At 41.3% G+C, this 288358-nt stretch overlaps 15 protein-coding genes, 1 long non-coding RNA gene and 2 pseudogenes across 28 annotated transcripts in view; 8 read left to right on the top strand and 10 right to left on the bottom strand.

Annotated features, from left to right (window-relative positions):
- The window catches only part of dlgap3 (discs, large (Drosophila) homolog-associated protein 3), a 146115-nt gene extending 131963 nt beyond the window's left edge, over positions 1–14152 (top strand). Inside the window, exons 4-14 of one of the 2 annotated variants that reach the window (XM_035993003.1) lie at positions 1454–1668; positions 4042–4144; positions 4283–4499; positions 5716–5727; positions 5835–6355; positions 6799–6893; positions 7848–8067; positions 8877–9171; positions 9270–9361; positions 9598–9744; positions 10468–14152. In XM_035993003.1, the coding sequence (XP_035848896.1) occupies positions 1454–1668; positions 4042–4144; positions 4283–4499; positions 5716–5727; positions 5835–6355; positions 6799–6893; positions 7848–8067; positions 8877–9171; positions 9270–9361; positions 9598–9744; positions 10468–10773 (2223 nt within the window). In that variant the 3' untranslated portion in view covers positions 10774–14152. Of the gene's footprint in view, positions 1–1453; positions 1669–4041; positions 4145–4282; positions 4500–5715; positions 5728–5816; positions 6356–6798; positions 6894–7847; positions 8068–8876; positions 9172–9269; positions 9362–9597; positions 9745–10467 lie in introns of both variants that reach the window. The other variant, XM_031323075.2, reaches the window with a different exon arrangement.
- Positions 14153–21516: 7364 nt separating this feature from the next.
- On the bottom strand, positions 21517–28661 carry LOC116066894 (tissue alpha-L-fucosidase-like). Its single transcript, XM_031323074.2, has 8 exons — positions 28099–28661; positions 27830–27964; positions 27165–27302; positions 26908–27013; positions 26193–26393; positions 24673–24863; positions 22310–22409; positions 21517–22063 (listed from the first exon to the last, which is right to left on the bottom strand). The coding sequence occupies exons 1-8, from the start codon at positions 28437–28439 to the stop codon at positions 21929–21931; spliced, it is 1347 nt and encodes a 448-aa protein (XP_031178934.1). The 5' UTR covers positions 28440–28661; the 3' UTR covers positions 21517–21928.
- A 1400-nt stretch (positions 28662–30061) lies between these two features.
- LOC116066953 (tissue alpha-L-fucosidase-like) lies at positions 30062–37405 on the bottom strand. Of its 2 annotated transcripts, XR_004109083.2 has the most exons (8): positions 36951–37318; positions 36415–36549; positions 35559–35802; positions 34401–34601; positions 32185–32375; positions 31413–31512; positions 30717–30948; positions 30062–30590 (listed from the first exon to the last, which is right to left on the bottom strand). XR_004109083.2 is itself a non-coding variant. In XM_031323191.2 (7 exons), the coding sequence occupies exons 1-7, from the start codon at positions 37316–37318 to the stop codon at positions 30811–30813; spliced, it is 1377 nt and encodes a 458-aa protein (XP_031179051.1). In that variant the 5' UTR covers positions 37319–37405; the 3' UTR covers positions 30062–30810. The 2 variants fall into 2 exon arrangements, 1 of the variants encoding a protein (XP_031179051.1); XM_031323191.2 differs by having other exon boundaries at positions 30062–30948; positions 36951–37405.
- Positions 37406–38090: 685 nt separating this feature from the next.
- On the bottom strand, positions 38091–43349 carry zbtb8b (zinc finger and BTB domain containing 8B). 3 transcript variants are annotated; one of them, XM_031323187.2, is made up of 5 exons: positions 43232–43349; positions 41630–41822; positions 39762–40659; positions 39432–39610; positions 38091–38947 (listed from the first exon to the last, which is right to left on the bottom strand). In XM_031323187.2, exons 2-5 carry the CDS (start codon positions 41801–41803, stop codon positions 38627–38629), a joined length of 1572 nt encoding a protein of 523 aa, XP_031179047.1. In that variant the 5' UTR covers positions 41804–41822; positions 43232–43349; the 3' UTR covers positions 38091–38626. The 3 variants fall into 3 exon arrangements, with proteins under 3 accessions (XP_031179047.1, XP_031179048.1, XP_031179050.1); XM_031323188.2 differs by having other exon boundaries at positions 41630–41805; positions 43232–43338; XM_031323190.2 differs by lacking the exon at positions 43232–43349 and adding an exon at positions 43085–43225.
- A 10434-nt stretch (positions 43350–53783) lies between these two features.
- heyl (hes related family bHLH transcription factor with YRPW motif like) lies at positions 53784–58451 on the top strand. Its single transcript, XM_035993241.1, has 6 exons — positions 53784–54163; positions 54215–54366; positions 56651–56717; positions 56807–56890; positions 57008–57089; positions 57313–58451. The coding sequence occupies exons 2-6, from the start codon at positions 54287–54289 to the stop codon at positions 58002–58004; spliced, it is 1005 nt and encodes a 334-aa protein (XP_035849134.1). The 5' UTR covers positions 53784–54163; positions 54215–54286; the 3' UTR covers positions 58005–58451.
- Positions 58452–69136: 10685 nt separating this feature from the next.
- LOC116066937 (glutathione S-transferase A-like) lies at positions 69137–71614 on the bottom strand. The gene is made up of 6 exons (XM_031323161.2): positions 71341–71614; positions 71126–71191; positions 70801–70906; positions 69846–69961; positions 69601–69686; positions 69137–69472 (listed from the first exon to the last, which is right to left on the bottom strand). The coding sequence occupies exons 1-6, from the start codon at positions 71506–71508 to the stop codon at positions 69343–69345; spliced, it is 672 nt and encodes a 223-aa protein (XP_031179021.1). The 5' UTR covers positions 71509–71614; the 3' UTR covers positions 69137–69342.
- Positions 71615–74029: 2415 nt separating this feature from the next.
- Positions 74030–79174, bottom strand: LOC116066936 (glutathione S-transferase A-like). The gene is made up of 6 exons (XM_031323160.2): positions 78922–79174; positions 77259–77324; positions 76487–76592; positions 75795–75913; positions 74919–75007; positions 74030–74813 (listed from the first exon to the last, which is right to left on the bottom strand). Exons 1-6 carry the CDS (start codon positions 79087–79089, stop codon positions 74681–74683), a joined length of 681 nt encoding a protein of 226 aa, XP_031179020.1. The 5' UTR covers positions 79090–79174; the 3' UTR covers positions 74030–74680.
- Positions 79175–81883: 2709 nt separating this feature from the next.
- LOC118493451 lies at positions 81884–82260 on the bottom strand. The gene is made up of 2 exons (XR_004895409.1): positions 82125–82260; positions 81884–82030 (listed from the first exon to the last, which is right to left on the bottom strand). It is a non-coding gene; the product is annotated as an uncharacterized LOC118493451 (long non-coding RNA).
- Positions 82261–83625: 1365 nt separating this feature from the next.
- LOC116066932 (plasma kallikrein-like) lies at positions 83626–108386 on the bottom strand. 3 transcript variants are annotated; one of them, XM_035993240.1, is made up of 10 exons: positions 108126–108386; positions 107861–108017; positions 102520–102629; positions 102261–102423; positions 102118–102135; positions 85966–86060; positions 85752–85884; positions 85403–85508; positions 84061–84221; positions 83626–83860 (listed from the first exon to the last, which is right to left on the bottom strand). In XM_035993240.1, exons 1-10 carry the CDS (start codon positions 108184–108186, stop codon positions 83743–83745), a joined length of 1122 nt encoding a protein of 373 aa, XP_035849133.1. In that variant the 5' UTR covers positions 108187–108386; the 3' UTR covers positions 83626–83742. The 3 variants fall into 3 exon arrangements, with proteins under 3 accessions (XP_035849133.1, XP_035849132.1, XP_031179014.1); XM_035993239.1 differs by lacking the exons at positions 102118–102135; positions 102261–102423; positions 102520–102629 and adding exons at positions 86324–86486; positions 86583–86692 and having other exon boundaries at positions 84061–84220; positions 85402–85508; positions 85966–86084; XM_031323154.2 differs by lacking the exons at positions 83626–83860; positions 84061–84221; positions 85403–85508; positions 85752–85884; positions 85966–86060 and adding exons at positions 100110–100334; positions 100548–100710; positions 101458–101564; positions 101806–101938 and having other exon boundaries at positions 102020–102135.
- Positions 108387–109181: 795 nt separating this feature from the next.
- Positions 109182–113529, bottom strand: LOC116066933 (coagulation factor XI-like). The gene is made up of 9 exons (XM_031323156.2): positions 113269–113529; positions 112951–113107; positions 111780–111889; positions 111521–111683; positions 111163–111281; positions 110949–111081; positions 110605–110711; positions 109697–109856; positions 109182–109492 (listed from the first exon to the last, which is right to left on the bottom strand). Exons 1-9 carry the CDS (start codon positions 113327–113329, stop codon positions 109393–109395), a joined length of 1110 nt encoding a protein of 369 aa, XP_031179016.1. The 5' UTR covers positions 113330–113529; the 3' UTR covers positions 109182–109392.
- A 2892-nt stretch (positions 113530–116421) lies between these two features.
- Positions 116422–183423, bottom strand: fhod3a (formin homology 2 domain containing 3a). 6 transcript variants are annotated; one of them, XM_035993234.1, is made up of 30 exons: positions 182902–183423; positions 177910–178019; positions 170810–170877; positions 150622–150689; positions 149421–149526; positions 140476–140570; positions 139037–139148; positions 138768–138862; positions 138263–138406; positions 137804–138039; positions 137579–137605; positions 136130–136246; positions 135452–135871; positions 134471–134530; positions 133675–133809; positions 133222–133272; positions 130849–131066; positions 128741–129055; positions 127002–127693; positions 126485–126625; positions 124880–125038; positions 124304–124486; positions 123337–123456; positions 122916–123077; positions 121512–121702; positions 120766–120970; positions 119420–119443; positions 118867–119074; positions 118581–118748; positions 116422–117784 (listed from the first exon to the last, which is right to left on the bottom strand). In XM_035993234.1, exons 1-30 carry the CDS (start codon positions 183064–183066, stop codon positions 117702–117704), a joined length of 4878 nt encoding a protein of 1625 aa, XP_035849127.1. In that variant the 5' UTR covers positions 183067–183423; the 3' UTR covers positions 116422–117701. The 6 variants fall into 6 exon arrangements, with proteins under 6 accessions (XP_035849127.1, XP_035849128.1, XP_035849129.1 ...); XM_035993235.1 differs by lacking the exon at positions 119420–119443; XM_035993236.1 differs by lacking the exon at positions 137579–137605 and having other exon boundaries at positions 182902–183422.
- Positions 145810–147220, top strand: LOC116066935. Its single transcript, XM_031323158.2, has 2 exons — positions 145810–146675; positions 146712–147220. The coding sequence occupies exons 1-2, from the start codon at positions 145956–145958 to the stop codon at positions 146793–146795; spliced, it is 804 nt and encodes a 267-aa protein (XP_031179018.1). The 5' UTR covers positions 145810–145955; the 3' UTR covers positions 146796–147220.
- A 6591-nt stretch (positions 183424–190014) lies between the features above and the next one.
- LOC116067025 (sodium-dependent neutral amino acid transporter B(0)AT1-like) lies at positions 190015–196912 on the top strand. Its single transcript, XM_031323303.2, has 12 exons — positions 190015–190395; positions 192284–192424; positions 192799–192936; positions 193080–193261; positions 193386–193496; positions 194163–194275; positions 194359–194487; positions 194577–194733; positions 194838–195042; positions 195127–195286; positions 195870–196032; positions 196166–196912. The coding sequence occupies exons 1-12, from the start codon at positions 190197–190199 to the stop codon at positions 196370–196372; spliced, it is 1905 nt and encodes a 634-aa protein (XP_031179163.1). The 5' UTR covers positions 190015–190196; the 3' UTR covers positions 196373–196912.
- Positions 196913–197851: 939 nt separating this feature from the next.
- LOC116066847 (sodium-dependent neutral amino acid transporter B(0)AT1-like) lies at positions 197852–206327 on the top strand. Its single transcript, XM_031323001.2, has 12 exons — positions 197852–198126; positions 198896–199036; positions 199331–199468; positions 199815–199846; positions 200724–200834; positions 200912–201024; positions 202873–203001; positions 203467–203623; positions 203712–203916; positions 204054–204213; positions 204369–204531; positions 206097–206327. Exons 1-12 carry the CDS (start codon positions 197928–197930, stop codon positions 206235–206237), a joined length of 1689 nt encoding a protein of 562 aa, XP_031178861.1. The 5' UTR covers positions 197852–197927; the 3' UTR covers positions 206238–206327.
- Positions 206328–207459: 1132 nt separating this feature from the next.
- LOC116067012 (sodium-dependent neutral amino acid transporter B(0)AT1-like) lies at positions 207460–212985 on the top strand. Its single transcript, XM_035993419.1, has 11 exons — positions 207460–207682; positions 208231–208371; positions 208490–208627; positions 208714–208895; positions 208974–209084; positions 209168–209280; positions 209419–209547; positions 209731–209887; positions 210359–210563; positions 212616–212775; positions 212982–212985. Exons 1-11 carry the CDS (start codon positions 207484–207486, stop codon positions 212983–212985), a joined length of 1539 nt encoding a protein of 512 aa, XP_035849312.1. The 5' UTR covers positions 207460–207483.
- Positions 212986–216889: 3904 nt separating this feature from the next.
- On the top strand, positions 216890–223455 carry LOC116067022 (annotated as a pseudogene).
- Positions 223456–228201: 4746 nt separating this feature from the next.
- Positions 228202–235201, top strand: LOC116067020 (inactive sodium-dependent neutral amino acid transporter B(0)AT3-like). Of its 2 annotated transcripts, XM_031323298.2 has the most exons (11): positions 228202–229014; positions 229946–230086; positions 230206–230343; positions 231260–231441; positions 231572–231682; positions 231775–231887; positions 232605–232733; positions 232829–233409; positions 233506–233662; positions 233770–233932; positions 234809–235201. In XM_031323298.2, exons 1-8 carry the CDS (start codon positions 228873–228875, stop codon positions 232992–232994), a joined length of 1122 nt encoding a protein of 373 aa, XP_031179158.2. In that variant the 5' UTR covers positions 228202–228872; the 3' UTR covers positions 232995–233409; positions 233506–233662; positions 233770–233932; positions 234809–235201. The 2 variants fall into 2 exon arrangements, with proteins under 2 accessions (XP_031179158.2, XP_035849195.1); XM_035993302.1 differs by lacking the exon at positions 233506–233662.
- A 13642-nt stretch (positions 235202–248843) lies between these two features.
- LOC116067000 lies at positions 248844–253095 on the bottom strand (annotated as a pseudogene).
- Positions 253096–288358: the final 35263 nt, after the last annotated feature.

Genomic DNA, 288358 nt, shown 5'->3' with positions numbered 1-288358 from the left:
TTTACACGTGGCCGGCTATTTTCATAAACGAACATTTAGAACCTCTATATTTTCAGAAAAGTGTTCGTTTACATGTACCCGTGTATATATGCCGTCAATGTCGTTAAGAGCACGCCACACCTGTAGGTGGCAGTGTAACAAGAAGCTCAAGCCCACGTTAGCCAATCAGAATCCCGAAAATAGCAACAACAGCAACGACTCACTTCCTCTTTCTCTCTCTCGGCTGCCTAAACCTCCGTTTGTCTCAGTTTACATGCAAACGTGCAAACAAAGTTTTCCAAAATCTCCACTTTGGCCGGAGTTTTTAGAAATAATCGTTTTCTGTGATAAAAACTGGGTTTTCGTGTAAATGAGAGGCCAAACCGCAGGAAAATATCTGCGTCTTCCCTTTGTGTAAACGGGGCTTTAAAAACTTTCAAATCCATATTTTTTGACCACACATTGCTCGTCGTCTGTGTGACAACACATGATAATCTCTCTCTCATCAGGGCCCACCCTCTACTTCATACGTTGTCTTGTCAGCTGTTCATACTGTTTGCCTTCTTCTAAAATATTAGAAACACCAAAGCAAAACCAGAAAACCCAAGACCACATCAATTTGGTGATGCTTCATTATTTCTGATACCAGTAACTACCAGACTCTCATTCATCTGCCTTCGTCCGTCTTCCCGCTCTCTTTCTGCTTAAGTCTGTCATTTAGCTTCTCTGGTTCTTGTTTTGCCACCCTGTACATCTGTCTGTCTTTCTCTCTCTCTGCCACATTTCCTGTCTGTCTGTCCACTCTGCTTGTCTACTCGCCTTTTTGTGCATTGGTTTCTTTGGTCTGTCGGCTTACGCTGTTTCTGCTTCTCTGTGTCAGTGTTTCTCCAGCTGTCAGAGTTTCTCTCTTTCTGTAAGTCCCTTGTCTCTTCCTCGCTTTCTCAAACATCATTTCCTGTGTACGCGCGTGCGTGCGTGCGTGCGTGCGTGCTTATCGTGTGCATGAGCATGCTTAAGCTATTATGTGTGGATGTGTTGACTGGGTGCACGTGTGCCATGACTGTTTGTCTGATTAATCACTCTCCTTCTGTCTAAGGTGTGAAATATTTTTCACTGATGAAATTTATTTCCGCTTTGAAAAGTCTTTTGACTTTTATTAACAGATATTGGGAAGTCGCTGCCAAGTGCGGTGACATCTTCAATATCTCAAAACTAATTTATTCACACTGTGATCAATTGCTTTTCCCTTAACAGTTGGTGTAGAAGAAGAATGCCTACTTACTTGTAATCCATTTTAACAGTGTTTAATCCATTTACAGAAAATCTTATCAAAACCGTTTGACCACGTATATACTCTACATGGTTGTACACTTACATACTCACTGTATGTTGAAGTTGCAGAATAATCCTCCTGTCTTTTTTTATTCTAATCTATGACTATGCAAATGGTCGTGTGAATGTGATTGTGCCTCAGGTCCCTTCAGAAGACTGGGGAGGCGGATATGGCGGTGGGGGTGCAACAGACATCGGAGGGGAGATTCCATGCCGTCGTATGCGGAGCGGCAGCTACATCAAGGCCATGGGTGATGATGACAGTGCTGACTCCGACACCAGCCCAAAAGCCTCGCCTAAGTCCACCCTGATCGCCCAGAGGGAGGCCTTTAGACGATCCATCAGCATGGATCAAAGGTCAAATGTCACAAATGGGGTGTTTATATAAATGGTGAAAGGCCCTCCTGCTACTAATGCTGCTCAGTGCAAAGTATTGTTAATACCCACTCCAGATTGCCACTTTCTGGCTTTTATCATGTTCAGGTAGCTGTAGTTAGATTACTAACTGTTTGCTCCATTCGAAAGCTGACATTTTATCATGGAAGGACATTTCTATTGTTGTTGATACGTCTTTAATATCCTTTCATTTATGGTGTTAAGGCCCATGGGTTCAAACAAGGGGTAGACGGTATGGACAAAAAAGTGTCACAGTACATTACAAAACGAATCAAATACATACCATTTGCCACTTTAATTAAAATCTTTACATTGGGTTTTATTAGAGAAGAAAACCTGGATTTTAACACAAAAACCCAGGAGTATACATTTTTAAGTTCTTAAAAAGGTGACACTACAGTGATTTAGTATTGCACTTCTATAAAGTTCAGGGACTTTAAAAGCACTGGATCCTATGGATCCCATAAAGCAACTCAATAGCATTTTTATTCAATCATCCCTGCTTTGTAAATCTGTCTTGCAAACACATTGAGTGTGTAATGCAAACCACACGTCTGGCCCTGACAACCCACACGGGTGTTTGAGTTTATGTGGCTGATTAGCTCTCTCCTCTTTTTTAGCTCTGTTGCACCTGATAGGGCAGGAAAAACGAAAGCTTTATCATTATTATTGAAAGAAAAGAGATAGATAGATAGATAGATAGATAGATAGATAGATAGATAGATAGATAGATAGATAGATAGATAGATAGATAGATAGATAGATACACACAGAAAGTTTGTGTCTCTTTATTTTTCTTAGGATGGTGTTGCTTCTTTTCTGTTGTTTTGTTTTTGTAATTTGTCTCAACCCTCCCTGCTTTGTAAATTTGTCTTGCAAACTGTACACATTCAGTGTGTAATGCAAACCACACATCTGTAGTCTTTAAGATGAGATAATAACCCTGATGACATCATCAGAGTTATTTTCTCAGACTTTAGAAAGCTCCCCCCACAGAGGATATTATATAACTGCTTTCACAGGCCGAGTTACATTGTGCAACGTTAGTGGAGTGCCTCTTTAAGATATTCCTGATCGTCCGGAAACACAGTATTTTAGGATGAGGATTTGGAGAAATACATCTCACAAGTGCCTTCACGATGAAAAAATGACTTCAATAATTGACAAATGTCTCTTTGATAATAAGGAAAGGTGTATAAAAGGGGTTTCAATGAAAATAAACCAATCAACAACAAAAAGCCTGCAGGCTTTCGGTTATTGTTAGGCAAGCAAAAACTCTTGCACGAATGCTCAAGCTAGGTTTCAGAATGCTCAAAACCACCCACTATCAGAAAAGCAAAGAAGTCTCAAAAATACCTAAAAGAGCAGAGTTTCTGGCTGTCATATCTGCTAAAATAAGGTCTGCATTAACTCAAGGAGCCCCAGGTGTGCAATTCCCCCCCTTTCTCAAGCCCTATAGAAAGGCGTTGTCACACCCTGATTGGCCAAGAGAGGAAATGTACAAAGCTGCTCTCAATTCTTATTTAGGAGCCAGTCCTCCCTCCCCACACCCTGCAACAGGTGGTCTGAATAAGCCTCTAATCAACTCAAGGACATTCAGCTAAAATATTGAGAAAAATATATAAAAAGGGAAATGACAGCACATACCAAAGAATGAGAGACTGCTACAGAATTGCCCAACACTAGTACAAACAATAACAAATCCAACCTTTTATCACATCAGCACAGTTAATTTAGCTGTATTAAAAAAGAAATAGAAAAGTAGCATTCATGTCCTTATCGTGTATACAGTAGTGGATAACTTCATATAGGTTCCTTGACAACTTGGGCTTTGTCATTTGACAGAATTAACTGCACTTCTGAATAACCAACATGAAAACCAAATTTACTAAAATGTTGAGAATTATTTCAAATAAGATGAACAAATAGTAGTATTAATTTGATTCGTTGGAGTTTTCCCCAATTCAGAAACAAGTGTCTTTCTAATTTTCTTATGGTGTAGCTTCTTTTCTGTGTCTTGTTTTGTTTTCGTCTTTGTAATTTGTGTCAATGTCATTGTAATTCAGGGCCCCTTAATGACTTCTCGAGTATAAATAAAGGTTGAATGAATGAATGAATATGGGAATGCGAATGCAGCGTTACAGCACTCAAAATGACTCAGTGAAATTTTCTTCGATAGTCGTGGTTACCTAAATGTGTGTTGCTGCATTGAGTTTTGGACTAAAATATCACAGCTGAAGATTTTACAGCCTGATCATATTAATCTGTCGTTATACACTGTGGTTGTTACAGTCATCATTAATGCTGATTATGTGTATTATTTGTTTAATTTAGGTACTCGTGTAAGCAGTGTACAGACTCCTACCCCAACAGCCGAACTACACCCAAAACCCAAACTCGCTCTCGTAGTTACACCCGCTCTCTGACCAGCTCACAGGTAACACACAGTGTGGTTTATTTGTGTGAATATATGTATTTGTAAAGGTTTTTTTTTTTTTTTTTTTTGGGGGGGGGGAATTTAAGTTGAAGTTGACTATAGCAATATGTCTCTCTCATGTTCCCTCTCGTCCTTCAGCTGGGAGACACCTTAAACCGTCAGTTCGAGGCGGTGTGTGAGACCATGTTCGGCGAAGTGGAGTCTCAAGCCGTCGAGGCCTTGGACCTTCCAGGTGTTTTCCGCACTCGCAGCCACAGCTACGTCCGCGCCATCCAGGCCGGCTGTTCCCAGGACGACGACTGCCTCTCTGTCTTCTCCATGTCGGGCCCCCAGGGAAGCATCAAGGCTGGGGCCGGTGAGTGTGTGCATGTGTGTGGTGTGGCGTACCAATAAATACAAGTCTGTGGTGTCTGCATGTGTGTTAGAAGAATGTGTGGTTGTTTTTTTTATGTGGTGGCAACCTGGTGGGGGACACAGTATGATAGCCAGTGTAAGAAGGAATTGGAATTTGATGACAGCTTGTGTCTGCTTCCCTCTAAAAAAAAAAAAAAGAAAAAAAAAAGAGCAAGTTTATGCACTCACATGCAAACACTCACACATTGCACAGCTGCGTGCAATATGTGAATCCATTTTTAATGTTTAACCTTTTTTCTTCTCTATTCCTTCAATCTCTGTGATCTCACTTTTTCACCCAATCATTCTGCAGCACTTTCCTTGTGTCTGTGTATATGCGTGCATGCTATATGCATAGACTTGTGTGTATGTTACTGTGCATGCTCTTTGTTCTGTCATTTCTGTATCTCATCTATCCCATCACCCTCCCCAGTGTGATCGCAGGTTTCTCGGGCTCATTATGATGATAGCTCAGCGTCTCCAGCTGCTGCTTTCTCTCTGTCTATCTGTCTTCAGTATGTTTCTTCCTGGTGTCGTCTCACTCTTTTGCCTTCCCACTCTGTATCATCAAATACATCAACTACCAAACACACATGTGCAGTACACAGACACATACACCCACATACATGCATGCTCCCATACTGGAGCTTAGAGCTTCATGCTCAGGATATTTGTAAACTGTGACAAGCTGGTTGGTGTTGAAGATGCTTAGAAAGAAATGCATTAAAGTGTGATCCTTTATTCACTGAAAATAAAAGGTGCGCATGCGTGCATATATGTACGTTTGTACGAAGCTGTGAGGGAGGAGGAAGAGACAGAATCTGCTCTTCTCAGTTTAATACCTCTCTCAGGAAATTGCTTTACCTTCCTAAGAAGCAGAGTTAGCAAGTTGGCTCAAGCGAAGAGGTTTTTCTTTTGTCACATCTGTCATGTCTGTCTTTTTCCACCACATCGCTCCATACCTCTCACTAAAAATTAATAATAGCTGATTTTTGGGTGAAAAGTAATAGAGCTTTTGAGTTGCGTTTATGACTCTCTCTGTCACATCTTGCATTGGCATTATTATTTAATGATTTTTGTTGTTTTCTCTCTTTCTCTCTTTATTGGTTTACCCCCTTTAATGTCAACAAATCTCCCTCTTTTCATTTTTTGACATTCCTTTCACCTTCTCCTTCCAGTCTGTCCCTTTTGTAAGTATCCCCCCTGTTGATATAGTACCCATTTTCTAACAGCCCACTATGCCTCTGTTTTCCTTTCTCCCGCTCTTCTGATACGTCAGTCTTTCCTTATCGTAAAGGTGCTCCTCCCCCACTTCCACCTCGCATGTCCAAGTCTTCACTCTCCGTGCGAGCCCAGAGCAGCACCGAGTCCACCCAGGATGCCTACTTCCAGAGCAGCGGACAGTTGGCCTCAAGCGCAGGTCCCGGGCGCCCCAAGCAGCACAGCAACTCCGTGGACCTGGGCAGCTCTGACGGCCCCTCGGGTCGCTCCTCCAGAGGAGGCTACTACACCGCCACAGGCCCTGGACGTTTCCAGCAGCACAGTAACTCGGCAGAGAGCCTTGATGGGGTCAGGGGCTCGCGGGAGCTGGTGCCCTACGGAGTGGGTCCGGGATTTGGAGTGAGGGCCAAACACAGCAGCTCGGCTGACAGTCTGCTGGAAGGGCCACCAAGGCCGGCCAGGGAGAGGGACGGCAGGGTCGTGGGCAGCCTGGGGAAGTCAGTCTCTCTGCCTCAGAACAGCATAGTGCTGTGTAAAGCTGGGGGGCAGGACGAAGGGCGTGGTGGGAGAAAGTGGAGGCCATCCATAGCTGTACAGGTGAGAAAGGACAAAATTGGGCTGCAACTAACTAGTATAGTCATGTAATCTTTTAGTCTACAAATGTCAGAAAAAAGGATACAATTTTGTCTTCAAACTGCTTGATTTGTGATACCAAAGTACTCAATTTGATCAACTGACTAATCATTTCAGCACTAATCAAAGTACAATCCCAATTACACAAGGTACACGTTGAAGAAACAGTTTGACATTTGGGGAATCCAGTAATTTGCTTTCTTGCCAAGAGTTAGATGAGAAGATTGATACCACTCTCCATGATGAGTGGTGTCGATCTTCTCATCTAAGCCCCAATAACGAATGATGAAGAATGAAGAATCCAAATGTCTAACTATTCCTTCAATTCCAGTTGTGTATCGTGTCTTTAGGGTCAGCAAAAACCTCTGTGCTCTGACTGTGGTGATCTGTGGCTTCTTCTGTTCCAGGTGGACAGCTCAGAGACTCTGTCAGATTCGGACGCAGAGGGCAAAGCTCTTACAGAGGTCCACTCTATAGGAGTCCAAGTGGAAGATGACAAAAGGTAATGGAAACACAACTAGAAATCAAAGCAGGGAACAAGTATTTATCTTTGAAACCTCTTACCAACTTGAAGTGTGTTTATTTTGCCTGACATTTAACTTGCCCTAATTATAGACACAATCTCGCAAACTGTGCATTTGTTAATTTGCTTACTTTCCTTTGCCCCAAAATATGTGGCTTCATCAAGAGCTTTCCGTCTTTGCACAGTAATTTATGTGAATAATTGTAATATTTAATTTGAAAAAGCCTTCCATCTCCTGGGCGTCCAACAGTGCAGCCACCTATGGTTGATTTCTAGGCTAGATCCTATTATTTCATTTAACATTTCATCAGACATCACAGCTTGAACTCAGTAAGACTTTGTTCCAAGAATGTCTTGTTTTTCGACTGTAACCATGACTACTGGAAATCATACACTCGACATGACTTTTACACACGATGCAGCCCTTCTAATCATATCCAGCATGGCTTACGGGTCAGATTCACACGCGTGCATGCGAGCACTCGCGACATTGCATACTCCCGAACCCCCAAGCAGTGTGTGATCATGCACCTGTTAACAATGTCCCCCACCTCCTGCAACCATCGAGGAGGATAGTGTGACGTCGGGGGCGCGAAAACAGAAGTGCGAGAACGGAAAATCACACCTCACACCTCATGAGACAGCAAAGAAGGATGAGGGGAGGTGGGGTCTAAACTTGTAATAGTGTAAACACTCATCGCTGAGTCCACTGATATGACATTTGCACACACGGGTGCGTCATATGCCAGAGGATTTAGCAGGGCTTATCACAACCCGAGTGAGTAGTAGTGACTGCAGTGACCGCATGGCTATCTTGCTCCAATAGGAATGTGCAATCATTAGAAGGAAAAAACTGACTTGAGTAATGCTTTTGCATGCGATACTGTGTGTGATTGGATGGCCCTGGGCCTGCTGTGCCTCCCTGTGTTGCAGACGGGCTCGTTTCAAGCGCTCCAACAGCGTGACCGCAAGCGTGCAGGCCGACCTGGACCCCGAGGGCTTCCCCGGGCTCAGCATCGCCGTGCCAACGCAGGACAAGAGTCTCCAGTTCGGCTGTTCCTTCCAAAGGCACTCGTCAGAGCCAGAGTCAGCTAGCCAGTTTGCAGATTGCCACCGCACCGTCCACACACAGGGACAATGGGCCTACAGAGAGGCAAGTCTGCTGTGATACGCTGGGCAAATACTGTCGTACTGTATCTTATTATTCCTTAGTCAGTGATTCCTTGTTGATGTAGGTATTAGAAGAAGATCAGCAGATACCTTATGGTGAGATGAATTGCCACTAGACGTAGACATGAGGATTGAGGATGAGTTGTGCCAATTCAGGCTGTTCTCATGAACTATTCGTACGTATAGTTACGAAAAGTAATGCACTGGAATTAGTATGTATTCCACATATTTATTACTGCATGCAGCACAATGACTGCTGATGTATAAGAGCCCGAAGGATGGGTGGGTCATAAAACACAGGGAGCGGAGTTCGTGTCCTGAAGAAGTTAAGGGGAAAACACAAGATTTTCACCCATGAAACACGTGTTTGTGTCCCAGGGAGTACTTCTGGGGGGGGGGGGGGGGGGTAACCCAAACCACAATCTTTTTTCTAATCTCAACTCACTTTGGTACTCAAACTTAACTGTCGTCGTCACATGACAGTCAACTTTTGTCAGCTAAACGTAACTGCAACGGCCGTTAAAACGACCAGGACCTCCCGGTGCACTCTACCTGGCTCACAGTAACCGTTTGTCAGCTAAATTCCACTGTAAAGACCGCTAAACTTAACTGTAGTGTGACCAGTCGTCACGTGACCGGCCGGCGCTCACTGTAATTTCGTAGGATATCATACGAATTGTTGTGCATACGTTTTCGTACGATATGATACGAACCCGTTAATGACGATGCGTTAACCAATTAATAATGGTCCAAATACCATGTGTCCAACAGTTGTTTCCTATGTTAACCCAGGACTTTCTCCAGAGTGGCTATACCACTGAGGCCTGCCCAGCGGACCCACGGCCCCACCAGCACCCACACCTGCCTCCACGTTCCCACTCCCCTCTGCCCATCACCTCTGAGAGAGCATGGGCAGGGACACCGTCCCTGGAGGGCCCCCGGAGCCTGCCCGACTCGGGCCGAGCCTCGCCCTGCATGAGAGACGGAGAGTTCTTCTTACGCCTCCTGCAGACAGAGGTGGAGAGGATGGAGGGCTGGTGCCAGAACATGGAGAGAGAGGCAGAGGAGAATGAACTGCCAGAGGAGAGTGAGTCTGGGAGGAGGATCGAAAGGGATCAGAGAAAAGGATAAACGATGAACGACTCTTGCATTTCTAAAACTACTTGTGTGCTCTTTCCTCTCTAGTTCTCGAGCTGATACGAAACGCAGTTGGCAGTGCCCAGATGCTCATGTCTCAGAAAGTCCAGCAGTTCTTCCGCCTCTGTCAACAAAGTGTGGTGAGTGTGTGTGATGGCATGCAAAAAGCATGACAACACACATTACATAGGGTGCATGGTTTTGCTGAGATTCACTGTCACTAAAGGCTAAATTTGCCTGACCACAAAAACACTGTTGCAAAAAAAAAAAAAGGTCCTGTGTAAGTTTGTTAGTCTCTCTTTCACAAATCCTTGTACTGTATATCGCTTTGTCACCCATCATATGTTATGTCCTGTCTCCCTGCCTCCCCCCCCAGGACCCGTCAGCATACCCGCAGCCCACCTCTCAGGACCTGGCAGGCTTCTGGGACCTGCTCCAGCTCAACATAGAGGATGTCAGGGTGAAGTTTCAGGACCTCCAGAGGCTCAAGGACTCTGGTTGGAGGCTCCCACCTGAAAAGAAGGTGAGAGGCCCAGGGGTCCAAACAGCCATGGTTTCCCTACAGCACTCCCCCAGAGCTAAGATGGCAATGTGCAGAAGAGTAGCGCAGATGGCCGTGCCTTCCACGACTTTGCAGGCTGTGAAAATACAAAACAGCAAGAGGAACTGAGCTGAGCTGCTCACCGCATGGTGGAGTTTTAAAAATGCATATCAGTTTTTTTGCATTTATTGCAGCTGGTCAGACAGAAGAAAGTACTAGTCTGTTACATGATGGTCTATAAAGGTTAGGCTACTCACTGATCAACTACATTATTCTTGATAACAAACTAACAATTGTTTCTCTTTTCTTCTTTTTCTTTTTACATTACCTTTGTTTACCTTTTTTCTTCTCCCATTTCATTTCCTTTAATTCACCCGATGCATGCTGGTGATTCTTTTTGCTTATTTTTTGTCAATTATGGTTATTTGTCATTTCATGTCTCGGTCCGTGATTGTTCCTTACTTGAATTTTACCCTTTTGTTGGTGATTTTGCTCTTTGGTTTGTCATTCCGTTTGTTCCTTCCAATATCTCCACTTTTTGCATGGGATCCCTTTTGTACAACCATACAAAAACATTTTTTTCACCACCCGACATGATAAATCCACTGTCCGTTTTCATCTTAAATGTGTGTATATATATATATATATATATATATATATATATATATATATATATATATATACGTATCACCATTGCCGGGCTAGGAGGATAAGAAGCTTCCTCCTCCCTTACCAAAGAAGCCAGCAGGAGGGGTGAGTGGCAGCCTCAGGGCCGATAGTGTCGGGGATGGGGGCGCCGGAGGTGGGTCGGGGGGCCTGGTGGTGCCTCGCATTGGTGGACATACCCTACCCATCAGGGAGAAGTCCCTGGACCTCGGGGACCGTCAGAGGACAGAAACGAGGAGGAGGCTGCTGCAGACCAAGCGTACTGCCTCCTTCAGGCAGAACTCAGCGACTGAGAGCGCAGACAGCATCGAGATCTACATCCCAGAAGCCCAGACTCGACTCTGAACACAAGACTGAGGTGTGTCCCACCCACCTCCTCACTCAACCTCAGCCCTGCCAAGCTGACCTGCACACCAATCTCAGTCTTTCTCTGAGCCCAGTTTTGGATCTACTGTAGGTCATCGCTGTTTCTCCGCCACCCTCCCTTCAGCATCTCCATCACTTCACTTACTGCAAATTCACTTTTTCTTGACAGCAATGACAGCCATTTTAGTGTCTTGAAACTATGGACATTTTACTGACACAGAGGCCTAGATCTGAAATGGTAGCTAGCAGATATGAGTTTTAGACTTTTTTTAAAAAATACTCAGAATTTCTTTTTGGCTGACAAACAAGAAAACAGTCCACTTTTATAACAGTAGTCAGCGGAGGTTCACGCAGTAGTAGCATGCCTGTGCGTGTTTACCCAGCACTTCTTCATCACTGAAAATAAAGGGCTTAACAGGCATAAAACATCTGTGGAGACGAGGAGATGACAGAATATCACTATGGTTCCCCTGTTGCCATCTCCTGAATGCCATTTGCAACAGAATCAACTACAATATAGCCGCACTCTTCACTGATGCTACCAGTACGGATGAATAAACATTGATTCATTTCTCACCATCAGTTTAAATGCCCTTAAAGTCAGATGGTTGGCAATCCCCAAAGAACATTCTCCAAGCATAGTCAGTCAACTAAAAGCTGGCACTTTTTCACCCAGGTGCCATCTGTCCACCCAGGCACCCAGTCAAAGAACTATTTTCTGTCTCTTTCCCTTATTCCTCACGTCCCGAGTATCCAGCGACTACCCTCAGCATTCAGCAGTGGGGCTGTTTGAATGTGCAAGTGCTATTTGTACATAGTGTGCACACTCATGTTTGCCAAAAGGAGCTCTTTCTGTGTAGCATCACAGCCTTGACAGCTCGAGAGCATCTCAAACAAAAAACAGAGCCGTTTGCTTTTTATGTAATCTCTCTGAAGTTTCAAGTGTTAAGGGTTGGAGTTGCTGGGAATTTTTAGGGGAATATATTTTGGTGGCATTTTCAGGACTTTACTGAAAAGGCCCCCATTTCACTGTGAGACTATACCACCACCAAGTGGTCAAATGAGGACCCAAACCAACAACCGTGGTCTGTAGAGAGTTCTTTCCACCTCAGTCAGGAATTAACAGACACCCTGATGAAACAGCCATGAAAGAAGATCAGATTCTTTATTCCAGTTCTTTCCCTTCTCTTCTCTAGAAATATTTAGAATGGACTTTCCCAATGATATGTTTGCATAAGTGCGAAGAAGTAAAAAAGGGGGAGAACTGCCAAAGTCTTCAGCCGAATCCACTCGCCTAACTTGAAGTACAATCCTCTCAGTTTCACACACCGCTGATGAAAGAAGGAAATGATTTCTCTGAATCGAAAGGAAACAAAAGGTTAACGTAGCTCGCTCAACAGCCTATCCAAAGAGTAATCGAAGAGAGAAAACCATCCGTTATGAAATGATAGAAAAGAAGCAACATGATAGTGTTTGGTAATTACGCTGAGATTACGTAACACTACTTATGAATGGAATTATGCTGTAGGTTTGTTGCACTATGTGTTCTGTTCCCTTCCTCTTTATTTATTTCTTGAAATCATACTATCTGGTGTTTCCACTGAACAAAGTAGCATGATTTTCAAAAGCTTTGAAGGGGTCTTGCTTATTTATTTATTTATTTATTTATGTCCGAACAGATATTTCTAATTCAAGTAGTTTGTATGGATGGTGCACATAGGCTTGTATGCGTGTGTATAGTGTGAATATGAAGGGCTGTGTGTGATGAAGCCCAGTGAAAAGTCCAAATCAGCAATTTTAAAGACAAAAAACACAACATACAAGAATCTCTAAGCATGACCTGTTTTTGTTTTTCTTTTCTAAACTTTGGATTGAAAGTGTTGGCAAAATGCGATATTTTAATGGGAGATGTATATTTTATAATATAATCTACATTTCTAGATTAGTAGAGACTATTGAGTACAGTATATGTACAAAAACAGCATATATCAAATGTGAACTACTACAGTATTATTATGATAGATTATAATAGCATTGTGTGAAACTACAGCTGTGTGGCATATCCAGACTCAGTACATGTGAAAAAGAATTTCAAATGATTATAATCTTCAGTTCTTTGTGAGTGCTGGGTCAGGTTCACAGGGTATAACTGGCAAGGGTGTTAATTGCCAAGTAAGATCCTCCTTAGGCCTACTGTTTATCTGTCTGTGGTTCTAACAACATATACTGCTGTATCCCCTCCCTGTATTCCCCCTTTAGAACCAACTACATGTGCCTAACCAGCTATATGTGGAGGTTTCCTTCTAACACAGTTTACAGTATATATATATATATATATATATAGAAAGATATGTAAATAGAAAAGTATAAAAATCTGCAGAGAATATTGTTAAAGCAAATGTTTTTATTGTACTGACACGCCACCCTTTGTCTCCCTCACTTTCACTTGCAATACACACATAAGACTGGCAGATTTTGTTGATGTTAATACTGCATGTTTTATGTCAACCTCCTTTGGGGATAAAAATGACCAGAATCTCATTTTTGACTGATAAAAGTGAAGCAAATTTTGTAGCTTATAAACCTTTTTTGTGATTGAAAACAAATGACAGGATTTTACAATGCCGCTATGTCAACGAGTCATGCCTTTGTACAAAGATGATATCCTTGGAGGACAATGATACTGGCAACCTTGAAACAGCAATCAATGGTTTGATTTGAATCTCAACAGATCAATTGAACAACCTTCATGTAAAACAAGCTGCTGGCTGAGAATCAGAATTGATGTTTAATTCACTTGCAGCAGTGTGGGTTGCAGAGAAGCCTTTTTATCCCCTCATCCTTCTCCTCTGTTACCCTCAGACTCGACAACATCTCAGTTTGACACAGCCCTCATCAAACAAAGCACAAATACCTGCTTTTATACTGTTACTCCACTGTGAAGGCCTCTTGACTCCACCCTCACAATCCTCAAACCTACACGCAGAGGGATGGCAAAGCCTTGAAGGACACCAGAAATCCAAGAGGCTTTGTTGGATATTTATCCACCGTAGCAACTACTACTACTACTTCTTCAATTATTGCTGACTTTCTCTATTTGATCAAACGTTGAGATGTTAGCCAGCCACCTTGCCTTGAAACAGGTCCATTGCATACACATTTTCGCTGGTTTGATTACCATACTTTTTGTTCAGTATTTCATCCATCCGTCCTATATATCTTTCCAGTATAAATACAGGAGCCTCAGCTAGAAATAGCGCCTGGGTGTATACTTGTGCAAACATGATCTGAGCACTCACCAACACACCAGACAGACTACTATACGAACCCTTTTCACCTCTTTCTAGAAGTGCAAAAACCCCACGCTGACAGCCAGACGGACAAGTCAACTCCGAGTACCTCAGTTTCTAGCAGCGGTGTCTCCAACCCCGACCCAGGCCTCTTGTCCTCAGGGGATTCTCTAACACCACATAACCGACGGACCCTGATAATACAGGACCAGATCAGTCCTGCAGGAATATTGTCCATATTCTCTGAATGAAAGGGGAAATCATTTGAGCTCTCTCTTGTAGCCATTTTCTGAGACTGGAGAGCAGCAGAATCACAGGCAGTGAAAGCGGTGGTGTTTGAGGCAAGAGCTAAATTGTAGCCAATGTGTGTGGGCTGTATACTGTGCATCTGCAACAACGTGGAGCAGGAGGGATGCTGTTGCAGCAGATTTGAGTTTTAGTTATGCAGGCATTTCTGACAGGCAGAGCTGCTCTGGAGGAAAAAGCTAAGTCACTGGTTGAGTTCAACTTTAGTGGGAGAAGCCAAGGACCTATTTTTTTGTCTGGCTAAGTAACCAGAGCTATTAGCTGTGACTTCTTGTTCCATTACTTACTTATTTAAACTGACCCGCTGTCAAAAAATGGCAAAAATGACCATGTCTTGTTCTGTTGACACATTTTTCCGACGAGCAGCCACGATTCCTGTGTTTCAGCAGTTGGAAATAGCATTTGCTTCGCCAGACCATCCACACGCTACGGAGCGGAGGAGGGTCCGGCTACTCCACACAGCATTCCGGGATAGGACAAAAACGTGCTCCGGTTTATTGACATTTCTTTAAACCAATCGCAATCGTCATGGGCAACGCTAAGCTCCGCACGGAGCCTCTGTAAAATAGTCATGCGGGTGATTGGACAGATAGTCTAGCTAGCTGTCTCAATTTACCCTGCAGAGATCTGAGGAGCAGTCAACAATAGTCCCCATAAATCCACCAGAGTTTAGAATTCCAATACAAAGAAAGCGGAAGGAAACGGACATACATGCATCCGGCAGAATTTCCTGCGGCACCGGAGCAATCCCGGAAGTGGAACGTTACTGATATAGCCTAGGTTAGCATTAGCAGCACCTAAATATACCTCTGATACAGCGTGAGGATACAGTAAATACTGTACATGTGTCTTTACCTGTGAATCTCTTGTGCATAGGTAGGCAATTACAATCCACTGCGGGAATGGCGGACTCCGCCACTAACACTGAAAACTACTACATAGAAAACGTATTACACAATGTAAATACATTCTATAGCCGTTGCGGAACAAAAGCTAGCCACAATCAGTATCAAAGACGGGATCTGGTTTCATAAAAATCTTAAGAAATATATCTTTAATACTTATTTATACTGCGACCAAACTTCCTTAAAGCTCTATTGTGTAATTTTTTGAGTTGATTCTTAGCAAAAAAAAAACTTTGTTCTTTCACAAATATGTACTCATTCATGTGTAATTACTTCCACCAACTAATCAAAGTATTTTCGTAAGCGTAGAATCTGCCATTCAGAATCATTCAGAATACATGATGAGCGAGTCACTCGAATGATGGCAGTCATGTTGCGCCTCCATCTTTAAAATACATTAGCCAAAGAGGGACATATCTCTGTCTTTCGCGCTTTGTCATGTGCAGTTGTAACACAGACTAGCTACAGCTAGAACAGCTGCGTGTAAACGATGGAGATATTAAGAGCTAATTTCGGTTCATTGACATGATTGTTCATACTGCTCAGAGAAATATATTAAAAACACAAACCTCCGTTGCTTCTCTCCCACACTGTAAACATTGCCTTACACTATTAATCTCGTACAAGAATAACGATAGCACTGATACTTTACTAACATTAGCTTGCATATGTTTGGGAACCTGATAGCTAATGTTAGCAATGAAATGGTACCAAAATAACGTAAAACTATTATTACACTGGAAGGAACACTCACGGGCGAAGTTGTACTTTTGGAATAATACGGCCACCGTAGGAGTTAAAACACGCTCGGAATGGGAGGGGCTACAATTTCACCACTAGATGGGAGAAATTCTTACACATTTTAGCTTTAAAAACTTATTTTTTGGCTCTCCTCTCATAGGCTTTACTTCCCTCTGCCTCCAGAGCAGCTCAAACCCCTGTAGATACTTAACTGAAACTCCAATGTGCCTTTAGCACTGAGGTGTAATTGTGTTTATATGAATGTGTGTGTGTGTGTGTGTGTGTGTGTGTGTGTGTGTGTGTGTGTGTGTATTTACACTGTAATGTTGCTTTACAGTATACACACAGGTAACCATGTGGGTCGGAGACAAGTGAGCAATTACTGTGTAATTAACAAAAAAAAATAATACCCTGCCACTCTCACGTTTACAAAAATGTAAATACCTGTTGCCAATGGACATTGCTATTCTCAATATTACATATATTGTTATTACAATATTATTAGTAGTACGATTATTGTCATTAAAAGGATTAATTATTGCCATCACTCTCATTATTATAAACGGTGTTGTCGATTTTAGCTATGGGTAGGCATTGTTCTGTATTCAAGGGCGAGTCGTGTGTACAATAACAAAAATAAAAAAAGATTGAAATCTACGATGACAAGTCTTAAATCGCTGCTACTAAGGAGATGGAGTAGAAGTAAAACAAACTATGACTATTTCTCTGGGAAGACATTTTTCTCTGGGATCAATGATGGACACTCCAATGAGGAGTGAGAGATCACCACAAGAGGAAGTCGTAAACAGATGGACTGAATGGAAGATTCAAACATTGGACCTTATTTCTCCATATTCCACTGTAAACTCTACGTTCTGCCAGAGGAAAACAACATGGACATTAAACTGATACAGTCTCTCCGCTCTCTGTATTCTACTCTATAATGTAGCAAAAACTAAATAGCCCCTCGGTGTCTACTCTCTCCTCCTCTTTCATGTATTTCTCACTGAACACTATGAGTTTTAATCAAACGGGTTTGATACAGCAAGTTTTTCTGTCTTTAAGCTCAGCTTTATCTTGAGTTCTCTTGTTTTATACACGTTTGATTCAGTGCCAAGACAGCATATTGTACATACAAACAAATGCTTTTGTTTTTGGTTTCTCCAATAAAAACAATTGACGTATATGGAGAATATAGCAATAGCGATGCCATAAGGCATTAACTTTATTTCATTATGCCACCAGTGGATACACAAGATGCATGAGAACAGCACAGTGACGGGGAGATGCGGCCCCAATATGTGCTGGACGGCAGTGAAGGGTGATGCACAGTGAAGCGTAAATCATTATTCTATTTGTTGTGTTGTTCTCATTTTGTACATACAAATTTATTTATTGATCTTGTATGTTTTATGGATCTACATGTGTCAAAGGAGCACGTCTGATAGCGCTGCAGTCCAGAGAGAAGGCACACTGTGACGTGGTTTACCCCAACACAGAATGTAACACTGTCAACGTTGTCAAAACATTTTCTAATAGCTAATATTATTACTATTAATATGATTATTATAAAGCTATTTTAGCGAGTTAAATGAGGGGTGCTGTGTCTCCTTTGTCGTTTTTTTGTGTTGATTTCTGACTCTTGATGTCTTAAACTCCCTAAAAACTTGGTGTCAAATATCAAGTATTTTTCTGTTACATGGACTATCCATGACTAAATAAGCAACAATCCAAGTTGCTGTTACTGGTTATTATTTATGAAGAGTTTAACTATCAAAAACAGTTGACAGTGGCCTGGCAATATAAACAAACAAGCCCACAAGTGTCATCAGGTTTTGATTCAAATGTTGCTAAACTCCGATTGGTCCCCGTAGTATATGTGACATCACCTTTTTCTGACCGAGCCACATCCACTTCAAACCAGTGAGTAAAGGAAGGGCTTAAAAAGGTGCACTATGAGTTCCTGCATGGTTTCAGTGCGATTTCATTTTTGTCTCAAATCGTAGGCATCTCTCCTTGGTCCGCTAGCTGCCTGCCTCCTGAATACACCGTGAAAAAGCCTGGTTTCGGGAGACAACACAGGGGTCGTAAACGTAAAACAAACACTAGAGGCACAGGATAGGCACCAAAATACAACAAACCACTCCAGCCAATCACCGACAAGATGGCTGGGGGAGGGGGCAAGGGTGCGGGAAGGGGGGTGCTGCGGGTGCTGCAGCACCTCCTGTTGGCAGGAGCTGGATTTTATATTTTTTAAATAATTACTAATTCGCTGTCTGACATTATTTATATTTTTGTATATCAAATAATGAGGCAAAAAGCAAAAAAGGGTTATGGATAGGTTTGAATATAGCCTACTAAAAATTAACTGTTATAGCTGCTATAGAGGTCAAAGTGAAAGTGAGTCAAATGACGTGACTCGCTGAGAAGCGAGCAGGGTGAGGCTAGTTGACTGGAACGTTAGTTGTAGAGAAGAATATGTCGCAGAAAAGGATACAAGATTTTTTTCTTCCGGCATAGTAATGCGGCTAAAATTAGCAAGATTTCATCTGTAGATGTTACAGTTGATGTTTCCTCGTCCACCGCCGAGACAAACTGTTGGGGCAGCTGAAGAGCCTGAGTCTGAAATAACATTAGCGAGCAACGCGGCTAACGTTAGCAGCACCATCATAGCATCTAACGATAACTTTACAGAAGGATTCGAAAAGCCCTGTCAGCCAAGCAACTTCAGTTATCCTGGAAGGAGGTTCGGGACAGAAACTTTTCAACGGTCTTTTCAGCTGAGATGAGAATGAATGATAAGCCGTTTCTTGTGTTAGAGTGCCATCTACTGGGCACAACTGGTAATTAACCTGAAATACGGGAATATGTTCACCTTATTTCCTGTTCATGTGTGGAAAAGAACTACGGTTTACACGCTGGTTCAGTGTCTCCTGAAACTTTGGTTATTCTGCAAAAAGAATAAGTTGCTTTAAAGATAATTCCGTTCCCTGTGAGGGCAATGCCTGTAAGTACAATTGTTTTCATTGCATATGTTTTGTGTAACAGAAACCGCTGTGACGTGGTTAGGACACATTTGCTGTGGAGAAGGCACAAGTTAGGAAATTGTTGGCAAGGTCATTGCAGCCTGATTATTAGCATATATTTTCAAGCCAAACATCTCTGGTGTGGTTTTGACGATCAGAAAAGTAATTTACCGTAGCTATATACTGAAACAGGCTAATGATGTCAAGTGTGCTTCTGTGATGTTAGGGTACGCACAGTGGAGTCGGAGTGGTGAGTGCTGTTGCATAATTGTGGAACAGTGGAATTTGTGGCTGCCCAGGACTTTTCTAAAACTTCTCACTCTCACCCTTACACTGTGCTTAAATGACGTATTTAGCTGTCAAAATCCGAAACATTTCCTGGAGGGAGAAATCATCAGACATCCATTATTTCGTTATTCAGCACCCCTGGTCAAAAATAGGTTCCCGCGTGCCTGGGAGGGGGTGGGGGTTAGTGACAGTCAGTTAGGGGCAAGCTTGCTCTGTTTTGTTTGGAATTTACTTGGAACGACAACAGAAGTGACATGCAGGAAGTTTAACATCTTGGGAAATAATGTTATGTGCCAAACTATTTCCTGGTTCTAAGCAGTTGCCAGGCAACCAGTGGCGACTCCAGGGAGATACTGTGCTTGGCCCAGACAGCACATAACCCCCATAAAAATCAAAGGGTCTTTTTACACTTCAGGTTTTGTACAGATTAAACATAACGTGTGAAAATATGAGCTGTATAGAGCCAGGCTAGCCGTGTCTTTATGCTAAGCTAAGCATCTAGCTTTATATTTAATGAGACATGAGAGCAGTATCAATCTTCTCATCCAACTCTTAAAATATTGATGAATGGCTGAATGATTTTTTACTTTAATAGAAAAGTGTGTTTATGCAAGATCCTGCTAATAGTAACAAGCCAATTGAAAAAAATACATATTAGGGCCTTTATAACTGTGCTTGAAGAGTAAAACATATTTCAATTTTTAAAAACATGTTTCCCTTGTTTTAATGTATTAAGTCTTTCCTAAGTTAGTTGCATTAACTCAGCCTATTGATAATAAAAAATAATTTGATACTGAACGCAAGACTAAATGACTAGTAGATGGACATTTTTCGCAGTGCAGACCCACATGGGCAGCATCCATCTAAAATGCAAAGTAGAGGTCAAAGAGAAGTATTTAAATAGAATTTCCATTTTCTTTTCATCTCTCTCTCCCTCTATGCCTGTTGTAATTTGCAATGCAAATGTAAAGCAGAGCACATACACCTATTAAGGTAGGTTAAAAGAGAGGACGGAGAACAATTTAGCACTGGCATTCTGAGTCAAATGCACAGTCCCTGTGGGTATACTCTTCCCAGTCAGGCCTACACTCCGACTGACACATTGAGGGGATATTTTTGTCCATTCACATGATAGTTGTTTTAAAGAACTGTACAGATATAGCTTGCTGCTACTGAATATAAAGTGTCCCGCTGAGATTTAAGAACATGCAGCATTAGCCTCAGGGTAAAAGAAGCAGGTTACAACCAAAGGTCAGGAGATAGTCAGATATAAAAGTGTGAGAGGTGAATGACTGACGCAATCCTGAGGCACTTACGGGAGTTGCTGAAAATAAAAGTGCTGCAAAGAACATCCAAACAGTCATCCAGAAGTACCCATGTCATCTTGTTCCCAATCGTGACCGTACTACATAGTGCGAAACGCGGGTACAAAAAGCACTCAAGGTTTAAATATCTTATCCGAGAGACTACAGAAACTCAGCTTTTAAAAAGGAGGTAATTGTGTCGGAGCACAACACGGAGGCAAGGAACAAGTTCCTGAAGTGATGAGACCTAAAGGATGCTTAAAAAGGTGCTCTAAGCGATGTTGGGTGACGGCACTTCTTGTTGACGTTCGAAGTATTTTTAAACAAAACGAGGCTAGCTTGCCCCCTCCCTTCCGTGCTTCTGTGCACTAACCCCCCAACCCCCACCCCCAAATCCTTCTTGTCGGTTATTGGCTGGAACGCTGGAAGACTTATGTTTCGTGGTGCAGGTTGACACAATTTGTTTTTGTTGGTGTTTGTGGAGCCTGGGCTGTCTACAGAGACCGCGTTTCTTTACAGTGTGTTCAGGGGACAGGCAGCTAGCAGATAATGAGGAGATGTTTGCTGTATGTGACAAAAAATGTTGTAGCCTAAAAAACGTGACATCGCTTAGAGCACCTTTAAAGCGCCATTAGACACACGATATAGTAAGACAACTTTGTTTCTTGACCTTGCTTCAAGGGATTCCAACATTTTTAAAACCTTACAGGCTAAGGGTACAACAGGAAAATGTTAATACAATGGACCATGAACAACAGTATTTTAATATATCTTGAAATATTACCCCAAGTTCTGAGCTTTTCCCGAAGCTTCTTCAGAATAACATGAACCTTTAAGATCACTAATATACTGTACAACGCCATTCATCAGAAAAGTCAAATCACCTTTTATTCAGCCATTTTCAAAGCACGCAGTACAAAAATAAAATAAAAAGTGCTTGGAGTGTTAAACAGTTCATTTTCAAACAAATCGCTTCAAAAAATGAATTGTTTCTGAAACAGCAATTAAACAGCTGAGAAGCTGCCAGGAAAGCGTCACAATTAAGAGACAGTGACGCATTAAATCTTTAGGCCTCAGAGCTACAAAGGAATCATTAAAAAGGAGAGTTCCATTCTTTCAATTTTTGTAAAAATACTTATCCATTACACAAGCGCTGTCCCTTTAACCATAGTACATTTGTTTCCCCTTATCCCAAAAACAATAATGACAACCTGAGATGAACAAATTCTCAATATTCAACCTTGTAGAGGTTGAACACTTCTGGGGTTTAAGGCTCACTTGATGCCATCCAGTCTGAGTGTCCAGGCCTGACCCGGGGAATAGGGCAGTTCAGGCAGAAGGACAGTAAGACCAGCATTGGGGTAGACTGGGGACCAGGGTAAGGAATGTGGATTCCCCAACAAGGTCACCTGGATAAGGGACCAAAATCAATGATTTAGTTATTTTTTTTTACATTTCATGTATAAGGAATCATACCTATATCCCTTCTGTAAATTAGATAAAGCTTGTTGTAAACATTCATGCTGTGGACAGCGAGTGGTACAAATAAAACCTACATATGTTTCTGTATTTAAGGTTACATATCTTTCGGTCAAGGCTTTACGGAGTTGTAATAATCTGTAAAACAACATAGACAACATTGTTAGTCCCGTTACCTTAGTGGTTGCTGATGTTTTGGGTCCCAATAGTTGCAATGTCAGCTTGGGGGGTTTAGTTGTCATGATGGCATAGACAGCAGTCCCTTTAAATGTATACCTAGAAAAAGTGGAGATGATAATTCCATCAACGATCTCAATTTCAGAGCATCCAGTAGAGTGGTTAAAACGCATACCACATAACCGCAACATCCTTTGTTGTTATCCCCCTCTCTTTCCCTGCATGTACTGTCTGTATCTCTACTACCACTATACAAAGGCAAAATACCCTCAAATCTTTTTAAAAATCAATTACACCTCTTTCACACCACCTACCAGGGTTGGGCTAGGGTTGTCTGATCAGGGTTCAACCTTCCTTTTGGAAATTCAAACCAAGCCAGTCTAAATGGGTATAGTCTCGCTTTGCCAGACCCTCCTCCAGAGTGCGCTGAAGGAGGGTCTGGCTACTCCACATAGCATTCGGGGATGGGAGGAAAACATGCTCTGGTTTGATGGTTTCTTTAAACCAATCAGAATCGTCATGGGCGTTGCTAAACTCCGCACAGAGCCGCTGCAAAATAGTCATGCGAGAGAAAACTCAGATTGGACAGATAGTCTAGCTAGCTGTCTGGGTTTACCCTGCAGAGATCTGAGGAGCAGTCAACAATAGTAGTCCTCATTAATTTACCAAATTGAAAATTCCAACACAAAGAAAGCGAAAAAAATACACGCATCCGGCGGAATTTCCTGCAGCAGCGGAGCAATCCCGGAAGTGGAACGCGAAGGATATAGACTAACATGGATATAACTAGAGGTGCAACGATGAATCGATTAATCGATTGACTAGTTGTCAACTATTAAATTAATCGCCAAGTATTTTGATAATCGATTAATCGGTTTGAGTCATTTTTTTATATATATAAAAAAAAAATAAAAAATAAGATTTCTCTGATTCCAACTTCTTAAATGTGAATATTTTCTAGTTTCTTCTCTCCTCTGTGACAGTCAACTGAATATCTTTGAGTTTTGGACAAAACAAGACATTTGAGGACGTCATCTTAGGCTTTGAGAAACACTGATCCACATTTTTCACCATGTTTTGACATTTTTATAGACCAAACAACTAATCGATTAATCGAGAAAATAATCAACAGATTAATCGACTATGAAAATAATCGTTAGCTGCCACCCGAGGTATAACCCTGGTCATGACAATAGATCACGTGGGTCAACCCAGGAGCAATGCATAACAATTACCTTAAGTGCTGGAAATGGGCGGGGCTTTCATGTCAAATTCAGTGAACAGGACAGCTAACATCACATACTCCAGTCCATCTGTATACCAGCAGAACTACTGTTTTGTAACTACTTGAATAGGTCATTGTACAGAGATAAATAAAGCTTACTTCATGATTGTTTCACAGTGATTACATTCTAAAGCACAAATAAATAACCATCAAACACTTCTCAGATGATTTTTGAGCAGTGATTTCTTCTCCTCTGCATATGAACTGCAGCAGCTGGACAAGGAAGTAGGTTACTCTAGTAATCAATTTGACTATTTTAAGACAATTAAAAAAAATAAAAATAAAAAACTAAAGTTGGGCTTTGTTACGACTTATTTTTAAATAAGACAGAGTATAAAAAATAAAAATAAAAAAAAGAAGAGAGATTCACACTACCCAGCAGCCGCACTTAACTAATAAGAACTAAAGAAACTAATAGAGAAATAAACAGAACTTATTTTCATACGTTTACGTTCTAACCCTGGGTTTTTACAGCCAGTTTTGCCTGTAAACTCCGCTACCGCTCTGCAAAAGGCAGACAAGTGAACATCCAGGCACCCACTGTCGGCGGTCTGTTCGGAAATGAATTGAACTGCTCCGCTCTGCTGCTGTTGAAGCTGCCTGGGAACATCCTAGTTTTCTACAGTCTATGGTGAAAACTCAACATAAAGCACAGTGAGACAAAGTTTATGTTGTTGTTTATTCAAAGTATGCAGCGAACATAGGCGGCGACCTGTGACGGCTGCCCCACTGTCATTTCCAACCAATCACATAACCTGTCCCGCCCCGGCTGTAAGCGACCCAGGTCGTGCACAATTCACACTGAAATTGCCCCTAGTCTACCCTGATCAAACCCACCTCGCTACCTGGGTTGCGAAGCCGAGTAGAGGGGAGGGTTACCCCATTCGACCTGGGTATAACCCTGATTGAGCCATCGGCGTGAAAGGGGTATTAGTGATTTGACCACTTAAACGTGATCTAAGCAAATGTTATTCTGCACTTAAGTGCATTGTAAATCAAACTTAAAACTGAGTCTGTAAACACTATTTTCAGTCCACTTCTGTCCTCTATACAACGTGCAATCCCTCTGCTTCTTACCAGACTGGTACAGTGGTGTTCTCGTACTGGACCCTCCAGGGTTCAGAAGCGTAGATGGCCTCCCCGTTGATCTCGAGCCAGGCTCCAACACCCCGGAGTCTCTCCTCAAACACTGTGGGTATCATCCCATCAGGTGTGGGACCCACATTCAGAAGGTAGTTACCTCCCAGAGCCACAGTGCGAACCAGATCCTGTTACAGAAGCAGGAGAGGGAGGACAACCAGTCAGTCACTGGAAAGAGACACCTCACTGATCAGCAGTGTTGGGGAAGTGTGTTTGCTCGTTACTTCTTTAAAAAGTAATCCGTTACTTTACTTAGTTACCCCCTATGGAAAGTAACTTTTTACGTTACTCGTTACTTTTACGTTACTTTTAAAAGCAGGCGTCTCTGGCAGAGACTGAAGTTAATTATACAAAAACTGTCTTTGACCATAAAGCCAATCTCTGGTTTATCAGTGAAGTGTCTGAACTACACTGCAGACTGGATTCTCTACTCACAGAGTGACGGCTGATTGATTATGAACGAGTCCAGCGCGGGTTGAATGCACATCAGCAGGTCATCGGCGTTACACGGTGTTAGTGTATACTATGTAATGTCTGTATCGACTTGTACCGGGGTCCGTGCATCGTCGTAGACACATGCAGCCTCTTTTCTGGAAATCCTTGCGTGTCCGTGCAACCGACACAAGTCCACAGCGGTCCGCTGCGTGTATGTGTAAGGGCATCTCCACCATATCCATCTGTGAGGTTGTCAGCTTTGTGTCTACCTGGCTCAGAGCGCCGTCTAGCAAAAAGCCACGAAGCTTAAAACGCTCTCAAAAGTTAGCTTTGGCTGCTTCTCGCTTGCCATGGTTGCTCTGCTACACCAGCCTCTGTCACATCCTGCGTGGAGCTTGTGAGCGCGCAGCTTAGAAGGCAGTGTCGCTGTCAAATCTGTCCCTGGGAAAAGTAACGTTGCGCCGAATTGAAAAAGGAACTACGCTTCGTTACCAAATTTTCAGTAGTAGCGCGTTACACTACTTTTTACCCGAAAAAAGTAGTTGCGTTACAGTAACGCGTGACTTTGTAACGCGTTACACCCAACACTGCTGATCAGTTTTATTTATTAATTTGTAAGCAGTGAAAAATAAAATGACTGACACATCATGTGCTTTTTAGAGCAGTATTCTCTTGACAATGATGGCAAAATCAAGGCACGCATGACTGTAACAGGCAATTATGGATCAGCAAATTGACTAATTGATTAAAAAAAAGCAACACTTCCCTAATTAGATTAGACTGATTGATTGATTGATTGATTGATTCCTGTGGGAATGTTGCCTTCTATGACAGATTTATATGTTAGCAATTAACACAGACAAGTAACAATTAACAAAAATGTGTTCATTACCGCTGTACACAAAAGCAGAAATGATCTGTATTCTACATATATGAGAGCCATATACAAAAGCGGAACCTGTCTAGCTATCATTACAGATTTGGTAATCGGTTATAAAAATTATACTACCACATATCCTCACCTCAATGATAGTGGGCAAGTTCATCAGTTCACTCATCTTCATGTTTCGACGGTAACCCCAGGAAAGCGTGTCCACAGATGTGCACTTCTCCCATTTGTGCTTGGGCAGCTGGCCTGGAGTATATTTGTCTTCACAGTTATAGTAGCCACCATGTTTACAGGCACAGCCACTTCCCCATCTGTCATTGGTCACAATGGTATCCTACAAGGAAGACAAGGAAAGGTACATGCAACCATACTGAAACAACAGTTGAATATAGGGCTGCTCGATTATGGAAAGAATCAAAATCGCAATTATTTTGGTCAATATTGAAATCACGATTATTTTACACGATTACTCTGACTTTTGGAAAGACGTAGTAATTATTGAAATAAACAAAAAACAGTGAAACAGTTAAACAAATCAACAGTGAAAACACCTTGAACTGGGAAATTTCCCTCTAATACTTTTCCCGTTTGAGCTTTTTTTTCCTCTCCATTCAGAACACAGGACAAAATAAGGGTTTAGTTGCAAAACGTAATGTGCTAAATAATCACTTTTCTCGATTACTCTGTTTTTGGGATCGTTAGGAGCAGAAATCGTAATCACGATTAAAAACCGATTCATTGCACAGGCCTAGTTGAATATCTTGCTTTTAAAAAAAAAAAAAAAAAACTTACAGCATTCTTGCACAGTTAACAGTTATGTATTGCTTCATTGTTATAAAAATACTTACTTTGACAGGGCTGTCATTGTAGAGCCATGCCAGGAATTGGGTGGAGTTCCAGTAGGTGTCAGGCGCTTCCCAGTCCCCATCAGACCAGATCACCTCAGGTCTGTACCTGCAAAACAAAAAGGAAGGCAAAGGTTCAAACACACTGCCATAAGGTTGTATGACATGCGATTGTAGCTCATACAAGCACACGTCAATATAACCAATATAAACACACTTGTATTGCAATCAGCTGATGGCGTAATTTAAGTGTTACAGACCTTACAACCATGTTATAAAGTTCTGGTAGAAGTTTATGCAACACAAACTCTTGTGTTTTGAATCCATTCTTCTTGTCAATCAGGTAGAGAGGGTGGAACCACTCATACAAAGAGTTGTAGAGTCCATAGTGCAATGACCTAAATGAGGGAATTAAAAACGTTACAATCTGTCATTGACAACAATCAGAATCCATAAGAAAAATGTAAACTAAGGAAAGCCATATATCTCAATGACATGATAAATGCAAAAGCTACAAAATTCAGCACACAATATTTAAGTTGTTTAATCTTATTTTAAGTGTTGGGCATTCCTCTTGATATCTAGAGTAGGATGCACCAATCCAACTTTTTTTAATATGTCTCTAAATATATTTGACCCAAACAGCTATTAGGGTGTGAAGTGTGAGTAGCAACTTGGGAAGCCCCCCTTTAGACCTGACTGCAATTTAACATAATGTCTTCTGCAAAAGTCAGGTTGGTAATACATCACACGCTACTAAAAAAAACTGACCAAATTGGAGGAAAGCAGCAGTTAAAATGTTCTGAACAAGACATGATGTACCACACTCTTTCATTCAATGCATGTTTAGTATATTCGTGTCATCACTTTAATAATTACCAGCTATAAACACTTTCCCTGAACGTCATAACATTTGATGGCCCACCTGTTGCGCACTGCCTCCCCCAGGTCTCCCACTAGGTCCCTGTGAGGACCAGTATCAACTGAATTCCAGTTCCAGGAGTTTGGAGACTCCCAGTTAGTAAATCCCTCGTGGTGTTTGGCAGTCAGGACGACATATCTGCAATGAGGGCAACGTTGACATTCAGTACGCGGCACTGTATTCGGTAAAAGAGCCGATGCAGGTGTTCGATACCGGAAGTGTAGCTGTTGTTATCAGATGCCCTTACATGTTAGCTAAAGAAATACACTCACTTTGCACCAGAAGCCTTAAAAATGTCCGCCCAGTCCTCCGGGTTGAAGAACTGAGCTTGAAACTGGGGAGCAAACTCCGGGTAGCTGAATCCAGGCGGGTAGTTCTTTGACATGTAGCTCACACACTTCTGGTCCGGAGGCTGTTGGCCCTGCCAGTGCCACCAAAACCACTCGCTACCAAACCCGGGGACAGAAAACACACCCCAGTGGACAAAAATCCCCACCTTGGCCTCGTCGTACCATGGAGGCAGGGGTCTGGCGTCCAAACTCGTCCAGTCCGCAGTGTACCGAGCCGCAGTTTGAGAAACTAAAGCAACGACGAGGACAGACACGGCTAGCATGATCACAAGTTAGCCTTTAACGTTACCTGCTCACTCCTCTTGACTGCGCACAGCTTAATTGCTACTAGGAAGCTCAGACAGTTTAGCGCCGATATGTTTTCACAGACTGGTTTTACCTTTCGTTGTGACCATAGACTTATTTTTACAGTCTGTATATGGTGACTCCCACTACAGGTGTTATAGCCATAGACTGTTATAGTTATAGCCTATTTCCCATCTTATGACTGTGATCACATGAATTATCACGTGACGATACCGTCTGTCTTTTTTTTTTTTTTTTATTACAACTTTATTTAACAAATAAACTGCATGGGAACTTATTCATATGTATAAACTATACAATGTTAGAAGTCTTAAATGCAATAAATTAAGAAAATGAATGTATTTAAACTAGCCAACACTATTCTGGATAGATATGGATTGATATGAGAAAATCACTAACTTACAGTACAACATTGCACATATAGCTCTGTAGATTGTTCTATTAATTAAAGAAAAAGCGCCCAGTGAGCAACGCTATTATTCTTTGGAATGAATAGGACGTTATCTTTGCAAGGTATGCAGTTCTTTACTAACGTGATCATGCCGGGGGTCATTCTCGATGCTGCACACACGGTCCGTGGAGGTCTCCAGCTGTTCTTCGCAGGATGTGTACACAGCTACAGCGTCCAGCCCGGACAGGACGAGTGTCGGGTCCAGCCGCTGAGGCCTGTGACTGTAACCCAGCCGCTTCAAGGTTCGCCGGGTAGTCCTGAGTGAGATGGGCTTCTCCTGCCCGCTGCTGTTGTACAGAGCCTGGATCTGCATCACCGTAGCATTGTTGTTAGCTTCCACCACTCTCTCCATCGTCCTCTCGCCGCTGTCATCGACGAGGCGTTTTCTCCCACACGACCCCCGCTGACTCGAGGTCTTCTGCTTCTCACACCATTCCCTGTAAACTCGAGACACCGCGGTCTTTGAGAAGCCCAACCGGTTCACTGTTTCCGAGATGCTGCAGCCGGCGCGTCGGGCTCCCACTATCATACCCCGCTCAAACTCACTTAAGTCTCGCGACTTCCCCATGTGTCACCGTTTAAGTCCAAGCACCGCGGATACTCGCTGTCTGCTAAAATGCTAAAAACAAAACTATCCCACCATGGAATGGAACCATGGAACGGCTTAGGTTCGCTCTTCTTCTATGGTTGTTGACACAGTGTACTCAACGGATGCCGTCGCCCTCCTCAGTCGGCCACGTGATTTTTTCTTCGACCATTTTTGGTAATATTTGATCAAGAATATGTATTTTACTACAACGGCGACAAACGCAGAACAGCGGTGCAGCCCCTGTCACCACCACTTTTTAAACATGTACGATAAACCATTCTGCAAACTAAAAGTAAAATATGAATGAACATGTAATGCCAAACACTCAGATTTGGTGCCAGCTGTTATACATGTGCTGCACAAAAAAAAAATAACCACTTGTGAATTGTTCCCTAAGGTGCCCTGTTCTTCCACAAAAAAAAAATCATACAATGTTGGATTGTTTATTTTGACAACCTTTTAATATCACTGTGCATCCCGAATCCAAAATCAAGAAACAAACTGTTACAAAATAATTCCTCACAGAAAAAGAAACATACAATCATGTTTATTATACTTATACCCAACTGTCACATATTGGACTCCATCATATATATAAAAAAAAAACATTGGCACATTATATTCAGACCCTGCAATATTTATAGATTTAAAAGAACCATTCATAGTTTATCACAGAGATAAGAATCTTAGAAATAGTCTTGTACATGCGGATGTAAAAATCTGTGAAAAAGAGTACACAGGATTTGTTGAAACTTCTTTCAAATGGATGTTACAAATGCAGATGATGTGCTCAGTGCAACAATACGGTCAAATGTTACTACTTCACTCATCCTTATACTGGGGAAAAAATGAAGGTAATACATCATGTTCACTAAAACACAGGATAAGTGAACATAGGAGCTCAATAAGGAGGAATGATAGAGATTACCTAATAGCAATACATTTTTCAATGACTTCAAACATGACATTTCATCATTCAGATTCATTATCACTGAAAAGGTGACAGCCTTTTAATATTACGGTGCATGCTAAATGCAGAGTAAAATCCCACTTAAATCCCATTGATTACTTAGGCCCTGTTTACACGAATACGCTCACGGGTGAAAAGGAAGGTTCTACGCAGGCGCGCACGGAATAAAAAGTGAGAACGCAACGCCACGTTTTCTCTTCAGATCGTTTCCGTCTAAACGTAGCCTTAATTTACAATTGCACACACAGTATAGTAAAGTGTAACAGACATGTCCCTTAACGTAAAGACTACTTGGTCTTTTGTTACAACTCACTGACGTTAGACCACTCCCTCCAGTTTTAGACACCAGGCATCCCCAGGAGATGCTGGCATTGTAGGCATAACAATCGTCAGTCCAGCTGTTGGTGTCACTGGTGCCCACTTCAGTGGAACATTAGGATAGTCCAGAAGTGTAACCTGTGGATGTAAATAAGTAGTGTGTAGAGTTTATGATTATGACAAATGAGGTTAACTGGGATTAAACTGTATTAGGCATACAGGTGTAAGGCTTACTTGTAGGGCTGGGCGATATGGAGAAAATCAAATATCACGATATTTTTGACCAAATACCTCAATATCGATACCGCAACGATATTGTACTGTTGACTATTGGTGTTTTCACAAAATATTTACACAATGAGTTTTTTGATATATAATCATCAGAAATGTGGATATAATGACTAAGTGAGTAAAGGCAAATAATAGAACAGCTAGAACAGTCTGGTAAGTTCAGAAAATGACATCACTTTACTGTAATGCAGCCTTTAAAACCAGGAAAAGACAACACTTGTGCCATATTACGATATCCAAAATCTAAGACGTTATCTAGTCTCATATCACGATATCGATATAATAGCGATATATTGCCCAGCTCTACTTACTTGTGTGACTCCAGACGTCTTTGGTGCTGTGAGCTGAAGTGGTTGTTTGGACGGCCAGCCAAGGATTATGGCGTAAACGATTTTGTTTTTAGCAGTGTACCTATAATAGGAGCAAACAGTGGTTTAAGCCAAACGTCTACAGGCTTTGCATTATTTTGCAATATGTTGCTAGAGAGAGTGCAGTCTGGACTATCTGGCTTAGCCTGCTGGCACTGCGACCTGGCCTCGCTTTACCCCTTGTGTTCCTTCCGGGTCAAAATGTTTGTCAGTTATTTTGTCAAATTTTTTAATATGTTCTTGTCTCTTTTCGATGTTTTTTTTTCAATGTTTTTGCAGCATTTTTCAACGTTTTCTGTGCTTTTTTTCAACTACCACCAGTATACACAACCACTATTTTTACACTCATTTTTGGAATTTATAGTCAATAAACCTCATTTTGCCTTTATGAAATTGTATCTTATTTTTGAGTTAGAGAAAGTATGAATGATTTTGACTAAGATTCAGATCAGAGGATGTTGTTGGATAATCACAGACTGTCAAAGTTTAGTCAGAATAATGCTATAAACTTAAATAAAACACAGAAAAGTCAATTATACCAGTGAACTGATCCTTAATTTGACTTGTGAAGTTACTTTTGGGGCAATTTGGTTGAAAGAAACCCAAATTTCTGCTAAAGAAACTTTGAAAACGGGTCAAATATGACCCGAAGACAACAGGAGGGTTAAGAGGCAGAAAATGGAATTGGAAAAGAAACCCAAAATGACATTCTCACCAGACAGTGACAGTGCTGTTCTCCGTCTGGACCCTCCAGGGTTTGGAAGCATAGATGGCCTCCCCATTAATCCCCAACCAGGCACCAAGTCCCCTCAGCCTCTCCTCAAACACAGGGGCAATCATGCCATCTGACATCGGCCCAATGTTCAGCAGGTAGTTACCACCCAATGCCACCACATACACCATGTCCTGAGGAAAAGAGTGTGAGATTAACGCAAAGATCGTCAAATCACAAAGTGACTGGACGTAGAGCTAGGTGATATGGAGAAAAAAAACAGCATTACAATATTTTTGATACATCGGTCAATATTGCGGCAATATTGTATTTGGTGTAATTTCCAGAAGACAAAAGGGAAAGCTCAGATGGATACAAAGACTGTAGACAGCTGCATGATAAGGGAAGGTTTTGCTTCAGGACTGTCTCCTTTTGGGGGTTGGTGGCCCTGTCCCACTTTAGCATACTTCCCAGACAGAGAGACAGGCTGAACTATGCTTTAGCATCTGTGTTTTAGGCCCCCTTTGTTTACCTTAAAGTTTCAGCTAAACGTAACACCTCCAGCATTAGTATAAATGCACCTTCAAGAAGACAGGAACTTCAGAGAGTTGGGACGGCATTGCACAACAACACACCGTGGTTAAACTGTACTGCCTGCTTAATTGTCTCCTCAATTGAGTGTTCATTAAATGCTTCTGTGTAATTCATCAAAATCTCTCAAACATTCTTCACGTATGTGAGTTTTTCATTAAAGCAGCCATATTATGCTCATTTTCAGGTTCATAATTGTATTTTAATGTTGTACCAGAATAGGTTTACATGGTTTAATTTTCAAAAAACACCATATTTTTGTTGTACTGCAGTGCTCTCTCTCACTGCTGCAGATCCTCTTTTCAGCTGGTCTCTGTTTTAGCTACAGAGTGAGACCTCTTTTCTTCTTCTTCTTCTGTACTATCTTTGATTGCACTTGCACATGCCCAGTAGCTCAGATGTAGATCATGTCAGCTAGCTAGCTCCATAGACGGTAAAAGAAAGGCTGTTTCTACAACTTCGGTCAGTTACAAGGCAGGATTAGCTGGGAGACTTCTAAATGAGGGCGCACATGTAAGTAGTTCTTTTGTAGATTATGGTGAACTTGTGTGGTGTTGTAGCAGTGCTTTGCTATTGAGAACGAGGTAGCATGCTAGCGTTAGCATGCTAGCGTTAGCATTAGCGTTAGCATGCTAACGCTAACGCTACGAGCTAATGGTTGCGGTTAGCCAGCTCGTTTCGGCTTGTGACGTCACAAGCCGTGCCGATTTTGAACAGCTCACCCAGAGACTGAAGGCAGGACACATTCAGAAACTGTATCTCACTCTAAACACCATGGATGGATTTTTTTCAAAGTTTGTATGTGTGTGAAAGCACCAGAGCCACAACATAACACCGCAAATCCCAGAAAAAGTGTTTTTTTTCATAATATGGGCACTTTAACAGTGAAGTAGGGTTGACTAATTGGTGCTTTCACAAAATAATGAGAGTTTAGATAAATAATCACCAATAATGTGGCTACAATGACTAAATGGGTAAAGGCAAATAATAAAACAGCTAGTAGGGTTAGGCATCGAGAACCGATTCCTACTTGGAATTGTTTCAAAAATTACGATTCCAGTGGAATCGTTTGTTTATTGGAATCGTTTGGAGGATTTGGTTTAAAATCTGATCATGGGTTCCAAATTTAACACGCGCAAGTTTTGGTTTCCGTAGCGGCCAGGCGCTTGTTGTGTTGCAGCCTTGGAGCACAGTAAGCAGCGCTCTAGTGTGGCTTTATTTTACGTTGAAAAAGCCCTGTAAAACTGCAACCCACCATTGAATCAAAATAAAACGTTCCTCTTATTTGTGAAATAAGGATGTGACCCGTTTCAACTCGTCTTCAATTGAGAATCGATAAGAACCGGATTCGAAAGGAAGAATCGCAATTGGAATCAGAATCGTTAAAATCCAAACGATGCCCAACCCTAACAGCTAGTAAGTCTGGTAAGTTCATTAAATAACATCACTTTACTGTAATGCAGCCTCTGAAACCAGGAAAAGACAACACTTGTGTCATAAAGATATTATGATATCCGTAATGTAAGACGATATCCAGCCTCCTTTATCGATGTCGATATAATGTGGATACATTGCCTGGCCCTAACTGGACGTACAGTTGTAGGCGAAGACCTACTGTGACCTTTCACCTTAATGATGGACGGCAGGTCCATGATTTCGCTCAGCATCATGTCCCTTCGGTAGCCCCAGGAGCGGCTGTCGATGGACTGGCATTTCTCCCATTTGTGGTCTGGAAGTTTACCGGGCGTGTACCTGTCAGCGCAGTTGTAGTAGCCTCCATGTTTGCAGTAGCAGCCCTTACCCCACCTGTCATTGGTAACCACCACATCCTGGAGAAACACACACAAATGGTTATCTACAGAAAAAAAAGACTAGCTATTTTATTAGTTTGTTTTCTCACATGTGATACAATGCTACTGATGATTTAATATCAATCAATCAATCAATCAATCAATCTTTATTTATATAGCACCTTTCAAACATGACAAAATGCTATTCAAAGTGCTGAACAGTGACTGAAAAACACCAGACAAGAAAAAGGAATAATAAGAGAAAAAAATATATTAATGGATTTTAGAAACCAATGCACACTAAGATAAATAAAAAAAGAATAAAATATATTTTAAAAAAAACAATAAAATGTTTAAAACAATATCAATCATAACATAAAACTGTATGAATCGTTATAAAAATAATTAAGACAATAACTGTCATAATATATATATATATATATATATATATATATATACACATATATACATACATACACAGTATAAAACACTGAAACCAAGTTATAACAAATATAAACACTTGAAATAATAAAATAAGAGAAAATAAAATTATGAGACATGAAAGCCAGACTGAATAAGTAGGTTTTTTAGTCTCCAGACATGAAAGCCAGACTGAATAAGTAGGTTTTTTAGTCTCCATTTAAAGGTATTTATATTTCCTGCTTCTCTCAGATCCTCAGGCAGGCTGTTGCAACATCTCGGTGCATAGTTGCTAAAAGCAGCATTGCCAGAAGTTTTTGTTCTGCTTTGTGGACAGCTAAAAGAGAAGAGTTGGAGGATCTGAGGGGCCTTCCCAGTTCATAAAATAAAAGCATTTGTGAGCTGTAGTCTGGTGCTAGGCCGTGTAGTCCCTTATGAACTAGTAAAATCATTTTATAATCAATACGAAAACTAACAGGTAACCAGTGTAAAGATTTTACATTTTAATATAGTGATTATAGAATGCTAAATAAACATGCTCTGATAAAACCGGTTGTTGTAAACACTCTATTTCACCTTGATTGGGCTGTCATTGTAGAGCCAGGCCAGGAACTCGGTGGAGTTCCAGTAGGTATCTGGTGCATCCCAGTCCCCGTCAGACCAGATCAGATCAGGTTTGTACGACATCACAAGGTCCACTAGCTCTGGAAGAGTCTTTTGGGCAACAAAATTCTGAGTCTTAAATCCAGAGGCTTGGTCCAACAAGTAAAGGGGATGGTACCATTCATATAGAGAGTGGTAGAGACCAAAGTGCAGGGACCTGTATATATATACACACACACACACACACACACACACACACACACACACACACACACACACACACACACACACACACACACACACACACACACACACACACACACACACACACACACACACACACACACACACACACACACACACACACACGTTTAGCCATGCCATTTTTAAGTCAACCTGACTCATTTTAGATTCGGAATATGATTAACCAATATTAGATTGTTTTGTTACTTTCCACAGTGCTGTCCTGCAGATGTGAATCGGTCATTATTCACATTGATTAATGAATCTAGGCCTGCAACCAACAATTCATTTCACGGTCCATTAACCGGTCCATTATTTTCTCGATTAATCGACTAGTTGTTTGGTCTAGAAATTGGTGAAAAATGTTGATCAGTGTTTTCCAAAGCCAAATATGATGTCCTCAAATGTGTGGTTTTGTCTACGACGCAAAGATATTCAGTTCACTGTCATAGAGGAGTGAAGCATCTAGAAAATATTCACATTTATTTATTTTTTAACATCATATCTTATTATCTATGCTCCCTTACTAGATACATGTATAATTGAATGACTGTTAGGAGCAGGATCCTTCTCCTGATCTCCTTACTTCTTCCGGATAGCTGTAGCCAGTTCTCCCACCAGGTCCCGGTGAGGACCTACATCCACTGAGTTCCAGTTCCAAGAGCCCGCTGAGGGCCAGTTTGTGAATCCTTCATGGTGTTTGGATGTGAAAACCACATACCTGTAATTGTAAAAGCATGGACACATGAATGGCCTTGCACTTCTGGGACAAAGAAGTGAGACGGTAGTCTTAGGCCTACTATGTTAAACATGTTCTGATATGCCTTTTGAGAGACATATTATAAGATGAAAAATATAGATTGTATAATAAGCCCTGAGTAACACTGCCTACAAGCAAGTATAATGGCACCTGCAGGTGGGGCTGTGGCTGAGCAAACACTGGCAACTAAAGAAACTTTCTGCAGTCAAAACTAACTCAGATACTAGTACAGCAGGTGTGTGCCTTGTATCGCACTGTGGCCCATAAAAAAAGTTGTACAGCAGGTTTGTGCACATACAGCAACAGGTTGGTACATTCAAGTATTGCACTGTGGCACCAGGAAGTTAGTTGATGATCATTACCTGGCTCCAGAGGCTTTGAAGATGTCTGCCCAGTTGTCCGGTTCGAAGAACTCTGCGCGAAACTCGGACGCAAAATCCGCGTATTTAAAGCCCGGCGGGTAGTTCTTCTGCATGAACTTAACTTCTTCAGCGCGTCTTTGTGAGTGCCACCAGTACCAAAACCACTCACTAAACTGCCCGAAGCCAGGGACCGAGAAGACCCCCCAGTGGACGAAAATCCCGATCTTCGCCTCGTCGAACCACTTGGGCAGGGGTCTGGCATCCAGACTGGTCCAGTTTGCTGCGTAGCGCGCTGTACATCCAGGTGCCGACATAAGAATAACACAAATCAAAGGTATAATGCATGTTGGCCGCATTGGAAGGGACATGGTCCACCGTGAGTAGGCTACGTGTATTAGACCTATGGCGGTTAAGTAGCTCTTGTTATGTGCAGTCAGAAGGCGGGGGATATAGGGGGACAGGTGACTTTTTAACTCTGTGTCACATTCTTTACACCAATAAGCTGCACGGTGTTTACGTTTACGCCCTCCTGCGTTTCCTAGGATGGCAAAAGAATGTCCCGCCCTAACCTGCCTCTGATTGGCTAGTACGTTACCTTCGTTGGTTGGATTGACTAGTTCCACACTTAATCATACAGACTGTCATTTCCACGGGAGAACAATCATCTGTAACCATGCAGCTTTTAAATTCAGAGAGCCAAACTGGTGGACATCACATCTGACATTTGTGTTTTAGCATTGGTACACCATTATAAATATTATATACCAAGGTCAATTCCACGTAAGTGTAACTTACTGTGGCATTAAATGCTTTTCTGATTCTGATCACCCTACCTCTTTGGTAGGGTGATCTACTAAACACTCCCTGTCAGAAGTAAGCAAACCGGTAATATGGCAGTGTATAAGAACAAAACAACATAAGACAAAAGGAGTGAGCTTGGTTAGGTTTGGGTAAGAATACCATGGTAACCTAATGAGGTTCAGAGTAATGCAGAGTAGGGCGAGACATTCCTCCGGCGGCACAGTTTGGTTCAGTCTACTTCTTACATAAAATGGCTTCAATAAAACATCTATCCTACTCAGATTTGATTCAGTAGCTTACTAACTTGTGCAATTCCATGAAAAACAAACAAACAAGGAAAAGTGATCTCTTTATACATTGTAATGTAGTCAGTTGCTTCCTGAATGCAAAAAAAAAAAGAGCCTGTGATTTCAGTGAAGGCACAGGTTCCTAAACACTGAATCATTTTTCTCTGGTAGGGGCTCAACCACTAGAGGGCACCACATGGCACTTTTGTATCAATACTGCAGGTTGATAACCTGTTCCATGATAACCAAATCCATGACAGGCAGCAGGGAAGTGTACAGATATCACAAGATTAGATAGTATTTGCATGTATAAAAGCCCATAAAAAGACAAAACGTGTGATTAAAAAGGAAATATGTCAACTATTACACAACACATTTATTGCAACAATATCCACAATGCAAATTCCATCTGTGAACTGCCATCTTTTTGGACAAAATAAAACATGTAACAAACTACTTTGTCCATCATCAATGAGTCAATAAATAAGGCCATCTCACAGTAATAATTTAACATCAATAACAGTATGGCTACAGTTGTTGAACAGTAAATCAGTTCAAGAAATAGTTTTCTTCTCCAAGTGCAGCGGGCTACAGATTCACTGTGTTATCTACATCAGTGCAGACAGCCAGCTGCCTTTCAAGCATTTGTTTCTCTACCAAGTCCTCCACTCTGCCAACCTCCACCTCATCTACGTCGTCCATAAAACTGGACCAATCTGTACCCCCGTCTGCGCGTTCCATGGGATCTGGTTGGCTGGCGGGGTGAACGGAGGCGGAATCATCGTGAGTGGTGGTCACGCAGTTGCAGCTGTCGCAGATGCCGAAGCGTCTGAGTCCTGGTGAAACGCTGGACCCAGTGAAGGTTCGCCTGCAGCTCTTACATGATACTGGCCAGCAGTGCCTATGGACCTGTTGATGGTCAACACAGTGAGAGAGACAACATACTGGGAATCCTTTTGCACGGGCATCACCACATTTTAGATTATTATAGGAGAAGAATAACAATATAGACGGCAAAAGATTTACTGCTCTCATTATAATTCCTTCACTGCACACAAAGCACAAGCAACAGGGGAAAAAGAACAGAATGTAACAAGCACTCAATTAAAGAGTGAGCTGGCTAATTACTGTTTCCAACTAACTAACTGCTAGCAATTACTGGCTTTAACTGGTTTTGTGCATACCATTTAATCTTAACTGCGTATTATTGACATTACCATTCTAGTACAAGCGAGACAAAATAAAACAATTAATCTGTAAACTACAACAAGGGGACACATCGTTGCCACTGTGCAATTTCCCGATAAAATTCAATTTAAAAAAAGGCTTTAAAAAAAAAGTGAATAATCAAAATTCTTCGATTCAGACTCATGCAGTCCCACTGATTTCTTACACTGAGGGCATGGCTGCGGAGGTGCTCCTGTCTTGTGAACCTCTTGCCACACATGGGACAGGGGAAGGGCCTCTCTCCTGTGTGGCAGCGGATGTGTCTCTTCATGATCCCCTTCTGCTTGGCAGTGTACGGACAGAACGGGCACTTGTGGAGTTTCACTGGCACTACCAAACCGTCGCCTGCAGGGGGAGAGAGAGGCCAGCAGTTCAGGTTTACCTCAATGCTTGAGAATCCATTGAATGCAGCATGGTATTAGCTTCAATATGTTTACAGGAAGACCTATGTCACGCTCGGCCATTTGCACGAGCTTAGATTGATCTTGCCAATTACCTGTGTCCTCTCCAAGCCAGTCAGACTGGATCTCCATGATAGATGATCCCGCGAATCCTAAACCCTCGTCAATTCTGCCTCCTCCTGTTTGGGTAAAGCGCTGTCCCACTCTGTCCCCCAGAGGACTGGGGCCTTCACCTCTGGCCAGCATCTCCATCAGCTGCCTGGCATTAAAGGAAGGGCTGTATCCCAAGGGAGAGCGCTCATTGGACGGAGAGGGAGGAAGTAGTCTGCTATGATGAGGGTGATGGAGAGAGGGCCCAGGATACGAGGCCATGTCTTTGGTGTCAGGGGACTCCATTAGCTCCTCATCGGGGTCATACTCTATCTTGGGGTTCACTAACTCTGGGGTCAGGGCAGACGACGAAGAGGATGAGAGGTTTGTCTGATCCATGTGTCCCTTCTGTCCTTCACTCCCAGATGCAAATTCCTCCCTGGAATGGTAGTCGCTGTCCATGTCTCTGCTGGTGCCCAGAGTTGTGGCGACAGGGATAGACAAGGGGGTCCTAGCCGAGGTCACAGTCTCCGGACCTAAACCCGCCCCTCTATCCGCCTCTGCAGCCTGTGAATGAGGCTCAGCAGCAGCCCCTGCACCACTGGAGACTGACGCAGCAGGAGTGCCGCTGTCTGCAGAACCTATCCCTCCATCCTGTGCCTGGTTCTCCTTCTCTGTGTTCCTCTCCTTCTCCTTGTTGCATATTTCCAAAGATGAGCGGATGTATCCCTTACAAAAGTTTACCAGATCAGTCATCTGCAGGTAGCTTCCTGCCGACATCACCTCGATGACGTTGCTTCTGTTCAGGGCCAAGCGGCCAGAGTAAAGGAAGTCCAGGATAATAGAGAAGGCATCGGCTGTCACAATGTCCAGCGATGCTGTGCTGTAGCGCTGCCCACTATCCTGAAAAGACACAGTACATATCTTAGCATGTACACTGGATGCCCTACTTTTGACAAAATCAGCAACGTACGGTCAGCAAGAACAATGGAGAATCAGTTGTCACAAAACCAGTTCACTTACTCCAACTCCCACCAGCCACCCATGAGGAAGTTATTTATTTCTTACATTATTCTTCACGGCTTTAATAGAAAGTGGTCTGCATTTTAAGGCATTAAAGTAATAATTGATGAGACAATATTATCTTAGCCAACTCATTTGTTTCTAAGGGCGCTGACACACAGAGCCGATTATCGGCCGTCGGACCGTCTGGCGAGGTCCGTGACTTGAGTCTGTTCGGTGTGTTCCGTGCCGTCGTCCGTCCGAGGAGCCATCGGCCTTCATTTGGGCCGACCCGACATGTTCAGTTGGGGACAGGGCAGTCGGGACTCACCCAGAAATGGCGAGCGGATGAGCCTCTCAAAATCTGACGAAAATCTTTTAAACTAACCTTTGTCGATCTGAAATGAAGACAGATTCAGAAACTGTATGGCCTATTTCTCGCTTAAAATGTTTTCAGAAACACATTTCGGTGAACTATTTTAGTACAATATGAGATCGTATTCTGAACAAGCCGACATGACAGTGTGGCTGTGAATTTCCGGAGAAAAAAGAACCACGTGACGCGTTCGTCCAATCAGCTGCCGGTCTTCATTTTCTGGGAAACAATCAGATTGTTAATGAAAACAATACAGAGAAGCGCCGCCTGCTGCTATGGAGACGTATTACGTTTTGCGCACGCACAGAGCGTCGCCTCAGTGTGTTCTGAGGCACTTTTGGGACCTCGGGGACCCGACTGATCAGTTCGACTGCCTTTTCTGCCGACGGTTGGCCATCTGGTTGGTGTGTAACTACCTTAGAAGCCATGCCCAAAACTTGCCCACCTCTCCTAGAAATAAAAAGGTTGGGAAGCCTTGATAAAAGCTATTCTCACCTGCAGATAGTGAACCAGAAGAGCCCGGAAATAGCCGCTCCCAGCAAACAACACATTACGATGGGCCTTGAAGACACGGCCTTCGACAAGGATGCTGCAGTCACAGAAGAAGTCCCTCTTACGCTGCTCATTGAGCTCAAAGAGCAGTTTGGGCAGGTAGCAAGGCACTTCCATGTCTGTACCTCAGTGAGTCCTGCCAAGGAGAGAGAAGAGGGAGACTTTTATTTTTTTAATTTTTATTAATATATAATAAAATGTATTTGTATAGCGCCTTTCATACAAGGAATGCAACACAAAGTGCTTTACAATAAGGGAAAATAGGAAACATAAAAAAGGGACAGAATGCCATAAAATAAGATGAAATAGAATATAAAGAATGCATTAAATAAAATGGAAAATAAAACCCAATGAATAGTAAAAAAAAAAAAAGGTAAAATATTAAAATCAGTAGCCATATTTGCAGGATGCACATCAATACATCAATAAACATTGCAGCAGCATCAAAAGGTCTTCCTTCTCTTTATCTCTGTTCCTATCTTTCCTACATCAGTGATTTGAAATTTTGAAAGACAAAAACTCAAGTGCACTTTCTGCCAATCAGCGCCTAGGTGACTGAGGCTATAATAAACACAACAGAACGGACACAGACTCTCAACAGTCAACATTTAATTTAAGAAACTTAAATTATACATAATCTGTAAAACACTTTATAGAATACATAGAATGTATAAAATCAAGTGAAATACAACATTTTTAAAAGAATTGCAGCAGTGCGAAGCAAAGTGCAAAAACAAAAGTGTCAGGCCTGTATCAGGGAAGTCATAGCTAATGTGGTTAAAGTGAAGAAATACGTTTTCAGCTTTCTTTTAAAACATATTTAGCAAGCTGGCTTTCCTGATATCTTTAGGCAGTGGGTTCCATAGCTTTGGGACATAGAGCTAATTGACAAAGGTTGCATCAACAATTTTCTTTCGGCTGTTACTGGGAACCTCCGATAAACCAGCATGTAAGTGTGAGTTTAAAAGGGGAAATAGTAAAAGGCTGATATAAGACTTTTTGGTTCTGTAGTGCCAAACTCCATTAATTATGATGTTGTGTGACACTTGTCTTGACATGTCTTTATAGGAGACAGTTTCTCCACTGTGTTAGATTATTAAAACGTATTTATTACAGTACTAAGTCAAAATGGTTTACAGGGAAAGGCAAGGCAGCTTTATAGCACATTTCAGAAAAATGGCAATTCTAAATACTTAAAGGGAAAGGAGGAAACCTTCCCTTGATGAGCTTCTATGCGTTAGAGTAGTGCAGTTCAAATTACTGACGTTAGGCGATGTTTAATACCTTAAAAGACAGCGAGGCTCAAACATACAAAGCAAATAGACACACGTTTGACAGAGGAAATGAAAAGCGAAGGGGACCCTAATAAGCTCTAACGTTATTTTAGTGATTACTTACAAGCTAACTTGTGTTGCTAGCGCCGAGTAGCCAGTTAGTTAGATACTTTATTAGCTAAACAAAAACGGAAGACTTACAACAGCGACTGTACTTTACGAAGCATGTTCACCGACCGTGAGCTAAAAAGGACATATAATACGGTCTCACCTGTGTAATTATGCGAATGAACGCGAAAAAACCTTTATCATAACACAAGGATTTAGATTAGCAAGGTGCATTGTCCAGTGGCCATATAACAACTTCCGCTTTTAGCAATAAGTGACGTTTTTCATGCATCCAATCGGTAGCCGACGGAGGCGTAGCCCTTTCCGGTCCAGCTCCTACATGTAGTTTAATGAACTTCGTGTTTGTAAATTCACTTATTTGGGGGTATAAATTAATTAGCAAATCCAGAAGACACTGGTAAAGACAACATTTTTAGGCTAAATCAAATTTGGTCTAAAGGAATGGATACCCTCTCTGGCTATAATGTAATTTGACAGTGGGACTTTTATTAACAGCAAGATTATCTGGTGGTGTCCCAGGTTTGACCCAGAGTAAGATGTTTCCTGTCAAAGTGCAGAATTTGTATGTAAATTGCATAGTTTTTACTGACTAATGATACAGTGTTTTTTTTTTTACTTTTTTACTACATTGTTCACCACACTGAACAGTCATCCATAGACAACATATCCAACAGCTCCATGCAGGCTTCTTTTTACCCTGTATTGCATTTCTGCACGTTTGTACTTGCAATGTTTTTACACTGTTTCTTTATGTATCTTTAATGTTCTTATATGTATTTTATGTCATTTTGAGCCTGCCCTGTCAAAGCCAAATTTCTGTCACTCATGATAGACAATAAAGGTTTTCTAATGTTATCTATGTTATATATCTCATTCATTGTTTTTTTAACAAAAATATTTCATAGGATTATTATTATTATACTTATTATTATAAGTATTTAGGTCTGTATTTCATCTACAGTTGTGTGCTCTTTGAAATATAACCATGTATATAACCCTGCTATATGGCAATATTAATTGTACCCCAACTGGGGGGGTTTAAACCCTGTGCATCACTGGATGTGAGACGTTATTTTAAACAATGTTCCACTCAACTGCGATCAACAAAACAAAAATGACCCTCTCTAAATTTATTATTATTATGGAATGATCTGCCACTGCACGTGAAACAGTCCTCTTCCTTGTCTGTTTTTAAATCCCGTCTTAAAACCCATCTCTTTTCTGTGGCCTTTGAAACCTAGTAAGATGTTGACTTAATTTACTTCTTTTAATTATTTAGATTGATTGCTTTTCATTGCGCAGCTATTATTTTTATTTATGTCAAAATGTTATGTTTTTTTATTTATGATGTCTTATTTATTCTTCTGTACAGCACTTTGGTCAACTTTGGTTGTTTTAAAGTGCTTAACAAATAAAGTTGGATAAAATAGGGACAGAAATGTACAAATTATCCTCAAAAGTTTGAGCTGTGTCTGCCCCTCTCCATTGCAAAAAACATATTGATAGTGATGATGATGATGATGGTGATGATGTTGTGCAGAAGAGTGTCCCCCCCTTCTCATACCAAGTTCAGCATGGCGCTGCATAGCCGCAGGCGGCTTGCGCCTGCCCACATTGTCTGCTCAAGAATATTTGTTTATTTGCTTTTCATTTCGGAGAGAAAATAATTCCTTTTTTTTTATTTTCGGACGTGGCGAGAGTAAACAAGTAGTTCCTTCAGCGCTGCGCCACACCCTCTCAGCACAATCCACAGCTCTTAGAAGTGTTTTTTTTACACTGATGGGTGCCGACCAAGCGACTTATTTGTTTCAGATATTTTCCCATGGTAAACAGGGCGAATACAAAGGCTTCGCGGTGGCCTGGAGAAACCGCAGGGTAGGCGTACATGAGCCTCCGTACTCACCCTCTTTTGAAAATGAAATTTATGGCACCTCATAAAAGTTCTATTCACGCTTATAAGCACCCAAATATAAACTAGTATAAACCAGCAGGGTTTGACTCAATGCTTGTAAACTTGACCTGATGGAGCGTTGTGTCCGGCTGAAGGCAGGCCGGTTGACCCAGCTGCCCAGCCCTAACATGAGTCCATCCCTTCTTCTTGCTCTGACTCAGGGAAACACAAGGCCTTTGTTTGGGTCATTTGTTGACATATGGGCAGGAAACTCCCTCTCCGCAGACCTTTCCGAGCCAAGCAATCACACTTGGGTTTCTACAATACTGCCCTATCTGTGTGGCAGTTTAATGCTGGTTTACACCCATCAACCCCTTAGAAACAAATAATACTCATGATTTATGATTGGGTTTTGGCTTATGCCTATGATTATGATGGCTCATGATTTGCAGATTGAAGCACAGTCTAAAAAGTAAATAGATGTAGCGATGGCTGTTATGTAAGGCTGCATCCAGATTTAGGGACCTCACTCATTGTGTGTGTTAGCCACTGTGAGACCCACGGCTGGCACAGAGGGCTCCAGCAGCACCCCTCTAGGTCCCTGTGGTCCGCGCCTCAGCACATAACAGCCACTTAGGCCGGCATTTTCCCAGGCTGAGACAACACACCACGGTGGCAGCGCGAGCCACAGAGAGGGCCTGATTAAAGAGTAGGGACAATGGAGGGAGAGAGACCGTGGTGGCATTTTCCATCTCCGCCGCTGTCTCCTGGGGGGACCAAGTATGTGCCGTGAAACGTTTGAATTATCCCAGAATCTCTGGAATTCAGACATAGGCACCGCGGAGAGGACCCTCGACCGGGGATCAAAGAGCTTTGAGAGGCGTGCGGTGGACTGGTGGTGAAGTCGAGTACATAGGGGAGTGTGTGTGTGTGTGTGTGTGTGTGTGTTTGTGTGTGTGTGTGTGTGTGTGTGTGTGTGTGTGTGTTTCGGAAAACTGACTTGAAAAAGATAAAGACAATGTTTGAAAAATGAATTATATTTTCTTTTATGGTTATGTCCTAAGATGTTTCCAAGAAAGCCATGTTTGACTTCTGAGGAGGCAGTGACCATTGAGCAATGAAACACAGGCGGTGTGTGTGTGTGTGTGTGTGTGTGTGTGTGTGTGTTTGTGTGTGTGGTGTGTGTGTGTGTGTGTGTGTGTGGTGTGTGTGTGTGTTGCTGTCCTTTTATCCCTCAAGGGATTAGATAATGCAATCATAGCCAATCATTGGGAGTCTAATACAGTGGGCGCCCCTCTTTAGTTTGGAGACGCCACTCTCCTCTGTGGTGGCAGAGGAAGAGGAAGAGAAAAGTGAGAGGGGGAAACCTTGTGTCTCTCTTTCTGTCTATATCTCTCTGTAATTATCACTTAATGTTCTTCGGTGTTCTGGAGACGCCTGTCTCTCACTCAGTCCTTTCTTCCCTCGCTGGAGAGGAAATGTATCACTGTCTGAAATAAATCTGCCAGCCTTTTTATTATTGTATTTTTAGCACCAGAACAGAGTAGTAAATGGAGCCGTCCCAGACCACAAGCTTCCGGTAGCGCAGAGCCTCAGCACTGGCTGGCTGTCTTTGCCACAGCCAAGTCCAAAGATCAAAGCCTCCTGTACTATATACAGTTAGCTAGTCATCCTCAAGCATTGACCTCAAGCAAGTTCTCATGTCTGAGAACGGCAGCGTGTGTTTGTGCATGAGCCACATGCAGAGTGTATAGAATTAGTTCACTACACAAGTATGCCTTTCAGCAAGGCAGATTTGCATGAACATCTGTTGTGTGTGCTTTTCTGAATGTGTGTAACAGCTCTCGTGTCTGTCTACATCAATATATCTCTGCGCTGTAAGTCAAGCTTTGTCATGGCATTGTCTTGTGTTTGTTTGTTTGTTTGATGTCAAAAATGACAGGATTGCGTTGACATAAAAACAAAATCTACAACGTGGTGGCCTGGGAAGTTGTCTCCTGGCAATCAACGAGCACAACTAGCATTACTTATGATCTGATATAGGCTATTTGTGATTCCCAACCAGGGGGTACGTCTGTCCTCAGTTGCCAGCGGTTTCAAGGAAAACTCAACTAATTAAATCAACTACACTTAACTACTTGTGATTTGATTTAAAAGATATATCCACATATTTGTGTGAAGGAGGGACATAGACAGCCAAATAGAATTACGAACTGGTGGGATGCTGATATTTAGTACATTTACAATAACCATTGAGCTGCCCATAAAAGTCAGTTGAAACACATTACCACCACATGTATGTGAAAACTAGTTAGCAAGCAAGTGAGCTGAGAGGTTGAAATAACTGTCTAAAAGTCATTTATGAACATTAATTAGCTAAAAGTAACAATAAAACAGTTGAAATAGCAATCTAAAGGTGATGCATAAACATGTGAAATGGTTAGCTAAGACATACTGTTGAAATAGGTAGCTACAAATGATGAACAGTATACTTAGCCTAATGAATAAATGGTACAGATGTCTTCTGCCGCTCCAAGTGGTAGTAGCACAAATGCAAACTTGACCAAAAGTAACATAAACATTGACAATTAAATTATGTACGAAAACTGTAACAATAACCACTTTTATGTAATTAATAGTTCTATAACATCCAGTTTATTGTCCATTCATAAGAACAGATTTAGAACATGATAGGTGGTGTTGATGGAGGGGTACTTGAGCTCATGTGACAAAAAAGAATAGGAATATCTATTCAAGAACGGCCATATCACTTTTGCATGATGCAGACTAGTAGTAGTAGTTTGCTGTCAGAAAAAATAAAAATAAAGGACTGTTCAGTGCATCTATTACTTTGGTTCTAGTCATTTTGATTATAAAAGCATCCATCAAGACCAATAAAAGTGCTCCCAACTGCCTCAGGATATGTGAATGATGTTTGGCATTACCCTCATGATCTGTCCTCCATCAAAGTCTTCCTCTATTTCCCTGCACACTCACTGTAATCCCCTTCTGGGAACGCTAAAAATTACCCAGCAGTGTGGTGGCGGCAAGTTTTTATGCTGGTTTTTAGGGGCTTATGCCTGCTCTTCTGAGCTGCCGTCTGAATGAGGTGTCGGCTGGACGCCTCCCATGATAAGGCCGTAATCTGAGGTGTAAAGTTATAGGAGGGATTTGGGAAAGTGAGAGGCTGTCAGAGAGCAGCAGCCAAGCGTGCCTGGGGCAGCGTAAAACAGGGATGGAGCACCATCTCCTGGGTTTATGGCTCTGTGAGAGCTCTTCTGAACAACCTGGTATCCAATTAATCCAAATCCTTGAATTTTTTTTAAACCGACCAGGGAACAGATGCATATGCTTCGCTGTTTTGAATGCATCCTTGTCATATACTTTTCCTTTTCTTTAGACGCTGGATAAAAATAGAAAGCTGATAGAGGAATTAAGCATCCCATGACTCCATGCAATAAAAATTAGTCTCCTCCATAAACTTGAATGATAGTCAGCTTCCAAGTCAAAACGCTTGAGCAAAACTACTTTTACAGTGGCTTATATTAGCTGAGTCTTAAAACCCCCAGTCATCAAATGAGGCACAGTTGCATGAATGGCTGAGGGGACACAGTGGATTAGCCTTGAACTCTTTCATTTTTCACTTTCCCCTATTTTCTCCTCCTGTTTCTCTGCGGCTTATAAAAGATTGCGTCCTGTGTGTGATGTGGCGGAGGAGTGCCGTCAGAACGAACTGATTACGGGCGAGGGCCGGCGTGCCTTTGAGCCATGGCACAGAACGACATTCTTCAAGCACTTAAAAATAGTAACAGTTGGCTCTTTTTTAGGTTTGTTTTTCTCACTGGAGGACTTTGGGACATCCTCTGCTGGCTTTTTTGGAGACAGGAATCATAACCAGATTCTTCTCCACCCACCCCCCCCTCCCTCTTTCTTTCATTTTGTTATTGGGAGTTTGTTTAATCTTGTGAAGAAAATTGGCTTAGCGTGGGAAAGGCAGAATTCTTTTGGGGATAGGTTTTGTTGTTTTAGAGTTGTATGCATTGTTGTTTTTTTTCAGTGCAAGAAGAAAAAGTGCCAGTTTGTGCCAAAACCTCATGAAGTATAGAAAAAAAGGAGCTGAGTGAGAGGGAGGCCGCCACACCATGACAAAGATATGGGCTGTCTAAGGAAAGAGCTTTACAAATGACGATCTCCAGGGGGAAAAAAGGGGGAGACAACATAAGGGAGGAAGGGAGTAGGAGAGGAGGAGAAGGGGGAGGGAAATAGGAGAAACAAATGTGGACGGATTGGGGTCGGGGCAGGGGAGGGGGGAGTGAAGATGGGTATTGGGGGGAAATAACGCAGAGCAGTGAGGAGGGAGGGGGGGAGATGAGAGGGGAAACATTCCCCCTTGCCCACATTAAAGACATAAAAAAGAAAACAAACAGAAAAACATGTCTGACATAAAGAGGCTGGTTTCCGCGGCGACAGCACAATGGCTGCCTGTGGCTCTCGGGGCCCTCGCCGTCCCGTCTGGGGCCCGGCACCAGCGAAAGTCACCGCAGTCACAGGGACCATCAGTGTGTGTGTGTGTGTGTGTGTGTCTCTGTGTGAAACATGGTGAATGTCATCACAGGCCCAGTGCTGTGGGAACCGCCATGAAAGGGACCCCACTCAGAAGCCACAAAAGTTCCTTTCTGCTTCTTCTCTTCGGCTTTTAGCCTCTTTATTTATCTGCGTAGGGGGAGCCGGATGAGGAGGGAGGACACTCTCTCTCTCTCTCTCTCTCTCTCTCTCTCTCTCTCGCTCTCTGACAGGCAGCATGACCCATGATCGCCGCAGCCCTCCTGCCCTCTCGACACCTCAAATCACAGCAGCCACTATCACAAACATATATACTGACTGTGTCTAACCCTATTTCTCTGGAGGTTTATTCACACCTCATATCAGCTCAATCGGATCATAAAAACACAATGCAGCTCTTTGGCAAACACCCTATAGGAACAAACCCGCATGGCGTTCCCAGGAATGCCTCATATACCCAGGTTACTCCGAGTGAATCGTGGAGACGGCCAGACAGGCAATCCCACAGGTTCCAGGCATTCCTTATGTGTCTGAAGGGCAAATAATTCCCTCATGGGTCCAGCCTAGACAGTGCCAAGCTGCTCCAGTGCCAGTTCCCATGCCAATCCAATCTTGACCCCAGTGACTGAGCACGCAGCCACAGACGGACTACTATGAAGGCCTCATACCAATAAGAAATCTATACTGATTTTTTTTGGGCGTATGTCAATAGTGCTTGCATACAGCAGGGCACCATGCAGGGCTCCTTTGACCACAATTGGCCTTTCATATATTCTCGGCAGGGGTTCTACAGAGTGAACAAACATTTCCTTTTGACTTGATTACATCTGAAGAGTTATTTTTGAGTACCTTGTTATTTAAAAGATACATTTGCAAACCAATGCCAGTCTTATTAACAACTCTTCATATTTTTGAGGATTAAAACCATGGTTACAAAGTGCTTCACAATAAAAAACTATAATAAAAAGCATTTGAATGAATATTTAAAGTGCTCATATTATGCTCATTTTCAGGTTCTTAATTGTATTTAGAGGTTGTACCAGAATAGGTTTATGTGGTTTAATTTTCAGAAAACATCATATATTTGTTGTACTGCACATTGCTGCAGCTCCTCTTTTCACCCTGTGTGATGAGCTCTCTGTTTTAGCTACAGAGTGAGACATCCCACTTCTGTTCCATCTTTGTTGGGAGTCACACATGCGCAGTAAGTACTACTAGCTTGTCAGTTGCAGAGTATGAGGGAGTGCCACGCTAGCAGCTAGGCGAGCATTATAACGTGTGTTACAAAGTGACGCACGTTTGTCACAGAAGTAAAAAAGATATATAACACAATAAAGGAAAGAAGAAAAGCCAAAAAGCATAATATGAGCACTTTAAATTAAAGACAAGCAATAATTGTTAGAGAATAACAATTGAGTGGCTCAGCATCTTGGCTTTGCTCCCTCATGTCATACATTTTTATAATTTTTCCTGCTGAATATTGTAGGAAATAAAACTCTAACACAGTCTACATGTTAAGGGATTTTATTCCAACCCGTTTTTGTGCAATTTGTGCATTTAAATCACTGAATATATTACAAATTCAGTTTTAAAAAAGTCTTTCAAAAGACGTTTTATGGTTTACAAGCAGCGTTATTGACAGAGATATTGTGTGAACACCCCATGTCATTTGCAACTTTCAACATGTGTCTGCATATTGACACAGCTGTTTGTTATTGTGATTTTAGCAAGAAATAAAATGCATTATTTGTATGCTTTAATGGTTTTACTTATTTCCCCCTTTCAACAGGTTCAATCCTTTCAAGTGTCTTTTTACATCGGCATATTTTTTAGGGGAAAGAAATGTTGCTGAAAGTTGGTTTTCTGTTGCCGAAAAACAGAGTACAAATAATCAAAGTCAACCACGCATTGAGACGTATCTGAGCAGTTATTCAGTTTGACGTGAATGCAGAGGGGAGAGTCACAAACAAAATATCCTGCTGAGCTGGTTCCATTTCACAGACTTTCAAACAATAGCAATAGACATGCATCAGAAGCAATAATTGCAGCTGAGTGTTTGTGCCTTATAAATTGTGGGTCTGCACTGTCCACATGCGTGTGAAGGAGTTGACTGTGTTTGTGCTTGTGTGAATCACTTGTGTGTATGTCCCTGAGCATTCACACGTTCATATTCCAGTTGCGCATGTGTGCGTGTGTGTGCAAATTGTAAAAGTATGAGCTTGTTAATTTCAATAAGGGACATTGCCTTGTTGTGGTTTGGAGGGATGGGAGGGAGGGGACTTGAAGTGGCCGACCAAGATCGCCAGAAATCTCCCAGAATTCCATCCCACCACCCAGTGCCAGCACTCTCTGTCTCTCCAACTTATGTTTCTCTCCATCACAATCCCTTCACATACCCCCACAATGAAACTATTTTCGTAATTGACTTATTTATTTATTCATTCATTCATCTTGTTAATTACTTTCCATTTCGTGCATGTTTTTGTTTTTATGCAACTTGTCTCACCATCCTGGAACAACTGGGATGGCAAAAACAATGAGTTAAACCAGTGTGATTGCATTAAAAAAAAAAAACAACAAAGAAAGACTGGTGGATACAGAGAAGAAAGTTAGTCATGAAGAGAAGGGGTGATAAAAATAACAACAGAGAAGAGACTGAAGCCTGACTTCAGAGATGTCTCCCTTTTTCAGATTCTTTCTTCTCTGTTTTCTGATGCTGAAATGAGATCCAGATCCGAATTAAAGAATGATTGGTAATGAAAGGATATGTAAGGGGTGGTGGGAGGGTGGGGGTTGGGGTGTTTGGAGGGAGGGAGAGAAAGAGGGATTTCTCTTTTCTGTTAGTCCTGACTCATACTCACCACACTGTAAGCCCCCTGGTGATAGTCATACTGATTACCGACACTTGGGTATTACAAACACACGCACAGGCACATATTTTAAGTTAGTTTATTATCTTACACGTATGATACGATAAAAGGCAGGCGGGCAGGGCTCAGTAACATCTAACGCAAGAGAGATAAACAGAAAAACAAAGCTGCATCTTTTTTTTCAAGATACAAAGAAAAAAGAAACATCTGGAGTAAGAAAAAAAATCAATCAATATATACCTGCTTTTATATACAAAGCTCCTTGACTTACGGGACCAAAAATAAGTACATAAAGAATGCACTTGTTCAGAAAACAAATTACACAAAGATCTCGGGCACTCATGCATTGTGGTATGTTCAAACTAACACACCCTTCCAGTCTGCCAGGCAGGAAGAGACACACTCAGCTGGGCATTGTGTGGAAGGGGGCATGCCACTTGGCCTCGCTCCGTCTTTCACACACACATATGCACACACCGCTGGGTCGGCCAGGCATCACTCCTAACAACGGGCGCCTGGGCCTCGAGTTTCCATGACAATCTGTACCAGCAATCTTCCCACGGTGGCAGCGGAACCGAGCGCTGGGTGTAGCAAGGAGCCGTGTGTGTGAGTGTGTATGCGTGTGTGAGCGTACAGAGAATGCTATCTTGTCCAGTGAAGAGCCCAGATGTTCAGACACTCACTGGGCTGATTCTTCTCTTGACCCCTCAGTGCAGATCAAAGAGTACTTGAGCTCATCTGATAGGGCTGTGGGGGTATACGCCTGACTGGTTTAAATGATTTTACATTTTAGTCAGTAGTATTAAAGCAATATGAAGTAAAAATAAGCACAATCTTCTTATTTTTCTTCGTATTGTGGTTCTTTACTGATCACTGACAGCTGCCTAGAGGGTCATAGGTTACCCTTTTGTATCACTGCAGTAGCGTTTTTGCTTTTGCTGTTTGTCTCTCACACTAACTCCCAAAAACTAGTTCAATAACTCCACTCTCCAAGTCACCTGTGCGATTGTGTGAGAGTCAAGCTTTATGCACTGCCACACACTCCCCTGTGGATGATGGAGTGTTTTCACAGTCCATCATTCCCACACTCCTCACCTCTCTCCCTCCTGCTGCCATTGTTCTACACAGCAGTGTAATTGAAAGAGCAGAAATAGAAAGAAAGGAGGATAAAAAGAAGCAAGGAAGGAGAGCAGGATGAGATTGGAGGCTAATTGACTGAGGATGACTGAGCAAAGAGGGTGGATAGATGGGGCTGAGGGGGAGGGAGAGTGACAAACTGGGCAAGGCCAGATTAAAGGGAGGGAGGAGGGACAGGGAGAAGAGGCGGGGGAGCCCAAACTGGCAACCCTGCCCCAACTGCCAAAATCCTATTTTGTCATTGGGTGGCTGTGACAGAGAGAGGCAGCCAAGAGAGAAATAACAGAGAGAGCTAGAGAGCGAGAGACTATGATTGGATGCCAGTGATAGAGTACAAGACTAAAGCAGCTTGTGAATTTTCTTAGTTGTCATGGGCCCTTGGGGGTCGATCAAGTGGCACTGCTGACTCACAGAGGAAAGGACAGGAGACACATGAAGAAACAAACAAAACAAAAAAAACACAAGTGACAAGAAGTAACTAAGGACAACAAGGCTTTTATAAGCAACAGCGCAAGAGAAACAGAGAGTGAGGGGCACACAGGGTGAGCGCCTCTTCCACAGGGGAGACAGTCTTCAGAGTGTTGCGTCCACGCAGCAGAGAGAGAGAGAGAGAGAGAGAGAGAGAGAGAGAGAGAGAGAGAGAGAGAGAGAGAAAGAGAGAGAGAGTCCATCAGTCCATCATCTATCCATCCATCCGTCCATCCATCAGTCCAGCCAGTGAGGAAGAGGCACAGACATGAAGAGACCTCACGACTACAGCTCCCCAGACTCGGACACAGACGAGTTTATTGACGTGGGACAAGAAGACGGCTATTGGTGAGCATCCGCCAACCACACCTGAGGTTGTTACAAATGCCCTCCAATCCCACTTTAAAGGAAAATGACATGGCGCACATTCTGCTAAAATTAGAAGCTAAAGACAGATTTTCTCTAAACATACTTGGCAGTGAGCTGTGGGCTTTAAAAGCATTTTGACACTTGCTGCCATGCACAAAATTGCAGACAAGTTGAAAGACTGCAGGAAAAGTAAAACCAAATAATATAGGAGATTTGCTGCCAGAGGCCTGAAGTTAAACTGACAGCTCAGCTTCGTTGGAAGGTGTTTCAAATGACTTGTGTTGACTTCGGGTCACATTGACCCGTTTTAAATTTTTGTTTTATATCAGAAAATATGGGACGTAGAAATAAGCGCTGAAAATGTGTAGAAGAAAAATGTAAAAAATTTAAAACGTTGAAAAAGCAAAAACAAATTTCGAGGTTGAAGGGAAGACAACAATACATTTATCAAACATTTTAAACATTGAAGCGAAATGCAGAAAACTTTGAAGAGCAGGAATCACAAATTCTGTACCATTGCTTTATAAACCACATCAGCTTCTGAGACTTAAATACCTCTAAGTAAAACAGTGTAATGTTTGCTCCTTTTACTAGCCCATGTGAGTAAATGCAGAGATCTGTAATCGTCTTTGCACACATGACATGCATTACAGTAGGTATAGGTTAAAAACTGATGTAAGGCCTGTCATGTCTGAAGCATGAAGACAAGGGTTTTCTTATCATTTGAAAATTAAATCAATACATGCATTTAATAAAGAACATATCTTCAGATTATTTTTTTTTTTTTAAAGTCTTGGAAGTCAAGATTCGCATTTTATTTAATTTTTTTAATTTTCCGCTTGTTTCTAATTTTTTTTTTAAATTGTAATGTAGCAATATTACATGTTTACCTTCCTTCTTTGCATGTTGAATAAAAAAGAACAACCGAACTGTCAGATCAACACAAAAACAATTGTAAGGGACTTCCCGAGTTATTTTGCAGGAACATTTGAGGCACACTGCGTGTGAGTGGATACAATGACATTATTTTATTATACTTCAATATATGACATGCAGCCATTTTGCTTTATTTTAAACTCAATGAAGTGTTAAAAATGCTGATATTTTGAAAGGCTAAAAGTTAATTATTCTTATGAGCTTTGTTGAATTAAGGTTATCATCTTATTTTGAGTGCCACAAATTCCTATTGTACAATTAATGATAGGTTGTTCATTCTTCATACAGTTAAATTATGTTATGGAGTTATAAAAGGATTAAGATTAAAAATGCTAACTACAAAATACTTTTTTATTTGACAGGAAAACAATCATTTGAACCTTCCAATGCAAATGTGACCTACAATGCCAAGCTGTTAACTGCAGTCTATTATTGTTTCAGTGTTGTGGTACATGTCTGATAAGCAGTAAAACTGACTCCTAACACTGCACACAGTAGTTACAAGCCATTATACCATTTCGCTTTTTAGGTTAATTAGTTCAATTTGGCGTCAGGAATTACAGAAATGTTACAAATACACTCTTCATCAGAGTGTTTTTGTAACGGTGCATCTCTACAGTATATATGAAAACACATTCACAGTAACACTAAAGACGGTTTGGATAAATCAAATTGCCATTTGACATGCAAACAGAAGACAGTGCCGCCCTTTCAAGTCAGCCCCATCAAACATCAAAGCTAAACAAAAACACACAGCTAAATTGGCAGCCTTCATGTTAAAATCTAATAGAAACATGAGTCTTTGGTGGGGACGTTTTTAGGGAACTCTGAGCTGTCAGGCTCTTTCAGCCCTGTACAAACAAACACAATCCATATTGAGTGACTGTACTCGGAGGAGCTCAGATCCCATGCTGCATGCTGGAGCCCCATGCGAGCAAAAGCATCACCCTGAGGCTATATAATCATCTTTCTAAAAGTGCTTTCGCTCAGATGGAAAGAAGAACAGCATGTCATTTCACTGAGACTAATGTCCAGAAACGCATTAAACCAAAAACAATCTCGTCTTCCCTCCTCTCCCGGGCACTCCGATGCTGTTCTGTGCCCAAAAAACAAATTAGATTGAAGGGTTGTGCCATCCTGCCTCTGTGTCATATTAGGGAGGGTAATAATAACAATATGCAGGGGAATCAAAGTTAACATGTTTCTCTCTGTGCCAATACCATCCTCCCATTTCCTTCTTCTCTCTCTCTCTCTCTCTCTCTCTCTCTCTCTCTTTCTCTCTCTCTCTCTCTCTTTCTCTCTCTCTATCTCTATCTCCATGGTACAGCCCAGTCACTGGGTCCATGTCTCCTGGCAGCGCCTCGCAGATTCTGGCCCGAAAGAAGAGAAGAGGGGTGAGTTGATTATAGCCTTGGATCTTAATCTTTTTAGTCCTGTTGTTTTGGTTGGCCCTGACTGGCTCTCTGCTCTTCTTGTTGTGTAGATCATAGAGAAGAGGCGCAGAGACCGGATCAACCACAGCCTGTCGGAGCTTAGGAGGCTGGTGCCCAGTGCTTTTGAGAAACAGGTGACCGCTGATAAATCCACGATCAATTAAAACCATTCTACTTTATCAACAGAAGTGACAAACCAGCTTCATAAATTCGGATGCCACAGGTTCAAATGTTGCTCATTTCTCCTGCAGGGTTCATCTAAGCTGGAGAAAGCAGAGATCCTGCAGATGACTGTGGACCACCTCAAACTCCTGCATGCCATGGGAGGAAAAGGTGAGACTTCCGATTTTGGTGCTTGCAAAACCATTCACTTTCAACAGCCCTTGGAATAATGCTGCAATATATCAACAACCCAATCAAAAAGTAGACATTATAATGATTCATTGTCCTTTCTTTTGGACAAGATAAAGCATGCAGCATGTACAGTAATTATATTGTTCATGACATTCCAATACTATCGTTTATTGTATGACTAAGCTCTTTTTCTCTCTCTCAGGTTACTTTGATGCGAGGGCCCTGGCGGTCGACTACAGGACGTTGGGCTTTAGGGAGTGCGTTGGAGAGGTGGTGCGGTACCTCAGCTCCCTTGATGGGGATTCCCCGGACCCTATAGGAGCCCGTCTGGTCTCCCACCTTTCCCACTGTGCAAGTGAGCTCGACCCCCTTCTCCTACAGTCGACCCCGGCCTCCGCCCTGCCCTTTCCTCCGTGGCCGTGGGCGTCCTTCCCTCAGATCTCCCCCACTTCACCAGCCTCCTCCTCACCTCCTTTCCCCAGTGGGCGAAGGGATCTGGCCCTGATGGGGAGCTACCCATCACCTGCCTCCCTCCGCCTCGGCCCCCTGGCCGGCTGCCAGCAGGGTGTACCCCAGCTCCTTACCCCCACAGCCCTGGCTACCATTCACAGGTTGCCCTCCCTCGCAGCGTCGGTGTCCCTAGCCCCCTCCAGACCAACCCAGGCGTCCCCTCACAACGCCACCAGGGCCTCGCCTCTCCACCTCCCCACCCCTTCCTCTTCCTCTTCCTCTCCTTCTACCTCCTCCTCCTCTTCCATTTCCTCATCTTCTGCCCCATTGCAAGTCTCTTTCAGGCCCTTCGCGCCGCTGGGGTCTCCCACAGCTCAGAGCAGGGGCTTGAGCGGAGCAGCCAAGGCGGCCCAGGGATGGGGGACTGAGATAGGAGCTTTCTGAGGCTCAACTCTGGTTCTGTTTTCCAAATGAACTCTATACAGTGGACATGGAGCTCCCATGTGCACCACGTAGCAAACATGAAGCCGTTGAAGAAAGACCTTTGATGATTGTCTCTGCTTCTGAGGGACTCTAAAAGCCATATCAGACTGTGGGTGAAGTGTCAGATAATCACAAACAATCATAGATAATGGAATAATGAAGGAATGTGAAAGAATAGAAGATTTGAATAAATTCACGATCTTGCTTGACAAATACACACACACACACAGTGTTCAACAGAGCCATATATATAACGCTCAACAGAGTGACGTTGAGTTTTTACTGATCTTTTAACTGTGATATTTGTTTGTTTTTTCCCCGCAAACCATTTATACATATGATTACATTTTCCAAGTCTGAAGGATGTTTGACAAAAATCTCTATAAAGACTAAGTGCCTTTACCTTTGTTCATGTTTTTCTCTGTGTTTTTTCTGACTGTATAAGCAAATGGCAACATGTAAAGCTATATGTTGTTTGCTATCAATACAAACGGAAAAGGAATGGTTGAAAGCTACATGCTACCCACTTATCCATATTAGCAATGTCTGCAAACACTGTTTGCATGTTCTCCAGCCGTAACCCCCTCTGTATCTAAGCTGTCTCCAGCGATGGCTGATGGGATCTGTGGTCTTGTGGCTGCAGAGGATAAACATGGTGGGAGCTGGTGATGTTTTTGGGATGCCGCGGCGAGGCAAACAGACCCATCACTTTGCCCTCTAATTGGCAGTACCCTGTCATTAACTTTACCCTCATATCAGTCTATGTATCTTCCTCTCCTCTGCTGTCTCTCTGCCATTCTTTCTCTCCAATCTTGTGGTACACCAGCGGATATCTTCTCTCCCTGTTTGTCTGCACCACTGTCTCCTCAACAATGGACAGACAGTACAAGAGGGTGAGAGGGAGGATGGAGAGACTGAGAGAGGGGAAAACAAAGGAAAAGATCTGAAGGGCTGTGGTTGGGTGACTGATTTGGCGTAGACGTTCAATAACAGGGTGGTGGGGAGGCAGGAGACAGGGTTAAGGAAAGATGAGAGGGATTGTGGAAAAAAAAAAAAAAAGGAAGAGAAATAGTGTGAATCACTGAGAGCAGGCCAGCACGTACAGGGTGCACAAGATCAATGATGAATGACAGTTGCAACGAGTTGTTTCTCAAGAAGATCAGCATAATTGTGCCGTGCTTCACCAAAACGGCTCCGCAGGGATGAGAGAGCAGAGAAGAGCCTTGTGTGTGTTTACTGCTGGAGAACACTTTGATCTACTTCAGGATGCAATGTCTGTGGTCTGCGGTCCGAAAATGTGTGTGTTCCGCAAAGTGCATATTGTTTATTTGAGTGAGTGTGCTAGTGTGTGCTTAAGCCAGTTTCATGTGCCTGCTGCCCCGTGTGTGTGTGTGTGTGTGTGTGTGTGTATGTGTATGTGTGTGTGTATTGTGAGTCTTCAGGGCTGGCGTCAGGACTGAACCGCGGTGGCGGCGTGGCTCTCGTGCGAGGCCGGCCGGCGGTCGGACGGACGGACGGTACGTTGGTGGAATGTTTGTGGAGGGTGCGTGCATGTGCGCACGCGCACACACACACACACACACACACACACACACACACACACACACACACAGGCACGCAGACAACACACAAACATAGACACACACAGGCTGGCTGGCACTATTCTAGCCTCTGAGTTGAGGAGCCAGAGTCACCACCACAGCTTCCAGGAAGGACAACCACAGTCACACTGCACTGGGTTTCCCACGGGGGAGGGGAGGCTGGAGGGAGAAGAGAGGAAGGAGGGGAGGGAACGATGGAGAAAGGAGTTTGTGAGTGTGTGTGTGTGTGTGTGTGTGTGTGTGTGTGTGAGGCGAGGGTGTACGTACGGCATAGACTGACGTTGTGGTCCAAGCTGAAAGAGGAAACGATGCAGGGAGGAGGCAGAAGTGAGAGGGGAAAAAAAGTGTCTGAAATTAGGAAGTGAGAGAGAATTCTCCTCTGACGTGTTAATAAACTCGCCCATGCAGTAATGCTGAATCTTTTATTGGATTATATGTGTGCAGTTTCTGTCTCTGCGCGTGTATGTAGAGCACTGTCCAGACACGCGACACTGGTCAGTTTGGTAACTTTAGAAGTAGCAAAAATGTTGATGACACGCTTTAGATAGCATATGCACCTAGAACACAAAATCAACAACAGCATCATTAATTATGTGATCAATTTTATGTAAAAATATATCCTTTCATCAAATGAATTTAAATGAAAAGTTGCTACAGACAATGGCATCTGAGTACTAATGGATACTTATTTCCTACTACACTTTTATCAAGAACATGATAGAGTCGTATCTGTTGTTTCTGGTACTGTATTAGCAATGTGCAATGTCACTTAATGCAGCTTTTTAGTTTTTGTGTGCATGTTTGCATGCATGTAGGCACAGATATACCTGATACCAGCCGTAAAGAAACTCCTAGTGACATAGGTGAAGAACTGGCAGTTGGGCACACCTCTCCATCACCCGTCTGGCTAGGTGGGCTATACTGTATGCTGCTGTAATGCAAGCATGCAAGCTTTTATGACCTGGTGCTGTGAAACCTCTCCGGTATACAGTATTGGTTGTTTCAGAGTCCAGATTGACATCATGGGCAGATCGACCTTTTAAAAAAAAATTCCTGCACACACTTGTCACCTCTGCATTTGGTTTATTTGGTCGGATGACGTTTTGGTCACAAGGACCTTTCAAAATACGTATAGTAGTTGGGGGAATTAATTGGTGGCGTGCGTGTTGCTTTCTACTCATCGGGATCAACCAAAAATAAAAAAACAAACTTTTAAAGCAGGGATAAGCAATTAGGTTAAGCAATGGGCCAGTTATTTTTCCAACACTATTTAATGGGGGCCAATGCTGTACAGGCACAGTGAATGCACAGGCCTATATGTCTTACATATATATTGTTTGTTTATTTCTTTCAATTATTTAAGAATAAAATGCATTTGTAAAACAATTTGTTTTAGGATTGTATATAAGGACAGATGTAATTTTTCTAAAGGCTAAAAGAGTTACAGCAGCTCATGTTGCAAAATAATCACTCATATACATGAATGCATGTTCTGTGGTACACTATTGTATGTTATCCACACATAAACAGTAGTTGCTTGCTAGTTGTTTATGGCTGCCCAACAATGTCCTATTAATCGGAATGAACATGTTCCTTAAATTTATATTGTTTATATTGCTATCAAGATGGGCAAAATATTTTTGTTGGAGGGCCAGATTTGTGTGCCGCTATTTGCCTACCACTGCTATGATGGCTTAAACCTCTGCCTACACCCACACCAAGACAGATACATCTAAAATCCCCTATTTTCTGTTTTGGTGCTCTCAGAAACACTTTTGAACATGCGTATATGAACGCGTTGGCTTGCATTTTATTGTGGACAAGGAAGAAAGCTTTTGCGCAGTAATGCTGTATGTTTGTGGCTGCGTAAAGATGAAGGCAACTGTGTGAACCCCAGGGTAGGTAACAATATATAAAGTTCATCCAAGTTATAGTACTTTTACCCAAGTAGAATATTTTTGTACTCTTTCCACCTCTGTATACATATCAGTATTGGCTTTTTTGCTGGGCTGATAAATGTGCACATGCTTGAATGTGTCTTTTTGGGGTCTTAGATGTGAATATATTTGAAAACAGAATGGACTCAAGATAGTAAGATCAGCAGTGGTTACATGTAGTTTAGTGACCTCTGCTGTCAAAACTACATAGGTGCAGGAATCAAGGTAAAACTACAGGGACAACCTGAACCGAACTCTCATAAAGACTACAGAGATATTTCACTGATTTGCTACTTGGAGCTTTGCTGTTAAGGCTAAAATGTGTGGAAAACAAGTACAGGACACAGAACTGAGAGAGAGGGGAATCCAATTGGCTAGAATCACGACTGACTGGTAAGGTTAGTCTACGATCTGGTACTAAGTAGAGGGAGGAACCGGGTATATGAAGCAGATCTAGATGGGCTGATGGCTTGCAGCTGGTCTCCTGACTCCAGCACACCAGACTCCACTCCCACACACACACACACACACACACACATACACACACACACACACACACACACACACACACACACACACAGGGAAGGGGGGGAGCAGGGAAGGTGTACTGTGTTAGTTGCAGCTGACTTTATGTTCCTATGCCAATATGTTCCTACTTTATACTTGGATACTTTGGTACAGAAGCTGCAGTTGGGCCTTTTTTACAGCAGACATTTTGACTTGTCATTGTGGGAAAAGCACAGCTGTTACTGACAACTAGGACTGCACGAAAAATGAAAAAAATGTGATATGCAATATAACGATAACGCAATAACTATATTAGTTGTGATAAATAAACAGATATTTAAGTGGACTCAGTTCTGCCTTTCTGCTTCTTTCAGTATATGGTTAATATTCAACAAACTGTTTGCTTGTTAAATCAAGGACAATTAATTAAATGAATTAATAAAAGGTAAACTAATTATTTTTTGCATTATTTTATTGAACAAATTCAACATTGAACATAACAGAAAATGCCCCAATATAAAAAACATGATAGTTACATTTTAAAGTGCAGTTTTGTACTGACACTCTTTCAATTAACCTAACAATAATATATCCCTGAGTGTCTTTCACGATGTGTCGCAGACGTTCGCATAGGGGTAAGGGTTAGCCTAATGCCCGACGAGGTGTCCATTGTCAGGAATTAATACAAGACCGGGAGGCCAGAACCGTCTGACGCACAGCAGAGTCTATTAATTACCTCATAAGGTCCCTTAAACCTTTTTTTAAACATTTAATTTATATTTTAATGCTTTTAACAATCAAAAACAATTTTTTTTTCAAACAATAACTTTCCCTGGTAACGCCTGATGGTTTGACTAATACCTGGAACAATCATTCCCATCCCCTAAGGTTGTTGTGCAATGCAAACGTTGCTCATAGAACTCTTTGGCTCAGACAGCTACGAGCCAGAAAGCTTTAGGAAAGAGTTTAGGAAAAAGTCGTGGTGGGCTTACGCTTCCGTGACACACGGGAATAACGGGATGGTTAAAGAAGAAAGCGGCTTTCTGTGACACGTGGGAATAGCGGGACAGTTAAAGACACACGCGGGACACAAACCCCAGTCTCCTGGGTGAAAGTCCTGTGTTTGTCCCATCCACCACACCAACCAATCTCCTTATGCAGAATTTTCCATGTACGTACTACTTGCTAAACCCCGTGTAGATGCTGCTCTCCCTGATACGTTCTACAAACACGCTTTTTTTCGTCGCATCAGACGCTGACAGCCACTGTCCAAACGTCCGTATTTTACGAGTTGGGAGTGAGAACGGATTGGATACCGATACCAGTATTGGAAAAGCCTCCGATACTGACTAAAATGCTGGTATCGGTATCAGAAAGTACTGAAGTTTATAAACCGATAGCCTAGAAGGAAATCTACTTTAAAGTAGTTTATTTATGTTCTTTTTTCCGTTATGACTGACTGGATAATAAAAGAAAGTTCAATGGAATTCTTTGTTTGTGTTTGTTCATGTTTAACAAAAAGTTTTACCTGAGCCAGGCCGTACAACAAAGGTAGAAATCATACGCAAGTTCAGGTATCGGAATCAATATCAGGAAGCAAAAAATGGTATCGGACCATCTCTAGAAATAATAATATTCAGATTTTCTTTTCATTTAATGTAGCACATTAATTTGTAGCACATTAATTTAGGACACTAAACAGTCAGTTTCACCGTAATTCCTTAGCAGGTGTCCTACATCCCTTTTTAATGAACACCCTGCAGAACCAGCCTGTACCTTTATTTATCATCGAGAGATCATTGAGGGGAGACCCTCATTTTCAATGTCATTGAGTCAGATTAGAAAGACACATACAGAACAGCAACACAGAAAGTACAATCATAACAAATATGGAAAGACAATAAAACATTCAGAATTAGAAAATTATTTGATAAATATGTAGCCGGGTGGTGAATTGGTTGTAACAACCCCATCACAGTTATTTCTGGTTTGTTTCAGTATGTATTTTGTGTTCTAAAAATAAAAGAAATGTGCATATGTTTGTTTGTTTGCTGGCAGAGCGTACATTTTAAGTAGTTATTCCAGCCACTAGGTGGCGGTGTCACACGCCAAGTGTTGCGCGGTGCCTCTTGGTCGCTCTCTTTTTCTTTTCGGGCCGATCAGGGAAACTGCACTGTGGAGAGTCCTGTGTACATCGTGTGAAATAAATAGATGAGATTGACTTTGGATGGATGTCGATGGATTTCACGTGTAGCGGCCGACGCCAGCGTTTCCATGTGTTAGCAAGACAGAGTGACAAGTGTGTGAAGTTGTGGGCTCCCTGGTGAAGCCCGTTTATTTTCGGAGTCTGTATTCTGTGAAATTGTTCTAAGCCCACTGCCGTATGTTTGGATCATTTTGTTTTAATAATTTTGGTTTTGGCCTTTCTGTCAAATTGAAAGAACTGTAAATATTACAGAAATAAACGAACCCCGACAAAGTTATTGTGTTCTGTGTGGGTCTAAGTTCAGCAGACTACAAATAAATTAGGATAATAGGGACGCAAAAGATAATACAATTATGTAAAGCAGTTACAAGTAGAGGTTTGCAGGTTTAAAACCAGATTTCTAAATTGTCCATGAGGCACAACTGAGTTGATTTTAAGAAATTGCTGTAATTTGTTCCAGGAGTCGGGTGTACTAAATCTAAAAGCAGTTTTTCCAAGTTCAGACCGAGCTCGTGGAAGATGAAGTAAAAGCCAGTCAGCAGAACAAGTCTGATAATGTCCTCTGAGTAACAGAGACGTTCTGTATGGGAAGATGGCAATTTTCCAATGAGAGCCTTATAAATAGATAAAGAGATACCAGTGAGTATCATGTCTTTCTTGGAGAGAAGACCACCGAATACTTTCATATAAAATATAATGATGTGTATGTGTACCATAGGCACGACCGGTTATAATTCTCAAGGCGGAGTGATAGACTTTGAGTGATAGAGTCCAGAGATTTAAAAGTTTAAAAGAAGATAATGCATTTCTATAATTCACATCACCATAGTCCAAGACAAAAAAAAAAAAAAAAAACCTCAACAACAACTTTTTAAAAGATATTTATATTCTATGACTCTCTCAATCGGAGGTCCGTTCATAGTGGAAATATTAAGGTATATATATAAGAATAATCTATAGCTCTGGCTCTGTAAAAAAGCATAACCTTTATTTTAGCAGGGTTTAGTACAAGTCTTAGGTCTTAAAGAGCCTCTTGCAGATTATTAAAGGAACACTTTAAGTTTTCAACTGCTAGATGAACAGAATCCGCAACAAAATACAGCACTGTGTCATCTGCATACAGATGGGTATGACAGTTTGCCAAAGATGAGATTATATTATTGATATAAATGGTGAAAAGAACTGGACCTAAAATTGAGCCCTGTGGGACACCTTTTGTTACTGATAAAAACTCAGAATTGTAGCTTCCCAGTTTAACAAATTGTTGTCTCTCTGATAGGTAGTTTTTAAACAAATTACACACATTAACATCAAAGCAAATGTTGTGCAACCTCTGCAAGTGCAGGCAATGATCTACAGTGTCAAAAGCTTTGGAGAGATCAACAAATAGTGTGGCACAGTGCTTTTTTCTATCTAAGGCTGACATTATGTCATTAATGACCAAAGTAACAGCAGTTGTAGTACTGTGTCCTGCTCTAAAGCCAAACTGAAATGAGGTCAAAATGAAAGCTCTAGATAGAAACACCTATAATTGGTCATTAATCAGAGATTCCAGGACCTTCGACAGACATGGCAGTTTGAATATTGGTCTATGGTTGTTGAAATAGTCTTTATCACCTCTCTTGTGTAGGGGTACAACATGCACCATTTTCAAACACTGGGCACTATACCGGAGGAAATTGAACGATTGAAAAAAAATGTTTTTAAGATAATATGGGCTGAGAGCATAAGGAAAAGCGGGTCCAACTTGTCCTCTCCAGTACATTTCATCGGATCGATGGTAAGCAGAGCATCTGTAACTATACTTGTAGAGACAGGATCAAAATGTATGCCTGAGAGGAGCAGTGAATACATTGTCATTAGCTGGAGGTGGATCTAGTTCCCCATTCTCAAAAAGGTGACCAGCGGCTTCAAAATGTTTATTGAACGCTGAACTAATCTCTTTATGGTCAGACAATAGATAGTCATTGACCTTGATCTGGGTAGGGGTTGAGGAGAAGTTGTTATTTTTATTAGAATTTACAGCCTTCCAAAAATGTTCAGAGTTTGAAAATGAGCTAGAGACTAAGTCAGTAAAGTATTTAGGTTTGGCTTTCTTTACAATAGATGTGCATCTATTTCTGAGTTGTCTAAAAACAGTCCAATAAGAACGTCTTCCAGAGCTTCTAGCAAGGGACCAGGCTTTGTTTCTTTTATTGAACAAATCAGATAAGTCAGTGGTAAACCAGGGGTTTGATCTATTTTTTACTTTGTGCTTTTTAAAGGGAGCATGTTTGTTTATGACTGAGAGGAAGGTCTTGATGAAATAGTCCAAAGCCAACTCAGTATCTGGAATTTCACATGTGCAATGAACATCACTATGAAGTTGATCATTTAAAAAGACTTCTTCATTAAACATTTTAAAGTGACGCTTAACAATGATTTGGGACGGTGATCTCTTTAGGCAAGTGCTCCTGTTACAGGCCACCAGTGTACAAGACCATTATTAACTTTCTGAGATTTTCTTACTGGTTTGTGCCTAGATATCGGTGTATTATTGACTTTTACTTTAATATGATGTGACAGTGTGGGACTCACTGTACAAGCGCTGTCATGTCATAGGCTTAAGGCATTACAGGAATGCAGTGTTAGTTCAATGTTCATGGATAAAAAACGACATCCTGCATGATTCAGATGGAGGCGATCATGTTTGAAGAGGTCAGTTCTGTGCTCGAAGGTGGTGAAATTGTCCACATATAGGGAATGTTTTTGGTACCACAACAGCCCATAAGCCAGATGTGTAGTTGCCTAATTAGCAAAACTTTACATCGCCAAAACAGGGGGAGGGCAGTGGTCCTGAGATTACGCACTGTTTGCTGGCATTCAAAATACTGTCAATTAAGCAGACAAAATCCGTTTTAAGTTTCTCAGATTGCTTCATCTTTAAATAATTTGTTCCAGCATGAAACACAGCTGAAGATACACACGGGCGTTGACGTACTAGCCGTTGGGCCGAGGTGTTAACATCCTTAACGAGGGCACCTGGGTGGCATGATATGTGGCACCTGTTGATCTGCACATGACGAACCATGGAAGACCCAATAACAAGTCGACAGCTGCCTCGGTGGACGTCTCTGGGTGAATATTCACCCAGACCATGGTATTATTTGAGTTTAGCAGCCTCTGCTGTTGAAACTTCAAACTTCCTGTGAGAGACCAGATTTGATGCCAGTGGTCAAAATATCTGGGTGTAAAAACCTACAGTTATATTTTAAAGGGATACACTGTAACAAATGTCTGTAGTTTCTACAGTACAATTTTACAGTTACTTCTTGTTCTGACATTTTACAAAGTTTAGCTGTAAATCACAATGCATTGTGGGTCTAAAATAATTAAAGTAGCTGACAGCATTTTAGCTAAGTATTTTAAAGTGGGGTTGTATGCGGTACTTATCGATAGTCAGTGTATTACCTAAAGTAGATGTCCGTCGGCATCCCCCCGCCACTTTAGAGAAACAGACACAGTTAGCAAAGCAATGTAGGCCTACTGCTGTTGAAGGGGCCTGCAGAAAAAAAACTTATTTTAGCCACCTAAAAAAACCAAATATCAGTTTGAAGCTATAGTGTGTGACTACTTCATATTAATGAACATCTGTTACATTCAAGCCATTGCCAAAATGAGTTGATACAAAGCTAATTAAGCCTATGAGCTCCAGAAAACTCTCATGTATTTCCCAGTATGGCTGTTTACAAAATAGTGTAGTCCGGCAACATTCGTGCGCAGCAGCTCGAGTGATGCATTTTACATCACCGCTGAGAAAGGACAACAGCAGTGTTCAGATTTGGAGAGGAAGAGAACATAAAAATGGCAAGATAATTACCTCTTCTGAAGAGTCCATCATAGTTTTTTAATCCTCCATGTCCTCCTTGATTAAAAACTGATTAAAGCTTTAGGTGTATGCTATATGTAGAACCGCTTTACCTTTCCATTAGACAGCTCTTTCCTTTGGCACTACACTTTCTCAACTGTCAACTTCCGTATTTCTGCCGCAGATCAGATGTTTGAGTCAGACTCTCCATTGTTTATGGAATAAACAAATATAAAAAAAATAAAAATGAGTGATTTTGACAGGGATGACGAAATGCGATTCTGTGGAGACGAGGATGTCTTCATGAACTGAAGTAGCCTATTAAAAACTTTTGCAGAGGGAGACTAAGCAGCTGAAAGAGAAAGGGGAAACTTCTGTGGAAAGGAAAGGGCTGTCTGACGGTAAGGTAAAGCGGTAAAAATATTCTAAATATATCATACACTTAAACTAATATGCTTTTTACTGGTGGCAAAAATATATTTGGCTGCTGCCCGTGCTGCTGGTACTGCCTGCCTCTCCAAACTGGGAGTAACAACCGCCACCCACTGTAAGAAATACACCAACTATGGATAAGTACCTTATATAAACCCACTTTAAAATATCCCCACTATCCCTTTTATACCATTACTCCCCGTTACACAGACCTTTGTAAAACAAATTGCAGTCAAACATGGGTTAAAATAGGGTGCTGCCCATTGGTTCTGCCAGAGATAGCACACCCCACCCAGGTACTTGTTTGCCCAATCACAACAGAGGGGTCAGCTGACCAATTAGAGCAAAGTGGGCTTTTCAGGAAGGTGGGCCAAGAGCTCAGGCAGAGCATTTCAGGCAGAGGAGCTGCAGCAATGGCCAGTATGAGAAACATAATGTTTTTTTAACCAAAACATGTAAACCTGTTCTAGTAGACCCCAAGAGTACAAATATGATGCTGATAAGGAGTATAATAGGATGTATAAGGAGTATAATAGGATTTAAATGAATAAAGCACGCAAAGCTGAAATTACATATTTTATTGTAGAATAATCTGCTGTTTAAGTCACAAACACATTAATGTTAATACAAATTAACTAACACAGTAACAGCAAATGCATATTGCTGAATGTAGTAGAAATGCTGCAAGCTAGAGTAGTGCAATGCAAGGAGTAGTTACATACAACACAACAGGAACATGTCAGTGTGTCAGTTGCTGTGTGTTTGATTCTCAGAGGTCTTTCAGCATGTCCGATCCCTGCGTCTCCAACCAGGTACGAGGCCAGGTGGTTTTGATGCTGGGTCTGCTCTTCAGAGAGTTATAGTAAGCTGCCAGTTTAGGGTAACGCTCTTCACATAACCTGTAGAAGGGAGAAAAGTTGGTGTGAACTTTGAACTTTTTAAATGTCAAACATATTGCTTCTTGGGAATCTATTCATTTATTTCGTTACGCAGTTTAAAGTCATTTCCAGTCATTTAATCCACGTACCCAAAACGGAAGACGTAAGCGATGCTTGGATAAACTGTCACATCAGCCAGGGAAAAGTTCTTTCCTGCCAGGAAAGATCCTGATGCCTAGAAGACAGATAAAATGAGTAAAGACTACATTCATATGCTGGTGGGCAGATCTGACAATCAACATGGTCGAACAGGGCTGTATTCATTTGCTATTATCCCTATTAACAATTACAATTCAAAACATACATGCACGTATCTTACAATCTTCATGTTTACCTGCAGGTATCCCTCCCACAGCTTGAGCTCAGCACTCAGAGTCTCTCGGTTTCTCTTCACAGCAGAGTCGTGTCTCTCTGCCTCAGGAACCTTCCACGTGTAGTAGATAACATCCGCTATTAAATTTAAAAACAGGCCTTCAGTCATCACTGCTGCTCTCGGAAGTATGATGACATATCAACAAAATCTATCTATTCACTCACTGTACAACATCAACTCCCACAGACTAATTACTTCCATTTCCCTGGCAGTTGAGGTTGGGGTTAGTCAGGACATTGTTACGTAACATCAATTTCAAACTGAAGATAGTAAAAAAAGTGGCTCAAATAAAATTTGGAGCAGCCTACTTAGAAAATACTGAACTGTATTTCTGATTATGCACAAGTTGATCGAAATCAACTGGGAATGCAACTCTCTACTCTTTGCACCCCTCCCCAAAAACGTATAGCCGTCTCATGACTTAAGCTTTGCGTGCAAGCTACTCTGAGCATGTGATCCTTTGTGGGATATTTATGCCCTTTCAACATCCCTACCTCTTTTAAAGGGTCACTACATATACTTAAATGCATGGTGCCAAGGCTTAATTATGTGAATGCACAGCTCATTAGTGCATAGCTGGTGTTTTAGGTCTCTGGTTGAGCTCCCTCTGTGGACACTGACTGAAGATATGAAGTCTCAGAGGTTTAACGGTGGCAGTTCGGTGTACAGTGTACTGTATGTTGCCAAGAGCAGCATAGTTAAAAGTCCCATAAGGCAGACCTCTAAACGGCAACAACATCAGCTAAGTCATAAGGTTGCAGGAGCCTGGTTAGGCTTAAACAACTAGATCCAAGTGGTTTAAATGTAACAACAATTTATGAATATTAATTTGCAGGATTTACAGGGTTAACAGCTACACCTTGGTTTGCAAAACAACTGTAAAATACTTCAGCTTTGCATGTCAGGGTTAACCTACCCATTTTCTGGTTGAGTGTGAGACTCTCAAATATGCGCTGGTACATCTGTGCTTGCTCAGCTGGGCAGTCAGGGATCAGCTGGTTTCCCTGAGACTTGAACTGGGTCTGTTGTTGGAGACATGAAAAAAAGCAGCCATTGTGAACACAGCTGCATGGAGCTCCGGTTTCTTTTCCTCTGTGGTGTAGGGTGTCTTTCCTTTTACAAGGCATTGTTGAACACCCACAGCACAATAAGCCCTCCTACTTATGAACTCCTTGGTTGAATATATATCTGCATAAAAGTTTAACTAGGGCCCAAGTTTAGCACTTTGGCCAAGTTCTTACCTCCAGGTAGATGCAGGCAGCGCAGGACTCATTCAGGACATAGGTTTTATGCTTGAAGGCAGGAAGCTTTGAGAAAGAGAGTGAAATGAAAATGTTATGCAACATTATTTTGATTACTAAAATGAATATACATGTGTGCATATCAAAAAGAAAAGCAGACTTGACACTATAAGAGGATTTATATTATTTCTAGGTAATGTTTAAAGTGAACTTACTTGTCCTCTGGGATTCATGTCCATGACTTCCTTGGACTTGTGCTCCCCCTTCTCAAAGGAGAGCAGTTTTTGGTTGTAGCCCTGCAGATTCTTCTCCTCCAGAGCGATCTGCACCCTCCAGCAGGGAGGAGAGCCGGAGCCCCACAGAAGAGTCATGTCCTTGGCCATCGTTTTAGAGTCAACTGCTACACCTTACGGCACCTGGAGTTGTGAGTGGTGGAAGACGTGAGGAGTGAAGCTCGAGTGTGGCAGATGCCTGGTTTATTAACAAGTTCCAGCCCCTTGCATCCGGATTGGTGGAATTCAGTCCCATCCCCTTTTTTGTGTTATCGCCAAAGATCTGTAACTCAAGACAGTTGGGATGGTTCACACCCTATCCAAGCACGTTAACCCCTCCTTCTGTTAAGTCAAGGCAGCATGGTGTCATATTTCAAGTCTGCATATTTCAGTAACTGCTTTAAACTAATTGAATGTGGATTATGACTCTAGCTGCTTATATCCACAGGCATGATAAGTCACATTTGAGGAGGAGGTACTTCTCTTGCATTACACAAATACTCTTTGATCTCAGACATGCAGACCATTACATACACAGCAAAGAGGAAGGGGAAAAAAAAACATGAATCCAACACTGAAATAATACTAAAATCATCATGTTTGTGCACTGATTGTGATTTATACTAGTAACACCTATAGCATACACTGGAATTGTAACAATCGCCCTATTCACTGAAGTAAGAACTTTACATTAGTAAATAGTAAGTTTTACTATAGCATTCCAACAAACATGGCTTAAACAATATGATCTTGGGTTATTGTTTTTATTTCAATCTACTCCTGCAGTGATTGACTTCACTATTTCCTGTTGCGTGTTTATGGCATCCTGAAATTTGACTGTTGAAAACTCACAGTGACTCAGCACTTTTCACTCACCCCTGCACACACAGAGAAACCCAGCTCTGGCACAGGCATTAAAACCAAACAACAAAGGCACTACTGAACGTAATAGACACCACCTATCTAATTTATCCCTATTTGGGTGTGACATTTACAAATGAGCACCTACTATTATTCACCTTGTTCATATATATTTTGTGGTTTCTTTGTGCCTCTTTCTCTGATTTAATCTTTGAACTGCAGAAGTTGTGTACTTAGTAGTACTACTGGGTAGTTGCCAGTATCAATATGCATTTTGATACAGTTTGCAATCACCATTTCAGCTGTCTGTGGTCTGCAGTTACACTCTATAGACAACTTGTTGCATGAAAGAAAGCTTTAGAAATCACATGGAAAGACGTGGTTTTGCTGAAGCCTTCCTTCCTTCCAGCACTAGAACTGCTGACCAGTATTATTTGAATATTTTCTGAGAAGTTTGACAAAAAAATTGCATCATATTTTCTACATATTCCAAGAACAACCGATTCAGACCTTTTAGTCTGAAGTGGTGTGTGACTGAGTGTGTGCACTGGTGACATTCCACCCCTTCATATCATTTCATCTCCATTCTAAAATTCTTGCCTCTTTTTTTCCCCTGTCTTCATCCGTGTGCTCCTATGAGTGCGCATGATCAGTTCATCAGCTTCATTTTGCTTGACTAGCATGACGTAAACAGTTTTTGTTGACAAAGCATATTGTGAAGGACAAAAAACAATGGTGTTTACAACATAACTGTAGTTGTTTCTACATGCATGACTTAGAACAGTTTGGCATTTAATACGTTGGTTTGTATCCTGTGTACACAGGGTGTCCATGGAAAAGAGAGTGGACTGTTTCCACTGTGTAAATAAAGGCTGAATAAATGACTGCAGTTCACAAAATTCAGGCTGTAGTTTTTCTTTTTAATGTAGAAGCTCTGTAGCAAGGATGGAGTTCTCTGATACATATACATACCTGTATATTTCAACCCCCAGATAGTTACGAGGCCACTTTTTTTCAGGTTTGATGTTTCTAAATTAAAAATCACATTTTAATATTTGGCTTAAAATGCCACTATTTCCCTTTTTTTTTTTCTTTTTTTTGAATAACAATTACAATTACAAAATTAACAGTTTCTTAACTTTTCCAGTAAGAAGATACTATTTAATCAGATAAATGTTTCCATAGTTATCACAGTAAACAGTTGAGTATTCCCCGTGTGTGAACTTCTGAACTGCCACTGAGAAGCATTGCATTATTCATGTTGCACAGGCTGTTGGTTAGATAAAGCAGCCCCATGATATTTCATTCATCTCTTCCAAATGAAATACCAACCGCTTCTATAACCATCAGCTGATGAGGCAAAACAGGGGAAGAGCCAAGTCCACAGTACCAAAACTAAGCATGTAAAAGCACCTATCCATAGCAGATGCAAGTCTGTTTTTTATTAGTGATATAGAACATACAGTACAGCATACAGTACATCTGTTGTGAATGTCTAAATGAATGCCTGTGAACGCTACATAAAATGTTACATCATTTATATTTTATGTAAATGGCCTAATCTCATGTGTGCAAAGTCATGCTAACACAGGGCATTTCACTAACCTTTGTGCAGAGAAAAACCAGTTCTGGCACTGCCATTTAAATAATAAAACCACTTGTCATGCCAACATAGTCAAAGACACCACCTACCTGACTTGACCTGAACATTGGGGTTTAATGCAATGTTGTTCAGCAACATTAAGTAAACTTTAATACATGTCATTGTTATTTTTTAGACTTTGCTACGCCTGTAGCAGTGACATCTTGGGTTTTATTTGGCCTGTGCTACAATACAGTAAAATTGTAGTGCCACTATACTGGTTTACAATGCAGTGTGTAAAGAGAACCTACAAGACATGCTTGCTGGAGTGGAGGTTGTGTTTTTAGTACAATAAACAACTGACTTCATAGGAAGACTGAAAATGCAATGAAACTGCTGCTGTAGTGACTTGTACATGTATATTAGTCAACAGACATTCGTATCAGATACAGTATACACACGATGTATCTCAGCAACAAAAGCTGCTACATACAATATCACAATGGGACATTCTGCCTGCGTCCTGTTGCCCTGCAAACATCACATCTTGCAGTTTAACATAGCTTGTGTTTATCAACTGGTCTTTGTCAAAGATTTGACAGGAGCATGATTGACAAAAACATTTGAACTAACTAGAAAAGCTAGTTTGACAAAAGAGATAAGAAGCATCTTACTGCCCTTGTAACACTAATATATCTAGAACATAGTGGTAATCTCAACACGTTTTCTTTTGTTAGGAAGACTAAAAGAGGTTTATTGACAAATTGTGAACTGAAACCATGTTAAATAAAAGGGGGAAAAAAACACTGTAGCAAACCAGATGTGAAGTGTGTGTGGATCTCAGATGTCTTTTAATGTGTCTTGTCCCTTGGGGTTCTCCGACCAGTGAGGAGGCCAGCTGGCTTTGATGCTGGGCCGCTCCTTCAACAGAGCATAATACTCTCCTAGGTTAGGGTAATGCTCAGCAGACAGCCTAAAGAAAAGAATGTAGGAGACCTTTGAACTGCAATGTCAAGCCATTCATCACTTATTTTGTTCATGTGACATCTAGAAAATGCAACAGCCTTCTCCCACATACCCAAATCTGAAAAGAGTAGCAACGGTCGGAAAAACGGTCACATCTGCCAGAGAGAAGAATGGTCCTGCAAGGTGAGAGCCCGGGCCCAGCTGGAATGAAAAAAGGTGAACAATAAAGCATGTTTAACACGCCACTGCATGTTGAGTTTGTTTGTGTGTGTGTGTAAAGAAATCTCTAGTATGTACTGTATGTTCTAGTTAAACACATAAGCTCTGCATAAACTGTTGTAACTCCAATGCTGCGTTCACACTGTTTTCGGCAGCGCGATACAAAGTCAATGCAAAGACGACAATAGATGCAAATTCATTGTGGGTGGCTGAGACAACATTTGGATAGAGGTGTGTTGGGAGACCTTCTTCTGGATCTCGATTCCAGATAAACTGGAAAATTCAGCCAGACTAGCAGGGCGATTTTGGGGTGTTTTTTGTCATTTTATTTTGCTTATTTAGCCGGCATATTTTCACATCTTTGAATCGTTTATTTCGACCAAACTAGAGTTGCTGATTGTTTGAACAGTGGAAAAGACTAACTAAAATGGTTATGGTGAGTTTTATTTAGTTTCTGTCCCGTTTGAATAAAGTGCGTTGTATAATGAGTTAACATGTCTTAGTTCGGGTAAATAAGACAAACTTGAATTCAGGAGGTTTATGCACTCGTCGATAGCGCACAATGCATCCTGGTACATGTAGGCACAGCTGCCACAGCTCCAAAAGCAGGAGAAGTCACTTTCTCAGTCAATATAGCACACACTGGGGAATTTATTTCTTCAATGGACTACAGTACATATACCGTCAGTACTGATTGGACAGCCACATTAAGGTGGCAAATTTTCTCTTTAAAAACTGCACGCGCACACACACACACACACACACACACCTTCTGCAGGTAACCCTCCCAGAGCTTGAGTTCAGTGGCCAGTGCTTCCCTGTTCCTCTTTAGAGCTGAGTCATGCCTCTCTCCCTCAGGAACAAACCAGTCATAGTAGATAACTGCATCTAGAAAAACACACACACACACACACACACACACACACACACACACACACTATGATTTTTCTTTCCTTGGCATATGTGTAGAATTCAGTTTATTGTTTAAAGATAAAGCTGCATTATTCTAGATTATTCTAATTGTCAATATATCATATGAAAAGCAGGTCACAAATATATAGTTTCTTTTTGTTTTAAAAGGCCATGTAATTTTCCTAAAACAGCTGTGCACTGTAGTTTTTATTAAATGGTACTCAAATAAGAGTAAAAAGCACTTACTTACATTTGTTGGGGACTATTTTTAGCGCGGGATTACCACACATTTGTTGCTGTGATTATTTTCAGCCTAGGGACAGTGTATGTGACTCAAAATAAACTATGTTCCCATGTTCAACATAACAAGTAAACATGTCACCCAGTACTTTTGGTTTTGGTCTTTTAATGGGGTTTGCTGACAATAAGAAAAATGGAGAATATCGCTAATCTTACCCTTTAAATTATACTTTGCTATAAATGCCAGAAACTCTTTGCTGTGTTTCTATTAAAAGGGGATTTTGAGGTATTTTAATGTATTTATCTTACTGAGTTTTTCGTAGAATGTGAGACCCTCAAACATGCGTTGGTACGTCAGTGCTTGTTCTGCCGGGCTGTCCGGGATCAGTTTGTTTCCTTCAGACTTAAACTGACTCTGCCATTATTAAAGAAAAGACACACACATTTGATGCAACACTTATGGGGCCAATATTGTATTTGTTAATGTGTGTGGAGAGTTGTGCAACTGTATCTCAATCCATGTGTGCGTAATCAGATTTGTAAATGTGTAAAAGAATCTGAATGCCTACTGAAATGTGTTAATGTGTACCGGAATCTGTGTATTCAGAATCTTTGTGTGTGTGTAATCAGATTTGCAAATGTATTGACAAATTTGTAGATGTGTACATCAATATTATTGGCTAAAAAGTATTTTGCTCGAAGAGAGTCATCATTACAACTCAGCAGGCCTCTCAAGTGGCTGTTATTTACAAGTGACTTTTGCTACACTTCTGCTTCTTCCAGAGATCTGCAAATGTAGCTGGAGATTTGTCTGTACCGCTCTGCTTGCACTGTGCCTCAGTAGCAGTGCATTTTGAATACACAATTGCAGATTCCTGTACGCATCACAAATCTCAGTACGCATTTTAGATGATTTTACACATTTACAAGTATGATAACGCACACGCGGAAAGAAATACAGTTGCACAACTCTACACACATTTGCAAATAGTTTTGCTACAATAAATAATCATTTTAAATGTAGTCGTAGTAAAATTGCTTGTTGAATTGATATGTTTTATGGACAGGCACTTGCACTCACCTCCAGGTAAAAGCAAGCTGCGTAGGATTCATTCACGATGACGTCTCCATGTTTGAAAGACGGAAGCTAAAAAGTCAAACAGGTTATTGTCGGTACACGATCCCATAGATATTGTCGGTACACGATCCGTTCTGCCTGCACGATCCGTTCTGCACATGCGCAAAATGTTCGCGCATGCGCGGTTGTACGAGGATTTACGACACTGCACGATCTGTTCCACGCTTCCGGTCGACAGCCAAGCTAACGTTAGTTTAGCTAACAGCTAATTCGGCTAACTGCTAGCTGATTGTAGCGGTCTGCCGTTAGCCTCCACAGGCAAGCTAACGTTAGTTTAGCTAACAGCTAATTCGGCTAACTGCTAGCTGAGACAGCATGTACTAACTTTAAAAGACCCTCAAAATAAAACTTGAAAATAAACGTTGACATATATAACAAACACCTAACATATATAACAGCTGTTACGTCAGTTCTACTTTACTTGTGCTCATTTAAAATACAATCACTCAATACTTGTCTTTATTGTTATTACTGTGAAGTCTTAATTTAGCTGTAGCCTGCTTTTCCCATTATGTTTGAGTTAACGTTATTTTAGACTGAATCTAGCTGTCAGCTAGTGGTTAGCCGAATTAGCTGTTAGCTAAACTAACGTTAACTTCCCGGTGGAGGCTAGCCATAGGTTAGCGTGGAACAGATCGTGCAGGTCGTATCCTCGGTAAAACAGTATTATCTTGCGCATGTGCAGAACGGATCGTGCAGGCAGAACGGATCGTGTACCGACAGTTATAATGAAGCTAAGCAAGACACGACTAGTCTAGGGTTGAATATTAGCCATATCATATGCTAATGCCACTGGGAGCTAATTAAGCCTATTGGGAAACAAAAACTGGCGCACTAGTTTAACGTTACGTGTTTTTAAACAAAACATGGCGGCTAGCTCACTCTATTAAGAATCACCGTAGTGTTTTTCAAGGCAAGACTATAAATATTTACTGCAAATTAAGGGTAACGTTAGAACTTGAGCTGTCACGGCATATCGAATAGCCCAGTATCACAGAACGCTTTACGCCAAACTACCTTCAATATCCAGTCAATTGAATCTTATCTTTTTACTGGTAAAATACATAACACAGAAACCAAGTTTAAGGGACATTTAAAGGCTTATGAAAAGTTAACTACGGTACGCTGATAAGTACCATGGATGTATTAAGTACACATACTGTGGAAACCTTATCATTTGGTCGCTACCGCCCTCTGTGGTGCGTTTTGTGTAAGGCACTTGAATAATGCAAATTAGTTAAAATATTCCAGAAAAAAAGTGCTACTTGGCGAACTATGTAAGCCGAATAAAAAGGCACATCCACGTGATCCGTCTAGAGCCTTTAGTCATGTTTTAGCAACTATCTATTTTGTTGGTAAGCTGGAAAACTTTGCCTACATAAGGTTCTGAATGGAGTTTGGCGTTGCTTTACAAAACAGAACTCTCAGGGATTATCAGGGATAATAAAATGGTGGGTTTGAACTAGGTTTCGTGTGCTATGAATACAAGCTGTTGCGGTTGTTATGCGCATGTTAATTGTAGAGGGGAATGCAAGGGTAACGTTAGTTAATACCGATAGTCTAACGTTAATGTAATAGGTTACGGTGGATTTACGCTACTTCATACCTGTCCCCTGGCATTTATATCTAACACTTCTTGGGACTTGTGCTCCATTTTCTCAAAGGAGAGCAGTTTTTGGTTGTAGCCCTGCAGATTCTTCTCCTCCAGAGCGATCTGCACCCTCCAGCAGGGAGGAGAGCCGGAGCCCCACAGAAGAGTCATGTCCTGGGCCATGGTTTTTAGATTTAACACAACCTGAAGCCTTCACCTGTCACTGCTACGTACTAGGTACATCTACGCTGGGTACTGAACAGACCAGACAAACGAATTGCGCACTAGAAAAAGGGATTGTTACTCTTAACAAAGTTCGTGGGGCTCTCAAGCTATAATAACAGCACGAACTGCCACCTACTGTCTAGGAGGAGGTAATACAAATTATAGTTGGTCAAATTTGAAAGAAATTGAATATGGAAAATGTAAAATTAAATACACAATTTGTTTCAACTATCAACATTTTTTGTATTAATTTAACTATAAAACTAACTTACAGATATACAATAAAATGGTTAAAGCAACATTTGTGTGTTTCAGAGATCCCTGAGGATGTCATAGCCCTGTGGACTGGCCAGCCAGGGGGAGGGCCAGCTGGCTTTAATGCTGGGTCTGTCCTTCACCAGGTTGTAATATTTGGCCGGGTTGGGGTAATGTCCAACAGACAGCCAAAAGAGAAGGACCAAGGCTATGATATCACTGGAAAAACAAAGCAGTCTGGGCTCTTTCCTCCATCAAGTGCTGAACTTTTTCACCTACACAAAATTAAACGTGTGTGTGTGTGTGTGTGTGTGTGTGTGTGTGTGTGTGTGTGTGTGTGTGTGTGCGTGCGTGGGTTATTATTCGTGTATCTTACTGAGGTTATTAGTGAGGGGTAGACTCTCCATCATGTGTTGGTACATCAGTGCTTGTCCTGCAGGACTGTCCAGGATCAGCTTGTTGCCCTGAGAATTAAGATAGCAGTAAAAGCCGGGTGGAGAGAGAGGCATATGTCCTGAAGTCAGCATTCATTATGAATAAGGCAAAAGCTTCAGGGGGAACAGTGATGAGAGAAATCTTACAGGGTTCTGATTGTAAGTTCGAGAATTCAAATCACATGAATCTGAAGTGGAGCCACCAGTGATTCAGTGGAGTTGCTCAGCAACAGGATATAAGACAAAGGTGTCACAGGTGGCTGAACATGAGTTCTCTTACTGTCAAAGAGGATGTTCAGCAAACCTATCTGAGGTCAAAATTAAAAAAGGTGCATGCTTTATGCTTTTAATCAATACTTGCCCATTAAACCAATACTATCTCTACTACTGTACATGACTGACACATTTACCAATAACAATTCCTCAAACATAGCTGCCATCCAGGCTTCAAAATTAACTTTTTCGTCCACCAGCCAAATGGCTAGTGAACGTTCAAATATTACCAGCCACTCAATAGATTACCATCAGGTTTTTTGGCTGGTGAGTGAAGCAAATCTACCGGCCAGTTGCATTTTTCACCAGCATTTGGCTGGTAAACGGTGCTAATTTTGAACCCTGCTGCCATCCACAAGGTGGTTTAGTAACTGCAGGAACTGGCCAAAGGACTGTTGACCTATTGGCATGACTGATTGTTGACACATTCAGACATTGACTGGCAGTAACTATTGACTTGATGTGCCATAAAAAAGTAAAACAAACTTACACCATAGATCAGCAGGAAAGCTGATCATAAGATTTAAACCGAAGCAAAAATCATGTGTATCATTTGTAGATGAAAATTTGACCAAACTATCACCATCAATCGGTTAAAGTGGCAAGACACCAGTGGTTCTCTCAGTAATCTCTGCCAGCCAGAACACGCGCACCTCTAGATTTCCATTCAGCATTTGTTGCGATACAATCCTATCAGGATTGTTTTGTGGTTCAAATCCCACAAATCATCTACTGGCTTGACCCCTGAGTTGATTCTAAAGCAGTGGCGAGATCTCGGAGAACAAAGCAACACGAAGCAGGGTTCAGTTCACAATGTTCTAAAGGTTTAATGAGACACACAAGGATATACATATTTTCTAAAAATCGCTACATTCACTTAGATGACGTGTAGTAAGATAAGAGTCAGGATGGGCAGAAGGATTGTTCCAATGTTTGTTCACACAGATAGGAAAACAGTGTTGCAATTTAGGATACAAATAAAATGCATGATAATTACTTTCCTCAGACTTCTCACAGAATGCAACGTAGAATGTATAATTATACACAACAGCATTTTAACATTAACCAGACTGCAATTGATGCATTTGTTAAAGGGAAAATTCGGCGATTCTTAACTGTATCTATCTGAATGAGAGTGTAATAAAACATGCAGTTCTTTTCAATGTTCTCTGGTGCCCGGAAGAACTACAAGTCATATCATTGCTCACCTCATACATAGTGTATCTATCAAAAACATAATCCTGTTACAAGTGGGATAAAATAAAGCAGACTGAAAGCAAACTGATGTTCCTTCTTTTTTATTGCTCTCGTTTACACACAGCAATCCAATGATAAAGTGTGTGTGTGTAGCATTCTACACAGTAGTTTCACTGTTACAGTTCCTCAGCTGGAAGCCTGATACCACATTGGCCAGTCTGGCAACGTTAGGAGGAGCAGGCATGGTGATGGTACGCTTGAGATAGCAGCGGCGCCTAGAACACAAAATCAAAAACAGCATCTTTAATCATGGATCATAAATACAGCCATCATCAAATTATAAAGACAAATAGTGTCTGATTGATTATCAAGTTACATAACTTCCAGGTATTGCCTAAATTGCTGGTATAATTTTATTTAAAACATGAATATTTGTGTTTTGTAACTAAAAACAGAACAAGACATAACATTAGTTAGAGAATTGTTGAAGATGTGAACAACGAGTGGGAGAGGATAACATCAGTTTTTTTAGATTCAACAGCAATGAATATACATACATTATGTGATACAGTTTTACCTGATATTCACTCTTATGAAGGCCTCATTTGTAAAAGAAAAGAACTGACAGGCAGGGTCCTGTGTGCAGGCCCTCTGACACTCCTCATAGTCTGCTGTGAACAAGGCTCGGTAGTCGGCACCGAAGAAATCCACGTTCTGGTACACCTTGGACAGGCAAGGCTCTGGCAGACACACAGAGAGAGCAAATGAGTGTGACCATGCATCATTCATTTCCTAAATGGTTTTCATAATGGTTTAAAATGGTTGTGAGTCTACCTAGGTCTTGGTTGCAGGGTTTGAGAGAAAATCCAGAGGGGACACCCAGTAGTGGAGCCTGAACAGTGGGCTGTCCATTGGGAGAGGCTTTGATGTAGCAGAAAAAGTAGCTGCAGAGAGGGACAGATGTTTGCTTTTTGTGTAATGAAATTAAAACGAGAGAAAAAAAAAACACACACTGAAGCGGAAAATTGGTCATCACAGTTGCAGAGAAAACAAAATGAATGCTGCAAGCAGCTATGAACGGGCCCTCGCACGTCCCCACAGGTTGGGGCACTGGCGGGACTCCAGTTGATGCAGACGTGCATTTCCATGACCATCAGACACTGCACAGAGTGCCAGGCGCTGGTTGGATCACTTCCTTGTGTCTACTACGTGGCATTAGACAACACACCGTAAACATGCATTATGTTGCTCTATATCAAGTGTAGACCATACAATGTAAATTTCATGTAAATCTGATGTTTGTCAAGTGAGGCTGACTTCCTGTTGCCAGCAAGTGGTACTATGAGTCAATATTGGCATTTAAATGTCCTCAGGCCTGGACTCTCATCATGCATTAGAAATGTGAAGCAGATTGTACAATGTACTTCCACTTTTCTGTTTCCTATTAAAATATTGAAATTTGCCATGCTGCTGCAGCAACACTGTTCAACAAAAACTCACAACGTTCAAACACAGCATCATCAAGGCCTTAAGGCTTTTCTGAACACGTTTGAGGTGGATCTGGTAAACCCGCTAGGAAGAGGACATCATAGTATAAGAACTGTAACTTCCTGTTGTCAGTAGGTGACACTATGACTGTAACTCAATATTGGCATGCAGATGTCTTCAGGGCCGGGAGTCTTATCAAGCATGAGAAGTTTGGGGCAGATTGGACAATGCACAGTCTAGTTACAAAGCACTTCCTGTTTGTCAGTGTAACATGGAAATTTGACACCCTGCCACGCCCACACTGTTCGATGAACACACGCCCACGCGCGCTTGGTTTTGCCTCAAATTGGATCACAAACTGTTATTTTACAGCTAAACAGTACGCTAAATATATTTCTGAAAACATTTGAGGCGAAAAATAGGCAATGCAGAAACAGAATCTGGATTCATAGTGGATCAGCATTGCCTGGTTGATTGCAGATCAGGAGCGCTACTGTCGTGCGTATGCTACTTCACCTGCGCACCTGTGTGTGTATGTGTGCTAATCGGAGGTTAGAAAGGGAATCCCAGGTGAGAAGGGGATGGGGGAATTTAGGATCTGGGAAGCCACAGTTTAACAAAATGTAGTGGCAATCTGACCACAAAAAAAAGCCACTGGAGGGAATTTGAAACCATTTCCAATGCTTGCTGCTGCAAATAATGAGGTCTGCCATCGTCTTAAGGTTAATCCTTTATTTTATAAATGCATTTCAAAACACCTACAACAAGACTGAAAGATTAAACACACACTTACTTAATGTCTTTGATTTGGCTAAAGCAGACTGAAAGCAAACTGATGTTCCTGATTTTTTTTTTTTTTTCACACAGTCATTTGCAGCTTTAACAGCAATCCAATGATCTAATCAGCAGTGTGTGTGTGTGTGTGTGTGTGTGTGTGTGTGTGTGTGTGTATGTATGTGTGATTCTACACAGTAGTTTTACTGTTACAGTTCCTCAGCTGGAAGCCTGATACCACATTGGCCACTTTGGTAACTTTAGGAGGAGCAGGCATGGTGATGGTACGCTTGAGATAGCAGCGGCGCCTAGAACACAAAATCAAAAACAGCATCTTTAATCATGGATCATAAATACAGCCATCATCAAATTATAAAGACAATAGTGTCTTGATGGCCAAGATACATGATTTCCAGGTTGCCTAAATTGCTGGTACAATTTTATTTAAAACATAAATATTTGTGTTTAAGCAGGTTTGCATGCATGCATAGCATAAAGAATACTGTACCGGTAGTTGGGATCGCCAAAGTTGTTATTGGTATAGCTGTAGAACTGGCAGAAAGCATCCTGAGTACAGGTCCTCTGACATGTGTCTGCATCATCCATCGGCTCAAAGCGAATGTCAGAACCGGGGAAATCTACGTTTTCATAAACCACCTGAACCCAGGTTGTTAACAGAGAGAAACAGGGTTAGACTGCTGCTGATGGCTAAACTACTGTACAAAAAAACTTCACTAACAAAGAAATGTGATGAATGATTCTAGAATTTGTAATTTGATATTAGATTATAACCAAATCTATAATGAGAGTTTGTCACTTATTTAAACTTGCATTTTTAGGAGGAAAATGGCTCTGTGAAATGTTTCTAAAATGATTTAACAATGTTGCCATTCAGTGAAAGTTGTCTTTTCAGAAATACAGACGAGAAAAAAAATACAGTCTAAGTCAAATGTTTTAAGACTTGGAGCAAAACGTATTTGTAACTGCTGAGGATAAATAATTTCTTAATAGCAAGACTTAAGCGAGAATTATACTGGACGCATCCAAGGTGGCGCGCACCATCGTGACGTCAAAATTATGTCATATCCTGCCTGCGCGTCCGATTTATGGCGCACGCCCAGCTGTTGCGCACGGCTCTTTTTTTCAGCGGCGTGCGACAAAGCGGAAACGGGAGGCCTGAACGAGTTCGCCGACAACCGGATGCCAGGACTCTCACAGTGACTGCAAGTCTCTCTTGTAAACTTACTGGGTTAAGATGAGTTTTTTTTTTTTTTTTTTTATAAAAAAGGTGAATGAAAGGCTTGATCCGACGAAGTAGGTCATCGAATCAAACTGAAGCATTGACGGCAATGCTGCAGCCAGTTCTGCCGTTGTTTACTTTTTTCTTCTAGTCCGTAGAAAGCGCAACGTTGGTAGCCTTTGCTCATTAGCGCCACCGCTGTTCAGGAGACGACTGCAACTAGTGTCACGAGCACCAGCGCGGGTACAAATAGTCACGGCGATCCCATGATGTCACATTTGTACGCGCCAGCTGGGCTGCGTCCAGTATAATTCTCGCTTTAGAGTCCATGTAAAGCAGAGTAAATTTCATGGCAATCTAGTCATAATTGTTGAGACATTTCCCTCAACTCAAAAGGTCACAGGATTACCAAATGCATAAAGATGCATCATCTGGGAACCATGAATGTCATTAATAGAGCCATGATGCTAGCATGGCTAAAAAGAACAGGGAAAAGTTACATTACGTCATTGAGTTAGTCGATCTCCACAGCCAAAGCAGTTCAGATGGTCTATGGTGGTCTACTGAAAGAGTGTCTTTTCTGACAGTTGTGATATTAGTGATACATACCGTTATCCAGCTGACAGAAACGTGCTGGTAACCCAGATGTGACTCCGTCTTTAGCTTGGGTCACCATTTCCTCGTTGTTTTTCTTCATGTAACAATTGAAGTTATTACTGCAAAGAAAGAAAGAACAAAAATGAAACCTTGCAAAAAGTATGTCTGAATAACATGAAGCAGAGAACAGATGTGACTGAAAAGGAGAACCAAATATTTAACCACATCAGGACAGTTAAAATACTGTCACGTAAGCTGCTGGAACAAAGAACATGCTAATATAACTCAGCTCTTTCTAATTACTTATCGTACTGTCTTATTGAGCACATTAAGAGAAAAAAGGTATCCAAATATTTGACTACCTGGCAAAAGAGAAGTAGGTGCAGACTGAATGAGCAGAGCACAGTGCCTGACAGTGTTCAGCAGAGGCAGCAGGAATATTCTCGATGTCGTTTCCTGGGATGTCAGTGTTTGGAAAAAGCTTGCCCTGACACACTGTAGAAAACACAGGTAATAGAATAAGAAGAAACATGCACAACAACCTGCAGAAGGTGTTTGCTATGACTGTTTGTGTACTTGACTGTTGACTTATTCGTGGTATTTGGGAGAATCCAGATGTTACACCAGCCTTTTTTTCTACAACAGGTATCCTTGGTACTGGCCAGCTGAATTTAAGGTTGCACTTAAACCGATACCTAAACAGAACAAGAAATAAAATGAGTTAAAGAATTGTTGAGCATATGTCATGTTGCCACCATGCTGTTGCCAGAGCAATATCTTCCTTCTCACTGGTTGAATTAAACCTCAGACCTGAAACCTCCAGGTACCATCACTGTTGACGTGTCCTAGTGCATCAGAAAATGTGAACAGTGGGAGAGGATAAACACATCATTTAATTTCAACAGCAATGTTACATTATGTGATCCAGTTTTACCTGTTACCAAATGATGTGAAGGCCTTGTCTAGTAAAGTAAAGAACTGACAGGCAGTGTCCTGTGTGCAGGCCCTCTGACACTCCTCATAGTCTGCTGTGAACAAGGCTCGGTAGTCTGCACCTGTGAAATCCACGTTCTGGTACACCGTAGACAGGCAAGGCTCTGTCAGACACACAGAGAGAGCAAATGAGAGTGTGACCATGCATCATTCATTTCCTAAATGGTTTTCATAATGGTTTAAAATGGTTGTGAGTCTACCTAGGTCTTGGCTGCAGGGTTTGAGAGAAAATCCAGAGGTGACACCCTGTAGTGGAGCCTGAACAGTGGGCTGTCCATTGGGAGAGGCTTTGATGTAGCAGAAAAAGTTCCTGCAGAGAGGGGCAGATGTTTGCTTTTTGTCTAATTGACTTAAACGAGAGAAAAAAACTGAAGCGGAAAATTGGTCATCACAGTTGCAGAGAAAACAAATAAAATGAATGCTGCAAGCAGCTATGAACGGGCCCTCGCACGTCCCCACAGGTTGGGGCACTGGCGCGACTCCGGTCGACGCAGACGTGCATTTCCGTGACCATCAGACACTGCACAGGGAGAGTGCCAGGCGCTGGTTGGATCACTTCTTTGTGTCTACTATGTGGCATTAGACAACACACAGTAAACATGCATTATGTTGCTCTATATCAAGTGTAGACTGTACAACGTAAATTTACAAACTTCACTTCAACAGTTGGAACATCAAAGCTACAGTATAACTTTCTCAAAATATGACTTTTTGCCAGATTTGTTTAAACTCTTACTATATCCTGACAGTAGTACATTAATCAGATCATCCATGGTTAAAGTGTTCCTCTGCCTCCTCCTAAAGCGCCTAATGGCAAAAAAGGAAAATCACCAATCAGAGCCGAGAAGTCTCTGACGCAGTGTCAATGACTGCTCGTGAACTGTGGTGAAACTAGGCAGCGCCGATCAAATACAAATCAAGGTTCACTGACTATTTCTCGCCTCAGATGTCTTCAGAAACATATGTTAGGGTACTGTTCATAGGCGCCGATTTAGGTTTTCCTCAGTGGGTGCTCACGGGCGCACACCCTTTAAAAAAAAAAAAAAAAAAAGTAGTCAAATAATGTTTGCAATGTTGCATTTTAGAACCTTAGGAAATGGACAGCGGCCGACACGAACACACACACCTATTGGCTCGATAATAAATCTTTCACCTCAGGACAACGCCATTAGAGATGAACACGTAACCGCGATCAGCTTCGTGGGAAATTAAGAATCAATTCCACCTGTCTAGTAGCCTAGGCACAGTATGACAGACGCTCCACTTAGCACCAAATGCAATGTTTAATTTTAAATGAATGCAGCGGGTGCATGGCACTGGGTGCTCAGTATTTTCCGTGGGTGCTGGAGCTCCGGAGCACCCATAGTATCGGCGCCTATGGTACTGTTTGAATGTAAAATAAAGAGTTTGAGTCAGCTGGTGATTGGTTTTGGCTCAACTTGATCACAAACTTTATTTTACAGCTAAACAGTACACTAAAATATGTTTCTGAAAACATTTGAGGCGAGAAATAGGCAATGCAGAAACAGAATCTTGATTCATATTGGATCAGCATTGCCTAGTTTGACAGTTTGATTGCAGATCATGACGCTATTGCTGTCTTTTCGTTTATTTGTACTGGTTGTTGTAGCCCGTTTTGCTGCGTGCGTGTATAGCCGTGTGTGTGTGTGTGTGTGTGTGTGTGTGTGTGTGTGTGTGTGTGTGTGTGTGTCTTCACCTGCGTGTATGTGTGCTAATCAGAGGTTAGAAAGGGAATCCCAGGTGAGAAGGGGATGGGGGATTTAGGATCTGGGAAGCCACAGTTTAACAAAATGTAGTGGCAGTCTGACCACAAAAAGAAAAAATGCCATTGGAGGGAATTTGAAACCATTTCCAATGCTTGCTGCTGCAAATAATGAGGTCTGCCATCGTCTTAAAGTTAATCCTTTATTTTATAAATGCATTTTAAAACACCTACAAAAACACTGACTGTGAAAGATTAACAACGAGCAGACGAGATCTAAAATCACTCGTACACAGCTGAGTTCGAAAAACTGTGGTTTCCCAGATCCTAATTCCCCCATCCCCTTCTCACCTGGGATTCCCTTTCTAACCTCTGATTAGCACACATACACACAGGTGACGTCACACACACACACACACACACACACACACACACACACACACACACACACACACACACACACACACACACACACACACACACACACACACACACACACACACACACACACACACACACACACACACACACACACACACACACACACACACACACACACACACCTACAATACATTCTACCATATATAAGTGGTAAAATTACAATGTATACATACTGCATGTATTACCTTGACTGCAGATAGACAGCAGACCCACCAAGATCAAATGTGTTCCCATCTTCTTAGTTTCGAAGCCAGTAAAGATTCTTGAAACACAACTGCAATAAAAGAGCTGGTTCTGCAGCTGTTGCTTGGTCAAAGGACTGTTTCAGAATCATCAAATGTGTATGTCCATCAATTTATAGGCAGTCCCATATGACCTATGACCTGCCACCACTGACCCAATCACGGAGCTCCAGTGAAGTCCACCTCCTGCTCAAATAGCAGTCAGCTGTCAGACCTGATTAGCTTGTCTCGTTGTTGTATGTGTGTGTGAGGAAGTGGGCCAGGGTTATGAGCTTCAAAACTGCTATCGTCTTGTAATCAACAGGTTTGTCTTGTCTAGTTACACTAGGTCCAGGGGTGCTGTGCGCATTGTGTTTTTGTTTTTCTGTAGCTGGAGTAGTAGTCTTCCTTTTGAGGATTTCCTTTTGTTATATCCCTTTGTTGATTTCCACAGCACCCATTGGCCCATTTTTTCATTGTGAGTTCTGTTTAACTTGTTGTAAATAAATATCCTTTCAAAATACCAATTAGCCTACATCTGGTTTATGTTTATGTCCTGATACCCCTAGCACTACGGGATGTAACATTGTGACTTAATTGTGTAGATACGTGGGAGGAGCACCTACGCATCTTAGAGCAAATCTTCAGCAGACTCGCTCAGGCCAATCTGACATTGAATTTGGCTAAATGTGAGTTTGGTAAAGCTACCATCACCTATTTGGGTAGACAGGTAGGGCAGGGACAGGTGTGTCCTGTAGAAGCCAAAATCTGTGCCATTCCACTTTGTCCAGTTGCCGCTATGGGTAAAGCGCTGCGTTCGTTTCTTGGGATGGCAGGTTACTACAGAGCTTTCTGCCGTAACTTCTCGACTGTTGTTCAGCCACTTACTCGTTTACTGAGCCCTAAGGTGGATTTTGTGTGGTCTGCAGACTGTCAGATTGCGTTTGACAATAGGCTCGTTCAAGATAAACTGCGCCTCGCCTGTAAAGTGAGGAGCATCTCGCTGCGGGAAGCGGGGTTTGACATCATGCCCCGCCCACATCCAAGTCAGTCATTTTTTTTTTTTTTTAACCTACGTCGTCTCCCCATACGCTCGAACCATACAGTCTATGGCTCGAACGGACCAAGACGGTAGCAAACATCATATCCTCTTGTTTCACATTAGATGACAGAAACTGATGTAAGCTAAACACAAACGACATTTCATGCAACAACAGTGAACTGTAATTGGGCCCGTGTACTTTTTCGTTCATTTGATTTCCGACTTTGAAACGAAAAGAGTGGTTCGGAAATAACGTAAGACTGCTCCGGTGAAAGCCTTGTTTTCATGAGCTTCTGGGGCTAGCTGCTAGCTAGCTCGGAAGCTACATCTGATGGAAGGCAGGTTGCTAATTAGCCAATGCTAAAAAGTATGGAAGTAGCCTACTAGTTTCCCCTGCTTTCTATCAATATTCCTCAGTATTTGTCTTTTGGTGTAGTTTGCTAACATGCTCGTAGACATGTAAATGAACTGTTTGCGTGCTAGCTAAGTCAACGGTCAACACCTTTTATATTGTAACGTGAAAGCTCAGGCTGCGTTAGCTTCAGCTAAACCACAGCAGCCACTTGCACTGCCCCGTTAAAATGCAACTTCAACCCTCGGATATAATGGTAATCACGTAGTGATTTTACTGTATCTAAACATCTGTATGTGTGTTCGACCTTTTGAAATACTTAGATTAGGTGTGTTTCTGTGCAGGTAATATCCGAGGAGCATCTCGCATGATTGTGAATTCTACTGAACCAGACTGAGAGACCATTTAAAGACTCAGGAACCCTTTGCAGGTGTTTTGGATTAATTAGCTGATTAGAGTGGGACACTTTGAGCCTAAAATATTGAACCTTTTCACAATATTCAAATTTTCTGAGGGTTTTCATAAACTGTAAGCCATAGTCATCAAAATGATAACAAATACAGGCTTGAAACATCTCGCTTTGCATGTAATAAGTCTATATAATTAGTTTTACCTTTTAAGTTGAATTACTGAAATAAATTAACTTTTGCACAATATTCTAATTTTTGGAGTTTCACCTGTATGCTTCTGGTTCACCTGTTAATTGTTAAAGCAAAATCGCCCCTTTGTACATTTGGTTGTGACTGAATTCTTGCTGTTAATATGAAAGTCCATAACGAAACAACACACCATTATACTTTTGAGGGCTAAATTAAATGAAATATGGCTCGTTTTACGTTTGAACACATTGTCATCAATATTAACAAGGTTTAAAATGACCCATTTTTCAAATTTGGATATCATTTCAAAATCAGAAATCAGTAGTAACTACATGAAAACTTCACTGTTGCATGAAATATCGTTTGCCTACATCATCAGTTTCTATCTAATGTGAATCAAGAGGCTCTATCAGCTTCGCTACCAGGCTGTCTTTTTTTTTTTTTTTTGTCTTCAAAAAACTTTATTATTCAAGTACAGATCCATAAACACACTGAAAACATTAAATGCATACATACATACATACACGAAAAAGGGGCGCATTAAATTTTCATTAAAGAGGTTGTAAGGCATTGTAAATGTTCAGAGTCCGGATGGCTTTCTTATTTGTCAGTCCTTTTTTAAGGTTTTAAAATATAATTTCATGTCATTTTTAAATTGGTGACTAGCCTATTCGGTTTTCTTTCAGATCATTTACATTTATAGATATAAAATTTTCAAATAAAATTAAAAGATTTTCATTTATTATTTATCCAAATAATTTTCTTCATAGTAAAAAAATTCTACCAGGCTGTCTTGGTCATGGTCCGTTAGAGCGTATGGGGAATGACGTAAGCAAAAAAAAAATGACTGACTTGGATGTGGGCCTTCCCGCAGACTGCAGCGAGATGTACTTTATTACTGTAAAGTGGACGAGAGCAGGCGGCAGCAGCCGGGGTCAGTAACAAAACTCTGTTGTCAAATCGGACAGATTACAGCCGTTTCCTGCAGCCTTCAGGCTGAACAGGAAGTCACAGAAACACTAACATCCTGTTAGGTCCGATTCCCATTTAATAAAATGTTATCAGACCCATATATCAGCTCCTACACAGTCTCCAGTTGTTGTAATTATGACAGAGTAGTTGTCAAAAAAATGTACAGAATAAGCCTTTAAATCATACAAATATCAATTCAAATCCCTCTAATTCAAAGACAATAAAAAGTTTATATAAAATGTCATCATGTTGAATCGATTGTGAACCAATCAGCTGTTAGATCAGTCGAGAGGCAGGCATTTCCCAGCATACCCTGGGTCCACCTGGGTCTTGCAGTCGGTGAAAAGCAACTACATCTGCGTCTCAAACCTGCGGCTGCCTTGATCTAGTGAGGTCATCATTGCCCACGTGTGCATGACGTCAGAGCAAGTCGGGATCAAGTCGAAGTCGGACACAAATCTAACCGGCGTGATTTGGGCGGCTGATCACCGGTGATCGATTCTGCGCAGACCTGGCTCATCTCGAACGAGACTAATCACAGTTAAATATGCGATGGTGACGCTGATTGGTGCAGCATGCCACCACTGACTCAATCGAGGAGCTCCAGTGAAGTCCACGTCCTGCTCAAATAGCCTGTTTGACTTGCAGTTCAGGTCAGCTGTCAGACCTGATTAGCTTGTCTCGTTGTATGTGTGTGTGAGGAAGTGGGCCAGGGTTTTGAGCTTCAAAACTGATATCGTCTTGTAATCAACAGGTTTGTCTTGTCTAGTTACACTAGGTCCAGGGGTGCTGTGCGCATTGTGTTTTTGTTTTGCAAAGCATTTTAGTTAGGGACTGTTTGTTATTTATTTAAGGGGCCACTGGAGGAGTTTTGGGATCTTTAGACAAAATAGACCTGACCCTCCCTTTGCCAACAATAAACTTTTGACCCTCCAAAATAGTTCGGGAAAGAGGCATGACCATCCACAAAATTTTATTGATGCCTTCTGTACTGGTTTGCAATTAGCAAACATACAGAAGCCCATTGTTTTTTTTACAGCCATGACATAGGTGATTTAACCAAGTGTATCTCGCTGCAGCCTGCGGGAAGGCGGGGCTTGACATCAAGCCCCACCCACATCCAAGTCGATTTTGCTTTAACAATTAACAACAGGTGAACCAGAAGCATACAGGTGAAACTCGAAAAATTTGAATATTGTGCAAAAGTTCATTTATTTCAGTAGTTCAACTTAAAAGGTAAAACTAATTATATAGACTTATTACATGCAAAGCGAGATATTTCAAGCCTGTATTTGTTATAATTTGATGACTATGGCTTACAGTTTATGAAAACCCTCAGAAAATTTGAATATTGTGAAAAGGTTCAATATTTTAGGCTCAAAGTGTCCCACTCTAATCAGCTAATTAATCCAAAACACCTGCAAAGGGTCTTTAAATTGTCTCTCAGTCTGGTTCAGTAGAATTCACAATCATGCGAGATGCTCCTCGGATATTACCTGCACAGTAACACGCCTAATCTAACCTAAGTATTTCAAAAGGTCGAACACACATACAGATATCTAGATACAGTAAAATCGCTACATGATTACCATTATATCCGAGGGTTGAAGTTGCATTTTAACGGGGCAGTGCAAGTTGCTGCTGTGGTTTAGCTGAAGCTAACGCAGCCTGAGCTTTCACGTTACAATATAAAAGGTGTTGACCGTTGACTTAGCTAGCACGCAAACACTTAATTTACATGTCTACGAGCATGTTAGCAAACTACACCAAAAGACAAATACCGAGGAATATTGATAGAAAGCAGGGGAAACTAGTACTTCCATACTTTTTAGCATTGGTTAATTAGCAACCTGCCTGCCATTAGATGTTAGCTTCCGAGCTAGTTAGCAGCTAGCCCCAGAAGCTCATGAAAACAAGGCTTTCACCGGAGCAGTCTTACGTTATTTCCGAACCACTCTTTTTGTTTCAAAATCGGAAATCAAATGAACGAAAAAGTACACGGGCCCATTTACAGTTCACTGTTGTTTCATGAAATGTCATTTGTGTTTAGCTTACATCAGTTTCTGTCATCTAATGTGAAACAAGAGGCTATATATCAGCTTTGCTACCATCTTGGTCCGTTCGAGTGTATGGGGAGTGACGTAGGCAAAAAAAAAAATAACTGTCTTGGATGTTTATATACATGGCATTTAGGAAACCTTTATTGCAACGTTGGCACGGCAAGATGTCCAGACATAGTGCAACAGTAATTTTCATTTTTTGCGTCCTGCTGCTCCCATCGTCAGCCAAGTAATATTTTTTTTACTAAGCTGAAGCAGTATATGAAATCTGATGTATTACCTACCACCATTTAGTTGTTTTGTGTTATTTAAAATATTTATAAAATATCTGGTCATGCCAGACGTAATTATCCACTTATTTTTTAAACAATGCAATTACTCGTTTGAGCCACCAGGGAGGCTCCCCCTGTCCACCAGCAAACTCCACATATGCGGTCAGACCCATCTGTTAGGGGGCCGAGACTGAGAGCTACATGGAAAAATATGTACAAAACAAGCCACTTTGAAATTTTGCTGTTTTCATGAATACAAAAGTTGGGTGACCCCCCCCCCCGACTAAAAAATGTTGGGTGACCCTCCCCTATTTTCCTCTGGTGGTCCATTCCATAAATACCGAACGGTCCCTTGGAGAAGATTTTGGTTTATCCTTTTGTTTTTCTGTAGCTGGAGTAGTAGTCTTCCTTTTGAGGATTTCCTTTTGTTATATCCCTTTGTTGATTTCCACAGCACCCATTGGCCCATTTTTCCATTGTGAGTTCTGTTTAACTTGTTCTAAATAAATATCCTTTCAAAATACCGATTACATTTGGTTTATGTTTACGTCCTGATACCCCTAGCACTTCGGGACGTAACACCTGTAAAGTCTATTGGCTCTTTCAAAGTCCAGATTAAAATCAACATTTGATGTTCTCAATCAACACCTTGGAACAGTGTTCTGTTTACTTTTGCTCTGCTACGGTGGCCCTGAAGTGCAAATCACCACAGCAATTAGAGAAACGCAACAACAAATCATAAAACACAACGGCAAATAGGAAAACACAACAGAAAAAATGAAAACACGACAGCAAATATGAAAACAAAACGGCAAATATGAAAACACGACAGCAAATATGAAAACACAATGGCAAATATGAAAACACAACGGCAAATATGAAAACACGACAGCAAATATGAAAACACGACAGCAAATATGAAAACACGACAGCAAATAGGAAACCACAATGGCAAATATGAAAACACAATGGCAAATATGAAAACACAACGGCAAATATGAAAACACGACAGCAAATATGAAAACACGACAGCAAATAGGAAAACACAACGGCAAATATGAAAACACGACGGCAAATATGAAAACACGACAGCAAATAGGAAAACACGACGGCAAATATGAAAACACGACGGCAAATAGGAAAACACGACGGCAAATAGGAAAACACGAAAGCAAATATGAAAACACGACAGCAAATATGAAAACACGACAGCAAATAGGAAAACACGACAGCAAATATGAAAACACGACAGCAAATATGAAAACACGACAGCAAATATGAAAACACGACAGCAAATATGAAAACACTTCAACAAATCACAAAACACAACGGCATTAACTTCTACCCGAAAAGGTAGGGCCTATCTAGTAGAGGACGGACCCTCCTGATTGGACAGACGCACTGTCTGTCTTTTGACAGGAAGGAGAGGTGAAAAAATAAAAGTGCCTCACTGTCTATGCTTTTAACAGACGGACTAGCCGTTTCTCATTTCAAAACACTGGACGAAATGGATGTGGAACTATGAACTGTGCTGATGGTGAATCGGCGTCAGTCTGCTTGCAGGAGGAGAATATTCTGTCAGGAACTTTGCTCGCAACGTGCAAAGGTAGGTAATGTTACCGACACCGATAGGCTTTAATGTAAGCAGTAGTCGTTTTGTCTTATTTATCCCATGTCAATAAATTAAAAACTCGTGGGAGTTCATATTTGTACAGTAGTCATAACACTTACCGGTAAGGAGAATTGCAGTAGCTAACCGTTTACATTAGCTTGTAGTTTACTGCATGTATGCAACATTAGCTCATTGTCCAGTAGCTTCTAGCTTTCAGACAAATGCAGTGCAAAATATGATCAGCAACTACAAGGTAAACGCTACCAGCTAATGAGCTACCACAGGCAGTATGATATGCATTAAACTGCAAGTGAGAAAGGGTAAATAGTACTGTAAACACACAAGCTACAAGGCTACAACCAACATATGAAAAGTCATAATACCTCCATTGATAAACACCCACTAATACAGTAAAGGTAGGTGTAAGTGTGTTAAATGGTCAACAGTTGTCAGTTAAGACCATGATGAAGAAACTACACCACTACACAGTTACATGAAGTACCTTCATGTTTCAGTATGCTTAAATATACTTGTGATACAATTCTAATCTTACCAGGACAGGTTGGATAACTACTGGACTAACCTAATCTTACCAGGACAGGTTGGATAACTACTGGACTAACCTAATCGTTATCCTTCTGTCTGCAGTCCGGAAGCAACACCATCATCGGGAGCTGAGTCTGATCGCCGCTTCATGTTGAATATACTTGTGTACAGTATATAGTAATGTTTGAATAAATGTTATAATAAAGATACACGTTTTCATTAATGTCTTTTGCTTGTATACCTAACTAGTTATTAAAACAGGTAGCATCTGAATATAATTACTCAGAAGTTTCCTGTGTCCAGGTCATAATTTGATGGAAAAATAAACATTGAAAAACAGTTTATATTATATACACACCCAAAAACTTAAAAGACACAGACAAACTAGTTAATTTAATGCATTTATTTTTTTAATGGCAATCTCTAATATAGCAAATAATCTATTCAACATCTCTTTTTGGCCTCTGTCTCCCTGCTTGTCTTTTGCTTTCCCTCTCCTCCTCATCTCTCCCTTCTGGTGACGCTAGTGCAGCCACGACGCTGAAGTTGGCATCCGATTCGCAGCTTCTGATTTGGCAGTTAAGGGGAACTTAAAACTGTTTTTTTAACCTCTTACTGTATTGAATGAGTGTTAGTCATTAAGGTAAATTTATAATTATGTCTAAAACACACTTTTAGATTTGTGAAAGCTTTATTGTCTTTATGAGAACACAATAAGTTTTTTTTTCACATATAAACCACATTAGAGTAGGTCTAGATCCACCTAGACTTGTCAAATCTGGACTACATTATCCCAGAGAGGCTAAGGAGTCTTAAAAACACAGTTTGGGATTTGTGAAAGCTTTATTCTATTTGTGAAAATGCCATAAAGGGAGATTTTACTGTTTTTTGCATATGTAGACCACATTGGACCAAGTCCACATCCAAAACCACAATACCTAAACTTGTCAAAACTGGACAAGAATTAACTCACTCTCTCCATGTCATTTATTATATCCATGAGCAGGTCTTCCCCTGTACTTGTGTAAACACGGTAACGCAAACTTGGTAATCTACAGTGGGCAATACAGCACTGTAAAGAAAAGACCTTTACGACAGCAGGTGTGGTGAAAATACTACCACTTTTGTCCAAAGTGGCCGCTAGGATTAACACAAACTGAAAGTTACATATAGCCACTTTAAGTCATAGAAAAAAATGTCTTCATGAATATAATGTGGAACTGCTGTGGACCTATCTCTGACAGCAACACATTTAGGATGTATTTGATCCTGTCAGAAGACACCATGGTGCACACTTTATCAGAGAGTGTGTCACAGCTGTCGAGGAAGTTTGACAGGTATTTCACAATCCTGTCCAGCTGGGTTTCATCATCAAAGAAGATCGGGACCCAGCGTTCCCCAGAAGTGGGGTTGCTCCTCACCTGAGACAATGGCCTATGAAGTATGAATTAAAAAAAATCTTAATAAATACTCAGTCCTGCCTCTTTTTCTGAGGAAAGGTGAGAAAACAACACTTATGTTGAAGGAGAAGGATTTGAAGAGTAAATTAAACCACTGGCAAATCTATGACGATATTTGGATTGATTTCCAAAAGGTAAAAATAACTTTTTCTACTTTTCTTTTGAAGTGAGAAGGAAGACCTGCTCATGGATATAAGAAATGACATGGAGAGACGTGGACTTGTACGTTGAATGTCAATTAGCAAAGGCCATGCTGTGGCAATACAGCAAACACAAGAAAAAGATCTTTACCATTATAAATGCTATAACGGAATGTTATACTTGTTACATGGGAAACTACTCATACATTTTAGCTTTCATTTAACGTTGCTAGTGAAGTTAACAAGGTGCAGCTTTACCTCCAATCCTGCAGCTACAACTGATAAACAAACCAATTTCTAAATCTCTGCTAACATTACGCATATACAGTAACGGCTTACAAAAAGAGATGAAAATGCCACCGGACATTAAACTTTACGAACACAAAAGGCATAAAAGACAGCAACACAGCTAGATAGCTAACAGCCTAATGTTAAATGAGAGGTTCAGTTAGCTTAACGTTAGCTCGGGGTGTATCTACCTAATTATAATAGCAATTTGTACCAGCATTAATGCGTAACACTTGACATTGATGTAACACATTAACGGTGATAATAAATGTACGGCAAACACTAAATATACTTACATTTAAATGTTAATTGTGCCATCAGCGATGCCGCTCCAACTCCCACTTAGGTCCGCCATTGTTGTTGTTTTTTTAACGAGCCGGCAAAGCCGCGCGCATAGGATTGTGGGTGATTTGGGAGCGCGAAAGACAGACAGTGCGTCTATCCAATCAGGAGGGTCCGTCCACTGCTAGATAGGCCCTACCTTTTCCGGTAGAAGTTAATGCCGTTGTGTTTTGTGATTTATTGAAGTGTTTTCCTATTTGCTGTCGTGTTTTCATATTTGCTGTCGTGTTTTCATATTTGCTGTCGTGTTTTCCTATTTGCTGTCGTGTTTTCATATTTGCCGTCGTGTTTTCCTATTTGCCGTCGTGTTTTCATATTCGCCGTCGTGTTTTCATATTCGCCGTCGTGTTTTCATATTCGCCGTCGTGTTTTCCTATTTGCCGTCGTGTTTTCATATTCGCCGTCGTGTTTTCATATTCGCCGTCGTGTTTTCATATTTGCCGTCGTGTTTTCCTATTTGCCGTCGTGTTTTCTTATTTGCTGTCGTGTTTTCCTATTTGCCGTCGTGTTATCCTATTTGCCGTCGTGTTTTCCTATTTGCCGTCGTGTTTTCTTATTTGCCGTCGTGTTTTCCTATTTGCCGTCGTGTTTTCTTATTTGCTGTCGTGTTTTCCTATTTGCTGTCGTGTTTTCCTATTTGCTGTCGTGTTTTCATATTTGCCGTCGTGTTTTCCTATTTGCCGTCGTGTTTTCTTATTTGCTGTCGTGTTTTCATATTTGCTGTCGTGTTTTCCTATTTGCTGTCGTGTTTTCATATTTGCCGTCGTGTTTTCCTATTTGCCGTCGTGTTTTCCTATTTGCCGTCGTGTTTTTCTATTTGCAGTCGTGTTTTTCTATTTGCTGTCGTGTTTTCCTATTTGCTGTCGTGTTTTCCTATTTGCTGTCGTGTTTTCATATTTGCCGTCGTGTTTTTCTATTTGCAGTCGTGTTTTTCTATTTGCTGTCGTGTTTTCATATTTGCTGTCGTGTTTTCATATTCGCTGTCGTGTTTTCATATTCGCCGTCGTGTTTTCATATTTGCCGTTTTGTTTTCCTATTTGCTGTCGTGTTTTCCTATTTGCTGTCGTGTTTTCATATTTGCTGTCGTGTTTTCCTATTTGCTGTCGTGTTTTCCTATTCGCTGTCGTGTTTTCTTATTCGCTGTCGTGTTTTCCTATTCGCTGTCGTGTTTTCATATTTGCCGTCGTGTTTTCATATTTGCAGTCGTGTTTTCCTATTTGCTGTCGTGTTTTTCTATTTGCTATCGTGTTTTCATATTCGCTGTCGTGTTTTCATATTCGCTGTCGTGTTTTCATATTCGCCGTCGTGTTTTCATATTTGCCGTTTTGTTTTCCTATTTGCTGTCGTGTTTTCCTATTTGCTGTCGTGTTTTCCTATTTGCTGTCGTGTTTTCCTATTTGCTGTCGTGTTTTCATATTCGCTGTCATGTTTTCATATTTGCCGTCGTGTTTTCCTATTTGCCGTCGCGTTTTTCTTATTGCTGTTGTGATTTGCACTTCAGGGCCACCGTACTCTGCTGACCTTTTCCTTACTTCAAATGTAAATGTGATTTTGCTGTTTAATTCCCAGTATAATGTTGTTTTTATGGTATGTTGAATCCTGTCACTGGTACTAACTGCATTATATCACTTGCATATACTTCACTGCAGTAAATTTCATGTTCCTTATTTTGTATTGCTCTTGTTTACACACAGAGTCAACAGCTTTAACAGCAATCCAATGATCTAATCAGCATCTGGGCTGGCTGTCTGTGTGATTGGCATTCTACACAGTAGTTTTACTGTTACAGTTCCTCAGCTGGAAGCCTGATACCACATTGGCCAGTTTGGCAACTTTAGGAGGAGCAGGCATGGTGATGGTACGCTTGAGAAAGCAGGTGCGCCTAGAACACAAAATCAAAAACAGCATCTTTAATCATGCACCATACATACAGCTATCATCAAATTATAAAGACAATAGTGTCTGATTGATGATTAAGTCACATAACTTCCAAGTATTGCCTAAATTGCTGGTACAATTTTATTTAAAACATAACAACAAATAATATTTATGTTTAAGCAGGTTTGCGTACATGCATGCATAAAGAATACTGTACCTTGGGAACTTGGGATCATTAAAGTTGTCATTGGTATAGGTGTAGAACTGGCAGAAAGCATCCTGAGTACAGGTCCTCTGACATGTGTCTGCTTCATCCATCGGCTCAGAGCGAATGACAGAAGTTGGGAAAGCTACATTTTCATAAACCACCTGAAGCCAGGCTGTTAGCAGAGAGAAACAGGGTTAGACTGCTGCTGATGGCTAAACTACTGTACAGAAATACTTCACTAACAACAAACAAATGTGCTGAATGATTCCAGAATTTGTAATATGACATCGGCTAATAACCAAATCTAAAATTAAAGTTTGTTACTTTTTCAAAGAAATGTTAGAGGAAAATGGCCGAGGTTTGGTTTATCATTGTTTCTAAAATGATTGAACAATGTTGCCATTCAGTGAAAGTACAGACAAGAAATGACAAGAAAAAGTACAGTCTGAGTCTAATGTTGTTAGACTTGGAGCACAACGTAATTGTAACTGTTCAGCATAAATATCTTCATAATAACAAGAGTAAACAGGCATGCTAAGTCAGCAATGAAAAGTAAAGCAGAGTAAATTCCATGGCAATACATTCCTAAATGTTGAGACATTTCCCTCAACTCAAAAGTTATGGGATCACCAAATGTGTTAGGATCCATCATCTGGGAACCATGAATGTCTGTTGAAACTGCAGTGTCAATCCAACCAGTAGATGTTGAGATATTCCACTGAATATGTAAAACTAGAGTAACTGACCAATCCATTGCCATTAATAGAGCCATGATGCTAGCATGGCTAAAAAAGAACAGAGGAAAGATACATTACGTCATTGAATTAGTCGATCTCCACAGCCAAAGCAGTTCAGATGGTCTATGGTGGTCTACTGAAAGTGTGTCTTTTCTAACAGTTGTGATATTAGTGATACATACTGTTATCCAGCTGACAGAAACGTGCTGGTAACCCAGATGTGACTCCTTCTTTAGCTTGGGTCACAATGTTATTGTTGTTGTTCTTCATGTAACATTTCAAGTCATTACTGCAAAGAAAGAAAGAAAATGAAAGCTTGCAAAAAGTATGTCTGAATAACATGAAGCAGAGAACAGATGTGACTGAAAAGGAGAACCCAATATTTAACCACATCAGGACAGTTAAAATACTGTCACGTAAGCTGCTGGAACAAAGAACATGCTAATATAACTCAGCTCTTTCTAATTACTTATCGTACTGTCTTATTGAGCACATTAAAAGAGAAAACAGGTATCCAAATATTTGACTACCTGGCAAAAGAGAAGTAGGTGCAGACTGAATGAGCAGAGCACAGTGCCTGACAGTGTTCAGGAGAGGCAGCAGGAATATTCTCGATGTCGTTTCCTGGGATGTCAGTGTTTGGAAAAAGCTTGCCCTGACACACTGTAGAAAACACAGGTAATAGAATAAGAAAAAACATGCACAACAACCTGCAGGAGGTGTTTGCTATGACTGTTTGTGTACCTGTGGACTGTTGACTTATTCGTGGTATTTGGGAGAATCCAGATGTTACACCAGTCTTTTTTACTACTTTAGGTGTCCTTGGTACTGGCCAGCTGAATTTAAGGTGGCACTTGTTCCTAACAGAACAAGACATAACATTAGTTAAAGAATTGTTGAAGATGTGAACAACGAGTGGGAGAGGATAAAATTATCATTTTTTTTAGATTCAACAGCAATGTTACATTATGTGATCCAGTTTTACCTGATATCCACTGTTTTGAAGGCCTCATTTATAAAAGTAAAGAACTGACAGGCAGGGTCCTGTGTGCAGGCCCTCTGACACTCCTCATAGTCTGCTGTGAACAAGGCTCGGTAGTCGGCACCGAAGAAATCCACGTTCTGGTACACCTTGGACAGGCAAGGCTCTGGCAGACACACAGAGAGAGCAAATGAGAGTGTGACCATGCATCATTCATTTCCTAAATGGTTTTCATAATGGTTTAAAATGGTTGTGAGTCTACCTAGGTCTTGGCTGCAGGGTTTGAGAGAAAATCCAGAGGTGACACCCTGTAGTGGAGCCTGAACAGTGGGCTGTCCATTGGGAGAGGCTTTGATGAGGCAGAAAAAGTTCCTGCATAGAGGGGTTTGAAAAAAAAAAAACTGAAGCGGAAAGTTGGTCATCACAGTTGCAGAGAAAACAAATAAAATGAATGCTGCAAGCAGCGATGAAGCGCTGGTTGAATCACTTCCTTGTCAGAATCAGAATCAGCTTTATTGGCCAGGTTTACGTAGACAATCAAGGAATTTGACTCCGGTAATCTTTGCTCTCAAAGTACAATACTTAACATATTAAGAATAAAAACAGAGATGATGGTAAGAATATAAAAAATAGTGTACAGTATAACAATACAATAGAATTTACAATTTTACAAAACCTATACAAAAGAGAGGGAAGGAATAGTGCAATATCGGTCAATAGACTGACATTTTGGGATTTAAATAAGAGTACAGTGCAAGGCAGATCAGTGCAATGGTAATATATTAAGAACCATATTGTAATTGTAGGATTGAAATAGACATGAGGTAGATGAGCAGAACAGTGGTGGTTGACTTTGTTCAGTGTGAGCGTGGGGGCTATTTCTGAGCGTTCAACAGAGTGACTGCTTGGGGAAAGAAACTGTCTCTTTGTCGGCTGGTTTTGGCAAACAGTGCCCTGAATCGCCTACCAGAGGGAAGGAGGTTGAACAATTTGTGACCAGGATGTGAGGGGTCTGCAGAGATTTTTGCTGACCTTTTCCTGACCCTGGACCGGTACAGGTCCTGGATGGAGGGAAGGTCAGTTCCAATGATCCTCTCTGCAGCCCTAATTGTCCGTTGCAGTCTGGCCCTATCCCGTTTGGTGGCTGACCCAAACCAGACAGTGATGGAGGTGCAGATGACAGACTGAACGATGGCTGAGTAGAAAGTGGTCAGCAGCTCCTTAGGCAGATTAAACTTCCTTAGCTGTCGCAGGAAGTATGACCTCTGATGGGCCTTTTTCTGGACAAAGTCCATGTGGGGAGACCATTTTAGGTCCTGTGAGATGGTTGATCCCAGGAACCTAAAGGAATCCACAGTGGCCACTGTGTCGTTCTGGATGGTGAGGGGGGTGGAGTGTGGGGGGGGGGTGGTTCTGACTGCACCATTGGACCAGCTGTTCCACCTCCTGTCTGTAAGCAGACTCATCACCATCCTGGATCAAACCAATGACAGCGGTGTCATCTGCAAACTTCAGGAGTTTTACAGAGGGAGAAGAGCAGTGGGGAGAGGACACACCCCTGTGGGGCGCCAGTGCTGATCGACTGGGTTTTGGATGAGATGCTCTGACATGCTGCTGCCTGTCAATCAGGAAGCTGATGATCCACTGACAGGTGGCGGTAGGCACTGAGAACTGGGTGAGCTTCTGATGTAGAAGTTCAGGGATGATGGTGTTGAACGCGGAACTGAAGTCCACAAACAGGATCCTGGCATGTGTCCCTGGGGAGTCGAGGTGGTGCAGGATGTATTGCAGACCCATACTGACAGCATCATCCGCCAAACTGTTTGCCCTGTAGGCAAACTGCAGGGAGTCCAGCAGGGGTCCCGTGATGTCCTTCAGGTGGCTCAACACCAGTCTTTCAAAGGATTTCATGACCACAGACGTCAGGGCGAAAGGCCTGTAGTCATTTAATCCTGTGATGGAGGGTTTTTTGGGTCTGCGTGAAGATTGGCGCCAGCTGTTCAGCACAGACTCACAGACAAGAGGGACACACACCATCAGGTCCAGGAGCCTTCTTGATCTTCTGCTTCTGAAGGAGCAGGCACACATCCTTCTCGCGGATCGTTAGCGCAGGTGGGGGGAGGGGATGGGTGTTGAGGGAAAACCTTTTGTGCGTGAGGGGTGTGATAATGGATGCTTTTCAAACCTGCAGTAAAAGTCATTCAGGTCGTCAGCCAGTCTGGGATTTTCTGCAGGGTGGGGGGATGGTCTCTTGTAATCCATGATCTTTCGCAGGCCTCTCCAAACTGATGCAGGGTCATTGGCTGAGAGGCTGTCTTTAAGTTTCTCACTGTAGCTTCTTTTGGCTACCTTGATCTCCTTTGTCAGCTTGTTCCTGGCCTGCTTGTATAGGTCCCGGTCCCCACTCCTGTAGGCCTCCTCTTTGGCTTGATGCAGTTTCCTAAGATTAGGAGTGAACCAAGGTTTGCTGTTGTTGTATGTGCAGAAGGTCTTGGTTTGCACACAGTTGCCCTCGCAAAAACTGATGTAAGATGTTACAGTGTCAGTAAGGTCATTGAGGTCTGTAGCTGCATGTGTATGTCCGGAGAAAGAGTTCCTGTAGAGGTTTGCCTGATGTTTAAGAGTTTGTCTCCAGTAAAAGTTATTGGTGAAAGACCACAGAAAGCGTAATAAACTCACAAAAACAAACAAAGTACTAGGGAGCGAAGTACCGAGGCTACTATCCGCAGCGCCATCTTGTGTCTACTATGTGGAATTAGACAACACGTAGAAAACATGCATTATGTTGCTCTATATCAAGTGTAGACCATACAATGTAAATTTAATGTAAATCTGATTATGTTTGTCATATGAGGCTGACTTCCTGTTGCCAGCAAGTGGCACTATGAGTCAATATCCTCAGGCCTGGACTCTCATCATGCATTAGAAATGTGAAGCAGATTGTACAATGTACTTCCACTTTTCTGTTTCCTATTAAAATATTGAAATTTGCCATGCTGCTGCAGCAACACTGTTCAACAAAAACTCACAACGTTCAAACACAGCATCATCAAGGCCTTAAGGCTTTTCTGAACACGTTTGAGGTGGATCTGGTAAACCCGCTAGGAAGAGGACATCATAGTATAAGAACTGTAACTTCCTGTTGTCAGTAGGTGACGCTATAACTACTCAATATCGGCATGCAGATGTCTTCAGGCCGGGAGTCTTATCAAGCATGAGAAGTTTGGGGCAGATTGAACCAAGGGGGAAAGCTTTGCTTCAGAGCTCGAACCTCCTATGGCGCCATTTTGATGCTACCAAACGATCACCCGATGCTAGCATTCCATTGACTGCCATTCATTTTGACTTCACTTTGACAGCAAATAACTTTACATCTGAAGCGTTTCAAGAATTTGTTTTGTCCATTGTTTATTTCTAAAGAAACACGACAATGTATAAAAGGCTCCATTACCTTGTACCTCACGTTATGGCTCCGTAGCAGACGTTTTTATAAAACTAGGCTAACGGTTGTGTCATAACCACGCGACCTACTGTCGCATAGTAGAGGAATTACCGTATAGTACAGGAGAAGCTCGCAGGCAGTTTTGACTTACATTAGCTGTTTAAGTTTAATTACTAATGTTAACTAGCATTTTAGATAGCAATAATTAGCCTGTGCCTATGTTATCTCCTTACATATAGCTACGCTCTCCGTCTCTGCAAGATTGGGAATGATTGAGATTTCTCTTGGCACAGCTACCAGAAGACTTACAACTTTCAGACAGGTTGCTCACGTCACATTTATGTTGTCTCTTTCAGTTGGAGGCTGCGCAGTAACGCTCAGCGCTCACCGGAAAAGTGCTTCTAACATCCTTCACTGGTCTCCGTCCAGAGCAACGGGATCTGTTGGTCCACTATATACTCTCTATGGATTGGACAATGCACAGTCTAGTAACAAAGCACTTCCTGTTATGCAGTGTAACAATGTAAATCTGACGCCCTGCCATGCCCACGCTGTTGTTCGACGAATTCTCAAAAACTGTAGATTAGCTTTGCCAAGGTCAGATTGTACTGAGCAATGTTGAGGTAAATCGGGTCTGTAGGAGGAGTTTGTTAAAGTACAGCCCTGGAAATGGTAAAAAAAAAAAAAAAAAATCAACAAAAATGGCACAGTACCCATAATTACATGATAAGCAAATACAGCAGTTTTTAAAAATATCGATAAGAATGTACGGCTGTGGAAGAGCTTAGATAATAACTTTTTTTTCTTTTTTTTTTCTCTAACTTACATTGCTTTTTGCATTCAGCTAAAAAACATAATACAATTTTTGTGACATTAGGGTGGAATTAGTTCTTTGGTCCAACAGGGACTTACAGATTAAATTAGATATTAGCAGTGATACAAAACATATTTTATTTATTTTTTTTATTATATTTTTGTACATGGTCCCTTTTATAAAATACATTTAATAAACTAAACTTTCCAATATTTTGATTAAAAAAATCATTTTCACTGTCCTGTTTTTGAAAAACTGTCACTCATCACAATAAATAAGTGGTGGTGGAATGTAACCAAGTACATTTACTCAAGTACTGCACTTACATTTTGAGGTACTTCTACTGGACTTGAGTATTTTCATTGCTTGCTACTTTATATTTATACTTTACTCCACTGCAATTTAAGGCAATATTGTACTTTTTACTGCAGTGCATTTATTTAATGCCATTAGTTATTTTGCATATTCAGATAACTAATATAAAATATAATCAACACATAAATCATAATGTATTATTATGGATAAAGATAAGACTTTATTGATCCCCTGGTGAAATTCACAAACTACCCAGTAGTACATGCTGTACTTTACCGGTTGGAACATCAAAGCTACAGTTATGATATGATATGACTTTTTGCCAGATTTGTTTAAACTCTTACTATATCCTGACAGTAGTACATTAATTAGATCATCCATGGTTAAAGTCATGTTCCTCTACCTCCTTCTAGTGCTCCTAATGGCAAAAAAGGAAAACCACCAATCAGAGCCGAGAAGTCTCTGACGCAGTGTCAATGACTGCTCGTGAACTGTGGTGAAACTAGGCAGCGCCAATCAAATACAAATCAAGGTTCACTGACTATTTCTCGCCTCAAATGTCTTCAGAAACATATGTTAGGGTACTGTTTGGATGTAAAATAAAGAGTTTGAGTCAGCTGGTGCTTGGTTTTGGCTCACAAACTTACAGCTAAACAGTACACTAAAATATGTTTCTGAAAACATTTGAGGCGAGAAATAGGCAATGCAGAAACAGAATCTTGATTCATATTAGATCAGCATTGCCTAGTTTGACAGTTTGATTGCAGATCATGACCGCTATTGTTGTCTTTTCGTTTATTTGTACTGGTGTTTGTTATCTCCTGCTCCTCACTGCAAATCAAGTTTCCCATCTGGGATAATAAAGTGAGTGAACTGAACTAAGCAGGACTTTAACTTGTAACAGATTATTTCTACACAGTGGTATTGCTACTTTTACTTAAGTAAAATATCTGAGTATTTTTCCACTACTGGAAGTAAGCATTACTTACTTATTACTGATTTCTAATTACATGTGTACTGCTTGTTGTTTACCTGTCATCTTTGTTCCAGTCAGCCCGAACAAAGGTAAAGAAGTTACAGGAGGAGTGCTGGGTGCAAAGCTGCTGACAGTGCTCAACATCAGGAGAGAAGAGAGATGTTATGTCGTTTCCTGGGAAATCCACATTCTCCAGAAGCTGTTGATTACAATCTAAAGAAATGGAAAAAGGACATGGACACAGACACACACTTACATCTACAATACATTCTACCATATGTAAGTGGTAAAATTACAATGTATACATACTGCATGTATTACCTTGACCAAAAGAGAGACTGCAGATAGACAGCAGACCCACCAAGATCAAATGTGTTCCCATCTTCTTAGTTTTGAAACCAGTAAAGATTCTTGAAACACAACTGCAATAAAAGAGCTGGTTCTGCAGCTGCACCTTGGTCAAAGGACTGTTTCAGAATCATCAAATGTATATGTCCATCAATTTATAGGCAGTCCCATATGACCTATGACCTGTAAAGTCTATTGGCTATTTCAAAGTCCAGATTAAAATCAACATTTGATGTTCTCGATCAACACCGTGGAACAGTGTTCTGTTTACTTTTGCTCTGCTGACCTTTTCCTTACTTAAATTGTAAATGTGATTTTGCTGTTTAATTCCCAGTATACTCTCACTACATTATATCACTTGCATATACTTCACTGCAGTGAATTTCAGTGTGGGCGGTTTTTACTATGTTTTGGCTGTATGTGTGTTTCTGCATGTGTACGTGGACAGAGGTGTGCTGGAGACCTTCTTCAGGATCCCGAAAATGAACTGGAATAGACAACCAAGGCCAGGAAGGCAACTTGGGATCAGGTTTTGTCTGAGGGTCACCAAACAGCCACTATGTTATACTGGGTCCAGCTGGTCGTGGTGGAAGAAATGAATTTACGACTAATGCCCCAATATAAAAATATTCCTTTACACCGTAGATATTTAGTCAGAACAGTGTGCCACCTAACCCTTGTTTGTTATTCTTTGGAATGTTTAACAATTATTGTATTGTCTGTCTTTAACGTTACGGTCTTTGCCCACCCTCAAGAGTGCTAACATGTTAATTATCGTGTTACTTGACTGATGCCAGTTTCCCATTTTGTCTTGTCTTTGTTCATTATTAACCCCACACAGTAGACTGTATTTTGAGTTATGTTAGTGTGTATAAACCAAAGGGTGAAAACAGTTGAGCTGACAGCAGCATTGCTTCATGTGACCTTTTATCACCCACAGCTAAATATGTTCTCAAGTAATAAAACACACACACACACACACACACACACACTGTCTTTGGTTTTGGCTAAAGCAGGCTGAATGCAAACTGATGTTCCTTATTTTTTATTGCTCTTGTTTACACACAGAAATCCAATCCAATGATCTAATCAGCATCTGGGCTGGCTGTCTGCATGAGTGTGCGTGTGCGTGTGCGTGTGCGTGTGTGTGTGTGTGTGTGTGTGTGTGTGTGTGTGTGTGTGTGTGTGTGTGTGTGTGTGTGTGTGTGTGTGTGTGGCATTCTACACAGTAGTTTAACTGTTAACAGTTCCTCAGCTGGAAGCCTGATACCACATTGGCCAGTTTGGCAACTTTAGGAGGAGCAGGCATGGTGATGGTACGCTTGAGATAGCAGCGGCGCCTAGAACACAAAATCAAAAACAGCATCTTTAATCATGGATCATAAATACAGCTATCATCAAATTATAAAGACAATAGTGTCTTGATGGCCAAGATACATGATTTCCAGGTATTGCCTAAATTGCTGGTACAATTTTATTTAAAACATGAACAATATTTGTGTTTAAGCAGGTTTGCATGCATGCATGCATAAAGAATACTGTACCGGTAGATAGGATCATTAAAGTTGTCATTGGCATAGGTGTAGAACTGGCAGAAAGCATCTTGAGTACAGGTCCTCTGACATGTGTCTGCATCATCCATCAGCTCAAAGCGAATGTCAGAAGTTGGGAAATCTACATTTTCATAAACCACCTGAAGCCAGGCTGTTAGCAGAGAGAAACAGGTTTAGACTGCTGCTGATGGCTAAACTACTGTACAGAAAAACTTCACTAACAACAACCAAATATGTGCTGAATGATTCCAGAATTTGTAATATGAGATTGTATAATAAACAAATCTAAAATTAAAGTTTGTTACTTTTTCATAGAAATGTTAGAGGAAAATGGCCGAGGTTTGGTTTATCATTGTTTCTAAAATGATTGAACAATGTTGCCATTCAGTGAAAGTACAGACAAGAAATGACAAGAAAAAGTACAGTCTGAGTCTAATGTTGTTAGACTTGGAGCACAACGTAATTGTAACTGTTCAGCATAAATATCTTCATAATAACAAGAGTAAACAGGCATGCTAAGTCAGCAATGAAAAGTAAAGCAGAGTAAATTCCATGGCAATACATTCCTGAATGTTGAGACATTTCCCTCAACTCAAAAGTTATGGGATCACCAAATGTGTTAGGATCCATCATCTGGGAACCATGAATGTCTGTTGAAAATGCAGTGTCAATCCAACCAGTAGATGTTGATATAATCCACTGAATATGTAAAACTAGAGTAACTGACCAATCCATTGCCATTAATAGAGCCATGATGCTAGCATGGCTAAAAAGAACAGGGAAAAGTTACATTACGTCATTGAGTTAGTCGATCTCCACAGCCAAAGCAGTTCAGATGGTCTATGGTGGTCTACTGAAAGAGTGTCTTTTCTGACAGTTGTGATATTAGTGATACATACTGTTATCCAGCTGACAGAAACGTGCTGGTAACCCAGATGTGATTCCGTCTTTAGCTTCGGTCACCAATTCCTCGTTGTTTTTCTTCAGGTTACAATTAAAGTTATTACTGCAAAGAAAGAACAAAAATGAAACCTTGCAAAAAGTATGTCTGAATAACATGAAGCAGAGAACAGATGTGACTGAAAAGGAGAACCAAATATTTAACCACATCAGGACAGTTAAAATACTGTCACGTAAGAACAATGAATATGCTAATATAACTCTATTACTATAGCACTTTCTAATTACTTATCGTCTTATTGAGCACATCAGAGAGAAAGAAGGTTTCCAAATATTTGACTACCTGTTAAAAGAGAAGTAGCTGCAGACTGAATGAGCAGAGCACAGTGCCTGACAGTGTTCAGGAGAGGCAGCAGGAATAACCTCGACGTTGTTTCCTGGGATGTCAGTGTTTGGAAAAAGCTTGCTCTGACACACTGTAGAAAACACAGGTAATAGAATAAGAAAAAACATGCACAACAACCTGCAGGAGGTGTTTGCTATGACTGTTTGTGTACCTGACTGTTGACTTATTTGTGTTATTTGGGAGAATCCAGATGTTACACCAGTCTTTTTTTCTACAACAGGTATCCTTGGTACTGGCCAGCTGAATTTAAGGTTGCACTTAAACCTATACCTAAACAGAACAAGAAATAAAACGAGTTAAAGAATTGTTGAGCATATGTCATGTTGCCACCATGCTGTTGCCAGAGCAATATCTTCCTTCTCACTGGTTGAATTAAACCTCAGACCTGAAACCTCCAGGTACCATCACTGTTGACGTGTCCTAGTGCATCAGAAAATGTGAACAGTGGGAGAGGATAAACACATCATTTAATTTCAACAGCAATGTTACATTATGTGATCCAGTTTTACCTGTTACCAAATGATGTGAAGGCCTTGTCTAGTAAAGTAAAGAACTGACAGGCAGTGTCCTGTGTGCAGGCCCTCTGACACTCCTCATAGTCTGCTGTGAACAAGGCTCGGTAGTCTGCACCTGTGAAATCCACGTTCTGGTACACCGTAGACAGGCAAGGCTCTGTCAGACACACAGAGAGAGCAAATGAGAGTGTGACCATGCATCATTCATTTCCTAAATGGTTTTCATAATGGTTTAAAATGGTTGTGAGTCTACCTAGGTCTTGGCTGCAGGGTTTGAGAGAAAATCCAGAGGTGACACCCTGTAGTGGAGCCTGAACAGTGGGCTGTCCATTGGGAGAGGCTTTGATGTAGCAGAAAAAGTTCCTGCAGTGATAGTGGAATGTAACTAAGTACATTTACTCAAGTACTGCACTTAAATTTTGAGGTACTTCTACTTGACTTGAGTATTTTCATTTATTGCTACTTTATATTTTACTCCACTGCAATTTAAGGCAATATTGTACTTTTTACTGCACTGCATTTATTTAATTCCTTTATTTATTTTGCATATTCAGATTACTAATATAAAATATAATCAACAAATAACTTATAATGTATTATTATGGATAAAGATAAGACTTTATTGATCCCGTGGTGAAATTCACAAACTACTCAGTAGTACATGCTGTTGTAAAAAAATAAATAAATAACCTCACCCTTTACCTGCTGCAACATCAAAGCTACAGTAGGCCTAGGTAACTTTCTCAAAATATGACTTTTTGCCATATTTGTATAAAGTCCTACAGTTTTGGGACCGTACTACATTAATCAAATCATCCATGGTTAAAGTCATGTTCCTCTGCCTCCTCCTAGTGCTCCTAATGGCAAAAGGAAAACCACCAATCAGAGCCGAGAAGTCTCTGACGCAGTGTCAATGACTGCTCGTGAACTGTTGTCAAACTAGGCAGCGCCGATCAAATATGAATCAAGTTTCACTGACTATTTCTTGTCTCAAATGTCTTCAGAAACATATGTTAGGGTACTGTTTGAATGTAAAATAAAGAGTTTGAGTCAGCTGGTGCTTTTTGGCTCAACTTGGTCACAAACTTTATTATTTTACAGCTAAACAGTACGCTAAAATATGTTTCTGAAAACATTTGAGGCGAGAAATAGGCAATGCAGAAACAGAATCTTGATTCATATATGATAGTTTGACAGTTTGAACTGCTGTTTTTTTTATCTCCTGCTCCTCACTGCAAATCAAGTTTCCCATCTGGTGAGTGAACTGAACTGAGCAGGACTCTAACTTGTAACAGAGTATTTCTACACAGTGGTATTGCTACTTTTACTTAAGTAAAGTATCTGAGTATTTCCTCCACTATTGGAAGTAAGCATTACTTACTTATTACTGATTTCTAATTACATGTGTACTGCTTGTTGTTTACCTGTCATCTTTGTTCCAGTCAGCCCGAACAAAGGTAAAGAAGTCACAGGAGGAGTGCTGGGTGCAAAGCTGCCGACAGTGCTCAACATCAGGAGAGAAGAGAGATGTTATGTCGTTTCCTGGGAAATCCACATTCTCCAGAAGCTGTTGATTACAATCTAAAGAAATGGAAAAAGGACACGGACACGGACACGGACACACACACACACACACACACACACACACACACTTATATTTACATTTACAAATACACATTATTAAATACATTGTACCACATATAAGTGGTAAAATTACAATGTATACATACTACATGTATTACCTTGACCAAAAGAGAGACTGCAGATAGACAGCAGACCCACCAAGATCAAATGTGTTCCCATCTTCTTAGTTTTGAAACCAGTAAAGATTCTTGAAACACAACTGCAATAAAAGAGCTGGTTCTGCAACTGCACCTTGGTCAAAGGACTGTTTCAGAATCATCAAATGTATATGTCCATCAATTTATAGGCAGTCCCATATGACCTATGACCTGTAAAGTCTATTGGCTATTTCAAAGTCCAGATTAAAATCAACATTTGATGTTCTCGATCAACACCGTGGAACAGTGTTCTGTTTACTTTTGCTCTGCTGACCTTGCCCTTACTTCAAATGTAAATGTGATTTTTGCACATACACTAATTTCACCTAACACACACACACACACACACACACACCCACACACACACACACACACACACACACACACACACACACACACACACACACACAGACAGTACGTTTCACTATCTTTGTGGGGACCTGTCATTGACATAATGCATTCCCTAACCCCTTACCCTAACCTTAACCATAACCTTAGTCTAACCCTAATCCTAAAACCAAGTCTTAACCCTCAAATAGCCCTTTGAAGTTGTGGGGTCCAGCTTTTTGGCCCCACAAAGCTGTCCGGACCCCACAAGTATACTGTATTCCCGGGTTTTGGACCCCACAATTATAGTTAAACAAGAACACACACACACACACACACACACACACACACACACACACACACACACACACACACACACACACACACACACACACACACACACACACACACACACACACACACACACACACACACACATAAAAAGCATGCACATACACCAATTTCACCTCGCACACACACACACACACACACACACATAACAAGCATGCACATACACTAATTTCACCTCGCACACACACACACACATAACAAGCATGCACGTATACCAATTTCACCTCGCACACACACATAAAAAAACATGCACATTCACTAATTTCACCTCGCACACACACATAAAAAGCATGCATATAAAACAATTTCACATCACACACACACACACACACACACACACACACACATACATATAAAAAGCATGCACTTTTTCTCATTGCATTTTCTCACAAAAAATTGTCTGTGTGAAAGATAAAAAGTTGTCTGCGTGTGAGCTAAAAAGTATTGTGTGCCTATAAATGCCTACTTTTAGCTCAGTTGGAGGAGCAGCCATCTTCTAAGCGGAAGGATGGTGGGTCTTCCCAGGCCCCTGCAATCTACAAATCATAATGGCAGTTTTTCATTGTTTATCTATACAGTCCTGATTTTCTTTTGGTTTTGGGAGGACATTTGCACAATGTTTAATGCTGCTCTTCAGTGTGTTATGGAAATACAGAGAAAATCTCCAGATGACTTGAGTGTAGAGAGACTCTATAGAGAATTACACGACCAAAGTTCTCATAACCATTATGCCGTGTTGTGAGTGGAGCCGAAACATTGCTTGGGGTCCTGAAACTGTCACCTGCAATGCTAATGGTTTTATTTTCTCTGTTCAGGGGGAGGGACTTAACAGCTCAGTGAGGTGCTGATAACAAAAAGCCAGGCATCATAACACCGACTCTGACTTAAAGGTGTCTCTTTGTGGTCTTAGTATGAAAACATTGGAAAGTTCATGTTCTGTTACAGTGTATTGCCACCTCTTGGACATATAGGGAATGAAAGGAAAGCTGCAAGTTCAAGGAGCAACAAACCACACCAAAGGACAGTAAAAGCAGCAGTGGTTTATTTGAGTTTAGCAGCCTCTGCTGTCCTTCGCTGACCAATTTTGCAGGACAGGATTTTTTGATCGGGATATGACGGGAGTATTTTCGTGGGCCCCGGATGGGATGGGAGCGACAATTGATTCCTGTGTCACCCTCTACTCTGTAGCTAAAACAGAGAGCTCAACACACAGGGTGAAAAGAGGAGCTGCAGCAATGTGTAGTACAACAAAAATATGTTTTTTGAAAATTAAACCATGTAAACCTATTCTGATATAACCTCTAAATACAATTATGAACCTGAAAATGAGCATAATATGAGCACTTTAAAATATTTTCACCGCTTTACCTTGCTTAAACTTATAAGAACATAACATAACATAACCATATATATATATACATATATATATATATATATACATATATACATATATTTAGGTGACAAAAATATGTTTCATCATGCATTGGTACATCTGTCCATGCCTGTTTTGTAGGACTTTCCAGGATCAGCTTGTTGGCCTGAGACTTAAACTGATTCCATCACAAGCAAAGGAATATATAACCTAAAGATCAGGCCTATGTTTCATAGTCACTCAGTATACTATTCAACATATTCCATATATAGTTTTACCTCCAGGTATAAACATGCTGACTCATTCAGTATGTTGTCTTCATGTTTTAAGGCAGGGAGCTTGCAGAAAGACACTACATGACTGGTTTAAGAAGCCAGGCCTTTAGGTTGGTTATTGGCAGTGCAGTTTGTTCCACCAGTGTATCTTTACATGTAGAGCATGGTCAGTAAACCTGTATGTTACGCAGACACATTACTTATTGATTGGTTTTAAATATGGCTGCACCTTTTAGTTTGATTACTTGATCCTTTGTGATCACCCTGCGCATGTAAACCCACCTGTCCTCTCGGGTTGATTTCCAAGACTTCCTGGGATTTGTGCTCTCCTTTCTCAAAAGACAGAAGCTTGTGTTTGTAGCCCTGCAGCTTCTTTTCCTTCAGCGTAGTCATAACTCGCCATCAGGGAGGGGATCCAGCCCCCACAGCAGACCCATCGACTTGGCCACGGACACGGGTAGCACAGACAGAAGCCAAGTCACTGAAACCAAACAGAAGGACTCAACACTGAACTGCATAAGTACATTGTGCAGCAGTTTATGGCACCTCGTTAATCCAATGGTGGGTGAGTAGAGACTCACTCACCTTCTAGTGTGTGTTCAAGAAGTGAAGAAGAATGCACATCCATTTTTTTGCAATTAATGTTTGTTTTTTTATTGCGGAGTGTGTATACACAGCATTTCAAGTGAAAGTGTATCATGTTCAGCTCACAACATTATATTTATGCAGCAATATTTCCCTGTTTTTGTTGTATTGTGAGAGGTGCAGATGGATACCTACATTATCCTTTTTTTATTAAACCTTTTAAGTTCATACAAAGTACAATATGTGACCACAGAGTTCAAAGTAAATGCCCAGATACTGCTCCCCTCTCTCAGCACAAAGCAATACTTTGAAAAGACATATTTCAGCTATGACCACATCTTTCATTCCTTTGATCTTTTATTACAATTCACAGAATAGCCTCTTTTTACTCTCTCAGACTATAATACACATTTCTACAGAAATTACAAAAATAAAACATCACATGAACCGCACTAAACATGCACACTGTAGTACTACAGTACTTAGTACCTGGCAGCTGACAAGGGCATTTACACGTTATGCAGAATTCACCACGTCCTTCAAAATAGCTTCAAATTTTAAAAAATGTCTTTATCGCTTTGTCTTTTTACACTTTACAAACAGTTCCTCTGAGATAAATACTTCCTTTTGTCCGTGTTTTGAATCAGTCGTTCATTTCAGTACAGAAACTATTGATGTTGAGTAAGGTGCAAGATGTCCGAGCATTGCAAATAAATATTTAGCCAACATAAAAACGTTAATTGTAATCAACAGTCATACTCGATATAACTACACCTGTGAATGTGACATTTGTGAGTTATCTGAGAAGTAGGAGGTGACTAAAACAAGAGGGAGAGATGGCGAAAAGGTACAGTATTGTCCCTTTTAAATGAAAGGCACATATGATTGAAAACCCTTCACATTCCTACTAAACACGACTACACTCGTCACTTGTCGAACGTGCAGCTGCAGAAGCAAAACACAAAAGTTCTTAGTGAGCCTCTTTGTTTGTGGTGATCTCTTGGGATTCTTTGAAACTAGAAAAGAGAAACAAATCAAACTTCCTCTTCAGCCCGTTAATCTTTACGACCGAAATTCACAGCTTAAATAAAAGGAAAAATGGTGAAGACACAGCTGCAGAAACTCACAAGCAAAAATGATCCCTTTGGACTAATGCAACATTTCCAATATAATATATGTTAAATGTATCCGCTCAGTGTAGAGGCAGGAGCACTGAATTTAAAGTTGAATACATCAGTTCTTTCATCTTTCTTCATTTTCTTTGTGTTGCATTAAAAAAAAAAAAAAACACTATCGTGGCTGCAGCTTCATCACTCAGACACATCAGGCAAACTTAGCAGCTGGCGAAAACCTATGAAGGAGGCTGTGACTGGTGAAATACAATTCTGTAAAGTGTGGCGAAGGCAGACGGCCGACAGAGATGTCGCTCCGATGATTGTCGCTGTGTTTCCACAGCAACGACGACGGGAGGGAGGTTTGGATGATCACATTTCTGCATCCGGAGAATCGGTAAGTCCTAAAGCAAGAGCTTCCTCTGGGGTCAGACCGCTCTTCAGAGTCCGCCTCACTGTGAGGTGAGGAGAGGATTCGTTATCACAGGGTCATCTGCTGTGCTAAAAGTGATGGTGTGTCCTAGTTCCATACTACATACTAACTTTATACAGTATGTAGTATAAACAAAGAGTCATAGTTCACAGTTTTTGCAGTTAGTATACAAGAAATTAACATTCTTATTTATACTAACTGTTTTACAATGAACAGTATACTTGCTCTCTTGTGAACTTTGAAACTGTGACTTTAAAATGCTATTGCCAATTACAGTCTCCCCAAACACACCTGTGACTGCTCTGACCATGCTACGTTCAAGTCTCACCTTATCTCACCCTAATGTCTGATTTAATGTCCAGCGCTACTCTGTGCTATTATTGTGTTTTGGTAAGTTCTCTCTTACGTACTCATTATCAAAATGTTATTCCAGCAATTTAGCATTGCACTTTTATAAAGTTGGGGGTCTTATTATAGACGGTTTAGAAAGTATGGGCAAAAGTAATGCAGCAGAGGCAGCGATATCAAGACATTTAGCTCCAAAAACATCAGTTCCTACAATTCCTATAATACTAAAACTAATAATGTATTTTATCAAGCCCTCCGTGCCTAACTAATCCTTCACTTCTTCATGCCTTTGGGATCTTAATGCAGACTATCTCGAGCCCATCAGCAGCACATTAAAAAAATCTAAGTTTTAAAAGATAAGTCTGCATACTGACAGTTTTGAATACACTTTATCTTGCAGTGGAACAAAACCTGCTTGGAATTAGGATGTGGTATGGATTTGGGACAAAAGTTAAGCATTCAGGTCGTACATGACTTGCGGTTGGCCCTGGACCTCCTCCTCTCTCTGGGCTGGGCTCTGGTTCCTGGACCCTGAGTGGCCGACCTCACTATACGCTCCATGATCTCGTCTGCGTCAGCGTCCTCTCCACAGATCTGAGTGTCCTCCACGGGTGGGGTCCATGCTGGCATACTGCGACCTGAAAACATCGAGCAGAATGACAAAGGCATGAACAAAGAAACCCTTTATAGCGCCGTGGCTCTGGTTTTCAGGTTGACGTCTGTGTGACCATGTAAGGAACTTCCTGTCAGCCTCACCTCCCCTTCCAGGCCGGGATCTTGTCCGTGTACGAAGCCCTGGCACTCCGCTGGCCTCCTTGTCGCCGCCGCTGAGGCTGGTTCTCAGCACGGCTTTCATGTGCTCATGCTCTTCAGCGTCCTCAGTGTGGCCCAGACCCTGAGAACGCTCGCCCTCCTGGCTGCCACTAGGGGCGCTGTTGCTAATGCTGGAACCATACCGAGCACACTGATGGGGAGAGACAGAATGAAAGAGAATAAGAATTTGGCAGCTTGTATTTGAAGTATTTTTGGGCTTTGACTCAAACATGCCAAAGCTGAAGCATCAAGGAAACATCCAACCTGTGAAGATTATGATGCCTACGCTACTTCATTGACTGATCCATTCAGATGTTAAAATCAGTGAAAAGGAAAACTTTGAGGTAAAGTAGTCCAGTCAGGGTTAGTGGTTTCATGCACAAACAAACACACACGCATGCGCACGCACACGCACACGCACACACACACACACACACACACACACACACACACACACACACACACACATGCAGACAGAAAGCCCTTATGCTGATACCTCACTCTCCTCTTCCTCATCAGACTACAGGGGAAAGAAAGAGTGAAAGTCAAAGAATATGAAGAATAAAAGCAGCTGTACATTTTTTTAAGGGACTGTTGGTTATTTATTTCAGGGGCCACCGGAGGAGTTTTTAGCCAAAATAGATGTGATCCTCCCTTCACCAGCAACACATTTTGGATCAATTTATTGATGCCTTCTGTAGTGGGTTGCGCTTGGCACAGATGTACAGATAGCCATTGTTTTTTTTACAGCCATGGCATACGTGACTAAACCTCTGCATTCTCATCTTACGCATCACACTCCTCTATTATGGTGTGGTGGCCATTTCAGTAGATTTACTCACTAACATTGTTGTGGAAACACAATAAGCATGGAAACTAAATACACACTTCCTGCATTACTTCAAATACTAAGTTACTCATCTAGTAAACTAGTATTCACATGAAATAAAACATTGAGACCATTCAACAAAGCACACTGCTATGGACTCATCACTAGGCTTCCTCAGTCATTGTATATTTTAGCATATAGGTAAAGCTGCCAAAAGGTGAACATTATCCATAACTCCATTTCTCAGACGGGCGTCAGTTTGGGAGCTTGCATGCTACCATGCCTTCCTCCTCAAATGCCTTGAAAAGGCTGTCGTTTATATACATATAATATCGCCGGGACCGAAAGGATATTTGAGTCGGGTATGGCTGCAGCCTGGAGACCTCCCGTCTCGTGCCCTCCCGGCTCGGTGCAGTCCGCAAGCTTTGACTTTCCAAAATAAAAGCTTGCGTCTGGTCCATTATGTTTTCGTACGGTGTTTTGGATGTTTTTGAACTAAACAGTACGGCAATCACGCTAATGAATACAATTATTTTTTCATCAGATGTCTTACTTACAACACGATGGAGCTAGCAGGGATTGAGCGGGATTTATTCAGTTTGGGAAATCCCACGGTCTCTAAAGCTACAGTTCAAATTGTCTGGCTGACTAAACAGGGAGAGACCCATCTGCTAGCGATAGGAGCCGAGACTGAGAGAGCTACATGGATCTACATGGATAAATATGCACCAAATAAACCACTTTGAAATGTTGCTGTTTTCATGAATACAAAAGTTGGGTGACCCTCCCCCCTACACAAAAAAAAAAATTGATGACCCTCCCCTCAACAAAGAATAGAAAGACACGACCCTCCCATATTTTCTTCCGGTGGTCCATTCCATAAATACCGAACGGTCCCTAAGAGAGTTACAAATAAATAGAGTTTAAGTGTTCCTTTGTGTAGGGATTCTGTGTGTGTTTGTGTGTGTGTGTGTGTGTGTGTGTGTGTGTGTGAGTGTGTGTGAGATGCTCACAGGAGCGTTGACGTCTATGATCATCTTTCCTCTGGTCTTGTTGCGTTCGCGGTGGTCGGCTCGTTTCTGTTTCTGCTGCAGCACGCGGTCTCGAGTGGTTCGGTACTCCAGCGCAAACTCACTGAGGATTTTACTGAACCTGTGGACGCTGACCTCTCTCACACTGTAGGCCGGATGGCCGAGGAACAACAGGAAGGAATGGAACCTGGGAGAAGGTAGGGGGAGGAGGGGAGAGGAGGAATGGGAACATTTAATTTTCCTAAAAGCCCTTTTCTCCAGCTGTAATGCCATTTTATAATTAAAAATAGTTAGAGGTCAGTGTAATTTCGGTTGTTTAAGATTTATTCCAAAATGTTTACTATACACTAGGGATTTGACACTTTTATTACTATTCTACTTATGAGCAAATGTAATTTTACAAGTTAAAATAGTTTTTAGATATTATATTTCCAGTACAATAATTTCATTAAACAAATCACATAATAGTAGCTAGTTAAATAAATAAGCATTTTATTCTGATCGTATCACTACTTAACGATAACTAGCAGCTAAAAAATAATGACTAGTAGTATGTCATAGTCCAGTCAGTCTATATATACTGAGACATCAACATTTTTGGTTTCACTAGACATTTGGTGAAATGCAACTGGAGTAAAGAAAAGGAGAATATGTCAGTAGCAGATGTTCTAGCAGTAAAGAAACGTTCTGCGACATGGACTAGGAGAGACGGTTGTGAGGGGAACCACCTATTGATGATCCTGCGGTGAACAATCTTGAGAATGATAATCCTCTCAGCACAGTCTTTGAGGAAGTCAGACATTTTCTGCTTCAGCTGGGGCTTCATCTCATGCTTGGCGATCACCTTCAGGTGGTCCCATGAGGCTTTGCAGCGCCGCTCCATCTGACACAGGTTCTCCTGCAGCTGGTCGAAATCCACCTGACAGAAGAGGGGTCGATACACATAAGGTACTTTAATCCTAAACAAAATGTAGCAAGTCCTTTTTGTAACTGTATTGCTTCCCTCTATACTAGCTACACTGTGAAACACCATAGAGGAATTAAGTGGGATCACCTAATCTTCCATCGTCAACGTAATGTAAATATAAATTATTTATTAATTTCAAGTTAACAACTTCAAATTGACTTTTCATTTCCGGACAATTTCAGAACTTATAAGAGACAGTTATTTCGCTTTGAAATGATGATTTCAAGGAAAATACTACTGAGTGTTCACTAAGAAGCACGATAAGCATACTGGCAGATGTCCCAGCATGCATTGTTTGAGGGCTTAATCTCTCCAGAGACTTTTCTTTTTTTTTGTAGCTTGAAAGAAACATACGTCATTGAAACATGCAGTTTCTTATGTGTGGGTGGGGGGTTCTGTGCGTCGTTTTCATATAACAATGTGTGGTATCATTTCTTAATTCAATTTCTTGAATTAGTTGTTCCTGTTGTGCCCTAGACATATACCACATATCAATATCCTGTGGGTTTGTATTTGTACTTGGAAAAACAATAACAAAAGAATATTGTATATTGTATTTCTTGTATTGTATTTATGCTCTATTTTGTTATGGGCACTGTAATTTCCATTTTTATGGATGAAATAAACTTGACTTTGACTTTGAAGAAAGAAACATGCAGTTTCTTTACTACATGTTCAGTTGGTTGTTTCCTCTAATACTAATGAAAACAGTGCTATACCTGAGGAAGGTTAGTATCATCTTCAGTCCCTAACTCTGTAAACATTTCATTTAAAAGAGCTCACTGGGTACAGCCTGAAAAGTTATCTGTTAGCTCTAAGATTATTATGGCAAATGAGTAATGAATTCTTCAAACTGACAAAATGGAAACTGGAAAGTAAATTGGACTGTAACATATCAGTTTGACTAGACAGTTGTTGATTGAACTTAATATCTATCGAGTTGGGTTCCGTTACTGTGACTTGCATTTTTAAAGGCATACTATGTAACTTTTCCCTCGTCGGTCCCCCTACAGGTTATCTCATTGGAACTACAAAAGTTACAAAGTATGCCTTTAAGGCAGCACGGGAAGTTATGTTTAATTAGAACCAGCTTGAAAAGCGTTCCCAATTTAGGAATGCAAAATAGTACATGTACAAGCTTTTTATGAGTGAGTGCGGAGCGTACTTTTGCAGATCGCGTGATGGCTCCGATCTCGGAGTAGAGGTCAGTGCTCTGAGGGAAGTTGTCCACCACAGCAGAGCAGGCGTGATGCAGCAGAGACTGCTTATGAACCGTGTCCTTCACCTCTGGAACCTTCTCCAAATAAGTCAGCTCGAAGCCTTTAGCCTGGACACACAACCAAAGAGATAGCGATTGAGCAAAGAATATGTCTGGAGTACTATTATGACGTACATGTGTTCTCACCAAATCAGAGTAGCTATCGTATGTGATGTCATTTTTAATCTACAAATTAAAGGCTTGGAAAACCCACACAACAGTAAAAATGCTAATTATCTCTCTACAACTACCACTAACTACTGCTACAAACAAAAAGAAGCTTGTCATTATGACCCGGTGTGATGAACCGGTAATGGTCATGACTCACGTTGGTGCCATTGAGGAAGTTTCCTATAGAGAGCAGTGTGGAGAGGATGTAGCGCAGAGTTTTGTTCTTCTCCAGCTGTTCCATACCCTCCTTCAGATCCTGCAGCGGCTCAGCAACTTCCTGAGAGGAGGAAAACACACACATCATTAGTTGAGTCAATTAAGACTCCCCAAAAACATGTGTTTCTTTAGTCTACAGTCATAAAAAGTGGTGAACAGGTGCACCTCGTCTCCCACCGCAAATCATCTGCGCTTTTTTGAGGTCATGAGAGGTTGTTTAAAGGCCGCCGTATCAGTCAGCCTTCGCTATCAAACATGCTTTTGATTACATGAAACGTTTGTTTTTGTGCAGCAGGTTTCTCTCGTGTGCGCGTGTTTGTGTGCCTGCACGGTATGTTGCCCTCCATTAAGCCTCCCGCTACCACACCGTCCCACAAAGTCGAGTCAGGAATGTTGCTCTGCCGAACGTGTGGTCAGGAATCCTGCCTTTCACGGAGATGAAAGGCGACTGCGTCCTGTGGAAGGCCGTAAAATTTACAGGACAGAAACGGAGGGGCGGCGTGTTTTTCATTCTCTGGGCTTTGACTTTGAACTACTTCTCCCGGGTGCATTCTTCGCCCGGGTAAAACAAGGTGTGCCAGAGGACGACGAGGTGCCGCTAATAAGCGTGCATATTTTGTTATGATGTAACTATGTTGATGATTTGCGGATGTTGTTTGTACCAAATAAAGGATGTTGATACTTACTGACATGGGCATAAGACACACACACGCACGCACGCACACACACAAATGCACACATGCTTTGCACATTTACTCAAACATTTATAGTGCAGAGTTCATTTGGCTTTGTACTGTATGTCTGTTTCTGCTTTAATAAAGCCACATTCACTTGCTCAGTATGGTTTTAAATGTGTGTTTGGTTTGGCCTTCCCTCCTCTACATTTTTCTCTACATGTTTTTACAAACCTTCTGGGTTGCCTCGTAGTCCATCTTGAAGGCCCAGAGTTGGAGTCGGGCAGAGAGCTCGCTGATGGACGACAGAGTGAGGAGGAACTGCTCTGCTGAGCCCAGCGGGACATCAGGGTTGGCCAGCTGGGCCTCCTGGATCTTCTGCTTCTCCTCCTCTGTAGGGATCATCGTCAGGATTTTCTAAGGGCAGGGACAGAGTGGGATAAGCAGTATACGGGTGACAGGTGTCATTTAGAAGATGAAGGATTTGGAGAGTTTAAAACAGGTACATCACATCATTGCAAGTTTGGGTTTTGCTTGTTTTATGCTGGTTCATGAAAATGTTTCCTCACCTCATGATTTAAGTGCCTTTTACATTAAATCTGTGTGTGTGTGTGTGTGTGTGTGTGTGTGTGTGTGTGTGTGCGTGTGCGTGTGTGGGGTGCTGGAGGTGACATTGTCTCTGTTTTTATGATGTGAAGCACTTTCAGTTGCATGACCTTTGAATGAAAAGTGCTATACAAATACAGTTAGTTAGTTTGATTGATTGATTGATTGACTTTCTTCCCGTTCACTATTGTCTGTATCTCTCACCTCTATGCCCTCCTTGTTAAGCGCGTACTCATCAAAGTTAAGGATGGCCGTCTTGATAGTGCGAGGAGGAGGCAGCACCGTCAGACCAATGTTGATGGCGTTACTCCTCTTGGAATCCAAAACGATGATCTCCTGACGCTTGCCGTCTGCTGCTGTTTTCTAGGACACGAAAATACAGAGAGGGTCTGTGTGGTCTGCTTTATGGGCCTGTAAGGATTAAAGGGATCATCCCTCCGGCTACATTGACTGCAGCTGTGGGAGCTATATGTGAGTAGGAGCAGGAAATACCATAATAGTTCACACTATATGATGTGTGTTTATGTGGGGTTTTGCATAAGTCTGCAGTCACATTGTCACTGTATGTGAACATATGACCTCAGCAGCACTTGAGGCCATTATAAGCTATTAATGGAAGGAAGTCGTAATGTGCCAGCACATAAAAGGGTAACAGAGTAGGTGCTAAAACCTGGTTACTGCTACTAGGAAGTTATATACTCACCATACGGAGACTGGGAGACTTACACAACAGTGCAACTCTGGCACTATTGAGTTGTTAAAATAATGTCAAAATATTTATATTTAACTATAAAATTCATATTCATATTTAAGTCTTTAATAGAAATACCTTAACATACTTGTTGTTGATGGGATGGAAAGTGTTCTGATCTTGGGCAGATTAATCAGACAGGGTAATACTGGTAAGAGCCCAAAAAGAGCAAACTTTAAAAAGACCTTAGAAAACTAGCAAAGACTGATGGTAACTAAGAAATACACATAACCACATTATACCAACCAAGTAGATGAAATTGGTTTGAACCCTGCAATATCTAATCTTTAATATCTAAAACACATACTTAACATTCTGATGAGTAAGGTAAGATAACCATAGAACCTAAAGAAGGGAACAAAGGAGAGTCTGCTAAAGCAATATCAGTTTGCTCTGACCTTTGATTGCTTTAACATTCCTCATTGACTGAATTAACCGGTTCAGAATCAGGGGCTCGAAGTTCAAAGTGTGAGAGGCCTGATTTCAGCTCCCCATCTTAGCGGACCATACTTTTCTTATTTGGAGGCTTTGTGAGAATTATGTAGGATTCAAACCTGCCATGTTTGATCAGGATCAGAACACTAGTGACCTCGCTTAACCCTTAACACATCAACTTTCAAACTCACGGGCTGTGTGGCTGGCAAAAGCAAAGTTTTTGTGATAAAGCACCAGTCAAATTGCACAGTGTATGTGCATTCACATGTCATGACAAATTTAAAAAGGACATGACTCCTGCCAAACGTCTGTAGTTGAGTAGCTGGTAAGACTTTAAATGTGTTACATCCCTAATGAGGTGACCAGAAAACATGGCTGTCTCTCCCCTAATCAGTAACAAAAATGTCAGATTTTTAATCTGGTAGGGTGGCACCACCTTTAGGCACTGCTGACAAACTCCAATTACTGTTCAGTTCATCATGTGGGATGTAAGATGAATGAACAAATAAATGAATAATAATAATTCACAATTAAAATAGTTGGGTTAATCAATGCATACAGGTACATTCAGTATCATACAATGATACATCTCTCTGAAGCTGGTTCAGGCATTGGTTGTTTACCTTTGTAACTGGTATTTCCTTTGATTTCGACTCAAACAGGTGTTCCAGTTTGGCTGTGTCCATTTTCACTGGTTCCAGTTTGGACCAGAACGAGTCTCCACTCCGCTTATAATCCCTGTACTGAGAGTCTGTGGGACGCACCTAATCACAAACAGCAGAAATGGACTGAATTAGGTGGAGAAATGTGTTGGACTCCCATTTCCTGCAATAAAAGCACTCTTGATCTGCAGGAACTTCTGCCCAACCAGCAATACAGGCCAAATACTTGCCAAAACGGCAAAATATGACCTCAACACACAGAGAGAGTGATACATGTAGCCTTTCTGCTTATCAATCAACCTGTCACTGTTGATATAGAAAGGTTAGTTATTGAACTTAAGAACATTTAAATTATGGCATATCAAATCTTTGAAGAAGTCAGTAATAATCATCTTCTGGATAAATGACGTGTAACACTGGATAAAAAGTGGGATAGTTGTACCCGACTGATGGAAATGGTAATTGTATCTTGACTCACCTCGCTCCAGAAGAGCCTGATTGTCTTCTTTTTCTTGTTGAAGAGAGGAGGCTCCTGGGGAGGAGGCACTGGAATTGAGGCACTAAAGGAAGGGGGAGGAGGAGGCCTCATAATTCCAATCAAGGGAGGGGGTGGGGGGCAGCTGCCTAGCATGGGTGGGGGCGGAGGGAAGCGGAGGATGCAGGGTGGAGGAGGCGGCGGGGGCGGGAGGTCACTGCATTCTCCCATCAAAACAGCATCCAGAATGTCTTTGTCATCTTCCTCCGTCAGGTCGGTGAAGTTAATGTCCCCGATGCGCAGCTCCCGAGGGCTGGCCAGGAGCTGGTCCCAGATCGTGTCCGATTCCTTTTTGGGTGGGGGAGGAGGTGGCTCGTTGGCTGGGACATCCAGGTGAGGGGGGGTCGAAACGAGGTCTTTGATCAAGTCTCCAAACCGCTCGGCGAACGGTCGGATGGTCCCGTGGTGCTCGGATTTCTCAGCCTCCTGCTCATTGCCCAGTTGCACACCAGCATCCTTCTGGCTTTCTTTGTCCTCCCCCTCTCCTTTCTCTTTCTCTTTTTCCTTCTCCACGTCCTCTTCTTCCTCCTCCTCATCACTGGGCTTCTTGTCCTGGGAGTACAGCATGTCCAGCATGAAGAGCTTGCTGTTGAGGAGTTTGCTGCACTGCTCGTTCACCTCTGCCTCCTTAAAGCCTGAGAAGAAAAGTTGACGGGGTTAAGAGGAGAGAGATATAAGAGAGAGTGCACATTAAAAGAGCTATTAGTATTAAGGTTTTTTGGGGATCTGAAGGTAGTTTTTTTTTTTTTATCCGAAAACATAACATTGACCATGTAATCAGGGTTATCTTGGCTTGGGCTTGAGAGATAGAATTTTAGAAAACAGCAAGCCTGCAACATAAACTGGAGGTGTGGTGTTTGAAAGAAGTGGGCATTTAGGAGATGGGAGGGGTCTACTGAAAGAGGCTATTGAGTTGTGTTATGGTAACTGGTGCTTTTGGAGCTTGACCTTTATGAATTGTCATGTATTTTTTCCTCTGTCTCCGTATTTTCGCAAAACTTTACCCTTTCTCTTTTATGGCCCAGCATACAGTGCCCCACCTCTAAAACCTGATTGCCACTTCTCTGGGCTGCATCTGGGCACGAGCACAAAGGTCACTCCGAGATATTCGTGTTGCTATTTCTTTTATACTTGTAAGCAGTATGTTTAAGTTTGTTTTTCGTTTCGTTTTGAGCACGCCTCCCAAAAGGAGATGAATTAACCCAAACCTTGCTTGACACACCATGTTGAGATTTGGGAGGTGTGCCCGTCGAGTCCTGTGCGAGCCTCTGCCCATGGTTTTGGGACAACGATAGACTGCTGGTCTTGACTTAAAGTTAGGTTTACATTCACTGTTTCTCACCAAAATGCAGTGTTACATCCATGTCTGCTACTGCAAACTGGCAGCAGAATGACACCGACTCATAAAGACATTGCTCGATAGCATTACTAGTGGTTAAATATTTCACGGTGTAACTTAAAACATGACTTTACTGTTTTACTTTAGTGTTAAAGTTCTGAATAAGGGTGATGTTTTATGTATTGCCAAAAACATCCATCTTAACAGGTAATTTAGTGACACATTAGTTGAGAATATCTTAATTTTGAATACTAATTCAGCATATGTCAGAAGCAACTTACTGACCTAAAACTTGGGAATGTAACTTGAATGTTATTTCACAATGCAGTACCAAACTACCCACCGTTCTGATTGCTCCCCCTCTCCTCTCTCTCCAGAGTGCTGCTGGCAGAGGAGATGCTGGAGGCCGAGCAGTTGTCCTTCTCATTCACTTCCTCATTCTGTCGTTCTTTGTCGCTCAGGATGCCGCTGTCCTCCTCCGCCTCCTCTTTCTCCTTCTTCGGTTCCTGCTCGCACTCCTCGTCTTCCTTCTCCTTGTCTGCTGCTGCTTCCTCCTGTACTTCCTCCGGCACTTCCTCCTCTTTTTGTTCTTCCTCCTCTTCAGCAGTGGCCTCTTTTTCCTCTGTTTCTAGACTGGCACTGGAGTCATCAGCCTCTCCTGTCACCAAAAGCATCAGTGTTACTTTATTCTCTAAGATGCCAATTTACTATCTGCAATGAAATACAGTTTGGCATGTGACATGGCTGTCTTTGATTTCTGCACATGGGACAACCCAGTATCAACACACATTCACACGTACTAATAAGACAAACAAAAACACACACCCTTACACTAATGTAAACAGTACGGCAGGTACAGAAAGACAGGTTGTTGCAGGACCAGGATATGAACAGGAAATGAAGAATTAAGTTCCTGTTTATGTCACACACACAAACACGCAACTCTACAGTACAGTCCAGGCAGTGATGCAGGCGGGGTTAGAATAACAGGACACGGTGAGGCCTCATATACCCGCCTAAGTGAGTTACAGTACCTCCGCTCGTGGCTGTGCATGCACTCAGCCCCAAAACAAGGCTTTTTTCTTACACAAGATGTTTTGGCATTACATTTTCAAAAAGGTCTTTCAAAAACCCATTTGACCCTTTCACCCATATCCTTTCTCTCTGTGTTTTTTTTTCTCCTTCTACCCCCCTGATGGTGTCCCCTCCTCTCCCTCAGTATATTTTCCCCAATTCATCTCCCCTCTCCTTCTTTTGCTCACGCCAGCATGCTAATGTGAACGGCAGGCTGCAACCTGAAACAATTTAGGGTTAAGAATGATTGCTTTGGGGCGCACTGTTGGGACTTGAACTGACAACCTTTTGGTTTTAATTATAAGTCCCCAAAGTATTAACCAGTCAGAGTCATACAAATACTCTGAAAGCTTTAACACACACAACCTTAAAGTTTGAATCCTTTAAAGACAAACTCAAATTCTTTCAGCAATAACTGGTGAATGTATTTACATTCAGTATAAGTATATACTATGTATATATATATATATATATATATATATATATATATATATATATATATATATATATATATATACACACACACACACTATATATATATATACATATACATAAAAGGAAACAATGCATGTGTGCAATCCAGTTTTTTTTTCAATTTTATCCCATTGATATTAGCCCTGACAGAAATCGTTCATCCAAATACTTTTACAAAACAATCTATGGTCATTTTCTGCATTCATTTGACAGCAGATCAGTTTTAAATATTACATGAAATAATGGAACAAGACCGCGAGAGAGCATGAAATCAGATTGTGGTTTCAATTATAATTGTCCGACTTCCTTTTTAAACAGGAACAAACAGTTTGTTTGGTATCACTGTAAACAGATACACCAGTCACACCTCTACTGTTGTATTTTTGCAAAGTAGCTACTCACGGAGTGTTTGTTTTACTGTTACCACGGTAACCACAAATGATGCAAAATCAACCCTGACTGAAAGGATTCTGACTTTAAATTAAAAACGTTAAATTCAATCTTTCTACCACCATTATTAATTATAAGACCAAAACATGTTTCCCAGTTAACCCCATTCAATTCATATTTTTAAAAGTAGAAATAGTGGTAGTAGTGCTAACAGTATTAACAGGAGAAACTGTTGTAATCCTAGTAGTAGAAGCCATAGTAATACTGAATACACAAAACATAATAGATGGCATTTGGCTACAGTATTGTAATTAAATAATCTACACAAACAGGAGATGTTGTTACATTTTACAAGACTGTTTAGTTGACTCAATGTCAGTTTTGCGCCTCGTCGCCTAAGCATTTTTGACTTAAAAATAACTCACATCCCCACAGAGACACCATGTTATTAGTAAATACTGTGCGTAGTGTGTCGACATCTACTCCATCATACAGTATTCTCAGTTGTCCTACCAGTCTCAGAGGGTGTGTAGGCAGTGGCGGGGGTCCCAGCTTCGGGGTCAGCCTCTGCGTCCTCCTGGGAGGCGAAGGAGGACGGGGTGCTGCTGCGCGATGACGAGGGCCAGGCCTCCGCGGGTTCAAAGTTCAGGTTGATGTCAGGGCGAGTTCTCGACACCCGGACGTGCTCCCTCTCGTACTCCTCCGCCGCCAGACGCTCCACGTTCTTATACCTGAGAGAGAGGGAGAGAGGATCAGAGGAGGCAAGAAGCAAAAATAGAGTCAGAGACAATGCACCTTCTGTCTTGCCTTTCTCAGCAGTGCTGCTCTCAGTTTTGGTCTTTGCCAAATTGCCCTATACTAAACCACACTGATGATTTACTTGAATTCATCAGAAACCTGTTTCCTTTAAAAACACTCATGCCACCTCTTCACTCTATAAGCCCACTTCACTCCTCTACCTCGCCCCATTTGTCGCCGACAAAGCATTCACAAACGCATTCATCACTCGTTTCCTGCAGTCAAGAGTTCCACCATCATGCTGTCCTTTCCTCTCCTGTCTAGCTCAATGCTCAGTTATAGCCAGCAGTCCAAATATGCAACCAAAGGGAGTTTGGAAAAGAAGAGACTGTGTTAGGGAGGAGGGTGGAGAGGAAAGGAGAGCGACAGGAGAGAAGAATGGGAGAGATGGGGAGAAGGTAATGTTAGTTTGGCTGCTGAAAGGCCAAACATCAGACGTGAATCAGAGTAAACCTGTTCAAGATGTGCCTCGATCAGCTCTTCTCCCTTGTATTTTTCCCTTCTCTTCCTGTCCTCTCTCTTTCGCTCTTTCACCCCATACCAAAACTTTACCACTCAACTTGCCTGCCAGAACCAAGATTGAAGGCACTAAGTCTCTCTCTCTCTCTCTCTCTCTCTCTCTCTCTCTCTCTCTCTCTCTCACCATACCATGAATGTGTGGTGCTTCTATTCCGAGTTCATTAGCATCAGACCACTTCAGACGTCTGAAGAAACTGGATACCAATACATGTGTGTGTGTGCATGTGCTTAAGAATAATAAAGAGGAAGTGAGTCAGCTGTGTGTTGTGTGCTTCAACTTGGACCAGAAACCTTCAATATGCTTTATGTCTTAAAACACACAACAAAAAGGAGTTCAGTGATTGGCACATGCTCACCATCTTAGTTCGGTGCATGATAACATTTGCTAATTAGCACTTTACAACTAGCAATTAAGCAATTAGCAACACATAGTACGAATGAGGCTGATGGGAATAATAGATTTGCAGGTATTTGATTATAAGCCAAAGTTCCAGGGAGAAAAAAAAATTAAGTTCAGTGGCTTTAACAAACCAAAAATATTTGCGACATGCTTCAGGAATCCAGTTTTAGTCCAACTCTTGTATGTACGCCATTAATTATGTTTTTTGGACTCAGTTGTCTGTCATTTAGGCCATCATATTTCATGCAAGTCCTTTCTGTCCAGGTGTTACAGTGCTGTATCTTGTCAGACAGATGCATACCTCAGGGAGGTGAGCTGGGGGGAAAAACTCATGTTTTCCTGATAACCGTGAAATACACCATAAATACATCAACCTCTCCAGTGGATACTTCTCCCACATGCTCACTCAGCAGCTCTTCTCCTTTTCTGTCTTAAATATCTGTCCACCTCTGTCTGTATTGTGCTTGATTTCTCTGCAAGTTGTTGAATCAAACTCAAGTCTTTCTTTTGCTCTATCACCCTTTATTTCTTTTCGCTCTGAAACTTTGTATTATTGTATCAACGGTGCTTTAAAAAGAGGCTGAAAGAGGTCTGAGCCTACAGGAAAAGTTACAGCACTTGGCACAATACATAAAGCTATTGTTTTCTAATTGTTTTCAGGTTAAAAAGGTTGGACTGAACCACTATGTATATATATGGCTGCATCGAGTATGATCAGTTCAGAATCTGATCATGACCTCACATACCCTCTTGAGTAAATCTCTCGTTTCCTGTGATTCCCATTCGCACACAAAGAGATAGATTTATCAGCCTCATGAAAATTCTTTGTGTGCCTTTAAACTTACATGTGCTTGAGTAAAACGTGTGTCTGTGTATGTGCACGTGGCATTGAGTGTGAAAAAAGCTTGACCAATCTTGGAATCTGTTTTTCTCACAGCATGCAGCCAAAACAATTAAGCCGTTGGCAGAGCGCGGCAGTTAAAACACGGCTCCTTAAGAAAAGAGAAAACAGGCAGACAGACCAAAGAGAATTGGTCTGTCCCCCACTCTTCAACCTTTTTAACCTGAAAACAATTACCGAGCTTCCCAAACCACAGGCTGAAACATATTCCCTGCGGGTTCAGCTGTTCTGTGAGTGTGTGTTGTTTTGATTTAGTGCACACCCTTACCTCTCCTCCCGCGCAAGCCTGGCCTCTTCCATTTTATCCACATAGTCGCGGCTGTGAGAGACACACAAACAGAAGATTTTAAAAACAAATAATCCTACACCAGTGTGGGCCTCTGTAGACCTGCCAGTGTGAATATGAAACATAATTCCATATTTTCTTCTTATCTTTTTGTATGGTAAAATCATCCTTACCGCACACTTAATCGTTTTCTAAATATATCAAATTCAGATATTTTCATTTATATTTTTGCACTAGCAATTTACATGTCTCGTTTTTTAATTTGTACAAATACCAAAGTGTAAAAATGACAAGTTGTGGTGGATGCTTATTTGCAGGACTGTTTCTTGGCGGAGTGCAGTGACTTCCGGGATTCATTTTTATGTAATCAATATTCTAATCTCAAACTGCGTACTGTAGGGCTCTTTAAAAAAAACAAAGCCAGCTATGCCTCACCTGTGCTTGTTCCTCTCCTCTCTCTCTATCCTCTGCAGTCTCTCCTCTCTCTCCACACGGCGGCGCTCTCGCTCGGCCGCCAGAGATTCCTGGTGTTGTCGGTAAGAGGAGGACAGAAGACCTCCCAAAGCAGGCCTGAAGGAAAGAGAGAGAGAGAGAGAGAGAGAGAGAGAGAGAGAGAGAGAGAGAGAGATAAGTTTGATTACACCACTGCACAGTCAGTGTGATGCTGTGATTCTCAAGCAACATTTGGGGTTTGTAAATCGCTCTACGTCAGCACAGTGTGATAATAAACCGTGTACAAAGGATTTTGACGATGTTCCTTAATAAATGCATCATTGTGTTTTCGTCTGCGAGTTTTTCCTGAACTATTTTAATCTGCTGCACCACTGTGATGCAATGTGACGGTAAACAGCTAAATATGTTCGTGAACATAACCCATAACACATTCTCCTTGCATAAACAAAACTTCTATATCTGTAAGTATGTATGTAAGCAACACGCCATAAACTATGTTTTAATGACTGTATTCTCCATGGAGGTAATAGGAGCAGCTTCGTAACTGGGGAACCAGAGAGCTGAGATCACATTCACTTCAGTATGTCATCACCATTAATGCACCACATGGCTGCACACAGACCATACTTGTTACACGTGTGAGTGTCGGCTTTTTTGCTCCTGCGGTGCAAAAACACATGAATATGTACTTGTATGTGAACATGTTTACAGTACACAAGTGTGTATTTTAAGAAGGTTTTCGTGTACGTGTGCAGGCACATTGGTGCAGTCCTCTCACCTGGAGCTGGTGGGCGTACTCGGGGTGCTGTGAGAGGAGTTGGACATGAGACCTCCATTCCTGGGTGAGAGAAAGGGGTGAGAAAATGGGTGACAGTGAGTGACCTCTCCAGTCACCCAGTTACACGACACAACATCAACCAGTGCCAAAGCTGGTGGCGAGGTACGAATGTGACACCTTATTACGTAACAAGTATGCTACTGGAGCAACACCAGAGTGACCCTGATTCATCACGGCTGTGGTGTTTATTCCCTTATGTTTCTGGAAAATCCAGGCCAGGTGTCTCTCCTCACTTACCTCATCTGAAAAGACACTTATTATCAATATATTTACCTTGACGAGTCATTAAGCCAGTTTTAACAGGCAACAATTTTCATTTTTAAGCTATTGGTATGTAAGTTTTTGGTATAACACACAAAATAACAGATGTAAAATATAGTAAATATGCACTATCTACCATAACAGGCTATATATAGGTATGGTATACTTCATATGGAATACAGTCCTATCCAACAAGAAAGAAATCTTACACAGCAATACAGTGAATGGAGAAAGTAGGGCTGAGAAAATGCAACGTTCCACTAAAATAATCATACTAAGAAGCAAGGAGAGACTAGACAGATATACAAGTGCTGCTGTTCTTGAAAAGAAGGGAAAAGCTGTGGCTCTGGGAAACATAGTGCAGACTATCCACGCATTGACAGATTTAAGAACAAGAGAAGTGAAGGAACAAATGGGTGATAAGAGAGTTGACAGGCTGAAGGTGAAAAGCCGTGCAGTCAAAGAAGTGAAAAGAACTGGTGAAAAGGGGGAGGTGATGAATAACAAAAGTGGTGCAAGGAGATCCAGGCTGGTGCGAGGATATAAGCCCGAAACAGAAGTGGAAATTGAAAAAGGAAAAGTGGAATGTTGAAGAGCTGCAAGGAAAGCTTTCTGTGCTTCTTGAACTCATGGGAGATTGAGTTGTGTTGTCCGTCTGACCTGGGAGATGTCGTTTTGGGTGACTCCTCACTGGGTTTGGGCGGACCCGGGGGCGACGGCTCCTCATCGAGGTCGTAGGAGAAGAGGTGGAAGGGTGAGTGGGGCATGTAGGGCAGGTGTTCGGGGGAGAGACGGGAGCTGCCGCGTGATGGCGGACTGACCTCCGTGGTAGCCGGGACAGTGACGATGGACCTCTTCCTTGCCAGCAGCGTGGCCAGAAGAGAGGGTGGGGCTGGGGGGCTGAGAGGGGAGGGGACGGGAGGAGAGAAGGTGGGGGTAGAGGGGGAGTGGAGGGTGGGTGGTGGAGGTGGTTCAGGTTGATTCCTCTGCTCTGACTCTTTTATATTCTCCTTTCTGGAAGTGATGGTGATGGACTGGACGGTTGTTCGGCGAACTATAGATGGAAGATGTCTGGCCGGGCTAGGAACAGAGGAATGGATTGAGAGGAATAAAAGGATGAAACGGCGCAAATGAAAGAGAAGTTGTACAATATGCACCTCACTGGAGGCGTAACCAAGTACATAGGCCACAAGCCTATCAAACCAACCAGATATACAACTGAAAACAGTGACAAAAGAGACATGTAATAGCTTTGTGGCTTTATATATAGACACCTTAGCTATTAGAAGACCACAGGACATTACTTCATTTCCATGTTACCACTATGTCCTAAAATACCTGAGGGTGGTCAGTTTAGACACTGTATCAGCCCCCTCCTGCTCATCTGAATCAGACTCAGTCACTGGAGTCTCCTCTTCCTCCTCATCCTCTATCCCATCCTCACATTCCTCCTCTCTGTAGAGGCGGGGGGGAGGGGATGGTAGAATATTTAAGGGTAGGATTGAAGGAGACAAGATGCAATACATATATGATAAGCATGCAAATGGAAATCACCACTGAAGAAAATAAAGAGATGGAACAGAGGAAAAGGATGAAGATGATGAGATTGATGTGGAAATAATGTTTACAGCTGCACTATCAAACCAAGCAAACATTAAAGACGCTCAAAGACAACAAACAAGGACATGACAGTCATAAAACTGAGATAAAGTGATAGAAAAACAAATGGATTAGGACGAGAAAACACAACACTGAAAGTGGGGAAAAGTGGGATGAATGTTTACCATTACACACACACTCCATGCCTCCAGTTAGGAAGTTTTCAGTCGAATCAGCGTGTGCTGCCAGGTGGCGTTCCACAAGACTTGAGCCGTGTGTGTGTGTGTGTGTGTGAGACGAATGGGACAGCCAATAAAATGTTGTGTTTGTTTTTCTGTGTGTGCATGCATAATATGAAGCAGTCTCTTGACAAAAACAACTTTCACCCATCACTTAATTCAATAAACCACTATGCAAGTGGATCATACAACTACCGGTATGTACGCTTTAAAGCTACACTGTGTACGAATTTTTCCCATCTAGCGGTGAAATTGTATATGACAACCAACTGAATATTACTTTCTAGCCCCTCCCATTCCGATCACGTTTTAACTCCTACGGTGGCCGTATTATTCCAAGAAGTACGTCTTTGTCCGTGAGTGTTCCTTCCAGTATAATAATAGTTTTACGTTTTCGTTATTTTGGTACCATTTCATTGCTAACATCAGCTATCAGGTCAACTCAATCAACTCAAAACATTACACAATGGAGCTTTAAGATACAAATGTGTCCTAGAATGCACACTCTTCCATACAACCGCCATTTTAATACTAGCGGAAGCATGGGACATAATCTGCTTCGTTCATGTTACACCCTGACAGGATAAAGAGATGAAGGGAGGAGGACATAGAGAGGAAATATTTACCTGTGGTAAACAGCTACAGTACAGCCGGCACAAAATTCCCCTTTTTGTGCATACACACACAGCACTGAAATAACGTGTAAGCTTGTATTAGAATTACAAACCCTGAAGGCTCGTGCAGCTGCTGAGAATTTTCTTTTATTTCTTTTAGTGGAGCACAAGTCTGCACCAGTGCAGATTAAAAACCCCACTGAGAGTGCTTTATGTGACATGAGACACACTGGGAGCTGTTAACAGCATGGAGGTGAGGAGCAGCAGTAGGAAAGCATGGGCAGAGGGCCACAGAGATCAGCAGGTCAGGTTTTTGAGAGACCTTTTGAACTTACATGGATGGGAGGAAACCTGACAGTGCTCTGGAGCAGAAAGTGTTGGTACAAGACGGTCAGAACTTCTCCATTAGGCTCAGTTAAGACATGTGCGTGTCAAAAGTGATGACTAAATATTTGGCACCAATCATTCTTTATACCTGCTAATAAAACCAACCCCTTTATGACACTTTCTCTGAATCAACGAAAACTTGTTAACTCTGACACTCCATCTTCCTCTCTCACCTGTCACTCATGTCCCCAGGTCTCTGTCCACTGAAAGGCTGGAAGCCATCTCTCTGTGGGGACGCGGGGCTGCAGGGGGAGGCGTGACCGGATCGCCCAAGAGAGGCCCTGCGGCTCCGCCTTCTCTCCAGACCACGCTTTTTATCCCCGCCCCCAAGGCTGACTCGTCGGCGGTCCTGGCGTCCCGTTGGTGGAGGCTGGCTGTCATCGTCACCGTCTTCATGCCGCAGGGTCATCTGGGGGAAAAGTTGATTGGGTGTGAAGTGGGAGTGGTGACAGGTGCTTTACAAAAGGGGAAATTTTGTATAAAGCAAATGTACTATAAATACTGTATGGAGTCATATTCACTGGATGTGAACACTGTGTGTCACTAACTAGCTGAAATCTGATCTTTATTAAAAGGTAAGTATCAGCTTGCAATATTTTCCTTGTGATCTTATGACTTTTTGTGTCTCCAACCTCATAGATGTTGAGTTGCTCAACCAAGTCCAGATCGGTGCCTTTCCGCCCCAGATGTCTTTGGGACACTGTCTCTATGTCCTGTTCCTCCAGACTATCCAGCATATCGTAGAATGAGTCCTGATCAGGCAGTGCTGCAAGCGTCTGCAAAAAGAAAAGATGGAACTGAGGTTTAAACATTTTGGTAGCTAAAGTCGTTGGTAGCATATTTAGTTATCTATTTTGGTTGGGGGAGAAATTCCTGAGACACCACTATTAAAACCTGTTAAAAATGTTATGGGAAACCTTGTTATGGGATATCTTGTGCATAACTCAAGAATTCAAAAACAAAACACTCAATTAAAAAATTAAATGAATGAATGAATGAATGAGGAAAGAAAAGGTTTAACGTTTTTTAAGTACCAGTGGTCATAGTAGAGTTATATTTTCTTGTATCCAGTTCTTAGAAAGTGAATGATATAAAGCACATAAACAGTCAGTATACAGACATTACAGACATGCAGACCTTATTGATGAGGGTCATGGCGTAGACCAGCAGCTCTGTGTCCACTCCATCCTTCTCATGCAAGATTTCCATAGTATTGGACCACGGCTTACATCCTGAAAATCAGTCCATGACGAATAAAAACATGAATTACTTTGTCACTCTCTACCCAACCACCCCTCCATAAATGTCAACCTGGGCAAGAAACCAGTAACAGTAAATAGCACAGGCTAACAGAATAATGAATGACAAGTTCCTCAGCAGCTGGTGGCATGTTGACTTGTTTATACCTCTCTTGGTGTCCACAGAGGTGATAGCTTCTATCAGCAGCGGGCCGTTGGACTCGGAGTACTCCACAAACACCAACAACAGCTTCAGAGTTGTTTTCACCACCAGACGGAACTAGAGGGGGGGGGCGAATACAAGGTTAGAAACTCACACAGAGACAAGAAAGAATAAAAACAATGGAAATATTATGTCATCATGTTGGACATCTGTTATTTTCCCCTGTGCTCGAATCATGATATATCTTTAAATCATCCTTATATTATTTTATTACAGTATTTCTGGAATTCACATGATATACTAGATTTAGCAGAATTAGCATTAAGGAAATTCATATACACCTTCTTTAGTTATTTGTGTACTGTATGTGTATATCTGTAAATAATATCATGTCTACGAGTTCCTCTACATTACACTCCATGTTATGTATGTTTTTGTTTAAACGGCTCAATGTAGAGGATTTAATTATAGGTAAAGATAGAGAGCATTTGTTGTATATTGACACTACCTAGCAGAGTTTCAGGAGCAGGGCCACACCTCAAACACGCCTCTTCCAGTATTCCTATAAATACCCCTCTCCTCTCATTCGCTCCCGCATTCTGCACCCCTCCCTCCCACCCTCTTTCTGTTCCTCTCCTTGGTGGTGCTACGGCGGATTCCATACCAAAGCCTCCCCAAACGCAGTCAACATCAAGTCAACTAATTACATGTCCATATAGAAAATAAATCAAATTAAAGATTTTCTTTTTTGTTGAAATTTACTAAAGAAACAGAAACAATACAATGATGGCATTTAGGCACTGGTACTCTCAGTGCAAAGCAGAAGTGTACCTTTACCAATTGTGAAAATACCACAAAGCTAACAAAAGACACCAGCCTCAGTTCAGGACACAGAATACAATCAGTGGCAGATGTGTTTCTTTGTCTATTTCTGGGCATAAAAGCTAAAATTGTGCTTACCAAACAATGAATGGCTAGCTCGGAACTGATGTGTGTGTGTGTGTGTGTGTGTGTGTGTGTGTGTGTGTGTGTGTGTGTGTGTGTGTGTTCTTGTTTAACTATATTCATGGTGTCCAAAACCCGGGAATACAGTATACTTGTGGGGTCCGGACAGCTTTGTGGGGCCAAAATGCTGGACCCCACAACTTTGAAGGGCTGTTTGAGGGTTAAGACTTGGTTGTAGGATTAGGGTTAGAATTAGGTTATGGGTAGGGTGAGGGTAAGGGTTAAGGTTAGGCATTTAGTTGTGATGGTTAAGGTTAGGGTAAGGGGCTAAGGAATGCATTATGTCAATGACAGGTCCCCACAAAGATAGTGAAGTGTAGTGTGTGTGTGTGTGTGTGTGTGTGTGTGTGTGTGTGTGTGTGTGTGTGTGTGTGTGTGTTGAGGTTGTTTTTTTGTACAGTATGTATTTTTTTTGTATGTACAGTATTCTCAGCTATACCTTCGAGCCAACAAGAGTGTACAGCCACTGGATTGTCTCAGCGTGCCCAATGACACCGTTCATCCCGTCTACATACAGCATGATCTGCCCCAGAGCTAAGAAAGGGGAGGAGAACGAAAAAGAAAGTTAGAGAGACAGGACAGATATAGGAAATGATTCAACACTTGCTGTAAACAAACCAAGCACATCAAATGGCAACTGTTTGCAGCACACAGGCCCATCAGTAGCTATATATATATATAACAGGGAAAGGGAGTTTCCTTCCCTATGCTTTTGGGTCATAATGACAAACAAAAACGCAAAGAGCAGAACATTAAAATGATTTGGAAACCTAGTAGTTTTCAAGCCCATTGCCGAAAAGGCGTGTTGTCATTAGTTTTATATGTAAAGTAGTTGACATGTGTTTCTTTAAAAAAAAACGTGCATTAAATAAAAAAGTGTGAGGGTAAAGCAGTACCAGCATGTCACCCTTTCCTGTTAGAGGGAAAGCAGCTCCTTTTGTGTCCCAGTCCCTCCCTGCTGTTGCTGTATGTCAAAGCACAGGACGGATTTTATTACATCCAAACTCTCGAAGTGAAATTGAAAAAGACATGCAGAATATAAGTTCTTGTGACAAGTGAACAGAGCTCACATACGTTGTGATCAAGAGAAGAAGAGAGCAACTTGTATCCTCTTCAACCATGTATTTAGACTCCAATTTTAAAATTGAAGTTATATCTTCACTTCTTGGAAAAATCATTAAACCATATGACAAGAAAAGATGTAGGAAAAGAGCAGATATTTTGTCTGTTGAAGACTTTCATTTCAGCACCATCATCGTGAAACGACAGGCTTATGTGAAGGAACTTTTCATCAACGAAGAAGATTTTTTTGACCCCAAGTATGACTATGACTTCACTGATCTCTCTGATTCGGATCAGTGTATGAGAGGTGATGAACTTTATGAGCGGCCAAAAGGCTGGTACCGCATGGCCTTAAAAGTCAAAGGTAAATATCCAGACGGAAACACCTGGCTGGGCACAAAAGGATGGAGGAGTCACTCTGTACCTGGAGAATGGCCTGTTTCCTACCATGGAACAAGCTTAGATGGAGCCAAAGGCATCATCAGGAGTCACTACCACGCAGGACACAGAGACATGTATGGGAGAGGAATCTACTCAACACCAGACATACACGTTGCTGACAGAGAGGAGTATGCCAAGACCTTCACATCGAAGACGACAGGGAAAAGTTACAAAGTGATCCTGCAAAATCGAATCAACCCTGAAAAGAGAGTGATTTGCCAACGATCTGATTATTGGCTCATTCCTGTTGATGAAGAAGCGTCTCCCGGGGAGGAGAAACAGATAGTGGAGAGCTCGATTCGACCTTACGGCATTCTGATTAAGGAATTAAATGATGATGATGATAGTGATGATGTTACAATGACATGTAAACTTTACACTTTGTTCTTGTAGCTCTGTTTAATTCGAGTCAGAGTATCTAATTCTCCGGTGCTTTAGTCTCGGTGTATGTTAACTTACTTTTGCTTCACTTGTCTAACGTAGATTTTGGATTAAATGTTAATGTATTAACCAATTAAAGCTGTGTCTACGTTTTATGAGATTGTTTTTGATTTGGATTTCCACTCATGTTTTTTTTTATCTTTCACATTAACAAGAAATGCATTACTTTGACAAAAGCTTCTGACGGATACTGGAGTATTTAATGTTCATTCATTTGAAAGTCTGTCATGGTGAGAACCAATGTACCAGCTCACCTAATGTCAATCAGTAAAGTAGGCAAGGTGCAGAAACCTCAATTAGCCTCTTACTGTAAGTAACAGAGAACAATTCTTTTTTCTTCAGAAAATGCCTGCTTGTGTTACTTAATGACGACTCTAAATTACACCTACTTGGGAGACAGAAGAAAATTTGGCTAGCCGGATCAACTGCCACCAAGAAAATGATGGCTCAGCGCTGCCCCCCCCCCCCGCCACACGCTTTGTATAAAACAGTGGTTGGCGTATTTTCTGGACATAGTTATGCTGGAGCTCTCTACAGCAAGGATTAACAAAGCCAAATCCTCTACTATAGACCTATGGAAAAACACAGCAGCATATAAAAATAATAAAAAATTGATCATAAAAAAAAGAAAATGCCTGCTTGCAATGTGTGTGTGTGTGTGTGTGTGTGTGTGTGTGTGTGTGTGTGTGTGTGTGTGTGTGTGTGTGTGCGTGCAGACAATCAGTAGTTTAATTCAAATGAGGGAGCGCAAATGTGCAAAAGTGGCTGTTATTTTGGTGGAAAAATGGTCTTGGATGTGGCGCTAACATATTAGATGTCTCAGAATCAAGTCTGGTTTGAGACTTTTTAGTAATTCTATTGACAAAGGAAAATTAAATCTTTGGAGGAATTGCACAGCAATGGAGAAATAGTGCTTGAAAATGTAACTAAACAGTTTTAATAAATCACTGCTCCACGAATAGACACATTCAAATCAGCATCAAAAATAAAAGTTAGTGTCAATGTCAGTAAATCAATCTGTACTGATCTATAAATCAATTCATGACTCTTACAGTATCTGTCTGTCACAGCTGCTTTATGGTGTACAAAAAAACTCCTTCAGTTAATTCAATGCCTGCAGCCATCTGAAGGCATTTAATAAAATAGTGCTGGATTGATGCAGTCATAAACAGCTTTTAAACTTGTATTATTTATATTGTTATTGGACTGATTTTTTGTTTAAACTGCAACAGGGTCAGCAAGTGCATTATGAAGATTTATTATCACTCTGTTCGAAAATAAAACTGGCACCATAAGCAGAATGGCATGACATGATTCAATATCTCCACAAATATAAACTCAACGGTAAAAGTCACCTTCTGCCTCTGGGAACAGTATTATTTCCAGGTGAAGCTGTCATGTGGAGCTATTTTTTCATGCTCCACTGTGATCGGCACAGCTGTTTCAAAGCTTTGATACAACTAATGAGACTGTCTGAGAGGACAGTGATTCATCACAGCACTTAGCCTTCCCTTACCCGTGGAGCACCTGTGTTCTGTAATATTTCCATCGCTTTATTTGGTGAAAGTGCTCCCAGATAAGCCTAAAACAATCTTTCAGAGATAATGTGCTTGTTTAATTCACTTCTATCACACATTCTTCAATTGGTTGGCATGCAATAGCGCAGTAAAAAATATGGTTTTATTCTGATTGCGCCAATATAACCAGTGATAACGGTGACTCTCATACAGCCATCTAAAGGCAGCATGTATCAGTTCCATCTGCAGTCTTTAATTGAAGTGATCCACATTGTGAAGCCACAAATATTCCACTAGGTAAAGTTTGCACAACCAGCAGTACAGACCATGGGGTCACACCAACCGCAATGCTAAATCAGGCCAGGGGCCCCCCTGCCCCTAACCTACTTCCTACTTCCCTACTTCCAGCAACCATGCTCGGACCGCACCAATCTTCAAACTTGCCCTTCATTTTGATCTCGATTACACACCTGTAAAGTTTGATGACCGCATCTTGCACGGTTGTGATGCTACCATGTGAAAAAAATCTGTCCACAGACAGACAAAAGGAAATGTAAACAACTGGCAAAATACTCATATCAACCTATGTGGTAGTTCCTGCTACAGTACAGTAGGTGTCTACAGGACCACATTTTCCATGACATACACACACAGGGCCAGATGTATGTACATTTGCAAATGTAGCGTTATCAGCGCCATGGCTAACCCGCGGAAAGCGTACGCTGTGATACTTCAGCTTACGTCGTATTTACCAAACCTGCAGTTCGTCGGGTAATCAGCACCTTTCTCCGCTCACTATACCGTAAATTGTGCTGTAGCAACGCGTTAAGTACTTGTGCTATGATACGGCTGAGTGCCGCCTGCGATATTCCCACTGCTGATGCTATGACTGTTTGAAATGATCCTGATGCCAATATTTGTAATGTAGTGAGGAGTTTAACAACTGCTGGAACGGAATGTAAACACTGAGTCGGAGATTCAATGTCATCATTGATTTCTTCCAGTAACTGTAATATTACACGGCTGCTTAATCTGTAACGCTTAATGATTTCGTGTTCACTCAACTGAAAAAGTCTGATCCTTGTGGCAAAAATCCTTTCAGCTCGTCTCCTTGGCCTATGTCTTCGTCTTGCTCGGATTACTGCCGCCATTTCACCAGGAGGCATATGCGAGGAAACCCGCTTGCGCTGGTTTACACCTGCTTTTAAGAGGCGGAGAATTTTCACCGCAAAATAGAGGCGCGCTTTCACGAGCGTTTTTTGTATATAAAGCGGAATACATAATTAGGGGAACTTTACGCTTCCCTTCCCCTCTCTTTATGGAAAACTCCCACTTTCCCCTTGACCCTCCCGTGAATGCATATGCATGACACGGAAAAGCGCAATTTGCCATTTTCAGTTCCCGCAACAGGCAGTCTGCACTTATACCTCACTGCGGCCTGTTTGTACATACCTCGCCATGCTTTTACGCGCACGTTGTGAAACAAAAACGCCTGAAGTCGGCGTTAGTACATCTGGCCCACAGACTCTCAAGGTGACTGACCAGAATGTAGTGAGATACAGAGCGAGGTTTGAAGGAAAACTGATTGTTGGCTGACACAGACCACAGAGGTGTCATGTGCTGTGTACTATTATCATATTCCTTATAATACAAATGATTTGATAGGATTCGAAGTGAAAAAACGGAGACCTCTCTGAACAAAACAATATGATTGAAAACAGATTGAGAAGGCAAATCTTGAGTACTTATGACAGAAAAAAAGATAAAAAAAGATAAAAGATGAGATATGGTTCTCTTCTCACTGAATTCACTTTGAGCTCAGTATTTACAAAAGCAGTCTTTGCAGCCTTCAATACTCCTTGATACACAGCCACGTTTCCTGTTGTTGATGGTGAGCCAACCTCAAAGCACTTATATTATACTAAGACATTAACTTTGTAGGGAATTATGTCTAAAATAAGGCCCTAAGTCCTGTCAAATCTGACTCCAATTTATTAATTCCTGCGCCTTCTTACATCGGACTTTCATCGCAACCTTTAAACAATGCTCCTCTATGCCATAAAAAGCCTAACTATTTTTATGACTTAAGCTTAACTTTCTGTGCATCAGAGGTCACCCAAAGTACTTTTAACCACATCCTCAATGATTAACGCAGCTCTTACACACATACACACATTTTGTTAATAAATATTTCTACAAGCTTACATACTTTAGTTTACATTTTCCACTTTAAAGTCAGTAAAACAACATTTGTGAAAGTCAGTAAAACAGTATTCAGTATTCAAATCAGCACAGATTCTTTTAGATTCAAACTGGGAGTCATAATGAAAGTGAAAGAATTCTCCTATCAGGTTTTACCACATGTTGAATCTAACTTACAGGGCAGAGAGAGAGCTCAGCTCACACACATCGGGAACAAGACAAGAAGAGAGAAACTTTGCTTTCATCCTCTTTGACCATGTATTTGGACTCAAATTTGAAAATTGAAGTTTTGTCTTCACTTCTCGGACAAATCGTTAAACCCTATAACGAGAAGGGATGTGCGACATCAGCAAATATTTTGTCTGTTGAGGACTTTCATCTGTACAATCTCCTTGGAAAAGGACAGGCTTATGTGAGGGAATTTTTCATCGATGAGAAAGAATTTTTTGACCCAGAGTATGACTACGACTTCACTGATCTCTCTGATTCGTCTCAGTGTATGAGAGGTGATGAACTTTATGAGCGGCCAAAAGGCTGGTACCGCATGGCCTTAAAAGTCAAAGGTAAATATCCAGACGGAAACACCTGGCTGGGCACAAAAGGATGGAGGAGTCACTCTGTACCTGGAGAATGGCCTGTTTCCTACCATGGAACAAGCTTAGATGGAGCCAAAGGCATCATCAAGAGTCACTACAAAACAGGATACGGAGCCATGTATGGGAGAGGAATCTACTCAACACCAGACATACACGTTGCTGAGAAAGAGGAGTATGCCAAGACCTTCACATCGAAGACGACAGGGAAAAGTTACAAAGTGATCCTGCAAAATCGAATCAACCCTGAAAAGAGAGTGATTTGCCAACGATCTGATTATTGGCTCATTCCTGTTGGTAAAGAAGCGTCTCCCGGGGAGGAGAAACAGATAGTGGAGAGCTCGATTCGACCTTACGGCATTCTGATCAAGGAACTAAATAACGACAACGACGATGAAAGCAGTGATGATGATAGCGGTGATGATGGCAGTGACCATGATGCTGGTTCACTTGGTGGTATCATTCATTCACTCTTTTCCGCAGTAAACTCACTGTTTAGGTAGAGCCAGAGAAAGTGTCTTATGGTCTGTTGCTCAAGGGCCTTTAAAGAGTGTTATTCTAAGCTTATAGTCACTTTGTCTGTTATCATACTGTCTTCACAATGTACAACTTACATTGACATTCAATCCATTGTATAAACCAATTAACAAAGCTGTGTTGGGATGGAAGATCAACAATACAGGCACATTATATTTGGATTTTTTTCCAAACATAAAAGCTTTAGTACGTAATACAAAAATGTAAAGATCTGAAAACGTTTTCTCAATCAGCTTCTTAATGTGAGTGGCCTGCAGATCCTACATGCACAAACCATTTCCTGTTAAAACTACAATAGTTGTGTTACTTCACACCAGAGAGTTCTGTATATTTGTGCTGTGTCTGTGCTCTTCTTACCAATTGAAGTTATTGAATTCTTGAGTGTTAATCTGCTCATAAATAATAACAAGAGATGCTTTGTTTCCCAACATATACTTTATTTTTTTCTAACTGTTATAGAGAATCACTGATTTAAAAGTTTGTATGTGCTTGAAGAACTACCAGCCATGATTAGAAAGTATTTCTAAGATCCCGTGTTTAAGAAACTTCAAGAAAATCAATACGATGATTCATTGTTTTTGAATCAAATTGTTTTGTCTAATTGTTCATTTTACTATATATAAATAAAGAATTGTAAATGATTGTCCCTTCAGTGTTTTATTGGTGCCGGGGTGTTAGGGGATTTCCTACAGAGACTCTTACAGGTTTTAGAACTGGCTGTTTAACTGTCAGCTGACACAGACCACAAAGGGACAACAGATTCAAATCAAGCAGAAAATTGAATTGATATGGAAATAAAAAAAAAAAGTTGTTTTTAAGCCTGAGTGGTATTGTATCCACTGTATTTTGTATCACATAAAGAAGCATGTTGTTCATTTAATATGAACATTAGTTGAGATATGGTTTCCCTCTCACTGGAGTTTTAATTGCTATACTGTATTTCATATTATAGTATATATAGTTTTATGTTTCATGCATTACCATTGGACTGTAAATTATTCACTTTGTTTTATTTTGGTGTATGGTAAACACTTATATACATTGCAGTATGCCACTCTAAAAAGGTCAGTGAAGTAGAGAGCAAATTACAGTACAGAGGAAGGGAGTGTGCAAGAGAGGCAGAGCCAGAGCTGCACTTCCTTTAACAGCAACCACAAGTTGTTTCCCCCCTCCAATACATTGTTTCATTGTTGTTTTTCTGTTACCAATCTCAATAGTTCAGTATTATTATCCATAGGTATTAATCATAATATCACAAATGTTTATTTATTGGTTCTGTTATTATTATTTGTATTATTAATTGTGATTATTAGTAACTCTCTCACACACAACCACATTCTGTTACATTTGTTTTTTGCAACCTTTGCTAATGTTCATCAGCTGTTGCAGTCAGGTGTTGTTGATTATTACTAGGGCTGCAACTAACGATTATTTTCATAGTCGATTAATCTGTCAATTATTTTCTCGATTAATCGATTAGTTGTTTGATCTATAAAAATGTCAAAACATGGTGAAAAATGTGGATCAGTGTTTCCCAAAGCCTAATGGCGCTTTTCCATTACATGGTACCAGCTCGACTCGCCTCGACTCTACTCGCCTTTTTTGGTTTTCCATTACGAAAAAAAGTACCTGGTACCTGCTAACGGGTACTTTTTTTAGTACCTCCTCAGTCGAGGTTCCAAGCGAGCTGAGGCGAGCCGAAAAGGTGACGTGAAAGCGACAGACGGGTGTGTCCTGAACAAACCCGCTATTTTTAAACAGTTTAGCCAGCTGTGTTTTTTTTTGCTGCCTCCAGCTTCATTTGAAACAAAATGTGTCTTCTGGTAACACACACCTTCGACGTTCTGTGTGTGTGTCGCGTTAGGTCACGGCAGTTTACTGCGGTGCCGCTTGTTTTACAGTTCTGCGGAGGCTCCAGGCAGAGCTTTCACCGTAGCCTACGTACACACACACATGCTGGCTCGACGCACACACCAGCGCACAAGTATAAACATCAGGCCACTTATAGGCTACGCGAAAGCTCTGCGTGGAGCCTCCACAGAACTGTAAAACAAGCTCAAGTGGCCTGATGTTCATACTTGTGCGCTGGTGTGTGCGTCGAGCCAGCATAACGACCAGCCACGCTGAGGCGGTACTAACATCTGCAATGGAAAACGGACGCACAGTGTGCCGAGTCGAGTTGAGGCGAGTCGAGCAGGTACCATGTAATGTAAAAACGCCATAAGAGGACGTCCTCAAATGTCTTGTTTTGTCCAAAACTCAAAGATATTCAGTTTACTGTCACAAAGGAGAGAAGAAACTAGAAGATATTCACATTTAACAAGCTGGAATCAGAGAAATCTTATTTTTTTTAATAAAATAATTACTCAAACGATTAATCGATTATCAAAATAGTTGGCGATTAATTTAATAGTTGACAACTAATCGATTCATCGTTGCACCTCTAATTATTACAGAGCAGTATTGTATGTTTCTTTTCTTTTTCATTATTTAGCTTAACAATGTTCTGAATATATTTTATATTAATGTCAGTATTCATACTTGCAATACTGTATCTGATTTTGGTCATCAGTGAGTGAGAGAAACTATACCTCTTAATATGTAGTTCTGGTAGTTCTGGTCAGCTTCTGCTCCCACCTTGATGAGACACGTCAGACCTTCAGCCATCACAAACTCATGGACCAGATCTTTGTCATCCTGAAGTGGAACACACAACACAAGAGAGAGAAAACTCATACAATAAGCACTGGCTGTATAGTATACATACAGAACCATACAAAATCCCTCTTTACAACTCATTATTGTATTAGTGTATTCAGGTTGCATTCTCTGTAGTGGCCACATAGTGTCAGTAATGTGTAGGATTAGGACTAAAGTTGACAGTGAACAAACTTTCAATCCCCCACTAGTTCAGGCCAGCTGATACACACACTCCATATGTCAACAGCCATGTGTTTTGCAATTTGTTACTTTTGATAGATAATCTTCAATAGCATAAACAAAGCTGAAAGGAGGATAAAAGTTCTTTAAGGTAGTTGTCTGACCAAAGGCTCTGAAACCTTCCAGGCAACGCTGCCTGGAAGGCACTAGGATTAGGCAATGGTTAGGGCTAGGGTTAAGGTTAGGTGCCTTGAAGTCGACGGTCGCAGCGCTGCCTTGAAGTCGACATTGGGGGCTTAAAACACCATCGAGCCTCTGAAACACAGATGCTGCATTAGGTGCTGTCAAAGTTCTGACGTCTCATTTGTGCTCATTCACTGTTTTTTTTTTTTTTTTAAAATAAGCATGGACCCTGGAACAAAGTCATGTCATTGGTCAAGGTTGTGTTTTTTGTAGAAACCAAACTGCACAGAGTTTTTGGTTAAAAAAAGGGCCATTTTAGTGTGTGTAAATTGTAATAATGATATTAAATGCTGCAGTAAAGTTCTCATATTGCTGTATTGTTGGTGTTATTATGTGTGTGTGTGTGTGTGTGTGTGTGTGTGTGTGTCTCTGTGTGTGTTTGTGTGTGTGTGTGTGTGTGTGTGTGTGTGTGTGTGTGTGTGTGTGTGTGTGTGTCTCTCTGTGTGTGTGTTTGTGTGTGTGTGTGTGTGTGTGTGTGTGTGTGTGTGTGTGGCCTCCTCACATCTTAAAATAAAGATTCACACAAATGCAAACACCCACACCCACACAGGGAGAGAAATGCCACGTTGATGGAGATCCCTGTCATCATGGAGGCACACGGTGGCCACAATAACCAACTGTATTCTGCACCAACAAACTGACAGTAATTGCATGTGAAATATGTGTTACCTGAAAGATTTGCTTTAGAGAGAACAGTGCCCTTCTCAAGTCACGTCCATTGGAGTTGTACAGTCTTTCTGGAGACAGAGAGAGATGCAAAGAAGTGGTTATTTGTCTATAATTCAACAAACAGTGATAAGGCTTTGCTCATACAAAATGTGAAAATAGCAAAACATTGTTTAAGCAAGCGTTTTTCTTTACACAATCTGTATTGTTCATTACCCTGTGCACCTTTCATCTCTCACCAATCCTTATGCGTTTCATGACTAGATCAATAAAACTTGGAAGTAAAATGAGTCTCAGCTGTGCAAAGGTTGCACAATAGTTTGATATGCAGAGGAACGCCAGGGAGTCCATGGACCCAATCCCACCGCTCGGCTCCGATCACCTGCGGCAGGCACTATACACACTTTCCCCGCTTGTTCACTCACAGAGCAACACGTGCGTGGTCTCTCTCTCTCTCTAACACACATACAAACACACACACACACACACACTCCACCCACACACACACACACGCACACGTTTCAGTGGTGATTAGAGCTGTATTGGAATGTTAATGAGCCGCTGGCCGGGGTTCAATGGTGAGGTATTCAGGTCACGACACGGAAAGCACTCAGAACCAACGACTACGAGTTCTAATACCACCACACTGATATTTAGCCTTATTATTTCTATCCTTGGACACAACTAGATCATTAACATACTTCTATGATATAACAGAGCCTTAAAATGGTTATTGTGACTGTGTGAACTATACTATCTGACTACTTTTCACATAGTTATGGTTATATTTTAATGTCGATATTTGATCTGAAATTAACATTTGGTTAAAAAATGTATTGCTTAAAAACCACAAGTTCCAAATTCCTCCTGTATGTCAATGTCTGTATATCTATTTTTCCATATGTGTGTAGAGACTACAGAGGTTGACAAAATGCAACAATACTACTATTATGAAACCTATGAAATTTTGGTAAGAATGTGTAAGAAAGTTGTTGATTCAACTCTTACGGTAATTTTTAAAGCTGTACTTATTTGTAGCTAGCTTATTATACTTACTTATTATACTTTTGTCTTCCCCTGTATGTACACAATACATTTTATTTGCATACTATACACCTACATAGTACTTGTATTTGTACATTCCACTATAATTAAGTGCTCTGCATTAAGCTCAAAGTCTGTTCAGTTGAGTGTTCATAATCTCCGTTTGTGCATATAAACAGTTGTTGTGCATTCAGCTGTGTGTCAGCAGGGGGTTTGTGAGTCTGCGTGTATAAAGCCAAAGAGTTTGCATAATGATGACAAATCCTGCAGTCTATCAGGAGGGGGTTAAAAGCATACAGAGGTAAGGGCCTGCTGTCTGTAGCTCAATGGTATCTGTCGGTAAGCTAGACAAGGCTAACCCAAGACCAGGGTCAAAATCATTATTATTCCGCATACAGATGAAGAATTACAGACCTGTCTGTCCCTCCATGCAGTAGAGGATGGATACCCGAACTGAGCCCGTTGGGACTCGACGGTACCCGACGGGCCGGGCCGGATTCGGACAGATATTTAGAAATGATGTTCGGGTTCTGGTCGGGCTCAGTCACATCAGCGCGATAAGGCATTGCACATTTTTTATTTAAAAAAGCTGATTATGTAGGTGCGCGCCTGTGTTAAGGTGCGTTTGTTGACCTGTGTGTGCTGATGCGCTCATCTGTTGACATTTCTGAATGCCTTTCTACAGTTGCTTAATAAAAGCGGGCTTTCCACACAAACAAACGTACATGTGTCATTAGTATGAGAAAAAAAATTTGATTTTAACTGTGTTGGGCTCGGACACAAATATCTTAATTAGGGCTGGGACGAGTCGTCGACATAGTCGATGTAATCGATTACGTAAATGCGTGGACACAAATAATTTGCGTCGACGCGTCTCGCATAGAAAAAAAAAACATAGCTGCCTCCAGCAACAGCGCAAGTATGGATTCCTCACGAGTTCAACAACACGTTGAGAAAAAGGCTCGCACACGGTCTTCTAAAGTGTGGAAGTATTTTACTCTTAATGGCAACAACTACGTGGTAGTCCGTAGACTTTGTAAAATGCATCACTGAGTGAGAATAACAGCAGCAAAACACCGTAAGTTCTGCTCACCTTTTTGCTCTGCTCCCTTTCCCTCCCAAGTAGAGTTTAGATTCTCTGCCTGAACTTGACCCACGGGCTGGGTCGGGACGATATTTCCTATATTTCCTAATATCGTGATCAAGCATTTGTGTTTTTTTAATCATTACTTTATTAGCCTAATTGGGTGGGGAGAAAGCTATGTCTCTCCAGCTTCTCCCGTAGCTCTGGGTATATGTCCTGCACTGACTTGAGTGGGAGGTAAACTGTGCTAAATCGTGTCTCCCCCATCTGTAGCACTGTCTTCAATAATTACGCAACCAGGCCGGATTGTTTCAGATATCTCACAAGTCCTATTTAACGTCAGTTATAACGGCCCACGTATTAAAAAATTGTCGGGTTAAAATCGGGCTTGGGCTCATAATTCCAGTTAATGTGTCAGGCCAGGCCGGGCTGGGACTGTTAAACAAGAACTTATTCATTATTTGACCTACTACTGTTAAAAAATCGATCAGCTCCACTGATGATTAGCCGCACTCATATACGTGACCTTTCATTTGGTTTAATGTTATTTTTCTTAAACGGAGTAGAACACACATAGGGGACGGTCGCAATGATCACAACAGAATCCAAACTGCGCCTCAGCTAGAACTCTTTTCAAATAGCCATTTTGGTCCAACTTCCTTGTTCTCGTTTCTCTAGGTTTCCCTGGAAATCAGGTGGCCACTGGATGATGTAGGGAACATTCCGTCAGTTAATTCAGTCGGTCACGTGTAATGTTCATGTTCATGATCAGGCCGTGAGTGGGGCTGTCAGGATGACCTTTACCAAAATGTCTGCTGTCCATCAGGAGCAAGTCAGCAGCAATGATAAGCCTGAAACTTGGCTTCATTCATTCTGGTGTACCGCTGGTGATGCAGTCTGAAGGTGGGCAATAGAATTAGCTAGAGTTTACAGGGATAATTACAAGCAATGTAAATATACACACATTGAATGAAATGTTCAGACTACTTACTCTTATTCGCATACTCATTATATCCTGAGGATGGAAACCTCTCCAAACCATTTTCTGTGCTACAGTTTTTAAATAACATGGACTAGTTACTTGGCTTCATTTCTGTTTACTTTCATTCAAAATGAAAGTATCACAGTTGCATAGAACCCATTAAAGAGGCGCTATGCAGTTTTGGCCATTTCTTCGCTGTTTTCTCGCTTTTGCTCGCAGGTTTCTCTATAGAGCTCTCCCTACAGCTTCAGAATAGATATTTGGCAGCTCCTACGTTTACTTGTGTCTGACTCCTCGCTCAGTCAGTCTGCTGTTTCCTCTTTCTCTGTTCCTCCGACAATGCTTTCCTAGCTTTCTGCTTCTTTTTTACCGGCTCAGCCATGAAGATAATGTGAAAAACTCCATTGCTACCTTGTTAGCCGGTTCCTGAATGGGCGTATGTGTGCAGTGCCGTGAAGCAATTCGTAACATCGCGAGACCTGATATCACGCGATAATACCTGACGCTGAGGCCAGCGGCTTGCCGGCCGAAAGTTGCAAGGGTGGTTTTTCCGCTCATAGGCGCTAGGGGGGAGCGAGATGACCACCATTCAACTCGAAAAAAATCATATAACCATTCCAGTGACTCCGAAGCTGTTCAGTTAAAGCAGCCATATTATGCTCATTTTCAGGTTCATAATTGTATTTTAAGGTTGTACCAGAATAGGTTTACATGGTTTAATTTTCAAAAAACACCATATTTGTGTTCTCTCTCACTGCTGCAGATCCTCTTTTCAGCTGGTCTCTGTTTTAGCTACAGAGTGAGACCTCTTTTCTTCTTCTTCTGTACTATCTTTGATTGCACTGCACATGCCCAGTAGCTCAGATGTAGATCATGTCAGCTAGCTAGCTCCATAGACAGTAAAAGAAAGGCTGTTTCTACAACTTTGGTCAGTTACAAGGCAGGATTAGCTGGGAGACTTCTAAATGAGGGTGCACATGTAAGTAGTTCTTTTGTAGATTATGGTGAACTTGTGTGTGTTGTAGCAGTGCTTTGCTATTGAGAACGAGGTAGCATGCTAGCGTTAGCATGCTAGCGTTAGCCATAGCGTTAGCATGCTAACGCTACGAGCTAATGGTTGCGGTTAGCCTGCTCGTTTCGGCTTGTGACGTCACAAGCCGTGCCGATTTTGAACAGCTCACCCAGAGACTGAAGGCAGGACACATTCAGAAACCGTATCTCACTCTAAACAGCATGGGTGGATTTTTTTCAAAGTTTGTATGTGTGTGGAAGCACCAGAGACACAACATAACACCCCAAATCCCAGAAAAAGTGATTTTTTCATAATATGGGCACTTTAAGGTAAATTAAGCTAAAAAAAACTGCATAGTTCCCCTTTAAGGACCCACTATGTGCAGGCTAATATTGGTGTTAACATACATGACTGATTCATCACCCAAGCTGGATACAGATGCTGTACCGTATGCAATAAGTTGACACATTGTTTGTACCAGTGTTGAATTCTGTAACAGACAAGAGGTTCCTCATCACCACACTTTTTAATGCAAGAACTAACCATCTCTCTAAGTCATTTAATATAGTGAATTCTAAAATATTGTGTGAGACAAGTGATAAAATCGGGCAGTTGGTTGAGGTCATTTTATTTCTTTTCAAAGAACCCCCCCCCCCTTCACAGTATTTCTTGAATCAAATGTCATTATCTTGATACTATCACACAGAGAATTCTTTACACTGGGGGTTTTTCAGACATAACCATTCAGTAGTACATTTGTTAAACGAATTAAGAAGTTTTTTTGCAGTGCGCAACCAATAGTCTCACAGTCATGCCAACATGTTGTCATGGAGATACCCTGTAATCAACTCACGGTTGCTAACAAAGTCTTGTCAACATAATTACCCTTCTGCTCCAGAGTAAACAGAATTTGACACGCTAAATAATCAATGGGACATTTCCCCATTGGCACAAAGGGCTCCAGCTGTCTTAACACTGCGTGTCTGGAGTGATTCAAGCTGGAAATAAGTCAAACAAATGACTCTCACCTTCAACCTCTCGGCCAAACAGCTTGGCCTAACAACACTGCTTCAGTGCCTGAATTTCTCTAGAGAGAGACTCAAATAACAGCAAAAACACAAACTAGGAAGATGACACATCTTAATAAGATGCCCTCCACTGGTCTAAGAGACAGAGGAGTCCGAGTAGATGTGGGAATGTGACGAGGAAGGAGAGGAAAAAAGCAAAATAATGTTTTTTTGAAGGGAGGATGTGCCTGTCCACGTGTCTTTCGCTGGCCATTCTCCTTTTTTCCTGGCCATAGATTTTATTATTGTCACAAGAAAAGCTGAAACACTCACTGGGATGTGTCATTGTGGTTTGTGTGTGTGTGCGTGTGCGTGTGCGTGTGTGTGTGTGTGCACAAGCCCATGTGTAAGCCAGTGCCTGCTTTCGCTGAGTGCAGACAGACAGATGAAGGAAAGACAGAAAGGCACATTTCATTTATAGGTTCGCTTGGAGTTTTACCGTTTTGTTTTGGAGGACTCACAGTTCTTGTCCACACTGTTTCACCATGACCTCACATGCACTGCAATGTGTCAGCCATAACGAGTCACTTAGTCCCATATTCCGTCTGACATTTTTTTTAATTATCTTAAAGCAGGGGGGAAAGTCCACCAGCAGAATCACTTATTTCCACTTATTTCTGATGTAGTTACTTCTGTTTATAATTTAATCCAATAGGACTAAAACAAAAGCATTGGTTCCATATGCCTTTAATGATGTTTAACAATGCACAAAACGTATAAACTGTACTGCACACCAAGTGTCTACACTCCATAACTAAAGCCTCTTCCAGTAAGCCAGGCTCTCTTTATAATACGAGCTTTATTAAATGAGTGACATGGATACTGGAATCCAGTTACTGTTGGAGCTTGGTTTACACTCTTATAGGGTTTATCACATTCTAAACACCACAAGTAAGGACCCAACAGATATGAAAAGATGTCATCGTGTATATTATGCATCATCCAATTCTTCTGTTTGTTTATCATTCTTTTCATGTTTAAAATCCCTCCAAAAATATAATTCTAAGGCTCAATAATGGGTTTAAAGCCCTGTTAAAACAAATGTATAGAGTGCAAGGACTAGATTAACTACCATATTTGTTTCAGAACATAGCAGAAAAACACAACGGAAGAACCTGTATGTGCATTAGCATGCGTGTGCATGTGTGCGTGAGAGTGTCCTCTGCAGTGAAACAGGGATTCCCTCAGTGTAGTCTGTTAAATCGTTCAGGAGTGGTCAGAACCCTCCTTCCCTTCTTGCCATAATGAGATTAGTGCGGTGACCCTTCAGCTTTGACTAATCCCTCAACATTTACTGCACCAGCTACACATTTCCAAACAGAAAAACACACAGGCCAGCTCAGGCTACACTAGGCTTAATCCACAGCAATCATACTCGAAAAACCACACTCTACTTTGTTGTACTGTAATGCATCAAATGCAAAAGCCCAGAGTCCCCAATTGATTGAAGTCTAATTGTGCTTAGTTGGCCTCAGCAAAGGGCCACAACAGTCTACTACTACTCTAGTTAATCCTCAAATTTAACAATAGGCAGCCAGCTCAGCAGATGTTTCTTAAAAGTCAACCTGGTTACAGAAACAGTGGTGTGAAGGTGAGATTCTGCAGGCTGACAAGAAAAAAGACAAACCAAAAAAAATCATAAGAATATGTTTGGCATTGAGCATATGAACTTCTATAAAGAACATTGAGTTATTCATAAGAATGATCATTCTCTATTGGTGAATCTTCTGTCTCCTAACTCACTGATGTGGTTTTCTGGCCTACAACTTACTGATTTGGTTCACCCTCACCACTGTTGATTTCAGCCAAACGAAAAAAGGCACTAAAAAAAACCATTGTATGCTACCTGCTCAGCACCGGTAAACAAACAATGTTAACAACTAGTTAGTCTCGCTTTGCCAGACCCTCCTCCAAAGCGTGCGTGGTTTATTGACATTTCTTTAAACCAATCACAATCGTTTTGGGCGGTGCTAAGCACCGGAGAAAAGCAGCGGTGCCGCTGCAAAATAGGCTCGGAAGGAACTTGTTTTGGTGGAACATGTGTACGTTTAAAAGTTGCTTTAGTCGTGCAACAGAAAGATCAGATTTGACAGATAGTCTAGCTAGCTGTCTGGATTTACCATGCAGAGATCGGGAAAAGGTTAACCATAGTCCTCATAAATCCACCGGAGTTTAAAATGCCAACACAAAGAAAGCCCAAGGCAACGGATATCCGGTCTAAATGAGTGAAATCCGGCGGATTTTCCGGCGGCAACGGAGCAATCACGGAAGTGAAAAGTCAAGGATATAGACTAGCAACTAGTTAATAGATATAGTGGACAATTTGGCAGCTAAAGCCAGATACTGTATTTCCCTCGGAATGATATGTTTGTCAATGATGCGTTTATAGCTTATTTCCACAGCTCTCAAGTGCTCGAAAAAATGTGTTATTGCAGGTTTAAATAAAAATGCAACTGACTAAATTAAAATGAATGAATGACTTCATTATAGAAAGGAATAATAAAGTTGTAGTAGTGAGCCATTGCAAAAGAATCCTAAGATGCAGTTCCTCTCATGCCCACTAGATGCTGGCTCCAAATACAAAGTGAAACTCTGGAAAAAAAAACAAATTCAGTGTATTTTTGCAGAGGAAGTTGGGGTATCAGCAACTTGACATTACAGAAGCTATATTCATGTTCTAAAGCACAAGTGTCAAACTCAAAGCTAGCGGGTCAAATCCGGTCCCTTGCTAATTTTGATCCGGCCCCTATATACATTTAGGTTCACAATACATTTTGGCCCACCTAATTTTTTTCACTTTTCACAACGTTTTTTTCGACATTTTTGATGCTTTTTCCAAAGTTTTTGGCATTTTCTTCGACATTTTTGTGGACCAAACTGTAAGTGAGAAGACTATATGAGACATGCAATAATACAGTCAAAGATATTTGACTTTTCCCATGACATAAAAGCAATAAACTCTATGTCTGGCCCTTGATATGATTCTCATTTTCTAGTGTGGCCCTTAGGGGAGTTGAGTTTGACACCCCTGTTCTAAAGCATAAGAGATCCAATAGAACTGTTTGCTTTATTATATCCCTTTTCTAATCCTTTTTCCAGCCATAGCTTAAATGTTGAGCATCATTCATGTAAGATTGTTTAAAATGTATTAATTAAACAAATAAATTTAATAAAGAAATGCTAAAGAGTGACAGTACAAAATAAATAAATGCTGGCAAAGAGGCAAACCCCAACACAATCACCAACATACAGATAGAACAGTGCAACCTATCTAACCACAGTATACTGTATACGGTAACCTAATAAGAGGAAATTATTTCAGTGCAACACATCTTTTTTGGGTTACAGCATATTTACACATAAGCATGCACTGAGGTCAATGAAGGGTAATATTTTTCAGGATGGTACGACTGTCTATGGGTCAGGCGAGAGAGGGGCGGGTCACAGCTGGTGGTCCTGCATTTAAGCCCAGTTATAACCGCTGACTTGTGTTTCTGGAGGATTTCATTGCACCCCTCTAAAAAAGCCTCCGCACGGCTGTCTGGGCCAATCAGTCAGTTGGCTTTCAGACTAGGTCTTCAGTGGGATCTAAAATAAAGAAGTGAGAGGAGCATGAGGTGTAATGGCACGCTGGAGAGCTGCATTTAATCCCTGGAAGTCTTTCCCTCTCTGTGCTGGTATATCATGCTAAATATAGGGGAGTTGTGTATCTAACATACTGTAACAAGCCTAGATACTGGGTTCAATCTTTGTTCAGGTCATGCAGTGTACAGCATGTGTGCTGCCCTGTAGCCCTGTATTCACTATTCAAGGAAAATTTACAACTGGATGATACAATTCCATTTATTTCAAATGCAGTTTCATCTGTGTCAGGAACAACTAATAAACGTTTGTTTCAAACAAGGAACTTCACACCTCTGGCAGATTCGTTTTCACTTGTTTTAGGACAACTCATGCAATGCAATGCAATGCAATTAAATGACGTCTTAATATTACGCTTTTTGTATTTCTCAGTAAGGGTTTGCACTTTGTATCAGTACCCATGTCCAAACTGCAGTTGGGTGGTAGTTCTTCTTGTGTGCACATATGTGTGAAGTGGCATGTCCATTAATCTGTAGTTAAAAGAATAAATACTCCATCAATCTGTCATAATCGCATATACTGTAGTTTGGACAATAATGCATGATTTCAGTCTCATATCAAGTGAAGTGAAAAGGAAAGGCTGGCAGGCAGCAAAGCAAGACTGCTCAGTGTAACTCAGTTATTTTGTGACTGTCTATTTTTGGTCTGTTGGTCTTGGCCTACAGTACGAGTACTGAAGGCTGCTGATGGTACAGATGACGATAGAGGCCCCATGAGCTCAGTGTGTGTGTGTGTGTGTGTGTGTGTGTGTGTGTGTGTGTGTGTGTGTGTGTGTGTGTGTGTGTGTGTGTGTGTGTGTGTGTGTGTGTGTGTGTGTGTGTGTGTGTGTGCATTTGTCTGAGAGAGAGAGAAAAAGAGAGTGAGACCTCCAAGGTTTCACTGTAGGATTCATGAGATTTAAAGAGTGGCGACGGACCTAGACAAAGATTACACTAGGCTCAGAAATGACACACATATACCCACACAAGCATGAGCCCACGTGCTCAGGCAGATACAGCACAACAACAGAGGCCTAAATGCAAAAGTATGGAAAAACTTGGAAGTACATGAAAACAAACTTTTATATGATTACCATAAATCCAACGCTGTGGAATGAAATGGCTGCTATATTTTATAGTTAAGACACTGATATACAGTACGTACAGCATACCTATATATAGACACAAACACACGCAGTTAAACATCTCCAGACTGCTACCTTGAACCCTGATGAAGGACATCAGCTGTGAAAGAAGCTGAGACGCAGGTGTCTTCAGGAAGAAAACATACTGCCACATAAACACACGCAAACACATAAAAATACACACAAACACAGCATGTCCCGAGTCAACATAATCCAAGACCAGAACGTGCCCTGTGCCCCTCATATGCCCCTGGCACCTCTGAATTAGTCCACGAACACACACACCTACAGGAATAGTTAGCCACAACACAAACACAAATATACCCAGCTTTTCTTACAGGCCCCGTAAGAAAACATGACAGGCAGCTACAGTACTGCTCTATATTCACACACAGACTACTTTACTTACTACACTGTATCCAAAAGGACAGTCAGTGATGACTCATTATATACTCACATTAATATTTTAAGATATTGTACAATATTACACTGTATAAGTTAAAAAAATGGCTTGCAGTTTTTTCATATTAGTTTGTTTTCTTGTATCCTTTCTGGAAATCAGTTTTACGCAATGTAACTGTTGGAAAACGGACCAAAAGCTTCATATAGCTAATGAAAGCCTTAAAGTGGCCATATTATGCTCATTTTCAGGTTCATAATTGTAATTTGAGATTGTATCAGAATAGGTTTACATGGTTTAATTTTCAAAACACACCATATTTTTGTTGTACTGCACATTGCTGCAGCTCCTCTTTTCACCCTGTGTTCAGGTCTCTGTTTTAGCTACAGAGTGAAACCTCGCAACTTGTGTAACATCTTTGTTGTCAGTCGCACATGCGCAGTAGCTAGGTAAGGATTACATGAGCTAGCTAACCGTTTCTCCAACTTCGGTCTGTACAAGGCAGGATTAGCCGGGAGACTTCTTCTAAACGAGGGCGCACTTCCAACTTTGCGTGGAATACCCGCAGAACAGGGACATGTAAGTAGTTCTATAGAATTTATTTTGTATTTGTATTTTTTGTTTTGCCATTGAGAACGAGCTAGCATGCTAACGGTTAGCCCCCTAGGCCCCTCGTCTCGGCTAGTTACGTAGAAAGCCGTGCACATTTTGAACAGCTCACCCGGAGACACATTCAGAAACCTGTATCTCACTCAAAACAGCATGGATGGTTTTCTTTCAAAGTTTGTTTGCGTGTGGAAGTACCAGAGACACAAAATAACACCCCAAATCCCAGAAAAAAGTGATTTTTTCATAATATGGGCACTTTAATAAAAATCATAAACAAATAAGACTATGGTGGAGATGATTGCTGTGTCTCTGTCACAGTATTATTGTAATGCTAGTTTTTACTAGCAAATATTTTCACTACATCCTTCCTAGAAAAAATACTGGGTGGTTTGGTTTTTCATAAATACTGTAGATTTCTGTTCCCAAAACAATGTCCAGTTGGTGGCATTTCTTTTAACATCCTTATATTAAGCATATTTGCTCTCTTGCCACACTACTCACTAATGTGGAACTACAGTAAGCAGCTGGTTAGCTTAGCTTAGCATAAAGACTGTAAACAGAGGGAACGGGCTAGTCTGGCTCCGTCTAAAGGTAACTAAAAGCACCTACTAGCACCTCTACAACTCACTATATAACACATTATATTTCCTGAAGTCTCCGCTACCACCACCAGACATTGTCTCCACGAAATAACCACTCACTATTAGAAATATGAGTTAAATAGTGAGGAAAATGTCAAACTATTTCTTTGACTGCAAAAGAAAAAACCTGCCAAAATTTGGAATGATCAAAAGCTTTGTATATAGATTTGGTTTAACACTTTTAAATTCCTTTCATTCAATGCTTGCCCAACTTTTGCATGCAACTGACATTATGTGAAGGAGTAATTGCATTTTATCTGTGATAATGCATAGTTACAAAGGGTGACCTGATTCTCTGCAGCGTGCAGCCAGACACAAAAGCTGAATGTGGGAAATATTGTTGTGTTCAATCCCACAAACAATTGTGCATGTGTGAAACAAGCATCCAGTGTTTTCTCTCATTTTTTGCTATTCTGTCTCATTCTCTCCCTCTCTCTTCCTCTCTCACTTCTCATGCTTGCTGCTGATGTCATTGTTAATTGATTGGATTCACTGGGCATGTGCAATGACAGAAATAAGACTGGAAAAACGTCAGACAAGCAGAGTAGTTTTCAATTTAGGAAGTACAATGAGCACTAATGCTTATGTATTACAATGTAATAATGATGATAATTATGATAATTTAAAGGTAGTTTAAGTGTCTAAACTGCTCTTTTATTGGCTTTGAAAATGTACTTTGGCAATGTTTTTGATGGTCAGTCGTCCGAATAAATTAGCTGGATTGAGAATACAGAAAAAGGGAGCCTGACAAAGAAGACAGAGGAAGACAGACATACAAGAGAGAAAAGAGAGAAGAGTGAGAAAGGCAAACACAGTAGAAACAGATGGAGAAACCATAGTAAGACTAACAGCAGCCACGGCGAGAGTAAACATTGAAGACATTGGAGGATATGTGCTGCTTGCTGAGTGGATTAGCTGAGTGAAATTGTGCTCTGACTCATAGCACACTGGCCTGTTATTATACTCCTCACTTGCTTGTGTGTGTGTGTGTGTGTGTGTGTGTGTGTGTGTGTGTGTGTGTGTGTGTGTGCGCGCATACGTTTATTTCTGTGTGATCCTAATATAGAAGGCACGATGAGATATGACAAAAGCTACTGTATGAGGGAGTTCTAGTACTGTTACAGACAGAGAAGAGGCCGTATCAGATAAAAGGTCCCTTAACTCAGTATGTGTGTGTGTGGGGGTATGATACAGTATAATATAAGAGTACGTATAACTACAAAGTGGGCTGGAAAATTGTTTCCTAAGCCTAACCTCTTTCCTAACCTCTGCATGAATTCAGAAATTAACCTGCAGATAAACTAAACTGAGATACACTGTATAAAACTACAGAAAGCATTTATTCAGGTTGGATTTATACTAGAGCATGATTTGCACTGGTTATGGCTTACAATTTTCATTTCTTTAAAAAAAAGTACTGGGGTTAGGAGCAAAGTTAACTCCTCATCAGTCCAGCCAAGTTATTCTCTAAATTAAACTGCCAAAGCAATATTCCCTAACCTTTCTGGTCTGGAACCCCAAAATAGAAGCACATTATATAGAAGAACCACAGTGTGTGTTAAACTTAATAGAAAACAGCAGAATTGTACCACCATGGCAACGTTTTCTCTCTTTCTTCACTCTCCTCACCTGTAAGTTGGCGGTCCACAGAGCTACGAAATAACTTGTGGAGCTGCTGGCCAACTGCTGCTGCTGTCTGGCAGGTGCATTTCCTCCTTGCTTTGTTTTTCCCTTGTGTTTCCTTCCCTAAGTGTTTTAACATTTCCCTGGAAATCATCCCTCTCCCGTCTCTCTCCACACATCCCCTAAACCCATCATCTCTAAAACCCCACGGCTGGATAAGATGCCAAGCCCGCAGATTCTCCAGTGTGTGTGTTCTGGATGTTTAGCTTGTGGTAATTGTAATGTTTTATTGCATTATGTAATAGTTTCAAAATGATTAAAACAGACCAGCCAGAGGTTTGTGCAGGCACACTCAGTTGCATATATGAACAAGCCCAGACACAACACTCAGACGCACACACAGTCAAACACACACACGCACGCACACACACACACACACACAGCTATGTGTTGTGCCAGTGCACAACAGTTGGGCTGCTTATGTTTGTCAGCATAACTAGAGCCCAGGGAAAACCCCGCCACATCCACAGAGAGCACAACACTGTAACACACAGGATCCACCACACCACAGCAACTGATCACGGTGACAATAGACACACAGCTGCAACACACAACAGGATTACACAGCAAAAACCATAGAATCCATAAATAATCGCATTGTAGTTTTACTCCAAAAACATATAATTGCTAAGCTTGACAGCTGAGGGTAAGCAGTGCAATATGCACAGTTGTTATTTCTATCTGCATACGGCATACTGCAACAGAGAACATTGAACTTTGTTTAGACCTACTACTAAACTGTAAGAAAGCAAGAGGGAACATTATTTACAGTTAGAGACAATTTGAAGAGTGCTACTGCAGTAGGAATGGAGAACAGCTACAGGATAGATGCGTGTTACGGGCTTTTCTACAGCAGCTACTGCTGTTAAGTTATTCCACCACTTCCACTGCTCTACACCTCCATCCCTAATGTCTCATCAACCCATCTCTCCATCTCCCACAGCAGTAACTAAGGCATGACTCATGTGGGCGCAATGCTCTCAGTCGCTCCTCCGGGTCCCAGCTGCTGGTGAGGGTAGAGGGGAAACTATTTGAGTGTTGTTTTTTTTTCATTCCTTCTTTCTCTCTGTGAAACACAGATGAAAAGAGAGCAGGGCGTCCTGTATTCTGAATGCATAACAGCCGATTTCAGTTAATGATGAGATAGTGAAAACAAAATACAGACACATAAACACACATTTGCATGGCAGATATCATGGCTGTGCACAGATAAAACAGATTAAGTGATCCTATTTGACTCACACATGTGCACACAGAGAGATCATAAGGCACAATTTCTTGAGCCAAAACCACAGGTGTCTATGAGCACAAAGAGTCACGAACAGTAGCCTATGTGAAGCTGAACAGAGTAAATATAGATTTAGAGATCAGAGCGGGCAGGCCAGGAAAAGAAAGAGGTTGCAGGGGTTAAACAACAGAAGTGGTGAGGGTGTTTGAATAAAACTTAGTTAGGAGACGTGGAGGAGAATTGGAGACAAATGGACAATGTAGAGAAAAGTAATGTAATTAATGAAGGGGAAATGATGCCAGATTGAAAAGTAGTTAGAGCATGTTGGCTAATGTTAGCACAGATATTAGAGGGCATCGTGTCAGGAAAACCATATAATATGTCTGGAGTTTTACAACTGCGCAGCCACAGATGTACTACTGCCCCCTCCCAGCTTACCCGGCCATCACCAAGTATTATCTCCCTGTCACACCATGCCATTACCAGGCCTTATCTCCCACAGCGGGGGGACACCAACACAGTAAATCACTGTTAGAACCAGCTGTAGCCATCTCTTTCTGCAGCATCTCACAGCCAGACTGCTGTCACTACCACTGCACCCCCTGTGACTGAAGCAATACTGCAATATATGACTATTGTTTTTTCACTAGAGACCACCATGTCAGTAAGCTTATATTTACAGAGATATGGATTTGTGTAACTCTCACTGATACCATCAAATCCTCAAAATATTGCTTTACAGTGCATACATACAGTTACTATCAACATTTGTTTTTGTATAGTGGTCTATTATTACTTTTTCGTCCAATCAAAGCAGGATAAAAACATACAACTGGAACTTAGACAAGAAGGAGACAAGGGCAACACAATCTTAGACTCTTTCGTCAAGTTGCTAATTTGTTATGTAACAGCCCAAACAGAAAAAAATCAAAGAAAGTCAACCTTCACTCCACCTCAACCTCTGGCCCCCGCCTCTTTTTTACAATGGGGGGTGATTAGAGACGGATAATTGGGTCGCAGAAATCCAACAGTAGAAAAGCCTTTTTTTTTTAAAAAAGGGCTAAATTCCAGAGGGAAGTGCCAAGGGATTGAACAGGCTCCAAAACACATGCAAGGTCTTTTGTTCTGCACTACGGCTCTTTTGTTTCACCTGCTGTACAACTCATTACGGGGAGCTTTACCTGTCAGATAGCATACCCTCTCTATATTTGATCACTTAAACTGTATTTAATTACTGCATAGCCTTTCACTTCAGGAGAGGCTGGGAAAGCTTTGGGATTCTGTAATGTGCAGTTTAACAGTGTACAAATGAGAAAATTACAGATTGCCAGTGCAGCTTTATATGTGGTTTTATCATTAATCCTAAATGTTTTGCTAACTTTGGACTTACATTTATTAATGTGTTTATATGTGAATGTCTTTTATTTCATTTTTACGTTATGTTTAGAGTAATAGATTATGAAGATCATAAAAAAACAAACCAGCATATAATACTTACAATGGCTATAATCAATGTTTAAAATTAACAATAGTTTGTATGACTACTTGTATGCGTAAGTTCACCAGGTGGCCAGAAATATGACTCCAAATAAATGCTAATGTTGCATTGTATTTGTTTAAAAAAGGCAACAGTTTGCTAACATTTTTTGTGACCCCACTAACCTTTTATTATCTAGCGTCACTCACAGATCAAAATTTTCACAAGTACAGGTAATGGCAAGGTATTTCAGTGAAGAACTAATGACTGCATATCTGTGAAATACGTTGTGTATATTATCTGGAGCTATATCAATCAGCCAGGCTGATATATTGAATATATTAATTTTGAGGTGCTTTAGAAACTGACTCCAATACATTGAAAGCACTGACAAGTTTATTTCTTACATGTCCTGCAATGTACAAAGCTGTAATAATTCTTTATCAAACAAATTTAAGGGATCCTTATAATAATGTCTGTATATATTAGTATGTTACGAAAAAATTATAAATCCAAGAGATTGTCATCGGATTTTATTTAAACTCTCAATATTGGTATTCAGAAATCTAGTATCGGTCAGGGTATTTATTGTATTGTTATGGTCCCCAGATGATGAATCATGTTTTAGTTGACCCATTCACTTTTCCTCCAGAGACACTGAAAGAAAAAATGTTCAACTACGCAAAAAATATTCAACTGCATTATTGCACATTCATGCTCCCAAAAGGATGATCCCTTTGTTTGCCTGCTCTTAAGAAAGAAAGAAAGATGTATACATAGCCACATAATAACACTTACCAAACTCACATTCCTAATAGATAACTGGTTTGACGCTCTCATATTGTGGGATGTAATGAGCACTGATGCTGCTAGCAGGGCAGTAGACTTCTAGACTCGTACTACCTATCAACATTATTCCTTCCAATTATCCTCTATCTTCCACAATCAACCCTCATTCGCCCCTCTCACTTCCTGTAACTCTCACATTAAGTGAGTAGAGGTTCAGCACTGTGCTGCCTTCCTCGCATGTTTCTGTGCAGTCAACACTTTCTAAAGATAACAACCTTCACTTCACCCCCACCCCTGAACCACCTCTCTCCACCCGTCAGCTACGCCCTACAACAACTCTGCTGCGACGGAGACTGCTAAAATTAACCCTTAAACAAGGGCTTCTGATTGGCACTCTGACGGGACTGCAGACCACAGGATCAACTAAGAGAAGGGGAAAGAATATATGGAAATTGGGCACACAAGTAGATATTGAGGGGCAAAAGAACAAAAGAAAGAGAGATGATAAAGTCGATGGGCAAAATGATGAGGGTTAGGCTAAACCTTGTTCACTCAGGACACCTGCCCTGCATAAAAAAACCCCGATACATTCCTGTTAAATTGACCCCAATCAGTGCCCCCAAATGCAGTGAGTACTGAGCAGAGCTGGATCATTAAAGTGCCACAAAGGCCTCTTCAGTGCAGACACATTGCCTGCAGAGTAGTGCTTACACCAGCAGACAAAGTCACTGCTACGCTGGCCATGCCAATGTGTTCTCCTTTTCATATACAATAGAAAAACTCATTAACTCACACACATTATCAAACCCTCACTCACACATACGCACATCACAGAACATCCTTAATCCCAAAATGGCAAGCCTGAATGTAATTTGATCTTTCCGTTAGCAGCGATGCCAAGAAATGCCAAGGAGAGCTGTGTTTCTCATACCTATACTCATTTTTTCAACCTTGTGGCACTAAAAGAAGATCAGTGAATTACTGAAGAAGTTCGCAGACCCTAAGATCTCCCTAACATTTGACCTTAATACAATCAAATCCTGATCCTTGTTAATCAAACCTGGAAGCTGATAAAGACAGCAAGATTACTGTAGGAAAATCTGTAGGAAGATTACTGTAGGAAAATGTGTAAAGAATTGAACCTTCCCACATTTCAAACACATAAACCAAATAATGATCATGCATGTGGCATGGTCATGACATGCAATCCTACTATACTGACCAACTAATTGTAAGTCACAGATACTTGATTCCACAAGCAATTTGTATTCTTGATTGTGACGGACTTTTCATTTAGTGGATAGTATGTTGACCACTAGCCCACTACTCAGGCGATTTAAAAGTCAAGGATCCGGAAGGATTAGAGAGCGTTAAAAACTGGCAGATGAGTAGATAGCTGAACAGACTCATTGAAGCAACGCTGAGAAGAGTAGAAAATGGTCAGTACATCTCTAAAGTGAATGGGTCGCTCTGACTCGCTGACGCTATATGATTTTATGTTTGTAAGCAGAATTACACAGTGCCACTCTGCATTATGAACTCCAGTCAGGATCTGGTTGCTGCTTTGCATCTGTGCCACGCTGAATGGGCAAAATTCAAGTTTCACTTATGCCCTTCAAAAGGAAATGCATCTTACATGGTGATAAGGCAGCCTTTTTCTCCAATAAAAAGTCTGTCTGCAAAAATAAAGAGTCTGTTCTTATAAGTGCTTTTTCTAATTATGCCAAGACAAGCAAATATAGCCCGGCTATGCTTGTTTTTGTGCAAACATATCTATCTATCTATCTATCTATCTATCTATCTATCTATCTATCTATATATATGTTTGCAGCAGGTGGCTGCAGACTCGGGTCAGGTTATCTCATCCCAGTAACAGCAGAGCTTGTCTGTGGGACTAAAGAGAGCCCTCATTCTAAAGAAGACAGGAACCATATGTCCACAGTACTCTACTAAAGGAGAGTAATATGGAGCAAGTTCCGGGGTTCATGACCCTAAGATTGGGTAAATGCGAACTGCTATTTACAGCATGTTGCAAAATTAAAAGTGATTTGTATGATAATACAATATTTAGTTTTGAATCAACTGTTATTTTCTTATTAACTCTATTCTTCTCCATTTTATTACTGCATTGTGAAAATGTAAGTTATGTCAAATCCTAAATTAAGAAACTGATGGTGTTTTTTTGTTTGTTTTTTCTATGTGTACGTTTTCTCTCCATAACACCATAAGTCCCACACCTAGTGACCTTTCACCTCGCCACGTTCTCAACCAATCCGGGACACTGATTCTAGGATCCAGAATTAGCACTGCTATCACTGGCATGGAGAATGTTGACCATGCAGACAAGTCATGGAGGAAAGGAGCGAGCGCAGACAAAGTGCGGGGTGATGTAAAGAGAGTGAGTTGCAGACAGAAAAAGGAATACATCACTTGTTATATGAGGTTGTTGGCCAACTTTAAGTAAAGAGAAAACAGACACTAAAATCATCCATGTGTTTTCTGTACATTATTTTTTCTAGATCATTAAAATAGACCTACTGTACATTACATGATAAGCCAGTAGGTAAGAAATGCAATGTCAGAGTGAGAAAATGAAATCTTGTAGCAGCTGTAAGGCTAAATTACGAATAATCTTAAATGATAAGTAGCCAGTTCTGGCAACTGTGCTAGATAAAGCAAAACTGATGGTAATGTCATTACTTTTGCAGGTATTTGGTCAAAACCAAACTATTGGACAAACTGAAATTTTGACCTGTGATGGTAGTACAAAATGAAAAGGTCAAGTATCTATAATTCCAAACTAAAAAAAGAGGATGTGTTTGGCTCTGTGTTGTTTGACAGTGTGTCACCCTCTCATCTCCATTCATTCCCTCCCTCCCTTTCTTCCTATTGTTTCTTTCTTCCTACTCTTATCATAACATATTGTCCCTTTCGTACTGCCATCTTTTTCTTCAAGCACCCTATAACTTTCAATGTTACTCACACCTCCCTCTGTCTCTTCCTCCCTCCTCCTCTTCACCATTACAAACTGGGAGGAGTTAAGAACATCCCACTGTGAAAACTTCACCAGCCCCAGAAAGGGAAAAAAACTGAGCTTACACTTACAGCCACATACACATAAAAAGCTTCCATTCGCTTTTCTCTCTCTAAACCATGGAGAAGCTTACTGACATGATCACAATACCACGTTGAACTTGGTGGAATTTCACATACCGTAGCAGTCAAACCTGCCTCTGAGTGGGAGGTCTCAGGTCTCAGCCCAGCATGAACCATGTGTAAACCCCTTGACAGCCATCTAAGCGTGTAGTACAATGTGTTCTTAGGCTTGCTGATGTGTCTGACGGGGCATGTGTGTGTCCAGGGAGAAATTTATGTTAAACACATACATAAACATGTCACACAGCACTCACCGATGCAAGCGTGTACTCGGACGGTCAGCTGGGTCCGCAGAATAATACCGTGCTTCTTCCCTCTGGACCTGACAACAAAAGAAGCAAAAGAATATCTTTATGAAAGCAACTAAGCATGTTGTCTAGTTTCTGCACAATAATTTGACTTAAAGCCAAACCTAATTAACTTCTGGAATCAAGTGTAATTTTCTTGGCATTAGTGGAGTGATCCGTCTTGTTCACGAGTTATTCACACTTAATTCTAGAGCGGAATTTACTGCAACAAGTGAAACGGCATTGGAAAAGTTAGTGTAATTTTCTCATTCAGTTGGCTACTGCTTTAAATTAAAATTAGATCATAAAACAAAATATGAGGCAATGACATGTTATGATGGACATTTTTTACAATGCAGAGGCAGTTGGCATGATGGGAAAAGTGCAAACAAACAGTGACCTGCATTGGATCTGTACCCCTATCATGATACACATCTGAGCCTTCAGGACAGACAGCGAAAAGTGCAGGAGCAGACACAACACACACACACCTCCACATACCACCGTGCCATCTGAGCACACATTCATACACAGCATATTTCCAGTGGGAAAACAAAATGATCCCACGCACACATAAAGGTAAATTATGATGGTATTTTGAGAGCAACTCAAACTCTCTCTCGTAGCCTTAGTTGTTCTAATCACTGACTTCCATCACTAACATGCTGATAGCATCCAATTCAAGTAGGGAAAGCACTGCTCTGCTAACACACACACCGCTGCAATACACCCGTTATGCATAACGTGCAGCAAGGATAACACCCACCCAAACAAGAGACCAGCTGGCCTCCTATCCTTTTGTTAAGCTGCGTTATCAGCTTTGCTCGGAAATAGAGCAAAATGTTAACACAATCTGCTGAGACGCTGATAGAACTGTGTTTTTCTTGCAAATTCATTTTTCTTGCCATACCGGTCTGATAATGTTTTGTGTGATAATAATCTAGCATTGCCAGACCTACCTCCACAGCGCTGCAGAGGAGGGTCTTCCGGGATGGGAAAAAAACGGGCTCTGGTTTATTAGCATTTCTTTAAACCAATCACAATCGTCATGGGCAGTGCTAAGCCCCGGACACAATGACGGTGCCTCTACAAAATAGCCTCGGGAAGGAACTTGTTTTGGTGGAACGTGTGTACATTCAAAGGTTGTTTTAGTCGTGCAACAGAAAACTCAGATCAGACAGATAGTCTAGCTAGCTGTCTGGATTTACCCTGCAGGGATCTGAGGAGCAGTTAACCATAGTCCTCAGAAATCCACCGGAGTTTAAAATTCCAACACAAAGAAAGCGGAAGGTGACGGACATCCGGCCGAAAAAGAGGGACATCTGGCGAAATTTCCGGCGCCACCTGAACAATCCCGGAAGTGGAACGTCATCGATATAGACTAGTGTGACAATGACAGAGACTTGGGGAGAGTGAGGGTTCCGGCCAGTCAGAGAACAGTGTGAGGAATGTGAAAGAAAATTCAATTATATAATTTAACTGTGAGGATGAGAAGGGCTGTTTAGGATTAAAAATGCTAGTGAAAGAGAGATAGGATTCATTATATTTTGCTTTCACTATTTCACTATAGTATTTTAAATGATACAAAAACACCTTGAATGGCTTGGAGGGACTTTGGTTACTTTGCATCATAATCTACAGCAGTTTGCTCCCAATGTTTCTTTTCACTTTCCTTTAGTGAAAGCATACTCTTGAGCTGTCCTCGTCACCAGAGGACCTTGTTTGTGGTGAGCAGTGTCCTGCCGCAGCTGGAATCACAACACATTTTTGATGGCAGGGAACATAAATTCTGGGTGGAAATCACTTTACACCAATCTACTCGTTATAACACATTCTTCAGTGAAAGGCAATTTTCAGTTTTACAGTTCAGGCTTGTCAGTAAAAAGAAGAAGAAAAATAAGCCTTAATGATATACTATTAAAATATACCATGATACTGTGATACAGACAAGCAGATTTGAATGGCCATGCATATTAAGGCAACGTTGTTATGACTATTGTGAGACTGGAGAAGCTGCAGCTTCAGTGGGAAAAGACAGTACATATGAATTTGTGACAAACAACACAGTACCATCACAACTGGTGAATAGACACAGCTAGTCAATCCCAAAATTCACAACCACTATACCTTTAAAATTTTACAACAGCTGTCATTAACTGCCTGACTTTAAAGCACAGGTAAATGTGTGGTGTAAGGCTGAGATATTGAGTATGACCAGTTTACTAACTTTTGACACTATATAAATAGTATTCTTTCGACAGAGGGAGGACAGAACAGACTTAGTCTGAAGCATCCATCATCAACCTTTGTGATGTATAGCCAAGAAAGTGTCAAACCCAACCCAATGTGTGATTCATTTCCTACTGTCAGTGCAGTATGACCTTGGTTAGATGACAGACAGGCCTGTCCAATCCAACCAGTTCCCCAAGATCTAAACCACTTCAGAAACACACACACACACACACACACACACACACACACACACACACACACCTTTATACACCTGTCAATCAACTGCCACATGGCTTACCAGGCACATAATAAAGACGCAAACACACACATGCTTTGACAAAAAAATTAATGTATACATGGAAACCACACAGACAGACACAGATAACAACCCGGCTCTGTCGTCTGCTATCACTTATCATGATGCTGCCCCCAGCCTCAAAACAGACATAGCCTACCACAACTCTACACACACACACACACACACACACACACACACACACAGTACATATGCAGCCAGTTAACAGCTGCCATCTCAGTGTAATTCTCAGAGCTCTACATCACAATGCTTTCTCACTTATGTAGGAGCTAACATATGAGAACAAAATGCATCTAAAGTGACTCAGCCTTCACAATAACGGTATTAAAGACACAGTATCTAACATTAGTTTTGATACTGGGACATTTACTTGGACACTTTAGGGCACTTTGTACGACTTTATTTTTTAATCCGCGATCCCTGTATCCCCACAAATACCTCTTTATTGCAACACGGTTAACAAGTTTCAATAATTTCGAGAGGGTGTCAGAAACGTTTTTCCTTGCACGTCTAGAGATACTCTCTCATTTTAATTTGTGCAACTGTCTGCAGGGCTCCGTCCAGCTGTGTCTCCCGGGCGTAACAGCGACGTGAACTTAAGTGTTTATTTAGCTACACAAACGCAAGGTTGATGATAATCATAAAAAGGCATGGACTACATAATTTTGGTCCTCCCACTTCTCCCGTCACCCTTGTAACGTTACTAGGAATTTACTCACCACTGTCACTACCCGATGTGAGTCGAGTGCAGATGGGAGTTGCGCATGCGTCACTTTGCGACAATGACCAAATTTCACATAGATCTGTTTTGCTGTTAGCCAACATAGACTGTATATATTAATATATGTTACCCACATGCCATATGCCATATGTTAGCCACAGAATAATGAGATAGGTACATTACATAGCAGTAATTTATTATTTAGCGTAAGGCATTACATTTTCACAGCATGATCCTTAGTTCTAGGTTAGAGGCTGAAGTAGCCTACAAGAACCTGCTAACGACAGACTGTAATGTCAATACAACAAAAATGGACCTACATAACGAAGTTCATTCACTGCTGGCTACAAGTTAGCAATCAAACACAACAAAGGCTGTCACTTGAATGGCGTTTTGAGCTAACGTTAGCAATCAAACAATCATAGATAGCTAAAATACATAGACAGTTAAAGGATCAACAGATCAACAGATCCCGTTGCACTGGACGGAGACCAATGAAGGCTATTAGAAGCACTTTTCCGGTGAGGGCTGAGCGTTACTGCGCACCCTCCAACTGAGCTTGAAGACGTAGATGTGACGTGAGCAACCTGTCTGAAAGTTGTAAGTCTTCTGATAGCTGTGCCAAGAGAAATCTCAATCATTCCCAATCTTGCAGAGATGGAGAGCGTAGGTATATGTAAGGAGATAACATAGGCACAGGCTAATTATTGCTAACTAAAATGCTAGTTAACATTAGTAATTAAACTTAAGCAGAGAATGTAAGTCGAAACTGCCTGCGAGCTTCTCCTGTACTATACGGTAATTCCTCTACTATGCGACAGTAAGTCGCATGGTTATGACACAATCGTTAGCCTATTTTTATAAAAACGCCTGCTACGGAGCCATAACGTGAGATACAAGGTAATTGAGCCTTTTATACATTGTCGTGTTCCTTTAGAAATAAACAATGGACAAATAAAGTCTTTAAACGCTTCAGATGTAAAGTTATTCACATTTATTCTTGTCAAAGTGACGCCAAAATGAATGGCAGTCAATGGAATGCTAACAGCGGGTGAGTGCTTGTTAACATCAAAATGGCGCCATAGGAGGTACGCGTTGTGGAGAGAGGCTTACCCCCTTGCTAAATCGTTTGCCGGATCCGGATCCCTTGGCGTTATGCCATAAACTGTTTAAATCTGAGCATGCGCAACTCACATCTGCATTCGACTCACAACGGGTAGTGACAACCACTGATAATGTTATTGTAACGTTAACGTTACACCAGTTGAATGTAGAGTACGTTTCTTACACAGCTTGTTAGCTAGCTAAACTAACACACCTGGTCAGCTAGCTAGCTAATTAAGCTAGAGGCTCATTGTTAAACCACTGTATAGCTAGCTTGCAAACATGTAAGGTTATGCTAGGTTTTAACGTTATGCATGGGCGTCAGTTGGTTTGAAATGTGCTGGGGACAGAGAAGCATTCGGAAGTACATTTCCAGAAGTGCTGGGTACAATGACGCATTCATTTTTTTTTTCTCTTTCGCACAGGTCATGTTTTGAAAGACGCTGTCCTGTAGCTTAATGAATAAAAACGTGGTTTCATGTACGCAAACAACGATCAATGATTACCAAATTTCTCTCTCATATTGCTCCTCATAACCACTGAAAACTGTCAAAAAATCTAACCCAAACTCCAATTATTATGGACGTTATCTGACATTAAGCGTTTCTGCTTCATTAGAGCCTATGTAAGGAAAAAGCTTAACGTGGTTTAATATACCTAAACAACGATCAATCATCACCAAATTTCTCTCTCGTATTGCTCCTCATAATCACTGAAAACTGTCAAAAAATCGAACCCAAACTCCAATTATTATGGACGTTATCTGATTCACATTTTCAGCAGGGCAGCGGAGCGGCTGTGGGTTGACTCCCCGTGGTTCTCATGGGCTTTATAAGTCATAACGTGAAAAAGCTTAACATGGTTTAATGTACCTTAACATCGATCAATCATCACCACATTTCTGGTTCGATTTTTTGACAGTTTTCAGTGGTTATGAGGTAGCCTGGTTGACACCAGACCCTTCTCAGTTGTGACTGAGAGTGGGTCTGGGAAAGGTTCATTGACAGTTAATTTCCAAAGGGGCGTCACCAATGGACGCCGCTCAAATGCCTCTGGGTGCATTGGATAGTCCTTTAACCAATCAGACCAACGATCCGGGTGACGCTGCGCTTCGGTAGCCGTCATGTTGAATGTAAACAAAAAGCTGCTCTCCGTCGCTGCGCTATCGTCGTCGCGTAAAGCCCACCTCAACGGTTGTGATTGGTGTAAAGCCCGGTTGTGATTGGTGCCTCGATTTTGGGGACATTGGAAATGGGCTTGAATGGGCTCTTCGCCAGACTGACTTGCAGAGCAAATCTCAAATTTGCCGTAAGTTCATCAGGGTTTACCGAGGCTAGTTATGAGGAGCAATATGAGAGAGAAATTTGGTAATCATTGATCATTGTTTAGGTACAAGCTTTTTCCTCGCCATAGGCACTAATGAAGAAGACAACGCTAATGTGAGATAACTTATATAATCGTTGGATTTTGGTTTCGTTCTTTTGACAGACTTAAGTGTTCATTACAAGATATTGCCATGAGAAATTTGGTGATCATTGATCGTTGTTTAGGTACATTAAACCACGTTAAGCTTTTTTTTCACGTTAAGCAGAATGTCCCGACAGGCAGTGTTGTGAACAGAGAAGCGTGCACCCAGCGCAGCAGCAGAGCGGCTGTGTGGATTTTTTGGCATCTGTCACTCAAGAATTATATGTGCTATGGACTTTTTTTTTTAAACTAAATTGAGCTCGAGGTTTTCAAAAAAAGTGGTGGGTACAAATGACTCATGACGAAATCTGGTAGGTACGCGTACCCACCGTCCCCACCGATAGTACTAAAGAAGATAACTAACTTTATGTAACACTAACATCATTTTATACAAAACAAATATGTAGGCTACTACATTATTTGGTCATTTATTTTCAGTAACTTACATTATAACTCCTCAGTCAAGACTTTTTGCAATTCTTAAATACATTTTGAGGTTTTTTTTTAGAATTGTTACAAAGAGCTAATTATCCTAGCTACAGATTTGATCATTATCATAACGTTACACGTGGCAACAGCAACACTGAGGTGCTATTTTACACAGAAAAGGCCAAATATTTGGCTATTGTTTAGGCCATAATCTACTAGCTAAATTGAACACAAGGCAAGGTGTGTCAGGATCTAACGTTATGTGGCTTACCACGTCTGCTATACAATTTTCTGGGCAAAATGCAGAGCCATAGCAGCAGATTTTCATTTTCCATTTCTCTTGTTAACCCAAAGTGAGACACCACGGCGGGAGATGAAAAAGTTAAAATGCTGTTTCTTCTACAGCGAGTAAACTGAAACATTTTGTCACAAAAAAAATCAGAATATCAATTATTGTATATATATATATATATATATATATATATATATATATATATATATATATATATATATATATATATATATATATATATACATATAAAAATGAAAATAAAATCAGTGAGAGAGCTGTAGCTGTGGAAGGGAGGGCACATCTGTCCTGCTTTCCAGAACACTTCATACTTTCCATGAACTTGTGCTTCCAAGAAATCCATATCCAGCAGCTTGAGATTCTTCCGATTTTACAAGAATGGAGAAACTTTTGAAAAGATGTTTGTGTGTGTGTGTGTGTGTGTAGCGCATGGTATCAGTGTATCAGTTTGATATGTTTCACAGGGTATAAATGTATATCAGTCTCACCCTGTGTCATCCTGCTGAAAGCCCTCCAGCTCGTCCTTTTGCTCAGCCAGAGAGGACTCCAGATCCAGATAGGTGCCATTGTGGGAGAGCTGCAGCGTGCAGTCATCAAGCTATGGAAAAGAATGAAAAAATATTTTGAACACAAAAGTCTTAATGAATGAAATAGACCTGAACTAAGATACTGGATTGGATTTAACTGAGTTAAACTGAGTATACCCTAAGGGACAACTTAAAATTGAAATTAGGAATGGAAAATATGATTGAGCGCTTGGTACGTACATAAACCACCCACAGGAATGACATTGGTCTCCGGGACCACTATTTTTTAAATACTCACTCTGTACAGTATGTCTCTGCATGTGTTTCACACCCTTTTTTGAAACAATTTGAGCACGTAACATAAAGTCAGTTTACAGGGCAAGGATTTCAACATGAGTGTGTACAGTGAACCATGAAAAGGGGGAGAGCCATATGCGGTGTGGCTCTGCTTTCAGCATTACAAAGCTGTTAAGGGAATTAACTAGTAGAGACGTAGCAATAAAGGCTGCAGAACATGAAACCAAAACCAGAGGGAAACAGAAAAAAAGAATACTTTTAGTGCATTAAAATACCAGCTGTGAGACACATTTTTAAATTGTGTACAATATGAAGCTACAGGACATTTAAGTCTCTGTATGTTTGTGGAGAGAGCAATCACAATCATCCCCACATACTTAATTTACACATGTACATTTACGCACATGGCAGATTGGGTTTTTTTTCACTTCTCAAGAACAGAGCAATCTTGCGCCTATGTCATCTGTGATGGCATGAGCTAAGGTAGCACTGCAGAGCGGCCTAAGTCAGAATTGACCCGCTATGCTGTGTAATGAGAAACCCTGCTGAGTTTGAGACCAGGTGCACAGTAATATATCTGCACACAACTGGCATTGATGTTTATGGGTACAGTCACAAGTTGATAGCAGGTGCAAGCAGCCATCCCAGCAACAACTCATAAAAAGTAACATACATCATGGCGTTATTGTTACAATAAGCCATGAGCTTTGCAACTGATTGTTAAAGCTGCTGATGTATGAATAGGTGAATGAGATCAGAGTCATGAGTTGAATTAGCATTTAGCACCTCAATAGCATCGTTAGGCCTAACCGAGCCTCTGGGGTGCTGCCAAACGCCCCCTGGCTGTCTGGGGCGGGCTGCATGACGACACTCCCTGACCAGCAGAGACCGCAAATCACAAGACCTGCTGCAGCTCTCTTTCTGTCCCTCCTTCTCAGAGAGACGGACTGTCGGATGGACTCACAGCATAAATATAACCTTGCTATATTTACTCTACACTGAGGCAGCACAGGAGCTCAAGGGTGGGTGTATCTAGGGGCTGGGAGTTAAGGGGGGGTTACTGTCAAGGCCAAAGTGTTGCAAAGGAGAAGCTGACTGTCATCCATATGGCAATGAACTTGGCAGTACTACACTAAGCAACTCCAAGCTTAGAAGAAGGAATTATGCGCCATAAGCAAATGAGGTGAGTCTGGGTTCTGCTCCAGTTTCCCCTCACCCCCCCTCACAACAACATTAATCCATCTGTGCCAAATAGCTAATCCGCAAAGCAAAACACACTGTTCTTAGACACATCCCTGATTGAAATTCAGTCAGTAAAGCCAAATAAAATGCTGTCAACATAACCATATTTTACAAGGTAGACCACTGTCATATAGACGAGCTAGGGAAAATTTAAGGAAGCGTCTTGGAAGATGAGAATGACAAATAAAAAGATAGTAAGTGGACCTTGAGTGGACGTTTACCTTTACTAAGCTAAATGCTAATCTTACAATGGCAGGATGCTCACAGTGACAACATGCTGATGTTTAGTAGGTGTAATGTTTACCAAGTTCACATCTTACTTTTAATTAGCACTAAACATAAAGTACAGCTGGGGCTGATGGATGGATACAAAATGTAAGGGATCACCAAAGCTGGTACATTAGCCTACATCCTAAGAAGGACATGAATGTGCATGCCAAATGTTAGTCCAAAATGTTTTGCCAATCTATCTAATAGTTGAGTTAGTCTGGGCCAAAGTAGTGGACTAACATACCAATTCTGCCTTCCCCAGAGCCTGCTTGGTTTCTAGCATGGCTAAAAATATGAACTAAGAAGAAAACATGAGCATTCTATTGCAAAAATGTTAAGCGCCATCTTTGTAGTCGGGGGGTTAATCATGCCCTGTCCCACTGCCCCGCTTTTTATGTAGCAGTAAGACAAAAGCATGTCTTGTGCCCAATCCACTAACATTATTCAGCTTTTTTTATTTTTTTTTCAATATTCCAGTTTTACTTAATTACAGTATGTCTGGTCTTTGTATGAGGCTTTGTTTATTTCTCTGAAAATCCCCCCATTCTGTCTAACACACATCCCAAGACAGAGTCCCACCTCCAGCTGCTTTCTTTTGCTGCGCCACTTTATCTACACACATTACTCAATCATACAAATACTGCTTGGAGAGCAAGAAGAAGTGAGCCCCGGACCACTCTGTAACACAATACATTAACAGCTCCCCCTCCAAAGGGTGTCTCTTTCCTAAAACACTTCGCTTGGGTAATATTAGTAATAACATAACAAAACGCATCATGCTGGACGGAGCCGGCAGAGAGGTGGCTCCAGAAGGAACCACAGGCTCTTCACACTCAAGGCTCCAGGACGGGCCAGGGACACACTTAGTGGCTGGCTAGTATATACTTTACACTCATTTAATCAAAAGAACAAAAACGTGGGGGTAGGGGAGTAATTACTTCCACATTAAAACACCAAGCCTGCTGGCGATCACGGTGGGTCTACACTTAACAATACTCTTACGTAACTTAAACGATGAGTTTTTAAGAACTTTTTTTGTGTCAAAATCAGAGCCACAGAGGAGTAGGCTCTTTGAAGAGCGTGGAGGAGGGTGTGTTCTACACGGCTATTAAATCTCCCAATGGTGCTTTAATGGGAAGCCTTTGGTAATGAAATACAAGTTGAGCTGTGAAGTCTAGGCTTTGTTGTTTTGAGAGGAATGGGAGTTTTTCCCCTGCAAAACTGTGGCTGTTTCACTGATGCTGAGACTTCTGCATTGAGCTGGACATCTATGCATCATTTTGAAGGGGTTGCTTGTCTTCGTGCTCTACTCACTAATCTTTACACTTTAACATTCAAATGTTCAACTTTGAAAAGTGATAATATATTCTGTGAGAATCAAAAGCAACTTCTTTGTTTAGCAGTTTGGATAGAATGACATATCCCATGCAAACGAACCAGTGATGCACTGATTTAGCCCTGGCAATTTAGCCTAACCGTGTGTGTGTGTGTGTGTGTGTGTGTGTGTGTGTGTGTGTGTGTGTGTGTGTGTGTGTGTGTGACTCTACAAACTGGTGCATGGTCAGAGAGGTGGAAGAGGAGTTGGAGGAAGAGGTCAGGAAAACCACGGCACCCAAAGTGAGGAGAACAAAGTGTCGCAGGGATCCAGGCCCCCGGCCGCAGGAATTCTGGGACAAGTGACCTATACTTTACATGCAGCCCAGCAGCCAGCCATACACAGAGTTCTACCATCACAACATAATAATACAGTAGGCTTTTCTCAGAGAAGAGCACAAGTGGTTGAGACAAAAAGAGAGAAAGGCTGCTTTAACAAAGAAAGGCTGAGAAATGGCTCAGGAAATTGTCAAACGCTTGCTAGCTTTGGCATTTTCCAATAATATAATAACATTCAACACCAACTTTTAGATCTGGACAGTCTGACGGGCAAATTTGCAACCGTTACGTTTCATCCCTATAATCCAAGCAGAATATCCAGTTGCTATTGTGCACAGTCTTCCTACTGATGTGAACAAAATTGCAAACACGGACGCAGGCTGTGCCATCTGTCTGTGTATAGGTTGTAATCATGAGCTTTTCTGTGCTGTGGGACATTTTTCATTTGTTTTGTGGCTTTTAAAGATGGGGCAGCAAAAGATCTATTTGGTCTGGAAAACCACTCTGCTGTTGAACGCTGGTTTGCTGTCAGTGTTGTGTGCCAGCAGCGGAACTCCCTTCTCTCTGTGTCTCACTTTTATTTTCAATTCAATCAACAATTTATTTTTTGTGTGACTCACCCTTGTCACTAAGGAACGTGTTGCTGTTTTTTTTTTTAAATTGCTTTAAACACTGAAATTCACTAAGAATGAACATCTCTATCATACACCCATGGTGATCTGACTCACCACTAAATTTGATCATCTGTGATTCAGGCATTTCGCTGGAAACCAGAGCTTTCACTGACTGCCATATGTATCTGGTTGCACTGCCTTTGCACACCTGTCACTGTGACAGAGTGCAAAACCTATTCAGAAATAAGAAATGATTATTTACTTTGAGACAGGGATGTATTCTTATTTCTAGTCTCCTCAAACAGAGAGGTCAAAGTGTTAAAATCAAGCTTCAAGGTCTCTTAGAGCTGGTGGAGATCCAGCATATTTCTCAATGGCTCTTCAACAGAGCATATGTATGCCAGCATGGGATTTATTCCAAATATTTAGTCCAAAACAAATTAAACCCATGTGTAATGTTGCCGTGGGCTTTGAAGGAAACATTTGCAACCTTGTTTCAGTCCTCAGGCTGGAGAACCAATCAGTTGTGCTTGCATGTGTTCTCAAAATAGCCTCTGAATGGTGGGTATGGAAGTTTATTTGCAGTAGGCTTGAAGTGTAAAACAGCAGCCAAAACAACCTGATGTAGCCCTGATTTAAACATATGTATTCACAAGAATGTGTATTTGAATCTAAACAATAAAACTATTTACAAGGCTTACGTTTTTATTAAGATTTGTGGTTGTTCTTATGTTTTTTTTTTTGTTTTGTTAATCTTATATTGCTTTATTATGTGATATATCCTTGTAAAAATCCTATATTCGCAATATAGGCTATCACACATAATGCTACGTAAGTTAAGTCTAGTATGAGTTGTTTACCAAGCTGGTAATCCTACCTTGTGTGGAGCTCTGAGGAGCCGGTGGACGCCTGCTAACTGGTTGATGAGTGGGACATCCTCCCTGAAGGTGTACAGCGGGGGTCTAGTCGGTTCTGGGAAGTTCGTGCTGTTGAACGGATCGGTGTCATCTAAAAACTGAACCCTGCAGACAAGCGTGGCCATGGTGCATCCATGCAAGTATCTCCTCTGAGGGGACAGCCCGGTTTAATGAGAGCTGTAGCGGCTATGGCTCGGGTCGCTGGGCTCTCCTCTCCTGCTGGTAACGACAACAAACCCGGGTCGCCAAGTGCGCTCCGGTGCGCAGCCTGTCCTCCCGCAGGACAGGGGGGGGGAAGGAGAGGAGGAGTGCTGGAAGCCGAAAAGGTGGCACTAAGGAACCGGTCAAGTATCTCGTCTCGCCTCCTTGCTGTGGCTGTGCTCGCTCTCAGCTTTGTTGGTGTGTTATTCTCGGAGAGGCAGGTGGCCAGTGATAAAGCGGAGGCAGCAGGCGGACTCCAGCTTGCTGCCGGAGAGTGAAGGATCAGCGCAGCTTGGGACAGCCGCTCTGCTGTCTGTCTGAGTCCCACTAAACCCCCCTCTGCCTCATCGCTCCCTCCTCCCCCTCCCTTCAGATCACTGTCTCCGACTATACAGTATATAGGCTACATGTAAAATAACTGCCGTAAGAACATTAGAGAAAAAGTACAATCATTAGCCTAATATATCTAGAGTAATACATATAATAAACATAAATATTCATAAGGCTGCATAAGCATTAAAGTGCTCATATTATGCTTTTTGGCTTTTTCCCTTTCCTTTATTGTGTTATATATATTTTTGTGCACATTATAGGTTTACAAAGTGAAAAAGCCCAAAGTCCACCCCAAAGGGACTTACCATCTCCAACAGAAAACACTGTTCACAAACTGCTCTATTGTAGTCCAGCCTTTACTTCTGTGACAAACGTGCGTCACTTTGTAACACACGTTATAATGCACGCCTAGCTGCTAGCGTGGTACGCCCTCATACTCTGCAACTGACTGGCTAGTAGTCCTTACCTAGGTACTGCGCATGTGCAACTCCCAACAAAGATGGAACAGAAGTGAGATGTCTCACTCTGTAGCTAAAACAGAGAGCTCAACACACAGGGTGAAAAGAGGAGCTGCAGCAATGTGCAGTACAACAAAAAGTGTTTTTTGAAAATTAAACCACAAAAACCTATTCTGGTACAACCTCTAAATACAATTATGAACCTGAAAATGAGCATAATATGAGCACTTTAAGACAGTTTTAGCCTTTGTTGAATGTTACTGCGCTATTAAATAACCTAAAACCATGTGGTCAAAGATCTAAAAAGCACAAGGTGAGTGTAACAGACACACTACAAGTCCAGATCAGAGTAATACTATGATGATGAATATTTCCTGTTAGAGTTTTGCTGCAAGTTAAAGTGCAGTCTTGACCAATGCTGACCTCATGTGGCTAGAACATTTAAATACAGCCGATTCCAAAAATTCTACAAATTCCGACCAACTAATGTACTTTTTCTACAGTAGGCCCTATATTAAACCAACTGTCGAATACTGCAGTTGTACTACAAGTTCCTACAGTATAGGAATACTGGAATAATAAACTGACTGTATGCCACAGACACCGTCAATTTCTAAACGCACTGGTTTAGTTATAGTAGATGTAAACATAAGAGAGCTCTTTACATTTTCTTTTACTCTGAGGTGTTACCAGTACCAGACTGTAGGCCTTAGTCTGGTAGAGTGGGTCACCCACTAATTGCAGGGTTGGGGGTTCGATCCCCAGCTCCCCCTGTCCTTCAGCACGACACTGAACCCCGACTGCTTCCCATGGTCGGGCCAGAGGTTTGAAAGGGATGTATAGGTGGCTGGCTTGAGACCAGTGGAGGTGTCGGTGAGAACAGTTCAGACACTTTTAATTCCACAATTTCTTTTATTCCAAGTAATATCATGGTACCAGGTATGGGTGTGTGTGGGTGTGTGGTTTCTGAGGGGGAAAGGGATATGGGATAGAATTAGCTTCACAATGCCACAATACAAGGCCACAATTAATTTGGATGACAGTCAAACAATACATAAGTTATCTGCTGTTATTAATAAACTAACAATGACTATAAATAATCAAATGCACATTTTCTACACAGGTAACTCAAATGAGTAACGTAAACCAATTTCAACTGTTCAATATAACAGCACCTTTAAACATCAGACAAACAAAAGGAATGCAAGATTAGCGCTCACCTTATAATTACATTAGCAACATTTCAAGTAAAAATGTATGAACCTTCCATAACTCAATAACGCACACAAGGCAGGAGACACAGCATTTCCAGCAGCAAGGATTCCTCCATGTGGTTTGAACAAAGGGAAGGGGCTGTGTGCACAGGTGCTGTCTAATGAAGTCTGTGGCTGATTGAGGCTAATTAGTTGAATGTGTGGTGAACTACCTGGGGAACTGAGTGGCAAAAAAAGGGGGTGTGGCAACTGCAGGACAGTGATAAAGGGAAAACACATCAGCCTTATATTATTATAAATAATGTGCATCTTAAGTTAATGACTGGTTGTAAAGATAAGAACAAAGTACAAAAGGTTCTTCAAACACCCTGACAACTGCTCACTGTGCTCTCTTATCTGTAGCTCTGTCACATTCTCCAGCCTTCAATAATCTAAATATAGGCTGGTAATTCCTATCCATAAATCATCAACTCAAATGACTTTATCAATATGAATCAGCTGAGTCATACCTGTGACATGGCAGAGTTAGTATATTCAATACTTGCCATCAAAATTCAAACCAAACTTCCCTGTTATACCACAGATCCCGGGTGTTAATGGTTCAATGAATGATAACAACACATTTGATGACTATCATAATTATTACTGATCGTTACCAAACAACTGACATGACAAGACATTTAAGGTAAGGTGAGAACACAGTGATGTGATAACACAGTAGTTCTGAAACTACTGTAAAAGACAATATTTCATGTTACTCGTCCACTAATTTCCCAGGGAAATGATTTACTCTTTGGCTTTGCACCAAGAGAGCTCCAGGGAGAACTACTACTTGTCGATTTACCCAAGTACACAGTCCCCATAGAGCGCAAACGCTCACATTTAGCCTCAAAGAGAATGCCAATGATCCAGGAGCTACTGCTTGTAGTTTCTCGCAGAAGAAAAGCATGAATATCAGCAAAAAAATGCAATGTAATGCATGCCTTTACCCTTGCACACCCAATGGACACCTAAATGAGTATTTTTGAAGTTTTAGTTTTTCCTAAAAAATAATGTGAGAGTAGGGCTGGGCGATATGGCGAAAATGAAATATATTAGATATAAGATATTTTTGACCAAATACCTCAATATCGATACCGCAACGATATTGTAGTGTTGACTATTGGTGCTTTCACAAAATATTTACACAATGAGATTTTTGATAAATAATCATCAGAAATGTGGATATAATGACTAAGTGAGTAAAGGCAAATAATAGAACAGTTTGGTAAGTTCAGAAAATGACATCACTTTATTGCAATGCAGCCTTTAAAACCAAGAAAAGACAACACGTGCCATATTACGATATCCAAAATCTAAGACGATATCTAGTCTCATATCACGATATCGATATAATATCGATATATTGCCCAGCTCTCTGTGAGAGCAAATGATTCTAGCCGACTCCTGTTCTCTTGTCTGTAATCTCACATTTCCAGTAGGTTCTTAAAACTTCTCAATGGGTTGCTTATTAACAGTTCCTAATGCACATTTACCCTCAGGTTGGATACAAAGCCACTACATTGGTTCTTCCAAACCCTGGACTTGCTTGAAGATTGGATCCCCTCTCTATGTGAAATGAATGAAAAAAAGCATTATAATGCAAGTTTCTTTAAATAAGAATTCTATATTGAAAAATAATCATAATTGAATAATCTTATTCAGCGTTCAATTAAATGCTTTGATTCTGAACACTTAGGCTGTTGAATACACACATTATAATGGTTTGTATGTCTTAAGTGTTAGCCCCAAAATATAAATAACATGCAAGAAGTTTTGTTAGCATCACTTGTGTTCATAACTCATTACAACTTCTTGAGTTAGATGTATGTAGTTTTTGTTAAAGACACAGGATCCTGGTGTGAGTTGAATGATGTAAAAACAAGAAATACGTCTTGAGCAAACATACTCATTATGATCCTTATATCTGCACTTAAAGTGATTCTGGTTAAATATTAACTCGCAGAGGTGAATGAATGCTGTATAAAGCTAGAATGTCCATTTTACAGCAAAGAACCACTGATGTGTTGAACCACTGTACATGGTCATTTATGAGCTTGGAAGTTTGGAAATACCAATGTGAGTGGAGAGAAGAAACAATGAATATTGGAGAACCAGTTTTGAGGCTTTGAAGCCTTGGCTGTGAGGGGGGGGGTTATTACATATAAACATAAACATGACCATGGCTGAGGTGTTGTCTGAGAGGTGCTCACATATCACCATCACTTAGCAGACAAACCAGCATAGCTCAAGTTAGCAAACACTAATTTACCAGCCAGAGCAGCACATATCAAGTCAAGTAGAACTTTATTTGTCCCCAGATGGGTAATTGGTTTCGCAGCAGTGACACCTACACAAGATCAATACAAATACAACAATAAATAGCAAGAAATTAAAAAGAAACTTAATTTAAAAAAAGTCATATTTACCAAGCGTTGTTGGTGGTCAAGCTGATATTACCTTATCCTATTTGAGTTTAACAGTGAGATGGCTGAGGCTATGAAGGAGTGTTTATATCTGTTGGTATTGACTAGTGGGAACCAGAAGGCAGGGTCTGAAACTCTAGGAGGAGAGGGTGAGTGCTGTCAGACAGAATGGATTCTGCTTCCTTTAAAAACTGTTTAAGAAACCAGTATATGAAACCAGTATAGCAACGTTACATATGGGAATAACATTGTAATATGTTACTATAAGTATATCAAATAAATCATCTGCAACATTTCCGAAACATTTTCATAAAACTTAATCTGTTTTGAACATCCTAATATCAACTAATTAAAACAAGACAAAGAATCCACAGCCATGCTCCTAACTCTGTGAGGCTACTTGGGGACAGCTGTACTTTGAACTGTACGCTAACGTCAGCATGCTAACATGCTCACAATGACAATGCTTAACATGCTGATGATGCTTAGTAGGTATAATGTTTACCATGGTAACCGCGTAGTATGTTAGAATACTAAACATTTGCTAATTAGCACTCAACACAAAGTACACATGAGGCTGATGGGAATGTTAACACATTAAAATGTTTACTGATGATGGTGGAAGATAAAACAACAGTTATGGGATTACCAAAGTGAATGCAATTCGTCCTGTGGAGGACATTTTTTTTTATCTTGAACTTGCTGTAAACCCTCGAGGAAATGCTGAGATAAGCTGAAAACCTTTCAGAGGTGGAAATCCGTTTTCCCAGCTATCTCTGTGACACTGAAGTCAAGCCGGAGCTGTCGTTCAGGAGAGTCTACATATTACTCTTGAGTGGTTGACATTTAACTTGTATTACCACTGACAGCCTCAGAGACACGAGTAACAATCTGTAGTTGAATTTAATAGCCCCTAAGCCACAATATGTCAAAAACTCTACCTCAAGAATTTAAAATAATTATTCATAACGATCATAATTTGATGTGTGATTCAGATTTTTCACTTCAGCTGTTTTAGATGTCTGCTATCTAAAAGAAAATGCTGACAGCAACTGAACTTTCAGCCCTGAGCCTACTTTATCAGCAGTGGTGTGCCTATGTCATGCCTGCAATTAACCCCTACTTGACTGGAGTTCGTGAGCGGAAGAATGAATATTAGTCCACTATGAAATTCATGCTTGAAATCTGTTTTCCTGGTCTTGAGTCAAAATGTTGGATGCACTTGTCTTATCCAGCTGTCATCATTATGGTTATGGTTAGTAATCCTCATGTACGCTTTGCACTACCATGGAAGTCCATTAATACCTACAGTGTTAAAGTCTGTATTTCTGTGCTGCAAAATGTAACACTGTCGCATTTCCACTTCTGTTACAGGTATTGCATCCATGAATGTCTCATTCTTAGTGGGCATAGTACAACACCATCATCGCCTGGGTGATGTGGTACTTCTTCAACTCATTTCCAGAGCTCACTGCCATGGAGCCAGTACATACTTTGATTGTGTTGGTCATTGTTGTGTTTTACTTCGTCACCAAATTCAGCACCAAACTGATATACAACACCTGGAATCCAAGCTTGGTATGTTAAAAATAACTGTTAAAATAAACTGTTATAAACAGAAATTTGGTTAAGTGCAAAGGTAGATGTAATTTACACACATGATATCTTAATGGACATCCTTACAATAACTCTTGATATGACTGCTATGGATCACCATTATCAGCATACACCACAATGCCGACACAAGTCTTTCCTTGGTTAATAATTGCATTAGAAAGGAACACTGATAAGATTTATATGTACTCTGAATTGCTTAACAATTACACTGCAGGGAACATGCTATGATACAAATACAAACTGAAAAAATCCTTCCTCTGTTACATTTAGATAACAACTCAAATAGTCAACATTAGCATGGTTCGGCATTTAAATATCAAACCTGAGAGAATGTGGACTACATGTAGCTGTACTGACTGAAATTATATGCTTGTAAATCCCTATGCAATAAAAGAACTTGAAATGGCGTGGCCTGATAGTTCAGATAAGCTATGGTATGATGGGAAATGTGATGCCTCTGACTGCACAGTGTTTCATTATTTATTTCAATGTCAAACAAAGTGAGACAAAAAATGTCCTTGGATATGTTTGTTAACCATCAAGAAAACCTTGTGCTCTTAAGAGGAGTGATATACTGTAGTTAGTAAACAGCCAATACAATGCTCCATTTCACTCACAAAGTCATGAATACCATACTCATCTTTCAGGGAAACGTGTTGGGGGAGGCACCTTATGTGACGTATTAACCATTATCTAGGAGGTTCCACCCCTTTCCACTTAACCTTGCTGACATTACATGATACGACACAGGCTTTAATGAGCTAATGATAACTGTGGGTGAGGTGCCATAGGTTGCAGTAAATACATCGGTGCCCTTCTTCAGAACATACAGTAGGGGTAAAGTACTCAGAGAGAGCTAGTCTACGGATAATCAGTAACAGCTTCCACAGAGGAGACTGAATGAGAAGGAAGACTCAACCTCTATATTGACAATTTCTGAGTCCAGTGAAATTTACAAGAAGCCGCTATGAAGCTGAAGTTGCCAAACCCAGGACTGGATAACCGGATCCCCTCTCATGAGGACCTGGAGAGGATGGAGAAGGAGGAGGCAGGAGACAGGCCCAAATGGGACAACAAAGCCCAGTATCTGCTCACCTGTGTGGGCTTCTGTGTGGGACTTGGCAACGTCTGGAGGTTTCCTTACCTGTGTCAAAGCCATGGAGGAGGTAGGCTGGGATGAGACTGGGTGATCTATGTTTGAGATGGCAGAAAATTAAAAGTGTGTATGAATTATCAAAAGGATTTAAATTTGTCTTTACCTGTTATCAGTAACTTGGGTGGGCTTTTCCAAAACTCAGTCGGTCTACTTTAGACATAAAATTAAACCAAGTACGTAACATCCAAAATTATAGTGGATTGTAACACATTAACTGACACATTTGAAAGGATTTATTCATTAAAACGGAATTTTTTAATATATAAAATAAGCTTTTTTTCACAAAAATATTGGAAATATAATCTATTTTCAAAAGTGCTTTTAGATGTTTACAGATTCAGTAGGTGTAGCACTACACACAGTGAGTCAGTCTGAATTTTGCTCATAGCCCTATTTGCACAGAACTATTACCAGGGCCCAGTTTTTCAAAAGTAATCCAGTGGGATTTCAGATCACGGATTGGATCAAATCTTGGAAATGGGTTTTTCAAAAGCAAAAGAGGGATTCCGAACTAAAATCAGATCATGTAATACGATCTTACATTTGATCTGGATCAAACCTGCCTTTGGGTTTTTAAAAACTTTGAACTTGGTTTGGGATCTATTTGATCCAAAAAAACAGGATTATCCTGATCCCATCAGAAGGGAGTTTTTTTAAGTGAATGATCACAAAAAAGTTTACTGATGATCAGGGTTAAAAATTAACTTTTTCGTCCACCAGCCAAATGGCAAGTGAATGTTCAAATTTTACCAGCCATTCAATAGATTACCATTGTTTCTTTGGCTGGTAAGTGAAGCACATCTACCAGCCACTTGCATATTTTACCAGCATTTGGCTGGTGGATGGTGCTAATTTTGAACCCTGCTGATGATATATACATTTCTTCATATTTGAAGCATATATGAAGCATGTCACATCTAATGAGATCTGGTAAACAAAATGGTAAATGGTATTTAACATTATAACAAAATAAGGAATGTAAAATGTTTCTGTTTATTACAGTGTCTTTGTTTCTTAAAATTAAAACAAAAAATGGCTATTTGTGGCCACTGGTATTTTGCCTACCTGTTATTCTTTGCTAAGCCAGTAGGCTACACTGTTGGTTCCATTTAAGGCTCTGGTAAACAGGATTTGGTAATCCTGAAATTTAGTATTTGGATCACAGTGATCCAACCCAGTGTTCCTTTAAAAAACTGGCATAAAAGTAAGATGGATCAGGTAATCCTGGATAGCAAAATTTGGGATTTCCAAATCCGGATCAATTTGATCCAGATTAAATTTTTAGAAAAACTGGGCCCAGGGGATCTCGTGTGATTTAGAAATTTCTCCCCTACGATTGTGTTTCGTAAGACACATTCGTTCAGGATTCAATTCACACGAGACTATTAATATCACACAACCTCTGTGTTTGGCAAAATAGGCAGTGGAATTTTAACGTGACAAATAACAGCCATGGCAGATTCGTACGGGATTAAGATGACGACTTTCGAAATTATTACAAATTAAAAGAGGTCCCCAGGTAATACTAGTCCTGTGCGAATAGGGCAGATTAAAAATAACAGAAATGCCTGTTTTTCTTAGACAGATCTTAAAAGTCAAAAATCAATCAATAAATCCCTAGAAAATATTACAAACTTAAATGTGTTTATTAAGATCAACTGGCAATTTGGTACATATTGAAACTGCTGGAACTTTTCCTTTACTTTCTAAAACTTTAACGTTATGTAAAAATGAATGTGTGAGTCTTATTCATGGTTTATAGAGTACTGCAGGTAATAAAACGTGTACCATGTCTTTATGGGTGCAGTTTTGAGAATAAGGTTGACTGCTGAATATTTACTTACCATCTTTAAAGTGAATATTAACTCCTTATGACAATGTGAATGTTGTACTTCTAGGAGCGTTTATGATCCCATTCCTTATCCTGCTGGTCCTGGAGGGAATCCCACTGCTGCACCTGGAGTTTGCCATCGGTCAGCGTCTGAGGAAAGGCAGTATGGGAGTGTGGAGATCAATCAATCCATACTTGACTGGAGTCGGTGGGTTAAAAAATAAAAAGCATGCATAGGTTGTGTTGCCCGGGGGATGACAGAAATGTCGGTCTGTAGGTCGGTTGGTCCACCTTGGTGCCAACTGAAATATCTAAACAATTTTTAATAAATGACTTCCTTTACAGGCATTCATTGTTTTTTTTCCATCAGCCTCAGCTGTACTTTGTGTTGAGTGCTAACTAGCGAATTTTAGCATGTTAACACGCTAAACTAAGATGGTTGAAGTTGTTGTTAGCATATCAACGTTAGCGTTTAGCTCAAGTAACAGCTGTACAGCCTCACAGAGCCGTTAGCATGGCTATAGACTTAAAAAAAAAAAAAAAAAGCACTGCCACCAGACTAATTGTTTCATTTTGTTACAGGCATCGCGTCCTTGCTTGTCTCATTTTTTGTGGGTGTTTACTACAACACCATCATGGCATGGATCATGTGGTATCTCTACAACTCTTTTCAAGATCCTCTGCCTTGGAGCCAATGTCCTCTCAATGCTAACAGGACAGGTAAAGTATGCCTACATACATGAAGAAATCAGTCACAAAGAATCCAAAAAACCCACATCGGCTGTAAAGTCTGCGGTAACGTTTAAAGTATTTCGAAAGTTGGTAAAGTTTCCCTTTCCCATCTGCTAATCTGCACTTTGCAGGTGTGGTGGAGGAGTGTGCTCGGAGCAGCAGTGTCGACTACTTTTGGTACAGAGAAACTTTGAACACTTCAACAGCTATCGACGAGGCTGGCGGTCTACAGTGGTGGATGGTGCTAGCCCTGCTGTCTGCCTGGACTTTGCTCTATGTCTGCTGCATCCGGGGCATCGAGACCACTGGAAAGGTCTGAAAGTCACATTACATCGGAATAATCTGATGCAAGAGTGATGCCTGCTTGCGTACATATATGGTCATTCTAATATACAGATGTGTCTTTGGATCATGTTGTAATTTTTTCCTTTGCTAAGGCTGTGTACATCACGTCCACTCTGCCATACTTGGTCCTCACAATCTTCCTTATCAGAGGACTGACTCTGAAAGGATCGGTAGAGGGAATCAAGTTCCTCTTCACACCAGATGTAAGCACTGTTGTAACACACCAACCAACACTTGTCAGTATAATTAATACAATCACTGTTGTTACACACCAACCAACACTTGTCAGTATAATTAATACAATCACTGTTGTAACACACCAACCAACACTTGTCAGTATAATTAATACAATTTTGGAAAATGCTCTCATTCTCTTGCCGAGTGTTCGATAAGAAGATACAACTCTGTCTGCTTAATATAAGACTACAGCCAGCAGTTTAGCTGTAGCCTACTATTGGCCACATATTATTTGATTCATTAAATGTAAGTGGATGTTAAATGCTGAACATTTTTTAAATATTAGTAAGCTAGTTGGTGTGATTTGGGCCATTGTCCTATTGTAATTTTCAGAATGTCTTGGGGTGTGATTTGGACTTATATTTTAAAATACTTTTAAAAAACTCTGATCAATTTATCATCCAGTTAGTTTTAATGAATGACCTCACACAACAGTCAATCTGGAAGATCAGACTTGAGATAAAACTATGATCATGGTGTACACTACTATCACACATTAATAATTAACAATGGCCAGGACAGTAGTTCACTGTCAGCTCTATACAATGAAAAATATCACAACAGGAAAAATTAGCATAGGAATCCTGGCTTAATTCCATTGTTAATATGAGCTTCTTTCTATTCTCTTTAAGGTAAAAGAATTAATGAATCCAGCGACCTGGTTGGACGCAGGTGCTCAAGTTTTCTACTCCTTCTCTGTGGCCTTTGGAGGGCTCATCTCATTCTCCAGTTACAACTCTATTCAGTGAGTAACTGCCTAAACTGCACAGTAACACAATGAGACTTCGTTTGAACATTTCTCCTCACATGATCATCATTGTCTGTTAGCAACAACTGTGAGCAGGATGCCGTTCTCATCTCCATCATCAATGGCTGCACCTCAGTGTACTCTGCCACGGTTATCTACTCCATCATCGGCTTCAGGGCCACGCAAAAATATGACGACTGCACAGCAGAGTGAGTTTCAGATAGCACAAAAAGTCTTTAAAAAGCAATTAGGATTCACTTATTAAGACTGAACTCATCTCGCTGTGCTTTCATTTTAGCAACATCTTGAAGCTGATAAATGCCTACAACTATCCTGAAAACAGCATCACAGAAAGCAACTATAATGAGGTTCTGATCTACCTCAACCAGACAACTCCAGATATCATTCAAGGATTACAACTACAGACCTGTGACTTGCAAGCTTACCTCAGTCAGGTCAGTATTGTAGGACAATTTGAAACAGAATTTAGCTGTTTTCAGTCTTACTGAAATGATTTAGCAGAGGGCCTATGGTTGAAATATTTGGTGTACTACTTCAGGGCGTGGAGGGAACAGGACTAGCCTTCATCGTGTTCACAGAGGCCATCATCAAAATGCCTGTTTCTCCTCTGTGGGCTGTCCTCTTCTTCGTCATGCTCTTCTGCCTCGGCCTCTCGACTATGTTCGGGAGCATAGAAGGAGTGGTGGTTCCTTTGCAGGACCTTAAATTGCTGCCTCAAACTTGGCCCAAAGAAGTTTTCTGTGGTAATTTCCTGAAGTTCCTATTAAATATAAAATGTCAGGATAAAAACATTTGATGTAACCACTTTTTTGTATTGTTTTTTTCAGGTCTAACTTGCGTAATTTCTTTCACTCTTGGGCTGATCTTTACCCTGCGCTCTGGAAACTACTGGCTAGCTCTTTTTGACAACTTTGCTGGCTCTATCCCCCTTCTGGTCATCGGTTTTTGTGAAATGATCGCTGTTATATACGTCTATGGCATAGATAGGTAAGTCTATCCAAGAAGGGACTATTGGTACAGAGTACCCAAGGTAATGGCTTTCTAGCCATGCTACTGGCTCTGTGTTTAGTGCTAATTAGCAAATGTTAACACACTAACATCATAACCTGACATGGTAAACATTATACCTGCTAAACATCAGGATTGTCACTACCCAATCCATACCAGAAACACAATTTGTTCAGGTCACGCACATCCATTGAACACTTTGGGTTTCTGATACAAATCGTGTGGTGACAAGGATGTTAAGGTTTCAAATATGTGAATTATTCTGCACTATTGCACTATATATATATATATATATATATATATATATATATATATATATATATATATATATATATATATATATATATATATATATATATATATATCCCATTTCCAGTCATGTTTTACTCAAGGTTACTAAAGTAACAGAGTGGATTTTTATTTCCTTTAAAGTCCAGTAATGCAAGTCACACAGGCTGCTTTATTTACTGTATCTAATACAAGTAAGTAATACAAGTCTTTTATGGCTGCTTTGATACACACTCAGCTGACATTATGTCTCCCTCTTATTGCTTCCAAACAGGTTTAACAAGGACATTGAGTTTATGATTGGCCACAAGCCCAATATTTTCTGGCAGGTGACATGGAGGTTTGTCAGTCCACTCATTATGGTCATCATCTTGGTTTTCTACTTTGTAACCCAAGTCACCAAGAGTCTCACTTATTTGGTGTGGGACGAGGAGGCGGTAAGTGTGCATGCTTGAAGATCTTGTTAGATGTATTATTGATGGTGGTAGGAATCCACCTTTTTCCATTTCAGACTTCTTGTGTGTCGTACCTTGCTGTATATTTTAACATGTCTCTTGACTCTGGCCGTAGGCGAACTTCCCCACCCTGGAACCACGTCCGTTTCCTTCCTGGATCTACGTCATCATCTTCATCCTGGCTGGAGTTCCCAGTTTAGCCATCCCAGTGGTCGCCCTCTTCAAATTCGTCCAGAGGAAATGCTGCAAGCAGAAAGACTACAGTGACGACACAGTGGACACTATCTCTGTCAAAATACAAATGAATGACAAAAAGTTTTAGATAGCTTTTACTTATATTTAATAACAGAGTATTTAATAATTAAATATGGATATGAAATAAAAATATGGATTTGTTTTATTGTTGTTTGTATATTATGCTTACGATTTTTTTTCTTCCTCATGCACAATGACAGAAGATTAGTGACTACTGAATTTTATCTGTGAAAAGTATTTTCCGTAAAATAATGTCATTTTGGAGAAGAGAGTAATTGTTGTTTGCTTTGCTTGCTGTACTATTGTGAAATGAGTTTCTTGCTGTGCCATGTGTGTGTTGTAAGGGTATCCAACCGTCCCCTATACGGGATTGTCCTGTTTTAAAACAAAAGCAATGACCCTTACTGAATCAATACGGGACGTGATTTGTCCCGTATTTTCGTGCACACCCTATTCTAATGCTTACGCTACGTTTACACATGCTTGAAATGACATGAAAAATAATAAAACTAAAAGAGTTTCACAAGACATAGTGGAGAAGTATTAAACCAGTATTCACGGAAGAGACTGACAGGTCTGTCACTCAATGTCATCGTTGCCCTGGTTACAGAGACGTGCCTTATAAAAAAAAGTCTGCCCGTAAAAAGAAACAGGATTTTAGCGAAGCTAACTGGCTGTTGGCTGTATTTATACATATTTAGCACAAATATACGAGAGTGGTATCAAACTTGTGTAACTCGCTGTTTCCAAAAAATGTGTTACTATTCTGTTTATTATTCTATGTTTATTTTTCATATTTTGTAAATAACAATACAAACCTAATTCTTGTTAAGACTTTGTAAGCATGTCTTTTTGAATAAATGCATGGCATCAGTCCCTTTTAGACCATTTTGTGTTATCTGAGATATTTGGCATATTGTGTGGCCTATGCAATCGTAAAGTGTTTTATGTGTGGGTATATTACAGCACTGCACTTACACTGCCATAAATGGTCAGTTTATGATCTGTTAAAAATCCTGTCTCTAGTTCAGATTTAAGAGCAAAAGGAAGTGGTTACTATTTGAAGAAATGTATGCTATGAAAATAAATCATGCGGAATATCATGAGGTCACAAGGGCTTTTCAGGATTTTGCCTGGCAACAGTTGCAAAGAGGCACACATTTGAATTTGTTAAAAGAACCAATTGTGGTGTAATAAAGTCCTGTCTTAACCCTGACAATGATTTTTGAATAAAAAAATAAAATACTTGAATAACACATTACCCAAGCAACAGTATGATCCTTTCTTACATGTTAGACAAAGGAGGGCACCCACCATGTGATCAAGCTTAATAATTACTTTTTTGTATGTCTACTTTTTGCAGACTGGCATGAAATTTTGTGTATTTGACACATACACATTATTTTAATGACTGACTGGTTATTGAAACTGTACAGCAGACAAAAATACAAAGTATGCATTTCTTGGCTAATCTATGACCAACGATAGATAATAAAAAGTAAAAAATCATAAACTTGTTCCAACATTGCTGAGTCACACGTAACACATTTCTACCACGTTCCTCACTAAGTGTTCAACCGTAGTGGACACTACTTCTCTGCTTCAGTACACATGTGGGCACCATGCGACTGGTACTTCCTAACCCAGGCCTGGATCTCCGGATCCCTAACTATGAGGACCTGGACAGGATGGAGACGGAGGAGGCCGATGACAGGCCCAAGTGGGACAACAAAGCCCAGTACATCTTAACCTGTGTAGGCTTCTGCATTGGGCTCGGTAACGTGTGGCGATTCCCTTACTTGTGTCAAAGTCATGGAGGAGGTAAGACAAAAGAGGTGTTGAATAAGTGTTGGACAAATTAAAGTGTGAGGTACCCAGGAGTGCATTTATAAGGATCGTGTGTAGGTTTATGGCATTCTGTTTTGTATCTGATCTAAAATGAATAAACTAGTTTATTCATTTTAGATCAGATACACCACACATACACTACAGTATAATGTTAGTATTACTAACCATTTCCTTTTTTAATAAGGCCACTGGTCCCTACCTAAGGCCAAGTTAAATACACCCCTAATTTATGGCTACTGTACAAGATAGCGTCATGAAATATGCATGAAGTTATATTAATGATTCTCAAGAGTAAGACCCAAGGACTCTTTTTCTGTGATTTGTTAACTAGAGGGTTCAAGGCCATACTGTTAAAACCACTGTCCATAGTCCATGTCATGACCATATATGGATCCAAACAACATCAGTGTTACACATTAGTCTGCTGTAGCTAAAATTGCATGTTTTTGCTATACCATAACCACAAAGGAAACCTGTGCTGTCTTAAAGAGACAAACCACCTCTGATACAGAAACTGACGATAACATTAATAACATCAACACTCACTTTGTAACCAAGAACATGAGAAGACCTCCCTCCATCATGGCACTTGCAGGATTCAGAGATATTTATATCTCAGAGAGAAAAAAAGGAGTGTGCCACCTTCACATTTCAATGATGTCCTGAATGTCATGTTGACATTTTTCATGCACAGAATTTAAAAATTCCCAACCTACCAATCGCTTATCACTACATTTTTCAGGTGCCTTTTTGATTCCCTACCTGATCCTGCTGGTGATGGAAGGAATGCCTCTCCTACTGCTGGAGTTTGCCATCGGCCAGCGTCTCAGGAAAGGCAGCGTGGGAGTGTGGAGGGCCATCAGCCCTTATCTGACTGGTGTTGGTATGTAAAATAGGCTCTGAAAAAAAAAAAAAAAAAACCTGGCACCGCATTCACACATAAGCGGGGATTTGTATCCTGTGAGTGTGATAGGTACAATATACAGTGTTGTCCTAAAAAACAATTAATAGACTAATACAAAAGTAATCCCTCTCAATCATCACTTGTGACCCACTAGAAATGTGTGGCGTTGTCTGTATCCTGCCCCCTGTTTTTTTAATGTAATTTGAGCGTTGTGTTTACAAAGAGTAAGCTATACTCAATACATATTACACATTTAATGATGCTGTCCCTCAGGTGTAGCCTCCATGCTGGTGTCCTTATTGATTGGACTGTACTACAACACCTTAATAGCCTGGATCTTGTGGTATCTCTTCAATTCCTTTCAAGACCCGCTGCCTTGGACCCAGTGTCCTCTCAATGACAATGGCACAGGTTTGTTGAACTTTCAGTAACTTGACCGTTAGCTAAGCCCCACCTCCTGTAGTTACTCTTGCTATGCCTGCCAAACTTTCCGTTCTCACAAAGAACATTCACAGTAATTACCATGGATGTATTATTGAACTGGATACGGCTCCGCCACTCAGCCTTGCTTCCAAATTTTGTGTCCACTAGTGGTATTGCAACAAAAAATCTCCTGCGGCCCAAAATGCATTTTCCCCAAAAGACCACGGTTGAAAACGAGACGTCTGTGACAATTGTTGACAAGAAACCTCAAGCTATCAACTTGGTCAATTATTACTTTTTGTATTGTATATTTTTAATCCATGGGGGTTTCTAGAATGTGTAGCCTCTCCACCGGCTCTGCTGAATGTATGCAAATTTGTGCTCTTGTGTCTATCTTGTGTTAAGTATTGGTTGTGCTTTTTGTTGTTGATGTTGAATGGTGATGGCATGTGGCTACGAGTCGCTCATCAGGATAGGGAAATCAACTCGCCAGTCTTCTGGCCGGTCAAGGTTTTCAAATGTAGCTAACACATCAGAGTTAACATGAGGAAAAGGTGGAGAAGATGAGCACCAGCTACAATATCGGCCAAATGGACAACCATATCTGTGTCCATACCTACATCAGAGGCACTCCGAGGCAAGCGTGGAAGAATTAAACACTGACTGCAATTCATGGATCTTCTTTGCTGGATCGTGGAGAGCCAGACGGCGCTGTCAACACTGTCTCTTTAAGCACCCCTCTCGAAAAAAACTCTCGAAAAGTCTGCTCTGATCGTTTCCGGGTCTTTTGCATCTGCGCTCTAAGCATGTGCATGTGTCACTGTCATTGCAGCCGGGGAATGACTGTAACAGCACTGTTGCGACACTATATATAGTATATTGTGACATCAAAACCGTACGGAAGTCCTGACAGCTTGTTTAAAGGCACCGTTTCTGAATAAGGGCTGTGTGCATTTCTCCATGGATTGAGCGTTTTGATACTTTCATCATACTTGTATAGCACCTCAACCTGCTTTATAATCAATAAATACATGGAAATCTTACTTTTTACAATATGGGACCTTTAACTTGCAGGAAAATCCAAAGCTTGACAGGCGGGCCAGTGTGCCTAGTTATGGTTGCTATGTGATTGCACAATTTTTGGGCAGGGGTTTAGCAAATAGTCAATTATGATACATTTTTGACATAACGTCAATCTAATGTCCATTTTTAAGGATTTTATTTTTTCTTGTCATGACCTCAGGCAGTGTATGTCACAGCCATCCTGCCTTATATAGTGCTGGCCATCTTCCTGATCCGAGGACTGACTCTTAAAGGTGCCCTGACTGGATTAAAGTTCCTCTTCACACCAAAAGTATGTTTCAAATGTTGATAAGAAAAAAAGTTGTATCTCATATCTCAAAGCCAAGTCCCCATCTATGCCTTTTGCAGGTGGACGAGTTGATGAACCCAACAACTTGGCTGGATACAGGTGCCCAGGTCTTTTATGCTTTTGGTGTGGGGTGGGGAGGCCTCATCTCCTTCTCAAGTTACAACCCTGTTCAGTAAGAGACATTAGTCACGCTTACATCCAAATGTATCGCACATTTTAAGCAAATCTCTGGAAAGTTGGCAAAAGAAAAAGAGAATTTCCATCCACTACCGTTATGTGAGTTGGTCACTTAGATAAGCAGGAGGTGAAGCCAATTCTTCAGTCAGGAAACCATTATACCACTATATAAAAAAATATGCATATGCAGGTGATTGGAAACGCACCAATTAAAGGGGTGATAGAATGCAAAACCGAGTTTACCTTGTCATAGTTGAATAACGACGGGTAAATAGGACATACATAGAACCTCAAAGTCCCATTGACACCTCTTTACTATGCAAATCTCACAATTTGAAACTGCCGCTGAAAACGGGCGAATCCCAACGAAGCTAATAGTTGACGTCAACTCGGTGGCTGTACGTTAATTGGCTCTGGTCTGTACCTTTGTCACGCCCCAAAATGTACACACAGACCACTGGTCTGAGACCAGCTGGTGTTCTGAATGTAGCTGAATGGGAATTACAAAGAAGAAAGTTTGGAAGTTTTTCAAGGATATTGAAAATGAACCACGGTCGTAAATGCAGTGTTCCAGGCTGTACAACGGAATACTGGCCCATGTGTGTGCATGTACACACAGAGAAACGTTTTTAAAACTTAATTAAGGAGTAGATATCGGGCAATGGAGCGGGAGTTGTGGATCTAATGTGGCGCAGAGGGCAGTGTGTGCTGGAGCTGCTGCCGCTGCTGCTGCTGTGGAGCTGCCTGCTAGCCTACGTTGACTTTTTTTTTGTTTCCAACATGGATCCTCGGGGAATAAGGGGCTGTGGAGCCACCAGGAGACATGATAAGAACATAGTAGTTACAACTCTGTCTGTGTGCCTGTGGGCTTCACTCTCTGCTAAATGTCCCCGCGCTGAGACACTGAACTAGCTACAGCGCGAGATGTGATTCCTTGTCTGGAAGTGGAGTTTTTTTTTATGTCCCAAGGGTTACATTACAACAACACTAGTTGTAATGAAAGTGTCGAAACTTTGCATTGGTGTGTGTGTGTGTGTGTGTGTGTGTGTGTGTGTGTGTGTGTGTGTGCGCGCGACACACTGGAGGATGACTAAACTGTAACTAAACTGTGTCTATGGTGCTTTGTACAGTAACATTATTTGATAACTTTAAATGAAGTTTGATATTTTCTTGGGCCTCGGCTGCTCCAGCCATTCCTGCTCCGGTGGCGCTGCAGCAGCTGCCCGGCCGCACATTTGGACCACGCTGACAGTGTTGCCAACTTAGCGACTTTAGATTTAGCGACTTTTCAGACCCCCTTTTTTTCACAAAAGCGACTAGTGACAAATCTGGCGACTTTCTGTAGAAAAGACAGCGACTTTCTGTAGAAAAGACACCAGTATTGTCCAGCGAGCACGCAAGGTATTTCTCTCCTGTGGCCGCCAAAACATTCACCTCTCTTTTCTGTTCTGTGACTGAGGAGCAGCCCCTCCCCTCTCTCCTCATGTGCAGCAGCACTGCGCAGCTGCGCTCGTTGTAAACCAACCAATCAGTGCGCAGCTCATCTAAATATTCATGAGCATACCATATAAGGGAGAAAACCTATGGCTATTTCACAGGGTTGCATTAGCGCGCATAGAACAGCATCTGGGCCATTTTCAGCCCAACCGATGTTACGTACCCTATTAGGAGACCTTAAGGAACAGTGTGAAATACCCTATATAATCATTCTATCACCCCTTTAAGATTCACAGAGAGTATTAATTTGCAGTTCAAGTCTCTTTTTTTTTCATGAAAAAAAGGAAGTAGCCATTCTCAGACCCAAGGTCAAGATGTGTTGTTTTTGCTTATTTCTTTTTCCAAGCAACAACTGCATGCAAGATGCTGTGATCCTGTCGGTCGTAACTGGCCTCACCTCAATCTATGCTGCCACAGTCACCTACACCATCATCGGCTTCAGGGCCACAGAGAAATATGACAGCTGTATCAGTGAGTGAGTAGTCACAGTACATGGGTTTTAATGTTTTGGAATAGAGTAGTCCTAAAAGTAACTGAAACACACGTGAGGATACATGGTCTTATGTACAGTTTGATTATAATCACACCCTTTTCGAGTCACACCCTCAAATGCCCATATACAAGTTAAATAAGTTACAGTATTGGTTGCTGTTATCATTCCTCCTGGAAGGTATTTAGTAGGTTTGGTATACCAAAGTTTTAGCCATGCTAGCAGGGTGGCTCTAGTTACACTTAGGAATGCATTTTTCCATGGAATAAGGTCTGCAGTTGTTGTTCCCCATCTTTTAAATTAGAGTCACACTAGGAACGGGACACTTTATAGTGAGGAATGATTCCAGCAACCAGTTGTCTCTTATAGTGTACGTATGAGCAGGTGAGTGTTGTTTTAAGATAGATAAAAAAAAAAATCTAAATTAATCTTTTCATATTTTCTCCCTAGTAACATCATGACATTATTAAATGCATTTGAACTTCCTGAAGACAGCATCTCTACAAGCAACTACGACGCAGCCTTTAACCATCTCAACAGCTCCTCTCCTGATATTATTCTCGGATTGGACGTCAAAATCTGTGACCTGCAGACACTTCTCAGTGAGGTGACTGTATTGATGAATATCTATCAGATTCCATGTTGTTATTGTATTTTGCTCCTAACTGCATTACGACTAATGTGTGTTTGTACAGGGAGTGGAGGGAACAGATCTGGCCTTTATTGTGTTCACAGAAGCCATCACCAACATGCCTGGTTCTCCAGCCTGGTCTGTCCTCTTTTTCATCATGCTTTTCTGCTTGGGTATCTCAACCCTGTTTGGCAACATTGAAGGAGTGGTGGTCCCACTGAAAGACCTGAATGTATTTCCTAAAAAATGGCCCAATGAAGCACGGACTGGTAACTTGGGTTTAAAATCCAATTCAGAATCAAAATCAGTTCCTCAGTTTCTCCATTCCCAATGAAACATCTTTGGCGTTTGCCTTAGGTTTATATTTTGACAAAGGCTCTCCTGTTTTTGTGGACGTGCGTTTCAGGAGTAACGTGTGCTGTTGCCTTCGTCATCTCCCTCCTGTTTGCGCAGCATTCAGGGATTTATTGGGTAACTCTCTTCGACAACTTTGCTGGATCTGTTCCACTTCTGACCATTGGTTTCTTTGAGATGATAGCTGTTGTATACATCTACGGCATAGACAGGTTAGTGCGTATTTAAACTATTTTAATCTTGATACCTGCTATATAATAAGCATACAGCATTAGTATCATCATGCTGTGACAGTTATTGAGCTTTATTATTCAAAGCTTTATGAAGATGGCTGACCTAAAATTAATTAAACCATCTTGTGTGGCAGGTTCAATGAGGACTTGGAGTTCATGGTCGGACATAAGCCCTCCATCTTCTGGCAGGTTACATGGAGGTTCATCAGTCCTCTAATCATTCTGGTTATTTTAGTTTTCTACCTGGTGACACGAGTCCAAGAAGAGCTCACCTACTTAGTCTGGGATCCCAACGCTGTAAGTGCACAAGCGCTGTGATCAGCTAATACGTCATCCTAAACATCCCTTCTTTATGTTGCCTTTATTGATAATGTTCACTCATTGCAAAATACACAAATTATATGACAGGCCAATCATTTTTAAGTAAATGTTGTTCCTCTGTGTTTAAGCCAACACATTCTCACTCCCATCGCGTAAAATACGGACGCTTGGTCAGATGCCTTGGGCATTGTTATTGACGTTAAAAGTATCCTTTAGCGTCAGATCTAAACATGCTTTATCTAAACGTGCTGGGAAAGGACTACTATCTTCATTTTTGATGCAGTTAGGTAGTTAGGTTTAGGGAAAGATCATAGATGGGCTTTTAAAAGGTGCGTTTATGTGACACGAAGAACAAGAATGGGACAGTTGGGTTTAGGAAAAGAGGAACATGACAGTTGGGTATAGGAAAAGAGGAACACGACAGTTGGGTTTAGGAAAAGAGGAACACGACAGTTGGGTTAAGGAAAAGATCGTGGGTGGGGTTTCTGCGAGACGCGGGACACAAACCCCTGTCTCCGGGGTGAAAGTCCTGTGTTGTTTGACCCATCCTCCACCCCAACCACCCTCCCCACGTGGAATTTCGGGCTTTAAAGTGCCCATATTATGAAAAAAACACTTTTTCTGGGATTTGGGGTGTTCTTTTGTGTCTCTGGTGCTTCCACACACATACAAACTTTGAAAAAAATCCATCCATGCTGTTTAGAGTGAGATACAGTTTCTGAATGTGTCCTGCCTTCAGTCTCTGGGTGAGCTGTTCAAAATCAGCACGGCTTGTGACGTCACAAGCCGAAACGAGCAGGCTAACCGCAACCATTAGCTTGTAGCATGCTAGCTCGTTCTCAATAGCAAAGCACTGCTACAACACACACAAGTTCACCATAATCTACAAAAGAACTACTTCCATGTGCGCCCTCATTTAGAAGTCTCCCAGCTAATCCTGCCTTGTAACTGACCAAAGTTGTAGAAACAGCCTTTCTTTTACTGTCTATGGAGCTAGCTAGCTGACATGATCTACATCTGAGCTACTGCACATGTGCGAGTGCAATCAAAGATAGTACAGAAGAAGAAGAAGAAAAGAGGTCTCACTCTGTAGCTAAAACAGAGACCAGCTGAAAAGAGGATCTGCAGCAGTGAGAGAGAGCTGTGTAGTACAACAAAAATATGGTGTTTTTTGAAAATTAAACCATGTAAACCTATTCTGGTACAACCTTAAAATACAATTATGAACCTGAAAATGAGCATAATATGGGTGCTTTAATACTGCTCGCTACCGTTGTCGCTCTTAATACTACGTCATCTTAAAGCGTCGTGGAGCTGCTGCTCTGCCCGGTGCGTTCCATACACACGCTGAAGGGTGCTTATTACGTCGTATCTGACGCTGAGTATTTTACGAGTTGGGAGTGAGAACGGGTTGGTTTAAGCATACAACTTGTTAGTAGAAAGATAGCCATACTTCAGCAAAGTTTAAACAGCCATTGCATACCAAATGCACTACTATTTTAATATTATTATTATTATTATTATTATTATTATAATAATAGGTGGAGTTCCCATCTCTGGCATCAGTACCATACCCTTCATGGATCTACGTGATCATCTTTCTTCTGGCAGGAGTCCCCAGTCTGGCGGTGCCTGTGTATGCATCATGTAGGCTGATCTTTGTTTGCTGTAAGAGAAAATAGAAGGAAAGTCATACTTTTCAGAATACAACAAAATGCAAGATTAAAAGCAAGCATGTTTTATTGATGCACTTTAGTAAACTATTCAAACTTATGCTCATGTTTTGTGCAAATGTGTTTCTGCTGTATCAATACACTGTACTTACTCATTGCAGTAATTAGCCTGCTAATATGCTTTCTTGTTGTATTGGACCTTTCTATATTCAGAGACAAACAGCATACAGTTTCCCATCCATCCCGGGTTTAATACCCATTTATGAGGTGGCCCTGCAAGCTCAAAACACTGCAACTCAAGAAAACACATGCAAATAGACAAAATATAAGCAAATTCAGAAAACATCTTCACCAATTTGACAACACATGCACAGCATTTAGAAAGAAAAGCTGCAAAATGAGAAAACAACCAAATACAGAAACGTGCTGCAAGTAGCACAGACAACAACAGAAACTGTTGAGGGACTTAGAAATATACTTGACTGTAAGCATTGTTTAAATAACTGAGTACCTGTTTATTAATCATATAACATACAGCTATATTGTTACTGGGCACTGGGACACATTTTGTGTGACAAAACTATGACATACTTAGCAGTGGTTCCCAACATGGGGTCTGGGCCCCCCTCATGAAGCACCAAAGATCACAGGGGGCGAGGCTTTGTCTGCTCTGAGGTTATCAAATTTACGTTTGCACATATTAACCTAAATCATGATATCAACCTTACTGGATAATTTATACAAAAGTCTATGTAAATCAATTTAAAAGGATACATTTTTTAGTAGTCACTCAAAAAAGTAGACTACCTAGAAGGCCAAACACCTCTGTGACCAGCGCTCTCAGTTTTTTTTTAGGTCAGCTAGCTAGCTCATCTTCGTTTTCCTGTAGTCACTTTTTATGAATGATACATGTCTGGAAAACGTAAAAGTGCCAATGACTCATCAGTATCTTAAAAGAAAGGACAGGACAGTGTCGGCCAGAATGTGTCATTTGTGACGAGAAGCTAGTTAACGACAGCACAAAGCCAAGCTAAAATAAAAGACTGGTTTAATGTTTGATCAAACTGAATGACTGTAGTAATGAATGGTGGTATAAAAACAGAAATGCAGAGTGTGCACGGTCTAATCTCTGGATTGCACATCAGATAAAGTAAAAGATCATAAACTTGTTTCAACAATGCAGAGTGCATACCCTGAGCCCTCACTTTGACTTCCAAGAACAATAGTGTAACATCTCAGCTTCAGTGGGGTCGCTATGAGACTGGTTCTTCCTAACCCAGGACTGGATGACAGAATCCCTTCCTATGAGGACCTGGACAGTATGGAGAAGGAGGAAGCCGGGGACAGGCCCAAGTGGGACAACAAAGCCCAGTACATCCTAACTTGTGTGGGCTTGTGCATTGGGATTGGCAATGTGTGGCGATTCCCTTATTTGTGTCAAAGTCATGGAGGAGGTAAGCTCAGACGAAAATGGGAAAGGGATCTTATGATTAAGCTGTCTGGACTGTCAATTCTTGATTATTTATTTATAATTATATTTATCTTTCAAGTATGATTTCCTGGAGGAACTTACGCTGGTACTGATATGTAAGATTGCAAAGATGGCTTTGTGGAGTAACCATAGACTGTATAAAATATGGACGTAGTCTCTGTGATGTCACCCATAGAAGAGCCAAAATGAAGCTCAAAGTGGGCAGGGTGGCTCCAGCCGTCGCCATCTTGGCAGTGCCTGCAGTAGGCTAATACAAAAATGCTGAGGCGGGCTGAATGTGGCCTACAGTCTATGCTTGCCTCCAGTGATGGCAGCCCACCTGTCACTCAAAGCAGAACCTCTTCATTATGCAAAATGTAAAGCCTTAATATAATTGAAAGTTATTATAAAAACGGGTATATAAGTGTTAGTTATGGGGGGAGGAACTGCAGCTTTTGGCACTTCCGCATTGTCATAATTTTTCAGCACCGGAGGCTGCTACTTGGGAGTAACTGATCATATATTTTGCAGGTGCGTTTTTGATTCCCTACGTGATCCTGCTGGTGCTGGAAGGAATGCCTCTCCTGCTGCTGGAGTTTGCCATCGGCCAGCGTCTCAGGAAAGGCAGCGTGGGAGTGTGGAGGGCCATCAGCCCTTATCTGACTGGTGTTGGTATGTAAAATAGGCTCTGAAAAGATTTGTCCAAGGCAAACCTTAGCACCACAGCAACACAAAGCTGTTAATGAATATCTGTAAGTGCAACATCAGTTAATGATTCTGTCCTACTCAGGTGTAGCCTCCATGCTGGTGTCCTTATTGATTGGACTGTACTACAACACCTTAATAGCCTGGATCTTGTGGTATCTCTTCAATTCCTTTCAAAGCCCACTGCCTTGGGCTCAGTGTCCTCTCAATGACAATGGGACAGGTATTTAAATATAAAGAGATTCTTATTAAGAACCCAAACTCTACTCATGATTAAAACACTTGAAGGACTGTGTCTCGCCCCTTCAGGATTTGTACCAGAGTGTCAACGAAGCTCCGCTGTGGATTACTATTTCTACCAAGTGACTCTTAATAGTTCAGCTTCCATTGTGGACTCTGGAGGAATCCACTGGCCCATTGTACTCTGCCTGCTAGCTGCCTGGACAGTCATGTGTGTCTGCTACATACGGGGGATCGGCACTTCAGGCAAGGTCTGTCAAACCTTTACACAAACAACAGGTTTTTCTGGCCAATTATTTCATGTTTTGCTTTTCTTGTCATGACCTCAGGCAGTGTATGTCACAGCCATCCTGCCTTACATAGTGCTGGCCATCTTCCTGATCCGAGGACTGACTCTTAAAGGTGCCCTGAGTGGAATAATGTTCCTCTTCACACCAGACGTATGTTTCTACTATTACCTATCTATCTATCTATCTATCTTATAAAACAAAGACACATCAAAATGTATGCCTCACTTTTGCAGGTTGATGAGTTGATGAACCCAACAACTTGGCTGGATGCAGGTGCTCAGGTCCTGTATGCCTTTGGTTTGGGGTGGGGAGGCGTCATCTCCTTCTCAAGCTACAACCCTGTTCAGTAAGACACATATCCAGAAGCCCTGTTGTGTTTTAAAAACCAAGCAGCAGTTCTACTCTTATTTAATTCACTATGAAGATAATCACCAGTCTCAGACATGGTGTCCTGAATCCTTTGCCTTTCTTTCTGTTTCCCAAGCAACAACTGCATGCAAGATGCTGTGATGCTAACAGCCATAACTGGCCTCACCTCAATCTATGCTGCCACAGTCACCTACACCATCATCGGCTTCAGGGCCACAGAGAAATATGACAGCTGTATCAGTGAGTGAGTAGTCAGAGGATGTGGGTTTCAATCTTTTTGGTCACTAAACTTCAAGACACCTGTAAAACTGTATTTTTATTTGTAATCATTTATGATAGCTTTATTGGGTCAAAACATACTATTTAGATTTGTAATGATGACTCCAGTAATCCAGAGTGACTAATCCGTGACATATTTTCTCTCTAGTAACATCATGACATTATTAAATGCATTTGAACTTCCTGAAGACAGCATCTTTACAAGCAACTACGACGCAGCCTTTAACCATCTCAACAGCTCCTCTCCTGATATTATTCTCGGCTTGGACATCAAAATCTGTGACCTGCAGACACTTCTCAGTGAGGTGACTGTATTGATGAATATCTGTCAGATTCCCAAGTTATTGGAATTCTTTACTCTTATCTAGGGCTGGGCAATATATCAATATTATATTGATATCGTGATATGAGACTAGATATCGTCATAGATTTTGGGTATCGTAAAACCGTAATATATTAAGTGTTGTCTTTTCCTGGTTTTGAAGGCTGCATTAGAGTAAAGTGATGTCGTTTTCTGAGCTTAGCAGACTGTTCTAGCTGTTCTATTATTTGCCTTTACACACTTTGTCATTAAATCGACATTTCAGATGATTATCAAAAATCTCATTGTGTAAATAATATTTTGTTAAAGCACCAATTGTCAATCCTACAATATCGTCGCAATATTGACATCAAGGAATTTAGTCAAGAATATCGTGATATCATGATATCGTGATTTTCTCCATATCGCCCAGCCCTACTCTCATCTGCATTACGACTAATGTGTGTTTGTACAGGGAGTGGAGGGAACAGGTCTGGCCTTCATCGTGTTCACGGAAGCCATCGCCAACATGCCTGGTTCTCCAGCCTGGTCTGTCCTCTTTTTCATCATGCTTTTCTGCTTGGGTATCTCAAGCCTGTTTGGCAACATTGAAGGAGTGGTGGTCCCACTGAAAGACCTGAATATGTTACCTCAAAAATGGCCCCAAGAAGCACGGACTGGTATTATGTTTTGTAGTTTAAATAATCTACACATTGGCAGATGAGATGTATGGTGGCCCTGAGAGGTCAATGCACTGCAAATTAAGGAAACACATGCAAATAGACAAAACACAAGCAAATTAGGTAATGAAATTCTGTTACATTCAAGCCATTGCCAAAAAGTTGATACAAAGCTAATTAAGACTATCAGCTTTACAAAACTCTTTCTGTATTTCTCAGTATGGCCACGTTCAGAACATGTTGTCCTCCGGCGACTAGCACACAGAAACTCGAGTGAAGATAATTACCTCTCCTGAAGAGTCCATCATGTTTTTTTAATCCTCCGTGTCCTCCTTGGCTACAAGTAACTGTGTGGAGGGGCAGGGGCACATGTGCGATTACGGAAGGCTTGTGTCATGTGGATTAGAGGATGGATACCGGTTCGGACAGATATTTAGAAATGATGTTCGGGTTCGGGTCGGGCTCGGTCACATCAGCACGATAAGGCACTGAACATTTTAAATTTAAAACAGATTATTATGTAGGTCGCACCTGTGTTAACGTGCGTTTGTTGCCCCGTGTGCACTGCTGCGCTCATCTGTTGACATTTCCGAATGTCTTCCTACAGTTGCTTAATAAAAGCGGGCTTTCCACACAAACAAACGTACATGTGTCATTAGAATGAGGAAAACAAATTAGATTTTAACTGTGTCGGGCTCGGGTCGGACTCGGACATAAATATCTTAATGCCTGTTGGGCTCGGGCCGGGTTCGGTTACTGCTCTGTCGGACGCGGGCCGGGCTCGGACAGAAAAATGCAGCCCAATCCGCACTCTAATGTGGATGCAACAACAGTGTTGTCATTACTTAGAATTCCTCATGGGGGCGACAGAAACTACGCACTGTAGCTTTAAGTAACATAATCACTAGTTTGACAACACATGCACAGCATTTAGTGAAAATGCTGTAAATAGAGAAAAACAACCAAATTCAGAAACACGTTCATATGATAAAGAAACTGTTTCCAGGGACACTAAAAAGTGATGCACATGGCTGAAATGGACCTAGCGTTAGCCTTTTGCTTGTTTTTAGCCTGCCGATTCAGATATTGAAATACACACAATTCATTGTGGAACAGGCCAACGTTATGTTAGCTACCTATAACGTTATTGGTTACTTACAGAACCCGTAATAGAGGACAAGCCAGTTAAACTACTGGTAAGTTTGCTGATATGAATAATAAAATGACCTGCTTAACAACTAAGTAACTGCTGCCCATTCTTTCATTACATAAAGGGTCAGTTAGGTTAGCAGCAAATATCTGCAAATATATCTGAATCAGACGTTCACAATACACCAAAAAAACAAACATTTTAGCTGATTTTCCAACACCACTGATGGATAGCTGACTTCAACTGCATCTCATAACCCTTATTTGATAGCTCCTCGACTCCTCGGTTGAACCGGAAGTTGTTCTGTCCCTCCTTGGTAAAGGCTGTCTCAAAGCTCTTATTTCTGCCCTGAGGACCGAGGAGCGAGCATTGATGAGCTATAGGCGAGGATACACGAGAGAAGGCCTTCCCGGAAGCCGTGCAGCTGAAGGAGTTACTAACTCCGCCCAAACAGCCGACGTATTCATGTGACGCTTCAGAGGAAAGGACGTCTCATCTCTCTAAACACATTTGCTCGTTGCCTCTCTAGTCCCATGATTTCCTCGCGTCTCTCCCGTGCCTCCTCGGTAGGAGGAAGGGAGGCAAGTGGGGGACTCGAGGAGGCAATTTAAGGGCTATGAGATGCACCGTTCATAAGCCAAAAACCATGTGCATCACTTTTTAGTGTCCCCTGGAAACATTTCCGTTGTCGAGTGAGCTTCTTGCAGCGCAGTTCTGTATTTAGTTCTGTTTTCTCTATTTGCAGTGTTTTCTTTCTGTTTGAAACTGGTGTTTAACAAAGGTGGCAAAGATGTTTGTTTTTTTTATTTGCAGTTTTTTGTGCTCTCAAGACAAGTGTACAGATGAATTGGTTGTGTGATTCTTGTAATAAGGTGCATTGTTTTTGTGGACGCGCGTTTCAGGAGTAACGTGTGCTGTTGCCTTCATCATCTCCCTCCTGTTTGCGCAGCATTCAGGGATTTATTGGGTAACTCTCTTCGACAACTTTGCTGGATCTGTTCCACTTCTGACTATTGGACTGATTGAGATGATAGCGGTTGTATACATCTACGGCATAGACAGGTTAGTGTTTAAAGCTAAATTATTGCTTAATGTGGTATTTTATAAAACTGCCTACAGCTAAATTTCCATATTAGCAGCCATACATCTGCAGTCTGTTCTAAAAAGAGTGAAGCTGTACCTGTTATTGAGCAAACGATTATGTGCATTGCAGGGATCTCTTTGTGAAATATTAATAATAACCTTATTTAACCATTTTGTGTATTTAGTTAAAGCTTCACATTTTATATTTACAATGGAACAGACTTGGTGTAATTTTAAAGGTGTTGCTCTTTCTGACAGACCCACAGATGATCATCACCCAAATTTGCAGTTTCCCCTCTGCTTTATAAAGCGTTTTAGCGTATTTCCGTTCTTTGTTTACAGTAGTTTAACTGTTTATTGATTACTCTCTTTATATTGTATCTATTTAATTTAAGCCAGTGATATATGTTTTATACCCTCTATATTATATCTTCTATATGTGCTGCTGCTATCTTGGTTTAGGGCACTCTTGTAAAATAGATTGTTACTCTCAGCGAGGTGCTTTCCAAATTAAATAAAGTTATACAGCACATTATAATCTATATTAAACCCTCTTGTGTGGCAGGTTCAATGAGGACTTGGAGTTCATGGTCGGACATAAGCCTTCCATCTTCTGGCAGGTTACATGGAGGTTCATCAGTCCTCTAATCGTTCTGGTTATTTTAGTTTTCTACCTGGTGACACAAGTCCAAGAAGAGCTCACCTACTTAGTCTGGGATCCCAACTCTGTAAGCATCAGCTAACATGTCATCCTAAGCAGCTGTTGCATACAAAGCGCGCTAATCATACTGTTATGTGGTTTACAGGAGGAGTTCCCGTCTCTGGCATCAGTACCGTACCCTAAATGGATCTACGTGATCATCTTTCTTTTGGCGGGAGTCTCCAGTTTGACAGTGCCTGTGTATGCATTATGTAGGCTGGTCTTTCTTTGCTTCAAGAAAAAAAAATAGTATCCAGAGATAAAACATAGCTAAACTTCTGTTTTCTGTTTGACAGTCGTACATTTCAGAATATAACAAAATGCAAGATGTCTTTGCATTTTGTTGTAGGAATATTTTTTTTTTATTACAATGACCATTGTCTGATTGCATAGGTTTCAATCAATCAATCAAAATTTATTTATAAAGCACTTTAAAAAGCAACCAATGTTGTACAAGGTGCTGTACAGAACAAAGTAGAAGTCATTTAAAACATTTAACATTTAAAACATGAAACAGTATCACAATAAAAATGTTTGCACAAAAATGTCAGCCTCAGTTGGGAAAGGCCGAGGAAAAAAGGTGGGTTTTAAGAAGAGATTTAAAATTAGACAGTGAAGAAGCCTGTCTAATAGGCAGAGGTAGGTCATTCCATATTTTTGGAGCTGCCACAGCAAAGGCACGATCCCCTTTAAGTTTTCGCTTCGTTTTAGGGACACTCAGGCGCAGTTGTTCAGCTGACCTGAGTGAGCGGGTCGGTGTGTAGGGGTGAAGCAACTCGGACAGGTAGGATGGGGCAAAACCATTTAAGGATTTAAACACAAGTAAATTCATTTTAAAATGGATCCTAAAATATACGGGCAGCCAGTGGAGTGAAGCTAAAACGGGGGTAATGTGCTCATATTTACATGGTCCAGTTAAAAGACGCACCACAGCGTTTTGCACCATCTGGAGACGAGCAACAGATGAGGCACTGATGCCTACATATAGGGCGTTACAGTAATCCAACCGAGTGGTCACAAAGGTGTGTATTACTGTCTCAAAGTGCTGCCTAGGAAGAATTTATTTTGGCTAACTGCTGTAGTTGGAAAAAGCCTGCTTTAACCACTGCCCCAATCTGTTTGTCAAGTTTAATATCGGAGTCAATTTTAACCCCTAAATTGATAACGGTTGGCTTGACATATAGGTCCCATAAAGGGGGTCCCAGTGTGGACACCAAAAACCATCACTTCCGTTTTTGTTTCATTAAAACTTAAAAAGTTAGAAGCCATCCAGGCCTTTATGTCATCCAAGCATTCGAGCAGTGGTCTGATACAGTTTTCTTTCTTCTTTTTAAGGGGCACATAGATCTGGCTGTCTGTTTTTCTATTTATATCCATGCACATGTTCTTAAAGGCTGTCACAGACCAACTAGACAGCCGACCGTTGGCAGAAAAGGCAGTTGGACAACCGGCCTTTTGGCGACTCATTCAGAATACGATCTCATATTGTACTAAAATAGTTCTGAAAACATTTAAAGAGAGAAATAGGCCATGCAGTTGCTGAATCTATCTTCATTTCAGACCGACAAAGGTCAGTTTAAAAGATTTTCGTCAAATTTTGAGAGGCTTAGTCACGGTCATCCCGCTTGCCATTTCCGGGTGAGTCCCGACTGCCCTGTCTCTGACTGAGCATGTCAGGTCGGCCAAAATGAAGGCTGACAGCTCCTCCAACGGACGACGGCACGGAATACACCGAACAGACTCGAGTCACTGACCTCACCAGACTATCCGATGGCCGATTATCGGGTTGGTGTGTAGCTGCTTTAAAGCACAATACAGATTTTTTTTATTGATGCATTTAAGTAAAGTACTCATATTTCCATCTTTTGTGCAAATTCATTGCTGCTGTATCAATATACTGTACTTACTCATCACATTAATAAACCTGCTCATACTGTATGATTTCTTGTTGTATTGGACCTTTCTTAATTTAAAGCATTTAAACCCCTTTATCCTTGCCGTTGAAATAATTTTTCTCTGTGAATATGTTTGCTGACAGTATATAACTTTACAACCAACCACTAATGAAATGTACAGCCAATATCTACCAATTTTTTTAAACGTCTACCTATCGAAAGATAAACAATATAGCAAATTGTAACTTTTCTAATGAAAATGGGCAAAAGGTAAACATTGTATGCATCTGATCTCTCAAAGCATGAACTATCTACAACTCTGAAAACTTTATCTTTCATTCCATCTCCATTTAGATATCACCTCATAACAGATATTGTAGTCTTTTTGTGGTATGCACTTTGACGTCAGACGTTTGTTCCAATACAGTATAAATGTTTAAAGTGACTATATGTAACTTTTAAATGTTTCTGAAACTGTGTAATTTTCCATCTGCAAAACACTACCGCTTTTATCCAAAGGGGCGGCTGGAATCAACACAAACTGAAAGTTACATATAGCCACTTTAAACAAGCAATTGGGCAAGAGAGGGAGACCGCACACTGACAGAACACAGAGTGGTAGTAGGGTCAGCTGATGCAACAAAGCCCAACATGCTTTTGTTGGCTGATTAAACATCAACTGACTATCACTATTACTGGAATAATAAATCCCTTATTCAAGCACTCATCCACCTATGGTAAATATGGATCTAGTGTATTATAGGCCATTCAATCAAACTGATTTAAGATTGTAGACTGATAGATTTTGCCCTTACAATAATAAACTGAAAGTTGAGATGGATTCATGCCTGTAGTCTGTAGTGTTAAAACAGTTTGCACTAAATAACATAAGTAACAATAAGTAACTAAATTAACTAATCATTGATTATTAGTTTTATTTTTTTATTAGTTTATTTTATTAAAAGTTTTATTGATGTATGTTCCAGCCAAACTGAACTTTGCCTCTTGCTCATTCAATGCACTTGTTCGATTGCCAGACTATTTTCCTTTAATGATTCACAAAATATACACCTCTCCTTGTGCTCATGTCTTATATAATGCCTGAAAAAGATGACCGTCAAGTCATCAACAGAGTCTGATGAAGATGCTGACTTGAAATGTTAGTTGTTATTAACTGTCATACAAGCAGGCCCTCGTTAACCCTGGTATGTAATAAATGACAGTGTATGATCAACACAAGGCAGTGTAGGTTCAACTTTGGGCCTCAAGACTAGATAACAGAGCAGGAAACCATTAAAGGACCTAATCAACTCAGTTGAAATTGTGTTTTAGTGCTGAATCCCAAACAAAGTTGCAAAAAATAAATCAAAATAAAATAAAAAGCACACCTAGTACACACAGTAGTGGTGGAGCGCTCCCTGGAGCAGTGGATTCAAAGTCAGGATCTTCTTGTTGTGAGTGGACAGTGCTACTGTGCCATTGCTTTGTTTGTATAATGTGTGATCAAACTGAATGACGGTACTATAAAACAGAAATGCAGAGTGTGCAAGGGCTAATCTGTGGATTGCATCAGATGAAGTAAAAGATCGTAAACTTGTTTCAACAATGCACTGAGCCCTCACTTTGACTTCCAAGAACGATAGTGTAACATCTCAGCTTCAGTGGGGTCGCTATGAGACTGGTTCTTCCTAACCCAGGACTGGAAGACAGAATCCCTTCCTATGAGGACCTGGACAGGATGGAGAAGGAGGAAGCCGGGGACAGGCCCAAGTGGGACAACAAAGCCCAGTACATCCTAACTTGTGTGGGCTTCTGCATTGGGATTGGCAATGTGTGGCGATTCCCTTATTTGTGTCAAAGTCATGGAGGAGGTAAGAAGTGGTAAAAATGGGAAAGGGACATCTTATCATTATGGGCTGTCAATTCTTGAATGATTGTTTGACAAATTAAAGTGTGGTGGAGGTACAAAGGACTACCCATACCTATTTGGTATTCTTTGATCTTTCAAATATGATTTTCCTGGAGAGACTTACTGTATCGTTGCAGAATTATTAGATATCTGAACTGCGAACCCCTTCCTTTTCAGAAGATTCGCCTGTCCTTTGTGCATATTTTTGTGGCTGTGTTAAGTGAGTCATTATGCATTTGAAGTAATCTAACAACTGAATCTGCCGATTTCTTTTAATTTAATTTTTTTTTTTTTTTAAATTTCAATTCAATTTTATTTATAGTATCAAATCATAACAAGCGTTATCTTGAGACACTTTACAGATAGAGTAGTCTAGACCACACTCTATAATTTATAAAGTCACAACAATTCTAGTAATTCCCCCAAGAGCAAGCATTTAGTGCGACAGTGGCGAGGAAAAACTCCCTTTTAGGAAGAAACCTCGGCCAGACCCAGGCTCTTGGTAGGCGGTGTCTGACGGTGCCGGTTGGGGGTGTGATGAACAGTGGCAATAATAGTCACAATAAAGATAATGGAACAGTGACTAGAAAATGGTAGTCGTAGTAGTTCATGTCATAGCAGGGCACTGCAGGGCGTAACAGTGTGTAGCGTGGCGCAGCAGGGCATGGCTGGATGTAGCAGGTTCAGCAGGGCGCAGCAGGGCACCGTAGAGCGTAGCAGGGTGTAGTGAAGCAGGACCACGGCGACAGCTGCAACCAAGATCTTGGTGCCATCCTAATCCAACGAAATTTTAACTAGATGTTCACATTATGGATGGTAGAAATGGGAAAGATTCCCACGTGTGAATCTTGAAAGAAATCACTCGGTCAAACAACTAAAGACAGTTGAAGATTGCAAAGATTGTTATGTAGAGGATGAAAATACTGCACGATTGTACAATATAGCACTATTGCGAATAAATGTGGGGTTTTATTACCGTAAATGATTGACTTTGGCTGGTGTGAGGTGTTTGGGGGGGGAGGCTTATGATGGTCATAAATGCAACAATACAGATCTGTAATTGTACTACTTACCGATCATATATTTTGCAGGTGCGTTTTTGATTCCCTACGTGATCCTGCTGGTGCTGGAAGGAATGCCTCTCCTGCTGCTGGAGTTTGCCATCGGCCAGCGTCTCAGGAAAGGCAGCGTGGGAGTGTGGAGGGCCATCAGCCCTTATCTGACTGGTGTTGGTATGTAAAATAGGCTCTGAAAAGATTTGTCCAAAGCAAAAAACATCAGTTAATGATTCTGTCCTACTCAGGTGTAGCCTCCATGCTGGTGTCCTTATTGATTGGACTGTACTACAACACCTTAATAGCCTGGATCTTGTGGTATCTCTTCAATTCCTTTCAAAGCCCACTGCCTTGGGCTCAGTGTCCTCTCAATGACAATGGGACAGGTATTTAAATATAAAGAGATTCTTATTAAGAACACAAACTCTACTCATGATTAAAACACTTGAAGGACTGTGTCTCGCCCCTTCAGGATTTGTACCAGAGTGTCAACGAAGCTCCGCTGTGGATTACTATTTCTACCGAGTGACTCTTAATAGTTCAGCTTCCATTGTGGACTCTGGAGGAATCCACTGGCCCATTGTACTCTGCCTGCTAGCTGCCTGGACAGTCATGTGTGTCTGCTACATACGGGGGATCGGCACTTCAGGCAAGGTCTGTCAAACCTTTACACAAACAACTGTTTTTTTCTGAATCACCACCGACCAATTCTTTCACGATTTGCTTTTCTTGTCATGACCTCAGGCAGTGTATGTCACCGCCATCCTGCCTTATATAGTGCTGGCCATCTTCCTGATCCGAGGACTGACTCTTAAAGGTGCCCTGAGTGGAATAAAGTTCCTCTTCACACCAGATGTATGTTTTAAATCACTATCATAAAAAAGGCAATTATATATCTAATAAAACAAAGACACATCACAATGTATGCCTCACTCTTGCAGGTTGATGAGTTGATGAAACCAACTACTTGGCTGGATGCAGGTGCCCAGGTCTTTTATGCCTTTAGCTTAGCTTGGGGAGGCCTCATCTCCTTCTCAAGCTACAACCCTGTTCAGTAAGAGACATTTATAGAAGCCCTGTTTTTATAACCACACAGCTGTTCTACTGTTATTTAGCTCACGATAAAGATAGTAGCCTGTCGGGGCACCTGGATAGCTCACCTGGTAGAGCATGCGCCCCATGTACAAAGGCTCAGTCCTTGTCGTATCGGCCGCAGGTTCGACTCCGACCTGTGGCCCTTTGCTGCATGTCATTCCCCTTCTCTCTCCTCTTTCATATCTTCAGCTGTCCTATATAATAAAGGCATAAAATGCCCAAAAATAATCTTAAAAAAAAAAAAAAAAGATAGTAGCCTGTCTCAGACATAGTGTGTGCCCTAAATCATTTTTTCTTTTTTTGCCAAGCAACAACTGCATGCAAGATGCTGTGATCCTGTCGGCCATAACTGGCCTCACCTCAATCTATGCTGCCACAGTCACCTACACCATCATCGGCTTCGGGGCCACAGAGAAATATGACAGCTGTATCAGTGAGTGAGTAGTCTCACATTGCCAGACCTATCTCCACAGTGCTGCAGAGAAAGGTCTGGGTCTATAACACATACATTCTGGGATAGGAGAAAAAAAACGCTCTGGGTTGTTTGCATTTCTTTACACCAACTAAACTGTCTTTGGTGGCGCTAAGCTCCGGACGCAGCGACGGTGGCTCTGCAAAATGGGTCTTGTGAAAGAACTTGTTTTGGTGGAACATTTGCGGTGTTTGGTGTTTTAAGCCCCTCCAACGTCGCCTTCCAGGCAGCGCGGCAATGGTTATGTTTAGGGTTAAGGTTAGGGTTAGCTGCCTGGAAGATGACATTAGAGGCTTAAAACACCATCGAGCAACATTTGCACCATGATTAAAGAAAACGCCAAATACAATATTAAATAAAGTTAACTGTGCACACAATACAGTAACGTAAGCTATTTCATTTAGCTGGATACATGGTTAAACATAATTTGCTCTTACAAGTGTATCGCCGTGTGCAACGTTACTTCGTCCACAGCAGTCCCGCCAATCGGTCCCAAAACGTCCCAGTTAGATAGTAAATGCTGTAACGTTAAACAAATTCTTCGTAAATCTTACAATCATTCCCAGAAAGAACCAAGCAGACCTGCCTTGTTGGCCAATCCAAATATTTTTCAAAACTTGGATGGTAATGTTGGTTGGCACGGTGGTTATAACGCTTTGATCCAGACTGAAATATCTCAGGGACTATGGATTACCTTTCTGTGACATTTGGTACAGTCCCTTTACAATAAGTATGGACAGGAGGAATAATTACAGCAACCAGTAAGTCTTTCAACGTAGGTATGGGCATGTGGGCATTGTATTAAGATACCTGAATCAATCCTTTCCAACAAGTCCTCCAAACCATACGAGAATATAGGTTTATTCCTACCCTCTAATATGACCCACAGGAGTGTTAACGTCACGTGGGATCTGGCAGGTGGGGAAACGTAAAGATCTCAAATTTGAATGTAACACTACTCCTTGTACTACTACTACACATCACTTAAAGCAAACTCACTTTTACAGCTAGTTCACCTGCTACTCTCGCTATTTCCTTCTTCCAAAACAGCCAGGAGTTGAGTTTTCTTTGAGACATAATTATGACTGGTGTGATAACTGTCGTCTTGGGTTAAAATCAGACATTACGCTACTCACTTCCGGTTACGCATATGACGCGTATTTTCAAACGGGACACGAACAGCGTCCTCCTGGGTGAAAGTCCTGTTTGTTTGTGACCCATCCACCACCTCAACCTGCCTCCTCACGCGGAATGTGTCGCTTTTATACTTTTTTCACATTAATTGCTGCTTTGCTCCCGTAATAATTGTGAGAGGCCTTCACACTATAAACATATGAGTCGTAATCCAGAGTGACTAATCCGTGACATATTTTCTCCCTAGTAACATCATGACATTATTAAATGCATTTGAACTTCCTGAAGACAGCATCTCTACAAGCAACTACGACGCAGCCTTTAACCATCTCAACAGCTCCTCTCCTGATATGATTCTCGGATTGGACATCAAAATCTGTGACCTGCAGACACTTCTCAGTGAGGTGACTGTATTGATGAATATCTGTCAGATTCCATGTTGTTATTGTATTTTGCTCCTAACTGCATTACGACTAATGTGTGTTTGTACAGGGAGTCGAGGGAACAGGTCTGGCCTTTATTGTGTTCACAGAAGCCATTACCCAGATGCCTGGTTCTCCAGCCTGGTCTGTCCTCTTTTTCATCATGCTTCTGTGCTTGGGAATCTCAACCCTGTTTGGCAACATTGAAGGAGTGGCGGTCCCACTGAAAGACCTGAATATGTTACCTCAAAAATGGCCCCAAGAAGCACTGACTGGTATTCTGTTTTGTAGTTAACAATCTGCATATCGGCTTTGCAACCCCAGATTCATTGTCTGATTCTTCTTTTAACACGAGCGCTCTTGTTTTTGTGGACGTGCGTTTCAGGAGTAACGTGTGCTGTTGCCTTCGTCATCTCCCTCCTGTTTGCGCAGCATTCAGGGATTTATTGGGTAACTCTCTTCGACAACTTTGCTGGATCTGTTCCACTTCTGACCATTGGTTTCTTTGAGAAAAGCTTTGATAGCTGTTGTATACATCTACGGCATAGACAGGTTAGTGCATATTTAAACTATTTTAGCTTCACAATGTCCGTCTGGGTTTGCTTTTTTCATCTTGATACTTGCTATAGAATAAAGGCTGATTTATGCTTCTGAGTCGAACCGACGGCGTACCCCAGCAGACCCCTCTGCGTCGCCGCGATCCCCCCTCCGAGCCATCCGCCGTTGCTCGACGGGTACCTCCTAAAATTTGTAACTTCATGTCGAGGCGACGCAGACCGCAAGGACTGTGATTGGTCAACTCGTCCTGTGTGTTGATAGTTGGTGTTTCAATCAGCCTACTGTGGGGAGTAGCAACATGCTAGTTCACTAACATAAGCTTTGCAAATAAACTCAGACATATTTTGGTTACCATGACGGGGGTTATCCGTTTGTAAAGTGTCTATATGTCAGTAACGTTTTGAAATTAGCACTTCGCCAGCAAGCAGTACTTTGTGGGCAGCTGTGCTAAAGTTTGCTTGCTAACATAACATAAACTGGCTGGCAGACACCTCGCAAATAACCTCAGACTTATCACCCCCTAGCGTTATGGCGGTGAAATGCACCGCAATGCAAAGCAACCCCAATGCAGAACTCCATAAAGGGTCACGACGCCGTAGGAGCGACGGCGTAGCAGAAGCATAAAACAGCCTTAAGCATACAGCATTAGCATCATCATGCTGTGACAGTTACTGAGCAAAGCTTTATGGAGATGGCTGACTCTTCAAAACTACTTGCACCCTTTTAAAATAGATTGTTACTCTCAGCAAGGTACTTATCAGATTAAATAAAGTTATACAGCACATTATAATTTATATTAAACCCTCTTGTGTGGCAGGTTCAATGAGGACTTGGAGTTCATGGTCGGACATAAGCCCTCCATCTTCTGGCAGGTTACATGGAGGTTCATCAGTCCTCTAATCGTTCTGGTTATTTTAGTTTTCTACCTGGTGACACAAGTCCAAGAAGAGCTCACCTACTTAGTCTGGGATCCCAACTCTGTAAGTGCACAAGCTCATAAAAGTAATCGGTGTTCATTTATATTTGGGTGTATTAGTTCTGATCTCAGCATCCATACTTTTGTTGCCTTTTTTTCTAATGATGCCACATTACAAACTAGACCTATTTGGGATGTATCAAACATTGGTACGGTAAATGTTGATAGTATAGCACATAGTGGTAACAAATTATACTGTTTTGCGGTTTACAGGAGGAGTTCCCAACTCTGGCATCAGTACCGTACCCTTCATGGATCAATGCGCTCATCTTTCTTCTGGCGGGAGTCCCCAGTCTGGCGGTGCCTGTGTATGCATTATGTAGGCTGGTCTTCATTTGCTGCAGAAACAAATAAAATCCATTGAAAGAATGAGCCAAAATTCTAATATAATAGCTTATAAAGTCATACATTTCAGAGTATAATAAAAATATTTTTTAACTTAATCTGTTGTGTTGTTACTTGTTTCTAAAAAGAATATTTAAATTACTACTGAAAACAGTGTTTTTTGTATCCATGCACAAGTTCTTAAATGAGACAATATGCTCATTTTTTATGTTCATACTTTTATTCTACTTTGTTTACATGCTTTAATCTTAAAAAAAACAAACATTACTTTTCTCATACTGTCTGTGCTGCAGCATCTGTATTCACCATCTGTCTAAAACGCTCCATTTTAGCGCCTGTCTCTTTAAGACCCCGCTCCAAAAAAGCCCAGTCTGCTCTGATTGCAGCAACTTTTAATTATATTATATTATACATGAGGTGTCAAGAAGCAACCCCTGTCTACTCTAGCACTTTAATGTTAGTTTGGTGTTTCTGGGCACTAACCATGCATTACAAATATTCAGACGGAAGATGTAGAGCAACAAATTAGCCAAAAGAGGGAGACCTCACACTGACAGAACACAGAGAGGCTCATTTTCCGAGCTTTCTTCCTCATTCTGTCAGTATATATTTGGGTCATATGTTTTTGGAGTTTTCACACTATTTTGCTAGCCATTGACACTATCCTGTTAAGCTTGTTCCTGAGTTTGCAGTTTAAATGGCCAAACCAAGCAGAGAGGTGAAAGGTTAAAACCTTTGTGGTGTATACTAGCTCAAAAATCTGAGCACTGACACCCAGACAGCTCAGTCTTCTAAGGAGACTGAGTCATTGTGAGCATTTCTTAAAAATATAGTCTGTGTTATCTGAAAAACTCAGATGGTTGTCAAGAACCGTACCTAGGTACTTAAAAGTCCCCACAGTTTCAACTGCTAGGCCATTTAATAAAACTGGCTCTGTTGTTACGTCTTGTTTTTTGCTAAAGAGTAACTCGTTTGTCTTTGCCACATTGATCTCTAGCTCGCTATCATTGCCCTGCCCTAATCATAACCCTGGTAGAAAAGAAAACTGTAAGTTTGCCTCTGAATGTGGACAGACCTCAGGTCATGAGGTAGTTTGTTCCAGAAAGCAAGACCAAAGTAACCAAATACCAACAATGCTAAAAAAATTTTTTACTACACTACACTACAAATTAGTGTAGGTCCCTGTACACCAGTCAATCAATTTGGGAGTGATAGTAGGTTGAAATCTTGCGTTATGAATTTTCGTGATGGGGCAGCTCTTTTGGTTACATTGTGGCTTTAAAATGTAATTCTTATTTTTAATTATATTATATACATATATGTTTATATATATGTATGTATATATGGATATATATATATATATATATAAATAAATATACATATATATATACATTTACATATATATATATATATACACACACACACACACACACACACACACACACATAGTCTATCAAATAGTTCTATAGAATGTGAATGTGAGAATAGAATGTGAATGTGAGAATAGAACATTAGAATGTGACTGTGACAGAGTTTAGAATCTACAGTTTCTGTTCCAACTGTTGCCAATCCTGTCATTTCACACAGATTGAAAGTGACTGAGTACAAACCACATCTTGATTTACTTGTCTTTGACTGTTTTATCTTGTTGTTTACTACAACAAATCTTATTGGATACCAACTTCTCCAAAGGACCGCAAAGTTTGCAGTTTGCTTTGTCGAGATCATGGACACCAACACATCCTTTAACCTGCTGAGAGCGGAGGCTCAGACGTGCACCAGCACTGAGCCTTCACAAGTGCTGCTCCACAGCGCCTCTCTCAAACAGGTCAATATCCAGTTCCCTCTTCCTGCTACAGTCACTGTCAGCAGGGACCTGGTGGAAGATCTGCTCGTCCAGTTGATGCTGAGGCTCAACCCACTGAGGGGCCACGCTGGCGCTCATCTGACGCAGCAACAACTGCTAACGCTATGTCTGCACATGAGCGCAGTGACTCTGGAGACCCTGAGGAAAGTCCCAGGTGTCTCTGTGGATGGACACCTCCCTCCTCCTCCCTGCAACACATGGAAAGCTGCCGTGCTGCTCCAGAGCAGCCTCATGAAAAAATTTGGCACATCCATTCAGGTGAGGAAGCAGCTGGTGAGAAAAGACCCTGCACTCCTGAGCTTCATCCCTCACCACATCATCGAGGCCGTCCTCATAACAGACAAGGCTGAGTCTGCATGGGAGTTCACTCCCACCCAGACACCAAGTGATCAGGAGAGCCGGCTGTTCTCTCAGTTTCTCCCTGAGTCTATCAAGGAGGAAATCTTTGAGCAGCATGGATCCTGGATAAGATACACAAAGGTCTTTCAGAAGGCTTTCCCCAGGATAACAGACAAGGAAATTGTGGACTACCAGCAACGCTTCACAGAGCCTCGTCTGTCCAACCGGGATGTTGTGTGGGTGGACAAAAAGTACTTTTTGGCTGATTTCTATGAGGAGGTAGAAACAACAGCTCTGACCCTGAACCACAGTCTGGCCGGTTGGTTGTTTACTGATCACAGTAAAGACCAGGGGCTTGTCTCCAGCACTGAGGGGAAACATCATAAAGCTGGAACTGAAAACCTCAAACCACATCAGCTTTGCACTTTCCAGCTTATGGCAGGCGACTGTGATACTGAGAGAGCAGATCTGATCACAGACAGAGCTTGGGTGAACAAATCCACCATCAGAAGTGTCTTGGTGGAATTTTTTAGAGGCAGGAACCTCTACAGACCAGAGCACCCGAAGACTCAGGCATTTGAGAACGAGATGGTGGAGCACATCCACTTGTTGCTGCAAAAGGAGGCAAAGAAATACAGGAATAACAGAGTCTTCCTCCAGAACCTCAAACGCCTCGAGGACTCAAAGAACGAAATAAAACTGAGCCGGGAACTGTGCCAGCCACTCAAAATCACACTTTGCGAGGCTCTGCCCAACACCTGGCTGAGTAGAGAGGGCCTGATGAAGGATATTAGGATGGCCTTGGTGGCCTGCAGCCTCATAGCCACAGAGATCATGAACCACCTCAAGCCTACGGTGAGCTTTGCAGCAGACACCAAGCCTGCAGACTGGACTCCATATAACATCAACATCCCAATCAAAAGAGTGGAAACGGAGCCAAAAAGAGAGCTGACCCAGCTGGAGCTGCATCTGCAGGAAGAGCGAGCTCAAGCCCGTGAGGAGCTCTTCTATGCCGACACTGAGACTACGGCAGCACAGCCTGAGAAAACTAAGAAGAAGAACAAGCTTATCTCTTGGCTCTCTAAACTCTTCAGACGGAGAAAGTCATAGATGCACAATGACAAAGACATTAACCCCAAGCATCAGGAGCTTTCTACACATTTTGTTGTTACATTATTTTTTTGCTTTCTGCCCATTTCTTGTGTTACACTATTGCATTTAATTAATATGTTTAAAAAGTGCCTTAAAGATTATAACTTTAATAAAAAGTTTTTTTCTGCATTGTACTAGTAGCCAATGAAGTGATTGATTGATTGATGTTAAGACAGACTTGGGGATGTCGATGTTGGTCAGGGCTTTCCAGAAGTATGTTTACACCAGTAGGTGGCAGAAATTGCTTGAAATTGTATCAGTTCAGCAAGAAGGGAATTATAGATGACACACATGGACCAATAGTTTGGACCAATAATCAATAATCCTTCCTCCTGTTCATACTGGCCAATAAAAGATCACTTCCTATCCATTTTATCTAAGTGATGAGGGACAACATCCACAGTCCTCCTTTTGTGTAAAACTGTATTCAAAAGTTTATATGAAGCCAATATGAGGCTTCAGAAGTCTGATTTAGTCAAAAGATAATGGCTTAGATTGCCTGTCTCTGTTTACACTGGACAGATCAGCAGTCTATCACAGGGCTACCACATATAGACAGACAGCACTTCTAACATCTTACCAGCATGTCTTTGGACTGGAGCAGCTGAAGGAGAACCACACTGGAACTACGTCAAAAAACTTCACCGGAAAATGTGCCTGTTTCACGGCATCAACCGACATCGCTGGTTGTTTTTACTGTAATAGAGCAAATGGGATACATCATTTGGTATGCTAGATTAGCAATAACGTCAACTATATACTTCCTTTCTTTTTGCTAAGCAGCTGTTAGTGAAATTATAAATAATTTGCACAAACACTCGCACAACAGTTTTACATGTTGTTGCATTTGTGGTGTGTATCTTATTTGATTCAGCCAAAATACTGTTTTGGTATTTTCCCACAAGACCAGAAATTAACTTCTCAGTATCTACAGTACAGTATATATATATATATATATATATATATATATATATATATATATATATATATATATATATATATATTAGTATTTCTGTAAATCTATGTTTTCTCTCGGTGATTTCAATAACGGATGCAAGTTACTATTGGACATGTAATCAATTAAAAAAAATTAAAGACAACAGCAACAACAAAAACATAAATGTAACTTTTTGAGCTGTGCCCTTTAGTGATTACAGCATCACTAAAGATCATCATCGTCATGCAATACAACTTTTTATTGTTATTGTGTAACTCTACACAAAGGTACTTCGGTGTCCTAATTCCAGTACGTATATTTTAACCGAACCAGCGTAAAACACATCCAGGTTGGCTATCGGTTTGTGGGAGAACAGATTAAAGCTGAGCTCACAGTCACAGGAAAATAAAGACATGAAAGACATGATTTATTATTAATACTATTTTAACAGCTGCAGATAAGAATACAACAAAAAAAACATTCTGCCACAGCACCACAAGGTCAGTGCTTGTTTTCTCCTCTTAAAAAAGCAGACTTGACTACTGTAACATACTGATCTCAGGTATGCTCATAAAGTCCATTAAATTGTGATTACCGTTTCCATTTTTCCTGCATTTTTATTGCTTTAAATTTTTATTTTAGACACATTTCTCTTTCGTCTGTCACCTGTGTGCATTCACTCCTTCTGAAACACTCCCTGTTTAATTTAAATGTATAAACTTTGCTGTATGAGGTAAAGATACAGGCAGGTTGTGATACTGTCATGGTGTCTTGTTATTGACCGCATCCGAACGGTGCACTTAACGTCAGTATATCATTGAAACAGCATAACCAGGTTATCCATTAATCTGAGGTTTAGCTCACTCCCGTTTAAAAAAACAAACAAACAATGTTTTTCTTCCTTCCTGGCAGCCTGATTTCTTCATAAAAAAAAAACAATAAAATCTGTAATCCTCAAATCTGCACCTGATAGGGCATTAAAGGACAGCCCACTAAAGAGAGTTAAAAAAAGAGGACGAGAGGAGCTCTGGACATCACTTGGACTACACCACTCAAGTACTCAGTATTTATTTTCACATACACTGAGCTGAGGTCAGGTGGAGAATTCTGGACCAATTAAAAATAAATACTACCCGGTTGAAGTGTACACGTTAACGATTAGGAGAGTTGTATCCTTGTAACAGAGCTGGAATTGTGCTAAGCCTTTTTTCCAGCTGAGGATGGCCAAAACGAAAGACTCCGGGGTGGAGGAGAGACCCAAATGGGACAACAAGGTTCAGTACCTGTTAACATGTATTGGCTTTGCAGTGGGACTTGGAAACGTCTGGCGTTTTCCTTACCTGTGCCAAATCTATGGAGGAGGTAAGACGCTATTATATGAAGCAAAACATATGAACTGCTGAGCTAGCTTATATTCGCACAATTGCACATCACAACACAGTTTAATTAAGTCTGCTGTTAAAGATTTATAAGTTTTATTACTTATGCTGTTTTTTTCCACTGCATTTCTTTTATTTTTCAGACTATTTCATCCAATCATGAGATAGTGAATTGAACTGCAGCACCCCTTTAGATTCTCTTTTTGCCTCAGTATAATTAGTCATTAACAAATGGACAAGGCCAGTCATTGTCAAAATGGTGAGCCTTATCTGTGTTTGATTGATCATGGTAAACATCAGGGATTGTTTTCGCTCAGCTGCCCCAATTCCTGTACTGATTTCCACATACTTCGAGGTGAGATCTCTTGAGTCCCAAACCCACAGAATCCTTAATGGTCAGAATTTAGTTGAGTAAACAGCCAATCCTGTAAATGTGCATAGAGTCTATCACCTTTACATATTGACTCTGAGATTCCTGCTTCCCACAGGCGCTCAGCTGAGCCTCTATATGACCTTGGCTTAATGATCAATTAGACACCTTCTTCTTAAGTAACTTTAGAGGTGTTATTTTAAAACAGTGGTGGTTTTAATACAGTTTTCTAAAAACATTTTAGTAGCCTGACTGTGTTTTTGGCCACTTGGAAAACCCCAATAAATTCCAGTGATCAGTTAGTGTTTAATGTATTTCAATTTCTTGAGGTCTTTTAGTATTGCTTAGCATAGCCTAAAACCTCCCTTATTATTGCTTGATTAAGGTAATAAACAGTAGTTATTTGTTTCACTAACATGGTTCAAACAGCCACTTATGATTTATTTTAAATGTTCTCTGCAAAGTATGTTGATGAATACTAAGGTCTGAGGACTAATCTAGCTGATGTTTAACTGTGAGGTAAATGTTAACTTCATGTCTTCAGGTGCATTCCTCATCCCCTACCTGATAGCGCTGGTGTTTGAGGGCCTCCCCCTGCTCTACCTGGAGCTGGCTATAGGACAGAGGCTCCGCATGGGCAGCATCGGTGTCTGGAACTCCATCTCACCACTACTGGGTGGAGTCGGTGGGTGACCTAGAATTATTAGTAACATTTATTAGGATTTTTATTTGTCAGATTCTTCTTTATTTCAAGAGCTGAAACTCTTTGTGGTATTGGAAATGTCCTTTATTTCCTGTGTGTAGGAATTACCTCCATGTTGGTGTCATTCCTGGTAGGCATTTTCTACAACACCATCCTGGCCTGGGTGCTGTGGTATTTATTTCACTCTTTCCAAAACCCCCTGCCTTGGAGCCAGTGTCCACTCAATGATAACCTCACAGGTAACAAGAAACCCCACCAGCTTCTGCTCTATACCTTTGTCACACACTGCGATTGCTACTGCCACACTGACAGAAGTATTGCCTATACCAGTGTATGTACAATTCAACTGTATCAATCGGTTTGAGAACCTAGCATAATTATAATAAAGTTGCGAGATGCAAGAGGACTCTTAACATTCAGGCTCTACGTGGCAATCCAGGTCAGATTTTATAGGAAAACTATTGGATTTGTATTGTTTTATGACACAAAGGAATTCTGCACCACAACATATAAAGAGCATGCTTTTGCTCAGTGAAAGATAGTTGAATGAGTCACAGACAAAGAGTAAAAATCATCATGGTCTCATTTGTTTTCAGTAATCATAATAACTACTATACATTTTCCACATTTTAAATAAAACTATGCAGGAACACATCTCTTGATGGGATACAGGTTTACTCTAAACATAGATGAACTCCGTTACAAAAGCTGATGCATGTTTAATCAAAAAAAACAACAACAACATAATAACGTTCAGATCAGGGGTCACCAACACAGTGCCCGCGGGCACCAGGTAGCCCCCAAGGACCACATGAGTAGCCCTCAGGCCTGTTCTAAAAATGAAAATTGAATATTGATATCTGTTTCCCACCTTGTTAAATCATTGTTGATAATTATTGATAATGAGAAATCATTAACGTGATCAGTGTCTTCACATAGATGACTATCACTAATCATTAATAATCATATATAACTAAAGGCAAACTGAGCAAATTTGTCATTTCAGAAGAGTGTATCAAACTGGTAGCCCTTCGTATGACTCAGTACCCATGAAGTAGCTCTCAGTTTCTAAAAGGTTGGTGACCCCTGGTTCAGATTAAGCCCCTATAGAATTTCATAGATGCCACGTTCTCGCTTGTGTCTGCATCCAAATAGGCTATAATGTGGAGTGTGAGAAGAGCACTCCAGTGAACTACTTTTGGTACCGGGAGACCCTGAACATCACACCTGACATCGAGACCAGCGGCTCCCTGCAGTGGTGGTTGGTCATCTGTCTGGCCAGTGCCTGGTGTGTGGTCTACATCTGCTTCATCAAAGGCATCGAGTCCGTGGGAAAGGTCTGTTTATCTGGTGGAAAAAATAGAATGTGCTATTTCAAAATCAACCACTGTACCATACATCCCTACAGTAAGATGTAGAAAGAAAGAGTTAATAAATAATGCTATATCATATGTTTGCATGTTTCAGGCTGTGTATGTGACAGCCACATTCCCTTACCTGGTGCTGACTATTTTCCTGATCCGTGCCCTCACTCTGCCTGGAGCAACTGATGGACTGGTGTACCTCTTCACTCCTGATGTGAGTTTGGTCACTTGTTGCCAATACAGGTTTATGTAAGATTGTATGCTAGACACAATGACCTGATGTGCTGTGTTTACGCACGCTTGTAGTGGGAGATACTGAAGAACCCTCAGGTGTGGCTGGACGCTTCCACCCAGATCTTCTTCTCTCTCTCTGTAGCCTTTGGAGGTCTCATAGCTTTCTCCAGCTACAACGAAGAGAGGTAAGCACTAAAACTCCTTGGGCTCTACATTAAGACCTGGCACAAAGCGGCGCACAGCGCAGCAAGCACAACTTTCATTGCTAGTTTCAGACCGACCATGAGGTGTGGTCAGGTCAGGTACATTGTTGGCACATTGCTATCTTGAGGCAGCAGAAAGTGATTGCGCCATTGATACAAAACTGGCCTAAAGTCAAGGGCGCAGTATTTTCCTGCTATTTAAAGGCTGCATTATTCAGATAGTAGGATGCACCGTCATAGGGTTTTGCAATGGGTACACTTGCATTTGCGCTTTCACTTTGCGTAGAGCAGATACGTTTCCTCAGCAGAAAACCACTCACTAGATTGGTTGAATCCACCATTTAAATAGCAATGCGCACCTGGCTTTTAAAAGGGAATGGGGGGTTGCCACTCACCCAAAACACACCTATGATTAAGAGACTAAATTAAACCCCTTTGCGCATTACTTTGCGCCCAGATTATGTGCCATTCAGGGTTTCCCGCAGAAAATGTGTTAGTTAAGGCGGTTGGGTTCCCCAGCTTAGGCGGGCCGCCCGAGCTGCAAAGTGCTGCGGGAAACCTAACTAGCAAACATTTCATTGGAAAAGCCCTAAATGCACTTGCCCAGTGCACTTTAGAACATGTGCTATAGACCACAGGGCCCCTTAACACCATCAATAAAATTGAGATTATGTCTTTTTTCTGTTCTGTGCCCATTAGAAACAACTGTGAGAGGGATGCTGTTCTAGTAGGAGTAATAAATAGTGCCACATCTCTCTACGCCTCCATTCCCATCTTCGCCCTCCTGGGATTTAAAGCCACCACCGCCTACAACTCCTGTATTAAGGGGTATGTATGCACACATACTTTATGTAATTCTAAAGCTTCTTTTGTCTTTCTTTTTGATACTAATGAGGCCGATTCTTTTTATATTTCATCTGCAGAAACATCTTGGCTCTTACCAACTACTTTGAGTTTTCAGAACAGAACATAACTGTGGAGAACTATGATCACTGGCTCAAGTATTTAAATCAAACATCTCCAGGTGAGGTGGCCAGTCTGGACCTGACGCACTGTGACCTGCAAACCTTCCTTGACCAGGTATTGTAACTTTGAAAACACATCCAATCTTGTACATTGTATTATTTTTGCCTTTTTGCCTATTTTCTGTCTCATTTTTCAAATTTCCGTCTCCCCTTAAATCCTGGTTGTTTTTCTGCTCTCGCCTCCCTTTTCTTTCTAGTACAGTACATCATGTACCGTTCAAATATGTACAGTCAGTTCATGCTTCCTCATTACTTTCTTGCCTCTCTCCCACAGAGCGCATCAGGTACCGGCCTGGCTTTTATTGTGTTCACAGAAGCAGTGATAGAGATGCCAGGCTCGCAGATATGGGCCATACTGTTCTTCGTCATGCTCTTCAGCTTGGGTCTCTCCTCCATGTTTGGCAACATAGAGGGAGTCCTCACGCCCATCAACGACCTCAAACTAGTGCCTAAGTGGATCCCAAAAGAACTCGTAACAGGTGCCTGCAAATCAGCTTAAGTTGTTCTAAAAGTTATGAGGGATACATGTTTTCCCCTTTGAACTCCCCCTTGAGCTTTTTTTCTCACTTCCTTAGCGATCATCTGCGGTAGCCTTCTTGACGGCTCTCATCTTCACCCTGGGTTCTGGGAACTACTGGGTGGAGGTCTTCAACAGCTACGTGGGCTCTGTACCTCTGCTCATCATTGCATTCTTTGAGATTACTGAGTCATTTATGTCCGTGGAATGAAAAAGTAACTTGTTCATCTGTTCTTTAATATTCTGTATGGTCCAATGAGCTTAAGACAATTTAGATCCCAATGTGTTAACCTTTTTCTCTTGTTCCCATAACTTCTGACAGTTTCAGTGAAGACATCTATTTCATGACTGGGAATAGGCCTAACATCTTCTGGAAGGCATGCTGGATGGTGATCAGTCCTTTAATGCTCCTGGTGGTGTTGATTGCCTACGTGGTCGTCCAGGCACAGACAACCCCATCTTATCCCACATGGAACCCAGCCTATGTAAGCAAGTCAAGGGTACTGACATGGAGATGTTGAGAATTTAGTAGAACTGAGTCCAAAGTGACTTTAAAGTTAAACTAAGCTTAGACTGGGTCAACAAGGGTACATTTCCAGGATAATTGCCTGGACATCTCACCCACCGGATGTCCATCCGCTCCTGCTCTCTGTGTGTTGCCGTTCTCAAAATCCCTCGCATCGGTAGACAACGACAAACTTCGAGCTAGCAAGCTTCACGCTGAAAATGCCAAGTTTTAAAGACGATTTGGATCACGCAACAAGGCAGGCCTGCTTTGTTCTTTCGGGGAATGATTACGAGTTTTAAAGAATATGTTTACGGCACATACTATCTAATTAAGACGCTTTGTGACCGGCTGGTGGGGATTGCTATGGACAAAGTACACACGGTGATACACTAGTAAGAGCAAATAACCATAACCATTTATCCAGCTAATTTATATACATCATGGTACTGTATTGGGTGAACGGTTAACTTAGTTTTCTTTTGCGGAGTGCAAATGTTCCACAAAAAACAAGTTCCTTCCCGAGACCATTTTGCAGAGCCAATGTCGCTTTTCTCCGGAGCTTAGCGCCACCCAAGACGAATGTGATTGGTTTAAAAAAAAATATTAAACAACCCAGAGTGTTTTTTTCTTCTATCCAGAATGCATCTGTGGTGTAGTCAAACCTTACTCCACAGCCCTGTGGAGATAGGTCTGGCAATGCGAGACTAAGCTAAGCTAAGCTAATCTAATCGCTTGCTGGCTGTGGCTTTATGTTTAGCACACAGATACTGAATGATAGTGGTCTCCATTTTAAAGAGGGAATAAAGCAAATTTCTCAAATTTATATTTTATACTTCTTTGTCTTTTTCTTCAGGAACTATTCCCCCAAACTGAATAGAAGCCCTATCCAGACTGGGTGTTTGCCATAATCATCCTCCTCTGTGTACTACCTGTGATCTCCATCCCTCTGGTGGCTCTCTACAAACTGATCTGCTGTAGAATCAAGAAGTCCTCTGCTCGCACCGACCTAAATCCCTACTGCAACGACGGCTTTGAGGTTGAAACACGGGAACAGCAGAACCAGAGAGCTTAAGAAAATGTTGCAAGTAACAAAGTTACTGAACAGAAAGGGACATCCTGATCTTTACCAGTGCTTCTGTGAAATTTCATCTTAATTCACCAGACAGCTGACTTACTACTATTTATTAAACATTGGAATTCTTTCCTTTTGCCCATTGTGTAGTGTAGATGATGGAAAAACCATTCAATCTAACACAGCCGACTTTGATAACACATTTACAAAACCTTCAATTTGAACATAAATGTAGTCTTAACACTCATTTTAAATGTCACGATGAATCTTTTAATGAGATCTTAAGCTTACTACTGTTCATCGAAAACCATTTGATTTCTGTGAGCTTTCCAAAAGATTGTCAGTGTAAAAACTAAATGAAAGTCATCATTTGACTTATTCATGTGGTGGCTGACAATATTTCTGTGAACTTATTTACAGACAAATGATCTTACAAATGATGGCATGTCTTCTACGTGGAAAACTAGTGTGAATCAAAGTCCAGACAAACAGCTATGGGATGAGGCGGGGTCTAGTACAGTAGCTGGATGAATTTCAGTTATCCATCCTTACTGATATGGTGGTTGTTGTTTAAGGCGTGTTTATGACTGTAGTTTATCACTTAAGTGTTTTATATCAGATGGCAAAGGACTGTTTTTCTCTCTCTAAGGAGTCTTTCCCGACACTGTAATTGATACGTGGCACACACAGAAGATCAGATCCAAATGATCCACTGATTTTAACCCTGAGGATGAGAAAAGCAAAAATAACTAGAACTGCAAGCAGTTATGACGGGGCCCAAGCCACCCACGCCAGTTGCCCCCGAGCGCGCGTAAGCGGAACCCGAAGCCGGGCGGCGGGGAGGCAAACGTCGCGAAATATCGAGAGGCGCGACGCCTGCGGTACGTCGCCGTTGGAAACGTAGCGGTCAACAGTTCACCTCCACGCTTATACGGACTACCTTTAAGTATTCTCTACAATAAACAAACTTCTTAACCCCCCTGACCGCAGGGTACAGCAGAGAGAAATGAGAGTGACCGAGAGGGTGGAGGGGGGAGGCAGGTGTGGTGGTTGAAGGAGCAGGGGAGGTGGTCAAGTTGTTGCAAATGGCGTCATAGGCGCCGATTTATGTTTTCCTCCGTGGGTGCTTCGTGGGAAATTAAGCATCAATGCCACCTACATAACCAATCAAACTATGACAGATGCTCCACTTAGCACCAACTGCAATGTTTAATTGCACGGTATCGCCGCCTATGAATGGTGTAGATTTTGGATTGAAAAAGTGAGAAAAAAGAGTTGCATTTGTCCACTGTGAAGGTAGTAGAAACTTTGTCAGGTGGGTTAAGAAGTTTGTTTATTGTAAAAAACCAAAGGAGCACACAAAAGTAAAAACCAAAACCTAACGGTAAGAGGCAAACATCAGTAAATATTGACAAGTGTGAGCTGCAAGGTCTGTGGTACATTTCCATTGCAAATATCCCATTAACATTGAGTAAAAGGGCCAAAACTCGTCTACGTTGATTATTGCGTCCCCTAATGGCCAATCTTCGCCAAATTTGGTACAGAGCCTCAGAGCGGCATGCCAAACCAGCACCAGACGTTTCGTGGTGATTGCTTTTACCGTGACAGAGATATCGCATATGCAAATTTCCCATTTAAATGCATTGAGTTATTGGCCAAAACAAATAAACGTTGCTTATAGCGCCCCCTAAAGGCCGATCTTTGCCAAATTTGGTACAGAGCATGATAGTGGCATGATGAACAATGATTCCGAGTTCCTTGCTGATAACATTTAATTTGGCCGAGATATGATATGATATGTTTGTGCTAGCTAGCTATGAAAATGTGTTTGGTCGTCAAATGCGCATACTTTAACGTAGCAAAATTTCTTGAGTAACTTTTGGTCAAGTCCATCTGGAGATGCTACCTACCAGGTTTCGAGCTGATCCGTCGCACGGCCTAGGACGAGTTTGAAAAAGTTGGTTTTGCGCATTGTGCGATATTGCGAAAAAGATTTTAAGCAAAAATGGGCGTGGCCTATATCATGTGATTCAGCTTGATTCAACGAACACGTGGATGTATGGGTTTCTAATGTGGGATGTGTAATGTGGGAGTTAAAGGCAAAAAACCATTATAGCGCCACCTAGTGGTCCACATGTGTAATTTTTGGTAGGTGTGGTCCATGACCCATTGTCTATCTACCCTGTAAATTTAAAGTTGTTCACATTAGTGTAAGTGGTGAATCTAGACTTGGGTCCCATTGGCCACGCCCACTTTGACCCCTCAGTACGCAACTCTAGACATGGCCTCAGGAGTGTCCCTAGATGGTACCCATCAAATTTTGTAAAAATCAAATGAGCCGTTCATGAGATATAAACTTTTTGTACTTGTAGCGCCCCCTAGTGACCAATTTTCGTAAAACGCGTGGGGGACCTCCAGAGGGTCATGTCAAACAAGAATCTAAAGTTTGGCGTTGATAGCATGTATTTTGGCTGAGATATGGCAAAGTCGGTGTTTTCATAGTTAGCTACACAAATTTGTTTGTGCGTAATATGCGCAATTTTTATCCTATAAAAATTCTTTTCATTAACTTTTTGTCAGGTCGGTCTGGAGATGCTACGGTCCAAGTTTCGTGCAGATCGGTCGCACGGTCTAGGAGGAGTTCGAAAAAGTAGGTTTTTGATAAATCGCGATTTTTCACGCATAAAAGTCTAGGCGGAAATGGGCGTGGCCTATATCACGTGATTCAGTTGGATCCAGGGAACACGTGGATATATGGTTTTTAAATGTGAGGTGTACGGTGTGGGAGTTATAGGGCCAAACGCGTTTTTTCTGCTATAGCGCCACCTAGTGGTGGAAGTGGGTCAATTTTTGCGCCTGAGGTCCTTGCGGAGTTTCGGACCAGTCCTGAAAACAGCAACCCCCCACCATGTACGGTTTAGGCTGTAGTCGGAGTTTTAGGCGGAGAAGAATAATAATGAAGAGGAAAAATCAGTAGAAAAACAATAGGGTTCTACAGCCCTGCTGTATGAACGGCATAGCTTTGCTATTGCCCGTTCTTACAGACTCGGGCTTGGACCCCTAATTATACCTTTGAGCTGTTGAGGGTTTCATGGTTGTGATAGGAGCTGTAATTGGGGCTGGCTGGTAGTCTACTACAGTCTACATCTGGATGGCCAAAAAGTCCTCTGGGGTCCTGTTGAACCCTGGCCAGCCTCAGATCCCACAGACGCCGCTCTAGACTGCACTTCCCTGTGAAGAGGATGACAGCAGAGCACAAAAAGGTGCTTTTTTTTTAACTTTTTGATGGTAAACTGTAAAATTCATCCACCTGAACCATTTCCTGCACTTGTAAAATCTAATAAAATGTGGCAGTATACTGACTTGTGTGCATGTAAGATTGTGTTCCACCTACATTTTATTTGGTTGGGTACACCTCTCACAAAGTCCACATTTAAAGGGATTGGCCTTCTGGCACAGGTATAATGATGATGTTTTCATGTTGTTCATTTATGGAGTTTATTTCTCAAGGAGACCAAGGGCGCTACTTTTCTGCAGGTGCGTAATGGCCTGGCTTGAAACAAACACTTAGTGAGGCTGTGTTTATGATTACACAGTGCAGTGCCATGGCTATGCCAATTTTATGCATGTGTGGCTCATTAATGATGAATAACATAAGCTTTTATTGTTCTGAAGGAAATTTGTCTTGGACGCATACAGTATCTGCTGTTTAGGAAATACAACATAACATAGTGCATACATACATACAGTACACAGACTGTCACCAGTCCTTAAGGACACATTCATAGTACATGCACAGACTGCCACCAGCTAACAAATAGCACACTGCCCGCTGTACGACTTATCATAAAAGTCGTCAATAGTGTACATAATATGTGCAGTAAGGGTTAGCAGCCTCATCAACGTAGAATCATAAATTATAAAATGTAAATGTGTACAGATAAAAGCAGCATTTCAGGGGTAGGGCTCTGGCTGGTTTGTCATTTAGGACTTTGATGGACAGGGGGCAAACAAGTTTTTTAAAAGGTTGAGCCTGCACTGGGGGACTGCCTGCCTGAGGTGAGAAGCTGTTACTTAGGGTGGAGGACATTGGTCGGGTCTTAAAGCCAGCTTTGCCGCTACAGCTGATAATGTCCAACAGGGCAGGAGGAGCAATGGGGCTTGCATCTAGGACAGGCATAATGACTTCCTGTCGTCCTTTCTCGCCTTCTTCCTTGTCCAAACTTGGTGATGTCCACACTTTGATTTGATGAGACTTTGATTAGTCACACAGAAGCATTAAATTGACTCTCAATTGAGGAGAAAATGTAGGCAGGCAGTACAGTTTAACCACGATATGTTATCGTGTCACGCCGTCCCAACTCTCTGAAGTTCCTGTCTTCCTGAAGGTGTATTTAAACTCATGCTGGAGGCGTTACGTGTAGCTGAACCTTCAACGAAACAAAGATATTGCGGGCGCCTAAAACACAGATGGCCTAACTAAAGCCTAGTTTTCACCAAACTCCAAAAGGAGACAAAACACCCCCCTATCAAACAGCTGCCTAGATTCCCCGAATCTGTAGAGTCACATATATTTTTACACATGAAGAGGTTTGGTTATTAGAGACTGGCCGAATATTCTCGCCCACTGACCTGTGACCTAAGAATGACCTGATGTTGTCTTTGCTTTCCCTTTGTCTCATCATACCACAACATGGTGTTTCACCACAGCATCTCCCACTGATCGTTTAGGACGGTAGGCAAACTGTAGTGGGTCCACTGTGCTGAATAATGAGGAGTAGATGTAATCCTTGAACAGCCGTTCAAAGCATTTCATCACTACAGCGGTGAGTGCCACTGGGCGGTGGTCATCCAGGCAGGCTGGTCTTGTTTTCTTGGGGACAGGACCGATGATGGACTTCTTGAAGTACATACTGTAGGTATGACAGACTGAGCCAGTTAAAGGTCGAGTATCATTGTGAACACCGGTGCTACTTAGTCAGCGCATACTCTGAGGAACCGCCCACTGATACTGTCTGGTCCTGCTGCTTTCTTGGTGTTCACATGCTTGAAAGCCCTGCTGACGTCATGTTCAGAAACGGGGGTAGGTGTGAAAGGTGCACCCACCCATCCAATAACCTCTGCTTCGGCTGTTTTTGCTTGTTGACTGCTGATGGCCTCAAAGCAAAATATACACTTTCTATTTTAAATTTTAAGAAGTAAAATCTTTTCCTAATGCATACTATTATTGCAGTGTTAAAATATTTGACATTGTTTCTTTATTTCTTTATTTCTGGAATTGGTTTTATACATCTTATTATAAAACCATATACATTTTTGTAACCTGATTTTACAATTTGTTGATTTTAACTTGCTTCGTCTTTGAAGCTCTTCAGAACTTGGATTTGAAATGTGCTCTAAAAATATAGATTATTAATTGTTATTATCTTCATTTAGCATTACAGATGCTTAAACTAAATGTATATAACTGACAACACCTCTGGTCTAAAAAAAAAAGAGAGCCAAAGAAAAACAGAATGCAATGTGAGAGAAAAGATGAATGTTGGCTGATAATTCTTGTGTCACATGAGCAGTAATATGAGTGGAGAACTTGGTGTGTGTCATACTTGAGAAAGCGTTGTGCTGGGGGTGATCAGGATGAAGTCATCCACCAGTCTCATCAAACATCTACAGAACATAGAGAGGAAAATAACACATACAATAAATAGAAAGGAGCTACAATATAGAAACACTGCCCTCTGCTGCTGCAGATGTGTGATTACATCTATAGTAGTTGATGTTAACTGAAATACATAGCCGTCTGCTGTACCCTTTCTTTTCACTAATGCCTCTGTTACTCCCATGTGACCATAGCAGAAACAGCAGAGCAGACTGGACACAACCAACCCCTGGCCAATCACTTCAACGAGTTGATCATGACTCTCTATAGCAGTGTTTCTCAAATGGGGGTACGTGTCCCCCTAGGGGTACGTTGGAGGACTGGCCATAGTAACACTTGCTCTCGCTCCTGAGATAATCGACCAATCAGTGACGAGAGTCATCGCTTTGATCTCCTGCCAATCACTCGCGCTCAGGCAGGAGAAGGGCACAGACCGCAGCGGCTGTGAAACGGACTTTTCTTTATCTTTTCTTTCAGTTTTCGGACTTGTTGAGTGATGTGTGTAGCCCAGAACGTAAGTTTGAACTGTCCCGTGGCTTGCTAAACTGTCCTGGGTTTTACTGCCTCATTATCTGTGTAAATGTTGAAGCTACGTTTATTCATATTTCAATAAGTGTTGTAGTAGTGATGTGGATGAGTTTTGTCCGTGTTACGACGTGACGTTTACTTGGAGAGAGGTATATTATCGCCTTGATGGTATTGCTCTTGCTGTGTTTCTCATTGCATAGCTGATAGATGTGCAGATTGTCTAATATTACTTGTTGATACTCGCATTGTGTTAGGGCAATTTGCTAGTAACGTGCAATCAACAGTAAACGGACTAGCGCTGTGGAGCCACGTGCTCGGTTATTAAAGGTGTATTACACTGTTTGCACCATGTACGGATATGTGTGCTGTAATAGATTTGTGTTACTGAGCAATATGTTACGTTTTTGTTGATTGTTTCTGAGAAGTTTATGTGATTCTTAGTGTTGCTTCTTGTTATATGCTGGTGGCTATAACATTTAATTTGGAGATAATGTTCATAGTAAGTCAGATGCTTATTAAAGTGCATTATTATTTTGCTTATATTCCAGAACCACATCCAACTTAACTTCATGTTCAAACGATAACTAAATCTTCCTGGATCTCAAGTCAGACATCTGGTTCCAGTTCTTACCGGACACCCTACAGCGGGCCAGTATTTCAGTAGCTAGTTTTAAGGTAGTTTTTACATTAATAGTTACAAGGTTGTTGTCCAGAACATTGTTCCTCTTTATGTAGACTTTTTTTTTCCTACCAAAATGTGACATTTGTGTCGCCTTCTTTGGACCTATTCTTGCCTTCCTTCCTTCTACTGTCCTCCTACTTTTTACTTTTTAAGTGTCTCGCTTTTTTCAAAGTTATGTCACTGTTTTTGAAGTTTTTGGTACTATTTCGACCTATTCTTGCCTTACTTCCTTCCTTCTTTCTACCATCTTTTTCCAAGGTTTTTCTTTTTTTACAGTATTTGGATGCTCACAGTGACAACATGCTGATGTTCATCCATCCATCCATCCATCCATCTTCTTCCGCTTATCCGGTAACGGGTCGCGGGGGTAGCAGCTCCAGTAGGGGACCCCAAACTTCCCTTTCCCGAGCCACATTAACCAGCTCCGACTGGGGGATCCCGAGGCGTTCCCAGGCCAGGTTGGAGATATAATCCCTCCACCTAGTCCTGGGTCTTCCCCGAGGCCTCCTCCCAGCTGGACGTGCCTGGAACACCTCCCTAGGGAGGCGCCCAGGGGGCATCCTTACCAGATGCCCGAACCACCTCAACTGGCTCCTTTCGACGCGAAGGAGCAGCGGCTCTACTCCGAGCTCCTCACGGATGACTGAGCTTCTCACCCTATCTCTAAGGGAGACGCCAGCCACCCTCCTGAGGAAACCCATTTCGGCCGCTTGTACCCTGGATCTCGTTCTTTCGGTCATGACCCAGCATTCATGACCATAGGTGAGGGTAGGAACGAAAACTGACCGGTAGATTGAGAGCTTTGCCTTCTGGCTCAGCTCTCTTTTCGTCACAACGGTGCGATACATTGAGTGTAATACCGCACCCGCTGCGCCGATTCTCCGACCAATCTCCCGCTCCATTGTCCCCTCACTCGCGAACAATACCCCAAGGTACTTGAACTCCTTCATTTGGGGTAAAGACTCATTCCCTACCTGGAGAAGGCACCCCATCGGTTTCCTGCTGAGAACCATGGCCTCAGATTTAGAGGTGCTGATCCTCATCCCAGCCGCTTCACACTCGGCTGCGAACTGATTTCAGTGAGTGCTGAAGGTCACAGGCCGACGATGCCATCAGGACCACATCATCCGCAAAAAGCAGCGATGAGATCCCCAGCTCACCAAACTGCAACCCCTCTCCACCCCGACTACGCCTCGATATCCTGTCCATAAATACTACAAACAGGATTGGTGACAAAGCGCAGCCCTGGTGGAGGCCAACTCTCACCTGAAACGAGTCCGACTTACTGCCGAGAACCCGGACACAGCTCTCGCTTTGGTCGTACAGAGATTGGATGGCCCTGAGAAGGGACCCCCTCACCCCATACTCCCGCAGCACCTCCCACAGTATCTCCCGGGGGACCCGGTCATACGCCTTCTCCAGATCCACAAAGCACATGTAGACCGGTTGGGCATACTCCCAGGCTCCCTCCAGGATCCTTGCGAGAGTAAAGATCTGGTCCGTTGTTCCACGACCAGGACGGAATCCGCATTGTTCCTCTTCAACCTGAGGTTCGACTATCGACCGAACCCTCCTTTCCAGCACCTTGGAGTAGACTTTACCGGGGAGGCTGAGAAGTGTGATACCCCTGTAATTGGCACACACCCTCTGGTCCCCCTTTTTGAAAAGGGGAACCACCACCCCGGTCTGCCACTCCTTAGGCACCGTCCCCGACTTCCACGCAATGTTGAAGAGGCGTGTCAACCAAGACAACCCCTCCACACCCAGAGCTTTAAGCATTTCTGGACGGATCTCATCAATCCCTGGGGCTTTGCCACTGTGGAGTTGTTTAACTACCTCAGCAACTTCCACCAGGGAAATTGACGACAATCCCCCATCATCCTCCAGCTCTGCCTCTACCATAGAGGGCGTATTAGTCGGATTTAGGAGTTCCTCAAAGTGCTCCTTCCACCGCCCTATTACCTCCTCAGTTGAGGTCAACAGCATCCCATCCTTACTGTACACAGCTTGGATGGTTCACCGCTTTCCCCTCCTGAGGTGGCGAACGGTTTTCCAGAAGCACCTTGGTGCCGACCGAAAGTCCTTCTCCATGTCTTCTCCGAACTTTTCCCACACCCGCTGCTTTGCCTCTTTCATGGCAGAGGCTGCAGCCCTTCGGTACCTTGCAACTGCCTCCGGAGTCCTCTGGGATAACATATCCCAGAAAGACTCCTTCTTCAGTCGGATGGCTTCCCTGACCACCGGTGTCCACCACGGTGTTCGTGGGTTACCGCCCCTTGAGGCACCTAAGACCCTAAGACCACAGCTCCCCGCCGCAGCTTCAGCAATGGAAACTTTGAACATTGTCCACTCGGGTTCAATGCCCCCAGCCTCCAGGGATGCACGAAAAGCTCCGCCGGAGGTGTGAGTTGAAAGTCTGTCGGACAGGGGCCTCCTCCAGACGTTCCCAATTTACCCGCACTACCCGTTTGGGCTTACCAGGTCTGTCCAGAGTCTTCCCCCACCCTCTGACCCAACTCACCACCAGATGGTGATCAGTTGACAGCTCTGCCCCTCTCTTCACCCGAGTGTCCAAAACATAGGGCCTCAGATCAGATGAAACGATTATAAAATCGATCATTGACCTTTGGCCTAGGGTGCTCTGGTACCAAGTACACTTATGAGCATCCCTATGTTCGAACATGGTGTTCGTTATAGACAATCCATGACTAGCACAGAAGTCCAACAACAAACAACCACTCTGGTTTAGATCAGGGAGGCCGTTCCTCCCAATCACGCCTCTCCATGTGTCTCCATCATTTCCCACGTGCGCGTTGAAGTCCCCCAGCAGAACTATGGAGTCCCCTACTGGAGCCCCATACAGGACTCCATTCAAGGTCTCCAAGAAGGCCGAATACTCCGAGCTCTTGTTTGGTGCATACGCACAAACAACAGTCAGAGTTTTCCCCCCCACAACCCGCAGGCGTAGGGAGGCGACCCTCTCGTCCACCGGGGTAAACTCCAACGTAGCGGCGCTCAGCCGGGGGCTTGTGAGTATCCCCACACCCGCCTGGCGCCTCACACCCTGGGCAACTCCGGAGAAGAAAAGAGTCCAACCCCTATCCAGGAGTATGGTTCCAGAACCGAGACTGTGCGTAGAGGTAAGCCCCACCAGATCCAACTGGTAGCGCTCCACCTCCCGCACAAGTTTCGGCTCCTTCCCCCACAGAGAGGTGACGTTCCACGTCCCCAGAGCCAGCGTCTGCCGCCCGGGTCTGGTCCGTCGAGGCCCCTGACCTTCACTGCCACCCATGTGGCAGCGCACCCGACCCCAGCGGTTCCTCCCACAGGTGGTGGGCCCATGGGTTGGAGAGATAGGTGCCACGTAGCTATTTCGGGCTGTGCCCGGCCGGGCTCCATGGCAAACCCGGCCACCAGGCGCTCGCTGACGGGCCCTCCATCTGGGCCTGGCTCCAGACGGGGGCCCCGGGCTTCCTCCGGGCAGGGTCACTCCATCTCTACCTCGTTTTTTCATAGGGTTTTTGAACCATTCTTTGTCTGGCCCCTCCCCTGAGACCACTTTGCCTTGGGAGACCCTACCAGGAGCACAAAGCTCCAGACAACACAGCCCTCAGGTTCATAGGGACACACAAACCTCTCCACCACGATAAGGTGATGGTTCCAGGAGAGATGCTGATGTTTAGTAGGTGTAATGTTTACCAAGTTCACATCTTACTTTTAATTAGCACTAAACATAAAGTACAGCTGGGGCTGATGGATGGATACAAAATGTAAGGGATCACCAAAGCTGGTACATTAGCCTACATCCTAAGAAGGACATGAATGTGCATGCCAAATGTTAGTCCAAAATGTTTTGCCAATCCATCTAATAGTTGAGTTAGTCTGGGCCAAAGTAGTGGACTAACATACCAATTCTGCCTTCCCCAGAGCCTGCTTGGTTTCTAGCATGGCTAAAAATATGAACTAAGAAGAAAACATGAGCATTCTATTGCAAAAATGTTAAGCGCCATCTTTGTAGTCGGGGGGTTAATCATGCCCTGTCCCACTGCCCCGCTTTTTATGTAGCAGTAAGACAAAAGCATGTCTTGTGCCTAATCCACTAACATTATTCAGCTTTTTTTTTTTTCAATATTCCAGTTTTACTTAATTACAGTATGTCTGGTCTTTGTATGAGGCTTTGTTTATTTCTCTGAAAATCCCCCCATTCTGTCTAACACACATCCCAAGACAGAGTCCCACCTCCAGCTGCTTTCTTTTGCTGCACCACTTTATCTACACACATTACTCAATCATACAAATACTGCTTGGAGAGCAAGTGACCTATACTTTACATGCAGCCCAGCAGCCAGCCATACACAGAGTTCTACCATCACAACATAATAATACAGTAGGCTTTTCTCAGAGAAGAGCACAAGTGGTTGAGACAAAAAGAGAGAAAGGCTGCTTTAACAAAGAAAGGCTGAGAAATGGCTCAGGAAATTGTCAAACGCTTGCTAGCTTTGGCATTTTCCAATAATATAATAACATTCAACACCAACTTTTAGATCTGGACAGTCTGACGGGCAAATTTGCAACCGTTACGTTTCATCCCTATAATCCAAGCAGAATATCCAGTTGCTATTGTGCACAGTCTTCCTACTGATGTGAACAAAATTGCAAACATGGCTGTGCCATCTGTCTGTGTATAGGTTGTAATCATGAGCTTTTCTGTGCTGTGGGACATTTTTCATTTGTTTTGTGGCTTTTAAAGATGGGGCAGCAAAAGATCTATTTGGTCTGGAAAACCACTCTGCTGTTGAACGCTGGTTTGCTGTCAGTGTTGTGTGCCAGCAGCGGAACTCCCTTCTCTCTGTGTCTCACTTTTATTTTCAATTCAATCAACTATTTTTTTTTGTGTGACCCACTCTTGTCACTAAGGAACGTGTTGCTGTTTTTTTTTAAATTGCTTTAAACACTGAAATTCACTAAGAATGAACATCTCTATCATACACCCATGGTGATCTGACTCACCACTAAATTTGATCATCTGTGATTCAGGCTTTTCGCTGGAAACCAGAGCTTTCACTGACTGCCACATGTATCTGGTTGCACTGCCTTTGCACACCTGTCACTGTGACAGAGTGCAAAACCTATTCAGAAATAAGAAATGATTATTTACTTTGAGACAGGGATGTATTCTTATTTCTAGCCTCCTCAAACAGAGAGGTCAAAGTGTTAAAATCAGCTTCAAGGTCTCTTAGAGCTGGTGGAGATCCAGCATATTTCTCAATGGCTCTTCAACAGAGCATATGTATGCCAGTGTAACCGATGTGTTCTTAATATTTGGTATATTTCACCAAAAATCCATCTTTGTTGATATTTTGTTATTTTTCTGTAAAAAATCTGGTTTAGTATGTATTTTTGTTTTGGGGAGCTTTTATTTTGTTAATTGTATTCTGGCGGTGTGACCGTTGACCTGTTAGTGATGTCACTTCCTGTGTTGTCGCGCTATTCTCCTCAGTAGCAGTACGCTATGCTGAGGAAAGGTAAGACAATCCGAGCGCTCTGGTTCAAAGCGACTTAAAACATGTTAAAACCGCTAAGTAGAAGTTCTTACTATACTTTAACTGTCACTAGCTTTGTTCTTTGTCATGGTGATATTTGTTTGAATGTGTACATACAGTTTTATTGTGTACAGCACTTTATGTGTGAGGTGCTAGCTCACTTCTCTCAGGCTAGCTTAATGAAGAGCACACGTGTGGATTCTTATGCGCTGGCTCTTTTCTCCCTCCCATTTAAAGGTGTGCGTGTGGGAACCCTGAGTCGCTGTACTGATGTAATGTGTGTTGTACACAGGTATGTGAGAACTCCCCGTGTTTTTTTGTGACACAAATGTTATTTATATACGTGTAGTTTTTTTGTATGTTCATGTTTATATTTTACATTTATTAATGAAATATAAAAATTGCCGTTGGTATGTGGGGAAATTGTTTCGATTTTAAAATGAGATTTTGACTATACGATCACATTGAAATGTATTTTGTTATATTATTTTAATAAGAACACTGCACGTGTTACTCAGTAGCAGTACGCTATGCTGAGGAGAGGTGTGCGTGTGGGAACCCTGAGTCGCTGTACTGATGTAATGTGTGTTGTACACAGGTATGTATAATAAACTCCCTGTCCAACTGGCAAAGCAGAAGATGTCTGTCGTCCATTACTACGCAGAGTCAAATTAGAGGAGTGTCAGGCCAGACCGGCTACACCAGCATGGGATTCATTCCAAATATTTAGTCCAAAACAAATTAAACCCATGTGTAATGTTGCCGTGGGCTTTGAAGGAAACATTTGCAACCTTGTTTCAGTCCTCAGGCTGGAGAACCAATCAGTTGTGCTTGCATGTGTTCTCAAAATAGCCTCTGAATGGTGGGTATGGAAGTTTATTTGCAGTAGGCTTGAAGTGTAAAACAGCAGCCAAAACAACCTGATGTAGCCCTGATTTAAACATATGTATTCACAAGAATGTGTATTTGAATCTAAACAATAAAACTATTTACAAGGCTTACGTTTTTATTAAGATTTGTGGTTGTTCTTATGTTTTTTTTTTTGTTTTGTTAATCTTATATTGCTTTATTATGTGATATATCCTTGTAAAAATCCTATATTCGCAATATAGGCTATCACACATAATGCTACGTAAGTTAAGTCTAGTATGAGTTGTTTACCAAGCTGGTAATCCTACCTTGTGTGGAGCTCTGAGGAGCCGGTGGACGCCTGCTAACTGGTTGATGAGTGGGACATCCTCCCTGAAGGTGTACAGCGGGGGTCTAGTCGGTTCTGGGAAGTTCGTGCTGTTGAACGGATCGGTGTCATCTAAAAACTGAACCCTGCAGACAAGCGTGGCCATGGTGCATCCATGCAAGTATCTCCTCTGAGGGGACAGCCCGGTTTAATGAGAGCTGTAGCGGCTATGGCTCGGGTCGCTGGGCTCTCCTCTCCTGCTGGTAACGACAACACACCCGGGTCGCCAAGTGCGCTCCGGTGCGCAGCCTGTCCTCCCGCAGGACAGGGGGGGGGAAGGAGAGGAGGAGTGCTGGAAGCCGAAAAGGTGGCACTAAGGAACCGGTCAAGTATCCTCGCCTCCTTGCTGTGGCTGTGCTCGCCCTCAGCTTTGTTGGTGTGTTATTCTCGGAGAGGCAGGTGGCCAGTGATAAAGCGGAGGCAGCAGGCGGACTCCAGCTTGCTGCCGGAGAGTGAAGGATCAGCGCAGCTTGGGACAGCCGCTCTGCTGTCTGTCTGAGTCCCACTAAACCCCCCTCTGCCTCATCGCTCCCTCCTCCCCTCCTTGGAAATACCAATGTGAGTGGAGAGAAGAAACAATGAATATTGGAGAACCAGTTTTGAGGCTTTGAAGCCTTGGCTGTGAGGGGGGGGGGTTATTACATATAAACATAAACCTGACCATGGCTGAGGTGTTGTCTGAGAGGTGCTCACATATCACCATCACTTAGCAGACAAACCAGCATAGCTCAAGTTAGCAAACACTAATTTACCAGCCAGAGCAGCACATATCAAGTCAAGTAGAACTTTATTTGTCCCCAGATGGGTAATTGGTTTCGCAGCAGTGACACCTACACAAGATCAATACAAATACAACAATAAATAGCAAGAAATTAAAAAGAAACTTAATTTAAAAAAAGTCATATTTACCAAGCGTTGTTGGTGGTCAAGCTGATATTACCTTATCCTATTTGAGTTTAACAGTGAGATGGCTGAGGCTATGAAGGAGTGTTTATATCTGTTGGTATTGACTAGTGGGAACCAGAAGGCAGGGTCTGAAACTCTAGGAGGAGAGGGTGAGTGCTGTCAGACAGAATGGATTCTGCTTCCTTTAACCCTTGTGTTGTCCTTCATGTCACGGGGACTTGTTTAGTTTATGTACTGTCCTACTACCCTGGCGTTGTGCTTCGGGTCCCCGGACCCTTTCGTGTGTGTGTGTGTGTGTGTGTGTGTGTGTGTGTGTGTGTGTGTGTGTGTGTGTGTGCATGCGTAACATCATCTCACATCTCACACAGCAGACACATGCCAAAGGGTTTTTATTCAAAAGATTTTCAACAGTGTTGTTCATGTCACTTTGTTGCACCTGTTCACATCTCAATAGCACACACTGTGTGTGCGTTGACGTCGCTCGTCTCTCGTGGTGTTCAGTGTCAGGCCGTAGGCGATTCCAGGTCGACACGGTCTAAAGCTCGAGCGAGACAATGGGTGTCGTCGTCGTCGTCGTCGTCGTTGTTGTGTTTGTCTGCTCGTTGCTGTGCAGAGCAAAGCCCAAGCCCAAACCGGCGGCGTCCAAGCCAAGAGGCTACAGTCCGCGCACACATTCCGCGCAGTTGAGCCGCGTGCATCTCCCGCAGATGTATCTCTTGCAGGCCCCGCACGCGGTGTATGTCTTGCGGTCCTTTGTCTTTGGACAGAGCTGACACCTCTTCCTCTTGCTGGCCACTCTGGGCGCGGTCGGTTCCACATCGTCGTCGTTGTCGTCGTCGTCGTCGTCGTCGTCATCGTTGTCGTCGTCACCGCCCTCTCCGTGCTCTCGAGCGGCCGCGGCCCTGCTCGTCAAGGCTGTGACGAGCGCGGCGGACGCTTCCGTGCGAGGGAGACGCGAGCGTCTCTCGATGAGCGGAGTCACGAGCGCCCTGCCCAGCTGCTCCAGGAACACGCGCCTCCTGTAGAGCTTGCCGCGCATCCACTGGGGCCTGAGCTCTCGCCAGAGCACAAATACACGTCGAGGATGTTGTGGAACACGGCGAGGGGCCAGCGCGCCGTCTTCCTGCGGCAGCTGTACGTGCCGACGAGCTTGTCCAGGTTGTCCACGCCGCCCTTGGTGCTGTTGTAGTGCAGGATGATGTCAGGCTTGGCGTCCCTGGTGGCGCTGACGCGTGCCTTCCCCGTGTGCAGCGTGCTCAGCAGCAGCACATTCTTGTGCCTCTTGGGCACGTAGGACACCAGAGTGACGGTGGGCGTGAAGGCGAACCTGGACGAGAAGAGCGCACGGCCCTTGGTGTTGAGCAAGGCGCGCGGCAGCTCGGGCTTGTTTTTGCGCATCGTGCCCACCACGGTGAGGCGCCTCTCGATGAGCAGCCGCCGGGCCAGCTCGTAGGAGGTGAAAAAGTTGTCGCACGTCACGTTGCGCGGACCCCGCAGGCCCTCGGTCACGTCCAGCACCACGCGCGCGCCCAGATTCCTCTCGGGCTCGCCGCTCGCCGACTTGCCCGTGTACATCTGCATGTTCCATGCGTAGCTGGACGCGGCGTCGCAGGCCACCCAGGACTTGAGTCCGTACCTGGCGGGCTTGCGGGGCATGTACTGGCGGAAGGAGCATTGACCTTGTTGTCGTCGCCGTCGTTGTCGTCGTCGTTGTTGTCGTTGGAGGTGTTGGACGTGTCGTCAAAGAGTGAGAATGAGAAAGACACGGAAAAAGAACTCGGAGGAAGACAAAGAAGGGGGGAAGGAGGGAAAGTGAAGAACAAGAATGAGATAGAAATTATAGATGAGAATACAAGCACACGAGAAAAGAACAAAATGTTTAGAAACATCCGCATGCGCACACACACACAAAAGCATTGTAAACGGCGAGCTGGAAAAAGACCACGAAAAAGACGAGACAAGTGTGCCACGGCGGCGAGAACAACAAACTGGAAACAAATTAGTCTAGACGCGATGTACACGTGCTCCAGAGGCAGCAGAGGTAACATGCAGTGGCTAGGCCAGGCTCGCTCGCTCGGTCTGTCTGTCTGTCTGTCTGTCTGTCTGTCTGGCTGGCAACTCTCCTCCGGTTGGAGGGCTTGCAAGCAGCCGACGGAGAAACCAGCGTCTGTGGGCGGGCACCGGTTCCGTGTGAATGCACCACTCGAAACCACAGAAGCGTTGCTCTGGGCTGCTTGCAGCGCTGCTATCCTATCGATCTGTTGCGTGCACAGACACAAGACTGTGAAAGACAACCGCTGCTCTTTATCCAGCCACCCCTCGGATTGAGCCCTGCCAATGGCCAGTGAGTTCCCAGACCCGAGCTTGAACACGACGACCACGACGACGACGACGACGACGACGACGATAATGAAAATAGCTGCGGTGACAAATACCCACCTCGAAAGGGAACCAGCTGCTCGTCCACGGTCACGTCGGGGCCCGGGTTGTAGAGGCGAGGCAGCCGCCGCGCCCAGGCGTCCCACACGTCCCACACGTCTCGTATGGCCGCCAGTTTGTCCGCGGCTCGTCTGGCGGCTCTCGTCTCGCGGTCGTCGAATCGCAGCAGTCGCGAGAACGCGTGGAAGCGCTTGAGCGGCATCGTGGCGCGGAAAATGGCCCTGCCGCTCTCCTCGTGCCACAGGCTCTCCAGGGCCTCGTTTCGGGACCTGTACACGCCGGCGAGGAGCAGCAGCCCGAGGTAGCCGCGCAGGTCCATGGCGTCCATCAGTTTCCAGCCGTTGCCGCACTTCCTTAGGCCCTCGATGTTTGTGGCGGTCACCACGATCTCTTGTATGTGCCGCGTGACAAACAGCTCGAACGCGGAGAGTATATCGCGGACGCGTGTGGCCGCGTACTCTGTGGGTCCTGGGCTCTGCGGAGCGGTGGCGCGTCTGGCCGGGTCTTGTTGTTGCCGTTCGTCTTGGTCGTGTTGGTCGTGTCGTTCGTCTTGGTCTTGGTCACGTTGGTCTCGGTCGTCGTCGTCGGCGTCGTCGTCGTCGGCGTCGTCGTCCAGTTGTTGTTCCTCGTCCTCTTCATATTCAGCACGACGGCGGCGAGGTCCAGGGCGACGGGGATGATACGTCGTGGAGGACCATTCGATCTCGCCGTCTCTCGACGCAAACCTTTCGCTCTCCTCCTCCTCCTCCTCATCCTCCTCGTCTTGCTCCACATCCTGCTCCTCGCCGCCGTCGCCCTCTCTGTCTTCATCTCCCCTTTGCCGTCCACCAGCCTGTGCCGCGTTTGCCCCTCGTTGTTCTCCTCATTCGTCGTCCTGCTCGCCATCGTCGTCGTCGTCGTCGTCTTCGCCCTCTCTGTCTTCATCTCCCCTTTGCCGTCCACCAGCCTGTGCCGCGTTTGCCCCTCGTTCTTCTCCTCGTTCTTCCCCTCGTTCTTCCCCTCGTTCTTCTCCTCGTTCGCCTCGGTCGTCGGCGTCGTCGTACTCGTCTTCTCCTGCGTCGTGGTCGTGGTCATGGTCGCACACCCGCCGGATGACCATTCGGAGTCAGAGTCGGAGTCGGAGTCGCTGTCGCTGTGGTCGTCTTCTTTTTTTTCTTCTTCTTCTTCTTCTTCTTCTTCTTCTTCTTCTTCTGCTACTACTACTAAATTTTCCACTTGGGGGCCATTGCGTGCCACGTGGGCGAGAACCCGATGCAGCTCCAAATTTAGAGTCACACAGCGGGCCATGCTGGCGTCGCAACCGGCTGCTGAACCGAGTACAAAGAGTACAAAGGTCCAGAAGAAGAAGAAGAAGAAGACAAAATCTGTACAATATACATGTATATGTGACCCGAAGGCCAGAGCTGCGGTAGTGGAGAAATACCATGGAATGGGTCACATAGACCCGAAGGCCAGAGCAGCGGTAGTGGAGAAATACCATGGAATGGGTCACATAGACCCGAAGGCCAGAGCAGCGGTAGTGGAGAAATACCATGGAATGGGTCACGTAGACCCGAAGGCCAGAGCAGCGGTAGTGGAGAAATACCATGGAATGGGTCACATAGACCCGAAGGCCAGAGCAGCGGTAGTGGAGAAATACCATGGAATGGGTCACATAGACCCGAAGGCCAGAGCAGCGGTAGTGGAGAAATACCATGGAATGGGTCACGTAGACCCGAAGGCCAGAGCAGCGGTAGTGGAGAAATACCATGGAATGGGTCACATAGACCCGAAGGCCAGAGCAGCGGTAGTGGAGAAATACCATGGAATGGGTCACATAGACCCGAAGGCCAGAGCAGCGGTAGTGGAGAAATACCATGGAATGGGTCACGTAGACCCGAAGGCCAGAGCTGCGGTAGTGGAGAAATACCATGGAATGGGTCACATAGACCCGAAGGCCAGAGCAGCGGTAGTGGAGAAATACCATGGAATGGGTCACATAGACCCGAAGGCCAGAGCAGCGGTAGTGGAGAAATACCATGGAATGGGTCACGTAGACCCGAAGGCCAGGGCCGCGGTAGTGGAGAAATACCATTGAATAACATATGGGTCACAGAGACCCGAAGGCCAGGGCCGCGGTAGTGGAGCAATACCATTGAATACTGGCCAGGGTCACAGTGACCCGAAGGCCAGCGCTGCGGTAGTGGAGCAATACCATTGAATACTGGCCAGGGTCACAGTGACCCGAAGGCCAGCGCTGCTCAAGTGGAGAAATACCAGCAAATAACGTATGGGTCACAGTGACCCGAAGGCCAGGGCCGCGCTAGTGGAGAAATACCATGGAATAACGTGCGGGTCACAGAGACCCGAAGGCCAGGGCCGTGGTAGTGGAGAAATACCATTGAATAACATATGGGTCACAGTGACCCGAAGGCCAGCGCTGCGGTAGTGGAGCAATACCATTGAATACTGGCCAGGGTCACAGTGACCCGAAGGCCAGCGCTGCGGTAGTGGAGCAATACCATTGAATACTGGCCAGGGTCACAGTGACCCGAAGGCCAGCGCTGCGGTAGTGGAGCAATACCATTGAATACTGGCCAGGGTCACAGTGACCCGAAGGCCAGAGCTGCTCAAGTGGAGAAATACCAGCGAATAACGTATGGGTCAGAGAGACCCGATGGCCAGAGCTGCAGTAGTGGAGAGCAATACCATGGAATACTGGCCAGGGTCACAGTGACCCGAAGGCCAGAGCTGCTCAAGTGGAGAAATGCCATGGAATACTGGCCAGGGTCACAGTGAACCCGAAGGCCAGAGCTGCTCAAGTGGAGAAATACCAGCGAATAACGTATGGGTCAGAGAGACCCGAAGGCCGGAGCTGCGGTAGTGGAGAAATACCAAGGAATAACGTGTGGGTCACAGTGACCCGAAGGCCAGAGCAGCGGTAGTGGAGAAATGCCATGGAATACTGGCCAGGGTCACAGTGAACCCGAAGGCCAGAGCTGCTCAAGTGGAGAAATACCAGCGAATAACGTATGGGTCAGAGAGACCCGAAGGCCAGAGCTGCGGTAGTGGAGAAATGCCATGGAATAACGTATGGGTCAGAGAGACCCGAAGGCCAGAGCTGCGGAAGTGGAGAGCAATACCATGGAATACTGGCCAGGGTCACAGTGACCCGAAGGCCAGAGCTGCTCAAGTGGAGAAATACCAGCGAATAACGTATGGGTCAGAGAGACCCGATGGCCAGAGCTGCGGTAGTGGAGAGCAATACCATGGAATACTGGCCAGGGTCACAGTGACCCGAAGGCCAGAGCTGCTCAAGTGGAGAAATGCCATGGAATACTGGCCAGGGTCACAGTGAACCCGAAGGCCAGAGCTGCTCAAGTGGAGAAATACCAGCGAATAACGTATGGGTCAGAGAGACCCGAAGGCCGGAGCTGCGGTAGTGGAGAAATACCAAGGAATAACGTGTGGGTCACAGTGACCCGAAGGCCAGAGCAGCGGTAGTGGAGAAATGCCATGGAATACTGGCCAGGGTCACAGTGAACCCGAAGGCCAGAGCTGCTGAAGTGGAGAAATACCAGCGAATAACGTATGGGTCAGAGAGACCCGAAGGCCAGAGCTGCGGTAGTGGAGAAATGCCATGGAATAACGTATGGGTCAGAGAGACCCGAAGGTCAGAGCTGCGGAAGTGGAGAGCAATACCATGGAATACTGGCCAGGGTCACAGTGACCCGAAGGCCAGAGCTGCTCAAGTGGAGAAATACCAGCGAATAACGTATGGGTCAGAGAGACCCGATGGCCAGAGCTGCGGTAGTGGAGAGCAATACCATGGAATACTGGCCAGGGTCACAGTGACCCGAAGGCCAGAGCTGCTCAAGTGGAGAAATGCCATGGAATACTGGCCAGGGTCACAGTGAACCCGAAGGCCAGAGCTGCTCAAGTGGAGAAATACCAGCAAATAACGTATGGGTCAGAGAGACCCGAAGGCCAGAGCTGCGGTAGTGGAGAAATACCAAGGAATAACGTGTGGGTCACAGTGACCCGAAGGCCAGAGCAGCGGTAGTGGAGAAATGCCATGGAATACTGGCCAGGGTCACAGTGAACCCGAAGGCCAGAGCTGCTCAAGTGGAGAAATACCACGGAATAACGTATGGGTCAGAGAGACCCGAAGGCCAGAGCTGCGGTAGTGGAGAGCAATACCATGGAATACTGGCCAGGGTCACAGTGACCCGATGGCCAGAGCTGCGGTAGTGGAGACCAATACCATGGAATACTGGCCAGGGTCACAGTGACCCGAAGGCCAGAGCTGCTCAAGTGGAGAAATACCAGCAAATAACGTATGGGTCACAGTGACCCGAAGGCCAGGGCCGCGCTAGTGGAGAAATACCATGGAATAACGTATGGGTCACAGAGACCCGAAGGCCAGGGCCGTGGTAGTGGAGCAATACCATTGAATACTGGCCAGGGTCACAGTGACCCGAAGGCCAGCGCTGCGGTAGTGGAGCAATACCATTGCATACTGGCCATGGTCACAGTGACCCGAAGGCCAGCGCTGCGGTAGTGGAGCAATACCATTGAATACTGGCCAGGGTCACAGTGACCCGATGGCCAGAGCTGCGGTAGTGGAGAGCAATACCATGGAATACTGGCCAGGGTCACAGTGACCCGAAGGCCAGAGCTGCTCAAGTGGAGAAATACCAGCAAATAACGTATGGGTCACAGTGACCCGAAGGCCAGGGCCGCGCTAGTGGAGAAATACCATGGAATAACGTATGGGTCACAGAGACCCGAAGGCCAGGGCCGTGGTAGTGGAGAAATACCATTGAATAACATATGGGTCACAGTGACCCGAAGGCCAGCGCTGCGGTAGTGGAGCAATACCATTGAATACTGGCCAGGGTCACAGTGACCCGAAGGCCAGCGCTGCGGTAGTGGAGCAATACCATTGAATACTGGCCAGGGTCACAGTGACCCGAAGGCCAGCGCTGCGGTAGTGGAGCAATACCATTGAATACTGGCCAGGGTCACAGTGACCCGAAGGCCAGAGCTGCTCAAGTGGAGAAATACCAGCGAATAACGTATGGGTCAGAGAGACCCGATGGCCAGAGCTGCGGTAGTGGAGAGCAATACCATGGAATACTGGCCAGGGTCACAGTGACCCAAAGGCCAGAGCTGCTCAAGTGGAGAAATGCCATGGAATACTGGCCAGGGTCACAGTGAACCCGAAGGCCAGAGCTGCTCAAGTGGAGAAATACCAGCGAATAACGTATGGGTCAGAGAGACCCGAAGGCCAGAACTGCGGTAGTGGAGAAATACCAAGGAATAACGTGTGGGTCACAGTGACCCGAAGGCCAGAGCAGCGGTAGTGGAGAAATGCCATGGAATACTGGCCAGGGTCACAGTGAACCCGAAGGCCAGAGCTGCTCAAGTGGAGAAATACCACGGAATAACGTATGGGTCAGAGAGACCCGAAGGCCAGAGCTGCGGTAGTGGAGCAATACCATTGAATACTGGCCAGGGTCACAGTGACCCGAAGGCCAGCGCTGCGGTAGTGGAGCAATACCATTGAATACTGGCCAGGGTCACAGTGACCCGAAGGCCAGCGCTGCTCAAGTGGAGAAATACCAGCAAATAACGTATGGGTCACAGTGACCCGAAGGCCAGGGCCGCGCTAGTGGAGAAATACCATGGAATAACGTGCGGGTCACAGAGACCCGAAGGCCAGGGCCGTGGTAGTGGAGAAATACCATTGAATAACATATGGGTCACAGTGACCCGAAGGCCAGCGCTGCGGTAGTGGAGCAATACCATTGAATACTGGCCAGGGTCACAGTGACCCGAAGGCCAGCGCTGCGGTAGTGGAGCAATACCATTGCATACTGGCCATGGTCACAGTGACCCGAAGGCCAGCGCTGCGGTAGTGGAGCAATACCATTGAATACTGGCCAGGGTCACAGTGACCCGAAGGCCAGAGCTGCTCAAGTGGAGAAATACCAGCGAATAACGTATGGGTCAGAGAGACCCGATGGCCAGAGCTGCGGTAGTGGAGAGCAATACCATGGAATACTGGCCAGGGTCACAGTGACCCGAAGGCCAGAGCTGCTCAAGTGGAGAAATGCCATGGAATACTGGCCAGGGTCACAGTGAACCCGAAGGCCAGAGCTGCTCAAGTGGAGAAATACCAGCGAATAACGTATGGGTCAGAGAGACCCGAAGGCCAGAGCTGCGGTAGTGGAGAAATACCAAGGAATAACGTGTGGGTCACAGTGACCCGAAGGCCAGAGCAGCGGTAGTGGAGAAATGCCATGGAATACTGGCCAGGGTCACAGTGAACCCGAAGGCCAGAGCTGCTCAAGTGGAGAAATACCACGGAATAACGTATGGGTCAGAGAGACCCGAAGGCCAGAGCTGCGGTAGTGGAGAGCAATACCATGGAATACTGGCCAGGGTCACAGTGACCCGATGGCCAGAGCTGCGGTAGTGGAGAGCAATACCATGGAATACTGGCCAGGGTCACAGTGACCCGAAGGCCAGAGCTGCTCAAGTGGAGAAATACCAGCAAATAACGTATGGGTCACAGTGACCCGAAGGCCAGGGCCGCGCTAGTGGAGAAATACCATGGAATAACGTATGGGTCACAGAGACCCGAAGGCCAGGGCCGTGGTAGTGGAGAAATACCATTGAATAACATATGGGTCACAGTGACCCGAAGGCCAGCGCTGCGGTAGTGGAGCAATACCATTGAATACTGGCCAGGGTCACAGTGACCCGAAGGCCAGCGCTGCGGTAGTGGAGCAATACCATTGAATACTGGCCAGGGTCACAGTGACCCGAAGGCCAGCGCTGCGGTAGTGGAGCAATACCATTGAATACTGGCCAGGGTCACAGTGACCCGAAGGCCAGAGCTGCTCAAGTGGAGAAATACCAGCGAATAACGTATGGGTCAGAGAGACCCGATGGCCAGAGCTGCGGTAGTGGAGAGCAATACCATGGAATACTGGCCAGGGTCACAGTGACCCAAAGGCCAGAGCTGCTCAAGTGGAGAAATGCCATGGAATACTGGCCAGGGTCACAGTGAACCCGAAGGCCAGAGCTGCTCAAGTGGAGAAATACCAGCGAATAACGTATGGGTCAGAGAGACCCGAAGGCCAGAACTGCGGTAGTGGAGAAATACCAAGGAATAACGTGTGGGTCACAGTGACCCGAAGGCCAGAGCAGCGGTAGTGGAGAAATGCCATGGAATACTGGCCAGGGTCACAGTGAACCCGAAGGCCAGAGCTGCTCAAGTGGAGAAATACCACGGAATAACGTATGGGTCAGAGAGACCCGAAGGCCAGAGCTGCGGTAGTGGAGCAATACCATTGAATACTGGCCAGGGTCACAGTGACCCGAAGGCCAGCGCTGCGGTAGTGGAGCAATACCATTGAATACTGGCCAGGGTCACAGTGACCCGAAGGCCAGCGCTGCTCAAGTGGAGAAATACCAGCAAATAACGTATGGGTCACAGTGACCCGAAGGCCAGGGCCGCGCTAGTGGAGAAATACCATGGAATAACGTGCGGGTCACAGAGACCCGAAGGCCAGGGCCGTGGTAGTGGAGAAATACCATTGAATAACATATGGGTCACAGTGACCCGAAGGCCAGCGCTGCGGTAGTGGAGCAATACCATTGAATACTGGCCAGGGTCACAGTGACCCGCCGGAAAAAGAGTCCCAACATGGCTTGAATTCCCAGCCCTAATACAGCCAAAGCATAGCTTTAAACGGCACGTTTAAGCCTTGAATTTTTAAAATCCTGGATCGGAAGGTGCGATATTGGCCAGTGACAGACCTGGATGTGTACGGTATCACCCTGAGGTGAAAAGAGTCTCACTTAACATTACGTTTGGTTTTCAGAGCAGCCGGAAAAAGAGTCCCAACATGGCTTGAATTCCCAGCCCAAATACAGCCAAAGCATAGCTTTAATCGGAGGTTTAAGCCTTGAATTTTAATATCCTGGATCGGAAAGGTCCGATATTGGCCAGTGACAGACCTGGATGTGTACGGTATCAGCCTGAGGTGAAAAGAGTCTCACTTAACAGGACGTTTGGTTTTTAGAGCAGCCGGAAAAAGAGTCCCAACATGGCTTGAATTCCCAGCCCAAATACAGCCAAAGCATAGCTTTAATCGGACGTTTAAGCCTTGAATTTTAATATCCTGGATCGGAAAGGTCCGGTATTGGCCAGTGACAGACCTGGATGTGTACGGTATCACCCTGAGGTGAAAAGAGTCTCACTTAACAGGACGTTTGGTTTTTGGAGCAGCCAGAAAAAGCGTCCCAACATGGCTTGAATTCCCAGCCCTAATACAGCCAAAGCATAGCTTTAAACGGGACGTTTAAGCCTTGAATTTTTAAAATCCTTGATCGGAAGGGTCCGATATTGGCCAGTGACAGACCTGGATGTGTACGGTATCAGCCTGAGGTGAAAAGAGTCTCACTTAACAGGACGTTTGGTTTTTAGAGCAGCCGGAAAAAGAGTCCCAACATGGCTTGAATTCCCAGCCCAAATACAGCCAAAGCATAGCTTTAATCGGACGTTTAAGCCTTGAATTTTAATATCCTGGATCGGAAAGGTCCGATATTGGCCAGTGACAGACCTGGATGTGTACGGTATCACCCTGAGGTGAAAAGAGTCTCACTTAACAGGACGTTTGGTTTTTAGAGCAGCCAGAAAAAGAGTCCCAACATGGCTTGAATTCCCAGCCCTAATACAGCCAAAGCATAGCTTTAAACGGGACGTTTAAGCCTTGAATTTTTAAAATCCTTGATCGGAAGGGTCCGATATTGGCCAGTGACAGACCTGGATGTGTACGGTATCAGCCTGAGGTGAAAAGAGTCTCACTTAACAGGACGTTTGGTTTTTAGAGCAGCCGGAAAAAGAGTCCCAACATGGCTTGAATTCCCAGCCCTAATACAGCCAAAGCATAGCTTTAAACGGCACGTTTAAGCCTTGAATTTTTAAAATCCTGGATCGGAAGGTGCGATATTGGCCAGTGACAGACCTGGATGTGTACGGTATCACCCTGAGGTGAAAAGAGTCTCACTTAACAGGACGTTTGGTTTTCAGAGCAGCCGGAAAAAGAGTCCCAACATGGCTTGAATTCCCAGCCCAAATACAGCCAAAGCATAGCTTTAATCGGAGGTTTAAGCCTTGAATTTTAATATCCTGGATCGGAAAGGTCCGATATTGGCCAGTGACAGACCTGGATGTGTACGGTATCACCCTGAGGTGAAAAGAGTCTCACTTAACAGGACGTTTGGTTTTTAGAGCAGCCAGAAAAAGAGTCCCAACATGGCTTGAATTCCCAGCCCAAATACAGCCAAAGCATAGCTTTAATTGGACGTTTAAGCCTTGAATTTTAATATCCTGGATCGGAAGGGTCCGATATTGGCCAGTGACAGACCTGGATGTGTACGGTATCACCCTGAGGTGAAAAGAGTCTCACTTAACAGGACGTTTGGTTTTTAGAGCAGCCGGAAAAAGAGTCCCAACATGGCTTGAATTCCCAGCCCAAATACAGCCAAAGCATAGCTTTAATCGGACGTTTAAGCCTTGAATTTTAATATCCTGGATCGGAAAGGTCCGGTATTGGCCAGTGACAGACCTGGATGTGTACGGTATCACCCTGAGGTGAAAAGAGTCTCACTTAACAGGACGTTTGGTTTTTGGAGCAGCCAGAAAAAGCGTCCCAACATGGCTTGAATTCCCAGCCCTAATACAGCCAAAGCATAGCTTTAAACGGGACGTTTAAGCCTTGAATTTTTAAAATCCTTTATCGGAAGGGTCCGATATTGGCCAGTGACAGACCTGGATGTGTACGGTATCAGCCTGAGGTGAAAAGAGTCTCACTTAACAGGACGTTTGGTTTTTAGAGCAGCCGGAAAAAGAGTCCCAACATGGCTTGAATTCCCAGCCCAAATACAGCCAAAGCATAGCTTTAATCGGACGTTTAAGCCTTGAATTTTAATATCCTGGATCGGAAAGGTCCGATATTGGCCAGTGACAGACCTGGATGTGTACGGTATCACCCTGAGGTGAAAAGAGTCTCACTTAACAGGACGTTTGGTTTTTAGAGCAGCCAGAAAAAGAGTCCCAACATGGCTTGAATTCCCAGCCCTAATACAGCCAAAGCATAGCTTTAAACGGGACGTTTAAGCCTTGAATTTTTAAAATCCTTGATCGGAAGGGTCCGATATTGGCCAGTGACAGACCTGGATGTGTACGGTATCAGCCTAAGGTGAAAAGAGTCTCACTTAACAGGACGTTTGGTTTTTAGAGCAGCCGGAAAAAGAGTCCCAACATGGCTTGAATTCCCAGCCCTAATACAGCCAAAGCATAGCTTTAAAGACATTACAGTTAGACATTACAGCCATTATAGTTAGACATTACAGCCATTACAGTTGGACATTACAGACATTGCAGTTAGACATTACAGACATTACAGTTAGACATTACAGCCATTACAGTTAGACATTACAGCCATTACAGTTAGACATTACAGGCATTACAGTTAGACATTACAGACATTGCAGTTAGACATTACAGACATTACAGTTAGACAGCATTGCAGTTAGACATTACAGACATTGCAGTTAGACATTACAGACATTGCAGTTAGACATTACAGGCATTACAGTTAGACATTACAGACATTACAGTTAGACATTACAGCCATTACAGTTAGACATTACAGCCATTACAGTTAGACATTACAGCCATTACAGTTAGACATTACAGGCATTACAGTTAGACATTACAGACATTACAGTTAGACATTACAGCCATTACAGTTAGACATTACAGCCATTACAGTTAGACATTACAGCCATTACAGTTGGACATTACAGACATTACAGTTGGACATTACAGACATTGCAGTTAGACATTACAGACATTGCAGTTAGACATTACAGACATTACAGTCAGACATTACAGTTAGACATTAAAGACATTACAGTTAGACATTACAGCCATTACAGTTAGACATTACAGCCATTACAGTTGGACATTACAGACATTGCAGTTAGACATTACAGACATTGCAGTTAGACATTACAGGCATTACAGTTAGACATTACAGTTAGACATTACAGCCATTACAGTTAGACATTACAGGCATTACAGTTATACATTACAGACATTGCAGTTAGACATTACAGACATTACAGTTAGACAGCATTGCAGTTAGACATTACAGACATTGCAGTTAGACATTACAGGCATTACAGTTCGACATTACAGTTAGACATTACAGCCATTACAGTTAGACATTACAGCCATTACAGTTGGACATTACAGACATTGCAGTTAGACATTACAGACATTACAGTCAGACATTACAGTTAGACATTAAAGACATTACAGTTAGACATTACAGCCATTACAGTTAGACATTACAGCCATTACAGTTGGACATTACAGACATTGCAGTTAGACATTACAGACATTACAGTTAGACATTACAGCCATTACAGTTAGACATTACAGGCATTACAGTTAGACATTACAGCCATTACAGTTAGACATTACAGCCATTACAGTTAGACATTACAGACATTACAGTTGGACATTACAGACATTGCAGTTAGACATTACAGACATTGCAGTTAGACATTACAGACATTACAGTCAGACATTACAGTTAGACATTAAAGACATTACAGTTAGACATTACAGCCATTACAGTTAGACATTACAGCCATTACATTTAGACATTACAGCCATTACAGTTAGACATTACAGACATTACAGTTGGACATTACAGACATTGCAGTTAGACATTACAGACATTGCAGTTAGACATTACAGACATTACAGTCAGACATTACAGTTAGACATTAAAGACATTACAGTTAGACATTACAGCCATTACAGTTAGACATTACAGCCATTACAGTTGGACATTACAGACATTGCAGTTAGACATTACAGACATTACAGTTAGACATTACAGCCATTACAGTTAGACATTACAGCCATTACAGTTAGACATTACAGGCATTACAGTTAGACATTACAGACATTGCAGTTAGACATTACAGACATTACAGTTAGACAGCATTGCAGTTAGACATTACAGACATTGCAGTTAGACATTACAGACATTGCAGTTAGACATTACAGTTAGACATTACAGCCATTACAGTTAGACATTACAGCCATTACAGTTAGACATTACAGCCATTACAGTTAGACATTACAGGCATTACAGTTAGACATTACAGACATTGCAGTTAGACATTACAGTTAGACAGCATTGCAGTTAGACATTACAGACATTGCAGTTAGACATTACAGACATTGCAGTTAGACATTACAGGCATTACAGTTGGACATTACAGCCATTACAGTTAGACATTACAGACATTGCAGTTAGACATTACAGACATTACAGTTAGACATTACAGACATTGCAGTTAGACATTACAGACATTGCAGTTAGACATTACAGTTAGACATTACAGCCATTACAGTTAGACATTACAGGCATTACAGTTAGACATTACAGACATTGCAGTTAGACATTACAGACATTACAGTTAGACAGCATTGCAGTTAGACATTAGAGACATTACAGTTAGACATTACAGCCATTACAGTTAGACATTACAGCCATTACAGTTGGACATTACAGACATTACAGTTGGACATTACAGACATTGCAGTTAGACATTACAGACATTGCAGTTAGACATTACAGACATTACAGTCAGACATTACAGTTAGACATTAAAGACATTACAGTTAGACATTACAGCCATTACAGTTAGACATTACAGCCATTACAGTTGGACATTACAGACATTGCAGTTAGACATTACAGACATTGCAGTTAGACATTACAGGCATTACAGTTAGACATTACAGTTAGACATTACAGCCATTACAGTTAGACATTACAGGCATTACAGTTATACATTACAGACATTGCAGTTAGACATTACAGACATTACAGTTAGACAGCATTGCAGTTAGACATTACAGACATTGCAGTTAGACATTACAGACATTGCAGTTAGACATTACAGGCATTACAGTTAGACATTACAGTTAGACATTACAGCCATTACAGTTAGACATTACAGCCATTACAGTTGGACATTACAGACATTGCAGTTAGACATTACAGACATTACAGTCAGACATTACAGTTAGACATTAAAGACATTACAGTTAGACATTACAGCCATTACAGTTAGACATTACAGCCATTACAGTTGGACATTACAGACATTGCAGTTAGACATTACAGACATTACAGTTAGACATTACAGCCATTACAGTTAGACATTACAGGCATTACAGTTAGACATTACAGACATTGCAGTTAGACATTACAGACATTACAGTTAGACATTACAGCCATTACAGTTAGACATTACAGGCATTACAGTTAGACATTACAGCCATTACAGTTAGACATTACAGCCATTACAGTTAGACATTACAGACATTACAGTTGGACATTACAGACATTGCAGTTAGACATTACAGACATTGCAGTTAGACATTACAGACATTACAGTCAGACATTACAGTTAGACATTAAAGACATTACAGTTAGACATTACAGCCATTACAGTTAGACATTACAGCCATTACAGTTGGACATTACAGACATTGCAGTTAGACATTACAGCCATTACAGTTAGACATTACAGCCATTACAGTTAGACATTACAGCCATTACAGTTAGACATTACAGGCATTACAGTTAGACATTACAGACATTGCAGTTAGACATTACAGACATTACAGTTAGACAGCATTGCAGTTAGACATTACAGACATTGCAGTTAGACATTACAGACATTGCAGTTAGACATTACAGTTAGACATTACAGCCATTACAGTTAGACATTACAGCCATTACAGTTAGACATTACAGCCATTACAGTTAGACATTACAGGCATTACAGTTAGACATTACAGACATTGCAGTTAGACATTACAGTTAGACAGCATTGCAGTTAGACATTACAGACATTGCAGTTAGACATTACAGACATTGCAGTTAGACATTACAGACATTGCAGTTAGACATTACAGGCATTACAGTTGGACATTACAGGCATTACAGTTAGACATTACAGACATTGCAGTTAGACATTACAGACATTACAGTTAGACATTACAGACATTGCAGTTAGACATTACAGACATTGCAGTTAGACATTACAGTTAGACATTACAGCCATTACAGTTAGACATTACAGGCATTACAGTTAGACATTACAGACATTGCAGTTAGACATTACAGACATTACAGTTAGACAGCATTGCAGTTAGACATTAGAGACATTACAGTTAGACATTACAGCCATTACAGTTAGACATTACAGCCATTACAGTTAGACATTACAGGCATTACAGTTAGACATTACAGACATTGCAGTTAGACATTACAGACATTACAGTTAGACATTACAGGCATTACAGTTAGACATTAAAGACATTACAGTTAGACATTACAGCCATTACAGTTAGACATTACAGCCATTACAGTTAGACATTACAGCCATTACAGTTAGACATTACAGGCATTACAGTTAGACAGCATTGCAGTTAGACATTACAGACATTGCAGTTAGACATTACAGACATTGCAGTTAGACATTACAGACATTGCAGTTAGACATTACAGGCATTACAGTTAGACATTACAGTTAGACATTACAGCCATTACAGTTAGACATTACAGGCATTACAGTTAGACATTACAGACATTGCAGTTAGACATTACAGACATTACAGTTAGACAGCATTGCAGTTAGACATTAGAGACATTGCAGTTAGACATTACAGACATTGCAGTTAGACATTACAGACATTGCAGTTAGACATTACAGACATTGCAGTTAGACATTACAGGCATTACAGTTAGACATTACAGACATTGCAGTTAGACATTACAGACATTACAGTTAGACAGCATTGCAGTTAGACATTAGAGACATTGCAGTTAGACATTACAGACATTGCAGTTAGACATTACAGACATTGCAGTTAGACATTACAGGCATTACAGTTAGACATTACAGACATTACAGTTAGACATTACAGCCATTACAGTTAGACATTACAGACATTACAGTTAGACATTACAGACATTGCAGTTAGACATTACAGACATTACAGTCAGACATTACAGTTAGACATTACAGACATTACAGTTAGACATTACAGCCATTACAGTTGGACATTACAGACATTGCAGTTAGACATTACAGACATTACAGTTAGACATTACAGCCATTACAGTTAGACATTACAGACATTGCAGTTAGACATTACAGACATTGCAGTTAGACATTACAGACATTACAGTTAGACATTACAGACATTACAGTTAGACATTACAGGCATTACAGTTAGACATTACAGACATTGCAGTTAGACATTACAGACATTACAGTTAGACATTACAGTTAGACATTACAGACATTACAGTTAGACATTACAGCCATTACAGTTAGACATTACAGACATTACAGTTAGACATTACAGGCATTACAGTTAGACATTACAGACATTGCAGTTAGACATTACAGACATTACAGTTAGACATTACAGGCATTACAGTTAGACATTACAGTTAGACATTACAGACATTACAGTTAGACATTACAGACATTACAGTTAGACATTACAGACATTACAGTTAGACATTACAGCTATTACAGTTAGACATTACAGCCATTACAGTTAGACATTACAGACATTACAGTTAGACATTACAGACATTACAGTTAGACATTACAGACATTGCAGTTAGACATTACAGACATTGCAGTTAGACATACAGCCATTACAGTTAGACATTACAGCCATTACAGTTAGACATTACAGACATTACAGTTAGACATTACAGACATTACAGTTAGACATTACAGACATTACAGTTAGACATTACAGACATTGCAGTTAGACATTACAGACATTACAGTTAGACATTACAGCCATTACAGTTAGACATTACAGACATTGACAGTTAGACATTACAGCATTACAGTTAGACATTACAGACATTACAGTTAGACATTACAGCCATTACAGTTAGACATTACAGCATTACAGTTAGACATTACAGCCATTACAGTTAGACATTACAGACATTACAGTTAGACATTACAGACATTACAGTTAGACATTACAGACATTGCAGTTAGACATTACAGACATTACAGTTAGACATTACAGCATTACAGTTAGACATTACAGACATTACAGTTAGACATTACAGACATTACAGTTAGACATTACAGACATTACAGTTAGACATTACAGGCATTACAGTTAGACATTACAGACATTGCAGTTAGACATTACAGACATTACAGTTAGACATTACAGCCATTACAGTTAGACATTACAGCAATTACAGTTAGACATTACAGACATTACAGTTAGACATTACAGACATTACAGTTAGACATTACAGACATTGCAGTTAGACATTACAGACATTACAGTTAGACATTACAGTTAGACATTACAGACATTACAGTTAGACATTACAGACATTACAGTTAGACATTACAGACATTACAGTTAGACATTACAGACATTACAGTTAGACATTACAGACATTACAGTTAGACATTACAGCCATTACAGTTAGACATTACAGACATTGCAGTTAGACATTACAGACATTACAGTTAGACATTACAGACATTACAGTTAGACATTACAGACATTACAGTTAGACATTACAGTTAGACATTACAGACATTACAGTTAGACATTACAGGCATTGCAGTTAGACATTACAGACATTGCAGTTAGACATTACAGACATTACAGTTAGACATTACAGACATTGCAGTTAGACATTACAGACATTACAGTTAGACATTACAGACATTGCAGTTAGACATTACAGCCATTACAGTTAGACATTACAGGCATTACAGTTAGACATTACAGACATTGCAGTTAGACATTACAGACATTACAGTTAGACATTACAGACATTGCAGTTAGACATTACAGACATTACAGTTAGACATTACAGTTAGACATTACAGCCATTACAGTTAGACATTACAGACATTACAGTTAGACATTACAGACATTACAGTTAGACATTACAGACATTACAGTTAGACATTACAGCCATTACAGTTAGACATTACAGACATTACAGTTAGACATTACAGACATTGCAGTTAGACATTACAGCATTACAGTTAGACATTACAGCATTACAGTTAGACATTACAGACATTACAGTTAGACATTACAGACATTGCAGTTAGACATTACAGACATTACAGTCAGACATTACAGTTAGACATTAAAGACATTACAGGCATTACAGTTAGACATTACAGACATTACAGTTAGACATTACAGACATTACAGTTAGACATTACAGCCATTACAGTTAGACATTACAGGCATTGCAGTTAGACATTACAGGCATTACAGTTAGACATTACAGGCATTACAGTTAGACATTACAGACATTGCAGTTAGACATTACAGTTAGACATTACAGCCATTACAGTTAGACATTACAGCCATTACAGTTAGACATTACAGACATTGCAGTTAGACATTACAGACATTGCAGTTAGACATTACAGTTAGACATTACAGGCATTACAGTTAGACATTACAGCATTACAGTTAGACATTACAGACATTACAGTTAGACATTACAGACATTACAGTTAGACATTACAGCATTACAGTTAGACATTACAGACATTACAGTTAGACATTACAGACATTACAGTTAGACATTACAGACATTACAGTTAGACATTACAGACATTACAGTTAGACAGCATTACAGTTAGACATTACAGACATTGCAGTTAGACATTACAGACATTACAGTTAGACATTACAGTTAGACATTACAGACATTACAGTTAGACATTACAGCCATTACAGTTAGACATTACAGACATTACAGTTAGACATTACAGACATTACAGTTAGACATTACAGCCATTACAGTTAGACATTACAGCCATTACAGTTAGACATTACAGACATTACAGTTAGACATTACAGACATTACAGTTAGACATTACAGACATTACAGTTAGACATTACAGGCATTACAGTTAGACATTACAGACATTGCAGTTAGACATTACAGACATTACAGTTAGACATTACAGTTAGACATTACAGCCATTACAGTTAGACATTACAGCCATTACAGTTAGACATTACAGCCATTACAGGCATTACAGTTAGACATTACAGACATTGCAGTTAGACATTACAGACATTACAGTTAGACATTACAGACATTGCAGTTAGACATTACAGACATTGCAGTTAGACATTACAGTTAGACATTACAGCATTACAGTTAGACATTACAGCCATTACAGTTAGACATTACAGACATTGCAGTTATACATTACAGACATTGCAGTTAGACATTACAGACATTACAGTTAGACATTACAGACATTACAGTTAGACATTACAGCATTGCAGTTAGACATTACAGACATTGCAGTTAGACATTACAGCATTACAGTTAGACATTACAGTTAGACATTACAGCATTACAGTTAGACATTACAGACATTACAGTTAGACATTACAGCATTACAGTTAGACATTACAGACATTACAGTTAGACATTACAGCATTACAGTTAGACATTACAGACATTGCAGTTAGACATTACAGGCATTACAGTTAGACATTACAGACATTACAGTTAGACATTACAGCCATTACAGTTAGACATTACAGGCATTACAGTTAGACATTACAGACATTGCAGTTAGACATTACAGACATTACAGTTAGACATTACAGACATTACAGTTAGACATTACAGCCATTACAGTTAGACATTACAGCCATTACAGTTAGACATTACAGACATTGCAGTTAGACATTACAGACATTACAGTTAGACATTACAGGCATTACAGTTAGACATTACAGACATTGCAGTTAGACATTACAGACATTACAGTTAGACAGCATTACAGTTAGACATTACAGACATTACAGTTAGACATTACAGACATTACAGTTAGACATTACAGACATTACAGTTAGACATTACAGGCATTACAGTTAGACATTACAGACATTGCAGTTAGACATTACAGCCATTACAGTTAGACATTACAGGCATTACAGTTAGACATTACAGACATTGCAGTTAGACATTACAGACATTACAGTTAGACATTACAGTTAGACATTACAGACATTACAGTTAGACATTACAGTTAGACATTACAGACATTACAGTTAGACATTACAGGCATTACAGTTAGACATTACAGACATTGCAGTTAGACATTACAGACATTACAGTTAGACATTACAGCCATTACAGTTAGACATTACAGCCATTACAGTTAGACATTACAGACATTGCAGTTAGACATTACAGACATTGCAGTTAGACATTACAGACATTACAGTTAGACATTACAGTTAGACATTACAGACATTACAGTTAGACATTACAGACATTACAGTTAGACATTACAGACATTACAGTTAGACATTACAGACATTACAGTTAGACATTACAGCCATTACAGTTAGACATTACAGACATTACAGTTAGACATTACAGACATTACAGTTAGACATTACAGGCATTACAGTTAGACATTACAGACATTACAGTTAGACATTACAGACATTGCAGTTAGACATTACAGTTAGACATTACAGACATTACAGTTAGACATTACAGACATTACAGTTAGACATTACAGACATTGCAGTTAGACATTACAGACATTACAGTTAGACATTACAGTTAGACATTACAGACATTACAGTTAGACATTACAGACATTACAGTTAGACATTACAGACATTACAGTTAGACATTACAGACATTGCAGTTAGACATTACAGACATTACAGTTAGACATTACAGTTAGACATTACAGACATTACAGTTAGACATTACAGACATTGCAGTTAGACATTACAGACATTACAGTTAGACATTACAGACATTACAGTTAGACATTACAGACATTGCAGTTAGACATTACAGACATTACAGTTAGACATTACAGCCATTACAGTTAGACATTACAGCCATTACAGTTAGACATTACAGGCATTACAGTTAGACATTACAGACATTACAGTTAGACATTACAGACATTACAGTTAGACATTACAGACATTACAGTTAGACATTACAGACATTGCAGTTAGACATTACAGACATTACAGTTAGACATTACAGCATTACAGTTAGACATTACAGCCATTACAGTTAGACATTACAGACATTACAGTTAGACATTACAGACATTACAGTTAGACATTACAGCATTACAGTTAGACATTACAGACATTGCAGTTAGACATTACAGACATTACAGTTAGACATTACAGTTAGACATTACAGACATTACAGTTAGACATTACAGCCATTACAGTTAGACATTACAGACATTACAGTTAGACATTACAGACATTACAGTTAGACATTACAGACATTACAGTTAGACATTACAGACATTGCAGTTAGACATTACAGACATTACAGTTAGACATTACAGCCATTACAGTTAGACATTACAGCCATTACAGTTAGACATTACAGACATTGCAGTTAGACATTACAGACATTACAGTTAGACATTACAGCCATTACAGTTAGACATTACAGACATTACAGTTAGACATTACAGACATTACAGTTAGACATTACAGACATTACAGTTAGACATTACAGGCATTACAGTTAGACATTACAGCCATTACAGTTAGACATTACAGACATTGCAGTTAGACATTACAGACATTACAGTTAGACATTACAGTTAGACATTACAGACATTACAGTTAGACATTACAGACATTACAGTTAGACATTACAGACATTAGAGTTAGACATTACAGACATTACAGTTAGACATTACAGGCATTACAGTTAGACATTACAGACATTACAGTTAGACATTACAGGCATTACAGTTAGACATTACAGACATTGCAGTTAGACATTACAGACATTGCAGTTAGACATTACAGTTAGACATTACAGCCATTACAGTTAGACATTACAGACATTACAGTTAGACATTACAGACATTACAGTTAGACATTACAGACATTACAGTTAGACATTACAGGCATTACAGTTAGACATTACAGCATTACAGTTAGACATTACAGACATTACAGTTAGACATTACAGACATTACAGTTAGACATTACAGACATTACAGTTAGACATTACAGACATTGCAGTTAGACATTACAGACATTACAGTTAGACATTACAGTTAGACATTACAGACATTACAGTTAGACATTACAGACATTACAGTTAGACATTACAGGCATTACAGTTAGACATTACAGACATTGCAGTTAGACATTACAGACATTACAGTTAGACAGCATTACAGTTAGACATTACAGACATTACAGTTAGACATTACAGACATTACAGTTAGACATTACAGACATTACAGTTAGACATTACAGACATTACAGTTAGACATTACAGACATTACAGTTAGACATTACAGCCATTACAGTTAGACATTACAGACATTACAGTTAGACATTACAGACATTACAGTTAGACATTACAGACATTGCAGTTAGACATTACAGACATTACAGTTAGACATTACAGTTAGACATTACAGACATTGCAGTTAGACATTACAGACATTACAGTTAGACATTACAGTTAGACATTACAGACATTACAGTTAGACATTACAGACATTACAGTTAGACATTACAGACATTACAGTTAGACATTACAGACATTGCAGTTAGACATTACAGACATTACAGTTAGACAGCATTACAGTTAGACATTACAGACATTGCAGTTAGACATTACAGCCATTACAGTTAGACATTACAGCCATTACAGTTAGACATTACAGACATTACAGTTAGACATTACAGACATTACAGTTAGACATTACAGCCATTACAGTTAGACATTACAGCCATTACAGTTAGACATTACAGACATTGCAGTTAGACATTACAGACATTGCAGTTAGACATTACAGTTAGACATAACAGACATTACAGTTAGACATTACAGACATTACAGTTAGACATTACAGACATTACAGTTAGACATTACAGACATTACAGTTAGACATTACAGCCATTACAGTTAGACATTACAGGCATTACAGTTAGACATTACAGACATTACAGTTAGACATTACAGCCATTACAGTTAGACATTACAGGCATTACAGTTAGACATTACAGACATTGCAGTTAGACATTACAGACATTACAGTTAGACATTACAGCCATTACAGTTAGACATTACAGACATTACAGTTAGACATTACAGACATTACAGTTAGACATTACAGCCATTACAGTTAGACATTACAGGCATTACAGTTAGACATTACAGACATTGCAGTTAGACATTACAGACATTACAGTTAGACAGCATTGCAGTTAGACATTACAGACATTGCAGTTAGACATTACAGTTAGACATTACAGCATTACAGTTAGACATTACAGCCATTACAGTTAGACATTACAGCCATTACAATTAGACATTACAGGCATTACAGTTAGACATTACAGACATTACAGTTAGACATTACAGGCATTACAGTTAGACATTACAGACATTGCAGTTAGACATTACAGACATTACAGTTAGACATTACAGACATTACAGTTAGACATTACAGTTAGACATTACAGCATTACAGTTAGACATTACAGCCATTACAGTTAGACATTACAGCCATTACAGTTAGACATTACAGACATTACAGTTAGACATTACAGCATTGCAGTTAGACATTACAGACATTACAGTTAGACATTACAGCATTACAGTTAGACATTACAGCATTACAGTTAGACATTACAGCATTACAGTTAGACATTACAGACATTGCAGTTAGACATTACAGACATTACAGTTAGACATTACAGTAGACATTACAGACATTACAGTTAGACATTACAGTTAGACATTACAGACATTACAGTTAGACATTACAGACATTACAGTTAGACATTACAGACATTACAGTTAGACATTACAGACATTACAGTTAGACATTACAGCCATTACAGTTAGACATTACAGCATTACAGTTAGACATTACAGACATTGCAGTTAGACATTACAGACATTACAGTTAGACATTACAGCCATTACAGTTAGACATTACAGTTAGACATTACAGACATTACAGTTAGACATTACAGCCATTACAGTTAGACATTACAGCCATTACAGTTAGACATTACAGACATTACAGTTAGACATTACAGACATTACAGTTAGACATTACAGACATTACAGTTAGACATTACAGCATTACAGTTAGACATTACAGACATTACAGTTAGACATTACAGCCATTACAGTTAGACATTACAGACATTACAGTTAGACATTACAGACATTACAGTTAGACATTACAGACATTACAGTTAGACATTACAGCATTACAGTTAGACATTACAGCATTACAGTTAGACATTACAGACATTACAGTTAGACATTACAGACATTACAGTTAGACATTACAGGCATTACAGTTAGACATTACAGACATTGCAGTTAGACATTACAGACATTACAGTTAGACATTACAGACATTACAGTTAGACATTACAGCCATTACAGTTGGACATTACAGACATTACAGTTAGACATTACAGACATTACAGTTAGACATTACAGACATTACAGTTAGACAGCATTACAGTTAGACATTACAGACATTGCAGTTAGACATTACAGACATTACAGTTAGACAGCATTACAGTTGGACATTACAGACATTGCAGTTAGACATTACAGACATTACAGTTAGACATTACAGCATTACAGTTAGACATTACAGACATTACAGTTAGACATTACAGACATTACAGTTAGACATTACAGACATTACAGTTAGACATTACAGCATTGCAGTTAGACATTACAGACATTACAGTTAGACATTACAGTTAGACATACAGACATTACAGTTAGACATTACAGGCATTACAGTTAGACATTACAGACATTACAGTTAGACATTACAGACATTACAGTTAGACATTACAGCCATTACAGTTAGACATTACAGCCATTACAGTTAGACATTACAGACATTACAGTTAGACATTACAGACATTACAGTTAGACATTACAGACATTACAGTTAGACATTACAGTTAGACATTACAGGCATTACAGTTAGACATTACAGCCATTACAGTTAGACATTACAGACATTACAGTTAGACATTACAGACATTACAGTTAGACATTACAGCATTACAGTTAGACATTACAGACATTACAGTTAGACATTACAGACATTACAGTTAGACATTACAGCCATTACAGTTAGACATTACAGACATTGCAGTTAGACATTACAGACATGCATTACAGTTAGACATTACAGCCATTACAGTTAGACATTACAGGCATTACAGTTAGACATTACAGACATTGCAGTTAGACATTACAGACATTACAGTTAGACATTACAGCCATTACAGTTAGACATTACAGACATTACAGTTAGACATTACAGACATTACAGTTAGACATTACAGACATTACAGTTAGACATTACAGACATTACAGTTAGACATTACAGCCATTACAGTTAGACATTACAGACATTGCAGTTAGACATTACAGACATTACAGTTAGACAGCATTGCAGTTAGACATTACAGACATTACAGTTAGACATTACAGACATTACAGTTAGACATTACAGACATTACAGTTAGACATTACAGACATTACAGTTAGACATTACAGACATTACAGTTAGACATTACAGACATTACAGTTAGACATTACAGACATTACAGTTAGACATTACAGACATTGCAGTTAGACATTACAGACATTACAGTTAGACATTACAGACATTACAGTTAGACATTACAGCCATTACAGTTAGACATTACAGTTAGACATTACAGCCATTACAGTTAGACATTACAGCATTACAGTTAGACATTACAGACATTGCAGTTAGACATTACAGACATTACAGTTAGACATTACAGTTAGACATTACAGCATTACAGTTAGACATTACAGCCATTACAGTTAGACATTACAGACATTACAGTTAGACATTACAGACATTACAGTTAGACATTACAGCCATTACAGTTAGACATTACAGACATTACAGTTAGACATTACAGACATTACAGTTAGACATTACAGCATTACAGTTAGACATTACAGCCATTACAGTTAGACATTACAGGCATTACAGTTAGACATTACAGACATTGCAGTTAGACATTACAGACATTGCAGTTAGACATTACAGCCATTACAGTTAGACATTACAGGCATTACAGTTAGACATTACAGTTAGACATTACAGACATTACAGTTAGACATTACAGACATTACAGTTAGACATTACAGCATTACAGTTAGACATTACAGACATTACAGTTAGACATTACAGACATTACAGTTAGACATTACAGACATTACAGTTAGACATTACAGCATTACAGTTAGACATTACAGCATTACAGTTAGACATTACAGACATTACAGTTAGACATTACAGACATTACAGTTAGACATTACAGACATTACAGTTAGACATTACAGCATTACAGTTAGACATTACAGACATTGCAGTTAGACATTACAGACATTACAGTTAGACATTACAGCATTACAGTTAGACATTACAGCATTACAGTTAGACATTACAGACATTACAGTTAGACATTACAGACATTACAGTTAGACATTACAGCCATTACAGTTAGACATTACAGACATTGCAGTTAGACATTACAGACATTACAGTTAGACATTACAGTTAGACATAACAGACATTACAGTTAGACATTACAGACATTACAGTTAGACATTACAGACATTACAGTTAGACATTACAGACATTACAGTTAGACAGCATTACAGTTAGACATTACAGACATTGCAGTTAGACATTACAGTTAGACATTACAGTTAGACATTACAGCCATTACAGTTAGACATTACAGCATTACAGTTAGACATTACAGACATTGCAGTTAGACATTACAGACATTACAGTTAGACATTACAGGCATTACAGTTAGACATTACAGACATTACAGTTAGACATTACAGGCATTACAGTTAGACATTACAGCCATTACAGTTAGACATTACAGCCATTACAGTTAGACATTACAGCCAATACAGTTAGACATTACAGACATTGCAGTTAGACATTACAGACATTACAGTTAGACATTACAGTTAGACATTACAGACATTACAGTTAGACATTACAGACATTGCAGTTAGACATTACAGACATTACAGTTAGACATTACAGACATTACAGTTAGACATTACAGCATTACAGTTAGACATTACAGACATTACAGTTAGACATTACAGACATTACAGTTAGACATTACAGACATTACAGTTAGACATTACAGACATTACAGTTAGACATTACAGTTAGACATTACAGCCATTACAGTTAGACATTACAGGCATTACAGTTAGACATTACAGACATTGCAGTTAGACATTACAGACATTACAGTTAGACATTACAGCATTACAGTTAGACATTACAGCCATTACAGTTAGACATTACAGACATTACAGTTAGACATTACAGACATTACAGTTAGACATTACAGCCATTACAGTTAGACATTACAGCCATTACAGTTAGACATTACAGACATTGCAGTTAGACATTACAGACATTACAGTTAGACATTACAGCAATTACAGTTAGACATTACAGACATTACAGTTAGACATTACAGACATTACAGTTAGACATTACAGGCATTACAGTTAGACATTACAGACATTGCAGTTAGACATTACAGACATTGCAGTTAGACATTACAGTTAGACATTACAGACATTACAGTTAGACATTACAGCCATTACAGTTAGACATTACAGACATTACAGTTAGACATTACAGACATTGCAGTTAGACATTACAGACATTACAGTTAGACAGCATTACAGTTAGACATTACAGACATTACAGTTAGACATTACAGACATTACAGTTAGACATTACAGACATTACAGTTAGACATTACAGGCATTACAGTTAGACATTACAGACATTGCAGTTAGACATTACAGTTAGACATTACAGCCATTACAGTTAGACATTACAGGCATTACAGTTAGACATTACAGACATTGCAGTTAGACATTACAGACATTACAGTTAGACATTACAGTTAGACATTACAGACATTACAGTTAGACATTACAGCCATTACAGTTAGACATTACAGACATTACAGTTAGACATTACAGACATTACAGTTAGACATTACAGCCATTACAGTTAGACATTACAGCATTACAGTTAGACATTACAGACATTACAGTTAGACATTACAGACATTACAGTTAGACATTACAGCATTACAGTTAGACATTACAGCATTACAGTTAGACATTACAGACATTGCAGTTAGACATTACAGGCATTACAGTTAGACATTACAGACATTGCAGTTAGACATTACAGCCATTACAGTTAGACATTACAGTTAGACATTACAGACATTACAGTTAGACATTACAGACATTACAGTTAGACATTACAGACATTACAGTTAGACATTACAGGCATTACAGTTAGACATTACAGACATTGCAGTTAGACATTACAGACATTACAGTTAGACATTACAGCATTACAGTTAGACATTACAGACATTACAGTTAGACATTACAGACATTACAGTTAGACATTACAGCCATTACAGTTAGACATTACAGACATTACAGTTAGACATTACAGACATTGCAGTTAGACATTACAGACATTACAGTTAGACATTACAGCATTACAGTTAGACATTACAGACATTACAGTTAGACATTACAGACATTACAGTTAGACATTACAGACATTACAGTTAGACATTACAGACATTACAGTTAGACATTACAGACATTGCAGTTAGACATTACAGACATTGCAGTTAGACATTACAGTTAGACATTACAGCATTACAGTTAGACATTACAGACATTACAGTTAGACATTACAGACATTACAGTTAGACATTACAGACATTGCAGTTAGACATTACAGGCATTACAGTTAGACATTACAGACATTGCAGTTAGACATTACAGACATTGCAGTTAGACATTACAGTTAGACATTACAGCCATTACAGTTAGACATTACAGCCATTACAGTTAGACATTACAGACATTGCAGTTAGACATTACAGACATTACAGTTAGACATTACAGCATTACAGTTAGACATTACAGACATTACAGTTAGACATTACAGACATTACAGTTAGACATTACAGACATTACAGTTAGACATTACAGCCATTACAGTTAGACATTACAGCCATTACAGTTAGACATTACAGACATTGCAGTTAGACATTACAGACATTACAGTTAGACAAGCATTACAGTTAGACATTACAGACATTGCAGTTAGACATTACAGACATTACAGTTAGACATTACAGACATTACAGTTAGACATTACAGCCATTACAGTTAGACATTACAGGCATTACAGTTAGACATTACAGACATTACAGTTAGACATTACAGCATTACAGTTAGACATTACAGACATTGCAGTTAGACATTACAGACATTACAGTTAGACATTACAGTTAGACATTACAGACATTACAGTTAGACAGCATTGCAGTTAGACATTACAGACATTGCAGTTAGACATTACAGACATTACAGTTAGACATTACAGCCATTACAGTTAGACAGCATTGCAGTTAGACATTACAGACATTACAGTTAGACATTACAGACATTACAGTTAGACATTACAGCATTACAGTTGGACATTACAGACATTACAGTTAGACATTACAGACATTGCAGTTAGACATTACAGACATTACAGTTAGACAGCATTACAGTTAGACATTACAGACATTGCAGTTAGACATTACAGACATTACAGTTAGACATTACAGCCATTACAGTTAGACATTACAGGCATTACAGTTAGACATTACAGACATTGCAGTTAGACATTACAGACATTACAGTTAGACATTACAGTTAGACATTACAGACATTACAGTTAGACATTACAGTTAGACATTACAGACATTACAGTTAGACATTACAGCCATTACAGTTAGACATTACAGACATTACAGTTAGACATTACAGACATTACAGTTAGACATTACAGACATTACAGTTAGACATTACAGGCATTACAGTTAGACATTACAGACATTGCAGTTAGACATTACAGACATTACAGTTAGACAGCATTACAGTTAGACATTACAGGCATTACAGTTAGACATTACAGACATTACAGTTAGACATTACAGACATTACAGTTAGACATTACAGACATTACAGTTAGACATTACAGACATTGCAGTTAGACATTACAGACATTACAGTTAGACATTACAGACATTACAGTTAGACATTACAGACATTACAGTTAGACATTACAGACATTACAGTTAGACATTACAGACATTACAGTTAGACATTACAGACATTACAGTTAGACATTACAGTTAGACATTACAGTTAGACATTACAGACATTGCAGTTAGACATTACAGACATTACAGTTAGACATTACAGACATTGCAGTTAGACATTACAGACATTACAGTTAGACATTACAGCATTACAGTTAGACATTACAGACATTACAGTTAGACATTACAGCATTACAGTTAGACATTACAGACATTGCAGTTAGACATTACAGGCATTACAGTTAGACATTACAGTTAGACATTACAGCATTACAGTTAGACATTACAGACATTACAGTTAGACATTACAGACATTACAGTTAGACATTACAGCCATTACAGTTAGACATTACAGCATTGCAGTTAGACATTACAGACATTACAGTTAGACATTACAGCATTACAGTTAGACATTACAGACATTGCAGTTAGACATTACAGACATTACAGTTAGACATTACAGTTAGACATTACAGCATTACAGTTAGACATTACAGCATTACAGTTAGACATTACAGACATTGCAGTTAGACATTACAGACATTACAGTTAGACATTACAGCCATTACAGTTAGACATTACAGACATTACAGTTGGACATTACAGACATTGCAGTTAGACATTACAGACATTGCAGTTAGACATTACAGACATTACAGTTAGACATTACAGCATTACAGTTAGACATTACAGACATTGCAGTTAGACATTACAGACATTACAGTTAGACATTACAGACATTACAGTTAGACATTACAGACATTGCAGTTAGACATTACAGACATTACAGTTAGACATTACAGCCATTACAGTTAGACATAACAGCCATTACAGTTAGACATTACAGACATTACAGTTAGACATTACATTTAGACATTACAGACATTGCAGTTAGACATTACAGACATTGCAGTTAGACATTACAGGCATTACAGTTAGACATTACAGCATTACAGTTAGACATTACAGCCATTACAGTTAGACATTACAGACATTGCAGTTAGACATTACAGACATTACAGTTAGACATTACAGCAATTACAGTTAGACATTACAGACATTACAGTTAGACATTACAGACATTGCAGTTAGACATTACAGACATTACAGTTAGACATTACAGCCATTACAGTTAGACATTACAGGCATTACAGTTAGACATTACAGACATTGCAGTTAGACATTACAGACATTACAGTTAGACATTACAGACATTACAGTTAGACAATACAGTTAGACATTACAGGCATTACAGTTAGACATTACAGACATTGCAGTTAGACATTACAGTTAGACATTACAGCCATTACAGTTAGACATTACAGGCATTACAGTTAGACATTACAGACATTGCAGTTAGACATTACAGACATTACAGTTAGACATTACAGACATTACAGTTAGACATTACAGACATTACAGTTAGACATTACAGACATTACAGTTAGACATTACAGACATTACAGTTAGACATTACAGACATTACAGTTAGACATTACAGACATTACAGTTAGACATTACAGACATTGCAGTTAGACATTACAGACATTACAGTTAGACAGCATTACAGTTAGACATTACAGACATTACAGTTAGACATTACAGACATTACAGTTAGACATTACAGCCATTACAGTTAGACATTACAGGCATTACAGTTAGACATTACAGACATTGCAGTTAGACATTACAGACATTACAGTTAGACAGCATTGCAGTTAGACATTACAGACATTGCAGTTAGACATTACAGACATTGCAGTTAGACATTACAGACATTACAGTTAGACATTACAGACATTACAGTTAGACATTACAGACATTACAGTTAGACATTACAGACATTGCAGTTAGACATTACAGACATTACAGTTAGACATTACAGTTAGACATTACAGCCATTACAGTTAGACATTACAGCCATTACAGTTAGACATTACAGACATTACAGTTAGACATTACAGTTAGACATTACAGCCATTACAGTTAGACATTACAGCCATTACAGTTAGACATTACAGACATTGCAGTTAGACATTACAGACATTACAGTTAGACATTACAGACATTACAGTTAGACATTACAGACATTACAGTTAGACATTACAGACATTACAGTTAGACATTACAGACATTACAGTTAGACATTACAGACATTACAGTTAGACATTACAGACATTGCAGTTAGACATTACAGACATTACAGTTAGACATTACAGACATTACAGTTAGACATTACAGCCATTACAGTTAGACATTACAGCCATTACAGTTAGACATTACAGACATTACAGTTAGACATTACAGGCATTACAGTTAGACATTACAGTTAGACATAACAGGCATTACAGTTAGACATTACAGACATTGCAGTTAGACATTACAGACATTACAGTTAGACATTACAGTTAGACATTACAGACATTACAGTTAGACATTACAGCCATTACAGTTAGACATTACAGGCATTACAGTTAGACATTACAGACATTACAGTTAGACATTACAGACATTGCAGTTAGACATTACAGACATTACAGTTAGACATTACAGACATTGCAGTTAGACATTACAGACATTACAGTTAGACATTACAGTTAGACATTACAGCCATTACAGTTAGACATTACAGACATTGCAGTTAGACATTACAGACATTACAGTTAGACATTACAGACATTACAGTTAGACATTACAGACATTACAGTTAGACATTACAGACATTACAGTTAGACATTACAGACATTACAGTTAGACATTACAGCCATTACAGTTAGACATTACAGCCATTACAGTTAGACATTACAGACATTGCAGTTAGACATTACAGACATTACAGTTAGACATTACAGCCATTACAGTTAGACATTACAGACATTACAGTTAGACATTACAGTTAGACATTACAGCCATTACAGTTAGACATTACAGGCATTACAGTTAGACATTACAGACATTGCAGTTAGACATTACAGACATTACAGTTAGACATTACAGCCATTACAGTTAGACATTACAGACATTACAGTTAGACATTACAGACATTACAGTTAGACATTACAGACATTACAGTTAGACATTACAGCATTACAGTTAGACATTACAGCATTACAGTTAGACATTACAGACATTGCAGTTAGACATTACAGACATTACAGTTAGACAGCATTACAGTTAGACATTACAGACATTACAGTTAGACATTACAGACATTACAGTTAGACATTACAGACATTACAGTTAGACATTACAGACATTACAGTTAGACATTACAGGCATTACAGTTAGACAGCATTACAGTTAGACATTACAGACATTACAGTTAGACATTACAGACATTACAGTTAGACATTACAGTTAGACATTACAGACATTACAGTTAGACATTACAGACATTGCAGTTAGACATTACAGTTAGACATTACAGCCATTACAGTTAGACATTACAGCCATTACAGTTAGACATTACAGACATTGCAGTTAGACATTACAGACATTACAGTTAGACATTACAGTTAGACATTACAGCCATTACAGTTAGACATTACAGCCATTACAGTTAGACATTACAGACATTGCAGTTAGACATTACAGACATTACAGTTAGACATTACAGCCATTACAGTTAGACATTACAGACATTACAGTTAGACATTACAGACATTACAGTTAGACATTACAGACATTACAGTTAGACATTACAGCCATTACAGTTAGACATTACAGCCATTACAGTTAGACATTACAGACATTACAGTTAGACATTACAGCCATTACAGTTAGACATTACAGACATTGCAGTTAGACATTACAGGCATTACAGTTAGACATTACAGTTAGACATTACAGCCATTACAGTTAGACATTACAGCCATTACAGTTAGACATTACAGACATTGCAGTTAGACATTACAGACATTACAGTTAGACATTACAGACATTACAGTTAGACATTACAGCCATTACAGTTAGACATTACAGTTAGACATTAAAGACATTACAGTTAGACATTACAGCCATTACAGTTAGACATTACAGACATTGCAGTTAGACATTACAGACATTGCAGTTAGACATTACAGTTAGACATTACAGCCATTACAGTTAGACATTACAGACATTACAGTTAGACATTACAGACATTACAGTTAGACAGCATTGCAGTTAGACATTACAGACATTGCAGTTAGACATTACAGACATTACAGTTAGACATTACAGACATTACAGTTAGACATTACAGCCATTACAGTTAGACATTACATGCATTACAGTTAGACATTACAGACATTACAGTTAGACATTACAGTTAGACATTACAGCCATTACAGTTAGACATTACAGACATTACAGTTAGACATTACAGACATTACAGTTAGACATTACAGCCATTACAGTTAGACATTACAGCCATTCAGTTAGACATTACAGACATTACAGTTAGACATTACAGCATTACAGTTAGACATTACAGCATTACAGTTAGACATTACAGGCATTACAGTTAGACATTACAGACATTACAGTTAGACATTACAGACATTACAGTTAGACATTACAGTCATTACAGTTAGACATTACAGACATTGCAGTTAGACATTACAGACATTACAGTTAGACATTACAGACATTACAGTTAGACATTACAGGCATTACAGTTAGACATTACAGACATTACAGTTAGACATTACAGACATTACAGTTAGACATTACAGGCATTACAGTTAGACATTACAGACATTGCAGTTAGACATTACAGGCATTACAGTTAGACATTACAGTTAGACATTACAGCCATTACAGTTAGACATTACAGCCATTACAGTTAGACATTACAGACATTGCAGTTAGACATTACAGACATTACAGTTAGACATTACAGACATTGCAGTTAGACATTACAGACATTGCAGTTAGACATTACAGTTAGACATTACAGCCATTACAGTTAGACATTACAGCCATTACAGTTAGACATTACAGACATTGCAGTTAGACATTACAGACATTACAGTTAGACATTACAGCCATTACAGTTAGACATTACAGGCATTACAGTTAGACATTACAGACATTACAGTTAGACATTACAGCCATTACAGTTAGACATTACAGCCATTACAGTTAGACATTACAGACATTACAGTTAGACATTACAGACATTACAGTTAGACATTACAGCCATTACAGTTAGACATTACAGACATTACAGTTAGACATTACAGACATTACAGTTAGACATTACAGCCATTACAGTTAGACATTACATGCATTACAGTTAGACATTACAGACATTACAGTTAGACATTACAGTTAGACATTACAGCCATTACAGTTAGACATTACAGACATTACAGTTAGACATTACAGACATTACAGTTAGACATTACAGACATTACAGTTAGACATTACAGCCATTACAGTTAGACATTACAGACATTGCAGTTAGACATTACAGACATTACAGTTAGACATTACAGTTAGACATTACAGACATTACAGTTAGACATTACAGCCATTACAGTTAGACATTACAGACATTGCAGTTAGACATTACAGACATTACAGTTAGACATTACAGCCATTACAGTTAGACATTACAGACATTACAGTTAGACATTACAGACATTACAGTTAGACATTACAGACATTACAGTTAGACATTACAGCCATTACAGTTAGACATTACAGCATTACAGTTAGACATTACAGACATTGCAGTTAGACATTACAGACATTACAGTTAGACATTACAGTTAGACATTACAGACATTACAGTTAGACATTACAGACATTACAGTTAGACATTACAGACATTACAGTTAGACATTACAGACATTACAGTTAGACAGCATTACAGTTAGACATTACAGACATTACAGTTAGACATTACAGGCATTACAGTTAGACATTACAGTTAGACATTACAGACATTACAGTTAGACATTACAGCCATTACAGTTAGACATTACAGACATTACAGTTAGACATTACAGACATTGCAGTTAGACATTACAGACATTGCAGTTAGACATTACAGTTAGACATTACAGCCATTACAGTTAGACATTACAGCCATTACAGTTAGACATTACAGACATTGCAGTTAGACATTACAGACATTACAGTTAGACATTACAGTTAGACATTACAGACATTACAGTTAGACATTACAGACATTACAGTTAGACATTACAGACATTACAGTTAGACATTACAGACATTACAGTTAGACAGCATTACAGTTAGACATTACAGACATTACAGTTAGACATTACAGACATTGCAGTTAGACATTACAGACATTACAGTTAGACATTACAGCCATTACAGTTAGACATTACAGCGATTACAGTTAGACATTACAGACATTGCAGTTAGACATTACAGCCATTACAGTTAGACATTACAGACATTGCAGTTAGACATTACAGACATTGCAGTTAGACATTACAGTTAGACATTACAGCATTACAGTTAGACATTACAGACATTACAGTTAGACATTACAGACATTACAGTTAGACATTACAGACATTACAGTTAGACATTACAGACATTACAGTTAGACATTACAGACATTACAGTTAGACATTACAGCATTACAGTTAGACATTACAGACATTACAGTTAGACATTACAGTAGACATTACAGCCATTACAGTTAGACATTACAGACATTACAGTTAGACATTACAGACATTACAGTTAGACATTACAGGCATTACAGTTAGACATTACAGCCATTACAGTTAGACATTACAGACATTACAGTTAGACATTACAGACATTACAGTTAGACATTACAGACATACAGTTAGACATTACAGA

Source organism: Sander lucioperca, chromosome 16, assembly GCF_008315115.2.
Source record: "Sander lucioperca isolate FBNREF2018 chromosome 16, SLUC_FBN_1.2, whole genome shotgun sequence".
Classification (NCBI taxonomy): domain Eukaryota; kingdom Metazoa; phylum Chordata; class Actinopteri; order Perciformes; family Percidae; genus Sander; species Sander lucioperca.
This window is presented reverse-complemented; position numbering and strand designations above follow the sequence as displayed.

Coding starts and splice junctions, on each gene's coding strand:
- LOC116066933 (XM_031323156.2), bottom strand. CDS start 113,329: ATGGGAACACATTTGATCTTGGTGGGTCTGCTGTCTATCTGCAGTCTC. Junction 111,082..111,162: donor ACAAATAAGTCAACAGTCAG/GTACACAAACAG, acceptor TGTTTTCTACAG/TGTGTCAGAGCAAGCTTTTT. Junction 109,857..110,604: donor TTTCTGTCAGCTGGATAACA/GTATGTATCACT, acceptor CTCTGCTAACAG/CCTGGCTTCAGGTGGTTTAT.
- LOC116066847 (XM_031323001.2), top strand. CDS start 197,928: ATGCGACTGGTACTTCCTAACCCAGGCCTGGATCTCCGGATCCCTAAC. Junction 199,037..199,330: donor CCCTTATCTGACTGGTGTTG/GTATGTAAAATA, acceptor GCTGTCCCTCAG/GTGTAGCCTCCATGCTGGTG. Junction 204,214..204,368: donor TACATCTACGGCATAGACAG/GTTAGTGCGTAT, acceptor CTTGTGTGGCAG/GTTCAATGAGGACTTGGAGT.
- LOC116067012 (XM_035993419.1), top strand. CDS start 207,484: ATGAGACTGGTTCTTCCTAACCCAGGACTGGATGACAGAATCCCTTCC. Junction 208,372..208,489: donor CCCTTATCTGACTGGTGTTG/GTATGTAAAATA, acceptor TGTCCTACTCAG/GTGTAGCCTCCATGCTGGTG. Junction 209,888..210,358: donor TGCAGACACTTCTCAGTGAG/GTGACTGTATTG, acceptor GTGTTTGTACAG/GGAGTGGAGGGAACAGGTCT.
- zbtb8b (XM_031323187.2), bottom strand. CDS start 41,803: ATGGAAGTGCCTTGCTACCTGCCCAAACTGCTCTTTGAGCTCAATGAG. Junction 39,611..39,761: donor CTGGCTTGGAGAGGACACAG/GTAATTGGCAAG, acceptor CTCCCCCTGCAG/GCGACGGTTTGGTAGTGCCA. Junction 38,948..39,431: donor TCCGCAGCCATGCCCTCAGT/GTAAGAAATCAG, acceptor GACCATCAACAG/GTCCATAGGCACTGCTGGCC.
- LOC116067025 (XM_031323303.2), top strand. CDS start 190,197: ATGAAGCTGAAGTTGCCAAACCCAGGACTGGATAACCGGATCCCCTCT. Junction 193,497..194,162: donor AGTTCCTCTTCACACCAGAT/GTAAGCACTGTT, acceptor ATTCTCTTTAAG/GTAAAAGAATTAATGAATCC. Junction 195,287..195,869: donor TACGTCTATGGCATAGATAG/GTAAGTCTATCC, acceptor GCTTCCAAACAG/GTTTAACAAGGACATTGAGT.
- LOC116066936 (XM_031323160.2), bottom strand. CDS start 79,089: ATGGCCCAGGACATGACTCTTCTGTGGGGCTCCGGCTCTCCTCCCTGC. Junction 77,325..78,921: donor ATATAAATGCCAGGGGACAG/GTATGAAGTAGC, acceptor TTGACTTTTTAG/CTTCCGTCTTTCAAACATGG. Junction 75,914..76,486: donor CACATTCTACGAAAAACTCA/GTAAGATAAATA, acceptor GTGTTTTTCTAG/ATGCAGTTATCTACTATGAC.
- LOC116066953 (XM_031323191.2), bottom strand. CDS start 37,318: ATGTCCCTTCCAATGCGGCCAACATGCATTATACCTTTGATTTGTGTT. Junction 34,602..35,558: donor ACAATGACAGCCCAATCAAG/GTGAAATAGAGT, acceptor GTGTTTCTCCAG/GATGTGGTGGTTACCAATGA. Junction 30,949..31,412: donor AGACGTCTGGAGTCACACAA/GTAAGTAGAGCT, acceptor TTACATCCACAG/GTTACACTTCTGGACTATCC.
- LOC116067020 (XM_035993302.1), top strand. CDS start 228,873: ATGGCCAAAACGAAAGACTCCGGGGTGGAGGAGAGACCCAAATGGGAC. Junction 231,683..231,774: donor TGTACCTCTTCACTCCTGAT/GTGAGTTTGGTC, acceptor GCACGCTTGTAG/TGGGAGATACTGAAGAACCC. Junction 231,888..232,604: donor TCCAGCTACAACGAAGAGAG/GTAAGCACTAAA, acceptor TGTGCCCATTAG/AAACAACTGTGAGAGGGATG.
- heyl (XM_035993241.1), top strand. CDS start 54,287: ATGAAGAGACCTCACGACTACAGCTCCCCAGACTCGGACACAGACGAG. Junction 56,718..56,806: donor CCCGAAAGAAGAGAAGAGGG/GTGAGTTGATTA, acceptor CTTGTTGTGTAG/ATCATAGAGAAGAGGCGCAG. Junction 57,090..57,312: donor GCATGCCATGGGAGGAAAAG/GTGAGACTTCCG, acceptor TCTCTCTCTCAG/GTTACTTTGATGCGAGGGCC.
- LOC116066894 (XM_031323074.2), bottom strand. CDS start 28,439: ATGCTAGCCGTGTCTGTCCTCGTCGTTGCTTTAGTTTCTCAAACTGCG. Junction 22,410..24,672: donor AACACCACTGTACCAGTCTG/GTAAGAAGCAGA, acceptor CACTTTTTCTAG/GTATACATTTAAAGGGACTG. Junction 22,064..22,309: donor AAACATCAGCAACCACTAAG/GTAACGGGACTA, acceptor TCCCTTATCCAG/GTGACCTTGTTGGGGAATCC.
- LOC116066937 (XM_031323161.2), bottom strand. CDS start 71,508: ATGGCCAAGGACATGACTCTTCTGTGGGGCTCCGGCTCTCCTCCCTGC. Junction 71,192..71,340: donor ACATGAATCCCAGAGGACAA/GTAAGTTCACTT, acceptor TCTTTCTCAAAG/CTTCCTGCCTTCAAGCATAA. Junction 69,473..69,600: donor GCTTACGTCTTCCGTTTTGG/GTACGTGGATTA, acceptor TCCCTTCTACAG/GTTATGTGAAGAGCGTTACC.
- LOC116066932 (XM_035993239.1), bottom strand. CDS start 108,186: ATGGGAACACATTTGATCTTGGTGGGTCTGCTGTCTATCTGCAGTCTC. Junction 108,018..108,125: donor CAGTCTCTCTTTTGGTCAAG/GTAATACATGCA, acceptor CCATTTCTTTAG/ATTGTAATCAACAGCTTCTG. Junction 83,861..84,060: donor TTTGGCGATCCCAACTACCG/GTACAGTATTCT, acceptor TTTGTGTTCTAG/GCGCCGCTGCTATCTCAAGC.
- fhod3a (XM_035993234.1), bottom strand. CDS start 183,066: ATGGCCACGCTTGTCTGCAGGGTTCAGTTTTTAGATGACACCGATCCG. Junction 137,606..137,803: donor CCTGGGGACATGAGTGACAG/GTGAGAGAGGAA, acceptor TTTCTGCTCCAG/AGCACTGTCAGGTTTCCTCC. Junction 134,531..135,451: donor CCCAAAACGACATCTCCCAG/GTCAGACGGACA, acceptor TCTCTCACCCAG/GAATGGAGGTCTCATGTCCA.
- LOC116066935 (XM_031323158.2), top strand. CDS start 145,956: ATGTATTTGGACTCAAATTTGAAAATTGAAGTTTTGTCTTCACTTCTC. Junction 146,676..146,711: donor TGATCAAGGAACTAAATAAC/GACAACGACGAT, acceptor GATGATAGCGGT/GATGATGGCAGTGACCATGA.